The 288,358-nt window shown below is 46.0% G+C and overlaps 1 protein-coding gene across 6 annotated transcripts; it reads left to right on the top strand.

The window, feature by feature from the left end:
• Positions 1-62,082: 62,082 nt before the first annotated feature.
• LOC147678669 (beta-1,3-galactosyltransferase 5-like) lies at positions 62,083-231,617 on the top strand. 6 transcript variants are annotated; one of them, XM_086946126.1, is made up of 3 exons: positions 62,083-62,485; positions 192,211-192,795; positions 229,766-231,617. In XM_086946126.1, the coding sequence occupies exons 2-3, from the start codon at positions 192,231-192,233 to the stop codon at positions 230,233-230,235; spliced, it is 1,035 nt and encodes a 344-aa protein (XP_086802252.1). In that variant the 5' UTR covers positions 62,083-62,485; positions 192,211-192,230; the 3' UTR covers positions 230,236-231,617. The 6 variants fall into 6 exon arrangements, with proteins under 6 accessions (XP_086802252.1, XP_086802251.1, XP_086802253.1 ...); XM_086946125.1 differs by lacking the exon at positions 62,083-62,485 and adding an exon at positions 63,374-63,517; XM_086946127.1 differs by lacking the exon at positions 62,083-62,485 and adding an exon at positions 96,936-97,092.
• Positions 231,618-288,358: the final 56,741 nt, after the last annotated feature.

The following is a 288,358-nucleotide window of genomic DNA, read 5'->3' as shown; positions in this document are numbered from 1 at the left end:
GTATTTCACAAATGGACGCATTCATTTTTGTAGGCACAGGGAGAGTACGTGATTTGCCCAGAATCACAGGATGTTGAGCATCCATGCCGAAACTCAAACCCGGTTCCCCAGCACGGAGGTCAACCGTTCTAGCCGTTAGCCACATCCTCTCTTAATTACAAGCGGCTTCTTTGATAGAAACCAAAGAGAGCCCTGCAAAGGTTGCTGTCCCACGGCCCAACAAAAGCTTCTGGCATGCTTGCTGTGAATTAGAGACTTGTTTCCAGTTCTAAGGAAGCCGCTACACTGAATAGCACTCTTACAGGTGTAAACTGGGAATATTGAATCCCGAATATCAACGGGACAGAATATTGTTACAATATCGGGGAACAAACCATTGGTGTAACGTGTTTTACACATAGGACTTCAACTAGGTAGAGGAAAAGTAAAACAACATTTTTTTAGCTAAAAAACACATATTTCACACTTAACCACATCGCTGCTGTGGTTATTTTTCCCCTGTGCTGATGTAAGGAAAGCTCCATTATTCATGACAAGCTCAGCTCGTCATCAGCACAGCTCAACTGTGCCTCATGACGAGCTGAGCTCGTCATGAGCATGGAAGGGGTTAAAGTGAGGGTATTGACCCAATACCAGACAAGCAATCGGATTATTGTTGTGAACAAACAGAATATATCTCAGCTAATAGTAGACTAAAATGTATCTATACTACTATAATAAAGCAGAAACTTTCAGGCTTTGAGGCGGGTAAACTCGAGAACCACTGCACCAATCTACACACCCGATACACCGTTGAAATCGGCAGGGTGTGTAGATGGTTATAGACTACATAATTTAAAAAATAAACGTTATTTAAAATTTTAGATTGAAAAAAAAAGTAGTCCCTCAAAAGTAGCGCCGGCCGCAACGTGCATGGTCACGTTAGGAGCACGGGGAGTAGCGGCGTCCGAGGAGCGGCGGACATGGCACGGGGGAGGAGCGGTGACGTCAGGAGCAGAGACCCAGCGGCGGAGGAGCAGCGGCAGACATGGCGCAGGGGAAGAGCGGTGGTGCGAGCGGACAGGCGGGAGCAGCGCCGGCGGAGGTAAGGGTACTCATGTAGGGGCAGGCGGGGGACGGGACAGACCGGGCCGGGCCGGGCAGGGGACGGGACGGGCCGGGCGGGGGACGGGACAGGAAAGTAAATTACAGGAGGAAAATGTGACGTCTGCAGGTTACAAAAGCGGGGCGAGAGGGGGCCCTGAAGCCTAATTGCTCCCGCACAACGTCAGGACGGGCTGCTAGTACATTATACATCCTTACACCGACTATATTATACACCTGCTAGGCTATATAAGCTCCATTTAAGAGATTATGACAGGTGCGCACGATGTAGGAGGGAAGGGGTGGATTCCTACCCCATGGCGTGAGAAAGCCCGACCATCAACGAATACTGGCAACAGGTGTTGGTAGCCATGGAACAAATGGTGGGCTCTCCTCTTCAGGCCGACCAGATTACAGCTATACCGGGACACTCAGATGAGGTTGAAGCTATACATAAGAGGTGTCTAGCAATGGGGCTATTGATAGCAAAAAAGCAAAATCGCTTGCAGGTGAGAGTAGAGGCAGAGCCCCTAAATGTAAAGATTGGCTGTCGGATATGACAACATGGCAGGAACAAGCTCCTACTTATGAAGAATCCTGCCCCTAGAGCTACCTAGGGCCTACCTTAGGGGTGACATAGATGTAATAAAAGGGGAGTTTAAGATTAGGGAAGTAGTTTGAAATGCCAAGTCCAAGTGTCAATATACTGCACACATAGACAGCAGTGGCAGGCCTGAGACAGGTTTGAAAGGCTACTTCTGTGGGTGGCACAATCAGTGTTGCAAGACCCACTAGTGGCCTTTAACCTACAGGCCTTGGGAACACGGCATACCACTTTACAAGGGACTTACAAGTAAATTAAAGATGAGATGCCAACTAGGTATACACCAATTACACACAAGTTTAGGGATGAAGCACATGCACTTTAGCACTGATTAGCAGGGATAACCAGTGTTCCCAGGAACGTGCGCGCCCGCGTGCTCACTTCCGATCCCCGAGCGTGCAGTGCTGTGTGTGGAGCGCGCATCCACAGCACATCTCAGAAGAGCATTTGCGCTGCTGCTTTTAGAACAGCAGTGGCGCGAAAATTTTTAATTTCCGGCTTGCGGTGGCTCCTGCACTTGCTGCTGTTTTTCCTTCTTAAAGGAGCGCAGCTGGGGGCTGTTCGGACCATTGTGAAAATATTCCTGTTAATTTCAGCACCGTCATGCGCAATAATTAACATACATTTTTTCACAATGGCCCCACAATCAGCCCGCAGCCGCGCTCTTTAAGAGAAGAAATGCATCAAGTCCAAAAGCACGACGTGTGCTTCACACGCCGTTCTTTTGGGCTTGATGCATTGCAGCGCATGACGGCGCATGACGGTGCTGCAATTAACAGGAATATTTTCACAATGGCCCTCTATCAGCTCTCAGTCGTGCTCTATTAAGAAAATAAATGCAACCAGCACAAAAGATCGACGTGTAAAGCACACATGGTGCTTTTAGGCTTGCTGCACACCTTTTCGTTAATAGAGCACGGCAGATTGGGTGCCTTTTTAAAAGTTTTCATGTTAAATGCAGCCCCGTGCATTAGTATGGCGGGCTCTACAATTAACATGAAAACTTTCAAAAAGGCACGTAATCTGCCGCCCCCTATTAACAAAAGGCATGCCGCAAGCCTAAAAACATAATGTGCGCTTTTACAATCACTAATGTTAGTGATTCTGAAAGACCACGTCCTGCTTCTGGGCTTGATGCATGCTTTTTGTTAATAGAGCGTGGCTGGGGGAAGATTGTGTACATTTTTGTAAAGTATACATGGTAATTGCTGCTATTAACATGTATGCTTTCAAAAATCCACACAATCTGCCCGCAGCCACGCTCTATTAACAAAAAGCATGCAGGAAGCCCAGGGCTTTAAGTCGGCCGGGTCCTGCTGATGCTGAGTTTTTAAGCCAGTCCCTATCAGGCTCTTCATTTTTGCCCTCACCCTTAGGGTAAAAAAAATCTCAACTGCTGAAAGCCTTTGGTGTAACTTCAGAGGACTTACTATAGTTTTTTTACAGTCTGATCATTTCAGAACTGAGGCATTTTCAATATATTCAATGAAGCTGTAGCAGTTGCTTATTTATCCTATGCAACTAACAATCATTGACAAAGTCAATAGTCCTGGGTTGTTGTAGGTATAATGTTAATTATTGCATTATATATCTGGATGCAATGACAGAGGCAGCACAATAACGGTCGGGTGGCACACTATACTAAGCACAGATTTTTAGCCTATGTGTTTTACACCACGCCCTTAATTACATCAGGCACGCCCCTTTGAGAGACCCCCAGTTGTTTCATCCCACTTAAAGTCCTGAGCAAGCCGAAAAGCATCATGCGTGCTTTCAGAATCACTAACATATATTAGTGACTCTGAATGCACACATGGTGGACTTCTATGTAGATTCCCCCCTGCGTATCCAAGAAACCATCTTCAGAGCGGATAAGTGAACTCATGATTATCAGTTTTAAAGAGTGGAGTGACCCCCGCCTTGGTAGAGCCAGCTCTCTTCTGCAGAGTCTTGCCCTGATGACCGTGAATAATTCTTAAACAGATGAATGCAAATAGCAATCTCCTTTCATTTATTTTTAATCTGGGTAATGTGTGAGATTGTATTATATACATTTTCTGACAAATGTGTTTTAGTTTCATGCAACATCCATACAAAATGTTTATTCTAGATCCAAACAGGATCTCAGCTATGAGAAATGGTAGTATGTCACAGTGATTATTTGCAGAAGTATTAGTGGGTTTCTACTGTGTTACAATATTGGAAAAATACATCACTATCCCTGAATATTAACTATAAACACATTTGGAGTTTGAACCAGTGTGTCTGTGCACTGTTTGTGATTTGGCCAAAAGGACATGAGAAAGCTGAAACTGGATCATAAATTCAAAGCTGATCCGCACAGAGGCCCCCAAAATATATTTGGCCGATGGCGCACAAAGTCCTGAGGATGTCCGTGAGCCGCCGCTGTGTAGTTAGTTAGGATAGAAGAGGTTCACTGGCACTGTGGAATGAGGCCGGTTGCCCCATTTTCCTAATATATATATTAGTGTAGCTTTGTCGTGGTTGCAGATGCTCTGTACTGCGCTTTCTCATTTCAAACATGACACAACCATTATATGCCAGTCACCAATACGAAGGCTGCTCCCCTGGCTGGACTGGCCTTAGCAGGCATCCGGCGTTTGCCTGGAAGGCGCTGGGGGCAGTTTTGGAGCAGTAGGGGCCAGTTGTGATACTGGGGGTAGTTTTGCTGCGATGCTGCAATATGGGCCCTCAGTAACAAAAGCACCAGCGCTGGGGACCGGGTTTAAGCAGTAGGGCTTGACACTTGGCCCCCTCCCCACCCCACCTCGGGTGGGTGGGAGGCAGTGCTGCAAAATTGCCAGCGCTACTTTGGATTCCCAGTCTGGCCTTGCCTGTCCCATCAAACAGGCCTCCTCCGTTCCAATACCTAGGTCATTTATGTGCAAAATCAAGCAGGAACTCCTGTGTCAGAACCCCTGTAGCTGCACCCACACACGCGGTTGGGTTCTTGGCGCACATTGCAGTGGCTGGTGCGCACAGAGACCTCACACTGCCGCACACAGAGGAAAAAGATTCGAGGGAGCATTGGTGGTAACATGCTCAGAGTCTTAAACCCAACAAAAAGATACAGCAAAACGTGGAGGCAAAACGCCAAATAATTGGGGGAAGACCACCCTAAGGATGTCAGGTCTAACACGTGTCCCCCTCAGATGAAAGTGGAGAGAGCTACCAATCTCTATAGAGTTCTCTTCACTAAGATGGAAAGACCTATATAGACCACCAGCATTGGAGTGGTCCACCCCTGGTCTGTCTTCCACCCTAAAGTCCATAACCTGTGAGGAAATAGACCACTACAACAGCTTTGGGATTTTACCCCTCATTTGCATGAGCCGCCTGAGGGGCGTGTGGATGTATGACGTTACAACGCATACTTTTACCACGCATACCATTACAACGCGGTATTTACAACGCATACCGTTACAACGCATAGCGCTTAGAGGTGCTGGATAGTGGTAAGTATAATTTTATATTCCAACTCCAGTCCCCGTGGACACTAGGGAAGGTGTTGGATATAAAATTATACGTATTCCCTATCCTAGAGCGCCCCCCAGCGCAATGCATTGTAATGATATGCGTGGTAATGCCTGCGTTGTAGTGGTAGTGCGTGGTAAAAACTTTGTTGTAAACGTTGTATACCGGGGCGTGTGGTCAGTGTGAACTAGGAAGTGAGTGCCAAATAGGTATAGTATCAGCTTCTTCAATGCCCAAAACACAGCAAAATCTTCTTGCTTAATCGCACTTCACCACTGGTCTCTGGGGGAAACCTCCTGTAGATGAAGGCTACAGGGTAATCTATGCCCTTCTCCTCAAATTGAGAAGTTACGGTCCCTGTGGCATGCTATGAAGCATCTTTCTAAACAATAAAGTCATTGGAGAAGTCAGGAGCCTGAGTACAGGAACTGTGCACATGATTGCTTCAGGGAGTCAAATGTAGTTTGGTATGTCTCTGTGCAAATCACATTCCTGGGCTGCTTCTTCGAAGTCAGTTCAGTAAAGGAGCAACAATGGTGCCATGTCCCTTGAAAAATCTCCTATAGTACTTGGTAAGGCCAAATAATGCTCTGACCTCAGTCTGGAGTTTGGAGGGCACCAGACCATGATGGTTTCTATCTTGGCCTGAGGGGACTGCACCTTCCCCCTTCCCACCAGGTGTCCCAAGTATACCACAGACCCCTGCTCTATCTGGTACTTACATGCCTTGATAGTCAGGTCTGCCTGTTTCAGAGCCTGAAACACTCCCTGGAGGTGAAAAGTGCAGTCCTTCCAACTGCTACTGAAGACAGAGATGTCATCCATATAGGCAGCAGAGAAGGCCTCCAGAGCAGCAAGAACTTGGTTCACCAACCTCTCGAAGGTGACAGGAGCGTTCTTCAATCCAGAAGGCAATACTCTGAACTAGTAGCGGCCCTCTGGATTGGTGAAGGCTGACCTTTCCTTTGCTCCCTCTGTTAGGGTGATCTGCCAGTATCCTGATGTAAGATCAAAGGTACTGAGATACTGTGCAGCCACTAACTGATCAATCAGCTCTTCAGCCCTGGGAATGGGGTGAACATCTGTCTTTGCCACAGAATGTATCCCTCTACAATTCACACAGAACCTTAGTTCAGGTGTGGTGCCCACTGGGGCAGCTTTGGGTACCAGAACCATCAGACTGGACATGGGGCTACTGGGGGTTTCTATCACCTCTAACTCCAACATTTTAGACACTTCAGCCTTAACGCTGGACCTCACCTTATCTGAAAACCTGTAAGATGTATTCTTAACAGTTAGGTTGTCCCCTGTGTCCACATCATGGGTACACAGGTGAGTAGTCCCAGGGATAAGGGTGAACAAAGAGGGGTACTGTCCCAAGACTTAGCGGCAGTCTCTCTGTTGTTCACAAATTAAAGTGGGTTAAATTATCCTGTGACAGAAAAAGATAATAGAATTTTAAAAAATTACATATTTTGCGTATGTAATTTCAACTTTTGTTCTTTCCCCGTAAATATTTATTTCTTGAGTTCCTGAAATTATATTTCCTATTGTGGATATGTCTATTAGTATTGTTACCTGTAATTTATAATGTTGTGCCTAATCATACTAGACAAATTCCAAAGGTAATGCAACTATGGGGCTGTCTATGATGTCGGGCGGTCTTACCCTTACCCGACACCGAGGCAGAAGCAGGACTGCCCGACTAGGCGTCAGAGGTTCTGCTGGCCGCATTATGATGCGACCGCTTTCGTTGTGGTTGCACTGTGTATCTTTTGTATTGCGGCAGGCGGTGCGGGCTGCAGCACAGGCTGCAATACAAAAAACGCATCTGACATATCCCTGCACTATGTGGCAGGCACCCAAGGGCCCATATCCGAGGGCCAGGGGGCAAGGGGAGCCCCGTAGGGACCCCCAAAGTCCCTTTCCGCCAGCCTTTTCATGGAAGATTAACCAACAGGAAAAGGCTGGTGGGACGGGACATTGAAATCCCTACAGCGGTGCCTGAGCAGGCACTGCCACTGTTTTAGGGATTGCAGACCATTCAACGGTCCTACAGCCATCATAAGGTGGTGGGCTGTCCTGCAGGGTTCGATGGTGGTGGGTCCCCCACCAACGGCCTCACAGTGGCGGTCGACACCACCAGGGTAATGAGGCCCTATATTGAAATTGTAAAGTATAGTCACACTTGTTTGCATGGCTTTAAATTGAAATATTTTAGCCTTTATCCGTTACACCGCTTCCCTGCAGTTATGTATGTATCCTCCTATATATTTCCTTTTTAGCAACTGCGCTTCTGTAAGAACACATTATGTCATCATAAGTTACTGGTTAAAGTCTTCTACCTATCTATTAATATTCATTTTATTATTTAACAGATTTGTAGTGTGGCCAGCTACCCCTAGAGGTTTCCAGGCGCAAAGCAGCAGAGATAGAGGAAATATGCGTATGTCAGCCTGGAAAAGCCAGGTCTTCAAGCCCTTGCAGAAAACAATTAGTTACAGGTACTTAGGTGCTCTAGAAGGAAATTCTATAATTTTGGATTGAGGCGGGAGACAGAGTGCCCTTTCATGTGAGACAAACAAAATCTAGGCACGGCAAACAGAGCATGATTCAAAGATCTCAAGGTTTGAGAGGTCTGGTAAAGCATCACCAGATTCGGAATATAGTGGGGTCCTAAACCAGCTTTAACCTTAAACATATAGCACAAGGCATTAAAAGTAATGCGTTTAGGAATTGAGAGTCAGAGCAGCTCATGAAAAAGATGTAAGAGGCTCATTTCAGCAAACGGTAAAAAAGCCTGGCAGCCTCATTCTGTACCATCTGCAGTCGGCGTATGGATGCCTTGTCCATGCCGAAGTAAAGCACATTCCCATAATCCAGCATCGGCAAAACTAGGGCCAAAATCAGAGTCCTTTCGACTGAAACGAGGATCATCCAAATTATCTTCCTGAGACATTTAAGCAGAACGAAACACATGGTGGTCCCTAGAGACACCAGAGGTTTCATGGATAGAGCATCATCTAGCAGAAATCCCTGATTTTTTACTTTCGCAGAAGGAGTCGACAGAACCCCAAGGGAGACCGGCCAGTGTTGAGGGCCCCAAAGAGAGCGATGTTTGCCCAGAATCATGACCTCCATCTTATCCGCACTGAGCTTGAGCAAGTTTTTATTCATCCAAAGGGAGATCCGACTGAAGTCCAGGTTAAGATCAGAAGGTTCACAGCTCTGTGCAGATAACAACATAAAAATTATCTGCATGTCATCTGCCTTGAAAAACAAGGTCAAACCACAGTTCTCCATTAAATCCGCCCAAGGGATGACGAACAGGTTAAACAGTAGGGGATTTGAGACTGAGCCTTGGGGGACTCCCAAAAGTTAAGGCTTGTGAACTAGTCTTGAGGCCAGATGAGAAAATCTAGAATGAACAATCTAGCAAGAAATAGCTAATCCATGCGAAGGCTGATGCTTTGAGCCCTAATGACACCAGTGTTTGCAGCAAGATAGAGTGAGACACAGTGTCAAACGCCTCGATAAAATCCCCAAAAAATAAGCGCTGCTGTTCCGCCTTCATCCAGGCACAACCTCAGGAGTTCAGTTACGCCCACTGAGGCAGACCCCATGCTATGTTCAGGTCTGCAGCCTGTTTCAGAAGGATTCAAAATATTTGAGCCTCAATGAATGCAGTGAGCTGAGCATTAACATGCTTCTCCGAACGTTTGGAGGAGATGGGTAGAAGGGGGATGGGGCAAACATTTGCCAAATTTGTCGGGTCCAGAGGAGCTTTTTCAGCAGTGGAAGAACCATTGCATGCTTCAACTTCTGAGGAATATACCCCTCACATAACAAGGAGTTCAAGAGGTCCAAGATGATTAGAAGTAGGCTAGAGTCCAATGACCCAAGTTTACAAGGCGGAAGAGGGTCCAAAGCGGATCCGGATTTGATGGATTGAAAAACTGACATAAAGGTCATCATATCTAATGGGGACCACTGCCATATTGAGGGGCTCAAGGCAGAATTACACAGAGTGCCATTATGACCTGCTTGGGTGGAATAACAGTTATCAACATCAGCAGCCACATTAGTCATTTTTCATCTTTTTCCAATTGTGTATATTTTCACTTTTGAGGTGCAGAAAAAAGAGTCTGGGACAGAAAGGAGTAGAGGACCAATTTTTAGGGCCTGACAATATCTGCACTACCATTAAGAGTGTCTTTGGACACTTAGGCATACTTAAAGATATTGTTAGAGTAGAACGCTGTGCGAGCCGATTTACACAGCCCATGGTACTTATGAAGCCCTGCTTTATAAACAGCTTTGTCTTCCTCTGCATCATACTTTTGTCATCTTTTTCCCAGTCTCAGTGTGTCATTAAACCAGGGGGCTGGAAAATCGCAATGGCCAAAGCATTTCCTGAAGCAGGTAGAACTTTCTTCACAGCCTCCCAGAGCTAATTATTACCTGGATCCCTGGTTTCCCTCAGTTGCTGAATTTAAGACAGGCTGGGTGCACTTAAGTCTTTCATTCAGGTCGGACACATTCAGTTTCAACTAAGCCTGGGCAAAGTACTACGCTACGCTCACGTAGTTTGCAAAGTTTGCGCTATTTCGCACTACACGAATTGCACATAGCACAGTGCAAACACGCCTAGCCTAGCACAGCAGTCATTTTTTGCTTGCTCGCGGTCCTCAACGTCAAGTTGGCGACCGCAAAATGACATCCCGGTGAGACTTTTTCCTCATTCGCAATCAGCAACATCAAGTTGCTGATGGCGAGTGTGGAAAATAAACCTCCCAGCGAGATTCTCAACACGGGGAGGTCAGGTTTCTCATTACGAGTGGTTGTGTATGCTCACTACCAGTCCGTGTTGAGAAAGATGCCGCTCAAGTCAAAATCTACTCGAGAGGCAGAAAATGACAGCGCGCACTGTGCAAGATGCCGTTTTCAATGATTTCACAGTGCGTACAAGCTTCCATCACTGTGCAATCATCGCGAACAACGCACTATGCAGTTCGTGTAGCGCTGCGCGTATCTCGCGTAGTGCGAAGTGCACTTTGCTTAGCTACACATAGCGCTACTTTGCGAACTACGCCTAGGGTTAGTTTCGACCACTTCCTAAAATTCAAGGAAGATTTAGTGTGTATCATCAGAGGGTTATGTGGTATGCTATCCTTAAACCGTACCGCTAAATTATCGGATCACATAAAAGAAAGAGGGAAATCAGTAACCAGATTTGCCACATTAGAAAAAACCGGATCCAAAAGGTGACCAGCCACATGAGTGGGTGCAGAATTGCACAGCCTGAGGCCGCACTGTGACTGCAGTTGGTGTTTTCCAAATGGAGATTAATATCTCCAAGTACAGTACTATTTGCAGAATGTAACATGAAGGGGCAAGTAAATCCGGGAAAGGATTGCCCCAATTCCCAGTATACCCTGGGGGACGATAGAAGTGGGTACCTGTTAGTGTAAATTTCTGGGTAGGTAAAAATGCAAAAAGCAGAGCTTAGCCGGCAGTAACGGAAACATCTTCAGTTTTACAGCAGTGGTCATTCTTATAAACAATAGCAATCCCCAGGTCTGTCCTGTCCTGTCTCTTTCCTAATTATTGAGTAACCAGGAGGGAAGGATGCAAGTACATCAAGTGTGGATCCCTCATAAAGCCAGGACTCAGTGATAAACACAGCATCGGGGTTGTTATCCTATAATAAGTTAAAAAGATGATGTTGGTGCCTCGGAAGAGACTGGCAGTCCAGACTGGAAAGGTGGAATTCTCTGTCCTGTTCTGAGCCGCCTGCCGACCGCTAAATGTGGCCATCAGTATTCGTCATTGAATTCGCGTCTGTGTCATCCAGTTGCAGTGAGACAGTGCAACCTTAACCGATATCAGAAGTTGGGCAAACAAAATCACAAACATCCCACGTAAAATGACTAGTACCAACCTCAAACACCCGACAATCTGTCGGGCGGGCAGAGCGCAATGCCTTGAGCTGAGTAGAGCAATACCATCCTGTCCAGTTCAGAAGGACCAGGGTTCCTGGCACCTAGCCCCAGCCGGACGCCAACAGAGGCGATGCGCTTGCCTTATGTGTACCAATAACCCGCCCACCGCACGTCTGTTCCCCACCTATTTTAGGAAGAAGAATTAAGGTGGATGCTGGAACAGAAACCAGCAAAAATTACTGGCACCACCAATTGCATTGGAACACTTAAGCGTAAGTGAAATTCAACGTCAGCAAAAACAATAATGTAATGTAACTGACTTATATAGTGCAAAAACTGTCACCCTACGGGTGTCTTGGCGCTGCGACTCACTCTGTTGTCAGTGTGCATAAAGATATCCTATTTGCCGGTTTGGAAAAGCCTGTTTTACTAATCCCTAGGAAAGAGCCATGTCTTTAAGCTTTTCCTAAATGGGAGTAAATAAATCATACGTTCTTAGATAGAGGTCTCAAGGCGCTTGCTTTGCGAACCCGTCCTGGCTTTTCCATGCGAGATAACCCCTAATAGGCATCCCCAAGGTGAAAGCCAGGCATCCCATCGCGGTGGGGCCGTAGTGGAGATTAAGCAAGCTATTGCCCAGAGTTGCAGAGTGTGAACTCACAATTCGAGTAGGCATCGAGGCGAGAATTATCGAGTCCATGGACATTTTGAGCTCAAGACCCTGCCGCGTCGGGGATTGAACCCTGGTCCTGGGTCTGACCTCTGCATTAGGGTATGCCTCCTCTAACCGGTGAGCCACACTTCTCTTAATTTGTCTGATGTTCAAGGGAAGACCATTCCAGAGTTAAACGCCCACAATTCCACAACAATCCCCCAACAAGTTGCCTATATTCCCATCAATTCCCTTCAAATACAGAGAGTGATTTTAAAAACAATTTAAAAAGGAAAATGAAGAACAGGTAAAAAAATAAAGCAGAGGCATCAAAATGGACACGGGAGCCAATACCAGCCCCTGCCTTCAATAGTTAATTCCCAGTTGTTACAAATGTTTGGTTCCCTCCTGGATAAGTGAACAATATTGTCAGGTTGCCTTCTTTTATGGCTTAGGTGCCCCCATGATAAGGGAATCTAAAACTTAAATCCATCACACATTTCCAAAGTTCTTTCCAGGTTTCATCTCCCCTATCATATTTACAGTATATCCTGTCAAGTGAGCACTTGAAACACGTCACCACGTGAACAGGGGCTAGTTTATCTTTCTAACAGAAAGGAGACAACTTGATTTTCTGCTTCCATGGAAAAAACGGCTAATATGTTACTTGCTCTCCGGAGGTGTTGAGTAATTGCTCGATTACAGTTTCGGTTATTTTAAGTTCCTACCCCGTGTTTATTCTGAATAAATAACAATTTAGAAAGATGCAAAGATACGGCCAGCGCTGCCGGCAAGGAATGTAGCAGGGTCAGTACTGGCACGTGTGAAAATAAAAAGTTGAAAAGATACGCCCGCCCTACCTGCAGTTTGCCCTTCACATGCCTTCCGGCAAGGCATGTAGATGTCTAACTTGACGGCTCGTGCGAGATTCTATTACTTAATGTGAAAAAGAGCCCGAACGATTATACTACAAAAAAACGCATCACATGATTAAACTTCACAGCAGGTTTGAATCCCTGATATTACAAATTATCTACTGAGTCCTTCGGAGGCGGCCATTAAGCTACCGCTCAAGTACGCCACAAAGTTCTAATCTAATGATTCTGTTTAGCCAGGGTCCTGGGCAGTGTATGCCCTCAACCACTTATTTTGAATGCTCTATAAAACACAAAATATATATTGATCTAAAGTTTAGACTAAATACAAAACTAAATGGTCATGCTCCACTAAACCCAAATTTATAAGGAAAAATTCAGTCGCGCTTTTTAGGACTTCACTGCAGATTCGAAACAAGCATTTGCAATGCAATAGGTCTCGCATTTACGCAAGCTTGAGCTATTGGCATTGTAAATGACAATGCCTTTTATTTATGTTTTAGAAACCAAAACATAAATGAAAGGTATTGTCATTTACATTGCCACTGGCTCAAACTCGTGTAAATGCGAGACCTATTGCATTGCAAATGCTTGTTACTATTAGCTGCACATTTTTTGGTTTGCTACTGACTTTGGTTTTCGATTTTGTTGCATGTATATTGGTTAGTATATAATGCTGTCATGTTTTGTTTTCTTTGCTTCGAAATTCATTATGCATTTTTTTTCAATTCAACATGGGAATGCCATGGGGCCCATCTAACACTTCAGAAAATGTTCAAAACAAAAAATCAGAGGCCTTGAGTGGTCATAGGCAACCAACTCACATAGTTCAATTTAGGTGTGCAAGGGTTTTATATACCAGTTAAAACTATGTTTGTTTTTCTCAAACTGTTGATTTGTACTCGAAAAATACTGCTGGTCTATCTCCCAGTGTAGGATAGAGGGCTTTTCCTAGGAAATTTGCCCACACCCACAAACTGACATGTGTGTGAATATTCACAAATGTTTGCACAGTATATTGTACCCGGGACACGGTTGAATACTTACTTCTTTCAGGCCCATGATTAAATCTGTGTCCAGGCTGGTAATGGGAAAGGCACACCAGTGGCACGGTCAGTGTGTCATACGCCATAGTTTAACCCGCTGAATGCTCATGACGAGCTGAGGCACGGTTGACCGTTGGAACGTTCACACACGGGGATAATTTCCCCGCTGTGCTGAACGTTCAAAAACGGTTGTGGCCGTGACGAGCTCGGCTCGTCATGAGCACAGCTCCACTGTGCCTCATGACGAGCCGAGCTCGCCACAAGCACGGCGGCGCCGTGCGCTGCCTCATCCCCCCCGCACAGCAGGTGAAAACGCCCCACAGCGAAGGGGTTAAGGATGCAAAGGGACCTCTTAGCCGCTGTTTGACCTGTGAAATTTAGCAATAATGAGTGTTCCGTGGACCTCACTGGGGTCTTGGCACCACTGCCACTGCACCTGCTGCACCAACGGAAGCTTAGCCATTGAACCCTCCCAAAACTGTCTGAGTTCACGGGCAAGTTGTTCTGCCAAGGGAAACAGTATTTCCCTGTAAACACATTTTGTTTAGAAAAAATATATAGTACAATTGCACTACAGCAGTGCATTTAGACGTGAAAGGGCCCACTATGGCCGTTTGTACAAGTGAAAGTACGCACTATGCATAGTCGCACTTGCATAATCATAAACAGAATAGACAATAGGAATCCAGTAGTTTCTCTGGGCACCTCCGACTGCATTAACTGCATTAACTTCCAGGAACACTCCGGGACTCCTTTGTGAATCGAGAAGAAAAGCTAGAGATCAACTCCAAACATAGGCTGAAACCTATGGGAATTTCAGATTTTTTGAGACTCTGGCTTAGTCTGATAGAAGACGACGAGAGAGTTAAGAAAACCAGGTAGAGCACTCGTTGTTGTTACAGGCAGCGACATCGAGAGACATGCAGGATCTTGTGGTTGTAATGCTCAATTTCTTGTGGGCACCATGAGTATATTTTCCCATCTTTCATTTTATGAGCTCACTTCAAGGGGAAAAATTACTACTAGTTCCAAAAAAGCTTAGAAACTCCATTTTGTACCCTTTTTATGCTTTGCTTTTACAGAATGTGGAGCAAATGTATTTGTTCTAGTCAATATCGTGGACAGTGGAACCACTGCAAAAAGTACATACCCCATCTGTTCCTCAAAAAGAGTTTAATGTATCTAGATTTTTGACACAAAATACTGGGTCCATGAACTCTTATTAGCAAAACGAAAGTGATGGTTTTGGTTTTGCTTGTGTAATAAATTTGGCTCCTGTTTAATCTCTCTTTTAACATTAGAAAAGAGAAGACAACTATATTCTGGCTCATTTCCGTCGATATAAACACAGAAAAAATACCACAAACATCAATCCGCGTAACATTTTGGGCTCAGGTGCATATCCAGGGTTTGGGGAAAATTACTTTTGTTCTGTTACATTTTACATAAGTATAAGGATTCACAGGAATTCATCGATGTTCATGGGGCAGGTGCCTGAGACTCGTGGCCACCAGATGTGAAGAATAGGAAAGCCGGGGCCAGTGAATGCAGACCGCGTGAGATGCCAGTGTTACAGCCCCTACCTCTAAGCCCGGATCTCAATGCGATGGTCCGCAGGGACGACCCTTCCCACAATGTTCACAGGGGCGGCCTTAGGCATGTGCAAGCTGTGCACCTGCACAGGGCCACCAAACCCCAGCGGCCACCACACCAATATATATCCTTAATATAATAATCCTCTGAGGATGGATACACATTTGCGTAGCGGCCCCTGGAAGGGGTTTGGCCGCCTCCGGCTCTGTTCCACCTCCAAACACCCTGACCCCCCCCCCTTCTTCACTGGCCTCTGCGCTCCACCCCGCCCGGACCCCCTCTTCCGGGGCCCCCTACATACGCTCCCTGCCCAGGGCCGCATTGAGTCTAGAGCCGTCCCTGATGTTCACCTTGGAAATTGGAAGGACATTTACAGCTCTGGACGTCCTTTTGATAGTTAGTGCAGCGCGGGCTTTGCGAATGTGACCAATAGTTGCCATTCTTTCCTGACAGCACACGTTTGATTGCCTTTCCTGTGTGTTTCCCTTGAACTCCAGACTCATGTTTAAGGCAGAGGGGTCAGGAAGCTTCAGATCTATGGCTGTGCGACCTCTGCACAGCATATAAACTGTTTACACCGCTCCTGTGCCCGGTTATTTAAAAAAAAAAACTCCCTGCTTTCCTCCAGCCACTTGCAGTCGTGACTTTCGCATAAACAGGAAACAGCGGTGCGAGAGGCAGCAGAGCAAGGGAGAATCGGAGCAATGGAGAGGTGCATGAGGGACTGCGGTGATGAGGCCGACAGCGCCACCTACTGTCAGACAGAGAGAGACGAAGAAAGCGAAGCGGAGAAGTCAGGATGGTAGACAGCGCACGCGGTGGGAGCGTGGGAGCCGATACTGAGGTATTAAATAGTTATGAGCTACGCTCTGCAGCACTACCTTTAGACGCCAAGAACACAGCGGGTACAATAGCCCTGATTCTAGCATTCACGTGCTTCTGTGGCCGTGGAACGTCCAGGTGCTTGAAGGGGAGGGAGGGAAAGTGAAAGTGCCCGATAGGCGCGATGTGCCGCCGGTTTCTCTGCTGAAGGGAGACGGGAGTTGGCACGCGCGGACAGGAGATGTGCATGCGTATAGAGTGCACATCTCCTGTCTGCGCGTGCCACCTCCTGTCTCCCTTCGCTAAGGAAAGCGACGACTATAGAGTCTCGCTAGCGAAGCAGCTCCGCTGCATTCGCACGCAAGACCTAAAAACGAGGTTGTCATCTATAGAAGACCTCAAGTGTTGCCATTAAGCTATCACTCTATGGGGCACATGCATCATTGCACCCGTTTGCGATTCCTAAATTGCGAAAATTAAGGAATCACAATTTAGAAATCGCAAACGGCAATGCATGATTAATTTGCAAATATTTTTGCGAATTCTTAATTTTCCTTAATTGCGATTCACATTTTGCGAATCGCAATTAAGGAAAACCTTCCCATTGATTCCAATGGGCCAAAAGGCCCATAGGAATCAATGGGAATTGCGAATTCGCAAATTGGAATTCGCAAAATGTTAATGCATTCCATGGGTGCAGGGGGGGGGTCCAAAGGACCCCCCCCTGCACCCCTGAAATGTATTTTTAAATGGATGTTTCACACACACATGTCCTAAGGACATGTGTGTCTGTAACATGAGAGTGTTTTAAATGCTAATTTGAGCATTTTAAACCTTTTTCGCAAATTACCACGAGGTTCACCCTCGTGGTAATTTGCCCCCCCTAATTGCGAATTCGCAATTTTAAAATTAATCATGCATTGCTTTTAAGGAATCGCAAATTTGCGATTCCTTAAGAGCAATCGCATTTTTGGAATTCGCTAATAATAGCGATTTTTCCAAAAATGCATGATGCATACTAAAAAGGTATTTAGGAATCGCAAACGTCCGATTTTACCGAATCGCACTGTTTGCGATTCCTAAATACCTTGATGCATGTGGCCCCCAATGTATTAGGTCGAGCTTAGACAGCGCATGCCCTGTCAGATGATCTTTTGTAGGTACTTAGTGGGGTCAGACTCCTCCCACTGCTTTGTATTGGCTTTTGGCTGTGTCATTCAAAAATGGTAGCCTGCAAATGGATAATGGTTAGCAGGGGAGGCTACTCCGCAATGTCGGAGGAGGTTCGCCCCGCTGCCTGGCTCAGAGCCAGCAAATGAAAAATAAAACAATGTTCTGGCATGTTCTTTTCATTTGCCAGCTCTAAGCCAGCTGCAGCTTGCGCAAGGAGGGGCAGGGCATGGGAGAAGGAATGCTATGTGCACTCCTTAAGTATGCATATGTGTTTGGCTAGCCAACTCAGGCTGACCAAAACACACATACGTACTGAGGTTTCTCTAGCCCAACTACATTGAGCAGTCGGGGTGGAGAAACCCCACAGACTCCCGGACCTGAGTGTCTCTCCTAGGACAAGAGCAGCGCGGGGATTGGATGGCAGTATATGTCCTGGTCCCAGTGCCTGCTGGGACAAGGAAGAGAAGAGAAAGCGCAACATGGGAGGCAGACGGCACCTTATCCCTTTCCATGCTCATGATGAGTCCAGCTCGTCATGCTGCATGGTGGTTGTGTGCTCATGACGAGCTGCACTCGTTATGCTGCTGCGGCGCCTCCCACGCGCGGCGAATTCCCCACCTGTGCTTGCGTTCTAAAGGAGTGGGTGGAGTCATGCTAATAAATCTAAAAGCAATTCATAACAGTAGAAGCCTGCCAGATAACAGGAGAGCTCTTACACAAATAGGACTGTTGCCATGGCGACCGCTAATAGCTTTTAAAATACGTATATTTTTTAATAAGACAACTTAAACACAATAGCAGAGCCAATAGCTCTGGCTAAACACTTATAAGGTCCCAAAGGCGAGACTGATTGCATTGCAAATGCTTGTTCATTATGTTGTTAGACTGTATTGGCCCTGAACATGGAGCGGAGTTGTTTAAAATAAGGAGACAAACTAGTCTAGATTAAAATGATATAATATTATGCTGCAGGGATTCCATACTAACGTGATTTAATGTCTGCATTATTTGTGCTGTGAAGCAACAAACTCTTGAAAACTCTTTTAAGCGTCCCCTAAAGTTTTAAACATGGGGACATCCCCTCTATTAACAAGCACCAATCTAGAAGGGACTTGGGGCCATATTATCAAGAAAGGGCGATACATTATCGCAGCTTTTATCAGCAGGAAACTGCCGCTAAAGCGGCGATAATGGGATTAATAATAGGCCTTTGTGAATTCCCATAGAAGCCCAGGTTCTGGTGTTAACCTGGGCTTCTATGGTAATTCAAAAGGGCCTATTATCAAGCCCTTTATCGCCGCTTTAGCTGCAGTTTCCTGCCAATTAAAGCTGCGATAATGTATCGCCCTTTCTAGATAATATGGCCCCCGATGTCTTGCTGGACCACTCTGGCAATCAAATGATCTTTTCTAAATACAGTTTGTGTAGAAAGATGCACAGAAAGATACATTTATTTATTTTTAACGCATGCCATTTCAGAATGGTTACTTCTTCATAAAACACACGGGGTAGGAACAAAACCACCCTTACCAAAAACGTAATCAGGAAATTACTGAACACCTGCAGAGCAAGTAACATAGAACCTGTTTTTTCCATGTAAACAGAAAATCAAGTCGGTTCCTTTCTCTTAAAAAGCTAAACTAGTCCCTGTTCATGTGGTGAAGTCTTTTAAGTGCTCACTTGACAGGATATACTGTAATTATGATTGTGGAAATGAAACCTGGAAAGAAATGTGAACATGCCTGATGGAGGTCATTTTTGGATTCCATTGTTATGGGTCACTTATGACGTAAAAGAACCTGACCGTAGAGGACAATATTGTTCACTTATCAAGGAGAGAATAAAAAATTTGTAATAATAATTTGCAATAATTGGGAGTTAGGTAGGTAGAAGACTTTAACTTTTACCAGTACCTTATGGTGACATAGGGGCATATTACCAAGCAGGGTGATAGGGAATTATCGCCGCTTTAGCGGCCGTTTTCGGCCGCTAACCGTCGATAATTCTATCGCTCTATTAGCAAGCTGTCGCTAACAGCAGTTAGTGATAGCTTTAGGCGATATCGAGCGGTTTGGGTCCCGCTTTGCATGTCAGTGATATTTATCGCTAATGACATGCAAAGTGGGCGTATCCAACCTGTTAGCGACTGAAAGCAGTCGCTAATGTCGCTATCGCCTATTAGCAAGGCAGGCGTAGCGATGGAAATATTCCCTCTATCTCCATAAACTAACGCCTGCTCTGACCAGTTCTTAGCCATGTTATCCAATGGGAGGTGGATAACATGGCTAAGAGTATTTTGTCGCTAATGCTTGCATATCGCTGTATTCTCAGCGATATTCACGCTTTCACCGGAAAATGTATCGCTTTGGAGATAAATGTTGCTAATAGCACGTTATCTCAGCGATAATTTCCGGCGATGCTTAGCGATAAAAAATGTGTTGCTAAGCCTGGTTAGCGATAAATATCGCTAATCGTTGGTAATATGCCCCCAAATGTGTTCTTAAAGAAGCACAGTCGTTAAAAAGTAAATTGAGGCAGATCCATATATAACGACAGAAAAGCTGTGTAATGGATACAGGACACAATATTTACATTTAAAAGCATGCAAACAAGTAAGTGTAATTATACTTCACAATTTGAATATAGTTACATACCCTCTGGAACATATGTTGTATGATTAGGCACAACATTAGAAATTACAGGTATCTATACTGACAGAGATATTCACAATAGGAAATATAATTCCAGGAAAACAACCCAAGAAATACATATTTACGGGGAAATAACACGAGTGGAAATTTTGCACGCAAAAGTTATTTTAAAATTGTAATTATTTCACCTTTTCGTTGTTGAAGATCATGGGCTCATATGGGAGAACTTTAACTCTTGACAACAATAGAATGGATACAGAAAGGCTCCAACACTATGGAGCTATTTAATAATAAAAGGGTCTGGTGACTAATAATATTGTTGACAACAACCTAAGTTGCTTCCTTGGGTAGAATGTACTGCAACGTTTTATGTTACAGGATAATTTAGAGACAAGGCAGAAATGTATGTTTCAAAGTTTGACAACCTATCAACATTTTATGAAATATGAGTGTGTTGTACTACTGCAAATACCTCAATAGAATGGGCACAGAGAGAGTCCACTTTCATGGCTATGGAACAATCCACCAACAGGAGGTTCTTGTATGTAATAATAGTGTTTGATATTAATTGATGTGGGACTCCTGGGTAGGATGTCATGTTATGCATCTGTTACAGGACTGTAAATAGACAAGGAAATAAATGACGATTTTGAGTTTGACAATGAATTAAACACTGTCTCAGATAGAGAGCATGGCATTTTTATAATTTTGCATTGTTATCAAACATTCTTATGGACATCATTTCAATTATTCTAACAGCCCTGTATAAGGGCAATGTGCACGAAACACATGTTGGCTGTTCAAGAATCAATTACATGTATGAATTAAAGAAGCCATCTTAGGAGATTCTGACGTCAGTCACAGTTATTTCTTTTCAGTAATATTACTTTATATAAATATATATATATTTGTGTGTGTGTGTATATATACATGCACACACAGACACATACCTTATCTATACTTACCTTGCTTTGTAAAACCATGCATGGTAAAGGTATACGTGTGGTAAAGACTTGCGTTGTAAAGGCAATGTGTGGTAAAGGCATTATGTTGTAATGGCTAAGTGGTAAAGATATTCTGTGGTAATGGATATGTGGTAAGGTTATGTTGCATGGTAAAGGCATTACATGGTAATGGTTGCATGGTAAAGGTATTGCGTGGCAATGGATTAATGGTAAAGGCATTATGTGGTAATGGGTTTGGGGTAAAGCCATTACGTGGTAATGGATGTGTGGTAAAGGCATTCCGTGGTAATGAATGTGTGGCAAAGGCATTCCAAGGTCATGGATGTGTGGTAAAGGCCTTACGTGTTAATGGGTGTGTGGTAAAGGCATTACGTGGTAATGGATGTGTGGTAAATGCATTACATGTTAATGGATGTGTGGTAAAAGAATTACGTGGTAATGGATGCATGGTAAAAGCAGTACGTGCTAATGGGTGTGTGGTAAATGCATTACATGGTAATGGATGTGTGATAAAGGCATTACGTTGTACTGGATGCATGGTAAAGGCATTACGTGGCAATGGATGCGTGGTAAGGACTTTCTGTGGTAATGAATGCATGGTAAAGGCATTCCGTGGTAACGGATGTGTGGTATAGGCACGGAATGCGCGGTAAAGACATTACTTGGTAATGGATGCGTGCTAAAGGCATTCCATGGTAATGGATGGGTGGTAAAGTCATTCCATGGTAATGGATGGGTGGTAAAGGCATTCCATGGTAATGGATGCGTGCTAAAGACATTCCAAGGTGATGGATGCATGGTAAAGGCATTCCACGGTAATGGATGCGTGCTAAAGACATTCCAAGGTGATGGATGCATGGTAAAGGCATTCCGTGGTTATAGATACGTGGTAAAGGCATTCCATGGTAATGGATACATGGTAAAGGCATTCCGTGGTTATGGATGCGTGGTAAAGGCATTCCCTGGTTATGGATACGTGGTAAAGGCATTCCATGGTAACTGGATGGGTGGTAAAGGCATTCCGTGGTTATGGATACGTGGCAAAGGCATTCCCTAGTAATAGATGCGTGGCAAAGGCATTCCCTGATAATAGATGCGTGGCAAAGGCATTCCCTAGTAATAGATGCGTGGCAAAGGCATTCCCTAGTAATAGATGCGTGGCAAAGGCATTGCACTGTATTGCCCACGTTGTAGCCATCTTAAAGGCTTTGGAGCCGATCCAGTGATTTGCCCTTGGTAAGGTAAGGGGAGGTTTTGAGTAAGGATAATATTAGAACTGGTTGGGAAAATAAGATACAACATTTTCTCCTGAGTATGAGATGGGGGGGAGGGACAGGAGGGGGGGTTGACCTGCCCGGCCAGCTTATATTATGGTGGGCCCCCTCCCTAATAATGACAGGTCTTGCTGTTGAGTTTTTTAGTTTGCGAATTTATTATAAAAACTGTGTGTGCCTGCTGCTAGCCTGCTCTGCAGGCCTGCTCTGAGGTCACTGGGCCCAGACAGGGGGAGGAGTAAAGAGGGGGAGGTTTAAGTCATGCCAGCAATGCAGTTCTGTGTACACTTACCTTTGTCTTCATCTTGCATTTCCTGATGTTTGGTTTCTGTAGTTTATTTCCCTGCAACATGTGACTCGTGTAGTGCTAAGACTGTGAAGGAGTCGCCTCGAGGCGCCTGGGTGAGTCCATGCTGAGGGTGTGCATGACAGGGCACGATTGGGAGCTCTGGAGTTGAGGCTGCAGGCAGTGGGAGTTTCTCACAGGGCCTCTCGGCGGCTCACAAAGATTTTTCGACCATATGCTCATCCGATCCGTGGCCTCCGCACAGCACACAGACCAGTTGCCACACATTTGCAAGCTGCAATTACCATTTATGTGAACATGTGTGAAGCGGTACACAGCTGTCGAAACACTGACTGCATCAAAGCAAGGAAGAGAATATGCTGACTCTACTGGTGAGAAGAAAAAAGTATGCACGTGTGCATGTGAGAGAGAGCGAGCGAGAGAGAGAGAGAGCGCGAGAGAGAGAGAGAGCGAGAGAGAGAGAGAGAGAGAGACAGAGAGAGAGAGAGAGAGAGAGAGACAGAGACAGAGAGAGAGAGAGAGAGAGAGAGAGAGAGAGGCAGAGAGAGAGAGAGAGAGAGAGAGAGAGAGAGAGAGACAGAGAGAGACAGAAACAGAGAGAGACAGAGACAGAGAGAGAGAGAGAGAGAGAGAGAGAGAGAGAGAGAGAGAGAGAGAGAGAGAGAGACAGCCTACTGAAGTGGGTGTTCGCTGAAGACATGCCGAAAGACAGAGTGAAAAACAGTGATGAAGAGGAAAGAGATGATGTGTGAGTTATGCAGATGAAACATTTCAAAAAGATGTGAGAAGAAAAAGGGTGTAGATGCCAGATGTAGGTGGCCGTTTCAGGCCATTTACCGACCGGTAACGGCCGATTTTGTCCGTTACTGGTCGGTATATGGGTGACAGGTATGTAGGGGGCATTTTTTTACAGATTCGGTAAAATCACAGAATAAATAAAAATTTGGTAAATTTACCGAATCTGAGGCACCCAGATGTAGTTGGGACTCTTCTGAGTCCCAGAGGCCTTACCGATTCGGTATTTTACCATCAAATCCAATTTGATGGTAAAATACTGATTCCGGTGTGCATGCACATGTGTGCATGCACACCTATGCCATGTGACAGGCAGACCTGCCCTTAGGGCATGTATGCCTGCCACATGGCACCGAGCCTGTTTTGGGGGTGCCAGAGGGTGTCAAAGTGACACCCCCTGCACCCTTGTGAAAATCGGTATTTACCGATTCGATAAATACCAAATCGGTAATGCCCATTCAATCCTATGGGCTTCAAAGCCCATATGAATGAATGGGCATTACCGATTCGGTATTTACCAAATCAGTAAATACCAAATGTTTCCGATTCGTTATTCCAGCACATCTGAAATACCTACATATCCACCCCTCAGATTTACCGATTCTTAATTACCGAATCGGTAAAATTCAGTAATTTTCGGTAATTAAGAATCGGTAAATCTATTTTACCTACATCTGGCCCCAGGTGTCCAAGAGTGAGAAACTGCAGAGGAAAGTGGTGTGAAGGGGAGAACAGGAGTGTGTGAGACCACTACTGCTTCCACAAATCTAGTAACATTCGGGTCACTGTCTAATATTCTACGTATTGAAACATGTTCATTCTAATTATTCTCAATAAAATTATTGTTATTGCTCAGTGAGCTAAATCTGCTAACAAGCATTGGCAACAGCAATGGGTTTGGCTTGTTTTAGGCATATGTTCATTGTTGTGTAGTCTGTCTTGATATAGCAACAGTAAACTCACAGACAGGCACTCGGATACCTTCATTGCTCTGTTTTTCTCGTGAGAACGAAATGTCACTTAAAATGTTACACATTTCACCCTAGAATATCATTGTCTCAAAGTAGAGGAACCAGGAGCTATGTTTAAGCAGGTCCTGCACATGCTCCAACCAGCTAATGTGAAACACAAAGGGTGTGCAGTTCCTAAGGGAAGGGGAGGGAAAGAAAGGTCATTTAAAAAAAGTGCCCTCACACACCCCGAAGGATGCCATGCTTCATCATTGGGCCTGCTCCTCGTTGGGCCGGCGCTGCAATGCACGAGGGGGCCTATTATATAAGAGTGCCAACATATATTTTGAGATAGTAGCTGAATCTCACCTGTACGCTAAGGGCCCCATTAGGATGACGGGCAGATCGCCCCCGCCGGGCCGGCGGGGGCGATCCGCCCGCCATCCCTGCAGAAATAAACCACCGCCATTTTATAATGGCTGGGCAGTCCGCGGCGGACGGAAAGACCGTCCACCGCTTTTCCGCCCTGGTCGCCTTGCGACCGGGGAGGAAAAGGCTGCAATATGGTGGCGGTGTCTATGTGACACCGCCAGCCATATTACAATATGCTGTATTGGATGCCTTTCCGTGGCGGCAATGAAGGCAAGTGGAGACTGCTGTGGGGGCCCGTTGGGGGCCCCCATGGACTCCGGGGGGAGGGGGTGGGGGGTGCACATGGGGGGTACCTATGGTACCCTGCTGCCTTTCAAAGAACAACGTGGCAGGCACCGCGCGGTGCCTGTCACGTGTGCTTTGAAATGCACAAGATGTATTTTTAGCAGTGCGGCGGGCGGTGCTTTAAAAATACGGGATGCGCCCGTCACTGTGGCAGGCGCATCCTAATTGTCCCCACAGGTCCCCCGCCCTTATGGCGGGCGGTCCCTTGTGCCGTGAGTATGGCAGGTGGGCAAAGTCCGCCTGCCATCCTAATGATGGCCTAAGGGAGGGGTTGCAGTATTGGGAGTTAACCTGACGTAATCGTGTAATAGTCTCTCTCGGGGAGACTTAGCCTTCAGTTGGAGAGCAGGTATAGAGTGAAGAGGTCCAGGAGAGGCAATAAATGCTAGCATAGGAATACAATACATGATTCGCTGACAGCCACATGGTATCAGGCAGCTACTCACACTTTGCTTTAGTGGTACTGACACAGTAAACATTAAATCCAAGTGTTGTGCTCTTCTTTAAAAGCACTAATTTCGACACAGACAAATGGATGTGTAAGTCACCCTGAGCCATGGGGACCTGCTGGATCTGTGACATCACAGCATCCAATCTGGATGGCTGCATGCTTAGATTTAGCATTTGTTTTACCAGCAATCTCAGAAATGGGGAGCAAGGCATGAAACAAACACATCATTGCAAGGGGATTACTGAAAAATGCACAAGACAGAAATGTTTGGCAGGCTCAGTTTGCAGCAATGGTGAGACAAGGCAGCAGCTTTGCAGGTAATATAGCGGCCAGATTTCCCAGGTCCAAGACTGACTCGGTGCTCCAGACCATTTGTGTTTTATTCTGGGAAATATAGTCCTAGTTTTATAATGGGATAAGAAGTCCTAGAATGCAAAGAGAAGCCAGGACTGGAGCAGCTAGCCATGCATAAACCTGGGAGACTGGCAGGGCCGGGGAAGAGTGGCACCTGTCTTTGTATCATGCTGCATAGGAGGTCTGATGGGGGTGTGAGAAGGATTAACATTTTACATGCCATGGCTGTGCTCACGCAACCTCACAAAACCACAGCAACTATTAAATTCAGTCCGAAATGTTAGGGCACCGGAACAGATGTAAAAAAGGCAAAATATCATCATCTGGTCGCCTTAAAAAGCCTCTCCATTTGCTGTCATCTACCACGAGCTTTAAATAGCATCTGATCCTTCCCAGAGCAGAAACGTTACCGTTTGATTGGTTGTTTGACATAGCTCTGCGAGCCACGTTGCTGTTGCTTCAGAGCGCTGGGACCTTCAGTAAGCAAATAGAAATATTAAAACAGAGGCGCGCGGCGAAGCAAGATGGCCGCCACGTGAAGAGATCCGCTCGTCCGAGCCGGCTTCTAAACGAAGGGCTTCTGTTTTCGCAGCATTTTCCGGATATAAAGGCAGTTTGGCACGTCGGAAGCATCGGAGCACATAATAGCTAGTTCTAAGACCAAAATTCGGTCTTTTTCGAGTGTAATCCGGTGATTTTTCTTCTGTCTCAGACAGCGGCCGCCATTTTGTCCTTTCTTCTACGCAGTATCTCCTTTCCTCATCCTCCTATGATGCTGCTTACTACTTCTGGATGGTTTTCACCTTTTTTTTTTAACGGAGCTTTCCTCTCCCACCCACAGACTGCTCTGCTGGTGTTTTTCTGATTTACTTTTCTTCGTCTTTTGGCTCCACGATGCCTTTCTAGCCCTACTGTCATTGGTTTATCGCATTCCGGTGTGGTGATTTATGCGTGCATTCTTTTTTTAACGCTCTTAGCTGCACAGCATCTACGTGACTATTTTTCCTGTCTGCCCACCTCAATATTGCTGTGTTTTTTTTTATTTCCTTTGACATTTAATTGTCTCTATGCTGCATGCTTCACGTGCCTTCGTTCCAACGCATCTAACCTGCTGGGCTTTGTAGGTGATTCAGCTCTCTTCATCTTCACAGTGGGCTCGTCCTAATCTTCGCCACAGTACATTTTGCTACAGTTTTTCTGAGCCTCCTTCGCAATTTCTCTTGGCTGGTGTTTTCACGATGGAGACCTCACAATCTACTAAATCTCATGGAAATTCTGCTGGTAGCCGTAAAGATCCTGCTGCCTCTACAGGCAAACGTCTTAAAAAAGACCCACCTTCTCCGTCCAAATCACCTTTGCCCATCACTCTGGAGGACATAATGGAAGAATTGTGTCTTATCCGTCCCTTTATGGCGGACACCGCCACTACTCTTCAGAAGTTGGATGCCAAATGGTCTAACCTCGATACAAGACTCTCAGATGTCGAACAAAAAATTAGCGATGCTCAAGACGTTGTTGCTCGAGTTGATACACTTACCAAAGAAGTTAGTCATCTCAAAAAGGTCACGGAGGATTTGGAAAATCGCAACAGACGCAACAACCTCCGTATTTATGGTATTCCAGAAGGTTCTGAGTGGTCGGACATGATCCAATTTTTGAAAACCCAAGTTCTCCAAATTGTGGACCTTCCTAAATCTTCGGTTTTCAATATACAACAGGCTCATCGCTTAGGATCATAGTCGACATCTTCTACATCTAAACTTAGAGGTATCATTACTTATTTCCTTTTATACTCGGACCTTATGTCAATTCTTCATGCAGCTAAACAGCATAAGCAGATGTTTTGGTCCGGTCATAAAGTCTTTTTCCCTCAAGATGTCTCCAGGACCGCCACTTCTGGTTGAAAGGAATTTCTTGACCTTAGACCTGCGTTGAGAGCCATGAATGCACGCTATGGCTTAATCCATCCTTGCTTCTTCAAAGTAACTTATAAAGACAGAAGTTTCAGCTTTGATGATCCTGCTGACCTACGGAAGTTCATTCACACTCACAAGGGAGAACTTATGGAACTGAGCAAACCCTGATTATTTTGTTAATGTCCTTTAGTTCTGTCTTATTTTATTGCAATTCTTATATGTAGTACGTTGGCATTTTGTCTTTGAATGCTCATTCTTCTTTATGCTTTACAGGTCTCCCTTGTGTGCTGTGTTATTGGTGGTCCTCTCCTGTGTCCTTCTGATGTCTGTACTGTACAGTCCATTTCGCTGCTGTTTTTTCATTCATGTTCTGGTAAGTCCCTTCCCTTGTTTTATTTGATCGCCTTTTCCCTATGGTTCTTTTTATTTCTTTTCATGTTATTTGGTGACTTGTTTTTTATGTATTCTCTTCCTCGTGCGGTTGACTTGCTCTTCGCCGCCCCCCTTCCATACTAATGGTTTTTCTTCAATTGCCCTTCAAGGCCAAGGCCATTTGGCTTTCGGCCATCTCCTTTTTACTGTCTTCTCTGGGGGGAGTTTGCCCCCCTTCTAATCTTTCCTGCTCTTTCTCCTTTTTCTTCTATTTTTTTCTCTTCTCCTTCTTTTTTATATCCGCTTTTCCTCCCTTTTTAGTATGTAATGTTTTTCTTCCTTTTACTCTACTCATTTTATTATGTTCTTGCGGTAATTTTGCCTTCTTCTTTTGCCTCTTTTTCCTTGGCAACAGTTTTCTCACCTACATTTTAACATTTTCTTCTTTTTTCCTTGTATTGAGCTTTCTTACCTTCCACCACCTTCTTACTTTGTTCTGGTTTATGCAAACAAGGTGGTTATTAATATCTTCTCCCTATCCTTTTGATATCTGGTGTGTTCCTCTTCTCCTAATCACTTACTTACTCTTTTTCTATTTTCTCTTTTAACTGGTTTATACTATTTTTCCTATTTATTTTTCTCCTTCTACTATGAGTGGACTTCGTATCATCTCATGGAATGTTAAGGGTCTCCGAAACCCTATTAAAAAACAACGTGTTTTGTCTCATTTTGCTCGATTGAAATGTCAGGTAGCTTTCTTGCAGGAAACACATCTCACCTCGCAAGATGTATCCTCACTGCGTGAACCATGGGTAGGAGAAGCCTTCTGCTACTCTGCAGTAAATAACAAAAATTGTGTTGTTATTTTATTTCATAAATCATTGTCTGTTCAGGTTCAAAATGAATTTCATGATTCTAATGGTAGATGGCTGTTTCTAGATTGTACTGTTAACAATGTTCATCTGTCCCTCTGCACTGTATATGGCCCTAATGGTAATGATTTAACTTTTTAGAATGACTTTTCTTCACAACTTTCCTCTCACCCGACTGAGGACTTGATTGTGGGTGTTGACTGTAATCAACTCATGGATCCTTTTTTGGATCGTAAATCACGAACACGATTTGTTCCCAATAAAATGCAAAAATCATTTCACAACTCCATCTCCTCCAGAGGCCTTATAGACTCATGGAGAATATCCCATCCCAATTCCCTTGAATTTTCCTTTATTTCTCCAGTGCATGCATCACACTCCCGTATTGATTACATCTTTCTCTCACACCATGCCTTTCAATTCATGACTAATTCTGAAATAGGGTCTATTCTTATTTCGGATCACGCTCCCGTTATATTAGATATGGATTATCCTTCACCGGGCCTGCTTCTCACCGTTGGCGCTTCAACAACTCACTACTCCTTGATCCCCAGTTTACTGATCATTTTGCACTCTTTATTGATGAATTTTTTCGTAATAATCTTGACACTGTCTCAGACTTTCATTTTATCTGGGATTCCTTTACGGCTGCTGCTCGGGGATGTGTTATCGATTTTGTATCCCGAAAGAAAAAACAGACCCTCGCTTAATCATCTCAAATCCTACAACAAATTAAAAGGCTTGAACACCTTTATTTTACCACTAACTCCCCTGATACATTATCCTCTCTTATTAAAGCGAAAATGCAATTCAATAAACACTCCTGGGAATCTGCCTCTAATCAACTTCTTAAATTTTACGCTACGATGTATGGTGGACGTAATAAAGCAGGCAAATCACTAGCGAACTATCTTAAAATTAAAAAGCAGAAATCTAAGATTGTTGCAATCAAAGACTCTCAAGGAGTTTCCCATTCCACTGATGCAAAAATTCTCGATTGTTTCGTTCAATATTACTCATCCCTTTATATTCCTGAATCTAACCCTTCTACTGAGCAAATTGACTCCTTTTTTCAATCTATTCCTGAATCCTCAGAAAATTCTGTAGATCTCTCTTCTCTTGATGTCCCAATTTTAGAAAAGGAGATGGTTGCAGCCCTTACTCTTCTTCCTAAGGATAAGACACCCGGCCCAGATGGTTTTATGGTACGCTTTTATCTTCATTTCAAGGCTGTCTTAGTCCCTCACTTACTTACTTTAATCAAACACTTCCTTGATTCAGTGAATCTAGAGGTTCATTTACGCAGGCAATGCTCTGCCTTCTTCCTAAAAAACTATATAACAAAGAAAATGCCTAAACTGATACAACAAATCAAATGTCAATTTAAACTCAAAAAGGAAGAAATCTCATTTCAACCCGAGATATTGCGAATTAATAGCGATTTATTCATTCAATTTTTTGTGATTATTTTACAAAATTTTTACATATTATATACAGTCGAACGCTACACCATTAATCAATATAACAGGGTTCATTCATACATATCAGACATATCACAGTCGTTCAAAATCCACGCATACATTCATACATCAATCAAAATCAGTGAAAGGGGAGGGGAGGGAAGACAAAGGTTGCTCTATGAATCAACGTGTATGGTATGGTATAATACACCAATGACGGTTAACCTAAAACAGTACACTTGGAGTAGAATCACACTCGAATTGATTGATGGAAAATTATATAACAATGTATACACATAAAATGAAACACAATATTTATCAGCACTTGGGTTAAGAATGAGCAACACTTTGTACATAGGCCTACGCGTTTCGAGTCCCAATCAAAGTTAGAAGAGGGGACTCTCATCAGGGCCAAAGGAATATCTGAAAAACAAACAAATGATCTCTATGTAAAAAAGTTCTTTGGTTGCCTATGTTACACTAAAGAGTGCACCACCATCATCTAATACAGCTTACCCAACAGGTCTGCAAGGCCACTTAAAGGGTGTAGAGGAGCAATAGGTCACTATTGTTGAGGACCGGTGAGTGAGGATTTTGTCTTAACACGGGCGCTGGGGAAAGTCACACTGAAAGGAAAAAGGTTCCCTTATTACCATCCGCGAAACGCACAAGGCGGCATGGAGTGGCAGGAAGAATTGCCCATTTCTCTTACCATACTGGACTGTCATCCTAGATCACCGTTAGGAATCTACGGGTCCAGGGGAGCCAGGGAGGGAGAGAATTCCGAACGTTTTGGAATTTAAAGCAAACCAAAGGGGATGTTACTCGCCTGTCTGTAAATAGTTTAGTCAAGCCGATATATGTTTTGGTCACAAGGGGATGTCTCAAAAGTTAACATCTTGGTCCCCAAAATATTGACAGCGTGTCTATACAAACTACGGAACACATACAGCAATTTGAAAGTCAACTAGACCAGCATTACGTTTAAATCATGTGAACAGGTACCTGCACGCTGGCAGACGCTTGATTCAATTAAACAGCGTGGCGGGTGCACTGGAGGTTAAACCAACATCCACGGGGGTGACTCCTACAAAGAAGGAGCACGACTGTCAGTAACTAGGTACATGGGACGTAACACGCCAAAAAATGGCAACTTCAAGAGCTAGACTTACCTAATGGAATTCGATCTCGCCGTATCTGTCAGCCAAAAGACAAATATCCTTCCCTCTGCAAAAATTATCGGCCCATTTCTCTCATCAACACAGATTGCAAAATATTTGCTAAAATTTTAGCCATTCGTATTAATAAAGTAATCCCTGATCTAGTTAATATGTATCAATCCGGATTTTTTAAGGGCAGGTCTATTACTGATAACTCAAGAACTCTTCTTAACATCATACATCCTGCTGGAAAAATGAATTCTCCCGTCGCAGCTATTACTTTAGATGCCAAAAAAGTTTTTGATTGGGTTAATTGGGATTTTATGTTTATGGTTTCAGTCCCCCATTATAAAGTATATTCAATTATTAGTTTCTGCTCCTTTGACTTCTATCTGGGTCAGCGGAGCTCAGTCAAGATGTTTTCCCCTCCACAGAGGAACCAGACAAGGTTGTCCTCTTTCCCCCCTCCTTTTTATCCTAGCTTTAGAGCCTTTTTTGGAAAAAATAAGATGTTCATCCTCCTATTCCGGATTAGTATATCAGAATGTTGATATAAAGTTCACTGCCTATGCGGACAATATTTCATTGTATATTTCCAATCCAGCTATTTCTCTACCTGCTCTTTTTTCTTTACTTCATGATTATTCCTTGGTTTCTGGTAACAAACTAAATATTGATAAATCGGAAGTCCTTCCTCTTAACAAATTTTGTCTTTCTCATATGTTTGAGGGATCTGGTTTTGAATGGAATCCCAGGCATGTCAAATGTTTACGTATTTTGTATGCAAATACTATTAGAGAAACCATTAACATCAACCACAAGGATATACTTAAGAAAGTTTCTACACTTGTAGATGGTTGGTCCCCCCTTTTTCTATCCTGGTGGAGAAGACTAGCAACTGTTAAAATGATGTTACTTCCTATTGTCAACTTTTAACTTTCTATGCTTCCTATATCCCTTCCACATCACTTTTTCAAATCCATTAATTGCCTTTTAACACGATTTTTATGGAATAATCGCAAAGCTAGGATTTCTCTTTCTCGTCTACAACAACCCAAAGATTTAGGTGGGGTTAATATTCCTAATATTTCCCGTTTTCACTCTGCCTTTCCATTAAAGAAAATTTGGCCTTTTCTGGCTGATTCATATTCTCCTCCTACAACTGCCTGGAGCTCATTAGAACTTGCGCAACTTTTTCCCTTTTCATTCCTTACTGCTACTCGCTTATCTCAATCTCCAAAACGATTTCTTACCCCTGTATTTAAACACTCTAAGGCATTAGCACTTTCACTGTTTCTATCCTCCTTTTCATCCACTCACCTTCACTCTCTGACGCCAATAGGTATAACTAATCCCTCAAAATCAATAATAGAGCGCTTTATTGGAAAGAATGGATTGATAAAGGCATTATTACTTATGCCCACTTACTCAAAGATAATTCCTTAAGAACTTTCCAGGACTTATGTGCTTCCTTTAACCTCTCACACACACACAAAACCCGATTTCTCTTACTTACTCACACTCTCTCTTCTCTTCTTTTTCAGAATAATCCTCCACCCATTACTATATCCCTTCTCACACATCCGCCAGACTTTACTATTACTTCTAGAGCCTCTGCCATTTACAAATTACTATCCCGCCCCATTGCTGAAAGGCTCAAATCTAAACTTGAGCTTCTGTGGGAAGCAGATCTAAACCAGGAATTTTCCGTACAAATTTGGGATACTATCTGGTCTAAAAATACATATGGTTTCTCGTTCGGCCAGCACCACACAGACTTTTTATTTTTGTAACAATAGGCTCTTTTTTACTCCTTCTGTTTTACATAAATTCAAATTACTTGACTCAAAACAATGTTGGTCTTGTTCATGTGACAACAGTGACTTTCTCCATATGTTTTTTCAGTGCCCTTTGGTTAAATCATTTTGGTCTCGTATTTGGTTCACGCTCAATGACATTTTATCTACTGATGTTCCTTTTGAGATTGTACATATTTTCTTGGGTGGGTCTTCACCCATATGGAATGTCACATGCAATGTACGCAAATGTATTGATCTTTTTATAGCAATTTCGTTGCAGACAATTACAACAAATTGGAAAGATACTTCAAAGATTACTTATAATGCCTGGTGGAATTTGTTATGTCATCACCATAGACTTGACCGTGCTTTTGCCACCACCGTTCCTTTATTAATTAAGAAGGATCTGTTATGGTTACCTTTAACTGATTTCCTCTCCAGGCATGCTCCCTGATTGGTTCTTACCCTCCCTTCTCCTCTACTGTTATATGGTAATTATAAGTATTGACTTTGTTCTCTAGGTTGCCACCCCCTCTTTCTCTTTCTTTCTTTTTCTTCTTCCTTCCCCTATGACAAAATACCCTTAAAAAGCTTTGTTTCTTAGTATGGTTTATTTTCCCCTTTGGGGTTGGAGTTTATATTGTTTATATTTTACCTGCTGTTCTATTTTTGTTCATAGTATTTCATTCTGTAATGATGGTTTACAATGTTTATTTTTATTCAATAAAGCTTTCTAAACTTAGAGATATTAAACCAAAGTGGTAGCCACACCATTGAAATCATCAGAGGGAGTGCTCCTCCCTAGCGGGCCATGATCCATTCCACAGGGCTGCCCACAATCCGTCCAGCCACCACCCACCCTTATACTTCCATCCATGTCGCATTGATTCACCATACACCATCTATTCTCAATTGTTTATAATCCCCAAGTGCCCATTCTTTGCCCTGGGCACCATCGAAGACCCTTGAAATAGAACTTCAGATGATCCCCAAACATAGCACCGCCTAGGTGACCTCCAGAAATGGATGCAAAACTTTATATGTGGCCCCATAAGGTGAAACAACACTCCATGGATACAAACAGGTGGTCTGGTCCCTAGATTGAAACACACTTAAAGACACCGCTTCAAACATGGGAGTTCGTCCCTTCTCATTGCATCTCTTTTCCCTAGTCATATTAATAGAGCAAGATTGCTGTCTCCAACTGTATGGGGTCAGAGGTCGGGTTGTGCCCAGAATGCAGATGAGACACGGAGACACGGATAGGGCCACGGGAGGAAAAAGAGTGGCAAATCAACAAATATAGCTATATATGCATATGTGTATATGAAGTAACAAGTAATACAGTTTAATATTGACAACAAGGGGTCCTACTGACGTCATAAACCATTAGGCCGAAGGATATGTGGTTTACAAATGATACCAGAATGACAGGATGACAATATAGGATCATGTAAAACACAACTTTTTAAGTAGTTTTTACATTACATGTTTATTTTGAATAGTTATCTTGAAAAAGCTGTTTTATTCAAAGTGTATTTTACAACGAGCACTGACTGCAATTAGAATGTTTAGGATTATCGGTTATGAATACATTATTATTAAAACAATAGACAATGAGCCAGTGGATTTATGCAATTCAGTGGCTGCATTGTTTACCACATAATTATGGGTTTAACATAACACTATGGATTTGCATCATAATTTGCAGATTTCACAAAACAGTTTCTAGCTCAAAAAGATGAAAATAAAACTACTGGAGGATGTGCTGCATAATTTTTCTATTTTTAATGAATAACTTAGATGATGTTGTTGCAAAATTCCAGTGTCCTTGACGGTGCAGAGCAGGAATATCGATGGAGAAATATCGTGAGACAATAATGTCGCCGCAGAAATATCGTTTGGGAGAAATATCGACAACAAAAATATAGATGACAAAAATATCGACTGACAGGTAAGTAATATCGATTACAAAAATATCGTTGTAATAAATATTGTTTACAAAAATATAGTTTACAAAAATATCAATTTAATAATAATGTTATGTATTTTAGTGTTTTTAATAAGAATTGTTTGTCATTTTATTATATGTTTTAGAATTTTTCTACGTATTAATTTATTTTAGGTTTAATTTTGCGTTATTAGTTCCGTAGCGGGTTGTGGGTTTATAGGGGAATAGGGTGGGAAGTAATTTAATTATATAAAAATAATTGATTAATTAATGTGTTCATTTATTAATTCATAATAATTTAATTATTTGTTAATTAATTTCAATTAGTCAATTATTAATTATGTTAATTGTTTAATTTATTTTAGGTGTGTGTTGTGGTGTTTATATGTGTAAATGGTGTGAAGGGTGGTAAGCAATTAATTTTTTATTGATTAATTATTAAATATTTTAAAATTAATTACCATTAATTATTTAGTAATTATTAATTGCAATTGTGTAATTAATTTTAGGTGTGTGTTGTGGTGTTTATATGTGTAAATGGTGTGAAAGCTGGTAAGTAATTAAATGTTTATTAATTAATTAATAAATAATAATACATTAATTTTTATTTATTATTTGTAATTGTGTAATTAATTTTAGGTGTGTGTTGTGGATAGTATAGTGCTAACTAATGTGTATTTTTTTATCTTTGTTAATAATAATATATTTACATTTATATATTAATTTTGTTAAAATTGGGAAATAAATTTAATGAAAATATTTATAGCTTTGTTTTTTATTGTTTTGGGATCTCGCGCTTTCCCTACAGTTGCGCTCACTGGAGTGGGAATAGTAGTTTTTACCCCTACGCTATCCAGTGCTTTCCCTACTGTTGCACTCACTGGAGTGGGAATGGTAATTTTTACCCCTACGGTTTCCAGCGCTTTCCCTACTGTTGCACTCACTGGAGTGGGAATAGTAATTTTTACCCCTACACTATCCTCCGCTTTCCCTGCTGTTGCAATCACTGGAGTGGGAATAGTAAATTTTACCCCTCCGCTATCCAGCGCTTTCCCTACTGTTACACTCACTGGAGTGGGAATAGTAATTTTTACCCTCCCGCTATCCAATTTTGTAACTATTAATGTTTTTATTTTGTTATTAAATGTATGTATTTTTTTAATAGATTCATGTGTTATTTAATTAATCAAGTGGTTGGAGCGGCAGACCCTGATGCAGAGGTCTGGCCCGGACCAGGGTTCGATTCCCCGCCTCGGCGGGTCTTGGGCTCAAAATTTCCCCGGACCTGACAATTCTCGCCTCGGTGCCTATTCCAATCATGGAGTCCCACTCTGTAAATCTGGGCAATAGCTTGCTTAATCTCCACAATGGCCCCTCGCAGCGGGATGCCTGGCTTTCACCTTGGGGATGCCCAGTAATGGGTTATCTTACAGGGGAATACCAGGACGGGTTCCCTAAGCAAGCGCTGGGACGCTTTCGGGCAGCCATGCGCTCTACAAATCAAATTTCATTTCATTTCATTTCAAATATAGAATATTTTATTTTATTTTAAATTATTTAAATATGTTTTTATATAATTAATAAAGTTTATAAATTAAATAAAGATAATAGTTAATACCATTTATTTAAGTAAATATATGTATATGTACACTTTTTTGTGTTAATTAGTTAAAATATATATTACATTTAATTTTATTTGTTAATAATAATATTATTTAATTAATTTAATTTAAGTTATGTTATTTTTTAAAGTCGATATTTATTACATCTATATTTTTTACATCGATATTTGTGAGGCGATATTATTGTACTTACCTGTTTAAGTAAAGGGGGTCGATATTTTTACTATCGATCTTTTAACATGGATCCTCCTTGACGAGGGTAAAGCTGTGCAAAGTAGTTGGAAGGGTTGTTATTAGGCTGATGAAAACCATATTTCCATGACCAGGGTGTCAATGTCAAACCCTCTGTAGATGACACCCAACTCATCCTCTACCTTTCCTGAAAGACACTAAATCCCCATTAAACTCCCCACCTGCATTACTGAAGTCACCAGATAGATGAAAAACAACTGCCTCAAGCTCAAAACAAACAAGAGAAAATTAGTAATCTTTGGCAAAGACAACTCACTTTGGGACTCTACTTGGTGGCCTGTTGAACTCTGACCTACAGTCCACCTGGCAACCTACACATTGAACCTTGGAATTCAAAACAGCAACCAGCTCACTATGATCTGTAAAGTGAATGCAGTCTTCTGCTTCCACACACTCAAGATGCTAAAAAAGATTTTCAAATGGCTCCCCACCAACACTCGCAGAACTTTCACCAAAGCCCTCATCACCTGCAAGTTGGACTACAGCAACTCACTCTATGTCGGAATCAACACACTACTGACAAGAAGGCTCCAAGCCATACAAAACTGGGAGGGGATGAGGCTTAACAGCCAGTGCTGCTGACATTGGAACTGGAGAACCAGGTTCGAGTCTCAGCGTCGGCTCAAAATCCTGTGATTCTGAGCAAATCACTTAATCTCCCCGTGCCTACCAAAAGTGAGTGTATCATTGTGTAATATAACTGGTGCTAATGTAAAGCACTCCAATACCTTTGGGTCAAGTTTACATTATATACAAATAACTGCATACTCCGCAGCCAGACTCACGATAAACTAACCCCGGCACCCACATTACCCCAAAGCATAAAGAACTCCACTGGCTCCCAGTTCACAAACAAGCACTCTTCAAACTCCTCCCCCACACATAGAAAGCCTTGCACAACATTGGCCCAACTTACATCAACAACTACATAAACTACCACAACTCTACCTGACACCTCTGCTTGGCCGGTCTCCTACTCAAACACATCCCTGGCATACACATAACCAGATCCAGTAGTTGTGCCATCGCCTGCCTCACTCCTAAAGACTGGAATGACCTGCCCCACAAGAAATTGAAGACCTAGTTCTTCACCTAATCTTTGCCCTAGACTAGCCTACGTAGCTCCTGCCTTCAGTGCTAGTATACTCTCCCAATTGAGTCATGTACCCTACAAATACTCATAAAAGACATAACATAACATTTCACAAGGAACAGTGAAATATTTCCCATTCCCCTTACCTGCTTCATCTTTGGCTGTCATATGTCCCGTGCAGGCCCATTGTCATTTTCCCAATGTTAGCATGAGCACATTGCAGACTGCCCTCTGCTTTGTGCACGTTGCTGTACAAATTTATTTTGCTTTGTGCCACACTGTACTTTCACACAAAACCTGTAGTTGTTTTTGCATCCTGTTCTTTCCTGGGATTTAGTCTGCACACCATAGACAAGGTCAATCAACAATGCCCCTTGTTATTGTGTTCTGGTCAGGCCTCAAAACCTAGACAAAACACATAAATGCAGCTGTTGTTTGGGAACACGTACTTTGTCATATAGCTATGTACAGATTAGGTAACACACACTTGGAGAGGGATCTTTCCAGGGAAGAGATCGTGCCAGAAACTGAGATGTAGAACTATCATCTGTGCATGCTACGGTCTGCTACAAACACTCAGAGATCTTCTGATATATAATCACTTTGCTTCTGTAGAAGGGGAGGGGGCTAGGCTACTCTGTCTTGTACAATGACAGAGTGTAAGTGTGAAAGGGTGTGTCCTGCAACACCGGATCCTAAGAGGGTCAAAAGTGTTGTGTTCTGGGGTGTCTGATTACTTGTTCCTCTGCGAATGAGTAGAAGGGCAAATGAGACACTATTAAGTGTTGGTCCCGGGCTCATAGCTACTCAGGTGGTAGGGTGACTCAGTTCCTGCCTACTAAAGTTCTATGATCCCAACGATAGTTCAGTGACTCCGCAGAATCCCTGCAACATGGAGCTGCCACCGTTTGGTCTGGTACCTATTCACAGGACCCCTGGGTAGCACTTGCACTTTTCCATAATACCCTCACACGGTTTCCCGTAGATGTCCGTGGTGGAAGGGCTTTGCCTCCTCAGTTTGTAGGGGTCATCTATTGCTGTAGGTTTTTAAGCTTGAATTTTAAAAGGTTTTTGACCCATTTTTAATCATACAGTTTGAATCCCTTTCTTTGGCTTAATGGCACAACTGGTTGTGATACCAGCTCATTGCAGCATGGCGGTTACTCAACATTTGTTGCAGCATGGAGTCCCCAGTGCGGGGTCTCGGGTTGTTTTTGGAATCGAGGCGGCTCCTGCAAACCGTTTCAAAGTGTTTTACTCCTGGGTTAGATTTTCCACTGTGAATGCAAATGATAATTCTTTCCATGCTTAAACAGCTGCTGACGCTGTCCAGCAGCTTTTCACCCTTATGCGGTTGTTGAAGTTCAACTTACGCCTAAGAGCAACAGATTTGGTTTAATGGCACCCTACCCCATACTATTGCTACTGTTCCTATGGGCCCGATATGTATTGATGGGGCCGCTTGGCCTGTGATGGTCAGTTTTTCTCCCTATCCTAATTATTCCACCTCTAATGTGGAGGATGTAAGTTTGCTGTATGCTCAAGTAGTTCTCCTTTATAGACGCCTGATCCAATTTGTTACGTGTGCCTTTCTTGTGGCTCCGTCTGGGGCTGCGCCACCTGTGCAAGCTGCGCAAGGTGGAGGTCTTGTTATTAGCCCGTTATTATTAACTCAGTCAAGGGCAAACGTCCTCAGAATCATGCGGACTTTCTCTTTTGGATTGCTCAGAAAATTGATTAGCTTGATGCAGTTTTTCCTTTTATGGGTCCTTTGGAAAAACATAGGATCCTTATTATGTGCTTTCCTAGTGGTCTGATTCCACCCTTGGCCGACTGCAAAACCTGGGGAATGGTGTTTGCTTAAATGTATACACCTTGCTATGGTACCCACTTGAGGAGCGTTCTTCCAATTGTTCTCAAACAAGAACAGAACAAACATGGGGCAGGTCCTGCCCTAGATTTGGGGATGAGGCTAAAATGTATTTTTCCGGTAGTCTCCGAAATTATTCTTTCTAATGTTATAGGTGAGGCAGCGCCCTTGATGGTGCATCAATGCCTTTCGGCTGTAGCTGACATTGACCGGGAACGTGAGTTGCTGATTATTATTGTTGATGTTTATACATCCCTCCGTCGCAATTATTTGGGGGTTAGACCATCTACCCAATCTCAAGGTAAATGGAGGGCCCTCCTGTCTTTCCTAAAAAGACATGGGACAAATCTAAGTAGCGACAGAAGCCTAGGTCTCGTTGTGGTTCACAGCCACCTGATGCTTCTGAATGTAGTTATGATTTACATATTCACTCTAAACTTAAAACTCCTGAGAGGTTTCAGAATCCTGATCCTCATTTTTCTCGTTCCTTTCAGGAATTGTCTGATCAACAGTAAAGCCGAGGAGGACGACAAGATCGGAGACAGGGCGAGTCTGCGCTACCTATGTGAGACCCACAGCTCTTTTTTTACGTTAAGAGGGAGGAACCACCTCCATATAGAAGCCCTTTCCAGAAGAAGAAAAGTGCTGCTTTAACAGCAAAATATGCCCTAGACGGTGAGAACCCTCCTTCTGGACAGGAGCTGGGCAGTGACTCTCCTTGACAGCGTGGCGGAAGTTACCGTATTGCGCAAGACACTAACACCTTTGTAACTGTTGAAAATGCAGACACCCCGGCGGCTCGACCTGATAGACTTTATCATGTAGAAATTCAAATTGAAGGTGACATTAAATGCACCATTAATGCTATTTTTTGGGACAATTTGACTTCTTCTTATGATATTTTGTTAGCCAATGTCGATTGGCCTCCTCTGTTTGTTCTAGTGTGTCCTCGGGTGAGAATGTGATCATGCCATCCTTTTCACAATTCGTCACTAATGAGACTAAGCTGAAGGATTCAAATTTCTTAAAGTCGGACTATACTTACCAATAGTCCAAGGATATATATATCTATGTATTCACAATTAAGGAATAACCAAGCAGTCGGCAATGGAGAAGGTCGAATCGTTTTATTGAATCAAAATACAAGCCCTGACAGGGGAGCCTCTGTCTACACGACCCATGAAGGTGCGCAGAGGAGACTAACTAAATACACGTTACACAAAGTTTTACATATTCTGGTTAACACCAAGAATGGAAATACACAAGCTGTCCGTTAGTCTACCGGAACACCCATTTAAGGTTCCTACACATTTATCAATAGCTAAGCTAAAAGCTATTCCAAGAGTAGGTCAGTGAGGTGCCCTTCTTGTCCATCTTGGACCCGTGGAGTACAGAAACAGACCCTGCTATAATGTATGCGTCCTACGAGAAGAGCAAGTCTGACCTTGGATTTCCCTGAACCATGTTCCATATGAAAGAGGCAGACTTAAATGGTTTAGCCTGTTTTTCGTATTCTGTGTTATACCGTGAAGTATCAACACTCAAAAAGATAGACGAAGGGATATAACACTTAATAGTCCTAACTCCAACAAAAGGACGGAACGACATTCTATAACCTATCATTAGGTTATCTTACAATAATGTTTTGTTCTCGATTCTTGGATACGAGCATGTGGTTATATATGGTACATAGTGGGACAATCATATTTATATATTTTATATTCCAACAAAGCATGATTATGCTTCTGAATGGGCTCTTGCTTTGGCCCCTGCCTTATACCGCAACCAGGCTGGTTAGGATAAGGATTCTCCTTTTACATGTTATTCCAATAAATTCTAATTCTCAGTCGCAGCCTCAATATTAAGCATGGGCTGAAAATTCGTTCAGCTCGCGGAATTTGGGGATTTTCTGCAATTTTGCGATCCGCGAATCTCGCGAAATCGGGGTAAAATCCGCAAATCAGCGGGGACGCATTTTCAGCCCAAGCACTTACAGGGTTACAGCAGCAGGTGCAAAAGTTGAAGCTAACTTTTTGTGACCTTTTTCAAAAGGGTTACAAAGAATTTTTTATTTTTTTTAAACCTTTATTTTTGGCAAAATAACAACACAGTTCCCCCCCAGAATTGGCATCTGTAGAAAGGAAAATACACGTGTACACAGTTCGTTGCCCCATTTCGGCCCAAGAAGGTGCAGACTTCATAATAATAACAATGAACAAATCTCCGGGATGCAGAGCAAATCATAGATACCCACAGCATGGAACATTCGTGCGTAGCCAGCAGGGCACTACTCCAACACCGTCCCTTCCTCCCCGCCCCCAGCATCCTCTCCCTCAAAACCCGACTACCTGGGGGTGAACAATTCAGCACTGGTTGCATCCGAGTCACTGCAGAGCGACCCCTCAGCGCACATCATTCGCCAGGGTTACAAAGAAATTAACTTCAACTTGGGCACCTGCTGCTGTAAGCCTGTAAGTGCTTCCTGGCGCCTCGTTGCCTATTTGCAACTATTCTCTGACCCTGCTCTGACCCTTGAAGCAGGGTCAGAGAATAGTTACAAGTAGGCAATGAGGCGCCTGTCACGAAAATTAAACCTCAACAGGAAGCACTGACAGATATAAAAACAAGCATTTGCAATGCAATAGGTCTCGCATTAGGAAAGTTTGAGCAATTGGTCTTGTAAATGACAATTTTTCATTATTTATGTGTTGGTTTTGAAAATAGCTAAATTAATAGCTTTGTCATTTACAATGCCAATAGTTATAACTTTTGCGAATGTGACACCTATAGCATTTGTAATGCAACATGTTTTGTATTTACGTGACCTAGATGTATTGATATTACAAATTACAATGGCTTTTAATTTTTTTTAAATAATTAATACTTAAATAAAAGTGATTTTAATTTAAAATGGCAATAGCTTAAACTTTTGTAAATAACTTTTGTGAAGATTATGTTCAGTGTATTTTATTGTGACAAAAATCCAAGAACAGAAGTGAAATATTAACATCTTTTTGTGAAATTTGTAATAAAGCTTGAAACATTGAGAGAAGATATTTGAACCCGTGGTTGTTGAATGGTTGCGCAGATTGATGCTGGGGTGGCGCTGAGTGGTGCTGTGGTGGTGCTGAGTGGTGCTGTGGTGATGCTGAGGGGTGCTTTGGTAGTGCTGAGGGATACTGGGATGGTGCTGAATGATGCTGGGGTGGTGCTGAGTGGTGCTGTGGTGGTGCTGAGTAATGCTGTGGTGGTGCTGAGTGATGCTGTGGTGGTGCTGAGTGATGCTGTGGTGGTGCTGAGTGATGCTGTGGTGGTGCTGAGTGATGCTGTGGTGGTGCTGAGTGATGCTGTGGTGGTGCTGAGTGATGCTGTGGTGGTGCTGAGTGATGCTGTGGTGGTGCTGAGTGATAATGTGGTGGCGCTGAGTGATGCTGTGGTGGCGCTGAGTGATGCTGTGGTGGCGCTGAGTGGTGCTGTTGTGGTGCTGAGTGATAATGTGGTGGTGCTGAGTGATGCTGGGGTAGCGCTGAGTGATGATGTGGTAATGCAGAGTGAAGAAAGGCACAAAAAGCAGTCTAACAAAGGGCAGAAGGGCAGAAAAACAAGGGAAAAACGAGTCTAAATGAGGGCAGAAGGGCACAAAAAAACTGTCTAACAGAGGACAGAAGGGCAGAAAAACAAGGGAAAAACGAGTCTAACAGAGGGCAGAAGGGCACAAAAAACGAGTCTAACAGAGGGCAGAAGGGCACAAAAACAAGGGAATAACTGAGGGCAGAAGGGCACAAAAAACGAGTCTAACAGAGGGCAGAAGGGCAGAAAAACAAGGGAAAAATGAGTCTAACAGAGGGCAGAAGGGCACAAAAAACGAGTCTAACAGGGGGCAGAAGGGCAGAAAAACAAGGGAAAAACGAGTCTAACAGAGGGCAGAAGGGCAGAAAAACAAGGGAAAAACGAGTCTAACAGAGGGAAGAAGGGCACAAAAAACAAGTCTAACAGGGGGCAGAATGAATCCTGCCCTGCGTGTTTGTCCACGAAGATGCCACCTTTTTGTGCAATACTGTCAGGATCCCTAAAGACCCAGACTTAAAACCCAAAGACGTCCGCTATCACAAAGACTCCTGTGGTCTTAAAAGAATCAAGGGGCTGAAGACTAGGTATCTGTGGTCGAGTTGGTGGCATGTCCGCAACTCCAAGATGGCCGCTCAGGTGCTGGGGTCAGTGGTCTAGTTTTTCTATGGACTTTGAGCCGGGCTGATGTGACGCGCGCACACCTGAGGTAGTGCGCACTTCACCAAAGAATTTCCCCGTGGCGGTCGACTGTAGTGCACCAGAAGTTTCTAAGAACTTTAATGTTGTAGTGAAAAACTCCCTAGTTTAAGAGCGACCCTGGAAACTAAGAGAAGCACGAAAAACATTCCTCGAGCTCTTGTCAGCTGAGAAAACAGACCGGAGCTGGAAACAGAGTTACGCGGCTTCTCGTCAGCTAAAGAACAGAAACCGGAGCTGTCAACGGAGACCCGCCTTATCTCAAGTCAGTGTCTGGCGGAGTTCAAAGCAGCAGCTGAGAAAACAAAACCCACACAAGAGCTAAGTGACACGAATTTTTGAGTTTTTGAGTATTTAGGGCCTTATTAGGATGGAGGATTTTCCGCATCCTCCGGGCCGGCGGAAGCCACCGTCTGCCCGGAGGATGCGGAAAATCCTCTGCGGACCCACCAAAGACCCACCGCCACATTAGGATGGCTGGTGGGTCCTGGTTTCCGTCCGCAGCTTTTCCGCCGTGGTTGGCTTACAACTGCGGCGGAAAAGCTCTAATATGGTGACGGTGTCTCTCAGACACCGTCAACCATATTAGGATGGGCTCTGGAACATGCTTTTCCGCTGCAGCTTTTCCGCCGTGGAAAAGCATGTGTAACTTCACTGCGGGGGCCTGTTGCGGGGGGGGGTAGGGGGTGCACATGGGGGGACCTATGGTACCCCCCTGCATTTGTATGCAGAAAGCGGCAGGCACCACGCGGTGCCTGCCACTTTCTACATACAAATGCAATGCGTGCATTTTTAACATTGCTGCGGGTGCAGCTTGGAGCCGCACCCGCAGCAATGTTAAAAATAGAGGATGTGACCGCCAGGGTGGCGGTCACATCCTAATTGCACAGGAGGGAACTCCGCAGCCCATGCGGAGGTTCCCTCCTACTCTATGGTGGCGGACGGACTCAGGTCCGTCCGCCATCATAATGTGCCCCTGAGTACGTTAATGCCAAGTCAACTCTGTTTAACGATATAAGGAGAGAGTGGGCAACGAAATTGCGAACTTACCGAATCTGCATTTGTTGTAATTCCTGGAAACTGTTAAAAAGGAAAAAGACGAATTAGGAAAAGGTCATTTGCAGGTCAATGTACACAGAATAAATCAGTTATCTATAATGAGAAAACAATTGGAGAAGATGCACCTGAAAAATTCCTAAGCAGCAGCGTATCTAAAGAGAGAGAGAGAAAAAAAAACAGAATTAGTTATTTTGAACAATAAGAATTCCTCATAAGAAGACAGCCAAATATGTAAATAACAGACCAGAATAAACTTAAGGATTGTCATAAACTAAAACCTGGTAGGTCACAGAATAGATAAGCCAATTAAAAAAAGAATACAAGAAGATAATAAGTGATTAACCATATTTAAATGTTTTGCAGATGTAACAATATCTTCATACAAATAAGAGAATATCATCAAGCATAAGAAGAGAGGCAAGGTGCTAAAGGACCGTGGGTAGGTAGTTAACATAAGAATAAAATAGGCGAAGAAATAGAGTAGAGTAGAGGAGGGAAAACATATAACTGGTGTGTGTTCAGTTTTCTTAGGAATCTTCGGTAGGCTGAGCGAAAGCTGAGGAAGAGAACCAGACAGAAAACCAGAAGGTTCTGGACCAGTCTCTCCTTGTTCTTTATTATTTTATCCATTTTTCCCCTTCCCCCTTTCTGATCAGTTAGCACCAAGATTCCTTCTGGCTCTGAGTGATTGGTAGTGGGAGTCGGGAAGTTTAGCAATTTCTGTTCCTGTGCAAGAATTACAGAAACCAGCAAGTGGTAAGAAGGTGAGCGCCTGACAGAGTGAATTGCCCACGTTATAAATCTTGCACCCGAACAGAATGATTGAGGGGATTAATTTGCAGACCTTAGGGTCGGTCTTAGAGGCAATCCAGAAGAAGCTAGTAGCGGTTAAAGAAGAGAATCAAAGTCTAAGGCAAGAGGTAATGAATTCAAGGAAAGAGACAGCTGAGTTAGCACAGAGAATAAGGCAACCGTACTCTGCTGGAAGAGAGGGCCCAACTACATCTATGGGGGACACGAATAAGATCACTACGCAGGTTATACATTCCTTGTCACCTGTTATACCCTTGGCAGCACCAGAGAGATTCAGTGGGGACCCACAGAAGGGGCAGATATTTATCACGCAATGCTCACTCCATTTTATGTGTCGCCCTTCTATCTTCCCTGATGCGCAATCTAAGGAAGCTTTTATTTTGTCGTACTTAAGTGGAGACGCGGCGGCATGGTCAATGCCAATAGTCTCACAAGATGATCCTCTGTTGCAGAATTTCGACGAGTTCAAAAAAGAATTCCTGAGAATCTTTGATCGAAGGCAAATTTCTCAAGCAGTGGATAATGAGTTATTGGAATTGAAGCAGGGAAATAGAGATTTGGTGGCTTATCTGGCCCAATTCAATAAACTTATTATGGAAACCGAATGGCCAGAAAGCAAGAGGACAGCGATTTTCTATTGAAGTCTGCGCGACGAACTGAAAGACAGTTTGGCTCAGATACCGAATCGTCCAACTGAAATCTCCGCCCTGATAGATTTGGTTTTGGAATTGGATTTCCGGCAAGGAGAGCGGAGAGGAGAGAAGAAGCGAGAGTTCAGAAGTACTGTTCGACGTTTTGATAGAGCCAAGACTGAAGCTTGGAAAGGCGCAGAAAGTTCCTCTGGATTAGAACCAATGCAAATTGGAACCATTACAAAGGAAGAAAAGGAGAAAAGGCGACTCAGTAATTTATGTATGTATTGTAGTTCCAGTGGACATTTTGAGCGGAACTGCCCAAAGAAGCCAAAGGGTTCATTTAAGCCGAAGGAAAACTCGCAGCACCACCTGTAGAAGGAGTTGTGCAGGTGGATGCGAATCAAGAATCAACTCCACAGGAACATCGGTTGGCGAATACTTTGCAGTCTTCTTCACCGCATTTGATTCTATCTATGACAATAAGATTCCGTCAAGAAACTATGGAGGGAGTAGCGGTAATGGTGGACTCTGGAGCGACTGGGAATTTTTGCGACTTGAAGTTCGCGGCAAGAATTGGATTGCAAGCAATCGCCAAGACAAAAAGTGAGCCAGTTAGAGCAATTGACGAAACAAATCTATCTTCAGGGCCCATAGTAAGTCACACAGAAGTGGTAGAGCTGATTCGGGAAGATGGGCATAGAGAAGCTATTCACTTCAACTTAATTGATGCCCCTCAGTTTCAACTCATCTTGGGACTTCCTTGGCTTATTGAGCATAATCCCTCAATTAATTGAGTGAGAGGACTATAGAAATGAATTCGGCATATTGTAAAGAAAACTGTTTTGGAAATCTAAAAGAAACAAATAAACAGAACCCAGCTCATGCCTTATGTTCGGCAGAAGTCTCGGTGTGTGTAATCAATACGCAGTCAATACCACCAGAATATCAGGGTTTTGAAGATGTGTTCAATGAACAGGAAGCCAAACAACTACCGCCTCATCGTGTTTACGATTGCAAAATAGATCTGGAACCAGGGGCGAATTTGCCGTGCAGTCGGGTGTACGCCTTGACAGAACAAGAACATCATCATTTGAGAGAATACATCGACAAGTATTTGGCAAATGGATTTAATCTCCAGTGTCCTTGCCTCTGTTTTTCATGCCCAAGAAGGAACAGGGCGAGTTGAGAACATATATTGACTACCGAGCCATCAACAGATTAACAAGGAAGAATAGATATCCTCTTCCTCTTGTCTCCGTTTTGTTGGATCAGATCAAAGGAGCACAGATATTTACGAAGTTGGATTTAAGGGGTGCTTATCACCTTATTCGAGTAAGAGAAGGGGACGAGTGGAAGACCGCCTTCGGAACTTGTTTTGGGTTGTTTGAGTACCAAGTGATGCCCTACGGATTGTGTAATGCTCCTGCAGCGTTCCAACATTTTATAAATGATGTACTTAGTGAATTCATTGATCAATGCGCAATTGTGTATATTGATGACATACTAATTTATTCAGTTGATACCCAAGAGCATCAGACACAAGTTCGAGGAGTCCTTCAGAAACTTCAAGAGAACAGATTATTTGTTAAATTGGAAAAATGTGCTTTTGGTGTTACGCAAGTGGAATTCTGGGCTTTGTAATCTCGCCAACAGGAATCCATATGGATGACGGAAGATTCAGGCAGTTCTAGAATGGAAATTTTGTGTGCTGCTGCCATACATCATCATGTCACCAGACACAACGTCAACCATGACTTCAGCAGCATGCTCGTCTATTGCTTCTGTCGTACCCCCCCCCCCCCCCCCCCGTGGCACATGACCTGGTGCCGTAGTACATCGCGGGCACCAATGACATGTGGCATTTCATCATTCTGCAACCTCGGTTGCTGCCATGTTACATAGCCTTAGAGTTAGACATGGATTTACAGCAACTCGCGATGGTTTGTGTGTACCTTCTCAAGAATTGGGCATGCTGGTCAGGCCCCTTGCTGCTGTAAATCTGGGAAGGCGTTTAGAGGGAAAAGGTCATACATCTAATTCGCATCTTCATACCTGGCTGCCAGGGTGTGCTGAACCAGAAAAAAAGGACAAATCAAGCATAAAATGCAGAGCTGGGTTTACGAGCAGGCATCTGACTTAGAAATGCTGCCTGCGGGGGAGGCCTTTCAAAGAAAGCACTACTGTTGCCAAGTTAAGCGCGTCTGGGTGTGGACTGCTGCTGCTGACAAGCCACAACCGGTGGTTGCACTTGAACTTGTCTCGCAGAAGCCTCGGGACCGTGAGAACAACGGAGCCTAGTGGATAAAATACGTGTTTACTTAATTCGCTTCCAGGGTCAAGCACGGCTTGTGAGGGAGAGACATTTGCGCTAGCTCCAACACGGGGCAGCAGTGAGGTGATGCCAGGCAGTCCGCTGGTACTACCCGACGGTGGGCAAGTTAAGGAGCCGGGCAGCAGGCTCTAGTGGTCTCTCTACTGCAAATGTATAATTATTCAATCTACTTGGACACTCTGTATTGAGAAGGGTAAGTGTCACAGGTGAATATAAAACTCTAGTTTTCCCCACTGAGGAAGCTCAGACTTGCTCAGTGTGTTACATGCGTGTGAATAATGCCCTGGAGTGCTTTTATCGCTTTGAGCCCTACTTTTCCCTGCAAAGGCCCATACATATAAGTGTAGGGCGGTGACGTGGCGCAAAGTGATGGAGTCCTCCTGCAGACAGTGACGAGGGCTCCCCACTTTCTCCCATATCTCCCGAATATTCTTGCTGTGCCTTTCTGCCCCTATTAGACTCGTTTTTTCCTGTTTTTCTGCTCTTCTGCCCCCTGTTAGACTCGTTTTTCCCTTGTTTTTCTGCCGTTCTGCCCCTATTAGACCCGTTTTTTGTGCCCTTCTGCCCCTAGTAGACCAGTTTTTTTGTGCCCTTCTGCCCCTACTAGACTCGTTTTTTCCCTTGTTTTTCTGCCCTTCTGCCCTCTGTTAGACTCGCTTTGTGTGCCTTTCTGCCCCTGTTAGGCTCGTTTTTTTCCCCTTGCAACCCCAGCATCACTCAGCGCAACCCCAGCATCACTCAGCGCAACCCCAGCATCACTCAGTGCAACCCCTGCATCATTTAGCCCAACCCTGCATCACTCAGCGCAACCCCTGCATCACTCAGCGCAACCCCAGCATCACTCAGCGCAACCCCAGCATCACTCAGCGCAACCCCAGCATCACTCAGTGCAACCCCTGCATCACTCAGTGCAACCCCAGCATCACTCAGCGCAACCCCAGCATCACTCATCTCAACCCCTGCATCACTCAGCACATCCCCTGCATCACTCAGCGCATCCCCTGCATAACTCAGCGCAACCCCTGCATCACTCAGCACAACCCCTGCATCACTCAGCGCAACCCCAGGATCGCTCAGCGCAACCCCAGCATCACTCGGCGCAACCCCAGCATCAATCAGAACCACCACATTATCAATCAGCACCACCACATTATCAATCAGCACCACTCAGCACCATCACAGCACCACTCAGCATCACCGCATCATCACTCAGCGCTACCCAAGCATCACTCAGCACCACCACATTATCAATCAGCACCACCACATTATCAATCATCACCACCACAGCACCACTCAGCACCACCAAAGCACCACTCTGTACCACCACAGCGCCACTCAGCACCACCACATTATCACTCTGCAACACCACAGCACCACTCAGCACAAGCCCATCACCACTCAACACCACCCAGAACCACCACACCACCACTGCATCACTCATAACCACCACAGCTTCACTCTAAACCACCACAGCACCACTCAGCACCACCACAGCATAACTCAGGACCACCACAGCACCATGCGCAACCACCACAAATTCAAACAACACCACCCGGCACCACCACAGCACCACAATATCACTCAGAACCACCACAGTATCACTCAGCACCACCACAGCACCACTAAGCACACACAGCATCAGTCAGCATCACCACAGCACAACTCAGAACCACCACAAAACTACTCAGCACCGCCACAGCAACACTCAGCACTCCACCCTCCAACTCCACCCTACAAATCCACCCTCCAAATCCACCCTCCAACACCAACTACACCCTCAACCCTCCAAATCCACCATCAAACAACAGACTCAAAAAACAAAACCACAATCAAACGCCACCCTCCAAATACAAGTCCACTGAGTTATTTGTAAAAGTTTTACCAATTACCTTTATACATTACAATAACTTTTATTTAAAAATTAATTCATACATTTAATTAGAAGACATTGTTATTTGTAATATCAATACATATAAGTCACATACAAACAACACATATTGTATTACAATTGCAAAAGGTGTCACATTTAAAAAATTAAAACTATTGGCATTGTAAAATTCAAAACTATTAATTCCTATATTTTCACAATTAAAAAACATAAATAAAAATAAATATCATTTAAAATACCAAAACATCTAACTTTCCTAATGCGAGACCTACTGCATTGCAAATGCTTGTTTAAGCATGTGGGATCTGGCCTTGTGACAGCTTTTAAATAATATCCGGGTCTGGTCGCTCAGTGGACTAATGGGTCTACTGCAGGGGCCTGTGTTCAACCTCATATTCACAGGTTCAAATTCCAGTGGGTCCACTCAGCCTTTTATCCATCTGAGGTCGATAAAATGAGTACCATTGAGTTGGGTAATAACAAATCATCTGTTATTCAGTTCCAAGATACCCGTAGTAGTGAACGTGCGCTTTACAAATACACATGTTCTACATTCTATTTTTTCCAGCTTATTCGTTGTGTTTCCGCTGATGCTCGTCTTAACCCCTTCGAAGCTAATGACGAGCTGGGCTCGTCATGGCGCTTACCTGCCGTGCGCGGATGACAAGGCCAGCTCGTCATGATTTATGGTGTTTTACATTTTTTAGCGCAGGACGGGAAAACGCCTAGCAGCCATGTGGTTAATTTGCGGTATCATTGTGCAGTTCCTGCTATTATGCAATGGCTGCTCCATTTGTGGTCCTTCCCGGACAGGCATCACTGCACCTGTCCGTGAGCGAATGTTACAACTTTTTGGAGTGGCTCCGTTAGCCGCTCTGGATGACGAATGTTGTCTCACCTTCAGCTATGCCTTCTTCACCTGTGTGCAACCTGTGTTCCATTGCATCCGGTGTCCCTTTCAATGGGCCCTTGTCACCTGCCTGGCTACACCACCTCACGCTGCCCTGGATTTAGACCTGTTGATGGGTCCCTTAGTGGCCCCCAACCAGGTTTGTTCCTTGGGTATGCAGCTTGTCTACAACCCTGCGTTGTGGCCAGTGGGTGAGGCGATTCCTGTGCAACTGCGCAGCACCTTCTGGATCTCATTTTCATCATAATGATCATAGGTTGTCCTTTCATGGTCTTGTCAGCAGCTGGATATGAGGAGCACGTTTGTTCCTTTGACCTGCTCATTCGGATGGCGGACATCTCTAATTTGGAAGGTTCAGGGGGCATATTATCAAGGGGGTTTATCTTCGCTTTTTTGGCTTTAAAAGCCAAGAAAGCGGAGATAAAATTATCTCCCTATTACCTAGCTGTCACTAACACCAGTTAGCGACAGCTAGTAGGAGATAGCGACCATCTTGGGCCCCACTTTGCAAGTCAGTGATATTTATCAGTAATGACATGCAAAGTGGGCGTGCCAAGATGTTAGCGACTGGAAACAGTCGCTAACATCGCTATCTCCTATTACCAACTTTTGGAGATTTTCACGCTAAGCGCAAATATCTCCAACAGCTATCACCTGCCCAGGAGCAGTTCTTAGCCATGTTATCCAATGGGAGGTGGATAACATGGCTAAGAGCATTAGCTCGGTAATGCATGAATATCACTGACTTTTCAGCGATATTCATTCATTTGCGGCGATTTTTATCGCATTTGCGATAAACCTTGGTAATACCAAGGTTTATTTGCGGTAGAAATCGCCGCAGCTCATCTTTAAATTTTTGTCTCTAACCAAGCAATAGCGATAATTATCGCTATTGCTTGGTAATATGCCCCCAGATTTCTTACTGGAAGTGGTTAGCGTTGATTTCCTATATTACACCTTTTTGCGCCACTGTTGTATTGTTGCACAGCTCCTATTTGCATTGTATGTCTTTATTGCGTCTTCGTCTCGCCTGATTGATGCTGTTTGTTCTGCTCGCATTTTAACTGCACGTTTGTACGGTGTTGTCGTCTTTTATGGCTATGTTAGCTGGCTGCCTGTCCTGGCTGCATCTTGCTGAAGGGGTGAACTCGGCCGCCCGGGGCTCTGGAAAGCATCCCACTGAAGGAAGGGCCCGTCCCCCCGGCCCGGGTGACTCTACGTATGTGATGGAACAGGTCCAACCTTTACAGTTAGAAATGTTGCCTCATGTTCTTGGCAGCGGCTCAAACCAGTCTTGTAATGTCCTAAGGAGGCGCGCCCGCCCCGGGGCGCTCCTTGCGGTCCTCAGCTCCTGAGCCCTGACTGCGCCGCCGCCGGGAGCAGCGGAGGCTTCCGCCGCCGCCGGGCTCAGCCCCGCTCAGTGTCAGCGCCTTGCACAACCGCACACCGGGGCTGGTGACGAAGGCAAACATGTCCACACTCGAGGGGGAGGCGAGGTGCAAGAGGAATTAAATACTGTTTTGTAAGACGGGGTGTCAACTTAGGCGGGGGAGGTTAAAACGTCTCAGTGGACGTAAAATGCAAGCAGGCAAATGCTTAATTTGTTTTAAAACAATCTGCAAGGGTTTTCTTCTGAGCCCATCGCTGGCTGCTAGGGTTACTGAATACCAGGGTACGCTTTACGCTGTGCGACGAGCGCAGCCGCACCGGGCACTCTTGAGGAAATTACTTCTGGGTTTCAAAGCACCTGCTGCAGAGCTCCTCGAGTGTCAGGCAGTTTTCAGGCAACAAGAAAAATGACAAGATAACTGGCGATTCATGTTCCTGCTAGAGAGAGATTGAGTTGTAGCGCAGAGGGTTAATGTGCCTACTGCAAAGTACATGTACCTTGCGGATCACAGAACAGTCTTTTTATTTGGATAGCTCAGTGGGTTGCTGCTTTCTCTCAGACATCTTTTTGTTACTTGCAGTTCATAAGTTACAATCCTGATGAACCTCAGTGGCCTCTGAACAGTCCTCAAAGAGCTGCATGCATGAAATCATATCATTTCAGCGCCAGGACAACGCCCGGTAACAGCGCACTTTAAAAATGGTATAAATAAATAAATAAATAAATAAATAAATAAACATGCGCACTGAAAGATATAGGGTTGGAACATTTTGCTTCACCCAGTGTTTCGTTACTAATCTTCCTAAAGGAGGGTTTATGTGAGTAGAAATACATTCATATAAGTAAAGTCAACACCGACCTCTGTGGTACATTTAAAATCCAGTGTTTGTGCTTCTCCAAACAACGCTCTTAAAATATAGTGCCAACTAGTATCGGTGACATGCGACTCCTACAACCTCATTGATTTATGTCACATTTCCTGTAGACTGATTTGCACACGTCTGATTCAGTGTCTCTGCATAATGTGTGTGTGATGTAAATTGTTGTGACACCCTCAGCTGGTATGAGTAGCACTATAAAATAAATGAAATGCATGTGTCTGGTGCTATGCAGAGATGAGGGGTGCTGTTGGAGGGTGCTAGTGAGGGAATCAGCAGGGAGAAAGGTCATGGGGGCACCAAAAAAGACTGTCGCACCAGCTCCACCAGCTCCTGTTTCAGCAATTCTCCTCACTCTTGATTCCACCTCATGCCTTTCCTCCACCATCCAATACTTCATGTTACTTTATCTCAGAAAAACCAATACTCCCCAGTCTGAAATCCACCTTGTGTCCCTCTCTCTCTCCCACCGCTCTACACCTCCTGTCCTTCAGATCACTCCGCAGATTGCTTTTCACCCCTGCTGTCTCCCTCCGTCACTGGTTCTTAGCTTTCTCTTTCTCCTCCTTTCTCCCTTTTCTGCCTCTTTCTGTTGATCTGGGTCGAAGTCGGCGAAACGCTGGGACTTCGAAGGAAGGGAGACATAAAGCTCCCAGTCCAGGAGTGAGACTGCGAGACTTCACAGAAATAAAGACAGCAAACCTTCAGACCAGGGGCGAGACTCTGGGACATCAGATATGGGACCAGATGTACGACCAATCAATTTTGCAAGTCGCAAATTGCGTCGATTTGCAATCCACAATTTGCGACTCGCAAAATTGAATGTACAACAGTGTTCCAGATACTGTTCGTGATCCCTAATGGGGTCGCAAATTGCATGCTTCGTTAATATTCATGAGGCAGTCGCAATTTGTGACTACTCAATTGGGAATGGCTAGCACTCCCAGGGACGGTGGCCTGCGGGGGTCAGCAGACCACCATGTCTGTGACTCCTTTAAATAAAGCAGTTTTTTTTAATGCTTCCCGTTTTCCTTAGATGAAAACGGGATGCATTTAAAAAGAAAAATTAAACGTTTCAGTTTCATTTTTTAAGGGCATGCAATGGTCCCTGGGACTGCTGCCTGCTCTTAAAATATATTTTCGCACACTCACAAAGAGAAAGGGGTGCCTTGCGGACCCCTTCCCGTTTGCTGGTGATTTACCACCTACTTGAAATAGGTGGTAAACTGAGTTTTTTGCGTCCGCAAATGCGGTCTCAAAACAATAGTGCATTGCACTGGCAGTCGCTATTAGTAAGGGACCCCCCTTCCTAATAGCGAGAGTCACAAACGCTATTTTGCAAGTCAGTGACTCGCAAAATAGCGTTTGTACATGCCAGGACCCATTTTTGTGGTCGCAAACGGGCCGATCTCCCATGTGTCACCACAAAAAAAGGTCGTACATCTGGGCCTAACGGAGGCAGGAAGAGCCCTCAGTCCAGGATTGAGACTTCGAGACTTCACAGGAATAAAGACAGTGAACCCCCAGATTAGGGGTGAGACTGTGAAACTCCGCAGCAATCGAGAGAGAATAGAGAGAGAGCAGGGGCGGGAATTCACAGGAATGGAGATGGCAAGCCCTTAGACTAGGGGTGAGACTTTGAAACTCCGGAGCAATCAAGAGAGAGAACCCAGAGACCAGCATTGAGACTCTATGACTTCTGAGAAATAGCGATAGATACTCTGAGACCATTAGTGAGATTATACAGCAATGGAGACGGTAAACACAGACACTAGAGTGAGACTCCGAGACATCACAGACATAGAGGCAGCAAACCCTGAGACTAGGGCAGATATTCTGAGACTTGAGAGGAATGGAGCCAGACAGCCTCCAATATCAGGAGGAGACTGACTGTGAGACTTCCAGGATTGGAGATAGCAAATCCTGAGACGAGGGGTGAGACGCTGAAACGGCACAGGAATGAAGACAGGAGACCAGGAATGCAACTGTGAGACTTCACAGGAATGTAGAGAGCAAATGCAGAGACATTGTATGAGACTGCGGGGCATCGAATGAATGGAGAAAGAAAACCCTAAAACTGGGAGTGAGAATCTGAGAGTTCATAGGATTGAGACTAGGAGTGAGACTGACACTTAAGAGGTCTGGAGACGGCTAACCCTAAGACTAGGAGTGAGACTCTGACACTTCAGAGGTCTGGAGACCTCTAACCCTAAGACTAGGAGTGAGACTCTGACACTTAAGAGGTCTGGAGACCTCTAACCCTAAGACTAGGAGTGAGACTATGCCACTTAAGAGGTCTGGAGACCTCTAACCCTAAGACTAGGAGTGAGACTATGCCACTTAAGAGGTCTGGAGACTGCTAACCCTAAGACTAGGAGTGAGACTATGCCACTTAAGAGGTCTGGAGACTGCTAACCCTAAGACTAGGAGTGAGACTCTCATACTTAAGATGTCTGGAGACCGCTAACCCTAAGACTAGGAGTGAGACTCTGACACTTAGGAGGTCTGGAGACCGCTAACCCTAAGACTAGGAATGAGACTCTCACACTTAAGATGTCTGGAGACGGCGAAACATAAGACTAGGTGTGAGACTCTGACACTAAAGAGGTCTGGAGACGGCTAACCCTAAGACTATGTGTGAGACTCTGACACTAAAGATGTCTGGAGACGGCTAACCCTACGACTAGGAATGAGACTCTCACACTTAAGAGGTCTCGAGACTGCTAACCGTAAGACTAGGAGCGAGACTATGACACTTAGAGGTCTGGAGACCGCTAACACTTAGACCAGGAGTGAGATTCTGGGTGTTCATAGGAACAAGACTAGGAGTGAGACTCTGACACTAAAGATGTCTGGAGACTGCTAACCCTAAGACTGGGTGTGAGATTCTGGGAGTTCATAGGAATAAGACTAGGAGTGAGACTCTGATACTAAAGAGGACTGGAGACTGCTAACCCTAAGACCAGGAGTGAGATACTGTCACTCAAGAGGTCTGGAGACTCCTAACGGTAAGACTGGGAGTGAGACTCTGACACTAAGTATGGAGACGTCATTGAAGTCCTAGACAGGAGTGTCAGACCCTGAGAGTTCACAAGTGTGGAGACATCATTGAAGTCCTAGACCGGAGGGACAGACCCTGAGAGGTCACGTGTGGAGACATCATTGAACTTCGAGACTGGAGGGGCAGACCCTGAGAGTTCACGAGTATGGAGACATCATTGAAGTTCTAGACTGAGGGTCAGACCCTGAGAGGTCACGAGTATGGAGACATCATTGAAGTCCTAGACTGGAGGGTCAGTCCCTGAGAGTTCACGAGTATGGAGACATCATTGAAGTCCTGGACTTTGAGGGACAGACCCTGAGAGGTCATGAGTGTGGAGACATCATTGAACTTCGAGACTGGAGGGTCAGACACTGAGAGGTCACGAGTGTGAAGACATCATTGAAGTCCTAGACTGGAGGGTCAGACCCTGAGAGTTCACGAGTGTGAAGACAACATTGAAGTCTTAGACAGGAGGTTCAGACCCTGAGAGGTCACAAGTGTGGAGACATCATTGAATTCCTAGACTGGAGGGTCAGTCCCTGAGAGGTCACGAGTGTGGAGACATCATTGAACTTCGAGACTGGAGGGTCAGACCCTGAGAGGTCACGAGTATGGAGACATCATTGAAGTCCTGGACTGGAGGGTCAGTCCCTGAGAGTTCACGAGTATGGAGACATCATTGAAGTCCTAGACTGGAGGGTCAGACCCTGAGAGTGCACAAGTATGGAGACATCATTGAAGTCCTAGACTGGAGGGTCAAACCCTGAGAGGTCACGAGTATGGAGACATCATTGAAGTCCTAGACTGGAGGGTCAGACCCTGAGAGTTCACGAGTATGGAGACATCATTGAATTCCTAGACTGGAGGGTCAGACCCTGAGAATTCACAAGTATGGAGACATCATTGAATTCCTAGACTGGAGGGTCAGGCCCTGAGAGTTCACAAGTATGGAGACCATTGAAGTCCTAGACTGGAGGGTCAGTCCCTGAGAGTTCACAAGTATGGAGACCATTGAAATCCTAGACTGGAGGGTCAGTCCCTGAGAGTTCACGAGTATGGAGACATCATTGAAGTCCTAGACTGGAGGGTCAGTCCCTGAGAGGTCACGAGTATGGAGACATCATTGAAGTCCTAGACTGGTGGGTCAGACCCTGAGAGGTCACAAGTATGGAGGCATCATTGAAGTCCTAGAGTGGAGGGTCAGTCCCTGAGAGTTCACGAGTATGGAGACATCATTGAATTCCTAGACTGGAGGGTCAGACCCTGAGAGTTCACAAGTATGGAGACATCATTGAATTCCTAGACTGGAGGGTCAGGCCCTGAGAGTTCACAAGTATGGAGACCATTGAAGTCCTAGACTGGAGGGTCAGTCCCTGAGAGTTCACAAGTATGGAGACCATTGAAATCCTAGACTGGAGGGTCAGTCCCTGAGAGTTCACGAGTATGGAGACATCATTGAAGTCCTAGACTGGAGGGTCAGTCCCTGAGAGGTCACGAGTATGGAGACATCATTGAAGTCCTAGACTGGCGGGTCAGACCCTGAGAGGTCACAAGTATGGAGGCATCATTGAAGTCCTAGAGTGGAGGGTCAGTCCCTGAGAGTTCACGAGTATGGAGACATCATTGAAGGCCTAGACTGGCGGGTCAGACCCTGAGAGGTCACAAGTATGGAGACCATTGAAGTCCTAGAATGGAGGGTCAGACCCTGAGAGGTCACAAGTATGGAGACATCATTGAAGTCCTAGACTGGAGGGTCAGACCCTGAGAGGTCACGAGTATGGAGACATCATTGAAGTCCTAGACCGGAGAGACAGACCCTGAGAGTTCACGAGTATGGAGACGTCATTGAAGTCCTAGACTGGAGGGTCAGTCCCTGAGAGGTCACGAGTATGGAGACGCCATTGAAGTCCTAGACTGGAGGGTCAGACCCTGAGAGTTCACGAGTATGGAGACATCATTGAAGTCCTAGACTGGAGGGTCAGTCCCTGAGAGGTCACGAGTATGGAGACGTCATTGAAGTCCTAGACTAGAGGGTCAGACCCTGAGAGTTCACAAGTATGGAGACATCATTGAAGTCCTAGACTGGAGGGTCAGACCCTGAGAGGTCACGAGTATGGAGACATCATTGAAGTCCTAGACTGGAGGGTCAGACCCTGAGAGTTCATGAGTTTGGAGACATCATTGAAGTCCTAGACTGGAGGGTCAGGCCCTGAGAGTTCACAAGTATGGAAACCATTGAAGTCCTAGACTGGAGGGTCAGACCCTGAGAGTTCATGAGTAAGGAGACATCATTGAAGTCCTAGACTGGAGGGTCAGACCCTGAGAGTTCACAAGTATGGAGACCAATGAAGTCCTAGACTGGAGGCTCAGACCCTGAGAGGTCACGAGTGTGAAGACATCATTGAAGTTCTAGACTGGAGGGTCAGACCCTGAGAGTTCACAAGTATGGAGACATCATTGAAGTCCTAGACTGGAGGGTCAGACCCTGAGAGTTCACAAGTATGGAGACCATTGAAGTCCTAGACTTGAGGGTCAGACCCTGAGAGGTCACGAGTATGGAGACATCATTGAAGTCCTGGAATGGAGGGTCAGACCCTGAGAGTTCACGAGTGTGAAGACATCATTGAAGTCCTGGACTGGAGGGTCAGACCCCGAGAGGTCACGAGTATGGAGACATCATTGAAGTCCTGGACTGGAGGGTCAGACCCTGAGAGGTCACAAGTATGGAGGCCATTGAAGTCCTAGACTGGAGGGTCAGACCCTAAGAGGTCACGAGTATGGAGACATCATTGAAGTCCAATGCTGGAGGGTCAGACCCTGAGAGGTCACGAGTATGGAGACATCATTGAAGTCCTAGGCTGGAGGGTCAGACCCTGAGAGTTCATGAGTTTGGAGACATCATTGAAGTCCTAGACTGGAGGGTCAGGCCCTGAGAGTTCACAAGTATGGAAACCATTGAAGTCCTAGACTGGAGGGTCAGACCCTGAGAGTTCATGAGTAAGGAGACATCATTGAAGTCCTAGACTGGAGGGTCAGACCCTGAGAGTTCACAAGTATGGAGACCAATGAAGTCCTAGACTGGAGGCTCAGACCCTGAGAGGTCACGAGTGTGAAGACATCATTGAAGTTCTAGACTGGAGGGTCAGACCCTGAGAGTTCACAAGTATGGAGACATCATTGAAGTCCTAGACTGGAGGGTCAGACCCTGAGAGTTCACAAGTATGGAGACCATTGAAGTCCTAGACTTGAGGGTCAGACCCTGAGAGGTCACGAGTATGGAGACATCATTGAAGTCCTGGAATGGAGGGTCAGACCCTGAGAGTTCACGAGTGTGAAGACATCATTGAAGTCCTGGACTGGAGGGTCAGACCCCGAGAGGTCACGAGTATGGAGACATCATTGAAGTCCTGGACTGGAGGGTCAGACCCTGAGAGGTCACAAGTATGGAGGCCATTGAAGTCCTAGACTGGAGGGTCAGACCCTAAGAGGTCACGAGTATGGAGACATCATTGAAGTCCAATGCTGGAGGGTCAGACCCTGAGAGGTCACGAGTATGGAGACATCATTGAAGTCCTAGGCTGGAGGGTCAGACCCTGAGAGGTCACGAGTATGGAGACATCATTGAAGTCCTAGACTGGAGGGTCAGACCCTGAGAGTTCACAAGTATGGAGACGTCATTGAAGTCCTAGACTGGAGGGTCAGACCCTGAGAGGTCACGAGTATGGAGACATCATTGAAGTCCTAGACTGGAGGGTCAGACCCTGAGAGTTCACAAGTATGGAGACGTCATTGAAGTCCTAGACTGGAGGGTCAGACCCTGAGAGGTCACGAGTATGGAGACATCATTGAAGTCCTAGACTGGAGGGTCAGACCCTGAGAGTTCACAAGTATGGAGACATCATTGAAGTCCTAGACTGGAGGGTCAGACCCCGAGAGTTCACAAGTATGGAGACCATTGAAGTCCTAGACTGGAGGGTCAGACCCTGAGAGTTCACGAGTATGGAGACATCATTGAAGTCCTAGACTGGAGGGTCAGACCCTGAGAGTTCACGAGTGTGGAGACATCATTGAAGTCCTAGACTGGAGGGTCAGACCCTGAGAGTTCACAAGTATGGAGACCATTGAAGTCCTAGACCGGAGGGTCAGTCCCTGAGAGTTCACAAGTATGGAGACCATTGAAGTCCTAGACCGGAGGGTCAGTCCCTGAGAGTTCACAAGTATGGAGACCATTGAAGTCCTAGACTGGAGGGTCAGTCCCTGAGAGTTCACAAGTATGGAGACCATTGAAGTCCTAGACCGGAGGGTCAGTCCCTGAGAGTTCACAAGTATGGAGACCATTGAAGTACTGGACTGGAGGGTCAGACCCTGAGAGGTCAGGAGTATGGAGACATCATTGAATTCCCAGACTGGAGGGTCAGTCCCTGAGAGTTCACGAGTATGGAGACATCATTGAAGTCCAAGACTCTTCAATGATGCTTCAGACCCTGAGAGTTCACACGTTTGAAGAGAGTGCAGAACCTACGGGGACGGGTGAATGGTGGCAGTCATGAGAGTTCAGAGGTCGTTGGGGATTGGGAGACGGAAATTGAGACTCACAGAGGTTGAGACAGAAAGAGAGAGACTCCTCCCAACGACCGGGGAGACAGCGCCTGCAGGGTTCCCTGATTCAGGAGAGCGCGCCACACCCTGAGAGAGAGGAAATGTTGCAGGGATAAACCGGCCAAAGAGTCACCCGCAACCACGGAGCGCAGACCCATTCAGAGCCGAGCCGAGCCAGCACGGAGAGAGACCCGGGTAACCACCGGGACGGCTCCTGCGCCTCCTGGAGGACCAGTGAACCCCCCGGACGGAGACCCCGCACCCCCTAAAGGGCCAGTGACCCAGGGAATCCCCGAGAGGGGCTCCGCACCCCCTGAAGTGCCAGGGACTCACCGGGAGAGACCCCACACCTCCTGGAGGGCAAGTGACCCAGGGAATCCCCGGACAGAACCCTTACCTCCTGGAGGGCAAGTGACCCAGGGAATCTCCTGGGAGGGACCCCGGAGCGCAAGTGAGGCGGGTCCCCTGCACACATTTCCATCTCCGGACTTCCAGGGGGCACAGCGGTATTCCCAGGACCCCTGAGACTGCACGGCGCGCGCTCCTGCAAGACAAGGTGGGTGCAAGTTTTACGCATCGTCCTACAGGCGCTCCTGTAGAACGGAGGCGCCTGTGGGGCTCGGCGCGCACTGCTGCAGCGCTCTGGAGATGCCTGTGTCCAGGTGAGGCGCTCGTGCCGACCAGGATTCTGGGACTTGTTGTCCTGTGTTTTTATTATAGTGCAATAAACGAGGCAGCAAGCCTTGCATGAAAAGCCAGGCAGCTGCAGTCCGTTCCGCCTCTGGCGTCAGACAGGTGAGCTGCAGGCACGGGCTTCCTTCAGAGCTGGGAGTTCAGATGGCATCCAGTCCTGGGACACTGTTCTCCAGTCCTGGACTTCGCTCTTACGCCTCCTTGTTGCGAGATGCTGTTGGTCCATTTAAAATGACCAAAGACTACAACTCCCAGAATGCACCGGTATGTAAAGAAAGTCTCGAAACTAAACAGCGGTGTCCCGGTGAAATGGAGCGATCTGGCCACCCTATCTATCCAGGGCAGGGTAGAGTGGGGTGACCCAGCTGCGCCCCAGCCCGCCCCCCCCCCCCTTGCCTCCCTGTGTCCATTGTAACTAGGGTTGTTTTTGGTTCTGGCCGGCCCTGGTACTCCCACATGGGGGCGGTGTTGTACTCAGAGTGAGTCAGAGCTCGGTGTACGCTCATCCGGCAGGAGGTGAAGGGGGGTGTGCATGGCACTGACTGATAAGGATGTGTCTCGCCCACTCCACCCTCCCCTCGTAGCGGTGTAACTCAACAATATGGCCCCCTCCCCGACTGTGAAGAGGGGCCCCTTAGTGTCATATCTGACAGTTCTTCAGAGGCCTTGGACCCCCCCCTTTCAACTCGGGGGCCGGCGCTACGCCCTTGTCCTCTCCCCGACATATATTTATCTACCTAAAGCCCCCCCCCATTGCGGGACCCTGTCACTCAGCTCCAGGCTTTCGACAAAAAAACTGTTTCCATTCTGAGGTCTTTTTAGTTTCGCGTCACATCTCATGAAGGGCCTCGACGCCCCAGCATGACACGTGCAGGCCTGGGCTTCATCAAAGCAGGTACGTGCATTATGGGAATTGTAGTTTTGAATTTGGGTGTCTTGAATCGACAGACAGAGGGAACCTGTTGCTGGCAACCACAGAGAAGCATCAAACCGGTCTGTAAAGTGCTTCACTTCTTCGGGAGGCGTAATAAGCGCTATACAAATACTCGCACCATCTTCGGGAAAGAAGAAAGTTTACCTAACTTGGAGAAGGGGGGAGGAGGGGGGTCGTGCTTATGTTGGATTCTGCTTCTGCTGTAAAATGAATATATTCGAACTGGGCATGGGGAGGATTTTAATTACGCCGGCGTAATTTTGATAATTCCGCATTGCTCTTTGCTGGGGAATTTCTAATAATTGGACAATTACTCCAGCTAGCACCATTAAGAGTAATTTGGGAGAAAAAACTCCTACTGCGAGAGCGCATTTTGTGAGCGGCCGCTGTTTGTGTTCTGCTTATTTAGCGCTGTTTCTTGGTTCAATAGGCAGCATGTTGCTTCAAGAAAATAGTGCTAAATGTCGGTTGTAAATTAAGGTAAAATCCTACCCCAGGGGCACATTTCGCGAGTGCGGGCGACCCGATGTCTGTGCATATAAAGGTCTCGCCTGTCTGTGGGGTGTTCTGTGGTGGGTACTGGTTTAAGAATGCTCTCGAGGTCAGAGGTTGGAATGATGTGGTCCATGTGTCTGTCCATCAGATATCCCAAAATACTGCAGCACAAGGTCCGTGTGCAGTATAGGGTTGGCCGGCCCCATGCCTGCTCAAATGGATATTTATTGTGCAAAATCCGTAGTGGGAGCCCTGCACCCCGCCTCGGTATAGGGAGGACATACAAACTGGAGCCTCGTGTTTAAAAAAAAAAAAACAAAAACATTTGGTTGGTTGATAGCTGGTTGATAGCTTTATTTCGATATGCAGATATCATAAAAGCATTACATAGGTATATAAAACAGCACATCGTAAAAAAAACTGTTGCAAGTTAAAAAACAGGTGAGATAAAAGAGTTCTGTTTGTTCAAATTTTTAAATAATTCTTTTTATTGAAAGACAGCATCAGCAAAAATCAAATTACAGAGGGTCATTTGAAGCAGCCGAGCATACATCAGGGGGTCACAGGATAAACAAAACTTGAGATTTTATAGGAACCTCACCGGGAGGGGGGGGTCATCAAGAGCAGCATTCAGGGGTGGTGTACAAACCTCCCCTCTGTAACTATTCCAAGGACCTCAAACCAATGACCACTCTCGAGGGCCCCCCTCGCAAGATATGTTGTTTTCTCCCTAAACATACACCAATCTAAATTGTTTCCCCACACTTGTAGGGTGGGAGGTTGCTGAGCCTCGATTTTTATGCTAAAATGCTTTCCAGTTTTCCCTGAAGGAATGCTCCATCTTTTGAGAGCTGAATTGTGGGTGAGGAACTATCCCATTCTGTACCTCCTGAGCTTCTGGTGTTCTGGACTATGGTGCAGACAAATGTATCCACCACTGTTAATCAGCAAGAGCTCCAGAATTGACTGGCCCAGGACAGGCTAGCCATCTCCCACGGATAGCTCGCATACACCAATGTAGGTTGGAACCCTAAATGTGGACGTGGTAGACCCCAGGGGCTGTACTACACATGCGGCGCACTTTACTTCATTGCACCGGGCGCACCTTTTAAATGGGGCGCCCAACACAATGAGGGAAAATGTTTTTATGATGAAACCAGCCAGGTCTCTGCACTCCGCCAGCGTGGGGCTGGCAGTAACCACCAGGATTAGGAAGTCAAAGCAAGGTGGTAGAGCTTTCTGTACCTCGGCATCAAGGCTGTGGAACGAACTGCCTCAAAATATTAGACTGACCGATACCCTGTTAGAATTTAGAAAGAGTCTAAAGACATGGCTCTTTGCTAAAACTTAAAGATCTACTCTCAGGCTCATCAAACAGCATTGACTCTCGTTTCCAACTGACATAAACATTTCTGTATTGTTTTTTCCATCTGAATTTTCCTTTCTAGCGGCAGGATACACGTAGGGTGACAGTTGCGCGGTATAAATATTAAATACAATACAATACAATGCGCTGTCCCATAGGGCAGCCACAAACTCGCGCTGCCCTGGGCGCAGCGCATTCATGTGAAAAATGGAGCGACTGCTTGAAGCTGCTCTGTGATTTCACTGTGCAAGCAGCAACCTGCCTGCACTTTGACGGGGAAGAGAGATCCCCTTGCGGGTGGGTGCAGTGAGTGACTGCACCCACCTGTAAGGGGTTGCCAGGAGGGTCATGGGACCCCCTGTCACACCTCCAGAGGGCTGCCATAAGGGGGTGAACTGACAGGGCGTCACCTTTTAAATGGTGCACTGCCAGGGCGCCTCTTGACAGCTTCTTTGCTTCTGTGTCTGTCATGCAGCACAGGCGCAGAGGCAAATGGATTCCCTCATTTGCATGAGGCTCTTAAATGGGCGCTGGCACTTTAAGTCCATCACCACCCCCCTTTTGTGGCACTTTAAGTGCGACAGCGCTATCGGCATTACAGAAGGGGCCGCACAAGCATCTGCGCCCCCTTTTGTAGTGCAAAAGTGCCCCGGGGTGTGCAAAGCAGGTGCAAGCACCGTTGTGCCCCTGAGCTACCTGTATATTACGGCCCCAGCTGCCTTACAAGGGCTACCGCTGAGTAGTAAAGTCTAAGGTTGGGGTGAAAGTGACTGATCCTAATTCTATTCACAAATCTGCCCAGGGTCTGAAAAATCTTTGCTTCAAGTCGGTTGGGAGTCTAGAACTTTATTTGGTCCAATGCTTTCTGCCCATCCAGGTAATCTAGGGGCTTAGCTTGGGTGTGTTGCCCTTGTGTGCTTTTTCTGTGTGATGGGGATCTTGCAACCCTTACATTTGCCTTTGTCCAGATGCAAAACTTTGGTTAAGGTCCGCATTCCCTGTGTGCCTGTCTGTGCTGATGTAAGGAAATGCTGGCGCAAACCGTTTCGGTGAGAATACGAATGTATTCGGTCTTCACCAGCACACTGACAGTGGTAAAGTCCAGTTTTGTACAGTGACTTCTATGGAAAGCATATAACATTTGGGGAAAAACTCTTTGCTCACACCCAGCTGGCTGTATGCACTGGATAACTGTGTACACTTACACATGATGTTGCTTACTTGGAACTTTTATCTTTATTTCCACAGCTATAAGTCCTGCAGTTGTGTATATTGCTTGCATTTCAAGCTGATAACTGTTGTTTTATGGATGTGTTTATTGTTGATGTTTTACGCATATATCTATATCCAAATTATTGCTGCTAGTCCTCACTCATTTCCATAGGACCAAAACACACCTGGAAGACAATATTTGTAAACAAATAACAAGGAGTGAAACAGGGTATCCCAGTTGCTGTAGAGAACATCGAATTCAGAGTTTTACTGCTTTTCAGAAAGCTTTAATTTTGGAAATATGTTGAGTAAATTTATTCAATTCAATAGAGACTTTATTTCGGTTATATTTCACACCATAAAAGAACACATATATGCAATACAATTAAAAACATTACTCATAGTATTACAATAATGCATAGGCACATAAGAAAGTCATATTACACGTGTCCCAATGCCAGTTAAGTAAACCGGATAGATAGTAAAGTGCAAATGGTGCCGGGTATGATACCGCAGAAAAATATCTTTCAATAGGTAGGCTGGACGGTCATTGGGAAATACAGTATCACTTGTCTAAGCAGTTTCTCAGTTTAACAGTTAGTTTTAAGAATTCTATTACCTGGAGAACACTGTCACTGTACAAAAGCTGTAAATATATAAATGCTGGTCTGATTTGGTTAAAATTAAGTTTTCTTAAGAGGGCAACAAGATAACGTCTGCGAGGATATTCATAAAACCTACATAAAAACATAAAATGCAGCATATCCTGTGGAGACTTCCGTCGCAGCCACAGGGAGCTGCAACCTTGTTAAAAATATCTGACTCTGGTCTGATTAAAAGATGATGAAAAATATTGAATCTAAACCTTGACAACAAGAATTTTTCGTGAGAAGTAAAAGTACCCATTAAATATGGCTCCATGCTGTCACAGGTTTTTAGCATAACATATTTCCTGATACTTGGTTTCATGAGCTCCTCACTTTCTCGTTGGGCCAGCCTATCCTTGTAAAAAGCATGTTTGATTGCAGCTACATCCCCCTTTACAATCCCGCTTGGGTTTTCAAACAAGTTCAAACGACCCAGCCTGGAAAAGCCAGTTTTCAAGTATTTTAACCAGGGGATGCACATGGAATTATCCTGAGACACAAGGTCTCTTACAATCAAATGGGTAGGAGGTATATCTTGGTTTATCCACAGTTTTACCCAGCAAGTCAGAGGCCTTAGAGCAAAGATATCACATAGATACTGTGTCCCCAGTTCTTCGTGTACTGCCAGGTTGGGTGTGCTTCAGAAAAGGGGGTGGTGATGAACAGAGTGTCTGAATTAAGCAGACCACTCTTACCCAGTCCAAAGATCAGGGCTTGATCCATCACCGTTATTTATCTCACTGCACCATCCCAGTTCAGAACCTGGCTATATGCAAATCAGTCTGTCCCTGGCCCAGTGCATCATGGGAACAGGGCAGACTAAACTACCAAGCCAATTCTTCACCAGAAAGGAGACAAGCTTCCGGGGACCGGTTTCTGGCATTTCAGCCGTCTTCGGCCCGGCTTGCTTGAATCCTGATGGTGCAGTGAGAAAGGGACTCATGTCTGAGTATACCCTGCCACACCTATAGTGGCCAAAAACGATTCAGAAAAGGGGGTGGTGATGAACAGAGTGTCTGAATTAAGCAGACCACTCTTACCCAGTCCAAAGATCAGGGCTTGATCCATCACCGTTATTTATCTCACTGCACCATCCCAGTTCAGAACCTGGCTATATGCAAATCAGTCTGTCCCTGGCCCAGTGCATCATGGGAACAGGGCAGACTAAACTACCAAGCCAATTCTTCACCAGAAAGGAGACAAGCTTCCGGGGACCGGTTTCTGGCATTTCAGCCGTCTTCGGCCCGGCTTGCTTGAATCCTGATGGTGCAGTGAGAAAGGGACTCATGTCTGAGTATACCCTGCCACACCTATAGTGGCCAAAAACGATTCAGAAAAGGGGGTGGTGATGAACAGAGTGTCTGAATTAAGCAGACCACTCTTACCCAGTCCAAAGATCAGGGCTTGATCCATCACCGTTATTTATTGACTGGGTAAGAGCTTTCTGCTTAATTCAGAGACTCTGTCCCTCACCACCCCTTGTTGTAAATATTTTTGTCCACCCTAAGCGTGGAAGGGTATTCTCAGATGTGAGACCCTTGCTCATTGCACCATCAGGATTCAAGCAAACCGGGCCGAAGACGGCTGTAATGCCAGAAACCGGTCCCCGGGAGCTTGTTTCCTTCCCGGTGTAAGAATTGGCTTTTGTAGTTTGGTTTGCCCTGTTCCCATCATGCACTGGGACAGGAACAGACTAATTTGCATACAGCCAGGTTCTGAAACTGGGATGGTGCAGTGAGCTAAAAAACGGTGTTGGATCTAGCCCTGATCTCTTGACTGGGTAAGAGCTTTCTGCTTAATTCAGAGACTCTGTCCCTCACCACCCCTTGTTGTAAATATTTTTGTCCACCCTAAGCGTGGAAGGGTATTCTCAGATGTGAGACCCTTGCTCATTGCACCATCAGGATTCAAGAAAACTGGGCCGAAGACGGCTGTAATGCCAGAAACCGGTCCCCGGGAGCTTGTTTCCTTCCCAGCGTAAGAATTGGCTTTTGTAGTTTGGTTTGCCCTGTTCTCATCATGCACTGGGACAGGAACAGACTAATTTGCATACAGCCAGGTTCTGAAACTGGGATGGTGCAGTGAGCTAAAAAACGGTGTTGGATCTAGCCCTGATCTCTTGACTGGGTAAGAGCTTTCTGCTTAATTCAGAGACTCTGTCCCTCACCACCCCTTGTTGTAAATATAGGTTGGGTGTGCTGGCGGGGACACAGAGGAGACGTTTTAGGAAATTGTTTTCAACAACAACCTTTAACTGTTCACCACTTACATAACCCCACAGTCGCTGCCATACGCAGCTGTTGCAACCGATTTGGCATTATAGAGTTTAATCATTGCGTTAATTGGCTTCTTCCCCAATTTCGTTGCAAAGTTAAAAATGGAGGCATTAACCCTCGTCAATTCCCCTTTCTTTTTAGCCAGATGAGGGCCCCAGCTAAGCTTGGTATCAAATAAGACACCAAGATATGAGAATGTTTGCGTGACGGGGATTGGAACATCATCCAGTTTAAAACGAAATTCTTTTTGGGTTGACGGCCAACATGCATAATGTATGATTTAGAGTTGTTGACCAGTAGGTTTCTGTCAGTCATAAAGATGTTAAAAGCATTTAAAAGCGCCTGGAGTCCCTTCTCTGTTATAGAAATTAAAACCGCATCATCTGCGTATAAAAGAACTGGAATACCCCGCCTCCCAACTCTAGGGCAGTCTGCCTGTACATTCTGTAAAACAGCATCTAACTCATTAATATAAAAGTTAAAAAGGAATGGGGCAAGAATGCAACCCTGACGCACTCCCTTCTTAATGTCAAAGTTGCCAGTGGTATCCCCATTTGCAGAATACCTGACGTTAGCACGGGTATTACTGTGCATATCCACCAAAAAATCAACTATCCCTGTGTCCACACCTTTCTCCCTCATGAACGGCCACAGCCTTCCCCTGTTAACACAGGCGAAGGCTGATGACCAGTCCATGAAGGCGAGGTGGACAGTTCCCTTCTGCACAACAGTGTATTTGCTCAGTACAAGAAAGAGGTTAAGGCACTGGGTTATGGTGGAGCGCCCACCGCAGAAACCGTACTGGGAGATTGACATGATGTTATTCTCGGACGCCCAGCATGTTATTCTCTGCAGCAGAATTCTCCCCATAATTTTGACAATAGAGTCAATTAATGAAATTGGTCGATAACAATGGGGACTACCCTTGTCTCCTTTTTTAAACACGGGAACAATCGTTGATAGTGCCCAGGACATGGGACAGCCCACTTTGGCAGCTGCATTAAAAACTGCGGCCAGGATGGACGCCCAAAAACTCGGGTCAGACTTATACAAGTCTGGAGGGATCCCATCAGGTCCTGGGGCTTTTCTAGCAGTAAGTCCTTCTATGGCCTCCATAACCTCACTGCTATCAAACCTGATAGTGCCTCCCCTAACGCCAGGGAGTGACTCAGCTTTTGCAGGGGCCACTGAAAAATACAGTTGTTTAAAGTGCAATTCCCACTCCTCCTTGGTAATGCAGCAATCCAGACCGTCACCCGGCTCTTCGACCAAGAATGGTTTTTTAACTATTGCCCAAAATCTGGAGCTACAGTTTAAGGTGGAGGGGTCAAGTATCTCGCTCCAGGCCTCTTCTCTTAAAAACTCCTTATGGGATTTGAGAACAGACTTATATTCTCTACGGCGCAATTTGACATTCTCCTGGACTCTCTGGGTAGCTGCCAGGGCTAACCTAAGGTTACAAGCAGCTTTGGAACAATCGTGATTAAACCACCTTGGCCCACATTTCTCCATACTCCTCTTTACTGGAACCAACATCAGGTCTGACACCTTCTCCGACAGATTTTGATAAGCAATAAGTACCCGCCGTGGCTCTGCCCCCTTCCGAGTGCAGTTCACAATATCCTTAGTGCATGTATCTACAATATTTTTATACAGTAGATCTGGGGTAACCATTGACCATTTAAGTCGCCGCCTCCCGTCTGTTGTACCCAACCTCCCTGAACTACATGTCTGTTTTTCCTTGGTAGTCCAAGGTCCCTTCAGGCGAATTATTAAAGGATTATGGAGTAAATGTATATTTATGGTGTTTAATGTCCCCTATATTTTCTAAATGATTCTTCAGTTAACCAAGTAAACTAGATTTAAACTCATTACAGTATTTCAGCCCTGACAGTGAAACATTGTCCATATTACACTAACTTTAGGAACTTAAAATCCAATTTTGGACCCACAGATACTTTATATTATGCATAAACAGGACGTCTCGCTAGCTTCTTTTGAAAACATTTTTACATGTGATACATTTATTCTATTGTGTTGCAAGCAAGCTCAAATCTAGGGGCTTTTGATATTCACAACATAGTTTTTGCCGCCGTCATAACCGCAGAGCCGTGTACAACTTAATCAGGATTTCATTTTAAGAGGTGCAAATACCAGCTGCTAGAGCTTTGTTTGCTGAGCTATCCTACAGGCTACACATCCGCCGCTTAGGTCCATCAAGCACTGAAAAAGCCGAATGGCATTGCCATACATGCAGATCTGCTCAGTGCAATATGCTATTTATTACCATTTTTGAGGGACATAAAACGTGCCCCGTTTTGTGTTGCTTACAAGCATCTTCACACGAAGCATGGGCCAAATCAATGACGCATTATCACATGACCTCATCCCCTCTTTCAGTTGAACAAGCCCAGGCAGTCCCCATCCCCGCCCCCTCGCACAAACCAGCCCTGGGATAGGAATAATATCCATTTGGACAGAGTAACCACATTAGAAAAGTAGAGTATTACATGTGGCCACATACGGGTGTCTGTTGTTTCACATTTTAAGGTCGAGCCTATCAGCGGCGCGCATGCGCTGTCTAAAAGACCTGTTTATTCGATAAAGGACTTTGCTCCCGCCTGCTGCTTTCCATTGGTTCAGGCCAGTGTCGCTCTTCTTTGCTACCTCCTAACTGGTTTATGTAGCGATACATGACTTCTGTTTTTCAACGAGGAGCACCAGCCAAGTACAGTTTCCTCACACTTGCATTGCTTTTATGTTGCTTTTAGGAGAACTCTTTTTTTTAATTGTTACAAACCAGAAGGATGGCGTATTATCTATAACTTTAGTCGCAGATTGGCCGTGTTCTAAACTATCCGTTCCATTTACATATGCTAGCGGTTTACTCAGTGCACAATTTAATTAGATATATCATGGCTGAAGTCTGAATCAGTGATTTATGAAGTCGGTCACACTACACCTGTAAGAGCAAACAATCTTCCCGTGCTTGGCCAGCGTTGTGGTCGCACAAATGCGAGACCAATTTTAACTATTGCAGTGTTTCAGAGCAGCCTCTGCACAGCACCAGCAGCAGCCTCTTTCATCAAGCAACACTCAGCTGTCTGCTAAGCCACAGCACCATGTTTGTTGCCTTTTTCTCAGTTTTAGCCTCCCCTCGGCTAACCTCCTAGGACACGCATTGTAAAGTCTTGTTAGCTCAGGACTTGAAGAGTCTGTCGTCATTTGCATATTCTGTGGCAAGGCTGGGGGAGGTAAAAGGCATTGTTTACTTGTAGTTCTGTTAAACGTAGACTACACCTTACTGTGAAGTCTGCGGAGTTAAGCTTCATACTGGCTTCTCCTCCAGAGACCGGATTAAACAGGAATGGTGTCTAAATCATCACCAGACTAGCCCCATAATGGATGTGCATCTTATTACTGTGAATGTGGATTACACCTTCTCTTCCCTATCCAACACCTCTGGATTACATCCAAAAGGAATAGGGTCAAAAGAGCTCCCTGTATCAAGGTTGTTCCCCACACTGGATTAACACTGGTGCACAGTGTGAGGAGGGGCATGGTGGTGAAGCGTACCATCTATCGGTGGTCGGGCATTCAATTCTAAACATACATGGTTTCGGACTTCATAGCCTTTAAAAAAAATCCATAAATATGAGAGATAGGACATTAGTTTAATTACACTGCATAAAGGGTTTCTTACTTCACTCTAGAAAGCCATTTTTTGTATATACGGTTGAAAAAGGGGAGGGTATGCTCTTGGATTGCTTGCTTTCTGTTTCCCCTTTGCTATTTGTTAAATGTGTGACTAACCTAGCCATCACTACATTGAATTTGACAATTTTAGCAAATAGTAGCATAGGATATGATAAAGTACCCCCTCCCATACATTATAAGGTTATTTCAAGTCACAGAGGACCATGACCATATAGAGGAATGAAGCTAAACATCAAGTTCCTTTATAAGGTTATGGTGACTTGCAATACCCTTATGTTTGCCAGGGGGTACTTTATCCCATATAATGCATGGGCACAACATCACATTTCCCACAAACCATTTAAAACCTTGGTGCATAGCTCTTTTATATGAAAGAGCGAGTATGTTTGCAAACATGAAGAATAAAAAAAAAATCTCTAGTGCAAAATGAAAAGCATCAAAAACCTGTAGGATATTTGTTGCACATAGAAATTAGAAACAGTTCAATATATTAGTAAAAAAACGCAGTAGGTCAAAAGGTGTATCACTATGTAGAAGGAGCCTCGCTTTTCTCTATCTAAGGAGTGCAAAAAATAAGCATATTTTCTCTGCTTGTCAATGTAAGCTATTAAATAAAAGCAGAACCAAGAAAAGCAACATTCCGTTTGTTGCTTAAAACAGCTGCTTTAATCATACTTCATGACCAGACCTGCCTTTCACCTTGGCTGCTGACTCTGACAGCATACATTGTGATCCAGCAAACAAATGAAGGACGGAATGCTGACAATGCAAACATTCTCCCCCCGTCAAAAAATCTGGGTTAAATCCATCGTTATTTTGCCCACTAGACCACCCCCCGTTCGTACTCAGTCATTTTCAAATCCATCTTGAACCTGTGCCTCATGGGAACAGTCCAGACCAAACTGCCGGGCCAGGTCCTCCCTGGACCGGAAGTAAGCATCCTGGGACGGTTTCAGAGTATGTCACCCTTCTTCAGCCAGGCTAGCTTGAATCCAGTGGCACAGTGAGCAAGGGACCTACGTCTGGGCATACCCATCCCACTTAGGGTGAAAAGTGTTACAGCAAGTGTTTACGGTCCAGGGAAGACTTGGCTTGACAGTTTGGGATGGACTGTTCCCATGAGGCACACAGTCAGACTGATTTGCATATGACCATGTCTGAACTGGCGTTGCGGAGTGAGCTTAAGAATGATGGGTTAAACCCAGATCAGTTGACTGGGGGTGAGTGCTTGCATTGTTCAACATTCCGTCAATCACCCCCTTTGGTTTTGCTTTGTTCGCCCTAAGTTGGCAGGGTATGCCCAGACGTGGGTCCCTTGCTCACTTTCCCACTGGATTCAAGATAGCCTGACTGATGAAGGTTATGAACCCAAAACTGGTCCCAGGATGCTTGTTTCCGGTCCAGGGAAGACTTGGCTTGGCAGTTTGGGCTGGATTGTTCCCATGAGGCGCAGGGTCAGACTGATTTGCATATGACCATGTCTGAACTGGGGCAGCAGTGAGAGCTAAAGAATGATGATGGATTAAACCCAGATCAGTTGACTGGGGGTGAGTGCTTGCATTGTTCAACACTCCGTCCATCATCCCCTTTGGTTTAGCATACATTGTGATGCCAGAACTCGACGGTAATAGCCTTATAATAGTCGAGGTCTGACGTCTTTTCTTTATAATTGGCGACTTGGTGTGTTGCAAATCGGAGATTATAAAGAAATGAATGACTTCCATTTTCACAGGGATTTTTACAGATATTACTGCAGAATCCCATCAAATGTATATATATATATATATATATATATATATATATATATATATATACACACATATACACGCACACACACACTTGTTAACCACATAATCTGTGGGTAGTGTGAGCAATATATTCAGCAAAAAGTGATTCCTTAATATAAGTGCTTTCAAAAGAGTAAGTTTCTCATACAATCCAAATGTTTTCATCCAGTATTACAGAAGATCAATCATTTACAAAGACTCAAACACCTTTCAAAAGGGTTGCACGTACTATGACTACTTATGCATCCGTATTATGAGTTCGAAATGCACTCCTGTTCAGTTAGGGCCAGATGTACGAACCTTCTATTCTCAAAAAGTGTTTGCAAATTGCACAGCAACCTGAATGGAATCAGATTTTTGCAAACAAACGTATTTACTAATAGGTCAGTTCACAAAATACCGAATTGTAGTAGTTCAAACTTCCTAATGAATAGTAATGAAGAGGGTCGCAATTTGTGACCCAATAGGAATGGTTACACCAGGATGGTTTTAAAGGTTCCTTGAGAATGGGCAGTGGTCCCTGGACCAGCACCTACTTCTCCTGAAACTTGTACCCCAATTCCCAACAATAGACCCTTCCCCATTGCAAATAAGTTAGTAAACCCAGCTGGAGAGTCTGTAACTTTTTAAATGTTTTGCAACCGAATTGCAGTCGCAAGCCAATGATATATCAGGGCACAAATCACGATTTAGAAGGGACACCCACATCATGCTCCTTACAAATTGTGATTCATAATATTTTAAAGACTTGGAAAGACATTTATAATCCGTAAATGGATGTAGTAAATCCAAAAATGCTTCTTAGCAGGTGCAAACACTTTGATTTAGCTAAATGTAAGGTTTGCGACCATTAAGAAGATTTGCATATCTGGTCCCAAGTTCCTTTATTACTGAGTTAAACATCATGACTTATCAAGCCTCTCTGTCATTTATCAAACTTTCCCTCCTTTTCTTCCATTCAGCCTTAAATAAGATCGTCCAATACAGATCTTACACCGAGAGGCCCTTATCCCTGCAGTGGGCCACCAAGGGGGCATGGTTGTAGGACATAGGCATTTTCTTGTAGGGATAAATACCCAGGCAGACTGAAAAAATACAAAAGCTGGCTGACTATACAGATAGTGTTAAAATAGCAACAAAATTAATATACAAAAATGATTTAAGCAATGGACTGAAATGATATCAAAATATACACTTTAATATAAATATAGGGTAGACGTATACACAAATGGTAAACAAATTACACAATAGACATTTCATGAAGTTCATTTGTTTGTTATTAAAACATCTTCATAAAGTAGTTTTTTTAAAAATCCTTTTCTTTCAAAACATGGCTGTATATCATGTGTCAACGCGTTTCGACAAACTTGGTTGTCTTCGTCAGGACAGAAACGGATGTTCAGCCAATTTCTCTAAACAAGAAAGATATACAATGGTAATATTTAAATAGATATAAAATCACAGTGCATTGCTTTTTTATGATTGATAAAATTCTTATAAAACATTTTCAAGTATCTCAGCCAGACTAATGCTAATAATACATCACATTGTTTAAGATATGGTTGGAAAAAAGCATACATAGATCATAATGTCACAGTTTACCAAAGGAAGACCTTATCTATAGCAGTTGAACTGCAGACATGTGCTGTGACTTCATAGAGGTCGGTGTGTCATTCATAAGGTCTAACATTTTTTTTTTTAAATTTTAAGAAAACCCTAAAATATTTTAAAACACTATTAAATTCAAAACCTAGTTTATATTTCCTATTTTAGTATATCTGCCAAATTATTTAGATTATTAAAGTAATTTATGTGAAGAGGCGGCCTATATAACCTAAGTCTATCTGTAGGTAAGTATGGGTTGTAGGTAGACTCAGACAGTTGTTTACTCAGGGGGACGCATCTGTTGTTTAAAAGAACCCTGTATCTATAGAGAGTTGGGCTAATATTTAGTCAAAGATGAGGCTAAGGCATATGTTTTACACATGGTTTGGCTAATTCATCCGCATCAAACTTTTTTTCCCCCCTTACCAAAAAAGATAAAAATTCCAGAAGATATACAGTAGTCCTAGGGAGTAAGGCACCTTTCCTTCGTAGAAATAGGATTCGGTATGTGATAACTAAATAGAGAAAGAATTGTAATTAGATTACTATTAAATCCATATTACTCATCCTTATAAAATAAACTAAACTAATTATGTTAGGTGCTGATCTCACCTGTTTAGTCAGTGTTCACTGCCTCCATCTTACTACTACCTATCATTCTTCTTCATCATCTCTTTAAAAATGTACATATAGGGAGAGCGGTCTCAGGCAATCAGCTTCACTTAGGTCGTCATATTGTGAATAGTACACATGAAGATTTGTGGCTGTAAAGAAAATGATAATCGATATAAGAAAATACTATACGAATGATTTATCATCAATTGGATAATATACTTGTTGTTTCTTACATTTGTTTTATTCGAGGCGCAATCCTCAAAAGCTGCTGTCGGTAGTCTGAAGCGTGACAATGCAGTCGAAACACGCTTTAAGTCCTCGGACGGCACTCTTCTGTTATTTTTTATAGTTACAATACGGCCTCTGAGGATAGAAAAATGTATCCATAAGGGATTGGAGACCCGGGAGAGTAAAACGGAGTCTTAGGGTGAAATGCAGACACATCCTCGATTGTGCATTTCGTGAAGTCAATGTCAGCCTAACAACACATCGGGGCTTTAAAGTAAACAGCCTCCAAAGGCACGAGTGCGAGTAGTTAGTTTAAAGCTAGATTTTAAAATCAGCCTTAAATAAGATCGTCCAATACAGATCTTACACCGAGAGGCCCTTATCCCTGCAGTGGGCCACCAAGGGGGCATGGTTGTAGGACATAGGCACCCATGGGTAAAACCACATGTGCCTCTACCATGCATTCCTTTATCACGAATACCTTTACTATGCAATTTCATTGTAAAGTCATGAATGGTAAAGGGGTATGCATGGATAAGATTGCCACTACCCGACCTTCCCACCCTAAGCACTAAAATTCTAAACCCCTACCTCGCCCCCCCCCTTTCTTGAGGACTTAAACCAGCCCTTAAAACTACCTCCTTCCATAAACTACCCATCCCTGAGCACTAAAACTTACCCCTATGCTGAGCATAAAACTACCCCAACCCCTTCTCTGCCCTGAAGCCTAAATCACTGCCCCAATTTAAAAAACAACCGACCCCCCCTCCCCGCCCTGAACCCTAAAACTGCCCCAATCCTAGAAACTCCCCCTTTATCCCGCCCCAGCTCCACTTACCTGTCCGCATCCGGACCTTGCAATTCTGACGCTTCCTCTTCTTCTCCCCACTCAACCTGAACACTAGACGGCTATCTGCCTTAGATGCGTTGTTCAGGCAAGTGTGGTTGCACTTGGGTTGCTCCAGCTGTTCCCCTTGGGCATTTATGGCTTGACATCTTATTCTCAATCTATGTTGAAATTCTCCATCTAGGTTGAGTGATGCATTAGCGTACCTACTAAGCTGCTTTGCCTATAATATCAATTTTGTTGAAGACTATCACATACACAAATTTGACCATCTTGCAGTCTTTTCACTGTGTACTTGCCGACTGTATATTCCCAGCTGATCTTGGTCAACTGACTGGCCTGACAAGTCCCACATCTGTGGGCTCTGTTTACTTTGGCCAATCCCCAGTAAGCATAAATAGACCATGTTTGGTTTTAGGAGCCTTTGAGCTTCAACCAGTCTAGTGGGTAGCGTTGAACTACTTTCAAATTTGAATGGAGGTTGTTCAACCAGATTTTTTGTGAATATCTAACATGTCCCAATGTGGTTTTATTTCTTCATAAGGGTTGATTTTTGCCCAAAGATATTTAAACAGACCAAGTACTCCTTTATTTTCAAAATGGGTTTTGCAAGAGATGTACCAGATGGTTGTACTGCTCGATATAGAGTGTCAGAATATCGTGGTACAAGAATATTGAGGAAAGAATATCTAGTTATCAAACATTTACAGGTAGGTGCATGTATAGAAGTACTATTCCTATCTACATACTGTGAGGATATTTATATTGTGTAGGTATATTTATGTGGAGTTACGTATGGAATCTATACTTGCTTACCTGTCCATCTTTTGGATTCGATATTTTGTCCTTGTTTTCTCCACCAATGCCATTCTAGTTTCGAAATTTAGGGTGAACACCTACTAAAATAAACTCTTTCTAGTTACCTGAACTAATCTCCCAGCATATCTCCCTTAGACGAGAATTGTACACATTTTCTTTGGATTCATAATAGTTCCTTTGAATCCTCATTAGTTTGCCAAAAAGGAGACTTTCACACAAGTTCAGGGATGGTAGTGCAACAAATATAAAAGTGTGTGTTTGGTCTGTCTTTTTCTTGTACAATGTAACCCTTAAAGATCAAGTAGTCCAGAAATGCATGTTTTTCTTGTAATAAGTAATAGTCAATATTAAGTTTAGAATTTTTTTATTGAGCCAAGCCCAAAATGTTTTAACTCTTCCACACCAGAGCCAAAAATATGTCATCAGTATCTAAATGGATACAGGTCACTCTGTACCTATTTTGTCACAAAACCACTCATAAAGAGGATAGCACACTTTGGGATGTAGATACAGCCCATTGCTGTACCTTTTTTATCTGCAAAAAATGAGTCCTGAAACAGAAGAATTTTTTTTATACTACTGAATCTACTGCATTCAGGATAATTGCTGTAGGAACTTTCAAGGGGGCTGGATTAAACCCAGACCTGTGACTGGGGGTGAGTATCTGAAAAGTTCCAGCGCTCCGTCCATCATCTCCTTGTGTTTGCTGAGTTTTGAAAACTAGTTCAACAACTTGTAGTCCTTGGCTTTGTGCAGTATTTGTGTACGAGAAATCAACGACAAATGCAATCAGGAATTTGTCAACTTAACTCACATCTTTATAAAATTCTCAACATTTGAATGAAGTCTTTAACATACAAATATGTTGTGTATATATTAAATATTTAATATAAAACACATCATATTTTGATAGGGGTTGCAGGCAGGAACTGCAGAGGCAGTGGGTCTCCCAGGAGGCAGACTGGGGAAGATTTGGCGTATGATTTTATTGAGTCCTTCAATGCTGTTAGGTCAGACAAAGATGTTTTTTTGTTTTTTTAAATGCTAAAACGTCATCCGGCATTGTGGCAGATGCTGGTATGGAAATAGAGACATCCCATTGGTCAGTGGTGTCAGAAATACCATCTTGGGTATTTTATTAGGGAAAAAATGCACAGTCATATTTTCATAAAAAGTTTCTGGATATACATTCTCATGTACACACTATCACACTTGCATTTTGGAAAAAAAGACAGGCCGTTACCTGGTATCACCATCCTATCAATGGAATATTTGGATACATTAAATACAAGAATCGTATGTTGTAAATTCTCTACCACACTTTATCTTGAGAATGTATTTTCCACCTCGTTTGTAAAAGAGAGGTCATAGAGGCCTATCTGCCTCCAGAAAGGCTGCTTAGGCCCCGACGTGGCCGCTGGCGGCATCTGAACAGCACAGACACAGCCTAAATTAGCCACCAAGCCGGGCAAAAATGCAGCCCACAGCTGCAACTCAGATAGTGGCCCATTGCCCGAGTGCCCGCCTTACCAATCCGACCAGGGCACAAATCGTAAAAAAAGAAGTGGGGGGATGTTGTCACCGGAAGTGACGGCACGACGGGAAGTGACGTCACGAAAGGTGCCAAGCTCCTCGCCCCAGAGAGGCCAAAAAGTGAAGTCCAGCTGTATGGCAGGGGGGACGGAATCCCTCCCAGGTAAATAAGTGGGGGGACGCCTTCCTCCCGCGTGGTACCCCGTCTCGAGCCCTGAATCGAACTCTGAGAGATGGAGTTGGAGCACGCTCGACGTCGGTTACGTTGCAGGAGGAACTTTATTCCCGCGCCTTCCTCTGGAAGGAAGTCCACCGCCCACTCTGGTGTGTACAATAGGAGTAAAAACGGGGCTTGAAGGATTTGGATATTACACTCCTGTGGAAGTACGCTGTCGCTGAAGGGCAGGAGGGGGAAGCAAAACTGTGGCCCTGATCAGGTGAAAGTCAGCGGGACTGGCTGTAGCGGGCATCAGGTATTTCCTTGCTCGGCTGGAAGGATGGGGCTGGTTTTGCAGTGGTGGGGGCTGGTTTTGCAGCAGTGGGGGCTGGTTTTGCAGCGGTGAGGGCTGGTTTTGCAGCGGTGAGGGCTGGTTTTGCAGCGGTGAGGGCTGGTTTTGCAGCGGTGAGGGCTGGTTTTGCAGTGGTGGGGGCTGGTTTTGCAGCAGTGGGGGCTGGTGGGGGCTTCTTTTGCAGCAGTGAGGGCTGCTTTTGCAGTGGTGAGGGCTGGTTTTGCAGTGGTGAGGGCTGGTTTTGCAGTGGTGGGGGCTGGTTTTGCAGCAGTGGGGGCTGGTGGGGGCTGGTTTTGCAGCAGTGAGGGCTGGTTTTGCAGCGGTGAGGGCTGGTTTTGTGGCATTGCTGAAATACTGCCCCCCCAGTAACAAAAGCAGCAGCAGTGCATCATGCTTGTGATAGAGCGCGCAGTTCACCCGGGTCACCGAGGTTACCAATTTCTTACACGCACTGGGCCCTGGCGTGCATTCTGTACAACAATGACTTTGGGTGAACCGGGTGGAATTTCTTTTCTCCTACACGCTTCTATGAGTAATTAAGGGTTGACTTCACACCTCTGCTGACCATGTACCCGACTTACCACAGGCACATTACTTATGACAGATCAGGAGCTATCAGGGAATAGTAGACAGGGAACCTAGGAAAAGATACCTTTTATAAATCAGAACATACTTATCCACAATTTCTGTAAAATGACCACAGACACCTGATGGTTTTAAAAGATTTATATAGAATTTCAAAGAAAATATGCTAAGGCAATAAGTGTTATACAAAGTAATACGTCAATCATTAAGATCAAAACCACTATATAGCTGTGAATTAAAGCAAGGACCATTTGAGTATATGGGAAACTAAAGGTAAGAATTTTAGAACAAGACTAGTCACGGCAACTTTATACTAGGACATGTGATACGAATGGGACCTAAAACATGTACTTAACCTAACCTATTAGACTATTCTTGCTAAGTTCACTGCAATCATACTAAAGGAAAGGGAAAAATAGGAACATACTAACCAACTCGACAGTTTGATAATGTACTAAAGGTAGGGAGAGATGTGGAACAAATCTAATAAGCAAAACATATATGGTTTGGCATTTCAGAAGAAATATCACAGTCTAGAATATTCCCTTAAGAAAGAGAAAGAGATAGGAGTCTGAGTGAGAGAAAACTATGAGAAGACGCAAACCCACAGATTATAATTACCTAGATCGGAGTGAGGACTAACCCTTGGCCACGGGTCAGTTTGGAAAGGCGAGGACAAGGACCCTCAAGGATTTGGAATACCAGAATGCGAGCAGGTACAGCCCAAGGACAGTTCAGGACAGGATACCCCTCAGGTTTGGGTCAAGTCTGGGCCTCCCAAGGTACGACCAACACCTACAGCTTTGGACAGCAACGCCTGCGTTACCCCTCTCCTGCAAGTAATCCGCCAGCAACCCCGATTGGGTTTTCGAATTTTCCCAGCAAAGTGCTTCGCCAGCACTTAGGATTATTTCCACCCCTTGGGAGTTTGTGGAAAGTATGGACAGAGTGCTCCGCAGCACTCTCAGATTGAGCACCTATAGAGTTCGTAGGGTCAGTGACAGGTCTGCTACTCGGACAAGTCGGACAATTTTCCTAAGCTAAACTAGGGCAGTTATACTGTTTTGGGGTCCCTCAGACCACCCACTAATGTTGCAAGTGACAGTTTCCCACATTATGATTGGTCAGGAGAGGCAATGCGGTCATTACCTCCTCCTAGAATTCAACTTTCCCATCCTCAATATTAAAATTTTCCTACCCGCCCCTTGGGTTCACGTTCCCAAGCCTAGGAATACAGAATACAATACAAGAATATGAAATGTAGCAATAATGTTTCTTGCTCAAGGTAAGTTCTAGTCCCTTGCGAGGAGTTCTCAGGCGCATCAGGCTTCAGGAGCCAGCTGGCTTGTTTCAGCTTCTGCGCAGTGGAGTTTCTCCCCGGTCACATGATGATGCCCAGCAGAGCTTCAAGTATGGCTCCGCTCCCGAATTTCCCAGCCCCAGAGACGTGGTACATGAAAAGTAAGCGAGAACAAATTAAAATCACACATAAAATGATCACACTGTATACCGTGATAAAATTCTAAACACACTTACTTTATAATAACTATAGCATTACAGTTTAGTGCGAAAGGACAGATAGGCCGAAGCAGCGGTGGCAAGCACAGAGCGTGGTGAGACAAGCGGCCATGTTTGCAACAGTGCGCATGTGCAATAGATTCCCTCCAGAATGCGAGTGCGTCACATCACATGGGTATGACCAACGCATGCGCAGACTGAATTTCAGTGAAGCAGCCATGTCTTCAGTGCAAGCCTTGTTAATATGGAAAGACACATAAGCAAGCATCCTGTGGACACCCGCGTGTTTGGGAAAACGCTTAATAAATGACGAACAAGCTGGATTAATATGATTATACATTAGGCGAGGTTCTTGAATGTGAGCAAGGCGCTTTTACGTGCGAATCCTCGCTCCATCAATCCCCTCTTTGATGATATTTACTATCATCACCACATAAAGGAAACAGATGCCAACTTTTTTTTCATTCATCCACATCACTCATTTGTATTTCAACAAACTTATTGTTGATTTTTCTTTCAGCTTCTCTATGAGAGTGGTGATTTTTCACCTTTTTGTAGACTTCATTCCTTAATTCTTCTAATTCTAGTTCATCAATATTTCTCTTCACCCCCCTCTTATTTACTTGGTACTTCTTTTTGCATTTCTGGCATTTGCAGCAGATGAAGATGATCAATATAACCACGCCTATTACAACTATTGGCATCAGTATTTTCCACAAAATATTTCTACCTAGGTTAGAAAACCAACTACCTATAGAGGAGAGACCTCCAGTCAGTCTCGTCCAGGCACTGTCAACCTCCAATGGTTTGAGTTCTTTTTCCAAATTAGTTATGTTCTTCACATATTGCTTTAATTCGATACTTTTATCAGGAATGTAAGGGCAACAATGTTGCGCCTTCAGCATTCTACAGACTCCGCCCTCTTTTGCTAATAGGGTGTCAAGAGCAAGGCGGTTTTGCAAAACCATTGACCTGATCGCAACCATCTCAGTATTGACCAGCAGGAATCCAGCAGCAGTGTCCGTTGATAACCGGTCCACTACTGTAGACAATTTGCAGATTCTATGAGTGTTCACAACTACCCCCATTCCAGGTATCAGTGCACTAAAAATATCACCTATAATTTCACCTACACTCTCACGTTTACTACGCACTAAGCCATTAGTATCTTCATCATTGCTTCCAGCAGCGTTATTCACATGGTATATTTTCGGGAAAACAATGCCAAAGTAGCAGCTTCCATACCAGTGATCCGGCAATTTGAAATAAGCCTTGTTCCCACATATATAATATATTCCGGGAAACACAGGTTCTGACCCATTTTTGAAACCCCAACCCCCAATTACCTTATAATTATGTTCACACTCGCTGGAACCAATGAATACATTGTTATAGTACTCTGTCTTTTCCCTATGGATACAAAGTTTCCCCTTTCGTTCAAAATCCAACAACAAGGCAGGATTAGCTTCGCTTTGCGAGGTGTTATCCATGTGCTCAGCCCACTTAGGGACTCTATCCTTTTCATCACTTGCTTTCTTCTGAAACTTTTCTCTCCTTCTGTCTGCCATCTTTATGAACATCTTTTCCTGCTCTTGCAGAGAACAGGTCAGATTAGCTTGTCTTGCTTCATCTAAATCTATGTTACCTATAGTCAGGAAGTATTCTCCCATATAACGAGTTACGTCACTTTTAATATGTACAAGGTTCAGGTGTCCTCTAATAGGAAGTTCAGAAAAGACTACGTCAGCATTTGAATAGTAGTACTGTAAAGTGCTTCTATAAAACAAACTAGCTAATATACTACAGGAAATTCCATAGGTTAAGGGTAAGTGGTGATATGTCACACCCTCAGCTACAGAGGTAGGTAGCTTCATGCAGACATAACAGTCCTCTATTTCCATAGCCTCTACGTAATGCACTAACAAGTTGGCAAAAACATTCAAATGCGTCCTGTTTCTCATTTTGTGAAAGTGTAGTCCATCCTCATCTGATGCTTCTAAATTAGGTCGTGTGTGTGTCAGGCTCACTGGTTTGCTACGTCTTTCTAAGCTTCGTGGTGTCTCTACAGTCTGTACAGCCCCTATGTCTACCGCTTCTGGTTCAGTAGGGGACAAGTTAGGATTTTTACTTATCATAAAAGGTAAGAAAACTGTTAGTCCTATCCACATCACTATCAGCATAGCTATACTACATAAGCATATTTTACAACAGGTTTTGCAACACCCAAATCAGGACCTTCCAGAGGCAGTCGAATCAGACATTTTAGCTTACAGGTGGCTTTTGCTACCCCTCTTCGTTTCTTTGTACCAGAGGCTCACTTCGAGGCTCTCTCAAGGAGGGTCTTCGTCAGAACTCCGATCAGTGATGGACTCTTCGTCACTTTTGCCACTGTGGTGGGGCTCATCAATTTCCTCCAACACAAAGTAAGTCCATTCAGGGCTCCGATACAGTCGGTTCTGCTTCTTTACTCTGTCGCTCTTTCTCAACGACTTGCCTCGGGCTGCCTTTCTTTCACTTTCAGCCCTTTTTCGGTCTTTCAGTTTTTCTTCGACTGTCTTTAGTCTGAGCCTCAGCCTTTTGAAATATCGGGGTGCACTTTCGCCTCTGTGCCTCCCAGTAGTCGAGGAAACTTGGCCTTCCTCGTGCACTCTTTTTATTTCTTTTTGTTGTGGCACTTCTGTTTCCCTACCTGTCTGACTAGTTCCAGGTCTTTCATCTATTTCTTTTGCCTGGTCCCTAATCTGATCCTGTTCAGGTTCAAATCGTACTTGCTTTTTATTTCCGGGTGACTTTATTTCGGTTGCCTGAACATGTTGGTCTATTTCTATCCGTTCCTGTTCATGCTCTTCGATCTCTTCGTTTTCTTCTGCATGAACGTCAGCTCTAATCAGTATCTGTCCCTCTCCAGACTCCGGAGTTTCAGGAGGAGTCTTGATGTCTTGATCTGACCCTACTTGGCCTATTTCCTGATCAGGTGTGATGTGAGTTTCGTTGACCTGACCTTCTTCTTCTATTTCTAGCTCAACTGGACTATCCCACTCACTGTCTAAGTAGGAATATTTTCTGGTTCGTATTGGATCATGAACCTGGTCGTCGGCGGGGAACCAATCAACGTCTCGACTTGTGCTCGGCAGTTCGATGTCAGCTAGCTCCGGACTCTCCTCCTCGGAGGCCTCTTCAGCTGTGCTGCCTTCAGCTCCAGTCGCGTTTTCTCCAGTTACCCGCTTCGTGTGACTGGCGTGGATCCACTTCGGTACACCAGCACACTTTACAGCAGTTGTAGTAACGAGGATCACTTGTCTTGGCTTTCCCCACCTTGGTTTCAGGCAACTGCCCCGGGTGTGTTTCTTTAACGCCACCCAATCTCCTGGTTGCAGTTTATGTGCTGGAGTCTTTGGCCATTCGTCAGCTGTCTCTCCAATCTGCTGAGAGAGAGAACGCACTTGGTCACCCAGCTGCTTGCAGTATTCTAATACCATATCATCAGAAATGCTTAGCAGTTTGTGTCCGGGTACCCATGCCTGCCGCATCACTCTTCCCATTAACACTTCATGGGGGCTCAGGCCAGTTTTTCGGTTTGGGATACTTCTCAAACTCATCAGCACAAGGGGTAAAGCCTCTATCCAGTTCATTTTTGTGGAATCACACATTTTGGCCAATCTGGATTTCAGGGTGCCATTTATTTGCTCCACTACCCCAGAAGCCTCTGGACGGTAGGCACAATGCAGTCTTTGCTTCATTTTGAATGCTTTACAGAGTTCCTCTAGGACATTGTTGGCAAAATGCCCACCTTGGTCCGTTTCGATTGTCTCAGGAATCCCGTATCTAGGTATCAACTCCCTGAGCAATAGCTTGGCTGTAGTTAAGGCGTCATTTCTCTTCGCTGGATAGGCCTCCACCCACCGTGAGAATAGGCAGACTATGACTAAGATGTACCTATACCCTTTGCACCTAGGCATTGTTATAAAGTCTGCCTGCATTCTGACAAAGGGACCTACTGCCTTTCCCATGGTGCTCTGTTCTACTACGGTCCTCTTTCCTGCATTGAATTGCTGACACACTAGACACCTCTGGCAAAGCCTTTCCGCCTGGTTCCTGAATTTTGAATTATAGAACGCCTTGTCAAACAACCGACACATTGCGTCCCTTCCCATATGTGTTGGTTCATGTATCATTCTGATCATGGGGTCTATCAAGCTATCAGGCAGTACAGGCACCCCTGTCGAGTTTACCACCACACCATCATCTCTCAATCTGCATCCATCTGCTGACCACCTGCCTTTTTCTTGCCTATCTGTTGCCTGTTGCAAATCTCTTAATTCTTCCCACGTTGACACATTCTCAAACAAAATAAGTTGGCAGCTGGTTCCACCCCACAACGCAATTTGGAGGGACATTTGGTATCGGGCGCAAAACTGGGCAATTTGGTCAGCGTACCTATTACCGGCTGTCACATCATCATTTCCAGATCTGTGAGCCGCACACTTGACCACAGCCAATTCTTTGGGCAATTGGATAGCTTCCAGTAAGTTATGCACCACCTTTCCATTTCTGATAGGGGTGCCTGAGGAAGTCATGAATTCTCTTTGCAACCACAATTGGCCGAAGTCATGAACAACCCCGTAACAATACTGGCTGTCGGTGTAAATAGTTATTCTTTTGTTCTTACCCCCCTTACATGCTCTGGTTAGCGCAATGAGTTCTGCCACTTGTGCAGATTTCACTTCGCATAGGTAAGATGCTTCTATGGTGTGCGTCAATGTGACCACAGCATATGCAGCACACAGTCTTCCACTTTCATGTCTTAAACACGAGCCATCTACAAAGACGGTAAGATCTCCATCAAGTAAAGCTATCTCACGGATGTCAGGACGGGGCTTAGTACTGAACTCAGTTAAATCGATGCAATTATGTTCCCCTTCCTCTTCAATTTCTACATCCAGAGGAACAGGTAACAGTGTCGCAGGGTTTAAGACATTGCACCGGGAAATGGTTACATTTTCAGCACCAATCAGAATTCTCTCATACTTAGTCAGCCGACTAGGTGTGAGGTACTGGGTCTTAGTTCTAGTCAGTAGGATTACAACAGAATGAGGAACATATACAGTGACATGATGTCCCATGACAATGTTTTCACTCTGCTCCAGACTGACACAAGTAGCAGCCACTGCTTTCAGGCATCCAGGTAATCCAGCAGCCACCGGATCTAGGGTGGCCGAAAAATAGGCCACCGGACGTCTGACCAATCCATGCTCCTGGGTCAGGACTGAAAGAGCACAATTTTCTCTAGTGTCACAGAATAGTTCAAATGACTTGGAGTAATCAGGCATACCCAATGCAGGAGCGGTACATAGACAGTTTCGCAATGTTACCCAAGCGTTCATGCTTTCACTGTCCCAACTGACGGGGTCTTCTACTCCTTTCTTGGTCATTTTTATCAGAGGTTTCGCTAGAGCTGCGAATCCTACAATCCATTGTCTGCAGTAACCCACAACTCCTAGGAACATTCTCACCTCTTTCTGAGTTCTGGGCAGTTCCATTGCTTTAATTATTTTGATTCTTTCTGTAGTAACTTTCCTGATTCCTTTTTCTATCTGGTGCCCCAGATACTTCACTGAGTTCTTACAAAACTGTAACTTGTCAGGCGACACTTTATGTCCTCCCTTTCCTAGGTGATTCAGCAAGGCAATTGTGTCGGTGATACAGTCCGTCTGGGTTTTAGATGCCACTAATAGGTCATCTATGTACTGCACCAAAACAGACTCTCTCGGCAGCACTAGAGTTTCAAGGCACTTCTTTAGTATCTGGTTGAAAATCGATGGACTTTCGGTGTACCCCTGGGGGACACGATTCCAGACATAGATATGGCTGTCAAATTCAAAACTAAAAAGGAACTTGCTTTCTGGATGCAATGGGATGGAAAAGAATGCATGGCACAGGTCGATGACAGTGAACCATTCTGCATTCCACGGAATCTGATATAGTATCACTGCAGGGTTGGGCACAAACGGACAGCAAGGCACAACAATTTGGTTTACCTTGCGCAAATCTTGCACCACCCGGTACTTTCCACTAGGCTTTTTGATCCCAATGATAGGTGAATTACAGGGACTGCTCATCACTTCCTCTATTTCTGCTTCGAGCAGCCTGGTAATCTCAGTCGCGACTCCTGCTTTCACTTCCGCACTCATTTTGTACTGTCTGGTTTTGGGGTATACAGCATTCGTTTTTATTGTTATTTTAATTGGGTCCACATTTGCCATTAAGCCTACATCCTTTCCTGTGAAATCCCACACTTCTGGTACTACTCTTAACTGGAGCTCTTCAGGTAAATCCTCAACTGACAAGGGTTTAATATCAGAATCTTGTCTGACCAACATCAGTTTGTACAGACCATCTTCATCGGGGGTCTGAATTTCTACGCCTTTTGGTGTGCAATAGATGGTACAGTTCATCTTGCACAACAAATCACGTCCTAGCAGGTTCACAGGACTGGAATCACAGACTACAAATCTGTGCATTTCCTTGAAATTTCCTATAGAAATTTCCATTGGTTCAGTTACTGGAGTACTTATTATTTGATTGGAGCCACCCACTACTTGGATCGCTTCTCCCGAGAGGGGTAGGTTAGGAACATCCACTGTTCTTACAGTGGATCTGGTAGCACCAGTGTCCAACAGAAAGGTGACGTCTTTTCCTTTAACCTTTCCTTCAATGTATGGTCCAGTCTGGTCTACCGGTAAGGAGGCGCCAAGCACGCACTCCTCGTCCTCCCCTCTCAGGCCCCGTCAATCTTGATCTTCACAGAGGAAGGTATCATTTAACAAATACTGTGGAATGACTGCATTTCTTTCATTCTCGACTTCCCATACTTCCGCCCTCTCATTCTGCTGACCCTGATTCTTAAAATTTTGTCTAGGAGCGCGATGTACTGGAGGTAATTTTACCTGTTGCTGGTTCTTCCTTGTCCCCTCTTTCTGCACCTGTGGATTTAAACCATTTACAGGGGCATTACCGGCCTGCAGGTGTGGACACTCGTCTCTCCAATGCCCTATCTGGCCGCACCCGTGGCAAGGAAACTTCTTCATAGCCTCTTCCCGACTCATTTTAGCTCGGGGCTTCCCTCCTCCCCCAGCATGGGTATTCTGCGCATTATTATTAGAATTCAATTTACTTAACTGCTTTTCTTGCTGTTCAGCTAATTTCACCTGTGCCCACATTACCTTTTCCTTGAGAGCCTTCTTTTTATTTTCTATTTCATCTTCGCAATATTTTGCGTATTTCAAGACATCATCTATAGGTTTTCCCTGCCAACTGATTTTATTATCTCAAATCCATTGTGATATTTCAGGTCTTAATCCTAGCACAAATCTGTAACTGAAATGGGTCATGTCTTTCATATCTACATTATCGATACCACTGTAAGTTTTGAATACTTGCAGTAACCTTTCATAAAAGGAGTGGACAGACTCATCACGCTCTTGGGTAGTTCTATCTATTCTGGTCCAATCTGTCTCTTTTGCGGGCACCTTTTACTTGAGGTACTGTATGACCTGATCATATTTTCTCATTACTTCAGGTGAGGGAGCTCCTGTTTTCTCATCTCTTGGGTATTCTTCACTGGGCCAATTAATTTCAATTTTGCAGTCGGTCCACAAATCTACAGGGACCACAATGTCGAAAAACCCATCCAGGTCTTTCAGGAGACATTTCTGAACCTTTATGAAGCGTTCAACCTGTCGGTACCAATCTACAGGTTTTTCCCGCAATTTCGGGAAGTCATTTGTAAATGACACAATGTCTTGTCGGGACCAAGGGACATGGACATATTTTCCTCCCGGGACCTCTCTCATGGGACATAATTTTTCTGTCGGGGTTACTTCTTTTAACACGTATTCTGAAGCCTGAGATTTCGCCCTGCTGTCTTCCTTTTTCTTTGCCCAACGGGTTCTCCATTTTCCCACATCCCCCCATTTCTGCAAGAGTTTTAATAATTCTTTTATCTAGATCTGCTTTCCCATCACATTCAAGCTTTCTAAGTCTTTGTCTGAAAAATCTACTCTGTAGGGTTTCTGAAGAATTTTGGAGCGACTGATATCTATCCCCATTTCTGTGGCAGTGTCCATTAATCTTTCGTGGAGCAATCTAGCGTTTCGGGTAAGATTTTTACTGATGAACAGCAACTCTTCTTCACTGAAGGAGTTCAGGCGTTCCACTCCCACATTTCCAGCCATCATCTCTTCTATTTCTATTCTCAATTTATATATTTCTAACGCTTTGGGTTGGGGAGTGGTCTCTTTCTCCAGCTCTTTGGTCCATCTGTCTAATTCTTCTGGTGTTACTACTGTGGCACTCCTAACCCCCGCCGTACTCTCAATCAGAACCTCCTTTGCTTTATTCTGACTTCTGGATCCTGACATGCTAATTCTGTTTTCCCTGATGGGCATATCCATCAGAACCACTGATTCACATTCACTTTCTTGATCATCATCTATGAGTAATCCTTTTCTCGGGGGTGGAATGCTAGGAGTTGGCATAATTGGGGTGATAACAGGAGGACGAGGACTAGCCAAGTCATCCCGATACAGAGGAATAGCAGGACCAATAGTTACTGGAATAGTCAGGGAATCAGGATGGGGATGTATCTGGGCTATGGTTCGAACTAAATCATCTCGCTGTCTAGCCAGGGCTTCTTTCTCCTTTTCTCGTAAAGCCTTTTCTGCGGAATTGTCATGCAATACCTGAGGTACCAAGGGAGGATAAATACTTGGAGCAGTCGGAGTGACCAATCGAGGTGGACCCTCTCCAAACGGCTGATAATTTGGGACTGTAGATCTAGGTCTGCAGAACCCATCCCCGTTACTGGTTTTACTGTCTGTACCCGTTCCATCTGTATCACTATCCCTCCGACATCTGGGATATTTTGAAAAGGGGTTTGGTGATTGCACAGGTTCTGATTCTGCACCATAGGGAGGTGGGTTTTTCATTAACAAATCTTCTAGGTGCTCATCCTCTGAGTCCCCCACGGGCATTAAATGATGGGTCTTTTCTTTACTTTTTCCTTTCCCTTCTTCTGATACCCCCATCATTGGAAACAATCCCTCTGTCATCATGTTTTGTCTCCACTGTTTCATTTTCTGCTCTTTGGTCTGCGCTTGAACCCTTGGATACCATTTACTTAATCCCTTGTCCATCCGGGGTCTATCTCTTTCTAGAGCCTCAATCTCCCATTCTTCCAGGGCTTCGTACTGGGTCAATCTAGGTCTGGGATGTAATTCATTCATGCGGGTCCTTAAGTTAAACAGGATCCGACCATTAAATGTACCTTCAACAGGGAATGCTAGAACTCCGTCATCTGCAGTATACTTTGCCCAGTTTTCCAACCATACACAGGTATAATACCCTTTGTCAAACATCATGAAGGAGGCAGGAGTATTTGGTGGGGGAATGAGCACGCCTTCCCGTTCTAATGGGCTTGTCTGTTTTAAAAAAATTCTTTATTTTGTCAGTAAATGACATTTTCCTTTTTATTCCATACATCATGTGCGGTCTACCTCGTAAAATCTGATCCTTATGAAATCCTAGGTACTTTGGATTCGGTATAAAATCGGGATACCACATACAACTTTCCAAACTCGCTTCTAACTCGGCCTGATTAATTTTGTTTACCTTTGTGCTTCCAATGCTAGCGCGGCTTCTATTTTGTAGTAACCAATCAACTCAGTAAATACAAAAATCCTTAACCAATGGGTGCGCGGCCTTTTCGCAAGACAGAGTCTCACGCTTCGGCACTCACCCCTCCTTCACAAATTCGGCTTCACTACACACCCGCGGTTTTGACCAATACCAGCGCGGCGCGGAGTGACGTCAGAGCAGTCTTCCGACCGACTCCCTCCTTCACAAGGTAACGGAAACTTTTTACTTTCCCTAAAGTGCAACTGCAAATCTTAGTCAACAACACGCAACGTTTGCCACTGTGTCTGAGTGTTCTAAAGAGATAAAAGAATTTTCTTTCCCTGCTAGTAAACCACTTCTGTCTACTGTCTACTTTTCATTCACTGGAGGTAGACTTCTTTGCCTATCCCTTCACACACATAAACTAGAACCTGTTATTCCCCTTGACTCATCCACTTTTCCTGGGATATATACTGAGTCAGGCTTTCACCAGCGGACTAATTTACTTACCATTCAAGCCTTGGAGACCCTACTACTCCTTCCGTATGCGACCCTTACTAGGTAATATAGCAATAAAAATTTTATAAAGGGACTCGTAGCTATCAATTACTCAGATACAAAAAGATCCTAATTAGTGCTTCCAGTTATTCCTAACCCTGCACTAATGACTCAAACAAGTGACTTCAGCAGCTAACCGGATTCTGCTCACCGTTCGCTATAATACCTCCCCGGGGATTCGGACTACACTGAACATTTACAAACAGTTCTTTTGTTAATATTGCATACAACACTTATAGCAGCAATGCAAAATTCATATACATAGACACATATATATCCTTAAAACATTTCAAAATCTTTGAATCGGAAAAAATCAGCAGCATAAAAATTTCAGCAGCACATTTTATTTTCACGGTTTATTTATCAGCTATCCTGTCTACCTAATTTAACTAGTCCTAACCATCCTCTGGTTACCAGAAAATTACTGATAGAACGCGCAGTTCACCCGGGTCACCGAGGTTACCAATTTCTTACACGCACTGGGCCCTGGCGTGCATTCTGTACAACAATAACTTTGGGTGAACCGGGTGGAATTTCTTTTCTCCTACACGCTTCTATGAGTAATTAAGGGTTGACTTCACACCTCTGCTGACCATGTACCCGACTTACCACAGGCACATTACTTATGACAGATTAGGAGCTATCAGGGAATAGTAGACAGGGAACCTAGGAAAAGATACCTTTTATAAATCAGAACATACTTATCCACAATTTCTGTAAAATGACCACAGACACCTGATGGTTTTAAAAGATTTATATAGAATTTCAAAGAAAATATGCTAAGGCAATAAGTGTTATACAAAGTAATACGTCAATCATTAAGATCAAAACCACTATATAGCTGTGAATTAAAGCAAGGACCATTTGAGTATATGGGAAACTAAAGGTAAGAATTTTAGAACAAGACTAGTCACTGCAACTTTATACTAGGACATGTGATACGAATGGGACCTAAAACATGTACTTAACCTAACCTATTAGACTATTCTTGCTAAGTTCACTGCAATCATACTAAAGGAAAGGGAAAAATAGGAACATAATAACCAACTCAACAGTTTGATAATGTACTAAAGGTAGGGAGAGATGTGGAACAAATCTAATAAGCAAAACATATATGGTTTGGCATTTCAGAAGAAATATCACAGTCTAGAATATTCCCTTAAGAAAGAGAAAGAGATAAGAGTCTGAGTGAGAGAAAACTATGAGAAGACGCAAACCCACAGATTATAATTACCTAGATAGGAGTGAGGACTAACCCTTGGCCACGGGTCAGTTTGGAAAGGCGAGGACAAGGACCCTCAAGGATTTGGAATACCAGAATGCGAGCAGGTACAGCCCAAGGACAGTTCAGGACAGGATACCCCTCAGGTTTGGGTCAAGTCTGGGCCTCCCAGGGTACGACCAACACCTACAGCTTTGGACAGCAACGCCTGCGTTACCCCTCTCCTGCAAGTAATCCGCCAGCAACCCCGATTGGGTTTTCGAATTTTCCCAGCAAAGTGCTTCGCCAGCACTTAGGATTATTTCCACCCCTTGGGAGTTTGTGGAAAGTATGGACAGAGTGCTCCGCAGCACTCTCAGATTGAGCACCTATAGAGTTCGTAGGGTCAGTGACAGGTCTGCTACTCGGACAAGTCGGACAATTTTCCTAAGCTAAACTAGGGCAGTTATACTGTTTTGGGGTCCCTCAGACCACCCACTAATGTTGCAAGTGACAGTTTCCCACATTATGATTGGTCAGGAGAGGCAATGCGGTCATTACCTCCTCCTAGAATTCAACTTTCCCATCCTCAATATTAAAATTTTCCTACCCGCCCCTTGGGTTCACGTTCCCAAGCCTAGGAATACAGAATACAATACAAGAATATGAAATGTAGCAATATTGTTTCTTGCTCAAGGTAAGTTCTAGTCCCTTGCGAGGAGTTCCCAGGCGCATCAGGCTACAGGAGCCAGCTGGCTTGTTTCAGCTTCTGCGCAGTGGAGTTTCTCCCCGGTCACATGATGATGCCCAGCAGAGCTTCAAGTATGGCTCCGCTCCCGAATTTCCCAGCCCCAGAGACGTGGTACATGAAAAGTAAGCGAGAACAAATTAAAATCACACATAAAATGATCACACTGTAGACCGTGATAAAATTCTAAACACCCCTTACTTTATAATAACTATAGCATTACAGTTTAGTGCGAAAGGACAGATAGGCCGAAGCAGCGGTGGCAAGCACAGAGCGTGGTGAGAGACAAGCGGCCATGTTTGCAACAGTGCGCATGTGCAATAGATTCCCTCCAGAATGCGAGTGCGTCACATCACATGGGTATGACCGACGCATGCGCAGACTGAATTTCAGTGAAGCAGCCATGTCTTCAGTGCAAGCCTTGTTAATATGGAAAGACACATAAGCAAGCATCCTGTGGACACCCGCGTGTTTGGGAAAACGCTTAATAAATGACGAACAAGCTGGATTAATATGATTATACATTAGGCGAGGTTCTTGAATGTGAGCAAGGCGCTTTTACGAGCGAATCCTCGCTCCATCACTTGAACCTCCCCTCCCGGGGGGTAGGACAAAACTGCCAGGGCTGCTGTGGCTTCTTAGTCCGGCCCGGTGAAAGCTGGGCCGTAGGGGGAATAAAGGGCCATGGACGCAGGATCTGGGGAAAGGAGGAGGGCCTGGTTGAAGGGCGGGCAGACTCTGCCATAATTGTGTGGCTTCAGGAGCGAGGACCACTCGGACTCCTGGCGGGGTGAAAGGTTGTGTGGCCAATTTGTTTCTTTCTCTGTACCTAAAATTAAGAGAGCCTGCTCCAGGGGCTGTACTTTCTCTTACAACGCCTCTAGATTATGGGACACCCTTCTTATTCATCTTCGTTCAACGGCGCTCCATCTTTCTTTTCGGAAGCAGCTGAAGACCTGGCTGTTCCAGAATATGTCTTAATTCCCCTAAGTCTATCTGCTCGCTGTCACTGCGCTGGGATGCCTGCAGGCAGCTATGCGTTTAAGAAATGTTAATTAATAATACGTTTCAGAAGTGTTATGGGGTGGGAGTTACATAGGGGAGGGGAGGCCTAAAGTGTTTTGTTAGTTCACCTGGCAGGGTAGTTTGTGCAGCGTAGTCTAAGGGCCAGGCCCTCTGCCTGCCTGGATACCGCGGCCTCTTGCATCAAACAAGCAGTGGTGTGACCACTTCCTCCCAGGCGACAGTTGCTGGTGGTAGCATTATGTGCTCGTGCACTGGGCCTACCCAGGGTGGTGACGTACTGGTCTCCACCCGCATGCCACCGAGATAGAGGTGCCTTCCGGTGAAAGAGGAAGTGACGTGAGGAAACCGCAGACCAGAGTGAGTCTGAGTGAAGGGAGTCTGGCTCCAGCTCTGCAGTGATGCCGAGCCCTGGAGAGGCCCGGAGATCCAGGCCGGGCCCGGCCGGGCTCCTGTGACGAGAGATGGCGCCGGCGTCCTCCTCCAGGCCCCGCGCCATCCCTGGACCCTGCCCCAGCTGCCTACAAGGACCGCTGCCTGCCCCTGAAGGCGCGAATGCAGGACTTCCTGCTGTGAGTATGGTGGGGTTGGGGCGACGTCCGTCTGCACCGCGTCTATCTTCAGAACTGCCTTAAAAGCCCGTCCAACTTTCATGAGGGGTTTTGGCCAATAAGCTTTAAATGCGCCATTTGGCGAGTATTTCCCAAGAAGTTCGATTACAGTTATATGAATTGTTCTGGGCTGTAATTTCAGTTGTGCTGCAGCTCAGTTGTGCAGAAGTCCTGCTGCAGCTCACTTGTGCAGATGTTCTGCTGCAGCTCAGTTGTGCAGATGTTCTGCTGCAGCTCAGTTGTGCAGATGTTCTGCTGCAGCTCAGTTGTGTGCTGCAGAACAGTTCTGCAGATGTACTGCAGCTCAGTTGTGCAGATGTTCTGCTGCAGCTCAGTTGTGCAGATGTTCTGCTGCAGCTCAGTTGTGCAGATGTTCTGCTGCAGCTCAGTTGTGCAGATGTTCTGCTGCAGCTCAATTATGCAGATGTTCTGCTGCAGATCAGTTCTGCCCATGTTCTGCTGCAGCTTAGTTGTGTGCTGCAGCGCAGTTGTGCAGATGTTCTGCTGCAGCGCAGTTGTGCAGATGTTCTGCTGCAGCTCAGTTGTGTGCTGCAGCTCAGTTGTGCAGATGTTCTGCTGCAGCTCAGTTGTGCAGATGTTCTGCTGCAGCTCAGTTGTGCAGATGTTCTGCTGCAGCTCAGTTGTGCAGATGTTCTGCTGCAGCTCAGTTGTGCAGATGTTCTGCTGCAGCTCAGTTGTGCCCATGTTCTGCTGCAGCTTAGTTGTGTGCTGCAGCTCAGTTGTGCAGATGTTCTGCTGCAGCTCAGTTGTGTGCTGCAGCTCAGTTGTGCAGACGTTCTGCTGCAGCTCAGTTGTGTGCTGCAGCTCAGTTGTGTGCTGCAGCTCAGTTGTGCAGATGTTCTGCTGCAGCTCAGTTGTGCAGATGTTCTGCTGTAGCTCAGTTGTGCAGAAGTTCTGCTGCAGCTCAGTTCTGCCCATGTTCTGCTGCAGCTTAGTTGTGTGCTGCAGCGCAGTTGTGCAGATGTTCTGCTGCAGCGCAGTTGTGCAGATGTTCTGCTGCAGCTCAGTTGTGTGCTGCAGCGCAGTTGTGCAGATGTTCTGCTGCAGCTCAGTTGTGCAGATGTTCTGCTGCAGCTCAGTTGTGCAGATGTTCTGCTGCAGCTCAGTTGTGCAGATGTTCTGCTGCAGCTCAGTTGTGCAGATGTTCTGCTGCAGATCAGTTCTGCCCATGTTCTGCTGCAGCTTAGTTGTGTGCTGCAGCACAGTTGTGCAGATGTTCTGCTGCAGCGCAGTTGTGCAGATGTTCTGCTGCAGCTCAGTTGTGTGCTGCAGCTCAGTTGTGCAGATGTTCTGCTGCAGCTCAGTTGTGCAGGTGTTCTGCTGCAGCTCAGTTGTGCAGATGTTCTGCTGCAGCTCAGTTGTGCAGATGTTCTGCTGCAGCTCAGTTGTGCCCATGTTCTGCTGCAGCTTAGTTGTGTGCTGCAGCTCAGTTGTGCAGATGTTCTGCTGCAGCTCAGTTGTGTGCTGCAGCTCAGTTGTGCAGACGTTCTGCTGCAGCTCAGTTGTGTGCTGCAGCTCAGTTGTGCAGATGTTCTGCTGCAGCTCAGTTGTGCAGATGTTCTGCTGCAGCTCAGTTGTGTGCTGCAGCTGTTGTGCAGATGTTCTGCTGCAGCTTAGTTGTGTGCTGCAGCTCAGTTGTGCAGATGTTCTGCTGAAGCTCAGTTGTGCATATGTTTTGCTGCAGCTCAGTTGTGTGCTGCAGCTCAGTTGTGCAGAAGTTCTGCTGCAGCTCAGTTGTGCCCATGTTCTACTGCAGCTTAGTTGTGTGCTGCAGCTCAGTTGTGCAGATGTTCTGCTGCAGCTCAGTTGTGTGCTGCAGCTCAGTTGTGCAGATGTTCTGCTGCAGCTCAGTTGTGTGCTGCAGCTCAGTTGTGCAGATGTTCTGCTGCAGCTCAGTTGTGCAGATGTTCTGCTGCAGCTCAGTTGTGCCCATTTTCTGCTGCAGCTTAGTTGTGTGCTGCAGCTGTTGTGCAGATGTTCTGCTGCAGCTCAGTTGTGCAGATGTTCTGCTGCAGCTCAGTTGTGCAGATGTTCTGCTGCAGCTTAGTTGTGTGCTGCAGCTCAGTTGTGCAGATGTTCTGCTGAAGCTCAGTTGTGCATATGTTTTGCTGCAGCTCAGTTGTGTGCTGCAGCTCAGTTGTGCAGACGTTCTGCTGCAGCTCAGTTGTGCCCATGTTCTACTGCAGCTTAGTTGTGTGCTGCAGCTCAGTTGTGCAGATGTTCTGCTGCAGCTCAGTTGTGTGCTGCAGCTCAGTTGTGCAGACGTTCTGCTGCAGCTCAGTTGTGTGCTGCAGCTCAGTTGTGCAGATGTTCTGCTGTAGCTCAGTTGTGCAGATGTTATGCTGCAGCTCAGTTGTGTGCTGCAGCTCAGTTGTGCAGATGTTCTGCTGTAGCTCAGTTGTGCAGATGTTCTGCTGCAGCTCAGTTGTGCAGATGTTCTGCTGCAGCTCAGTTGTGCAGATGTTCTGCTGCAGCTCAGTTGTGCCCATGTTCTGCTGCAGTTTAGTTGTGTGCTGCAGCTGTTGTGCAGATGTTCTGCTGCAGCTCAGTTGTGCAGATGTTTTGCGGCAGCTGCATTGTGCAGATGTTCTGCTGCAGCTCAGTTGTGTGCTGCAGCTCAGTTGTGCAGATGTTCTTCTGCAGCTCAGTTGTGCTGTTGTTGTGCTGCAGCTCAGTTGTGCAGATGTTCTGCTGTAGCTCAGTTGTGCAGATGTTCTGCTGTAGCTCAGATTTGATGGGGTAGTGAATTTCCAGTGGTTACTGGTCCCCTTAGAGCCAATTAGGTTTTCTGTCCAGAAATGTGGTGGCTCCCTTGACCTTTGGTGTTGAACAACATGAAGTTTGGGGGCCTAGTTTTCGTTAGAATTCGAAGCACAAAGAACGAGTGGGTGTGTGTTGGGTACTCCTTGCAGGGGCAGCAGCAGAGCACCAGGGGCCTGTGATGAGCCCCACCATGGACAGCAGCAGCCGGTGAAGGCGCCGCTCTCTCCTGGTGCACTCGGCGTTCACCAGTGGGGGCCGCAGAGTGACCCGGAGAAGCACCGCTGGAGGGAGCTCTTTCACCACCGAATGCTCTGGCTGGATCTATGCACGAACATACTCCCGAGGAACTCAAACTCGCATTCCATGAGTATATATGTATCTGCATTTATAGGGTTTAGATGGAAACGTGAAAATGAAAGTACGAAGCACGGCGCTGTGCGTGTCGAAGTGTGTGCTCACAGACTGATAACGCATTCATTTCCAGGGGCGGTGCGTGTGCAGCCGCAAGATCTGACTGCACACACAGGCCCCAGGGACCGGAGGGCGGTGAAGTACTAACCTCTTCTACTATTAAATCCCATTTCCACCACCGTCCACGGGTGCGTGGGGGGTGTCTCGGGGAGGGTAAGTCGGTGCCGCCTGTGCCAAGTTTTTCACTAGGAAATGGGGCATAACATATGCAATCGGGATCTGCTGCGCAATTTATCTCAGGTTTTGTCTTTTGTCCGGACCTGGTCCCCTGATAAGTTCCAGCCCGTCGGTCCTGTTGCACTGCCAGGTGTGGGTGCGCCGTGTGGTACGTGTCGCCCAGCGCCGCATTTCATCCTCCGTGCTGTTTGCAGACGGATCGGAATTTAACGAACTCTGGGCTGTTATCAGCGCCAAGTAACCCCCACCCAATCCCGAGCAGACTGGAAACGCCCCAGCTTAGCTATCGGGGGCATCTTAAGTTCCACCCCTCCCACCAATCAACGGATTGATATAGCGCGGCGATTCGCCCGGGGGTATCCAAGCGCCTTGGCCCCTGGGAGTCCCAGAACAGGCGAAGAGACTGCAGGAGGGCGGGGGCGTGTCCATGCCTCGGCCACGAGGTACCGTACACACGAACGAGTGAGTAAACCCATCGAGTCAGAAAGTGCCTGAACCTGTATTTGCGCCATTGTGTGTTGTGGGTCAGTGTGTGTGTTGTTAGCTCGGGCCTGCGCATACAGGGGACGCGAGGCGGAGGTGCACGCGCGGGGAGCGCGCCTGGTGTGCCCTGGGGGCGTGTCACTTGTCTCAGGTTTGAAGGCACGAGCGCGCTGTGTACTTGACATACTTGATACCATCCATGCTGTGACTGCACGTGCGCTACGCTCCACGCGCTCATCAGCAGGGCACCAGGTGAGTGAGGCTGGGAGTTGAGTTAGTGTCAGGAGCCTAATTGTTACATTTGTGGCCCTTTTTGTGTTGTCTCCTAAAGACCTGATAATGTTATGACACCGCTGCAATCCATGTGCGAAGCCCCTTTTGGGCTGACACTTCTAAATGGTGCTTCTTGTGTTGTTAATTCCGGGGTGCAGTAAAGGCCGACCCTTGGTTACGCGTCGGCGGGTCAAACCTGCTGCGAGTTGCCCTGTATTTACCGACAGTTTGGCTGCTGTAATCGCCAACTTCCGCAGGTTATTCCCCAAAGACTCCAGTGTGTGGCAATTATCGCTTTTGGAACATTCCGAACACCCCCGGGCCAGATTATTGCATCCGAGGCGGGTCCCCTGTAATCGGGCCCTTGGAGTGCTCGCGGTCCTTGTAATCCTGCAGTTTAGTGTTTCGGTTATTAACTGAACTCGGTCGCCCTTTCAACAATCGTGGCAGTGCGCTACGGGAACATGTTTAAGCTCCGTGACAAATCTCATTTTTATTATTTTATTCGGTTTATTGAACAGAATTCAGTTGACTGAGTGCACTTATCATGCATGTTATAGTGTTCAGCTGATTCTCAGAGCTTGAGACAGTAATCCTGTGAAATAGAGCCCGGACCCCTCCGCTCGCTCCCGGCGACGCGCCCCCCCCCCCCCCCCCCCACCCACAAATCACTACATTAACCCTGAGCTGTGGGTCAAAACGCCCATGTTTACTTCACACCATCACTCATAAACATGACTAGTTATATTTACCTATTTACATTTTTTAAGATGCAGACCTAAGAGATCTGATCACTAATCAATATTTATAATTTTGCATCCTAAAACAAACACATACTCTATTGCTCCAGCACCAAGGGGCCCTCTGCCTCGCGTCCCCCAACTGAGAACCACGCAAGGCGCAACCCACCTGCGGCCTTGAGAGGTGGGCCCAGCCCTCTGGTCCTTGTCCGCCACCTTGGGGGCCCACCCCTCTACCACCAGGCTCACCAAGGGGGCTCGTAGGGTATAACCAGGGGCAGCTGCCCCATGCCCTAGTCTGTATCCTGGCACCCATGCCCCCGGCCGGTGTGCCCATTCTCCCTGCGGTGAGCTTACCGTCTCTCCCCCTCCGTGCTGGCCTAGGGAGTCTGCAGGAGGACTCCCCTTAACAATGTGAGTCCATCTTCTGTGGCCTCCTTATCGCCACACCTTCCCTAAATCTAAGGGACGGGTGGGTGGGCGATTCTTGCAATGCGCACTGAAACTGGGGCCGGCGCTAGAAGGAGAGCGGATGAGAGCCTGGACGCTCCTCCCTCTCCCTCCCCCATAGTCGGTCCCAGCGGAAGTGCGTCATCGAATGCCCTGGAAGCGTTTGCTGCTGACGGTCACCAATCGGGCTACCCCGGTGTAAAAGGGGGGTAGACTGGGCTAGGACTCCAGGGTGCCGGGCACTAATGGCACACTTTTTGAATTCCGCGCTTTTCCATAGTCGTATGTGGTACAGTCTTAATCTATCTCGTTCAAGGCCTTCTTGTGCCACCAGATAGCAATGTGCAAGATTGCAAGGTGCATAGCAGTGGAGTGGTGTGGCTCGCTGGTTAGAGGCGGCAGACTCGGAAGCAGAGGACGGCCCGGGACCAGGGTTCAATTCCCGACGCGGCAGGGTCGTGGACCAGGGTCAGCGGACTCGATAATTCTCGCCTCTGTGCCTACTCTAACCAGGGGTCCCACTCGGCAACTCTGGGCATTAGCTTGCCTAATCTCCACAACGGCCCCATCAACGCAGGGGATGCCTGGTCTCACCCTGGGGACTCCCAGTAGGGACCATCTCACAGGGAAAGCCAGGACGGGTTCCCCAGTGGTATACCGCGCCAGGATACTCCGGCAGTAATTGTGCGCGTTACAAAACAGCTTATAACATAACATAACATATAACATAACTTATAACATAGCGAAAGGATAATACGTGTCACAACTGATCAGAAAGGGGAGGGGAAGGTGGTAGAGGGGCAGAAAGGAGGGAGGGGGAGCTCTTGATCCTGGAGGGGTAGTTCGAACGTCCTAAATTTGTTGGGTCATTCTGCCGAAGCAATGCTTTGGAGCATTTTGATAAGTTAGCCGCAGTACTGTCTTTAAATGGGGGGAGGACGCTGTGGAGCCGTGGGAGAGTGGGGGGGGGGCTAGAATAATATTCCCACTCTCCCACGGCTCCACAGCGTCCTCCCCCCATTTAAAGACAGTACTGCGGCTAACTTATCAAAATGCTCCAAAGCATTGCTTCGGCAGAATGGCCTGTTAACAGCACCAACAATATCCAGGGGACCACATTCTTTTAGTGTGGCACATTATTTTCACAAGCCAAGACAGGTGGCGCTGTGGTCCCAGGGTGGGCCTGGCCTACCGGGCGCCCTGGCGGTGCCAGACGGGTTGGTCTGACAGGTCAGTGTGTGGGCCGGTGTTCAGGCCTGCTGGGCCGGTTTTTACTGTTGATTACCCCAAATATTGCCTGCAGCAAGCTCAGTCCATGCAGTGTCCCATGCCTTGCACAACACCTAGACAGCGTGTGCACATGTCCACAGCTGCCCTGATTGGCGCATGTGGGACACTTTTGAGCGGGCTCGATCACTAATGGGGGCACTTGTATATTGGTGCCCGCGCCTCTTTTCTGTCCCAGTCCATTCTGCTGGTCCAGTTAGACAAGTCCTATGAATCCAGGTTATACATTCTAGAGCTGCTGTCCACATTCCAAGATACCCGTCATCACCTCCACGTTCCAAGGCACTTGTCATCGCCTCCACATTCTAAAGTAAGAACGGAACGTCGGTACTCGTTCCTAGGGTGCACTCCACGCCTTTCTAAATTCCACGACAACACTGCACAATCACTCCACGGTCTCACTGCTGTGCTACATTCCAAGGCTGAACTGAAGGTGTCCCCCTTTCTGTTTCATATTCCAAGAATGACCTCTGGTACTCACCACTCTAAAACTGCTCTCCACTAATGCAGTAAATGTCAGTGTTTCACCCCCCAGTAACTCCACTATCCAAGCCTGTGATCTACCTTACCTAGACATTCCCAGTCTGCGCTCTACCTTCACTATAAGTTCCAAGCCTGCGCTCTACCTTCACTATAAGTTCCAAGCCTGCGCTCTACCTTCGCTATACGTTGCAAGCCTGCGCTCTACCATCGCTATACATTCCAAGCCTGCGCTCTACCTTCGCTATACGTTCCAAGCCTGCGCTCTACCTTTGCGATACGTTCCAAGCCTGTGCTCTACCTTCACTATACATTCCCAGTCTGCGCTCTACCTTCACTATACATTCCAAGCCTGCGCTCTACCTTCGGTATACATCCCAAGTCTACAATCTACTGTCACTATACATTCCAAGCCTGCGCTCTACCTTCACTATACATTCCACGCCTGCTCTCTACCATCATCATACATTCTAAGCCTTGAGCTTTACCCTCACTATACATTCCACGCCTGCTCTCTGCATTCACTAACCATTCCAAGTCTGCTCTCTACCATCACTAACCATTCCAAGCCTGCACTCTACCTTAACTATAAATTCGAAGCCTGCTCTCTACTATCAATATACATTCCAAGCCTGCGCTCTGCCTTCACTACACATTCCAAGCCAGCATTCTGCCTTCACTATACATTCCAAGCCTATCTACCATCACTGTACAATCCAAAACTGCTCTTTACCACCACTATACATTCCAGGCCTACGCTCTTTTATTCCCTTCCTATATTTCAAGTCTATACTCTAATGTCCAGATAAATTCCAAGCCTCCTCTCTACCATCCCTATACATTCCAAGCCAACACTCTACCGTCACTTTCTATATTTCAAGCAAGGCTGGTCTTGGGCAAGGGTGAGCTGGTGCAGGCCCTGGCGGCCAATATTCCTAGGGGCGAAGCAGGGAGCTGCCTGTCATAATGCCATGAAAACAGCAGCTCGTTCAACACTCTTAGTCTCGGTGGGGTCCCGTTAAAGACTTTGTAATCGGCCCTTCATGTACCCCAGCGTAATTGTTAGCACCCCATCAACTCTCTGCCCTCCTCACATCTTCCTTACACCTCCTACTGTGTCACCACAATGACCCCGCAACAAACACCAAATGTTCTTTCTGCCCGGAGCACTTTCCCGGTCAATCAGATTTAGGGCTGGCCCTGATTTCAAGCCTATATTCTACTGTCACTATACATGCCAAGCCTGCTCTTTCCCATCACTATACATTCCATGCCTGCACTCTACTATCACTTTATATTTCAAGTCTGCTCTCTACTGTCGCTAGGCATTCCAAGCCTCTCTTCTACCGTTGCTAAAGATTCTAAGTGTACTCTACGGTTGATGTACAGTCCAAGATTGCATCCCACTGTTGTCCAGCATTCCAAGACTGAACTAAAGCTGCCCGCCACTATCTCCATTGTTGCATTTTCAAAGAATGACCTCTGTTACTCCACACTTGAAAGTTACTCTCTACTAATGCTCCAAATGTCAGTGCTACACCCCACAGCACCTCCACAATCCAGGCATACGCTCTACCATCACTATACATTCCAAGCCTGCATGCTTCCATTGCTATTGGTTCCAAGTCTCGTTCTATAGTTGCCCTACCCCACTGTAATTCCACTTTCTAAGCCTGAACTCTGTAAAAAATGTAAATTGATACTTGTATAGCGCACTACTCACCCGCAAGGGTCTCAAGGCGCTTGTACGAATACCGCTGTGGAACCCATCCTGGCTTTCCCTGTGAGGCGTCCACTCCTGGGTACCCCCAAGGTGAAGGCCAGGCATCCTTAGCGCTGCTGGGGCCGTTGTGGAGATTAAGCAAGCTATTGCCCAGAGTTGCAGAGTGGGACTCCATGATTGGAATAGGCACCGAGGCGAGAATTATCGAGTCCGTGGAATTTTGAGCCCAAGACCCGTCAAGGCTGGGAATTGAACCTGGTTCCAGGCTAGACCTCTGCATCAGGGTCTGCTGCTCTAACCATTGAGCCACACTTCTCAACTCTGTCATTATTACATATTTCAAGACAACAACCTGCTGCTGTTCCACATTCCATGGCTGAATTTAAGCTGCCCCCACCTCCGTGGTTTAATATTCTAAGGATGCGCTCTGTTACTCCACACTCAAAAGCTCCTCTCTACAAATGCACCTGATTTCACTGCTTCAGCATACTGTAAATTCACATTTCAAGCCTGAACTCTGCCATCACTATACCTTCCAAGCCTGCTCGCTACCATTACATCAGATTCCAGGGCTGCACCCTAAAGTAGTTCTACATTCAAGCCTGCACACTACCATTGCTATAGATTCCTAGTCTGCGCCCTAAAGTTGCTATACATTCAAGCCTGCATGCTAACATTGCTATAGGTTCCATGTCTGTGCCCTGTGGTTGCTATACATTACAAGCTCACACGCTATCAGTATACATTCCAAGCCTTCATGCTACCGTTGCTATCCATTCCAAATCTGCACCATAATGTCGCTATACATCCAAACCTGCATGCCAACATCGCTACAGATTCAAAGTCTGCACACTACAGTCGCTATATATTACAAGCCTGCACCCTGTCACTATACTTTACATGTCTACATTCTTACATTGCTGTACAATGCCAACTTGCGCTTTACCCTCAATATACATTCCAAGGATTGACTCTACTATTACTGTACTTTCCGAGCCTCCACTCTACAGTTGCTACGGATTCCAAGCCTCCACTTTGTCATTGTATTCCAAGCTCACACTCTACCATCTTGTGCATTACAAGCCTGCGCTCTGCTTGAAATCAACTGTCACTATACATTCCAAGCCTACACTCTGCTTTCAATATATATTCCAGGCTTGCTTTCTGCTTTCCCTATGTAGTCCAAAGATTCACCCTAACCTAACTATATATTCCAAGCCTCCACTCTACAGTCACCGTACATTACAAGGATTCACTTTACCATCGCTATGTATTCCAATCCTGCATTGTACTGTCACTGTACATTCTAAACCTGTTCTCTACCTGCACTCTTCGATCATTATACATTCCAAGCCTCCACTCTGCCATCACCATACATTACAAGAATTCACTCTACTATGCATGCCATGCCTGTAGTTTACAGCCACTATATAGTCTAAGGATTTATTACACCAGCACTATACTGTCAAAGTATTCAGCCAACCAGCACCATACATTCCAAGCTTCACTCTACTGTCAATACATTCCAAGCCTTCACCCCCCTTGTGCTGCCTCAAGTTGTGAGCCTCCTTGCATTCATTCTCTCCCCATCCGGTGCTTTCCCCAGAAGTAGGTAAGGTTATTGCATGACTCTGTGTCCAGTCCAGTGTTTTTGCCTAGAAACCGTTGCTATGCAGGGCCATAGTCCAGGGCGTCAGTTTGAGGTGAAACTAGGCTTCCGCTCCCAGAATATGAGATTGTAAATGACCAGGACTGGGGCGTGGTGTTGATGACATGAAGTCTTCCGGGCACTTTGGTCACACTGGCCCGCATCTACACTTCCAGAGGTGCTAGCTAGTAGGGTTGTGCACTGAGCGCTGACTCTTCTATACTATCAAGTTAGACCGCTGATTTAGAGCGCGCCCTAGAGGTGGTACTAAATTACTGCAAAAGGCAAGGTTATAGGGCAGCCTAGCTGTTATATTATGTTATGTTATGTTAATTTCGATTTATATAGCGCCAAATCACCAACAGGTCTCTTAGCGCTTGCTTTGGGAACCCGTCATGGCTTTCCCTGTGAGATAACCCCTACAGGGCATCCCCAAGGTGAAGACCAGGCATCCCATCGCGGTAGGGCCGTACTGGAGATTAAGCAAGCTATCGCCCAGAGTTGCAGAGTGTGAACCCATGATTCGAGTAGGCACCGAGGCGAGAATTATCGAGTCCGTGGACATTTTGAGCTTAAGACCCTGCCGCGTCAGGAATTGAACCCCGGTCCCAGGTCTGACCTCTGCATCAGGGTCTGCCTCCTCTAACCAGTGAGCCACACTTCTCCGCTGTGTGATGCCACTGTGTAATAAGGTATATGTGTAACCATGTACAATCCTGGGACCATACTATTTGTCAACTTCCTTCTCAGCAAGGCAGTCACTCTCCTGCCATCCAGAAACCAGGCCTTTGAAATTCTGCAACTTCGCGCTCATACACTTTTCCCCTACTAATGGATTGAGGAAAAGGGAAGTGGCTTGTGTTCCTAACAGTAGTAAACCTCAAAATATGTGAATGTGATTCAAGCAGTGGATAGTTTCCCTCTATATCACAAAATTGTCTTGTTTCCAGTGGCAGCTCCTCCGTTCTGGCAGAAGAGCGTCGCCCCGCCTGCTGCGAGCACAGCAGGCACACACATTAATAAACAGTAATAAATACCTTTTTATTTTGGTTGCAGGCTCGCGCTGTTACAGCACGAGAGCAGGGGGTGAGGCTGATTCGTGCAATTGCACTGGTACTGCAGGCCCTGTCAGTGCGCATGTCAGGTTGGCCGAGGGATTGCAGCCAAACAGATGAGCACTGGGTTAGCCTGCTCCAATGATTGGTCGGAATCACGTTGCACAGGGAGGATGTCCTTCCCTTTGCTGCCGTTTGCTGGAGTCACTGCCGAGGAGATAGACACTGGACGTGGCTCTGTGCAACATATATAGTGAGTTTTTTGGGCCTCGCACCTCACCATATTCTAATGTTGCCGGCCGCCACTGCTTGTTTCTCTAATCACACAAATGTGTTTGTTTAACTAAGTGTTCTGAACTCAGCACTTGTTTTATGACTGCTCGAAATTTAGAAGAACACCAAATGCTTCGAATTTCTTTTGAAGATTTGATGTCTTGAATCTTACAGTGGTTCCTGTCGAGGAGACAACCCTGTCCAAACAGACACATAAGTAAGAAACAGACCAGGCTATTCGGAGGCACTGGGTCTGACCCTGACTCGCTTAAGGCCCACGCTCATCCCTCTGTTACATGAACTCTTGTCCTGCCAACTACCACTAGTGCTGCTGTCCGCATAACCGCTCTAGAACGCTAATGTTATTACATAATGTTATTATGTAATTATAGCTTCTCTATGCACAACCAGGCACTGTTGCTCTGTGGTGTTACGTAAACTCAGCAGCCAGTGCTTTATGGTCAGGGACTACCGACCACCCCCTCCCCGTTTCGTGCACCACCAACATTAAACCATTAAATCAGTTAGACATGCAAGGAATTTTCTTTGGAAGGCAGGGGGTCTGGCGTCCCCCTGGCCGTATTTATTAAAACATGAAAACAAATTAAAAATTGTTGAAATAAACAATATTTACATAAGCATTAATATGCAAAAAATTGACATTAGATTACAAGCAATGTAGACAGGTATCAAAGGGCTAACCTTAACAAATGTCTAATACAGCGTGTTTCTTAACCAAATCTAACATCCTGCATATGAATTTTTGCATATCCTAGCTTTTGGGCCTACGGCAAGGTCGCTAACCGGTGTCAGATCCTTATTAACCAGCTGCACACTCACGTCCGAGTGCGCATGCGCAGAGGGCCAGTTTACCGGGAGAGTACTTAATCCCCCCCCTCCCTTACCGGTTACCCCCGTACGCTCCATGAACTCCATTAATCAAAGAAGGGGGCCCTTTCAGTATGCGCCATGTACTGACGTCATAGTGTACGTGCGGGGTGGCGAACCAGCCCAAAGAAAGCGTGTCTCCCCCTTCCCCCGCACCCATCACACCAAGTGGATATCCTGCCCCTGGAGTTCTAGGAGAGACCATTGGCCCCTCCCCCTGGGCGACCCCATTCAAGAATGGACCTTAAATTGACTGCTCACCGATCATGATCTTACCACTACAGGCCAGTGTAGTTGACCGACTATCTCCCCCCCCCACCCCCCCCCCCCTAACCGCCTACACTGAAAGGTCATGCCTACCTAGAAAAACCTCCCAGCCATGCCAGAATATTGTCTGTCAGTAATTCGTTGCCTGCCCTGGTCAGGTGAACCCCATCTTGTAAGAAGAAATGTCCCCCCCCCCCCCCCCCCAGATGCACCCATGTGGGATATTCTGCAATTGAGGTGACTGAAATAATTTCTCTATCTTGTTGTTGATCCTCTTTACCGAGTGATTCAACGCCCTGACAGAGTCCCCCCGCCCCCTCCATTGCAGCCTAGGAATCATCTGAGACCTCACTATGTTGCAACCTGGGCGCAGTTTTGCTAACCAGCCTACTGCTGAGATTATCTCTTCCATCAGGACCCTCCTGCCCAGTTTAACCAAATCGTTGCCACCCACGTCTAAGATAACCACTGATGGCGGTGGGGTGTACCTATCAAGCAAATCTGTAAAGAACCCCTTAAGCTGACTGAGGCAAAGGCCCCCTTACCATGAAAGGAAACCTTGAAACCTGCCTGCTCCACCCTCTGTCTATAGTCTCCTGAAAAGAAAACCGGTTTAGCGCGCTTTACGTATGAGTGACCAACCACCCATTCCACTTGTGTCTCCTTCCTTTGTTCTTGACTCCACTGTGCTGAGGTTACTTGCTGTTGATGACCCGGTAATAGTTTCCGCCCTGCGTGACAGGCTTGAGAAACTGAAATACAAACAAACAACACAATATGCGTCAGCGTAACTCTCTTGTTACCTCACAACATGTGCAGTCGCACATAACATTTAATAAGTTAGAAGACCATCTCCCAATCCTTTTTACACTGTTTGCATGCAACCCTCTAGCCGTTGCTTCAGTGACCGTTCCTATTCTGAATGAATGCGTCCAAAAATCCTTAGGATTTAAACAAGCCTTGCTAATTGTCATTGCCAACACTCTTTGGAACTGAAACCTGGTCAATGGGGTACCATCTGCATGCATTAACAAAGCTGCCCCTGCTGCGCCTGCTCGTTGCTTGATAAAGGACTTTACATGGAACACTGGGCAGCAAAGATTAGTCCGTGCCCGATGGAGTACCAAACTATTCCCCCGGGCCTCTGTAATGACCGGATTTTCCGCTTAGATGGAATCCGCCCCTAGGGGCACCTCCAACCCAGTAAGAACGTAACCACCTCTCTCCTTAGAACGTATTTACAATGGATATAGATACATATATGTATATCTCACACCTAAGGATAGGGGAATAGCAATAAACATGCATAGGTTTTCTATCATATCTTATACACATCAGCTAGTCTCGCGGCCACTCCGACCCAGACTGATCTACCCTAGGGCAGATATGACACACAATCTGGCGTGTCTACACATGGGCCTGCAGTCCCAATGCTCTCACTTACACTCGGTTCACAATCCGGCGAACCTCCACGTTGGTCTCCCCCCCAACGCTCTCACTTACACTCGGTTCACAGTCCCGCGAACCTCCACGTTGGTCTCCCCCCCCCAACGCTCTCATTAACGCCGTATATCTACGACGACCACTTTCCTATGAACACCTATGGGAGAAACTTCTCATTTATCTACTTGGGATAAAACTAGGACAATGTGAATTTAGTACGTTTCTTCTAATTAAAATATGTACCTTCTGTTCCCGACATCAAAGGTCCCCTCGCTTCCTATTGGCTTGATCACTCCTTACCTGATCGGGATTTCACATCCGTTCATGCAAACAATGTCAGACACTAAAGATCAGTTACCGCAATTGAACAGGAACACCAGGCACATGTCGGTTCACGATAAACCAGGGTATTTATTGACAATAATCACAAACACAATACTATGCAATATATATTCTGCAAAGGAAAGGTAAAGGTTAGAATGAATTAAAGAAAGGGCGGAGATCACCTGGTTAATATGAAGTCGGGGCTCGGCAGTCATCTAGGTTCCCTTCTCGTCTCTGTGTCTTGGCTCGTCTCAGAGTCACACCCCAGCCGTCACAAGTACACGTCTGCACCGCTAGGCTCAAACTCGTCTGCTTCCCTCCAAGTCACTGGAACCTTGCTGGTTATTGGCTACCGTGTCTCTCTCTCTCTGTTTCTATGCGCTCCGCGCTATTTCTCCTTCAAACTTTCTCAGAGAGTCTCGGTGGTAAATCTTTCTCGGACTTCAAAGATGGCGACTGTCCGCCGAAGAAAATAATTAATGGCAGAGATGCTAACGGCTAGCTGCCGCCTATGAACTAACTCTCTCTCTCTCTAACACCTTCGCTAATATCAAAGCCTGTTCCTTCATGGAAAGTTACGGCCAGTAACCTGCCGCCCACCAAATTCTTGTACCTCCCCGTACCAAGGACACGTTCCCAGCCGGCCGGCCTGAAGTTGTGTCTTCGGAGTGGAGAAAAATACATTCCTTCGATAAGGGCCAGCCTGAGCCGGTTCTCTCCAAGCGAACAACACCTTGAAACTAAAATATTACACTTGACCTAGAAAGCCTCTCAAGCTACCAGGCAGAGAGCAAGATGGAGTCTGTCCCGTTTAAGGCCTACAGGGCCCAGAATACGTATAACTCCATGGAAAATATCCTAACACACTGGAAAAAGGGTGGATCATGACTAATACTTATATATCTACTCCCTAGCTTGAATTCGTAAGCCCTACTCTAAGGAAAGGGGTACGAATATACCCTACCATGTCTCCCAGAGAGGTCCTACTTATAGTCCTAATCCCTACACTATAAGACTGATAGACTGGAGTCATTCTCCATCACTCTCCCTCCAAAAAGGGCCGGAAAAAGTCCGTCATTACATTACACCCCTTGACTCCAGTCTATTAGCTATATTCTATATAGAGCTAACATCAGTGGAGGAATAATAAGAAACAAAACTAACAGATTTATATCTCTTGCCAATTCTACAAAATTGTAATAGGGAAGGAATACACTGAATAAAGCAGCAAATAGCTATTAAAATACAAATGGACACAATAATCCCCCCTAAAATCTGTCGTAAAGAATGCAAGTCAGGTAACCAATTAAAGAGCTAGTCGAACCAGCCCTGATCAATATGCTGTCTAATTTCTGCAGTCAAGTCGTGGAGTCTGTCAATATGGGCTTGGATTGATTTAGAATGGTCAGACAAATTAAAACAGCAGAGGCCTTCAAAGTCAGAACAATCATGTCCATGTTTCAGCAACAAATAGTCAATCGCAGCGCGATTTTGTAAAATGGCTCGTCTTTCACCCTGGGCATCTAATAATAAATCAGTTAATACAGTCGAGGTGTGGTTAATTGATTTAACCATCCAGCAAGCCATCTTGCCAATGGTTTTAGCATTATAAACAGCCAATGCCGGGACACCAATAATAGAGAATGCTAAACTAAGATACTCCGACTTAGAGTAAAGATGAACGGAGGAATAACAGTCTTCTTGTAATGTCATAGAGTCTCGTACCATACGGGAATGGGAACCAGGGTGTGAGGAAAACATTAGTAAACTCAGTCTAGTGATAGCACACGGACCTCCTGTAACATTAGCAGGAATATAGGGCCAAGAAGTATTGCCACAGGAAAACAACCAGCCATTAGGCAACAGCATAGGACGAAAATAGCTAGGAACAACTAATAAACGTTTACATGTCATATTATTTTTAACAGAAATACATGAACTCGGAAGTCTTCGTAAACAAAGCAATCGTTGGTGAGCAGAAAAAGTCGTGGCAGCCTGTAATTTTAAACGTAGGCATTCCGAAATCGCTTTAGGATCACAAGTAAAAATAAAACACAAGTCACCCTGTGTAATATTATAGGTGGTAATTCGGGAAGGAATCGGAAGGGCAGAATCAGAAAGGGTAGAACATAAAGGGCAAAATTCATGGGCGGGAAAATCGCCCAAAATAATATTAGGACGGGCACTCGACATATTGAAAATATGCTGTAGAGTCTCAGTGGAAGCAGGGACAGCAACCAGGCAGGTCGCTAAAATATCAGTCACAGATCTCATAGGGGTAAGACAGAAATGTGGAGAGTTCGTAACTCTTTTTGCAAGGGTGATCCAGAAATTCGCGGAGGCATCCCACGCAGCGAAGGAACGCGGGACTCGGGTTCTCCAATCAACCGAAGTCGGTGGGTCCTCTCCTCTCCCGGCGTAGCAGACCAAAAAGAGTGCAACGCCGGCACATCCTGCAGCAGCAGTCCAGAGAATGATCTGAAAGAATACAAACACAGGCCTTAATAAATTCTCGTAAGTAACATTTGTCAGCTGGGACAGCTTCCCAGCTATCTTTCCCTGGCTTCATTACCAAAATGGTGTTGTCATGACCGGTCGCAATAACCTCAGCCTGCTCAGGGGGATGTTTCGGCGATTGCACCCATATCTTAGCTCCAGGGTTATCAGAGGAGCCGAAGCCCTTTTGGCCACGTGTCGTTAGCAACGTTGGGGCAGTGCCTTTCTTAATCTCACCACTGAAGACAGGCACAATCAACAATTGAGCAACGCGGTCAGACTTTTTGAATGATAAATCAACCTCACTGCTATTAAGCAGAAGGACCTTAATCGCTCCCTGATAATCGCTGTCAATCACTCCTCCAAGAACTTGGACACCTTTTAGGGCAAGGCCCGATCTAGGGGCAATCAATCCAAAACTACCGGCAGGTATACAAATACCAACGCCAGTCTCAACAATGACTCGGTCTCTGCCTTTTAGGACAATGTCATCCATAGCATGCAGGTCCAAGCCTGCAGAACCTGGGGTCGCTCTGCATGGAGCCAAAGCTCCGGGGGTAATTTCCCAATACATCACGGATTGAACAAGGGTATTCGGTTTTGCATCAACAGCTGGAGGAAACAAATGCATTAAAGGAGATTCAGCATGCAACAAAGGACGATTATTTAGAATCAACAATGCCTGCATTAAAATATCCCTCCGTTGTTTGTAATGTTCGTCTGTTAACTTTCGCAACTGATCTTTTAGCAAACCATTCATTCTCTCAATCAATCCCGCAGCCTGTGGATAATATGGAATGTGAAATACCCATTCAATGTTATTTTCCACACAGAATTCCTGCACCAATCTTCCACGGAAATGGGATGCATTATCAGATTGAATTTGAAATGGAACACCATAATATAAAATGAGTAGTTCCAATGTTTTGATGGTATTAATTTGGGTAGCATGTTTACACGGGAAAGCGACCAAAAGGCCACTATAGGTATCAACAGCGGTACAAATGTATTGACAATTCCTGCTCATAGGGAGCGGGCCAATATAATCAATTTGCCAAATTTGAGCTGGCAACTTTCCTCGATGTAAATGGCCTTGAACAATGTGAGGCACTTCTTTCTTTCTAGAATGCTGGCAAGTGGGACAATGCAGAATGACATCCTTGATCAAATGTAAAGGAATATGAATTCCTCGATCAATAGCCCACCTGCTAGTGGCTCTCTCTCCAAAATGTCCCGCTTTCTGATAGGCCCATTTCGCCAATCCCGCCAAATCAGAATCTTGCATGTCCACCACTGCCTCAGAAATTTTAGACTTTTCATCTGCAATATTATGAAAAAACTTGTCAAGGGAGTCTATCGGGGTATGAGCATCTACGTGAAAGATTGTCACAGTACTCTGTGGGAGCAAATCCCAAATTTCTTGCCATAATTCTTTTCCCCACAGCTCCTTTGAATGCAATTCCCAATTATGAGAATGCCATGTTGGTAACCATACCGCCAGTCCATTAGCAGTGGACCAGGAATCAGTGAAAATATGACATGTGCCGGGTAATTCCTGTTTCAAAACTTGGTAAACTGCATACAATTCAGCATATTGGCTACTCTTTCCATCACCAGTGGTACTCAATAATTTCTTCGTAACCGGATTATACGACACTGCTTTCCAATGTCGTTTCTCACCAATGAACCTCGCTGAACCATCCGTAAACCACACATGTCTTCTATCCTCCACGGACAGATCATCAAATGATTTACCCCACTTGACAGGAGATTCCTGCACTACAGGTACAGAACAATCACTTTCAGTCTCGTTCGATGGCGCCTGCGCCACTCGCTCATGCAACACTGCCACGCCTTTCGGACCCACACGTGCTCTGTCCTGAATGTACCATTTCCATTTAATCACACTCGCCTCTTGAGCATGTCCAATCCGATGGGATTTTGGCGAACTCAAAACCCACTGCATTATAGGAATTTCAGGTCTCAAAATCACAGCATGACCTAAAGTCAATTGCTCGGTATCCACCAGAGCCCAGTAACATGCAAGCAACTGTTTTTCAAAGGGTGTATAACGCTCACCAGCTTCAGGTAACTTTTTGGTCCAAAAACCTAATGGTACTTTTTGTCTGCCCTGCTTTTGCCATAAGCTCCAATTGGCATACGGACCTTCCACGGACACATTCAAATCAACATCACCGTCGCTCACCGGCCACAGATCCAAGGCGTACTGAATCGCTTCTTTCGCCAAATTAAATGCACTCTGTTGTGGTTCTCCCCATTCAAATGCATTCTTTTTCCGAGTGACTCGATATAATGGAGCCAAAATCTGACCTAAATGAGGAATATGTTGACGCCAAAAGCCAAACAAGCCAATGAAACTCTGAGCCTCTTTTCTATTCCTTGGAACTGCAAAATCTAAAATCTTTCGCTTCACTTGTGGAATCACTTCTCTGTGACCTTCATGCCAATTAATACCTAAAAATTTTACATTTTGGGATGGACCTTGTAATTTATCAGGATTGATTTCCCAACCTTTTGTTCGTAAACAATCAAGGATCTGGTCTAAATGAGACTGTACCTGATCTTGCGTCTCACCTTGAATCAAAATGTCATCTATATAATGGCACACCTGTATTTGTGGATTCGCGGGCACCTCAGACAAATGCTCGGCCACCAGCCGGTGACAAATCGTGGGACTATGTACATAACCTTGAGGAAGACTCCGGAACGTCATTTGACGTCCATTCCAGGTAAAACTGAATTGTTCCTGACACTCGGGGGCAATGGGAATTGAAAAGAAAGCATTAGCAATATCAATGGACGCATACCATGTACCTGGATGCTTCTGTATTCTCTGGATCAAAGTGACAATGTCTGGTACTGCCACAGCTAAACGAGGTGTATGTTTGTTCAACTCTCGATAATCAACAGTCATGCGCCAAGAATTATCACTCTTGCGCACGGGCCAAACGGGATTATTCCAAGCAGAAGTAACCGGAGTTATAACTCCTGCATCAACCAAATCCTGAATTGTGGCACTGATCTCTTCATGACCACCTGGGATCCGATATTGTTTCTGAGAAACCACTTTTGTAGCTTGGGGAATTTTAATGGGGGGCATCCGTAAACGACCAACCCGTACGGGTCTGGACGAAATGTAATACTTAGTTCCAAATTGGTAACAGCCATCATCTAAATGCAAAGTCATTCCTTTCAAAATGTCAATTCCAATTATATACTCCAAAAGTGGTACGACTAACACAGAATATTCTCTACGGGGAATCCTACCAATTTTCATCTCAAGTGTAGTCTGCACTGCGGGGGTCTCTTTCCCACCTAAACCAGTAATTGTGAAGAATTGTCCTTTGAATTTCCTTGCTTTACCATGAATTAAAGTGGCCTCCGCTCCTGTATCTACCAATGCTCGGGCCCTTTGGATATTACGATGTTTCCAAAAAATCTCAATATCTACATAGGGTCTGTTGTCTCTGTGAGCCCACCTACGTACTGGAGCTTGACCTACTTCCTAGTCATTTTGACTGCGTTCCGCTAGCCAGGACAAATCAGGATAAATGCTCTCATGTTTCTTGGGTATCAGAATTTCCTGTTCATATCCATCTCCATTACGAAATGGATTTTTGTCATTCACATCATACTGTGAATTACGATCAGCAAGCCTGTGACGATCCTCCCTTCTCCTCAGCTCAGGGGAATAATCTCTCTCCTCTCTATATCGGGTGGAAACACGATCATCTCTCCCCCTTTCTTTTTCCCCCTCTCTCTCTCTCTCTCTCTCACGATGAGGGGACACATCACGATCAAGACGCCGGTCACCACGGCGATCAGAATCCACACGACGCCTCTCATCACCACTGTCATCAGAACCACGACCACAATCATTCTTTCGAACACGACGGGCACCCTCCTTCCGATCCAAACCACGCTTACGGAAAATATCCCACAAGCGATTATTAGGCTCCCCATCGATATCTTCCCTCTTCACACCATCAGCCAAAAGAGCCAGAAACATATCACGTCTAGAGAACTTATAATCTCCAGCAGTACGACCTTCAGGACGAGATGGTCTCTCAGGTTTAAACCAATCACCCAACTCACCAAGCTGACGAACCGATTCAAGCACCGCAGACAAAGGATTGCCAGTCTGATTAATCAACAAAGTCATCATAACCTGCTTGTAAGCAACAGGTGAAGAACGGATAATGCGATTGCGCACAGATGATGTCAAAAGACCGTCCAACAGTCTGTCAGAAGTACTGAGAAAAATAGCAGTTTTCATCACCTCCTCCTTCAAGCGTTGCGACGCATCACGCAAAGTGTACCACGGCTTGTCATTGACAGGCCAATCAGATTCAGTAGGATATTTATGGTTACAGCCATCAGACGCAAGCTGGAGCAAAGTAATCTGACCAGCACCATTATAGTTCCGAAAATGATCTTGAATGGTAGAGTCGGAACTCAAAGAGCAAAACCGTAAACAATCAACAGCATCGAGCATAATACCGGCAGCGCCCAGTTCATAAAGGCGCACCATCCACGTAAGCAAAGCCTCACCAGGCCGTTGACGAAATCGTTGTAAAATGTCACTCACCTCCTGTTGGGTAAAGTCTTCAATACTATCCAGGGCAACACCACCCGGATTACCAGGAGCTTGTTGTAGTTTGCGACGAAACACAGGATGAGCAGAAACCTCCGGCAGAGCTCCCGAAGAAGCCCCGTCCCTAGATTTAGAAGGACAATCAGGGTAAGACATGTCATCGGAACGGGAAGAACGACCACGGTCGCTAGACTTGACATCTTTGTCACAAGAAGCAGATTTACAGTCACGTCCGGAGCGAGAAGACTCGCGCGTGTCAATCTCCTCAGCCGAGGAGTCAGAAGCATTAGAATCCCAGATATTACCATCCCACTCATCAGGGTTCCAATCAAGTCCGGCTTTCGCCACGACCATACGCACTTTCCGTGTAGACACCCGACCACGACGATGTTTGTATTTATATCGCGCAATGCGAACTGCAGCCCGTTCGGCTATAGTTTGATAAGTTTCAAGTTTGTCGGCAAGCAACTTATTTTGACACCGCAATAAAGTATGCGCATTCTGCAACTCAACAACCTGTCCTTCCATATCCTTACTTTGCTTTCGCAAATGAACAAACCTCTCATGAAGGATCCGATACGCATGGAGTACAATCCAGCCTCTGCGTCCCAAAATAGGAAGCTCATCACCCTTCACTACTGGAGCTTTCTGCAAACAAGAAACCACATCAGCAGGCTCCGCCTGCTCCAAACAAGAAATCCAATTCTCACTCAAACCAGTAGAATCGGCCCACTCGCGGGACAAAGCCTCGTAAGGCGTAGACTCCCAGCCGGGAATCTGAATAGGCAGTTTGAAAACAGAGCCTGACTTTTTCGAAAACATATCGATATACAAAAAAAAAGAAAAAATATATACACAATATAAACAAAAATATATACGTACGAGCCGAGCGCAAACCAACAAGAATAAAACAATACAGCGCACACAGGCTTCGTAAACAGTTCGTGACGCCAGATGTAATGACCGGATTTTCCGCTTAGATGGAATCCGCCCCTAGGGGCCCCTCCAACCCAGTCGGAACGTAACCACCTCTCTCCTTAGAACGTATTTACAATGGATATAGATACATATATGTATATCTCACACCTAAGGATAGGGGAATAGCAATAAACATGCATAGGTTTTCTATCATATCTTATACACATCAGCTAGTCTCGCGGCCACTCCGACCCAGACTGATCTACCCTAGGGCAGATATGACACACAATCTGGCGTGTCTACACATGGGCCTGCAGTCCCAATGCTCTCACTTACACTCGGTTCACAGTCCCGCGAACCTCCACGTTGGTCTCCCCCCCAACGCTCTCATTAACGCCGCATATCTACGACGACCACTTTCCTATGAACACCTATGGGAGAAACTTCTCATTTATCTACTTGGGATAAAACTAGGACAATGTGAATTTAGTATGTTTCTTCTAATTAAAATATGTACCTTCTGTTCCCGACATCAAAGGTCCCCTCGCTTCCTATTGGCTTGATCACTCCTTACCTGATCGGGATTTCACATCCGTTCATGCAAACAATGTCAGACACTAAAGATCAGTTACCGCAATTGAACAGGAACACCAGGCACATGTCGGTTCACGATAAACCAGGGTATTTATTGACAATAATCACAAACACAATACTATGCAATATATATTCTGCAAAGGAAAGGTAAAGGTTAGAATGAATTAAAGAAAGGGCGGAGATCACCTGGTTAATATGAAGTCGGGGCTCGGCAGTCATCTAGGTTCCCTTCTCGTCTCTGTGTCTTGGCTCGTCTCAGAGTCACACCCCAGCCGTCACAAGTACACGTCTGCACCGCTAGGCTCAAACTCGTCTGCTTCCCTCCAAGTCACTGGAACCTTGCTGGTTATTGGCTACCGTGTCTCTCTCTCTCTGTTTCTATGCGCTCCGCGCTATTTCTCCTTCAAACTTTCTCAGAGAGTCTCGGTGGTAAATCTTTCTCGGACTTCAAAGATGGCGACTGTCCGCCGAAGAAAATAATTAATGGCAGAGATGCTAACGGCTAGCTGCCGCCTATGAACTAACTCTCTCTCTCTCTAACACCTTCGCTAATATCAAAGCCTGTTCCTTCATGGAAAGTTACGGCCAGTAACCTGCCGCCCACCAAATTCTTGTACCTCCCCGTACCAAGGACACGTTCCCAGCCAGCCGGCCTGAAGTTGTGTCTTCGGAGTGGAGAAAAATACATTCCTTCGATAAGGGCCAGCCTGAGCCGGTTCTCTCCAAGCGAACAACACCTTGAAACTAAAATATTACACTTGACCTAGAAAGCCTCTCAAGCTACCAGGCAGAGAGCAAGATGGAGTCTGTCCCGTTTAAGGCCTACAGGGCCCAGAATACGTATAACTCCATGGAAAATATCCTAACACACTTGAAAAAGGGTGGATCATGACTAATACTTATATATCTACTCCCTAGCTTGAATTCGTAAGCCCTACTCTAAGGAAAGGGGTACGAATATACCCTACCATGTCTCCCAGAGAGGTCCTACTTATAGTCCTAATCCCTACACTATAAGACTGATAGACTGGAGTCATTCTCCATCACTCTCCCTCCAAAAAGGGCCGGAAAAAGTCCGTCATTACAGCCTCCTGATCAGTTTTTGATTTAAGTATGGTGATCAATAGCGTATCGTCCAGTATCCTCGTGTGCTCCAGCCTGAGACCCCTATCGTGTCCAGCTTGCTGCTAGCCACCAATTCGCCTACCCGTAATGCCCCATAAAAGGCCAATGAAAAGGCGGCTCTGAATAAGAGTGCCTCCTCTGATGAAATACAGGTGTCAGACAAGGCATTCAATAATGATGCCAACCGTTCTAGATCTATCAGTTGCCTATGATCAGTGGCAGCTGTTCGCATGCGCTGCCACCCCCTCAGCGCCCTCTGCACTACAAAACTGTTTGTGGGATCTTTGGCCCCTTTAAGCTGTGCAAAGAAAAACGGCTGCCCTGTGTCTGCTAGCTGTGGCTGCTGAGCGCCCTTATTTATGTAATGTATCCATGTACCGGGTAAAATTCCCCTCCTGTTCCCACTTCTCGACCCAGTCCTGACCTAAAAAGGAGCAATAAGACATGACGGCCCCTTCGTACGCAGTCTTGGTCCTGGGCGCTAGGCTAGCTGCCACGAGGTTCTGTTGCTGGGGGCACCAATTTGCCAGAGTGTTGTTGGGAAGAGTGCCGGTGTTGCCTCTGCGGATGGTAGATGCTCCCTGAATACCTGCATCTTCAAGCAAGAGAGTGCGTCAGCTGCTTTATTCCACACCCCTGGGACATGTTTGACCCTAAACTGCACATTCAGTTTCATGCAAATCAGAACAATCTCCTTCAGGAGGCGGAGTATAAACTTACACCGCTCCGCCTGTTGGTTGATACATTCAACTAGGGTCATGTTATCAGACCAGAAGATCACAGATTGGTTACACAACTGTTCAGGCCAACCTGTCCATGCAACCATTATTGAAAATGGCTCCAAGAAACCGATGTTAGCTGTCAATCCGCTTTCTTCCCACCAACCGGCCAATGTTGGGCCACCCACTTGTTTCCAAGTATGGCGCCAAACCCCACACTGCCCGCAGCGCCAGTCCATAGACCTAACTCCGCCGACGTAGTGGGGGGACCGCACCACACTACTCTGCCGTTGAAATCCTCCAGAAATGCCATCCATATACGCATGTCCTGGCGAACCTCTGCCGACAATCTAGTGAGATGGTGTTTCTTCCGCAGGCCCGTAATGGCCTGTGAGATTGAGTGGGAGAAGGGGCGTGCCATGGGTATTATCCTTAGCGCGAAATTCAGCAGATCCACGGTCTGCTGTAGCTGCTGAAGCGTCACTTTTCCTTTAACCAAACATTGCTGGAGAGCTGCTCTGAATTTCCAGATTTTTTTTCTTTGGGTAACCTGAAACAGCCCTCCACTGAGTCCAACTCTATGCCTAGAATTACAAGGTTGTTGCTGGTCCTACTGTTTTCCCAGGTGCTAGCAGGACCCCAAAATCCCGCATGAGCAAGAAAAATTCCTGCAATGCCCACCCACACTCTTGGGAGCCCGCTGCGCCCAGAAAAATAAAATCATCCAGGTAATGCATGACATGATGACGTTCAGTTGTTTGCCTCAAAACCCATTCCAGAAAGGAGCTGAATTTCTCAAAGTAGGCGCAAGAGACAGACAGCACATGGGCATACACTTATCCATATAGAACTTCCCCTGAAATGAAAAACCTAGCAGATGCTAATTTAGGGGATGTATTGGCAGTAGCCGGAAAGCTGATTCGATGTCTGACTTGGCCATCGGGGCCCCAGGTCCGAGACTCCTCAGCATATCCACTGCCTGCTCAAAAGACGCATACTTACACTACAAATGTCTTCATCAATAGCACCGTTTAACGATGCACCCTTTGGTGCTGAGAGCATGGGCGTCCGCAGGGGGGGGGCAAGAGGGGGCACTTGCCCCCCCTGGATCTGGTGAGTCAGTGTGGCATTTATTTTCAAGAAACAAATATATTGGAACCGAACTTCGGAACTTTTTATTTTGTGAGAGAGCAGGCCTCTTCATTGTTAGGCCAGCAGCAGCACCAAAATGCCTATGACATCATGACGCCACCTATCCTACGCTGCAAAGTACCGCGCCGGGCGCGCCCGCGCGTAACGTCACACACAGCCGGGCCCCCACCACGCACACAGTGGTGTTTGTTTCCAGGGCTGGCCCGGTGACACCGTAATTTAGGAGCAGCCCGGTGCCGAGCAGGAATTTGGGAAAACGCACGGCTGCTGCCTGTTCAGAGTAGCATTTAGAGAAGGTCTGCAAGTAAGAGAGAAATCTGTTTCTCATCAAAAATGAATGGTTTGTGTCATTTGTGTATATAATATTAAGACGAAGGCGGTAGTGGGGGTTCACGAATCACAACCTTTCCCCCGCACCGCAGATCACAGGCCCCCTTAAGTCTGCTTGAGCCGCCACCCAGGACCCATTAACTACCGATGCCTCACAGGTCATGCATGCGCGCTAACCTTCCTCTGATCAGCCTTCAGCTCCTACCTTAGCCCCACCACGCGTGGCGCGCTTCTCGTGGTTCTGAGCCCGCCCGTGTTTCCTAACATCACTTATGGCCCCATCTGCCAATTGTTCCACTACACGCGGTGATAATCTGACCCGTGGTCTCTAGCAGCTATCACTCACGGACCTGTCCCATTCTTCATATTACGCGCGCTGCTCAGGCCACTTTGCACTACATGGAGCATTTCACCACACAGGCGCTCTGCACTACACGGAACCCTGCACCACACAGGCTACTCTGCAGCACATGAAACACTGCACCACGCAGGCCGCTCTGACCCACGTGAAGCTCTTCACACCACACAATGTGTTCATCAGCATCACATAAGGTGCGTCACAAGACGGGTTTCACTTTCTCTGCACACAGGATTGCCAGCAACACGGTGCATTCGGGAGAAAGGCCTATGTAAAACTAACAGCGAATTAGCCAGGTTTGCCCCCCCCTGGAAAAATTTCTGTGGACGCCCATGGCTGAGAGGTTATGAATGAGCCTGTACTCGCCCTTCTCTTTCTTTGGAACCACACAGAGGGGCGAGCAAACAAAATTAGGTACAGGGATGTCAGTAAAAGGACCCGCTATCCTCCCTAGGCGCAGCTCTTTAGGGATTTTTGTTGCCACTACAATTGGGTTGTGCCTAACTGACAGCTGATTCCTATGTTCTGGTGTCCCAGAATATCCCACCGCTGGGATCCTAAAGCCCTGTGAGAAACCCTCCTGCAACTTCCTCGCAGAGATATGGTCTGGGTACCTGTTCAGCCAAGGAGTCTTAGCCAGAAAGTCAATGGGTGAATGAGCTACCCGCCGGCCTTCCCCCCTAGTCCTTCTTCCTTCTCCACCTTGTTACCGGATGCGCTACCTTTTGAACAGCACGCTGTTTCTGGGTTGGAAGGGTGGCCACATTGGGAACATACATGCTTGAACTTACAATTGCCTGCTGCCCTGGTGCATTTACCTTTGTTAAAATCCCAGCACACCCCTTTTCTATCCTCACTGCCCCTTGCCCTACCTGACGTGTCCCCCCCCCCACCCCCCTTGCGCTGGCCAAAAGGGCTGCTGGGGTTTGGAAGGGTAACCTCTGATCCAGCTTGGGCCTGCACTCCCTGGTTGCCGAGCCGTAAACTGGCCATACCAAGAAATGGAATCGACCCTATCCCAGGATAGTGTTTGGTCAAACTCTTTTTTGCTTTTCTGAAGGTCATGTCATACTCCTTTCACCCATCCCCTCCATATTTGTCACTGTAATTTGGAATTCTACTCTGGTAACATGCCATCTCTGTCTGCAAATTATGGGAACGCTCGGCTGTGACCGCCATAAATACAGAAAAAGCTCTAATCCAGTTGATCAGTGTCTCTTCTACCCTGAATCTTGACATTTGGTTCCGCCATTCTGTGGTAAATATTTAATTACCGTCCTAATTTCTATGCAGGTAAGTACTTATAAAATAACTCAATCGGAAAGAAAGACGCAGAGTCCGTGGTGTTAGAGTTCTTAGGGGTTTTATTCCTTAAAAAGGAATGGTTCTTGAACCGGATATCGGGTTCCTGACACCACTGGGGTTCAGGAAGGGATAGAGCATACTTTATTGACAATACATAACTTTTATACTTAAAGCACATAATGTTAACCAATACAGAAGGCGTAACAGCTGAGAGAAATGAGATAAGAGCACACACGTGTTAGCAATACGTAATCAGAAGGCATGAACTAGGCGTGAACACAGAGGTGTGTGCTAGAAACGTCACAAAAAAATGTCACAAGTGGGTGTGTACATAGCAGAAATCTTGCAATGTCAGCAGAAATCTGAGGTCTGGATGCGCGCGCAGCTGCATGACGTGTGATTGACGTGAAGCTGGAGGGTGCAGGGGACTTGACATTTACACTAGAGGAAAGAGACAGAAGTCTGGCATGTCAGATCAACTCGTTCCTATATCATATCTGATATCTGATGTTTGGGAACCATATTATCTAGAAGGAAAGGTCTCTTGGGCAGAGGCTATCCTATACTTGACTATGAATGCGTGCATATGTGCCTACGTGTCTGTGTGAAAAGCGAGGGGGCCATGGGCCTACCATGGTAACGGGAGCTATGAATTACTTGCATGGAGACAGAAAGACCGGGCCCTTTGCTCTGCAGCTGAGGGGTTGTTTATCTATTCGGCTGGGCTGGAATGTGTTTTCGGGAAGCGAGCTTGGCTATGCTGATAACGTGAAGGTAAAATACTGTCTTTGGCAGGCAAGCAGGCCGAGCCAGGCCCCGCTCGCCTCGCAGGGAGTAGGACAGAGTTCACGGGGGGGCATCCCACGTTGCAGTTTCAGGAGATAGAGATGACTTTGAAAAGAGGCTCGATGACAGAAAACAGGGCCTAGCTCGCACAGAGCCAGGAATACGTGAAAGTGCACCATACAAAGACGGTGGCAAGGCATACTTAGGAACGGAATATCCGACCCATTCAGGGTGGATCTGAAAGAGGACATGTTAACGTTGAACGCAAATGTATTTGCGTCTTCATAGCTGGCACAGGAGGGAAGTTACATGCACTTTAAGCTCGTACATGGAGACGGTGGGGTACACGTTAGGGAACATTTCTTGACCATAAAATTTATATTTCCTCATTCCCTCCTTGTGCCCTACGGCCCCTTCATGATATATCAATCTTCATTAATCCATTTATCTGTGTAGTGAGCATCATCTGCTCATCCTTTCTCACACGGCTTTTAGTACGTTGACTTGAATGGGGAGTGCAGGATGTGGCGCACAAGCCGCAAATCGCTGGCCCACATTGTAAACATAGACAGCAACTGAATACTATAAGTAGTATTGTTCCAAGGAGTGACAGTATTTTCCATCCCCAAGCTGAAATAGTAGTCCAGAGCCAACCGGACCAAGTCCAAGTGCCTGGATTCTGATGTATCTGACTAGCTATCTTATGGAGACGTGTAATAGCCTTATATACGGACGGAGCATTATCTGGAATGAAAACACAGCAAGCTGACCCGAGGACCTTACAGGCTCCTCCTCGATCGGCTAGTATGACATCAATAACAAGACGATTTTGAAGAACGACAAGTCTCATAGCAGACTGTTCCTCAGTCAAGTTACCTAGGGCGGAAGTAGTCTCTTTCACTACTGCTTCGAGAGTTCTGGTCAAGTGACGGATAGACTTACTATTAAAAATAGCACCTAAATAGGGAAAGAAACCTTTATTGAAATCTGTGTACTGTTCCCATGCTGTCTCGGTATAGTCGACAATTGGGAGATCTCTTTTGGGTCTGTGAACTAGGCGGGAATTTCTATGATAATCAGGTGGAGCTAGGAAAACAGGTGGCAGTAAGAATCCAATGTAGCAGGTACCATCCCAATCTAGAGGCAAACGTATATATGCTGTCTGACCACAAATGAAATAGGAATGACGTGTAGCTTTGAATGTGGACTTGCCCTTATCACTAAATTCGACCACAGTAGTACATTTACTATGACCCAGGTGTACGGAACCATTCTTTTTGACACATAATTCACCTTTGACTGGTAGTACTGACATAGTGGGCAAGTCTGGCTCGGTTTCGGATTCAACATTCAGAATCATGAGGTTAAGTGTAAAATTTCCTAATCCATATACTTCATTTTCTAGATCAGTCCCTGTCCTTTTGGGAAGTCCCTCTTTGTCAGGATAACATATTCTATGCAAAACTGTGTTCAGGTTTCCCCATACCCAGTTACCCTGATAAACTACGGAATTTGAATCTAAGGAATTAATCAAACTAAACCAGGCTCCACGTGAACCATTGTGTGTGAACGGGTACGGGAAGAGGGGCAGAACTCCCCTGTATTTCTGGTAGGGAGGGAGTCGGCCACATATCCAACAATTTGTAGCGTTGCTGGTCTGATGAGAGTGATGTAACATACTAATGAATGTATTGTTGCGCAGCGCAAGTCGGTAAGACAACTCGTGAGGGGGTAACTCACTAAAAGAATGCTCGGCAGTGTTATTAGAAGAAGAATGTGCACGTGTAGCAATAGGAAAATAGATATGCAAAATTACACTTGTGACAATAATCGTGAGACTTAAAGAAAACATAATCCATAAGGTAACAATACAGTAACTTTTGAGAGATTTGCAATATCGTTGCTTCTTGATCTGTTTCTCTCTATCTCTCTCTCTATTGGGGTCTAGGGGATACATGTCAGAAACTATTTAACCGATTCACCTAGGGGAGGACTTAAACAATTAAACTGTCTGACTTGCTAGACCGCAACTTTAATTTATACTCCTCTTGCGGAGTTTTCTCTACCATGGGAAGTTTAGAGTCACTAGAATCTGGGCAGTCCTTTGAGGGGGTGGAAGAGTCAGTCTCCGGCAACAGTTCATTACATTTTTTAATATGACTCGTATGAATCCACCCCTTACGGCCCTCAACCTTGATTGCAGTTCTCGTGGTCAGAAGGACGAGCTTCGGCTCCTGCCAACGGGGCTCCAGCGGACTCCTCCTATCGAAATTGCATATCAGGACAGTATCTCCGGGACGGACATCGTGTGGTTTCACATCAGTGTTGTCGGGAAAGGCTGCAGCAACCTGTGAACGACATGATTGGAGTGCAGACATCAAGGAGGCAAGGTAATCTGTCAGCATATTACAGTCAACATCGGTTATTTTCTTAGGCATGGGCGTCCCCCACATATTTGGTGGCCGGCCAAAGACCACCTCATACGGGGATAGTCCTGATCTCGAATGTGGGACCATTCTCATATAGAATAGTGCAACTGGCAGGGCGATTATCCAGTCGACCCCTTTCTCTTTACATATTTTAGCAAGACGGGTTTTCAGTGTCTGATTGTGCCTCTCTACAAGGCCAGCTGCCTCGGGATGTCGGACGCAATGGAATTTCCACTGATATCCTAGCAGGAGTGAAACCTGCTTCATGAGCTCGGATGAGAATGGCTGTCCGTTATCTGAGTACACGATACGAGGCAAGCCGTACCGTGGGAAGAATTCTCGAACCAGCTGCTTGGCAGTGGTCGGGGCAGTGTAATCTGGGACTGGATATGCTTCGGTCCAACGGGAAAGTGCACAAACAACTACGAGGACGTACTTGAATCCTCGACAACGTTCCATCTGGATATAATCCATCTGGAGGACTTCAAAAGGGTGATCGGGAGGATGAAATCCACCTTGCTCTACAGGGACGCTTTTACCTGGATTGAACTGACAACAGATCATGCAAGTACGCACTTTCTGTTTTGCTGCTGCTCGTAAATGTTTGTTGAACCAGAGATTCTGTAAACTGTCTAACATAGCTTTTTCTCCCAGGTGTGCTGGACTATGTGCTGTATTTATTATGACTTGAACCATAGAGTCGGGGAGAAACCATGTAGATTTTCCCTTCGTCATCCATCCCTGATCTGTCTGGATCCCTCCTAGTTCAGTCCATTTCTTGATTTCGTCTGGAGTAGCATGTGTCTGAATATCGATTACATCTAGTGTGGGATCCCTAACTGTCATACAATGTGTCGGTACTATTGTCTTTGTCACATCAGTTGTCTGGGTGTGAGTCAATGCGGTATGTTTTGCTGTTTGGTCTGCCAGGTCGTTACCCTGGGAAATAGAGTCTGTAACTTTAGTATGTGCTTTACACTTCATGATGGATATGCCTGAAGGCAGATGTATTGCTTCTAACAGTGCTTGAATGAGGGGACCGTGTTGGATCTTGGCTCCGTGAGAGGTCAAGAAACCTCGTTCTTGCCATAACACTCCGAAGTCGTGCACGACTCCGAAAGCATAACGTGAATCTGTATATATGTTAACATTCCTGTTTTTGGCTAGTATACAGGCTCGGGTCAGAGCGATAAGCTCTGCTGCTTGAGCGGACAGTGTATCAATACAGTGTGTTTCTTTGACTTCAGTTTCAGTGGTCACTGCATATGCGGCCACTAATTCTCCTGTGCTTGTTCTCATACATGAACCATCCACGTAAAGTGTCATGTCTGGATTAGTCAGTGCAACATCTGTTAAGTCTCGTCGGGGCTTTGTTACTGCATTAATGATCTCTATACAATCATGCGGGGCTGAATCTGTCATAATCGAGGGTAACAATGTGGCAGGATTTAGAATGTTACAGCGTCTGATTTCTATGTGTGGCTGGAATAGCGTCAATTCATAACCTGTCAGTCATGCTATAGTCAGGTGTTGAGTCTGTGTTCGGTTTAGAAGGACCTCTACAGAATGTGGAACTTGTACTGTCAATGGATGTCCTAATACTATTGAGTCGCTTTGTCTGATTGCTAGGGCTGTCGCTGCAACTGATTTTAAGCACGCAGGCAGAGCCTGGGCCACTGGATCTAATGTACTTGAAAAGTAAGCGCAAGGCTTATGTGAACCTGCTTGATCTTGTGTGAGGACAGACAACGCTGTACCATCACGTTCTGTAACAAAAAGTGTAAAAGGTTTGCTGTAACATGGTGTCGCTAAAACTGGTGCTTGACATAAAGCTTTCTTTAATTCCTCAAAAGCCTGTGTATGTTCCTGAGTCCAAGGGAGGACAGTCGAAGTCGCTGCCTCCTGTGTTGTCAACTGTATCAGTGGTTTAGCTAGAAATGCATACTGAGGAATCCATTGTCTGCAGTACGAGGTGAGGCCTATAAAGGCCCGCACTTCCTTTTGTGTCTTGGGTTGTGGTAACTGTGCAATTAACTGAACTCGATCAGGTGTGAGCTGTCTTCCCCACTTGGACAGCAAGTGCCCAAGGTACACCACTTGCTGAACACAGAATTGCAGCTTCGAAGGAGACACCTTGTGTCCCTTGTCGGCCAGAAAATGTAAAACTGTCAGTGATGCTTGTTCACATTCGGGTTCACTTCGTGCGGTGATCAGCAGATCATCGACGTACTGTAGTAAGGCAGTGTTAACTGGCATTTGGATACAGTCAAGTTGTCTTTTCAGTGCCTGGCTATAGATGCTGGGGCTTTCTGTGAATCCTTGAGGTGCGCGTGAAAATTTGAAACTTCGGCCATTTAAACTGAATCCGAAGAGATATTGGCTCTCTGGATCAATGGGTACACTGAAGAAGGCGTTCTTGAGGTCAATTACAGTAAAGAACGTCGCTTCTGAATCAATAGCAGTCAATAAGGATGAGATGTCGGGAACCACAGGATACTGTGGTACAATGCATTTATTCAGTTCTCGTAGATCAATCACCAGCCGATATACTGGCGGTGCATTGGGATCAGTACGTTTAAGAATCGGAATGATGGGGGAATTACAGATATTGGAGTCGGTTTCTACGACCACTCCTTGGGCAATGAGCTCTTCAATGATTTCCAGTAAAGCCACTACAGCATCGGGTGGTAACTTGTATTGTCTGATTCGGGGTAATACAACTCCTGGTTTGAGTGTAACACGGTATGGTGTAATGTGCATACAACCTACATCGGTTGGGCCTTGTGCCCACAGGTGTTTCGGTACATTTTTCAATCTGACATCAAACTCTCGTAGTACATAGTGACCCTTAAAGTCACGTAGGAAAAGTCTAACTCCCTCCGGAGAACAACATATCACTGCTCCTAGAGCCTTCAGCGTCTTGATACCTAGCAAGTTTTCGGGACATGATTTCGTGAGTAACAGGTCTGTAACACGTGATAATGGACCTACTGCTAGGGGAACAGGTTTCGATACTTCATTTACAATAGGCTGTCCTGAAAAACCAAGGGAAACATTCTGTGAGCCTGAGAGGGGTGCCCCTGGAACTTCGTCATGACTGATCGTTGTGCGACTTGCCCCTGTGTCAATTAGAAACTTTCTGTCTTTTCCTAATACTTGACTATGTACATAAGGACCTTCTTGATCTACAGGAATCTCAATAAGAGGCAAGCCAACCTCCCTCTCTAGGCTGTTTCATGTGTATCGCTGATAATCGGGATAATCAGATTGGGCATACTGGTACATCTGTTGTGAGACTTGCTGCGTCGCGGCAATGGGCTGTGGCTGTGATACCGCTACGGTCTGTACTGTATGTGGTGGAGCATGCATAGGCTGTATATTCTGTGAAGTCTGTTGCTGGACCTGGTCTTGTCTAGGCTGACGTGGTCTTTCTTTAGTTTTACCTGTTGATATATTGTGTTTCAGGACTGGACATTCGTTTACGTAGTGACCTGGTTGTTTGCAATAGTTGCATGTCCCTTTAACAGGAGCTGCTGAATTACTTGTCTGGGTCACACCCTTTTTCTGACCGTCGGCTGGAACCGACTGGGCCACTAACATTTTCATTTTCGTGTCTTTCATACGTCTCTGTTCGTGATCCTGTTCTTCTCTAATTCTGTTCTGGTGATATTGTAACATTTGTAACATCTGGGATGGCGTATTTGCTTGCCATGTACTTTCGACTTTATATACACAATTCTTAACTTGTGTCAGGGAATTCTCGACTAATTTTGTTACAAAAAGGTGCGGGTATGACTCGCTACCTGGTTTCAGGCCACTATTAATAATGAAACATTTCTCGAATCTTGAATAGAAGTCACTAGTATCTTCATCGTGTTTCTGTTTACAGGCTGAGATTGCGTCCCAGTCTTCCTTTTTAGTTGTCAATAATCTTGGCAAGACCTGTACTATTAATCCTGGTAATGCTTTAGCTTTGTCCCCAAGGCCTAGCCCTGGAGTACGACCTTTTTCCTCGTCTTCTATTTCAGTCCAAATAATCTTTTTATCTCCCACCTCCCATTCTTTTTCCTTGAGTTTCTCGTAAATGCCCGTGGGCAGCAGTACTTTTAACAATTTCATAATATCCGTATACGTGTAATCTCCCATGAGTAACATATCTTTAATTTCTCAGTGAAAACCTGCAGGGTCTTTATCGTGACAGGGTACTAGTTTCTTCATTTCTAACAATTCCAACTTTGTTAAAGGTGTGTACACAAACACACGTCTTAGGGTATTATCGTCATTCATAACTGGGTGTACTTCTCGTAAAGGATTCTGCCTGTCAAAATGAAACATTTTTCTTTCTGGGGGCGGAGCTGAAACATATTGTGGGCCTAAGAAAGCGTTATATCTGTGCCGTTGTTCTAGAATTATTTGAATTAACTTGGTACTTAGGCCTCTCCATCTATTCATAAGTAGTGCTTCTAATGTATCAGGTAGGGGACCTGGATCAGAATGTTGATGTCTGTATAATGTGATGAGATGCTGAATCATGTACATACCAGCTAATTTCTGCTCGTCTGGGGAAAGGTTCAAAAATGTCTGTGCTACTGTATCATCATTATATGTGCTAGGATTGTCAGCCCATAGTACTGCTGACCGGGCTAGTTCTTGTTCATCCATAGAATTGAGTACATGGTACCCCATTCGTTCTTGAAGAATTTTGTCGGTAACCTGAAACAGATATTCAGGAGAACTCGGTTTTGATACACCAGAGAGAAAAACTCTCTTGCTTTCTGGACGAATGCCTTTCTTAAGGTAATTTCCCTTTCCCACATACGCTATCATTTCTTTAGCCGTGTCAGATTCCTCAAGTTCGTCCTCCTCGGAGGAGTCATTCCTGTCGCTATCTCCTTCCTTTTCTTGTTCCTTTCTTTCATGTATTTCTATTACTGCTTTTCTGATTCTTTTATACATACTTGCTATACAACTCTGTTTATCATGGTTTCCATCGGCTATATTCTGGCCCCACTTGTTTAGTGCGTCCATCTCGTCCTTGTCTACTCCAGGCCTGTCTCGTTCTCTTATTAAACAATTTATGAAGAAGCGTAATATACAACCTTGAGTGTCAGCTTTCTGGTGAGCCAGGGCCTCTTTAATACTTTCAGGATCTTCCCCAGTCTGGATAAAATGATATATTCTATCTAGATGTTCAGTCATTCCTGGAAATAACACTAAGTAATCTGTAACTTTTCGTAAGCGTAGAGATGCTAGCAACATTCTATCGTCTTTACCGGGTACTGGATCGTATCTGCAAATTGAAAGGGGTTCTTTAAGCATGTCGTAACTTGGTGTTCGGGGTGTACGTTGCTTTACTACGTCCCTAAGGTTTAATCTGTGTGTTTGTGGCGGGGTCTGGTAACCTCCTGTCGCACCTCCCGAAGCGGAGGCTTGAGCATGGCTTGTCTGTGGAGTCTGTGTGTGTGTAACTGAACTTGTCTTTTACCAGGATCAGGCCCAAACGGATTCAGTGTATTAATCTTAGGTGTGGGAAGTGGTGGAGGAGCAGGTGGAGCAGGATGTCGAACGGGGGAACTTTGTTGCGGCACTGGCTGGGCATTGTCTTGGAGTGGGTTGCCACCTCCGTCACCGTCAGTAGGCGGTACGTGGGCACGTGGATTGGTGTAAGCGGGAGCTACATCGTCTAGATAGGAAGCAAGGAATATGTCTTTGGTGGTCCTGTGGCTTACTTTAGTCGGAACCAATGGTGGCGGCAGATCTTTCGGTATTTCTGGAGTGGCCTTAGGCAAACCCTCGGCCACTAAATACATGCCATTGGCAAGAGTGTTTCGCATGCGGTCTACTTGTTCTGCTTTTACTCGGATACCTTCAGTAACTAATTCGTTTTCTCAGACCTCATCTGACTCTTCTCTATGTTTTTCTGCTTTTCGGAATGCTTTTTCGGCACGTTTATGCGATTCTTTACGCCACAATTCTATGGCATCTTTCTGGGATTGTCTGGCTTTCTTTTTCCATAGCGCTTCCTCTACTCTCATGATGCACTCGGCATCCCATGTTCCTGTAGCAGGCCACCTGTGTCTCTCTTCTAGGTGCTTGGTATAATCGGCCCATAAATCTAGGTACAGTATGGCATCTAGGCCATGCTTGTGGTACATAACATTTCCAGGAGTGTCCCTTGGTGGGACAGGAATTTCTTCCTCTAGTATCCCTTTCCTAGTTCCTATCTGTCTTAATTTATTGAAAAACGGCATCTTGTTACTCGGTACTAGACACTCGATACTTGTTACTTACTCTGAACACAGCTAATTATACAAAAACACAGTAATGTACATCAAACAGTCACTCATACCACGACATTAATCACATGAAACATTATGAACACATATGGACTACCCTTGAACTCCAGAAAACGAGAACAAAAATCGAAACCTTGAATACTTTATATACTGCTAAACAGTACAGATACACTGCCAAGAACAGTGCAAGAACTTGAATGCCTGATGTACTGCTAAACAGTACAGATACACTGTCTAAAACAGCGCAGACCGTGTTTGTGTACCCAAACCCGTCTTTACCGGATACATAATAATGCACCCATCTAGATGCGTCCCCAGCAACGGTACTCACCGGGAAGCACGGAACAGAAGGCCTCGGAAAACTCGACTGGACTGGACCGGACTGGACTCGACTTGACTCGATACGTGAATACTTCGGAACTGGTGGGCCTCTTGACACCTCGGACCTTGCTTCTTTCGGCTAGGCTCTGGTCGGGATCCTCCGCACTCCTCACCGCCTCGTCTGGGTGCTGATCGCAGTCTCCGTCACCTCCGTAGGCCTGAGGGAGATACAGGAAATCCTGCGGGTACGCGTAGTTGTCCGTCTTGACTATGGCAGGGGGCAAAGGTTGCAACGCACCAACCGGCGCGTGGGGTGGGGGAGGGGTCCCTGTTCGGGCGCCAAATTAATGTGGTAAATATTTAATTACCGTCCTAATTTCTATGCAGGTAAGTACTTATAAAATAACTCAATCGGAAAGAAAGACGCAGAGTCCGTGGTGTTAGAGTTCTTAGGGGTTTTATTCCTTAAAAAGGAATGGTTCTTGAACCGGATATCGGGTTCCTGACACCACTGGGGTTCAGGAAGGGATAGAGCATACTTTATTGACAATACATAACTTTTATACTTAAAGCACATAATGTTAACCAATACAGAAGGCGTAACAGCTGAGAGAAATGAGATAAGAGCACACACGTGTTAGCAATACGTAATCAGAAGGCGTGAACTAGGCGTGAACAAAGAGGTGTGTGCTAGAAACGTCACAAAAAAATGTCACAAGTGGGTGTGTACATAGCAGAAATCTTGCAATGTCAGCAGAAATCTGAGGTCTGGATGCGCGCGCAGCTGCATGACGTGTGATTGACGTGAAGCTGGAGGGTGCAGGGGACTTGACATTTACACTAGAGGAAAGAGACAGAAGTCTGGCATGTCAGATCAACTCGTTCCTATATCATATCTGATATCTGATGTTTGGGAACCATATTATCTAGAAGGAAAGGTCTCTTGGGCAGAGGCTATCCTATACTTGACTATGAATGCGTGCATATGTGCCTACGTGTCTGTGTGAAAAGCGAGGGGGCCATGGGCCTACCATGGTAACGGGAGCTATGAATTACTTGCATGGAGACAGAAAGACCGGGCCCTTTGCTCTGCAGCTGAGGGGTTGTTTATCTATTCGGCTGGGCTGGAATGTGTTTTCGGGAAGCTGAGCTTGGCTATGCTGATAACGTGAAGGTAAAATACTGTCTTTGGCAGGCAAGCAGGCCGAGCCAGGCCCCGCTCGCCTCGCAGGGAGTAGGACAGAGTTCACGGGGGGGGCATCCCACGTTGCAGTTTCAGGAGACAGAGATGACTTTGAAAAGAGGCTCGATGACAGAAAACAGGGCCTAGCTCGCACAGAGCCAGGAATACGTGAAAGTGCACCATACAAAGACGGTGGCAAGGCATACTTAGGAACGGAATATCCGACCCATTCAGGGTGGATCTGAAAGAGGACATGTTAACGTTGAACGCAAATGTATTTGCGTCTTCATAGCTGGCACAGGAGGGAAGTCACATGCACTTTAAGCTCGTACATGGAGACGGTGGGGTACACGTTAGGGAACATTTCTTGACCATAAAATTTATATTTCCTCAATACGCTAGGCAACATCCAGTCCTTCTGCGTCTTAACAAACCCCATTTCCCTGTTATCAACCAGCAAGGAAAACATATATACATATTTGCCTGCCCAGATCAACTCTTTCACTGTTTGTGGAACATACTGGGCCAGACTTTCCCTCCTGGAGGGCATTGTACCTTCCCCTAGCACCGGCAATGCCACCTCCTTACCACTTTCAGCGACTCGCGTTGGTTCAACATTCTTGTCTCTTCCAGCGTCGCTGCCCGAACATGTTGCTTGAGAAGAAATAGGCGTGCTTAGCACCCCCCGCCACCCCTAGCAATCATGATTTTTGCTACCATCTTTTGTGCCTCTGCGGAGGGATCTTCCCCTGCTTCCTTGGCGCCCACCGAGGAAGGCAACATCCTTCCAATCCCCAGCCATGGGAGTACTGCCGCTATCTGTGCTGCCAGCTCAGGGGGCACTTGACCAACCCCAGGAGGTGGAATAAACGGGTTGAGGGATCCCATGTCGCATACCATGGTAGGTGCCGGTTTCAACACTGGTACCATTGGAATTACCGCTGGGACCACCAAGGGCGCTATGGGTGGGGCTTGCGCTGGTGTGGCCGGAGCTGGTGTCACCTGTAAACTTGTCGGGGTTAGAGGAGTAAGAATGGGTGCCACTGGAGGTGTAAGCATTCCCTCGGGGGGCCATCCTAGGTGACCCCCCTACTACCTGTGGCTTGGGGACCCGACCAATAGCCCTCTTGGCCCTAACCCGCTTGGGCAAAGTATCCAATCCCCCCCCTGGGTTGCGGGGGCACTATTACTCGCTTGGGTCTCCCAGATGGCCCCGCCTGCTCATCAAACCTCTGTCTGAGCTCCGCCACATTCTTACCCAACTGGTCCACTTTCCCCATTCGCCTGTCCATAGCCGTCATCTTGCGCATCTTGCCCTGCGGGATCGCTTGGCGCCACGCCCACTAGACATTCCCCCTTTTACCTGCGACAGGTACACAACCTACACTTATGCCACTCTAGTGAGCACGATGTGCTATTGTACCTGTATCAACATTGGAGGCACACAGGCTGGCCGTAAGCACCACGCCACTGTGACCGCGACACACCAGCTAGCCTGGGTGTTGGGCGAGCGCACTCTAGCCCGGCGGCCCTCCAGAAGCAGTGAAATGCAGGCCTGCCTGTGTCCTCTGTCCTCCTTTGTCCACCGGTTCACTGCCAGTCACCCCTGCACATAAAGGCCCCCCTCACGGTGCTTCTGTGAAAAGAAAAGGTATTGATGTGTACTCCCAGCAACCGAATGCAGGTTTAATGACAATTGGAGGGTATCGGCATAAAATTCCGCAGCACCCGAGTGCAAACTTATTTAAAAATTAGGGTTGTAACAGCGCCCTTAAAATCAGCCGTGGGTGCAGAAAAGACCTGTGGAGTCTTGCTAGTAAAATATCTTAGTCCCCTGTGATCAAAATAACACACTAGCATTGACTAAGGGGTGGCCCAATAGTGTTTTCCACAATATTCCTTTGTTTGCCAGCACTTCCTTACCAAAATTCCTTGCTGCGCATAAAATTACTCAAAACTGTGACTTCATAACGCTTTGTAAAGGGAAAACAAACGAGCGTTTATTTTTGGTCTCCCATCCAAGTACTAACCAGGGCCGACCCTACTTCGCTTCTCTAAACAAGCAATGGTCTCGGAATTATTAAAGGTAGAGCTATCGGCATTGCTCATGACATTTTTTTTTTAAATCCTAAATAAATGGCATTGTCATTTACATTGCCAATAGCTTAGTCGTTAAATAAATGGCACTGTCATTTACAATGCCAATAGCTTAATCGCTCGCAAATGCATGACCTATTACATGACCTATTTTCAATATTGAAACCCAGCAGCTGCTCGCTAATATTGAAAATAATCTCTCTGATCCGTACCCATTTCTCATATGTGAGGTCCTGTTTTGATCTTAAAAAAACTTTTTTTATGGATGTTGCATAAAACAAACATTTCTTTGCAAAATGTCTGTAATAAACTCTCACACATCACTCACATTAAAATTAATGAAAGGAAAACTGTATTTAAAACAATCTGTTGAAGAATTATTCAAGGTCATCAGGGCAAGACTCTGCAGAACAGCAATGGCTCTATCAGGACCCCCCTGAAAGCCAGGGGCCTTGGGCCAGAGGGCACTTTGCCCCTGCCTTAAAACATCTCTGCTTACACCATATCTGCAAGACCATGAAAAGCCACGCCAAGTGGCTTTGCGTTGCCTTGTACATATGGTTTAGCTCTCTGCGCCACCGAGCGTCATAAAAAGTGATGCAGTGCCAACGCCAGTGCTTTTAAATACGCCCCATGGTATGGAGACTATGGAAGAGAACAGCTTGGTGCCATATGTTAATGAACAAAGCGCTGAGGGGTTTCATATTTTTTGATATTTTTGATAATTGGCATGAGAACTTACCAGCAAACTGTGCCTCCCACCGCCACCCCATAAATATTGAGTAGAGTTTGGATGAATAATAAAAATACCAGCCCTGCCAAGTGTCACATATCTTGTGTTATAAGAAAGTATTTTGTCACTGTACCGCATTACCGCAATTAAAAACATTGTCACGCAAACAAGCTTAGTAAAAAGACCAACAGCACCTCCCCAGGAAGAGACGCACTAGTAATGTAATACATAATAAAAAAGCGGCCTGCCAGTGCGCTAAAAGTGTCTTGCTCTGCCTAAGCTTCTGACATTTTTCTCTCACAATAGTGAAAATGAATCAGGCTCCATTATCCGGCATCAGATCTGAAGAAAAGCGCGAAGGGCCAGACCCGGTTGTACAGCCAGTCCACCAGGTCAGCCAGCCAATGGGCGGTGCCTCCTCCCCCCAGTCAGAACAGATTTAACCGCTTCTGACCCATGCAGTCGAACAAGGGGCGAGCTGAGCTGACTCAAGTTCCAGGGGTTTTCTCCGCTAATTTAGTGCCGGGGCTAAAATCAACTCCCCTTTCCCAGTCTCATCAGGACGCTTCTTCCCCAAGCAACTTGTCTCCTGGCCCCAGTTGTACAGCCAGACCCCTGCTGCCCCTGGATGATAAGTCAACAACTTCACCTCACCACCAGGTGTGTTTGTTAAGTGTTGGGTGGGGGCGGGCACAGTGTCCATCCTGTCGCGCACAAATATTTAAATATTAAAAAGCGCCACCCCAAATCACCAGTCCAACTACCCGGAATGTGAGCCGCCAGGAAGTAGATGCTGCCTCAGAGATCCGTAATGTATGACTGGCCTGGGGATGCAAAAAAGGTTATGAGAATACAAAAAGGGGGGTTGCTGGACTGTTCCAATGGAGAACTAGGGAAGATTTAACTGGCGTGACCAAAGGTGTTAGAGTAACACCCTGGGGCATCCATTTTGTTGGATGGATTTGCCTCACACACCCAGAAGGGTGTCATGCTTCATCATCGGCGGTTGCTCCTCGTCGGGGAGGCGGTGCAATCCCCGACGGGCTCACCTCAAAGAGGGGCTCTTTGGCGGAGATCTTTTTATCCAACAGCCTTATGGTGAGGTGTGGGTGTGTGGGCGGGATGGTGTGTTATTGTGGATGGGATATTAAAATGTAGCAAAAAAGGTGACATTCAGGGAGATTACGGACGGACAATGGAGTCGGATATGCTTAGTTAGAGCTCCGTTGCTGGCTCCCATTTTCCAGCTACTAACATCCGACACAGCAGGTTCTCGGGACCAGTGACCTGCTCCGTAGTGGGGCTGCTGCTTGTGCGCTCTGGCTCCCGCTCCGTACCTGCGATCCTGTGCGTGTCTTCTGTCTGGGCCGGGCTACCTCCGCCTAACTCCCCGGCCATTGCGAGCTCTGTTGCAGTAATGCAGCAGCAGGGGCGAGGACTCGGCGACTTCTTGGTGCGGCGGTCGTCGCGAAATGGCATAAAGAAAAGCGCTGCCATTTTCAGATTCGGGGGCGTGTTCTGCTGTTCAAAAGAGGTGTGGAAAAAAGTGGAAAGAACAGCAAGGAACAAGCCCCCGAATCTGAAAAAGACGGAGCCTATTTGGAGGGACGGCTCTCTCCTCCAATGGCTGACCTCCGTTTAGGGAGCCAGCCAATAGAGGAGAGGCAAAAAGAGGAGGCGGGAGAAATAGCCATCTAAGCAACATAAGATCTCGGTACTTCCGGTTCTGCCTTCGGCAGACTGGATATCACCTCGACCTAAAAACTCCTACCGGCATTCAATGCTGTGCTCGAGTGCCCCGCTCGCTTTGTTACAAAAATTGTCCACAGTCCCTACAAATTGCCTTGCTAGGCATAAAATCACTCAACTGTGACTTCGTAATGCTTTGTAAAGGGAAAACAAACGAGCGTTTCATTTTTATTTTTTGTCTCCCATCCAAGTACTAACCAGGGCTGTGTTTGAGTGCCCCGCTCGACCCTGTCCCTCCTCGATGCCTTACCGTGATAGAACCAGCACCTCACTATGCCCCCCGGCGGCAGCGGTACCGAACCCGCGTGCCTGACCGAGAACTTCCCTTCGCCTGCTTCCAGCGCTCCCGGGTTCGAAGAAAGGAGCTCCGCTGGGCCAACTTCTTCTCCGACCTGCAAACACAGATGCGCGTTTCCTGTAGAGAGAAAAAGAAACGAGAGAGATTATTCTGCCCCTTGGGGGTACGGTGCAGGCCTAGAGAGTGCGGGGACAAGAGGGTGCCTCCCGCGCTCTCCCGGCCTTTTAACCTTTATGGGGGCGGACCAGTTCCCACTGGTCTGCCCCCCTAGCTCCTCCCCCTTGACCCGGAAGCAATCAGATTGCTTCTGGGTCAATGCAGGAGCCGGCACCAATCGGGGGTGGGGCGCGCCCGCCGCATCATTAAGACGTGGCGAAGGGGCACGCCCCACCACCGGGAGTGCAGGGGGAAGGGGGGGTCCGGCACTCCGCCATACGTGCGAGGGGCCGAGCGGCCCCTCCTTTCCTGATGTATTGCCCCAAGCAGTTGTTAGAACCCCGGCCTAGTTTGAGGAGAGGTGTCACAAGGCGAAGTCAATCGGCCTCGGTCCAGCTAAGTATTTTACTTTATTTTCTGTAAAGTCAGTGAGAGTTTCCCAAATTGCCTATCCCGGGTCATAAAATGGTGACCATATGTTCATCCAAGGTGGGGCCTCCGGGCAGAGCGCACAGCACTATTGTCACACATGCGCAGTTGTAATTAGCACACACCGGCTGTGGGAATACAAACCACACCAAATTCAAGAAAAGGAAATGTCGTATTAGAAGATGGGAGAGAGGAGACGGAACAGGGAAGGGGGTACTGCAAGGAGTGCATGCAGAAAGAGAATGAAAAGAGGGTTGAACAAAGAGAACTGCATGCAGAGGAGGTCCGAAAGATGTTGGATACAAGTGTTGGCGTGAGAGAGGACAGCTGAAAGGGGTGGGAAGAGGGGAACCCGAGTATTTGAGGCACTCCGAAGGCAACTGCCGCTTCCTCAGACTTACCAATCTGTAATATTGCCAGACCTGAAACATTTTCACTTCTATTTAGTTCACAAAAAAATCACTGTTTTTACTCATCCTGCTAACGAGCGTTGGCAGCACACGTAGGTCCGGCTTCTTTTAACTGCACGTGCATAGTCTGATACAGGGCTTTAAGTGGTAAAAAAAAATGGGGGTGCTCTAAAATGGGCGGAGCAAACCTCTTAGAGGGGCGTGGCCTATCCAAGTAGGGGTGTGGTCTATCCAAGTAGGGGTGTGGTCTAAATCAAGATAACTAGCATTGTGTTAGGGCTAGGGCAGGATCACGCAGACTAGTTCCTCTCTCTGCGTTTCAGTTGTTGCTGGATTACACTGCAGCCTTGACGCTCAGTGTGAAGAGTCAGAGCAGGGTTGTGCTGGAGCAGGCTGCCTATGGTCATCTTTCTCCTAATCATCCCACCATGTGAAGGCTGGCACCACGACGACGTTGCACCTGCGCTGCCAGAAGGGAAATCCTGAGAAAAAATGTCTCTCTTTAAAGCCCCGTTCCTCCTACAACACGGCTCACCTGGCATGTTCACTACCTCCACTGCTCAGTAGTGAGCAAAATTAGCCTGCGCTCATCGATGTGCATGCTCTCACTGCAGTCTAGGAAAAAAAAAGAAAGAAAACACACTACCTTTGGAGGCCTGAAAATAGAGCCTGAGAGAGACCTGTTTCGAAGCACTCTGAAAATAACTGCAGGTGCTCAGACCCGGACAGCCCCGGCCCACTTAAAGCCCTGCACTAAACATACAACACAAACAGTGCACTGACAACCGAAGCACATTAAGCACCTTATATAAGCAATAACGTGTTGCACAAAGTACATAAAACAAATGCACTTTTAAAACTAACTGGCTGGCTGGCCAAACTAAGCCTACAATACAAATGACATGAAATCAAAGGGAGTCCCCTAGCACAGCAAAACTTTTGTCACCACTCAACTCCTGTCCCAATGGGCAGGTGCACGTCTTTGCTTTTCCTCATTCGCTGTCAATCCTTTTCAGAATGGGGGTGAGGCTGTTCAGCATTGGCTTACCCCATCTCTGTACGCGGTGTTAATGAAAGAATCGCAGGTGCAGGTGAAAGGGTGCTAAGTGACTAGATCCGAAATAATTGTGAAACTGTCCAAACCTAGGTAGAAATACACTTGGTGAAAGGAACCACCCCAATTTACTTTTCCTTTTTGTTGCGGCCGGTACCTAAGTGCAAAGCAGTTGCAGCAGTTGGGGTCAGAGGGAGGGGTGACTTTGGTTTTTCGGCTGGTGGTATGAATGTTTATTTACTGCCTTCACGTGATTTTTCGAGTGCCTGCCCAAATTATGCTCATCACTTTATATCAAATAATACAGCGAAGGAAGCACACTAGAGTGTATGAATAATATTTGAGGGTATGTTGTTGTGCCTTTCAGATCCGAGACAAAAAAAACTCAGTCATTAAATGAAAACGCTGTTCTATTTGGAAACACTGCCTTTGGGTCGTTTTGTGATCAGTTACGGAGGTTGGAATGTAAGCTGAAGAAAAGCTTCTTCACATGCACACAATTAATTCAAAGGGCTTTTAGATGATCCTATGACAGTTACCACGCAGTTTCCAACAGCTCGTCTTCCTGCAAGATGGAGTTGTGACCCGGTGGCACTGCTGCTCCTGGCTTTTGCTGCTGGGAAGTGGGGGCGGGGAGAGGGAGCGCTGCGAGTCCGGGGACAGCGAGACAGCTACTGGAAAAGGGAAAGCGCGGCAAGGGGCGCTGTTAAAAAGTAAGAAGTCAGTACTTCTGAAGTTGTTTATGAGCATGGGCACATCGATGTTCATGCTCTCACTGCAGTCGAGGGGAAAAAAAAAGAAAACGGACTACCTTTGAAGACCTGGATAGAGAGCCCGAAAGAGACCCGTTTCGAGGCCCCCAGAAAATAACTGCCAGTGCTCAGACCCGGACAGACCCGGCCCACTTAAAGCCCTGGTCTGATATGGCTGGATGCAATGACAGATAATTTACAGAAATTGAGTCAAATACTCGTCACTGTTTTCATTTATTCGTAATAAAGTGTCACTCGAAGCATTTCACTTGTCGGAAGGAACCGCCCTGAAAAGTGTGGCCACCCCCTGCCCCGAGACCCACCTCTCCCGCTGGGTTGTGTTGCATTTACTAGGTCATACATTCAATTATTACACGCTAATGTCTTTCCTAAAGCGACGCGCATGCGCAGGCCAGTAAGGCGCAGGTGCAAATCGGAGCAAGTCCTGGCGGAGCCCAGTACAGGCAGGAAATGGGGGCTGTGTCACAGGGTGGGGGTAGTTCGCTCCAGCTGTGAAGCAGGAAAGTGTGTGAAAGGAAGAGTTGACGTTTATTTTTATTTGCATAGTTAATTAAAACCATTGCAACACATATTACAAAATTCTTAAAACATCAGTTTTTTTTAACTCTTAAAATAGGTAATGAAATAGGAAATTCCTTAGCATTAGAAGGATAAATCAGTAGAATTGGGTGAAGCACGTTTTTTTTTACACAAACGGCAGGACAGTGCTGATCTCTGTGTTAAATAGCTCTCGTCCTGTTCAGCCATATGCTGTGTTTGCCACATGGGCTCTGCTTGCACAGCGATGTCTCGCTTGTGCTAGACGGACACGTTTAATTAGATGTATTTAGATCCTATTGTCCATCTGCTGAGCGACCTGAGCCTGTGGCATTTTCCACCTGTTTTGGCATTCTCTGTTCGGCCACTCTCAGAAATTTCACAAATCTGCAGTTTAATTTGGTGTTTGACGGATTCAGGCAGGCGAGCACTGCTTGCCTTCTGGTGCCAATCCCTCTTTGCTTAAATTGGTCTATAAGAAGCAGTTGGTGTGAAAGGAAGAGGGTTGAGGAGCCAAATGTGCCCTCCGTCCGCCACTCCTCACTGCCTCCCTCTCCATGGAGGGGCTGGGAGGGCTGTTCGGTGTGTTCTCCTCGTCAGAGGGGCCTGGGACCTCGAGCTGGGCACTCCCGGCTCCTCTGGGGACCTCCGCCCATGGGAAAACCTGTCGGATCGCATTCTTGCGGAAAAGGAACGGGAGCCTCTTTACAGACGCTGCCCTGGGCCTTGATATTGTCTTTAGAAGACTTCCAAAGAATTGCGTCCGAAAACGGGTTGGACCTGTTTTCTAGCACTATCTCAAGGCCCTATGCTGCCTATATGTTTTTATCTAAAAGTAATTGTTTTTAAAATCTCTTTTCAGGTATTGGATTTCCATCTAAGAAAAGCTCTGACTCTTCCCTATGATTTTTTGGTGGTAGAACGGGAGAGAGGAATGGGGGGAGGGGAGGTGTTGAGGGGACGATAGTGTCTGTTTTGAGGTACTAAGTGCAGAGTCCTAGACTATGTTCTTTATGTGCTAATTTCATCCTAATATCTATAGGTTTTTAAAAAATCTTTTTAAGTGCTTTTCTTCTAAAGTTCATAGGACAAAGTCCTTGTATTATTGTTTTAGTTCGCCTATTTTATAGCTTTTTGGGGTTCGAAGAGTCCTCCAAGAAAGATGGACCTAAAAGCAATGAAGGTTGGTGGGTGTAGAAGTCTCTCTCTTCGTATATAAAAGCGATGACAGTTGGTGAGTGTAGAAGTGTCTCTCTTTGGATCTTAAAGCGATGAAGGTTGGTGGGTGTAGAAGTGTCTCTCTTTGGATCTTAAAGCGATGAAGGTTGGTGGATGTAGAAGTCTCTCTCTTCATATATAGAAGCAATGAAGGTTGGTGGGGTTAGAAGTCTCTCTTCGTATATAAAAGCAATGAAGGTTGGTGAGTGTGGAAGTGTCTCTCTTTGGATCTTAAAGCGATGAAGGTTGATTGGGAGTAGAAGGTTTCCTCTTCGTATATAAAAACGATGAAGGTTGGTGGGTGGAGAGGTCTTCCTCTTCAGATCTAAAAGTGATGAAGGTTGACTGGATGTAGAAGTCTCTCTCTTCGTATATATAAGCGATGAAGGTTGGTGGGTGGAGAGGTCTTCCTCTTCAGATCTAAAAGTGATGAAGGTTGACTGGATGTAGAAGTCTCTCTTTTCGTATATAAAAGCGATGAAGGTTGGTGGGTGGAGAGGTCTTCCTCTTCAGATCTAAAAGTGATGAAGGTTGACTGGATGTAGAAGTCTCTCTCTTCGTATATAAAAGCGATGAAGGTTGGTGGATATAGAAGTGTCTCTCTTTGGATCTTTAAGCGATGAAGGTTGGTGGGTGTAGAAGTGTCTCTCTTTGGATCTTAAAGCGATGAAGGTTGGTGGATGTAGAAGTCTCTCTCTTTGGATCTTAAAGCGATGAAGTTTGGTGGATGTAGAAGTCTCTCTCTTCATACATAAAAGCGATGAAGGTTGGTGGGTGTAGAAGTGTCTCTCTTTGGATCTTAAAGCGATGAAGGTTGGTGGGTGTAGAAGTCTCTCTCTTTGGATCTTAAAGTGATGAAGGTTGGTGGATGTAGAAGTCTCTCTCTTCGTATATAAAAGCGATGAAGGTTGGTGGGTGTGGAAGTGTCTCTCTTTACATCTTAAAGCGATGAAGGTTGATTGGGAGTAGAAGGTTTCCTCTTCTTTAATTACTTCAGTACAGTTTATTTATCACCAGATCTGCCTCTCCATGTGAAGGATCTGCAACGCTCAGACCCTTCTTTGCACTTCAAACACGCTTGGGTTTTCCAAATGTGTACAGAATTTCTGTTACAAAGGAATTTGTATTATGAAATGCACATTTTCTGGGGTAAAAAAGTTCCACCAGGGACACGATGTCCATGTCGGCTATTTATTATGATTGCAATAACTTCCATTTTGTCTCTTTGGATATATAATAAGTCAAGCAAACTCCTCCAAAAGGTACGGTAAGTGGAATGCTGCCTGAAATGCTACTTGCTTACATCTGTCAGCGGTTGGCTTGACGTTTGGTAGAAGCGGGCCAACCTGAAAGCCAGCTCGGGAAGATAATCTATGCTCTGTGGAGTCTGAACCCAATGTGCATGTAATATATACATACATATATTAGAAGAGAGTATTGCAGGGTTCTATCCATGACCACGAATCAAGCCAAATTATTGAGGCTTTGCAAAAAAAGTTAAAGAATAATAGAGAGAGACCCCTTTGGAAACCAGTGGAATAGGGTACTACCAAATAGTAGAGTTCAACAGTTTCCCTTGGTAAATTGTCTAGAGAATTAAGCCCAAATATTGATCTTGGACACAAGACTCAAATTAGTAACAATATAAACATAAACAACATTGTATATAAAAAAGTAAGAAAGTTTATTAAAACAATATTAGCACAAATTTAAAAATAGCACATACACAAGGCTTAAAATAGTTTGTCACTCTTTACACTATTCCTTAGGACACACATGCTCTAATTCATCCAATATGAGATAGATTGTTTTCTCAATGTTCATGGGATGAGTTGGGTTTTTTAATTGTGCAAGGGAAGGACGCCCTTCCCTTGCACAATTAAAAAACCCAACTCATCCCATGAACATTGAGAAAACAAGACAAGTCTGGGCTTGAGCTACATTGAGGGTCTTAGTGTGCATAAACTGTATGACAAATTGTGAATGTCTGTGTCCCTCCTTCTCTCCCTTTTCCCTACTATCTCATATTGGATGAATTAGAGCATGTGTGTAGGCTCCCTCTCCCACATTGGTGTAATATTGCTGTTTAGATAGGGTGTGTATGAACTATAGGACGAATACTTGATTATGTCCTAAGGAATAGTGTAAAGAGTGACAAACTATTTTAAGCCTTGTGTATGTGCTATTTTTAAATTTGTGCTAATATTGTTTTAATAAACTTTCTACTTTTTTATATACAATGTTGTTTATGTTTATATTGTTACTAATTTGAGTCTTGTGTCCAAGATCAATATTTGGGCTTAATTCTCTAGACAATTTACCAAGGGAAACTGTTGAACTCTACGCTTTGCTAAAAAAAAACAGTAAGTCTTTGCAGCTAACGGGCAAGTAAATTATGCTTGTGGGATACGCATACCACGTCAGTCTTATCACATCTATGTGCAGGGCCTATAGATATCTCTTACCCCATCAGCATGCAGCGCCTATTGATATCTCTTATCATGTCTCTCTGCAGTGCCTGCATATATCTCTTACAACGTCAGTGTGCGGTGCCTATAGATATCTCTTACCTCGTCACTTTGTAGTGCCTACAGATATCTCATACTACCTCATTGCGCAGCAGCTCTAGATAGCTCTTCAAACGTCACTCTGCAGTGCCCAAAGATGTATCTTTCCGCGTCAGTGTGCATTACCTGTAGATATCTTACCACGTCACTTTGCAGTGCCTGTAGATATCGCTTACATCGTCAGTGTAGTGCCTGCAGATCTCTTACTATGTTAGTGTGCAGTGCCCATAGATATCTATTACTGCATCATTGCATAGCATCTATAGATATCTCTTGTCATGTCTCTCTGCAGTGCCTATAGATATCTCTTACCACGTCAGTGTGCAGTGCCTATAGATATCTCTTACCACGTCAGTGTGCAGTCCCTACTGATCTCTTACCAAGTCAGCGTGCAATGCCTCTAGACCTCTTACCCCGTCAGCGTGCAGTGCCTATAGACCTCTCTTACCCCAGCAGTGTGCAGTGCCTATAGAGATCTGTTACCCCATCAGTGTGCAGTGCCAATAGACCTCTCTTATCCAGTCAGTGTGCAGTGCCTATAGGCATCTTGTACCTCGTCAGTGTGCAGTGCCTATAGGCATCTCTTACCCCGTCAATGTGCAGGGCCTATGGAGATCTCGGAGCTTATGCCCTCAATGTATTAATTTTGCTGATTTAATGAAACTGTTGAATATTTGATGACCAGACTGAGGCTATGCAGGGCCCCTTTAGAGTGGTGTATGCTTCACGTCACCGTACACTATCCTGTGTCGTATGCCAGCCACCACCCTGGGCACCGTTCCACCCGATGACCTCATGTGAAATGCTAGCAGATTTCTACCCTTGAGGCATTCCAGCTTATGACACCTTGTCGCCCCTCAGTTTAGCTGTCCCTCATCTCCTAGACTGTCCCTCTGTGTTCCTCCACTCTCTCACAAATTGTGCTTTTCCTTGAATGACTTCTTACTCTCTCATTTGTTCCTTCTCTCTGGTTGTGTCTCTTCCAGAGTTCATGTGCTTTCTTTTTCTGTCTTTATCTCTCTCATTCTTATATTTCCATCATATCTCTCTTCTCTCTCTCATTCACACTTTCTTCTTTTTTTGGTCTCGGCTGGAATAAACAGCGCGCATGCGCTGCTCTCGGCATCCGAGAGCTTCTTGGAATCAATTCAGATTCCAAAGCTCTCGGAGGTGGAATTGAAGCCACGCCCTTCTTTTTTATTAGCCAGCGTCATCTTTAATGCAAACGCTGGGTTTTGATTGCAAAGGATGCTTTTTAGTCCCTCCTTGTTGCCGTCTTGTCTCCTTTTGGCCACGCCTACCGGGATTTGATATTTTACCGGCGGCGTGACACTCTCCCCTTTATCACTCCAGACGCACTTTTTTGTTTGCAATTTTGCTTTGGCAAAGGCAGCGGTGTGTTTACTTTTGCATCGCGCTTTCACTTAAAGTGAAAGCGCAATGCTAAAATAAACACACGGCTGCCTTTGCATGGACACAAAAAACGTTATTTATTTATTTCCTGTGCTCCCTTCATTGATTTCCAGCTCCACTTTTCTCATTGACTTTACTTTTAATAAGCGCTGCTCTCCCTTCTCAACAAACGAGGTTACGCGAGCCCCCCCCTCACCCCCGCTGGAAGACTGGCAGGATCTTGACACCTCTGACCGTCTCGGGCACCTCTTTGGTGCATTGAAACGCGTGCACCGATCTGTCCCAGCTTAATGTCTTAGCTTTGTGCCACTTTGCACAGCGGCTCTGGAGTACGAAGGATAACAAATACAAAAAAACATAAATCCATCACATTGTAATTCCTTGACCAGGAGGAAAGAGTGTATTCACCTGATGAAATTGAAGAACAGTTATTTGATTACGAAGCTTTAAAAACCAGGAATAAACAGATCTGTCCTAGTCTCTAGGGATGTTGACTATCCTAGCGAGAGCGGTACCCATTCCTGTCCGATTACCCCAGGCGGCGCCCATGACCCCTTCACTCTACATGGCAAACTGAAGGGTACCTAGGCCAGGGGGTTATTCTTTAATGGACTAGCTCTGAGATGGGGAGTGGGGGGGTGAGGGGGTGGGGAGTTCTTACCCACTATGGCTGATGCAACAAATAACACTGCTCAAAAATGGGACATACCATACAGGTTTTAGTACTTATTTTAATATCTTCTCCCAGTTGCGACACCTGTGCAAGCAGTGGTTTGCACAGGCTTGTAATTTGATCTGCCACTCATAACTGAGACATGTTTAGGAAATCTTTTAACACAAAAAGATGATAGGAGGTACTTCCAAAAAGTCTAGCCACTGGCAATCACCAGGGGTGGAGAGGTGTGGTGCAGCGGCCAGGGCAGCTGACTTCGGAGCACAGGGTTCACAGTTCGATCCCCAGCTCCGGCAGCAGTTCAGCTCAGCACCATGTGACTCTGGGCAATAACTCATTTAATTTCCACAACAGCCCCCAGCGCCTTGAGACCCGTAAGGGAAAGTAGTCGCACTTTACAAATATGTATTTACATGTATTAATTTATTGTTCTTTTGTCCAACATGCCACCTCAGCGTGAACCCAGTCATACGCAAATCAATCTTGACCTTGCTCCAATTGAAACAGTCCACTGTGCATTACCACACCAGGTTATCTCTGAACCAGAACATGAGCATCCCAGCACTAGTTTTGTCCTGATTGGGGCTCATCCAATAGGTGTAGCTTGATTCCTGTGGCACCGTAAGCCCAGAACCCACGTCTCAGCATACCTGTCGCTCTTAGGGCAGTACATCAAACACACAATAGGTGATGGGGGGGGGGGACACTTGCAGTTTGTCTAACCACTGGCAATCCCTGGGGGTTGATTTAAGAAATCATGGCAATGATGTACAAGGACGCCGCTCCACTCACCCGTGTCCCAGCACGCTTGACTCCTCTCCTAAAAGTGAACCAGATTCCCGGGACACCTCACTTATTCTGAGTTGCACAGAGCTCGTGAGTTTAGCAAGTCCAGTAAGTAGTAGCTAAATTATGCTATTCCAGGTTTTTCTTTACATTATGGCACTAGCAGTCCTATTTTGAAATAGGATTGTTATGACTACACGTAGCAGAATGCAAAGAAAAAACCTGGAGTGGATTAGCTAATTCTACACCCACCTGTGAATCTTGGGAGTTCTGGGTGCACCCACCCATCGGGCCACCATTCCAGCTGGTCATGTTCCCTCGACCGTCGGATAGGCCAAGTATCTGGTTACGAGTGTTTACCAAGTTGGTGTCCCCGATGGGAGTAAGAATGTGGAGATGATGGTCCTGTTCCCTTTTCTGTGTCTCCGGGATAGGCGTCAGATTATTATTGTCTGGCCCAAGTGGAGTCCACGATGGACAGTTTACAATGTGGTGATGGTAATGTTTCTCTACCAGGTCTTAGGGACACCCTCTGGTTACGAGTGTCTGCCAGGTGGAGTCCACGATGGACAGTCTACACTGTGGCGATGGTCATGTTTCTCTACCAGGTCTTATGGACACCCCCTGGTTACGAGTGTCTGCCAGGTGGAGTCCACGATGGACTGTTTACACTGTGGCGATGGTAATGTTTCTCTACCAGGTCTTAGGGACACCCTCTGGTTACGAGGGTCTGCCAGGTGGAGTCCACGATGGACAGTTTACAATGTGGTGATGGTAATGTTTCTCTACCAGGTCTTAGGGACACCCTCTGGTTACGAGTGTCTGCCAGGTGGAGTCCACGATGGACAGTTTACACTGTGGCGATGGTCATGTTTCTCTACCAGGTCTTAGGGACACCCTCTGGTTAGGAGTGTCTGCCCAGGTGGAGTCCACGATGGACAGTTTACACTATGGCGATGGTCATGTTTCTCTACCATGTCTTAGGGACACCCTCGTGTTACGAGGGTCTGCCAGGTGGAGTCCACGATGGACTGTTTACACTGTGGCGATGGTAATGTTTCTCTACCATATCTTAGGGACACCCTATGGTTACGAGGGTCTGCCAGGTGAAGTCCACGATGGACAGTTTACAATGTGGTGATGGTAATGTTTCTCTACCATATCTTAGGGACACCCTCTGGTTACGAGGGTCTGCCAGGTGGAGTCCACGATAGACAGTTTACAATGTGGTGATGGTAATGTTTCTCTACCATGTCTTAGGGACACCCTCTGGTTACGAGGATCTGCCAGGTGGAGTCCATGATGGACAGTTTACAATGTGGTGATGGTAATGTTTATCTACCATATCTTAGGGACACCCTCTGGTTACGAGGGTCTGCCAGGTGGAGTCCACGATGGACAGTTTACAATGTGGTGATGGTAATGTTTCTCTACCAGGTCTTAGGGATACCCTCGTGTTACGAGGGTCTGCCCAGGTGGAGTCCACGATGGACAGTTTACACTTTGGCAATGGTCATTTTTCTCTACCATGTCTTAGGGACACCCTCTGGTTACGAGGGTCTGCCAGGTGGAGTCCACGATGGACAGTTTACACTGTGGCGATGGTCATGTTTCTCTACCGTGTCTTAGGGACACCCTCTGGTTACGAGGGTCTGCCAGGTGGAGTCCACGATGGACAGTTTACACTGTGGTGATGGTCATGTTTCTCTACCATGTCTTAGGGACACCCTCTGGTTACGAGGGTCTGCCAGGTGGAGTCCACGATGGACAGTTTACACTGTGGTGATGGTCATGTTTCTCTACCATGTCTTAGGGACACCCTCTGGTTACGAGGGTCTGCCAGGTGGAGTCCACGATGGACAGTTTACACTGTGGCGATGGTCACGTTTCTCTACCATGTCTTAGGGACACCCTCTGGTTACGAGGGTCTGCCAGGTGGAGTCCACGATGGACGGTTTACACTGTGGCGATGGTCATGTTTCTCTACCATGTCTTAGGGACACCCTCTGGTTAAGAGTGTCTGCCAGGTGGAGTCCACGATGGACAGTTTACACTGTGGCGATGGTCATGTTTCTCTACCATGTCTTAGGGACACCCTCTGGTTAAGAGTGTCTGCCAGGTGGAGTCCACGATGGACAGTTTACACTGTGGCGATGGTCATGTTTCTCTACCAGGTCTTAGGGACACCCTCTGGTTACGAGGGTCTGCCAGGTGGAGTCCACGATGGACAGTTTACAATGTGGTGATGGTAATGTTTCTCTACCAGGTCTTAGGGACACCCTCTGGTTACGAGTGTCTGCCAGGTGGAGTCCACGATGGACAGTTTACACTGTGGCAATGGTCATGTTTCTCTACCAGGTCTTAGGGACACCCTCTGGTTAGGAGTGTCTGCCCAGGTGGAGTCCACGATGGACAGTTTACACTGTGGCGATGGTCATGTTTCTCTACCATGTCTTAGGGACACCCTCTGGTTACGAGGGTCTGCCAGGTGGAGTCCACGATGGACAGTTTACAATGTGGTGATGGTAATGTTTCTCTACCAGGTCTTAGGGACACCCTCTGGTTACGAGTGTCTGCCAGGTGGAGTCCACGATGGACAGTTTACACTGTGGCGATGGTCATGTTTCTCTACCAGGTCTTAGGGACACCCTCTGGTTAGGAGTGTCTGCCCAGGTGGAGTCCACGATGGACAGTTTACACTATGGCGATGGTCATGTTTCTCTACCATGTCTTAGGGACACCCTCGTGTTACGAGGGTCTGCCAGGTGGAGTCCACGATGGACTGTTTACACTGTGGCGATGGTAATGTTTCTCTACCATATCTTAGGGACACCCTTTGGTTACGAGGGTCTGCCAGGTGAAGTCCACGATGGACAGTTTACAATGTGGTGATGGTAATGTTTCTCTACCATATCTTAGGGACACCCTCTGGTTACGAGGGTCTGCCAGGTGGAGTCCACGATGGACAGTTTACAATGTGGTGATGGTAATGTTTCTCTACCATGTCTTAGGGACACCCTCTGGTTACGAGGATCTGCCAGGTGGAGTCCATGATGGACAGTTTACAATGTGGTGATGGTAATGTTTATCTACCATATCTTAGGGACACCCTCTGGTTACGAGGGTCTGCCAGGTGGAGTCCACGATGGACAGTTTACAATGTGGTGATGGTAATGTTTCTCTACCATATCTTAGGGACACCCTCTGGTTACGAGGGTCTGCCAGGTGGAGTCCACGATGGACAGTTTACAATGTGAGGGATACCCTCGTGTTACGAGGGTCTGCCCAGGTGGAGTCCACGATGGACAGTTTACACTTTGGCAATGGTCATTTTTCTCTACCATGTCTTAGGGACACCCTCTGGTTACGAGGGTCTGCCAGGTGGAGTCCACGATGGACAGTTTACACTGTGGCGATGGTCATGTTTCTCTACCGTGTCTTAGGGACACCCTCTGGTTACGAGGGTCTGCCAGGTGGAGTCCACGATGGACAGTTTACACTGTGGTGATGGTCATGTTTCTCTACCATGTCTTAGGGACACCCTCTGGTTACGAGGGTCTGCCAGGTGGAGTCCACGATGGACAGTTTACACTGTGGTGATGGTCATGTTTCTCTACCATGTCTTAGGGACACCCTCTGGTTACGAGGGTCTGCCAGGTGGAGTCCACGATGGACAGTTTACACTGTGGCGATGGTCACGTTTCTCTACCATGTCTTAGGGACACCCTCTGGTTACGAGGGTCTGCCAGGTGGAGTCCACGATGGACGGTTTACACTGTGGCGATGGTCATGTTTCTCTACCATGTCTTAGGGACACCCTCTGGTTAAGAGTGTCTGCCAGGTGGAGTCCACGATGGACAGTTTACACTGTGGCGATGGTCATGTTTCTCTACCATGTCTTAGGGACACCCTCTGGTTAAGAGTGTCTGCCAGGTGGAGTCCACGATGGACAGTTTACACTGTGGCGATGGTCATGTTTCTCTACCAGGTCTTAGGGACACCCTCTGGTTACGAGGGTCTGCCAGGTGGAGTCCACGATGGACAGTTTACAATGTGGTGATGGTAATGTTTCTCTACCAGGTCTTAGGGACACCCTCTGGTTACGAGTGTCTGCCAGGTGGAGTCCACGATGGACAGTTTACACTGTGGCAATGGTCATGTTTCTCTACCAGGTCTTAGGGACACCCTCTGGTTAGGAGTGTCTGCCCAGGTGGAGTCCACGATGGACAGTTTACACTGTGGCGATGGTCATGTTTCTCTACCATGTCTTAGGGACACCCTCGTGTTACGAGGGTCTGCCAGGTGGAGTCCACGATGGACTGTTTACACTGTTGCGATGGTAATGTTTCTCTACCATATCTTAGGGACACCCTATGGTTACGAGGGTCTGCCAGGTGAAGTCCACGATGGACAGTTTACAATGTGGTGATGGTAATGTTTCTCTACCATATCTTAGGGACACCCTCTGGTTACGAGGGTCTGCCAGGTGGAGTCCACGATGGACAGTTTACAATGTGGTGATGGTAATGTTTCTCTACCATGTCTTAGGGACACCCTCTGGTTACGAGGATCTGCCAGGTGGAGTCCACGATGGACAGTTTACAATGTGGTGATGGTAATGTTTATCTACCATATCTTAGGGACACCCTCTGGTTACGAGGGTCTGCCAGGTGGAGTCCACGATGGACAGTTTACAATGTGGTGATGGTAATGTTTCTCTACCAGGTCTCAGGGATACCCTCGTGTTACGAGGGTCTGCCCAGGTGGAGACCACGATGGACAGTTTACACTTTGGCAATGGTCATTTTTCTCTACCATGTCTTAGGGACACCCTCTGGTTACGAGGGTCTGCCAGGTGGAGTCCACGATGGACAGTTTACACTGTGGCGATGGTCATGTTTCTCTACCATGTCTTAGGGACACCCTCTGGTTACGAGGGTCTGCCAGGTGGAGTCCACGATGGACAGTTTACACTGTGGTGATGGTCATGTTTCTCTACCATGTCTTAGGGACACCCTCTGGTTACGAGGGTCTGCCAGGTGGAGTCCACGATGGACAGTTTACACTGTGGTGATGGTCATGTTTCTCTACCGTGTCTTAGGGACACCCTCTGGTTAAGAGTGTCTGCCAGGTGGAGTCCACGATGGACAGTTTACACTGTGGCGATGGTCATGTTTCTCTACCATGTCTTAGGGACACCCTCTGGTTAAGAGTGTCTGCCAGGTGGAGTCCACGATGGGTAGTTTACACTGTGGCGATGGTCATGTTTCTCTACCATGTCTTAGGGACACCCTCTGGTTACGAGGGTTTGCCCAGGTGGAGTCCACAATGGAGCGTTACACTATGGAGATGTTCTCATCAGACACAACAGGAAGAGCCTCGGTCTCCATGTCACTCAAACCATGAGCCCCCCCTTTGAAGGCACCTTTGTTTAAAAAAAATTGGGTTTACTAGGAAGTCCTTCGAGTTCACGACTGTGATAGTGCACCGCTGGTGTGATACAACATCAAGCAGCGTCTAGAGTTGCAGTATCCACCACTTCTAAGAACCAGTCCTTGGCGGGTGTGAAACGGCCTAAGTGAGGAGCTGGCAGTATCACCACCCTCGGGTACCTTGGTAGCCCTCATGGCCAAGGTCACTGGTGCAAGTGATGGACAGGTTGCCAAAGCCGGCCCTGCGTCCTTGGAGGCTTCCGGTGACACACTAGTCTGGCACAAAGCATTATTGCCTAGATGCATCAACCTTTTTAGGAAGTGCAAACGGTGCGAATCGCAAAAATCGGCCGTTTGCACTTCCTAAATTGGTTTCTGGGATGCATCAAGCATTTTTGGAAAATCGCTATTTGTAGCGAATTCCAAAAATGCGATTGCTTTTAAGGAATCGCAAATTTGCGATTCCTTAAAAGCAATGCATCATTGACAAAACATTCGCGATTTTCAAAATTGCATTTGCAAATTACCACGAAGTTGAACTTCGTGGTAATTTGCAAAATTGTTTAAAAATGCACTAAAATGCATTTTTTAAACTGTTAAGTTACAGACAACCATGTCCTTAGGACATGTGTGTATGTAACTTACATGTAAAAGTGCATTTCATGGGTGCAGGGGGGGGGTCCTTTGGACCCCCCTCTCCACCCTTGAAAGGCTTTGTTGAATTCCGATTTCAAATTGCGAATTCGCAATTCCCATTCATTCCTATGGGCATTTCAGCCCATAGGAATGAATGGGAATTGCGAATTCGCTATTTGAAACTCGCAATTTTATTGCGATTCGGTAAAAATTGCGATTTTTACCGAATCTCAATAAAATAGCGAAATTAATGATGCATTGCCATTTGCGATTCCTTATTTGCGATTCCTTATTTTTCGCAAATAAGGAATCGCAAATGACAACGTTGATGCATCTAGGGGTATATCTGAGGATTGAGAAGGAATGGTAACTTTCCCAGTTCCAAATGCTTTCCACTGGATTTGGTTAAGGCAGATTTGTTTTGCTTATTGGCCTTAATGTGTCAAAGAAGAAAAGAAAACCTTGTGAGTTAAAGAAAAATACCAGGAGACACTATTGGACACCAGTAACTAGTCCCAAGGTGCAACTGGTGCAACTGGAACCAAATGGAATGTCAAGCTAGCAATTCAGAACTTGTCCCAAACCCCATATGTCAGAAGCTGAAACTGCTTAAACCCATGTGTAACGTGTTGGCCGGACTAAGAGACGTTTCAAGGCGTGGTCAGTTGCCAGGGGCCTCAACTTCTCAGTCGAAATTCCTTCAATATTAATGTGACTCATAAAAAACACTGTATATTTTAATTTGACCGCAGAGAATGTTTAACAGAAACCTGGAGGCAGGTTTACTAATAGTTTGGCCCTGGGCCAACTCGAGCAAAGTGACACAAGTAACAGGAAATCTAACAAAGGTATTTACATTCCAGCTCAAAAAGCATTTCACCGCGGAAAGGCGCCACCTGTGAGCAAATAGAGCTTCGTGCCGCTTTGTGTCAGGGGAGCGGTGCTGGGTGTAACGTGGGCAGTTTAGCGCAAGCGGCTGCACTTTGACACAAAGCCCAGTTTACTGAGATAGTCAGATTGGGCCTCGTTTGAAAGTAATGCCTCTTGAAGCAGGCACTAATGTAAAAAAAGTATAATCTCCAAACATTTCCTTGCGCTGCATTGCGAGGAATGTTTAAGACTAGTCTAGGCATGTGATTCCGTACCGAAAGATAGGGTTCTGTACTGAAAGAGTGCTTCCACTCCAAATCCCGTACTAGACCGCACCATGGTGCTCGAGTTGTGCAGGGCACTGGACGTGCTGTCTGTGCAGCAGCGCACGGCTAGTGGGCAGCAGCAGCAGGCCGTTATTGGTGAATAAGGCCTGGCAGTGCTTTCTCCTCCTTGTGCAATGCAGCTCAGCGATTGTTGCTTTGAAAAATAATACATCTTCCCCTTAGTGTGAAAGCCTGGCTTGTCCACTCTTGACCTCTTGCACTCCTGGGCAGCTGGTGGCATTTTCATTGAATTATGACATTTCTCTCTCCCTATTTCACCTCACCTCTTCTACCTTAACCCTCTCTCTCTCGCTCTCCTTTCATATGTACCCGCATCCTCTCGATCTCTCTTTCTCTCTACCTTACATTTGTCTCCTCACCTCTCTCTCAATATACCCAATATACCTCACTCAACTTCCTCTTTACCTCACTGCTCTTTTCCGTCTGACGTCCCTGTATCTCTCCCCCATCCACTTCACTCTCACAACTCATCTGTCGTTACCTCCCCTCTCTCTCGCCACGGCTGTATTACCTTCCGTCTCTTTCAGCCCGTTCTCTACCTCACCACTCCCCCATCACTCTGTCTCCTTTCTGTCTCTACCTCACACCTCCCTCTCTATCCTACGACTCTCTACCCCCTCTCTCACTACTGAATATCTCAATTTACCTCCCGATTAGCTCACTACCTCACCACCTCCAATTTCTCGCCTGCCTCTGTTCCACTTGCTAAGTATCATACGAGTTTGTGGATACCTCTATTTTTCTACTTTTACCCCCTTTTCTCTATCATCAACTCCTTTCTCTTACACACCACACACACCCCAGAACTGGGGAAGAGAAATTGGGAGAAAGTTGTTGATTTTAACCAATGTAATAGTAAAAATCCTCAGAGCACAGTTGATTTTCACTGTTGCAGCAAATACGCCAGTAGTGAAGAGGGTTATTTTGATGGTTACAAATATTCAGCAACTTAAGCTACATTTTGATGCGCTATGGGCTTATATCATTTTTAGGTCGAGCCTAGACAGCGCATGCGCTCTCTGGAAGACCTGTTGTGATCTCTTTTGTTGGCTTTTGGCATGCCGATCAATTGCCATTAGTTGTTACCTATGGCATTCTTAGAGGGTGTCATTTTATTGGTGTTTGTCCATCTTTTCTCTGTCTGTTCCTGCCCCATGGCGATAATACAAATTGTTCCTTTTGGTCCTCCCAGCAGGCGTTCATCTCATCCCGTGGGAATCGAACCCATGTCGCCATTCTCAAAGACGGTACCTCTGTATGTTGTGCCACATTCAGCCACAAGTATAAAGTTTGCTATAATGCCATCTGAAGGGGCGGAAATGTGGCATGTTGATTCTATAAAAACACAGATCCGAGGTCTTCAAACTTTTTTGCTATGAGCCCCCCTTAACCAAAATGTTTTGAGGTCGGGCCCCCCTCCAAAACTTTATGTATAGATTGGGGGAGCGGGAGGGACGTGGCTATTTTCAGGGGCAGGCACCCCCACCCCCCTTTACAAACAATCAACCACTGATCTAAATAAATTATATTTACAATACTTGTGCTTCCGTAGGTACTGATACTCTAACAAAACAAAGGCACTCCTAGGTCAAATTCAGAAAAAAAATCAAATACTCAAAAGACCTAATTAGCTGCCACATGCACTTCATGCTGTCCACAATAAGTCATGAATATGTGCAGAATATGTGTATTTGAGAAAATCTATTAATTTCCTTAGTGCACAATAACAGACACATGAAACACTCGATTCACTGAACATAATAAAAATGAGCAAAGTGTCCCCACCGAAACAGAACCACAAGGAAAAGAAAACAACTTTAATAAGCAAACTAACAACATGGGGACATTTAAACTAACAACGCAGGGCCATTAAGGCGGTAGACTACTAAATAGGATTTCTTGTAGTTGTTCTTTATAAGAAACACACATGTACTGGAGTAAGCTGCATGGAAATGTATCAGCATTTTCCCCACATTCGCTCATTTATTTCCCTGTTGCTCTCCTAGGGTACATCTGACATACCTACCGACCGTCCACCATTTTTGATTTCCATAACCTCTTGCAATTTTCTATTTGCATTTTCCATCCATAGCATGTTCAATTCATCTTACTATTCTACCTCACGCCTCCTCTTTTTCCACCTAAACCTCTGTCCACCTTCCTCCTCTTCCTGTCTTCATAGCCCTCCACCGCGCCAAACGCCCAACTAATTCTAATAATATAGAATCAAGTGCACATTTTTTCCTTAAACAATCACTCCACTACAGACCCAAAAAGTAAATAACAAACATTGCACTATATGACGCCAATAGCTTTACGTTTTTCAAATGCCAGACCTTTACTGTGAAAACACTTACATCGGTTCTCATATGTATGAAATGCGAACACCTGATAGAAACTCCGAGGCAGCACCGCCCGCATTCACGCGGCTCCTCTCTGTATACAAATGACGCCAGTGATCATCCCCATTTGAGCTGTTTTGTTGTTTGAGTGATGCCTGAACCCTGTATCGAGGAGCTTCTGTATATCACATTTCTGTATTCATAGCTTGACTGACAAAGCTCAACATTCCATCCCGACAGCTTGCAAGAAGGTCACTGCTATATGGTCCTCAACTGGAAATACAATGCATACAATGGTATGCATTACGGTGTTACCAGGGCTGAGGCCATTGACTGAACCACCGCACACGCCCGCAATAAAATCTGTGCGTCTCCAAGCCATCAGGGATGACTTGATCAGTGGCGCGCGCCAAGTGCCCTGTGCTTCACGCTCACCAGATATCTTTTCTAGCAACCTCCTTGACCCTGCCAGCACATTTACTTTCCCCTGCCCTCACTACTTCAGAATTAATGAAGACAGCCTGGAAAAGCGGCAAATAAAGATCGCTGAACTTCAGGCCATCATCATTACATGCATCTGCAGAGGTATTCGCGCCCCCCTGAGAACCCATCCACGCCCCCCCAGGGGGGTGCGCCCCACAGTTTGAAGACCTCTAAACGATTGAACGATCGCTGGACAAACTGCAAGTGATTTAACCCCTTGCATGTGGTGCAAATTCCGCCGCGGTGCGGGCGATTTGAATAGTGGGCGGGATTCGGACGGCCCCCGGCCGTTCTCCACACACGCCCACCGTGACGCAGGATGGCCGGGGGCGTCGCAAGCTTGCAAGGGGGTAAAATGAACATTTCTTTTACAACACTAGATAAATCATATAAAACTCGAGCCTTCGATCTAATCTCGTACCTGGGAAAGGGAGACAAGATTAAGAAGGGCGTGTATAATGACTGTCTTCCAGTATTTCTGTTCATTAAACAAGCGCTTGTTGGGTGCGGATGATGATGGTTTGTTACTGTTTCCAGTGTAAACACAGTGGAGGAGGAAATTAGATTCTAAGGTGTCAGCAGGCAACAGTGAGATCATTCTGTACAGCTCACAGCTGGTGTAAGGCGGCACACACCCTCATGAGCCGCACTGGTGTCAGTGGGCCTGCCACTTTACATGCTAACAGCACTCTTTTAAGATCACCTGTGGGAATTGATGAAACCCAGCCTTGCTCATAAAATGTTTTATTGACCGTTATGTAGTGTACTCGGCCACAGTACAATTTATCCTTTAGGAACTGCCTGATTGTACCAAGATATAGGGTTTAATATCTTAAAAAAAGGCATGGCCATAAAAAAGAAAAGCCCACTCGGTAAGTCACACAGTAGGTCCCAAAGTCCCGGAGGCCATGGACGTCCGATTTAAAGTGCCCAACTAAACGTGAAGGGGAGTTGTGTTCAAAGGTGAGGGTCGAACTCAATCAGATAAGTGTCTATTAAACTCAACAGAAACTTTACAGGTTGTGAAGTTGTAGCAAGTCTGATGTGTATTATTAAATGTACAAAGTACTACAGTTGTATCATGTCCAAACTCCAATACAATGGAAAAAGCCCCTCCCTCCTGCCACTCACAGCTACAGGATAGGATTTTCTATGTATCTAGCGGGCCCGGTCAGTAGACTTGCAGGGAGAGCTGCCCAAATCAGCGTCTCCCTCTGTTTACTGTGCCAGAGGTGGAACAATGCGGCGTCCATGAGCTGCTGCCGCCAATCCTGAAGTCTTGTCCCCTCCATGCTAGTATCATGTGCGGTCACTGGTACCTTGCTACCGAGCGGCTCTTTTTAATCTGAAAGAAGCAGCAGAGCCTGTGCTAGGTGCATTGCTGCGTAGCTCTCTGGATTGGCCCACTCCTGGCACACCTGATGCCCGGGGTGGCACCGCCCATGCTAATCCTGCTACTGGTGCTTCACTAGGAGACTTGGCCTCCACCAATCCCACCCTCGTGATGTGGAAATAATTAATTCAATTCCATCCTACACGCTGCTTCCTCTCCTGCACCCACCACCCCTGTGACCGCCACCAATGCTCCGACAGCCCACCCATCGGGGCCCAGAAGAAGAAATCCCAGTCAGCGGTTTCCCAGGGGGCAACGGAAAGTCCACGAATATAGCACTCCTCACTGGTAACACAGGGCAGGTAAGACATGTGCTGCATTTTGGCATGTGGGCATCTAATATAGCCTGACTTCATGTTTTCTTTTAACTTACCTATGGTAGACCAGTGCATCCCTTCCAGTAACGAAAGCTCTCTGGGAGCTGCCGTCTTAGTTAGCATCAACTGAATTCAACTAAGTATTGCATAATTATTGATATTCAAAATAAATAAAACCTTGAACATGAGTTTCTGGATTCCTGAAAGCACATATCCCGCCCTCCTAGACCATGGAGCTGTGGTTTAAGACAATTGCGACTCAGGGATGTAAAGCTGATGTTCTGTCTATAAAGTCCCAATAAATAGAAATGGAGGACAGGAGCGGGACATCCGCTAGTAATGAGCAGTTGTTTAGGGAGGCTAGTTAAATGTATCTGACTTTTTAGGTCTCGCCTAGCGACGCAGCGCTTGCACTGCTCGCCTTGGCCAAATCTATTGTTGTCGACTTGGGTGCCGAAAGGGGACAGGAGATGTGCATTTCCCAGACAGCCGATGTGCATGCTCACGGCGTCTCTATCAGCTTGACCCTGGACAGCCGATGTGCACTCTCACAGCGTATCTTTGAGCTTGCACCCGGTCAGCCGATGTGCACGATCGCAAGCTCACGGCATCTCTTTGTGCTTGCGCCCGGTGAATGCTTGTTTACTTTGTAAAAGCAGTGCCTCAACTTTAGCCGTAGCTGTGATTCGGACATGACAGAATCGCTAAAGTTTCAGATTGCATGTATGCCTTTACTTGTTTTAATTAGAGTGGTTTCATATTTCCATTTGCTGCAGCGTGCATGCTACCCTGGGCGTCTCTATTGGGTGATGGCTCAATTTTTGATACACATGATTGTTGTTTTCTGGCATATATGACTCCTCCTTAAAAGCAGAGTGTAGTTTTCGAGCTTGTATTTTTTCTTACACTTGAATGTTCTGTATATTTCCATGTGGTCTGTTAAGATTGTGGGCCTTCAAGTTGGTTTGGATGAGTGTTAGAATGCCAGCCAGGTTCTTTATTGGCGAGACATATGGCAAAGGGAATTAGATGATGCAAATTATGCTGTTGGGGGGGGGGGGGTTAAGTCCGGAGCATTTTGGCCGGCGGGACCGACGCCAGGGAAGCAGAAGGCAGAGCAGGTGGGAGGGGCAACGGAAAGAGGATATTAAATGTGCGTTTATCCTGCTGCACTGACCATGCGAGCAGCGATAAAAGCTCTAGTTGTGACGGTTCCAGGGAAAACATTCCGCCTTCAAAGGAGTGGATGTGATGAGGCGAGAATGCCCTCGACAGCTGCAGAATCCGGTGGCGCAGCGATATTACCATTTACCACTTTGAAGGTTGATTTACATCAACAAGAGAGGTCGTGGATTTTGAATGGGGGGTGGGAAGGAAGCTCACAACAAGAGACATTCAGAAATTGGATCGTAAGTAGATTGGATTGGCAGATGGAGAAGCAACAACAGATCGAATATGATCCATTCCCTTTGCCCGCTAACATTCAAACATCTCACTTCAAACACGTACAGGTTAAAAGTAACAAATCTACAGACTGCACATCACAAACTCTATGCTGACTGGTAGTGACATATGAGCGAATAGGAGATAACTAAATGCAGTTTTTAAACACGCAAACACACAAATCTGGAGCTTAGCTCCTTCTAGTTGTTTTTTCCCATCACAAAAACACAAAGCTATCCACGCACTTCCACGCCACACAATTCCTCTCCACACATTTCCAATCCTCACCATATTATTCCACACCAAATCACACAATACAACTTAACACAATTCCACAACACACCTCATGCATCCAATCCACACCACACAATTCCACATCGAGACCCAAAATTCAACAGCACACCACATCATTAAACTCCATTACATACCCCTCCACAACACAAAATACCATTCCACATAATTATACTCCATTAACACATGATCCCACTCCACATTCCAGTAACTCAATACCACATAATTACTTTCCACATAATTCCACACCACATCATGCCACATAATTCTACAACACAAATCCACTACACAATTCCACAGCTAACTAATCCAATCCAACCAACATAATTCCAGTACACGCCACATTCATAAACTCCATAGCACCTGTGTTCCTTAGTGCTACTTGTAGCCCAATCAATGCTTGTGCCTCTCAGAGGCGGCCTCCACGAGTCCGCACTGACTTTCTTATTTTTAAATGTAAGCACCTCATCTGTCACGTGCTCTCTGTGCCTGCACCCTTGGTGTCCTCTTACGAGTGTGAGAGGCACGGTAGGGCCGAGAGAGCGCCCCAAAACCCACAGAGGGTTGGTGGAGGTCCTGGGTGACAGGGTGGTGTATTCCACCACCAGTAGGAGTAGACTGGGAGGAAGAGAGGGAGGGAGTGAGCAGGAGTTGTGCTAACGCTGCAAGCTGTGTGCATGCACATCTCCTGTCCTCCGTATGCGCACATCTGCTGTCTCTTGTGCTAACACCATATGCATGCACATGTCCTGTCCCCTTTTCGCTGAAAAAAGCCACAACAATAGATCTCGCCAAGACTTGCAACGCACGCCTGCGTCGCTAGGCGAGACCTAACGAGGCGTGCAGCGCATGTGCTGCGTCGCTAGGCGAGACCTAAAAATGAGAGGGAACATTGATGAGAACTGTAGATTTATGGTGAATTCGGTCATGACCCATGTTTGAATGATATGGGACATATTCCAGAATACATTTAAAGTGTTTTTTGAAGACCCATTCTGCAATTGTTATGGATTTAAGAAGAGCTGAGGATTGTGTATGCATGAAGGTGTAAATGATTGGTTGGTTGAAATACTGGTGGAAGAATGGATAGGGTTTGAGATGTTAGTGGAGAAAATACACTTCTCGCATGTTTGACCCAATTGAAGTGTTATAACATTGTAATAATGAGTTTTTCATTTTATGTGTATTGCTGGTATGATAAAATGTTATATGAATTTTCAATGCATATCTTTGAGGATAAACAAGTAATAAGGAAAAAACAAAGTGGATCAAACGTTGTTGTTTGGGCCGCGTACATTCTAGAATGAGTGATTGATGCTCTGTTGAATAGATAGGTTGCCGGGTAATTTTTTTCTAATTATAATTTTTCCTAATCCTAGCATGCTCACTCAGTCATATCTATCTAGGGACACTGGAATTATGCGGAATGGAGCAACATATTCGTGGCGGGGCTGACTAAATAATGCAACAAGAATGCTGCACAATGTGGCTTATTTTGTGATAGTATTACTTAGTGTCATATTTACACATGTTAATACTATCTGGGCAAAGTTTCACCCCATTAGTACAAGTGTGGCACCCAAATACAGCAACAATCAACAAAAAGACCTGTCAACCTTAGTAAAAGGCCTTCCATTGCACAGCATTGTGTTGCCGCATTTTTAGTAACTTTTGATCCGTTTGTTAAAATCTGCATATACAACAGATGTTGTATTATATGGTAAATCCATAATTCTGCAGAAAGCGCTGCAGTCGCAAAGTTGCCTAATTTCAGTGGCTCTGGTCATATCTCTCTCATTGTGCACGCGAGGGCCTCTACAGACGTGCAGTCGGTGGCAGGTATGTCCAGATACAGTGCCAAGATAAATATTTGTCACCTTGAGGTTTTCGCCCTCTATCAGCAGCATTTACAGTTAGGCTGCCACTTGCCTCCCCGTGGCACCAAGGGGTGAACAAGAGTTCAAGGCAACAGCACCGCTTGGCAGTCTAAGATGGCTGCCAAATTCAAGACCTGCCCTGCAAGTGCCAGAAAAATAAGTGTGAACCAGTTTTACACCAAAAAGACTCCTCTCCCAGTTCAAGGCAATGTAGTCAACATTTAGCAAACCAGATTAAAGGGTACATGGGTTTCAATGTGCAAAATAGCGCGTGTGCTTGTCTTGGGCTTCAGTGAGCTAAACAGCCTTTGTGCTTGCCTTGGGCATCAGTGAGATAAACAGCGCTTGTGCCTGTATTTGCATGTTTTAGCTCATCAAAGCTAGACCTATTGGCTTTGCTCTTGCCACTGTTTTATGACACCCTTTCAGTGGCGGAGAGCAGTGTAGCTACTGTGACCCACCATTTGAGCCAGTGTGCAGGGACGGAGCGGTGACTGGCCCCACCGCGCCTGAACTAGCAATGAATTGGTGGGTGGGGGACAAGGAAATCTATGTGGCCAATGGCAAAGCGGGTGCAGACATAACTGGTGGCGTGAGGATACAAAAACAAGCATTGGCAATGCCAATAGATGGTGTCTATGCAAAAGCAAGGGCTTTGCTAATGTCTTTTAGCCATGTTGTACAGCAGCATGGCTAAAAGTAAAGTTTTAAAAACTCAGTATGACGCAGCCAGCACTGTCCATGTCATGACACTTTTTATCTTTCAGCGGTTGAGCCAAAAAAAAACCCAATGAGGGTGTGGGAGGGAGAATTTGCAACACGTACAAGGGGGGTGGTAGGAGAGAATTTGCAACACAGACAACAGGGAGATGCAAGGGGAAATTTGCAGCATAGACAAGGAGGGGAAAGGAGGAAAGAATTTGAAACCCGGATAACAGGGGTTAGAAGGGGGAAATGGCAACAGAGACAATGGGGGATGAGAGGTGGAAAAAGCAACAAAGGACAACAGGGGTGGGAGGGAGGGAAAAGCAACAAATGACGATAAGGGTGGCAGAGAGGAAAAGCAACACGGACAATGGGGGAGTGGCAGAGAGGAAAAGCAACACGGACAATGAGGGCAATCAATGATTGGAAAACAACAAAGGTGGAATGAGAAAAAAAGTACCTCAACCCCCGCACAAGCAGTAGCAGAAGGACACTAATCAAAGACAATTGATCTGTTGTTGGTCCATGCTCCCGAAGAAAGAAGAGGGACCGAAAAATTGGCAGAGTGGCTATTATCCCCCACCTTACCGCTGTTCTGAATGTAGCCATCTCAGAGGGGCAATACCCCATCTCCTGGAAGTCTGCAGTGGTTAAGTCACTCTTAAAAAAGCCATCACTGGACCCCACGGCATTGAAAAACTATTGGCTGATTTCTCTGCTACAAGTCCCAACTAAGATTTTGGAAACCTATTTAAACTCTCACCTTAGTGCCTACTTAAGGGACCATCAGATTCTCAATGGTTCACAGCATGGCTTTAGAAGCCACCACAGTACGGAAACAGCTCTGACTGCAGTATATAATAATATCCGTACCCAAGTGGACGCAGGTCACACTACTTTGCTGGTCCTACTTGACCTTACCGCAGCTTTTGATACCCTATCTCCTCTGAGGCTGGTTGAACGTCTCAGGGAGATAGGGATCGGGGGCTCGGCCCTGGGGCTCCTTGCCTCTTTCCTCAGTGTTCGGACACAAATAGTGAAAATGGGCCAATTCTACTCTGCTTCTAATTCCCTATCGTGTGGAGTCCCTCAGGGCTCCTCCTTTAGCCCGTCACTTTTTTTAATATCTATGTTGACCCGCTGGCAAAGGTAGGGAGATCCTTTGGGCTGGAGGTGGTGTTGTATGCTCACGACACACAAATAATGGTGTCGATCACTCACAGCATTAGGGACTTCGCCACTAATTTAAAAAATTGCATGCAAGCAGTCTCGTCCTGGATGGTGGAAAATGTTATGAAACTGAATGGTGAGAAGACCAAAGTCTTGATATTTGGTAACCAATTGGACATGTGGTCCAGCGATGGGTGGAGGGACATGCTGGGCAACTGCCCTAGTCCTGTTTCCCATGGGAAGAACCTAGTGGTCATGGTGGACCATTCTCTTTCTTTGAGCCTGCAAATTAGCAGGACAGTGTCCACTTGTTTTGGGATTATTAGGATCCTTAGGAAAATCTCCCAGTTCCTTTCACTTGCCTCACGTAAACAGGCTGTCATCGCTCTAGTAATGTCCAGATTGGATTACTGTAATGCCCTCTATTTGGGCATTAATAAAGGGCTGGTGCAACGCTTGCAGCTTGTGCAGAATGCTGCTGCCAGGCTGGTAATGGATTTGCCAAAATACCACCCAGTGTCTCCGCCTCTCTCCTCACACTGCATTGGCTTCCTTTGGACTGTAGAATTCTTTTTAAAACCCTCTGCCTGATCCATAATGCCTACTGTGGATTGGGCCCTGATGGTATTAAAACAATATTGCAGAGTTCTGTTCCCACTAGGGAGCTTAGGTCCGCAAACAAAAACCTACTTAGAGTGCCAAGGTTTGAAAAGTCAAAATGGGGAGGTAGAGCCTTCTCTACTGCTGCGGCAAAGCTGTGGAACTCCCTCCCGGAGGAACTCTCTGGGCAGGTGTCACACTCCCTCTTCCGCAAGGCCTTGAAGACCTAGCTTTTCACATATACCCCTGTTTGAGCACGACCTCTCCTGTCTGTACATCGTTCTGCTACAGCGCCTTGACGCCCTTGGGCTAAGTTAGCGCTCTATACATTTTATATTTATTCATTCATTCATTCAAGCTGGAGTGTATTGCCCAATTAGGAGCTAAGAGTGACAATGAAGCCAACAAATTGTAAGCTATGGGCACACACTAACGCCCTTTTTGTATATAATATCTCTTGCAAGCGAGAGCACGTGCACTGTTGCAGGCAAGACCCAATGGCCGCTGTCCCAGCATCCCTCGGGCTCTCCCAGCATTTCGGGCTCTCACCCTAGGAGTGATGGTGTGCAGGCGCTAATAGCACCTGATCATTGACATCATGTGGGATCATGAACTCTGATGGCATGCGAATTGCCACTTAATAGTGCTGGATAAATGTTACATAACTACAAGGCTGGTCAATAATATTCTGGCAAGTGAGTAATTTACTTTATAATCCTGATGATTGATTGTTTTTTGTTGGTTAAATGTAAATGTCCAGTATTTGTAAAGCGCGAACAATTACTCGAAGGTGTCAAGGCGCTGGGGGCTGTCGGGAAGATTAAGCGAGCTATTGCCCAGAGTTGCATGGTGCTGGGCTAATCCGGCGCCGGGGATCGAACCGTGAGCCCCCGAGTTCCGGAGTAGGTCACCCTGTCTGCTGCGCCACACCTCTTCCACGTCAGACAGGCCCTCTCCTTGTGCTACAAACTCTTGAGTGTCACTGGCAACAAAGAACAACAAGCATTTACAATGCAATGGCTTCGCCTTTGGAAAAGTTAGAGTTATTGGCATTGTAAATGACAAAATTTGTATTTATGTGTTGGTTTTGAAAACAGATAAATAAATGACATTGTCATTTACATTGCCATTAGCTTAATCTCTCGCAAATGTGATTCTTTACCATGTCATACATGCATACATTCACTTGGTACCTGCACATTTTTTCAAGTGTGTTCTTTCATTTATCTTTTTTAATTAATGGTGATTTTAGAACGTCTAACCCGATAAGGGCTGAGAAACTAAACAAAACCCTGGTGAGGTCTCATTATGTGTATAGCTGGTTTTGGACGCCTCATATCCAGACAAATAAAGACAGATTGGTAATGGTCCATAGAAGGGGTGGCATGATGATGCCTGCTTTAGAGGAAGAGGCGGCTGAACATGTAAATATGTGCAGACTGGGGGTCAAGGCGCAGAATTTGAAGGAGATATTCACATTCCCAACGGGAATGAACAGTTTAAGAAACAAACATCCTTCAAGCGAGAGTATTCTGTGGGTTTGTGTAACCTACGTGAAACTTAACTAGGAAGCCTCCATCCAGTGCACTGAATGGACTGCGCATCGTGCCAGCAGAATGAGTGCAGGCCAAAATGAAAAATAAAATACAATAAAAGGTATGGATTGGGTATACTGAAGCAACAGTACCAAGTGTAAGAGTCTAAAAGTGGAGAGCACAAGGTCTGGTGTGGAGTGCAGCCCGGGTGATGGGTAGGCGGGGTGAGGCCTTGTCCACCATGAATGTCTGTTTCTATAATTAGAAAGTGTTAGTCACGCTGGCTACGGGCTGACTCCCACCACAATGGGCTCTCGCTTGCCACACTCAGCCGCGGCACTGTCCACTCCACTGTGCATCCCTGGACACCAGGTGCTCGCTACAGTACAGACGTGGCAAGGAGGACAATCAGTTGCATGTCAATCGTGTTGCAGGTTCATTTTATTGATATGCCTTATAATCAATATCGTAAGTCCCAAACGTACTCATGTCTGCAAATATACCATAAAACATACATTAGTAAAGAAATATTCTCCTATCTGGACTTAACAAATAAAAGAAACATACTTTGTGATTGTTCTTGAGAAGCAAATATCACGTTGACAATGTGAGCACAATTGTTTCAGCACAACCCAACCTATAGAATAAATATTCCTGTCCAATTATTTTCTTGAACGCTGAGCCTGCTAATTAATTTTTTTTCTTTCATTTTTGACAGCACCTGACATTCTAAAGCAGCAACCCTGGCGGCAAAGCGCAGCGCAGCACAAGAATGTCAGATGCCCATAATACATACACCTGCCGCCCCCTGCAAAGAACCGCTTGAACCTGACAGAGGCAATAACAGGGCAGGGCCAAGCCCTCGGCCCGGCCCCCAAGTATTGTCCTGGCAATGGGAGGATGGTTTGGGGAACTTCCTGTCAGAGCCCCATCCCCGGCTAGATGCATCTCTTCCTGGTACTGTGCACATGCCCCACGCATTTCACTGCAATGCCATGGCGATCCCTAGCGCTGAGCCGACCCCGCTTCGAGGCGCTGTGCGGCAGCAGGCAGTGCCCCGCAGAGGCCTGGCCCGGGCAGCGGTAGCAGCAGCGCACCCACCTCCTTCAGCTGCTCCAGGTCGTGCTTCAGGCTGTCATACTCAGGCCTCCAGCTCGTCATGCTGCTGCTTCAGGGCCAGCTTCTACTCCAGCACCACCAGCCTGTACTCGGACGCCTGAATCTTCTCCTGGGTGGTTTCCGTCAGCTCCCGGCTCAGCCGCTCGATCTCCGCCTGGTAGTGCTCGGCCGTCTGCGGGACCTCGTCGGCGGCCATGGCCCCCTCGGGTGGATGGAGAGATGAGAGGATGGGTGGGTGGCGGGCGGGTGGGTGCCTTCCCAGCTTGGATGCTGCCCCGCGCCCCCTCGCAGCGAACGGAAGATGCCGGCACAGACCGATGCGGCGCGGAAATGGGGTGGGGTGGGGCTAAAGATGGGGCTGGTAGGCTGCCATTGCCTCCCGGTCTCCTTGCACGGCTGGTCAGCACCGGGCATCTCTCGGCAGGGCTGGGATGGACCCTTCATCCCCGGCTCATTCAAAGGCAGGAGGAATTCGCCATCTCCAAGGCAGCGTCACTGCAGTGTGTGCAGCCTCCACCTGCTCTCTCTCCCCCTGCTGCAGCCCGGGTGATGCTGCAGTCTGCCAGAGGACAGACAACCACAACATCCCTCCTGTCAGGAAGGCGCATGCTTCAGCCCCGGTCCCAAACAAAACCTGCGCTGGCGGCAGGGAGCGGCGGAGGCAGCCCTCGCGGAGTCACTAAAATACACAAACCACTGGGGGTTTCATAATGCTGCAGTGCAACACTGGGGGGTACATCCCTGCTCCTCGCCGCTCACTAGCGCATCCTCCAGCCCCCTCGCTAAAATACGCTGCTTCCCAGAAAGTAGGAGATATCTGGTCCTGATGATACAGTTAAGAAAATGCACCATGAATGCAATAATGAACAAGATTGGAATGTGCGTTGAGCCCACAAACTGCGGAGCTTCGCAGGCAAGCTACTGCCCGGCCGCCATCTTCAGAGAAACTACGAAAACAAGCCTTGACGACAAAAAAAAAACCCTGCCCACAGCCGCATGACGTGGTGCAAAATGCGAAAAACTGTCGGGAACGCCCACGAATCTGGTCCGGCCATGACGCATAGATCTCTGTTCCAATGGCTAGCCTCCATTTATGGAGCTAGCCAATGGAACAGAGGGGCGGGACTACACACACATACTCTAGACAAAAGATTTCGCCTGCGCGAAAGTCTGCTGCGCAGCTTTCGGTGTGGCAAAACCTAAAAAAGAAAGATTTGTGACCAAGTCGACGGGAAAGCTAAATAAAGCAAAAGATTATGCCGTAAAGGCATAAGAAGGGCACCCGTACTGATTCATCGCTGAGGATCCAGAACAGCGGTCTTACCCTTGCATAGAGAGAATGAATAGGTACTTCCATATCGAAAAAGGTACAAGGAAAAATAAATAGTGAATCGTCCTACATTTGGAAGAGGTGAAGTGGAATGATAAATAATTTTCCTATGGGGAGTAACAAGGATAAAAATAAAAGAATATAATACATCCTAAAATCCTCTCCAACCAGTTGGAATAATAGGGCAGGGTCGTTGAACAGCAGAGTGCAGAGAGATTTCTGTTGTCAAATACAGTTCTTGTACTGAAGAAGGTGGGATCTATCAAGCCTCGTCCACGTAATGCGGCGTTGTCAACTCCCAAAAATATATATTTTTTGTGATTCTATCAAAAATTCTTTTTGTGATTTCTCTGTGTATTATGGTGAAAATATGCAGTTTATTGTACATATTGACTGTGACATTTTTGTGTATTCATAGTGATACTACCTATGAAAATTTAATTACTGTGTTTTTAATGTTGATGAAATCTAGCGTAGAGCTGGACATGAAGACATTTTATCTGTAAAAAGCAAAAAGTCATACATGTGCTATTTTAGGATACCATTATAAAGATTTTAATGAGTACACTTTTTATACTAGAATTAATGAGTCCTTTTGACACATTACAAAGTTCAGTGTGTGTATATTTGAATGAGTGAGGCATGGTTATGAGACTTGATTACATTATTTTGAATGCGAGAGGGGCTTACTTTTAATTAGCCTGGCAAATGGAACTCCTGGCTCTCAGATCTGTGATTACATCCCTGGAGCCTGCCGAAGACATGTTGTACTAAGAGGTGCCACCTGAGGCCACTGGTGGGCGGTGACTGTGGTGCTGCGCGGTAAGGGCTGCGGGTCCGCGTGGGCTGATGAGGGCACGCCCTGTCTGCCGGGTCCGGATAATGTTTGTTGGGTTTACAAAACCCTGTGAGTGACTGACACGTCGCGTGGTACGCTCAGAGGTTCCAGACTGTGCGCCTTGTCTTATTTTCACAGATATTTCACAGCTCTGGAGTCTCAGGCAGTCCGACATCCACCTATAATTGCAAGAATCTGGTTGTGTCACTATTCTTCCTCAACTGTACATATAGTAACCGTACATGTTAGCGCTTGCGCTACTTACCAGGAAGTTCAAATACGCTGAGTCATGAACACTCCTTCCAGTTCTTCTCAGGACTCCTTCAAATCACCCGTCGCACCCTTCCACTCCGCGTAACTGGGACGTGTAAGAACATGATCTACGGGTCACACCATCGAGTCGGTTTCATCACATTACTTGGATTATGTGGATATATATCAAAGCCAGCAAGAATCGAGAACAAACAGATAACAAAACATAACACCAAATTCCACGCAACAGCAGAGATGTAAAAACAGCCTCATCTACAGTAGAGTTGAGCCCAGCCACCCACATTCCACCAACTGTTAGTAACTACGCGGGACACTGTAGACACAACAAAAGCTAATGGAGATACCTGGGCCTCAACTTGCCGACAGCCAACGACACCTCCATAGTCTCCTAACTTAACTCCCTTTAAAAACCTCCCAACTGAATCGATTGATGCCAGACAACCGGAGAAGTGAGGGAGCCACAACTGCCCAACCAGAGAACACACAGGTTGGACCACTGAACCAGACCTAAAAACAAGGAACTGCAGGCGACCATGACCACCATGAAACAACAAAGATATCCCAGGCAACCCAAACATACGACCTAGATCCCGTATGCATGAGCAGCAGTACCAAACTACTTGCAACCACCCCAAACATGGCGCCTCTGCCACCAACTAAGACCTAAAAAACTGAATACTATTGGGGAATAGGCTTGTGGCATCCCAGAATCTAGATGGACCCCAAAGGGTTGGAAACTTCCAAATCTAGATCATCAAACAACCTCTCAGTGGGGAAGAGAGAAGAACAGCCACCGGAAGCAGACCTTTCAAATGAGAACCTGTAGGGATGCCAGCTGATGGATCAATGGAAAGAGAGATTACTGTCTCTAGTCTGTAGCCTGCGATTGGTTCATGACACTTTCTTTTGGGATAGGGCCACAGTCTCTGTGACAGAGCAGCTTTAAGATCTGAACTTCAGGAAGGTCTCTATTCTGAATGAATTGAAAAGCTCTACATTTGTGGACTAACAGCGACTCCGCTTTACAGCTCCCGCGGAGGAATTATAAGGATCCAGAAGAAAGCTCAATAGAAAGGCACAGGAAGGAGAAGTAGAACAAAGATGCAGAAAAATTGTGCAAATTTGTCAGAAAAAATAAAATCATCGGCACAGTGAGGTGGTGGTGGGGTGAATGTGGTTTTAATGGCGCCCACTCCTTCTACCTCTCTGCCTCGTTATGTCTTTTTCTTTCTTTCTCTCCTTCACTTGTTCTCTTCTCTACTTTCTCAATGAAACAATGGTCCAACATACCTCAATCTGTCGGCGGCTGCCTTTCCTTTCTTTCTTTCTTTCCACCTAGGTGTCTCGCTGTATCTCTAACAATTTAATGCTGTCGAATAATGCATTTCTATCTGTCTATTCTCTCTCCCTCTCTTCCTAATATCGGTTTCTGTCCCTCTTTGTTTTTAGCTTTATCTCTGCCTTATCCCTCTCTGACTTTCCCTCTTGCTTTCTCTCTACCCATTGTCCTCCTCCAGATCTCTTTCCTCCTCTCTCGCCCTCTCTTCTCCCCCTCCCCACTTTCTTTGTCTCTTTCTACCCGCCTGATATCCCCCTCACTCCCTTACCCTCTCAATATATTTCAATTATTACATAAAATAGTGTTTTGGCATTGCTTAAGACACAAGATGGCAGGCCTTGTCCCCAAGTCATGGGGCAGGTTAGAGGCTGCCGGCCAGTTCCATGATGAATGATTGCTGTTTGCCATGAGCGTCCCAGAGGCCTGGGTACCACTGCGCTGCTTGCGGGATGCCGGCTAGATCTGATGGGTCTGCTCCCTTCAAGGGTAGCTGGGGTCGAGCACACAAGCCTGACCCTAGGACTTGATGAGTGTTTACAACTCTGGTACATTATGAGACAAGTAACAAGACTCAATAAAGGTCACACAGCAACGCCTGCAAAAGAGTGCATGTCTATTTACAGCTGGAAAGAAAGAGCAAGGCTCTTCTAAGGCCAATGCATCTACCCAGAGTACTTTTCAGATCTGTGCCCATGCTGCTGTTAGCCTGTGGGGAGCCATCGCCAAAACTCAAGCGTCTTGGATCCACCTGGCTTCGGTTAGATTCACTACACGTGTACATCCATGGTCCTGGTCGACGGAATGTCGGTGTGGGATAGATGCAAGTATGTGTCCTTCAGGGTCTGGCTCGCCCCTTGAACCAGTGACTCCACATCTCCGGTTCAAGGAGGGTAGGTCCTGGGACACCGCCAACGTTGCTGTAGTTACACCAAGCCTAACAAGAGAGAACGCAGGGTTTCGGTGCACCGCGTCCCTTGGGCTCGAGATTTGGACAGGTGGTTACTGGGCAGAGTTTATCCAATCATGCATGACATAAACTGGTTGCTAACCTTAATGCATAGAGTACAGTAATACACTCCCCGGTAGCACTGGAGGCATTTGACTCCATTGTGATCTTGTACATAGTTACTGATTGTTTGTGAATGATAACGATTCATTTCCTCATTTGGGTAGTCAATAAAGGAGTGTTCGGTAATAGCTCACGGCTTACAGTGTGGATCTACTGCCTCAGATATCTTGCAAGAATGATGCCTTCTCCTGTCGCTGGTGACCTGTAGTTGCATTTTCAACGTTATTACCTTTTTTACTGGATTTGACCCTCAACTTGGGGCATATTAACCTCCCATACATCAATTATAGAGGGAATTGTGCGCCATCTGCCCTGGAGGCACTTTCCATCACCTTTATTCCTTCCTTAATGAGGCAGGTCACCACACTTCCAGGAACATTTCAAGATTGCTGCAGTGCATTCACAGGCAGCCGTGTTGAAATAGTTTTTTTTAAAGCAAAAGGAAAGCAATCCAAGATGGCCGCCGTGAACGTGTACATATGCACGGGTGGTCTAATTCAATTGGTTTAAAAACCATCTAAATATGTATTGGCACGTTGCAGATGGAGAGTGAGGTGGAAGGAAGTGGGCAACCATTTCAATAAATCGAGCAGGGTGGGAAAGGGAAGGGGAAGCTAAGACAGAGAAAGGACAAAAGAAGGCAAGTGGGTGCGGAGCAAATAGTCCCTCATGCACTGCAATGTCCTGACTTCAGAAGTGGAAGGATACAACTCATCCAGTTACAGTGCAAAGGGGCCGAAAACCTTCTTCGGCAGGACAAGCACTAGGAAAGAACGCCATTGAATCATGAACAAGTGGCTGACTCAAGCCCACTTTGCGTCTATAGTGGCCTGTCTAATACAAGGCTGTCAGTCGGCGAGACCTAACAGGGCCAGACCTATTGTCTTTGCCAGTGGTTGTTTAACACGTAGTTGGTTTGTGCTTTCTTTTCACTCTTTATTTGGGTGTTTTGCGTTCAGAACTCTGGGGGGAGCCCTCCGGAGCATCACTGCTGGTCTCATGTGCCCGGCTCTCGACCAGAGAGCTCGGCCGCAGGGCCGGCCTCTGCTCAGATAGGGCCCTCGGTAGAACCACATGTGGTGCCCCTTAATCCTCCGCTTTTTATCCTAGTTGGAGCCTGTCACTCAAGATATACAAAGGGCAAACCAGGTCTGGTGGCTCAGTGGACTAATGCGCCCACTGTAGGAGCCTGTGTTTGACCTCATAGTCACAGGTTCAAATCCCGGTGGGTCCACTCAGTCTTTCATCCATCTGAGGTCGATTAAAATGAGTACCATTGAGTTGGGTAACAATAAACATGTTATTCAGTGCCAAGGTACCTACAGGTGAACGTGCACTTTACAAATACACATGTTCTGTATCGCCATTAACTCAGCAAATGTGCGTTTTCTTTGCATCCTGGTACTTGTAGTCTTATATTTATGGTGATGAGAAACAAAACTGAAAGCACTAGAAAGCAAAGGGAACCAGTAAACTTTATTTTTCAAAATATGTATAGAACGCAAACTCTGCCCCTTTACATGAGCACCAGTTACGTTACTGTAGTAAGGAACTAGGATACAGTAGATGTCTTGAGTAGTTTATTTGTAGGTAACATGGAAGAGGAGCTGCTTCTAAGCCACCTTGACACTAAGAAAGGATCAAAGATCTCTATCCTCAAAGTAGGTGATAGTTGTTGTAAATAAGATGGTGATAGATGACAGGATACTTCTAGTTGATTACATGTAGATTTATTCCAAGACACAGCTGAGTACAAACCTCGCCAGCTGATCAGAGTCATTTGCCTCTATTTTATAGCGTTCTGAGGTAGGAATGCTCAGTAATAAAGGTCCTTTTCAACTTCCCTTTCCTCTTTAGTCTTTTCTTGTGAATTCTCTTTTCTCCGACAGCAGTGGTCTGATCAGACTCCTTGTGTCTTCGTAGCCATAATTCGGTGACGTCACAGAACGTGTGACGTAAGACCCTGAGCACGCTGTAAGGTTCCAGCGACTTTCTGTGTTTGTCCTGTCTCGACTGAATTGCAGCTAGATGCTGCATGTTCTTCTGTTTCTAATGTGTGCTGCTCCAAATAAACTCATCCGCTATGGAGAATTAGAGGGGAGCAGGCCCAGCCCAGTGGGTTCATAACCCCCGCACTCCCCCATACCGTGGGAAGTATCTACCCCAAGACCAATACCCCTGTTATCCCAATACACTTAGCCAACAAGGTTGTAGTTGTTGTGGTGGTTGTTGGCCGCAGTTTTATTGGGATCATAAATTATATCTGGGTCATAAACATGTCATACAACATATCTGGGGTCATAAATCATACATGCCATCGCCGTGGTCATAAATCATATCTGGGTCATAAATCATACATGTCATCATCATTTACATAAATCATATCTGGGTCATAAATCATACATGTCATCATCATTGTCATAAATCATATCTGGGTCATAAACATGTCAATCATCATCTTGTGCAGATCATATCGTGGTACATTCAGTTCGTAGATGGCACGCCTACCAAACCAGTTCTTTTGTTGGTCCGTTGGTATTCCTCCTTGTCGTGTTACCTCAGGGATCGCCATTTGGCTGGTCACCCACGCCCTTTGCGTGTAGGGAGGGGTAGCTTCTCCAAGGAGTTAGGCCCCAACTCGCTACCTTTATGTGCCCTGCCGTCCGGCCGGGTCTGGGCCGCGAGCGCCGTCTCCGTTCGCTACTCCCCTCCTTGGCCCGGCCACCTCACCCTGCCGTGCGGCATCCCAGAATGAGTGGCCTACTTCTACACACCGCCCTGTTGGTGTGTCTCTTTAGCCATCCGTTGTAACAATTCCCGCCGATGCTTGTGTTGCTGACCAGCACTGCGACAACTGCTGGTTCCTAGGTGTGGGTCCAAAAATTCAGGTGCGCTGCTTCCCCCGCTCCACGAAAATTAGGAGCTATCTGGGGGGAGCGGTGGCTTATATCCCCCCCTTCTGCTCGTCCGTTCCGTGCAGCTGGACCCCCATTGGGGGGTTTGTACCATGCTGTCCCCCCTATTGGCTGGGGGTTCCTTGGTGCCAACAGGATGTTCCCCTGCGAGGTGTTGAGCCTTCCTGCCGCTTCTGGGCGCCTAGAACCGGTTCTTCCACTGGGGCTCGGCGTGGATTAAGGCGCCGGCCCTTGAGCCTCGCCCCCCCCCCCCCTTCGGGGGGGGTGCGGCGGCCTCTGCAAAAACGGTTCGCTTCCGCCCTAAATGTGCCTCTGCTGAACTATCCCATGGATCAGTGTCCCACAGTGGAGATTTTGGCTGTGGAGCCTGGTGGTTTTCCTGCAGCGCTCTGCCCTTTCGCTGCCCCTTTCCTCACTCCCTGTAATGAACTTGCTCAAGTGTGGACTTGTTTGCATTGTTCAATAGGTTCATCATTCCTTTAAACGCCTTGCTGGGTGACGCTGTTTTTGTTCGTGTTTGTTGGCCGTGGAGGCCCTCGTTTGTATTTCTACACTTGATTGTGCCCCTGTATTTATTGCTGCCTTCATGGCGTCGAGTTGGATCTTCACGGTTACCTTTCATTGGAGAGAAACCAAACCTTGTGATCCTCCCCGGGTGTGGCCCACATGAGGGCTGGTTCCTGTCCAAACCAGAGGCTAGCAATTATGTGTAAACCTTTTTTTATCCAACTCCTTGCAACATCTTCAAGTAAAACCTTCACCATGTTTACAATTCCAGAATGTCACTGAAGTCTGTACAAGTCTCCACCCAGCAGCCATCTTCCTCTTTTGTCTGCTTCTGCTTCACAGCTGATATCTTGTGTGAATGGATTTATTTGCATAGGCCCAAAGCTGTCTTTACTGTTTTTGTCTTCAGAGTTTGTTTAGGTGTTAATTATGACATTTTTCTGAAAGTTTTTTTTGGCATACAGTCAGTGCTTAATTTGAGCCAGTGGTTTCTGGTGCTCAGCACAAGCACTTAATCAACACCAGCCCTTTTTATGCGCGCCAGTGAGCAACAGTTATATCTTTAATATCAATAATAAATATTTGTTCACGGGGAGATTAAGTGATTTGCCCAGAATCACAGAATGTGGAGCCGCTGTGTTCCCTACCTCCAAAGTCGACCGTTCTGCCCATTACACCACATCCTCGCCCCATTTTCATGGTTAGTAGTTGATTCTGTTTTAGGCGGCCGTGCAAGCTGCCACCTGACGAGAGCCTCTGCACTTATTTTTTTTTTCAAATTAACTACCTAAGCATAAACTCTATAGGCCTAAATATTAAATACAGCTTAAGTAATCCTCTCTGGCTGATTGTACAGCACAGGGAAGCAGTTTGCAGCAATGGTGCGGTGCACCCTAAGGGGGGAGATGCGTTTGTGGGCAGCATCAGACAGTAAGATGTCTTAGAAAGTTGAGCACGCGCTACAGAGTTTTTTTTTTTTTTTTTTGCAACTTCAATCTAGGAAGCTTAATACAAAGTGGTTTACAAGCATTAACTCCCTTCTTGTCACCTAAAGGATGCTGAGCAGAACCCTTTATTGTTTTACAATTGCTACATTATTAAAAAAAATGTAGGCGCTATTTGGATGTTAATGACCTGAAAGTTACTCAATAAAAAAGTGGGTGCTCCAGTGGGATTATGACTCTTAGCCCCAACTTGTGTCTATGAGGTCCTGTCCCTAAATAAGTCTTAATTGAGCTGGGTTGTGGTTTATGTCTTGAGGTTCCTCAATGGACTCTTTCTGATTTAGTCCTGGGCAAAATTCGAAGCAATTGTTGTAATTTCGCACTCAATCAATCAATCAATCAAAGACATTTGTAGAGCGCACTACTTACCCGGAGGGTCTCAAGGCGCTTGGGGGGGGGGGGGTGCTGCTGCTCGAACAGACAGGTCTTGAGCTTCTTCCTGAAGGAGAGGTGGTCTTGGGTCAGGCGCAGGTGGGGAGGGAGGGAGTTCCAGGTCTTGGCGGCCAGGTAGGAGAAGGACCTTCCTCCTGTTGTCTTTCTTCGGATGCGGGGGGCGGCGGCGAGGGCGTGACTGGCTGATCGGAGATGGCGTTTAGGAGCGTAGAAGTTGATGCGGTTGTTGAGGTAGCTCGGGCCTTGATCGTGTAGGGCTTTGTGTGCGTGGGTGAGGCGACGGAAGGTGATTCTCTTGTTGACCGGGAGCCAGTGCAGGTCTCTCAGATGTCCGGAGATGTGGCTGTGTCGTGGGATGTCGAGGATGAGTCTGGCTGAGGTGTTCTGGATCCGCTGGAGTCTCTTCTGGAGCTTGGCGGTGGTTCTGGCGTAGAGGGCGTTGCCGTAGTCCAGTCGGCTGGTGACGAGGGCCTGGGTGACCGTCTTCCTGGTCTCGGTGGGGATCCACCGGAAGATCTTCCGTAGCATGCGCAGGATGTTGAAGCACGACGAGGAGACGGCGTTGACTTGTCTGGTCATGGAGAGGGAGGAGTCCAGGATGAAGCCCAGGTTGCGTGCGTGGTCTGTCGGTTTGGGTGCCCAGAGGCGGGGGGCCACCAGGAGTCGTCCCAGGCGGAGTGCGAGGAGCCCAGTATGAGGACTTCCGTCTTGTCTGAGTTCAGTTTCAGGCGGCTGGTTGTCATCCACTCGGCTACGTCTTTCATCCCTTCGTGAAGGTCAGCTCTGGCGGCAGCGGGGGCACTCATTTTGTAACACAAATTCACAGAAAATTACACCATTATGTTGAGTAATTTGGGACAAAAATGCGTTCTGTAAGAGCGCAGGAACCGAGCACGAGCAGCTGCTACTGTATGTGTTTTGTTTGCTTTAGCAATATTTTTGTAGTTCAAAATGCATTCGCTAAATGTAGGATTATGCTCCTTGTGTAATTCTGCGTAGTTTCGTGTAATTTGAATGTTATTTTGCATAATTAAGTTACAGCAAATGACATGAGTAACACCCACCCCTATTACTGATACTGTTTAGTGCTGATTTGGGCCTGTGCCTTTACACAGGTATTTTTTGTAAAAATGTAGTCATTTAATTGATTGAATGCTACTTCCATCTTAACTGTCCATTTCCATTCTGTTCATGAGACTGGCCCAGAAGAGCTCGCCTAGTTCTACCCCATCACCCTCCTATCGTTCGGGCGAAACAATACTGAAAAAGCAGTTTCCAGCCAAGCACAGGAGCAGCCCGGCAACAACAATCTTCTACAGGATGACCACTGCAGCCTCCAATGGCTACACAGCAAAGATACACCCACTCTTCAATTGGGGGACAGCACCACGCTCACCAAAACCAGGAACAACTCCTGGCTTCTGATGCTGCTCATTCTCACCGAAACTCTCGAACATCAAGCACTCATCCACACCCGGAAACGCACATGGGCTTCTTGGAGACAGACCGGCAGTGGTTCACCTTCTACCTCTCCAATCACCATCAACTCGTACCTATAGGAGCGGCAATATCCCAGAAGCTCCCCGTCTGCTGTGGAGTACTTCAGGGTTCCATCCTGTCCCCAAATCTTTAACCTCTACGTAAAACCCTTGGATCCATAATCCGCGACTAGAACATAAAGAGCCATCAATACGCCGATGATTCAACTACCTCTAAATCTCGTCAACTAACAATCAGGGACTCCAATCCTGCCCTCAATTCACCCAGAACTTTATGTCCAGCATCTGACTGAAGCTCAGTGAAAGTGGATACGAACTGAAAAAGCTGAAGAAGGGGGAAATATAATATGAACTTTGTGTGCAAAACTGAGCTACAACGATCAAGACACTATGGGGTAATGGTGCTGTTACATGCAAGCAATGTGTTCCTACCCACTTTCACTGATAAAAGGCTCTCGTGAGCCGCCCCCAAGCTGACGAGCTTTGGAATGCATGCACGCTATGAGTGGGATTTTACCTGAGAAAATTTGGCAGCATGTCCAGCAACCTGTAAATATTCTCCACTGTTGAGGGAGGAATCCCGAAACACTGGTGCCTAGTGATACAATTTTGAAAGACTCACAGCAAACAAATGATGGACGGAATGCTCACAATGCAATCATTCTCCCCCAGTCAAAAGATCTGGGTTAAAGCCATCATTCTTTTGCCCACCACACCACCCCAGTTTGGACCCAGCCATATGCAAATCTGTCTTGACCCTGTGCCTCATTGGAACAGTCCAGACCGAACTGCCAAGCCAGGTCCTCCCTGGACTGGAAACGAGCATCCTGGGACTGGTTTCAGGGTATGTCACCCTTCTTCAGCCAGGCTAGCTTGAATCCAGTGGCACAGTGAGCAAGGGACCCACGTCTGAGCATACCCTTCCCACTTAGGGAGAAAAGGATCCAAGCAGACACTGCAAGTCAGGACAGAGGTGCGATCTGTGGATGTCTCGGCACTAGGGTACGAGCACGCACTACGAGTCAGGACAAGGGTGCAGTCTGTCGATGTCTCAACACTAGGGTACGAGCACGCACTGTAAGGATAGGGGTGTGGTCTGTGGAGGTCTCGGGACTAGGGTACGAGCATGCACTGCAAGTCAGTATAGGAGTACGGTCAGTGGATTTCACAGCACTAGGGTATGAGCATGCACTACAAGTTTGGATAGGGGCGCTGTCTGTGGGTGTCTCAGCACTAGGGTACGAGCAGATACTGCAAGTCAGGATAGGAGTGTGGCCTGTGGATGTCTCAGGACTAGTGTACGAGCACATACTGCAAGTTAGGATAGGGGTGCGGTCTGTGGCTGTATAGGTACTAGGATACAAGTGCGCGCTGTAGGTGAGGATATAGAGGTGCTCTGTGGAAGAGTCGGTATTCAGATAAAAAGAAAACACTAAGCTGCAGGTACCTACACCTGACACATCACCTACTTTTGGAAGGTATCGCCAACTTTTACTTCTGTTCACCCGCTTGACCAGAAAAATACCTCCATAGACTTTAATGGAGTCATCCACTTTTCAAACCTATCTCACCTGCCAAAAAAGTGTTTATTCCTCTTAAACCTATGACTTTCCCCACATTTTTGAGGCAACAGGTTCAATCACTCAATCAATCAGGATTTATAAAGCACAGTATCCAGGCGCTTGACAGGTTGAAGCGTATGTACCAGAAATAGAAACTTTTGACAAGTGAACTAGTATTAACACCTGTCACATGAAGGCGTTAGCACATGTAACCACACACTGTCACATGAAGGCAGTTAACACTAACAGCAAACCAGCATTTACCGACCTACAAGGGGAGTGAGTGTATAACAGGACAGCACAACAGTGTTATATCGCAAACCGAGATCGAGGCACACAGAGAGGAGCAACAGATCAATAGAAAATGAGTGAGCATTGTGGAGAGCGGATGGCCCCAGCACAGATTCCTCCTGCTCCCTTCATCTGCCTTCAGACTAGGGGTGGACGTAACGGATGCAATCCCATGGAATTACCCAGCAATTCCACAAGATTATGCTTTCAATACACAAGAGGAGCAATTCTGCGTTTAGTGCTATTTCTTAGCACGAAAATGCCCTGGATGCATTTTGCGCTAAGAAATAGCACTCTATATCCTTGATCAATGTGGATTAAAGAATGTTTGCAAAATTATTGGCTCTTTGTCTGAAATCTCTTTTACCTTATTTTATTGGCCCGTAGCAGTGTGGTTTTGTCAAGGGTAGATTACCACATGATAACTCTCGATTATTCTTCAATGTTCTGAACAAAGCGTCCACTCTATCTTATTCCTTAGCTGCGATTGATAGACTTGATTGGTCTTTCTTATTTAAAACACTAAATTGGCATGGATTTGGACCTAAATGTATCTCTCTGGTTTCATTACTTTATACCACACCTACTACCTCTACTATAGTTAATGGGCTTGTTTCTAATCGCTTTTCGCTTCACCGTGGTGTCAGGCAAGGTTTTCCTTTATCTCCTCTTTTCATTTTATCCCTTAAACCCTTTCTATCTCGCATTCATCATAACGCTTCCATTTCTGGGTTTCTGTATGGAGATCATCTCTTGAAGCTTTCTGCTTATGCAGACGACATCTTATTTTTTATTTCCAACCCATAATCTTCTATCCCCCCGTTATTACAAGAAAATTCAGATTTTTCAGCAGTATCTGGTTATATCAATTCTGACAAAACAGAAATCCTCCCCATAACCAAATTTAGCTCTAAACATCATTTTGACCTGACTGGATTCCGTTGGAATAGCTCTAAAATTAAATACCTAGGCTTATGGTTTACCAATTCCATACCGGATTTGATTGCAATAAATATGAAACAAATTCTTGATCGGATCTCCAAATTACTTTCCTCTTGGAACCCTCTTTTTCTCTCCTGGTGGGGACGCTTGGATTCTATTAAGATGATGGTCTCTCCTATCTTACTATATGTTCTTTCCATGATCCCAGTTCATATTCCCTCTCTTTATTTAAAAAAAATTGGACTTTCTTCTTTCCAAATTTTTATGGAATGGTAAAAAATCCAGAATATCTTTCTCACCTCAGACAATTAAAATCTATTGGAGGTGTAAATTTCCCTAAATTTTAGATTATACCATAAAGCCTTTTGTCTTAAACAGGCCTCCTATTGGCTCCATACCGGCATTTCTTCTCTTACCCCTTTATGTCTCAATATTGAACGCTCCTTACTTTCCACTTTCTCTTTCCTAGAAATCTTAGCTTTTACGGCCCAAACCATTCTCACATCTCTTCCTCTTTTTAAACACACTTGCTCATTAAGACCCCATTGTCAACCAAAGATAATCTCTCGAGATACATGTTTGCATTCTCCTCTTTGGCACAACTGTCTTCTCACTATCAACAATAGACCCTTGTTTTGGAGATCTAAAGGTATCATTTGGGTTCAGGATTTGTTGATGGCCTCTCTCCTTATTACAATCCCCAATTCCAAGCCACAGTTCAGTCTCCTCGTTCATTTTTATCACAAAATCCTGTTACTAATTGAAACAATTCTGGAAGTTTTGTATTCTCTCCCCTACGACGACCCCTTGTCTATACAGGATCCGCTTACTAGAATTTTATGATTTTCCCCAAAGGCCTCTCTCATTTATAAATGTTTTAACTCTGCTGATCTGGCGCGCGCTAAGACTAAGGTGGAACTTGCATGGGAGTCTGATATGGAATGTGTACGGGGCACTGACTTCTGGAGCAAGATCTGGATCAGATCGTTAAATATTTCTAGATCTGGATCTACTACTCAATGTATGTTTTTGCTACATCACAGATTATTTTTTATTTCCATTGTCAATTTCACTCACTTTGATAATAAGACCTGTTGGTCTTGTGATCACCCATCGGCTGATCTATGTCACCTCCTTTTTTCAAGTCCCCCCATAACTTCTTTTTGGTCACAAATTTGGGCTAGGCTTTCGACTATTTGTGATTTACACATCCCCACGTCAAATATCCTTCTCTTTACCGGAAGTCTATCCGATTCACTTGGGTTATTGTCTCACGAACGAGGGTCGTTTGACCTCATGCTAGTCGGAGCCTTTCAACAGATTACCCTTAATTGGAAATATGCAAACAAACTCTCTATCAAATTGCAGTGGAACTATGTATGTCATTATCATAGATTGGACACTGCTTTTGCTTCCTGTTGTAATCCACAACTAAATAGAGATATATTTTGGTTACCCCTAACTGTTTATTTAAATAAGATCTCTATTACTCAGGTATCCCGTGATCGTTCTGAGAATTTCCTACCTCCATAATTTCTCTATTTCACTTCTTTGCCTTCTTTCTTTTTGAGATATTTATTATTTTAAAGAATTTTTTATATGGAATGTATCAATTACATTCCTTCCTGTTTTTGATGTATAGACATTGCCACTTGATCCTCAGCTGCAGAGTTTACCTCATCTTCCCTCTTTCTTTTCCTTCCCCTCTTTTCTCCTTATAAACCCTAAAATTGTAAATGGCTTTCTGCTGTGTTTTACGGCATTCTCTGTACACTTGTTGTTTTTTTTCTTAAGTATTGCTATGGTATCGCCCTATGTTGTATACTGAATTTTTATGTTAATAAAGCTTATTAAACTTAAAAAAATAAATAAAACTGTATGCAATAGAACACGAATAGCGAGCTTGTGCAGCCGCTCGCGGTCTCCAAATGTGCTCTTCAGATAGGATTTTTCCCCAACTTACTATCGGCATTTAGCGCTATTTTCTTAGCAGTATGGACATGAGGATGCATTTGTGCTAAGAAACTGTGCTAAATGCAGCAGAACACAAATAGAGAGCGGCCGCGTGCACTCACTAAATGTGTAGGATTGTTTCCCCTCAAATTTTACTTAACTACACAAGTAGGAGTAACAGCGTAATTATCGAAATTCTGCGTCAAAGAGTAAAGCAGAGTTACCAAAATTACTCCAATTACTCCAGGGTAATCAAACTTCTTCCCAGTCCTACTGCAGACCCAACAGAGCAGCTCAGGTCTCTAGTTCCATGGTGTCTGTCACTCACTGAGGTTTATTTCACTTAAAAACCATTGAAGGAATTCTCTCTCTTCACAGCGGAAGCCCCAGGCCGTGGTGGCCTTCGCGCTATCTCGACCAAAGTAAGCAAAGATAACAGGGCTTGTTTATGACTGCAGACTAGCTGCTGATAAATCTTTAGAGATTACATCCTGCCTCCGCGTCAGTTGCCGCTCAGTAACGTGTTGCCCCTGAAGTAGCAGCACCAGGTTACCTGGGAAGACGTGGATTCCCTTTTTAATTAAAATTTGTTTGTTTTTTACAGAGTATCAGAGAGCTTGACATAGCACCAGTTGCATTACATGAGGACACATTCATTTTTGTTAGGCACGGAGAGATTAAGTGATTAACCCAGAATCACAGGATGTTAAGCGACTTTGCGGGGACTCAAACTCAGTTCTCCAGATTCGAGGTCGACCGCCCTAGCCGTTAGACCAACTCCTCTCCCCAAATATAATCCGGTCTTCAGGTTGTGTCCAGGCTAATGCATGTTACACAGAGGTCCAGGCTAATGCATGTTACACAGAGGTCCAGGCTAATGCATGTTACACAGAGGTACAGGCTACTGCTTGTTACACAGAGGTACAGGCTACTGCTTGTTACACAGAGGTCCAGGCTACTGCTTGTTACACAGAGGTACAGCCTACTGCTTGTTACACAGAGGTCCAGGCTACTGCTTGTTACACAGAGGTCCGGGCTACTGCTTGTTACACTGAGGTCCAGGCTACTGCTTGTTGCACAGAGGTCCAGGCTACTGCTTGTTGCACAGAGGTCCAGGCTACTTACTCAGTAACCTACACCAGATCATTGAACCTTCAGCTGGTAGAGGCTGGTGGGATCCATAAGATCCAGGCTTCGTGCATTCATCACATGGCGTTAGATGTTTAACCCTTCAGGGCCCCATCTCTCCTCAACTCCTGCTTTCCACTTCTCTCTTAAATAATGTGCATTCCACCCTCTGCCCAGACCTCCCAAGCTTCATGTGGCATCTCTATGTTCTGAAGAATGGCACAATGGACTTAGGAGCAGCAACACAAGAGTAGAGATAGGGAGACATGGTGGCCCTGCCTTCTCACTGGTACCAAGAAACTCTTAGAACGGCTTGCCTCCGCATTGAGGACAGATGGATGATCCTTAAAGTTTCACAAATTCCTGAAAACTGTTTTTTAGAGCAAGCACCAGAGTACCTCTGAACGGAATGACAGGTCTGTTGTGCTTGTCTATGTTTCGCTTCTCCCTTGCGCCTAGAAGTCTGAGGAGGGTAGACCATGCACTCTGCAAACATCTTCATGAGACACAAATAGATATTACAAAAACATTTTTTTTAAATGGCTAATGATTTCAGTGATCAAGGCATTGTGTGTGCAATTGGGGGATCGATCATGAAAGAACAAATGAATGGATGAATACTGCTACTAGTTGAGCAAGCCTCCAAAATGTATTGGTGTCATTACACAAACAAGTGATACAACACAACCAGGGATTTCAGTGTGGACAGATCCTCGAATAGTATCGAATGGTTTGATGATCCAAAAATGTAGAACCCAATAAAGTCACCACTCAGACACTCTGGGGACTCCCTGCAGCAGCTTACATGAAGGGTCTTAAGTTCTGAATCAATATAATTAAATCCTGGAAGAGAACTCAGATCTTTATACCCAGCCTGGGGACTGAGCTTGAGCCTACCCTGGAAAAGGAGACGATTCATACCATCACTTGACCAGCGTCGTCGCGGACCAACGCCAACCTGCAGGGGTCAAAGGTGTGACCCTAACCAATGAAATGAAAGTTCTCAGGAAGACGTTTTCAGCTTTGACCAGTTGGGCACCCCAGGTTATCGCCATAATTTACCGACATACATTAGAGTGGCTCCACACATCACTCTATATATAACTAGGGCTGCAGAAGGGTATTCCACCCAAACCCCCAACACTGTTGATTAATTCAAATACCCCAAACGTAGCCAGTTGATAGGTCTATGATCAATACACACTACACCTTATTCCAAAATGGTCAACATTCAATACCCCTTGAGTAGGGTAGGATTTACCATAAGTGGACTATTAACTACTGATTTTTGCTACACGCTCACTTACCCACATCACAGCACTCTACTGTACTGTTCAATTTATGCACCCTTGCCGCCGAGTGCTTCGAAGTGACCACCAGCGGACATTGTAGCACTTTAGAAAACGCGGTACCTAAATAAATTAATGTTTTGTCCCTGTGACTATAACCTTGGTTGTTAGACAATTGAGTATCACTTTATTTTTTAAGTTGCAAATAAAGAAAGCTAGCATTAATGTATAGATAGCAAGCGTGATACAAACCAATACATTTGTTCTGTCTACAATACCAAGACAGTCGCATGGTGCCCTTTCTATGGCGGTCTGGCCTAAAACTCAACTTCGCACTTATCGGGTAAGTCATTATAGAGGATAGTGAGCAAAGTGGTTGTAGACCCACCTCATCCTGGCTCTGCCACTTTAGAACAGTGATCAGTGAACTCACATGCGTCTTGTCTGAATCCAAAATGGCGTCCTCTTTGAGTTCACTTTGGCCTTTCCGAGATCTCCACAAGGCACTCCAGGTGGCCCTATCTGAGGTTGACCTATTTATTTATTTATTTTGAAAGTTTTATAGAGCGCAAACAAGATCCAAGCGGATATCAGAGCGCTGTACAAACAATAAATGTTACTTATACCGAGAATTGCACTGTTAAAAGTGGATCTTCACTGGGATATTTGTTTCCTGCAATAAACATTTTGCAGGAATTCTCCCGTAAATAAAACCTAGTAGCCTCCACAAAGCTACATAGAAGTTGAAATGTTATTCAAAAAAGTCATAGATTTTGGAAATGAGCGCATCCCTGATAAATGTTCTTTCATCACTTAAACAAATATGCAAATTTTCTGTAAAAAATGTCCTTTTCGTTTTCTGAAGAGGCACTCTTTTTGTCCCCAATGCCAGCTCTTCTTTTGAAGGAAAAAAACATTCCCTAAAATATTAATTCATCATTTTCAGAAATGACACTATGCCTGCCCTCACCTACAAGCTTTTCATCTTTTGCAAATATGTATTTGTTCTCCATATATCAACTTGACCTTTTTCTCAAACACTAGTGTTCCACATAGACCGAGATTGGTTCTCGTGCCCAAGTGCAGATTCCTGGGAAGACCGCATCCTGCATGGAGTGACCACCATGATACTAATGAGAGGCGCCGTCTTTCCGAGTGGGACCCCAATACTTCTGGGTTAGTGAATATCTGGCAGAGATAGAAAACATCATGCCAGAGAAGGTCCCCATGATGCCAAGGGTGGTCACAGTACATCATTTCCCTCCTTATGCCTTATCTCACATTTTCTTCCTTCTCAAGTCTATCTTCTGTGGATCTCTGAGGTCCCCACACTCTCGTCCTCCTACCTGGTGCATGCTGCTGACTCTGACCCAGCTCTACTGGCCTTTCGGAAAATCTTCTGATTTCATTATTGGACAGTGCAGTCCCCCACCATAAGTGAACACAGCATCGAATCGTGTCACACAACATTATTTCCAAATGAAATACTAGAAATCATGCCCTCCAGTCCTGCAGCAGATAAAGACTCTTAGATTGCACTGCAGAAGATGTCCTAATTTGGTGCAATGTCTGAAGAAATGAATTATTTTTTTTCTTGTTAAAACAAAAAGTCTGGCTTAAGTTTGTTAGGAGAATAAGAATTCTGGAAAAATGTGCTCCTATTCTCATCTTTGACTGAATTTGTTTGGTTGACGGATGCTTTTCATCAATGCGACAACTGCCTTGTTTGGGTTCAGTGTTATTAGTGATATTGACACTGTTTTAATTTTATCACACACCCAGAAAACAATTAATCTAGGAAGTGTAGTGTTTAAAGATGATAGCTCAAGCATCAGCACCAAAAATGAATGCCATTCTGATGGGCTTTTGGAAGGTAACCTTTTGTGTTTTCTTGTCAACAGGTGAACAGATTTTGAAGAAGATGAAGATATGGGGCAGAAGATTGTCCTTTGTTGGTCTCTTTGTTATTGCAGTGTCTGCCCTCTGGGTCCTCATGTTAAGCAATCTGCATGCAGTCCGCCCCAAAGACATAAGTTCCAGACCTCAACGACAATCCTTTACGCTGAAGGATGACTTTTCCACCTACCACCTCAACCTCACCCAGTACGAGGTGGAGTTCCCACACCTTCAGAGCTACAACTGTACCCTGCTAGTCGACAAGCCTGGGTACTGCCAATCCCCTGGCGGGAAACCACTGCTGCTGCTGGCCATGAAGTCCCACCCGGCGTCGAGCGACAGGAGAGCGGCCCTCCGTCAGACCTGGGCGATGGACAGAGAGGTGTCGGGCTACCAGGTCAGGCCTCTGTTCTTGATGGCCACAGTCCCGAGTCGGGGCCACGTGGCGCTGGTCAAAGATGAGGGCAATGAGTTCCAAGACATCCTGCTGTGGGACTTCACAGAAAGCCACCACAACCTGTCGCTGAAGGAGCGCTGCTTCCTGGATTGGCTGCATCACAACTGCAAGGAGGCGGAGTTTATATTTAAAGGTACGTCACACACATCTGTTCTTCCCCTACTTTTCTCACCTAGAAGTCTGAGTACAAGAAATAGACTGGCATGTAATTGATCTTCACAAGAGAAAAGTCAACATCAACATACAAGAAAGACATTAGGGATAGAATCAAATGCCACAAAGAGGAACTCTCAGAGTGATGAACGCGGCACTGGGAGGTGGGGGTGTAATATCAGATAGAGAATATGTTCACACTTCCTCTTGAAAATATGACCTCTAGTGTACTCTAGGCTTAGACCTTACATCTCACAGGGCAGTACCTGAAGGTGAAATGGGAGAGAAGCAGTTCTGGTTTTCTTGTGCACTAATAGGGAGAATGAATGTATGTATGTATGTATGTATGTTCATGATATTTGTATAGCACAAACCGATTCAAAGGCAGCGGAGTATTGTACAGGATCAAAGGCAAAGATGCAGTCCGCGAGTGATTGGAAGGGAAGCCCATCTGAACTGATTGTCCCTAGCTCCAGTATACAAAACACCAAAAGATGAAAGCGTACGCTTTCAAGGGTAGTAGCACAATGCATCTGTGGTGAAGTCTGAACTGAAGGGCAAGTAGTAGTAGGCAGGGATCCAACAGTACTTCGTCGTGCATGGATATAGCCTGGTCTGGTGGCTTAGTTATGTTATTTTAATAAGTATTTCTGAAACGCTCGTACACCAAAAAGGTTTCACGGCACTGAGGCAGAAGACGCAAAGGACTCTGAGCTTATACATAAGCCTGTCTAAAGAGCTGTTGTAATGCTAGTATTCTTATGTTGTACGCTGTGAGTCTCACAGCTTTGTTGTAATGCATACCCTACATTCTCGAGAGTTGGGACCCGACTGTTGAGGCTTCCCTAGGAACGCGATTCCTGGCAGCTGGATTGCTCCCGTCATGGGTGTAGGATTTGGAATAAACCTACAGAAAACTATTCCTGACTACCGTGCCTTTACTCAACAAGAGCCAAGTTTTTAGTGAGGTCCTAAAGCTTGTCTAGGAAGTTGTGTCTCTAATGTATGGGGGAAAGAACTCCATATGTTTGGAGCAGTCACGGCAAACCTTGTGCCACCCAGTCTCTTTTTATTGTACTTGGGAACCACTAGCAGATTTTGATGACTTGATCTAAGGGTACGTTCCGGGTACAGTTCTCGATTCTGAAGGTCACAAAGGTAGGATTTTTGCCATGACGCGATTTAAAAACAATGCACCTTTTAAATAAGGTCCTCTGGGCGACAGGCAGCCAGTGTAATATTGCCATCAAAGGTTTAGTGCCACAGTGCCTAGGCTGGCACCAGACCAGCCTGGTTGTGAATCAGCGTCAGCTTCTGAGTCGGTCCCTCAGGAAGTCCCAGATAGAGTGAGTTTGCATAGTCGATGCAGGACATGAACAAGGCGATTATAATCTGAGTAATAGCTTCAAGAGTGAAATATTTTCTTGACATAAAAAAAGCAAGATGAGGTTACTGCACTTATCTGAGGTTGCATAGATAGCTCTTCATCTATAATGACCCCAAGGTTCCTGACCGGTTTTTTGGAAGGTTTCAGCGATGCAGTTTGTTTTTAGTCGTTACAATTTCAGTTTCCTCTGAATTCAACTTTAGCTGATTTCAATTCATCCAGTCATAGATGTATAGCATGGTATTTCAGAAGAATTCTGCGGATCTCATCAATGTTGAAAAGCAACTGCATATCACAGGCAAAGTTGTATATCTTCCCCCCTGTCCCTCTAAAGTGCGGACCAGTGGCCAGATATAAATGTTGAAAAGATGGCGGGGACAGAGATGATGCCTGTGGTACTTTGAAAGTTAAGCCCTACCTTTGACAAGGAACAAGGGGTGAGATGAACCGATTGTGAGCAGCCAGAAAGGAAGTACTTTATCCAGTCTAATTTAGATCCCTGCACACCTCTGGCACTGACACGTTTGATTAAGATGTCATGATTTATCTGTGGTCTTTGACACAGTAGATCTAACAGGACCAGTGCCTGGGTCACTCCTTTGTCTGCTTCTTTTTTAATTTAGACAATTACTTAGTGGATGAATGCATCCACTGTAGTGACCTGTGTTCGGCCTCATAGTCACTTCAAAACCCAGCGGGTCCACTCAGCCTTTCATACTTCAGAGGCCGATAAAATGAGTACTATTGAGTTGGGTAAAAATAAACATCTGTTATTCAGCGAAGATGCCCTTGCGTGAATGTGTGCTTTACAAATACACGTTATGATATGTAACACCGAGTGTTACACATTCTCAATTTGTTAAAGGCGATTTTACATTTGTAGAAATCCAAAAGTACACACATAAAGTATGATGTCACTCAGAATCCCAAGGTGCGACTTCATACAAATTCATTAAGCTAGATTGGAATTTCTTTTTTTTTTTTTTTAATTCTATCTTTCTTCATTCTTCTTTTATTCTTTCTATTTAGGTCGCGCCTACGCAGCGCGCATGCGCTGCATAGGAGGGGAGCTTTAGTAATTGATTCAGTTTTTGGTCCAAAACGTGCACGCGTTGCATTGCTTTTAATGGCAACTGCGTACACGTTTGGCGATTCCCTTGCGGGAGCGAGCTTTGAAACCATCTGTTTGTAATTAACAGATGGTTCCTACTTGCTCCCGCAAAAGAAACAGGCGCAGGCCCCCTACTCTCTCCCCTCCCACTTCTGCCATCTCGAGGCACACGCGCTTGTTTCTTTAGCCAAATTTTCTGAACTTTTTAACGAGCAGATTTTTACAAGCAGATTTTTTTTTGCATCACCTACATAGACCATATGCACAATCCTCTGCACAACATATTGTATACCCACCTCAGGCAAGGCCGTTTTATTGCTTAAGAGATTTTCACAACTTTATATAAGTGACTGCATGACACATTGCATTGCAGAATGCTTATAACTGCGCTATGAACATGACATACAAACTCTGTGTATGTGTACGTCAAACTCTGTAAGAATCCCAAGGAGCAGCGCCTTACACGTCGGCAAAGCGCTTCAGAGCCCTTGTTAAAAGTAGTAAGTGCAAGCAAAATGCTACCGCAATAGAATGCATGTGGGGAACGACAGCATGTGTAGCAGACCGAAACCAATCATAGGTGCTAGGGACGGGTGGCTGCAGTGACAGCTACTACATGCTAGCACCTCTGCTAGGACAGATGCAACAATTTAATATGAGAAGCTCCCGCTCCATAAAACAAGGGAATACCCAAAAGATGAGCGCCCTAATCCCAAAGGCACCTGTGCCACGTATTTACAAAGTCAACAAATTTGGATTTTGTACAGTGAAAAGTTGTCTCGGGCTTCGCAACGTGCACACAGATGAGATGCCACGATTTGTAAAAGATCAGTGCAAACTCCCAGAATACACACCGCATAGGGGGCGATTGTAACTTCCCAGACAGAGTGTAGCGCAAGCTACCATCGCACAGATGAACACAGCACGAGCAGCAGTATGCAAAGGTTCCCCAATCACAAAACAAAGCTGAGCGACAGCTGGAGTGCAGGCTAGCCTCACACACATCGTGCAGCACACGCAGCTGTGCAAGTTCTCCTGACACATACAGTCCAGAGAAACTTCTGCATCACGTAGACTGCAGCACAAAGCATGGACATGAACTCCAGTTGCATTCACATTTGTCAGAACTGCAGCTTAGAGAAAAACTTGGAAATATATAATATTTCCAGGCGAAGGTCCGAATACTGCTATTCTCAAAGATGGGGATAACATTTGCTTACAGAACGGGGTGAGTAAATAACCCGGGCAATCCTGTGATGACCACTAAATCGTAGGCAAACGTGGGGATTTTGATATTTTTCATGCAATGAAGCATGAGGTAAGTCGAAATTTAAGATATTTCGATTTGTTTCATGACTCACACAACTAAAGAATGCGGTAGTTTGGTGTAACAACTTCTTTCATTCTTCCCACAGAAGTCAGGACAGGAAGCAATACAAGTGAAACTTTTCCAGAAGAACTAACCGGAACGGGGGCGCAGAAACAGTGGATCCGATTGAGGCTTACGCGGCCAGCAATGGTTAAATCCTAAACTCTTTTGGAATTGTTTTCCAGACCTTCAAAAGCCATAGCAACTTCCAACAAGCATTGGCATAGCCAATAGTTCTCACCTTTAGGACCTTATAAGTGTTTAGGTATCCAGCACAATATCCTTGGTGCACCAACATTAACTGTTACATGGCTAAACACTTATAAGGTCCCAATAGCGAGACCTATTGGCTAGGCCAATGCTTGTTTTCTTTCTGAGACCGAGAGGGCTTCTTTCCTAATACAAAACCCAATCTCTCCGTGTTACTAATGCCTTCATATTTTCCGTATGAGTCTGTACAGCCGGATCTGTACGGCAATCATTAGCCACAAAGAAGGAAAAGTCGCCAGCAGCTATTTACGTTTAGTAAGATTGATATCCTTTTCTTAAACTAAACAATGAGGCAGTGTGGGCTGCTTTTTTCCCATTGTTACTTTTAAGCTGATCCGTCTGTTGTCACTTTTAGGAAAAGCAAATAGGAACCACACACTTTCCAGGTAGTTTAATGACAATGTACAATGTCTCCACGTGGGTTCTCAGATATCCTAGAGAGGCGGGTGCATTCCGGGTCCTTTGTTTGAGCACGTTGAAAGCTCTTCCTGGAGGCAGCCAAAGTCCGCTTTCAAAGCATGCTTGCTTGCTAACACAATAGAGGAACACATTATTACCACACTCTTGCGTGTTTGTGTCCTTGGACAGTAGTTAATTATGGGGAAATGCAGGCTCACTTGTGTGGCAGTAACAGCCAGTCAAATATCCAGTGGTGGCTGGTGACATTTGAAAGAGGTGTGGCGTAAAAGTCACGGGCAGTGCAATGTGGCGAGCGAGTGTAGCAAGCGTGCTCAACCCCATGAAGAGGGGTTCGGAGGGGTTCTCGCCCGCCCCCAAGAAAATTTTGAAAAAAGAGCGGGAAATGGTGCATATTCAAGCACATTTCAGAAAGCAAGAATGTTAGTAAACCATTCTATATATTCACACCTTTCATCTTCTCCCTCATTATCTTTCATTCTTTCTGTCATCACTCTTACTCCAACCCATAACCTTGCACTTAATCCTACTTACGCTAAATCATATTTTACATCTCTATTTACTCTTAGTCCTACGGTTACTTCTACTTACACATATTTGCGCCTACTCAGTCCTATTTACACCAAAACATACTTATTAGTCCTACACTTCTTACTCCTTTTCTTGCTTATACGTCTTCTTACTACTATGATGATGCTTCACCCCAAATACATAATGTAATAGCAGTGAAGGCTCGCAAATTATACCAAATGTAAACTGTCCAACTAGATAGGTACGGACTGGCTGTAGCCCGACTGAGGCAGAAGCCATCTTTCATGCGTGAGGCAGGCACTGCATATCATATGACTAGAAAAATTATTTTGGTAAACATAATAAACTGTTTTAAAAGAAGCACGCCACTCTTGCTTCCAAAACGGAATGTAAATTAATTACATCCGTTTTGGAAGCAAGAGTGATTGTGCCTCTTTTAACCCCTTGGCTGCGACGGTAATTCCGCTGCAGCGCTAGGGGGGACCGCGTGGCGCCGACATGCTCGTAACGGAACCACTCCGTCACGAGCTGCGGTGGCGCTGTGCTTGCGACGGTATGGTTCCGTCACGGCCCTGCCCGCCTGATAGAACCCTCAGCGCAGGTGCAAAATCAGCGCCGCGCAGGCGCGGTGGCCGGGCCGTGACGGAACCATTCCGTCACCGGCACAGCACCACCGTGGCTCGTGACGGAATGGGTCCATCACGAGCATGCAAGGGGTTAAAACAGTTTATTATGTTCACCAAATTTAGTTTCTCTAGTAATATGATGCGCAGTGGCACTGCCTACCTGCCTCGCGCACGAAAGTTGGATTCTAATGCCTCAGTCGGGTTATTATTACATCCAGTCCATACCTATCTAGTTCGACAGTTTACGTTTGTTATCATCGCCAGCCCTCACCAGGAATACATAATGTAATAATGTTGAAGGCTGGCAATGATACTAGATGTAGACTGTCCAACTGAGTCGGTACAGACTGGATGTAATAATAACCCGGCTGAGGCAGAAGCCAACTTTCATGCGCAAGGCAGACACTGTCCATCATATTACTAGAAAAACAAATTTGGTGAACATAATAAACTGTTTTAAAAGAAGCACAATCCCTCTTAATTCCAAAACGGGATGTAAATGATATCCTGTTTTGGAATCAAGAGTGATTGCGCTTCTTTTAAAACAGTTTATCAATCAAGGTCAGGCGGTGGCGGGGGAGGGGGAGGAGATGTCGAGTCGCCTGGCCTCGCACGCTCTTGTCCACGCAAACCTGCCACTGAGCCCGCTCAGAAAAACACGTAAACAAGCAAGTCTGCCCATCCTGGCCTCCTCTCCAGAAAGCTAGCAATGTGGGAAAAGGCACTGCTGTCAGTTTTAATGTCAACTCAGCCCGTGTGAGGGTCCACAGACAATCAAAAAATATACCTACTTAAAAAAAGGTTGGTCGTCTAACAATTAACCAAGTTCTTAAAATGCACACAGACGAAGAACAACGGTACTTTGCTGTATCTTAACATGCGTTCTACCTGACCCATCCGCACTCTCCAACATGCATTCTCCCTGACCCATCCGCACTCTCCAACATGCATTCTACCTGACCCATCCGCACTCTCCAACATGCATTCTACCTGACCCATCCGCACTCTCCAACATGCCTTCTACCTGACCCATCCGCACTCTCCAACATGCCTTCTACCTGACCCATCCGCACTCTCCAACATGCATTCTCCCTGACCCATCCGCACTCTCCAACATGCCTTCTACCTGACCCATCCGTACTCTCCAACATGCCTTCTACCTGACCCATCCGCACTCTCCAACATGCCTTCTCCCTGACCCATCCGCACTCTCCAACATGCCTTCTACCTGACCCATCCGCACTCTCCAACATGCCTTCTACCTGACCCATCCGAACTCTCCAACATGCATTCTACCTGACCCATCCGCACTCTCCAACATGCCTTCTCACTGACCCATCCGCACTCTCCAACATGCCTTCTACCTGACCCATCCGCACTCTCCAACATGCATTCTACCTGACCCATCCACTCTTTCCAACATGCATTGTACCTGACCCATCCGCACTCTCCAACATGCATTCTACCTGACCCATCCGCACTCTCCAACATGCATTCTACCTGAGCCATTCACACTCTCCAACATGCATTCTACCTGACCCATCCGCACCTCCAACATGCATTCTACCTGACCTATTAGCATCTCCAACATGCATTCTACCTGACCCATCCACATTCCCCAACATGCATTCTACCTGCCCTATTAGCATTCTCCAACATGCATTCTACCTGATCCATCCGTACCCTCCAACATGCATTCTACCTGACCTATTAGCATCTCCAACATGCATTCTACCTGCCCTATTAGCATTCTCCAACATGCATTCTACATGATCCATCCGTACCCTCCAACATGCAGTCTACCAGACCCATCTGCACTCTCCAACATGCGTTCTACCTGATCCATCCGTACTCTCCAACATGCATTCTACCAGACCCATCTGCACTCTCCAACATTCATTCTACCTGACCCATTCGCACTCTCCAACATGCATTCTACCTGACCCATCCGCACTCGCCAACATGCGTTCTACCTGATCCATCCGTACTCTCCAACATGCATTCTACCAGACCCATCTGCACTCTCCAACATTCATTCTACCTGACCCATTCGCACTCTCCAACATGCATTCTACCTGACCCATCCGCACTCGCCAACATTCATTCTACCTGACCCATCCGCACGCTCCAACATGCTTTCTACCTGACCCATCGGCACTCTCCAACATGCATTCTACCTGACCCATCCGCACTCTCCAACATGCATTCTACCTGACCCATCCGCTGACAAGCCCTGCTCCGTGTGAGAATAGGTCGATCCGGCCAATCGACGGAACCCCATCGATGGACGCCTTGTCAGAAACACCAAGCTGTTCCTGCTAAAGTCCACTAACTAAATGCGCCTGTGACAGAACCCCATCCATGGACGCCCTGTTAGAAATACTAAGTAGCTCCGTCTAAAAAAATCTACAAAACAAGTATACTTTCGAACCCTGTTTACCGTGAGGAAGGGCCGGTCCGGCCAACCAACGGAATTTAACCTACGGACTGTGTGTCTACTCAGTCAAGCAGGTATTAAACCAGTAACGTGGGTGGACACAGAACTCCTAAACTGGACATTTCTGAATCATCGTGTATGGTATACCTGTGGGATATCCCCAAAAATCTCCAAAGTAGAGCAACCTTCATCTCTTCCCTCATTTATCAACCACTGCGTAGCGAAACCCTTTCATTAACAAACAAAAATTAAAAACTCAGATTCCTGATCTGCTGAAAAACATCAACTTTATGCGCCCTTTGCTCTAAGGATCTCCTTTAAACCATTTCAGATTACTATCCTGTTCCTCCCAGTCAACAACTCCCAGCCCTGACGAAGGTGTGGCCCACCCGGCCTATCACCGAAACGCGCGTCGGCTCGTGGCTCCAGAAATACGGCATACTATGTAGTATCAACTAGGTGCCGCAACAAGATCATTAGTCTGGAATACTATTCTGCTCTATGCCACATATCTACCATCCTTATGTGGCATACAACAGAACGATTTGTATGAACTGAAGAATGTGAGTGGAATGTCTGAACTTTAGATAGTATTAGGTTTTGAAACACTACAAGAATGAAAGTATGAATGAAGTATGAAATGTTACTGGGTAGGTTCCTAAGAGGAATGTTATTTTGTTACTTTTACTTGTGTTCTGAATTGACTATGTATACTGTGCAATATTTATAAGATAACCATATGTGATGGATGTATATAAATGCTTTCTACACTAAAATAAAAATACCTATATATTTGCTAAAAACTTTTTCTTGCAAGTAATTGAATGGTGTTGATCTTGTAATGTGCAGTACCTACTCCTAGGCTTATCACCCCTCACATACTAGGATCCCGGATCTGGGACCACATTATCTATTGGCGGGGTACGTTCTTTGTTCTTTGTTTACCATCGGCCCTCTCTAACATGCATTGTACGTGACCCATTTGCACTCTCCCCTTACAACTTGAAAATTCCACTCCTGTATGTCTGAAAGCCTCTTTAGCCTCAAATAACACATGATAGACTTCCTCCTCATCTCTTCCAAGCACAGACTCCATTTCTCTCCTCACTTTTAAATATTTTGGCAAATGTAGGCTTCTTACTGTCACTCTCACCTCCAATATTACCTTTGGTAATGTTTACTCCTCGAAATCAGAAGTAAACCCACTCTTCTCACATTCGCAAAGCATCTAAAATATCAACTTTTCCTTCTCCATGTGAACTAAGACCTACCTCTTCTCTCATCGATCTCTACAGCCACCGATAATGTCATTCCGGTTCCCATGTCTGCTGTGTTGTAATTTCTCTAGCATATTCCATGTAAAGCACCCTAATGCCCATCAGGGGCGCTGGTGTGCCATTTTGAAACTGTTAAATAACTCCATAAAAAACAAATCCTCAAATGATGCCATCCCACTTCCAGCCAACATATCTGGCTCAATTTCAAGATCCCATTCTCTCCCCAAGTATTCCTCACTAGTTTCCACATTCATACTGGATTTTGTGATTTCCCCAAATGCTTGTTTTAGGCTTCCCCAAAAATGTCTCCATATTGGCTTTTATTGTAAAAGGTGATATGGAGACCTGTGTTTCTTTACCTTTTGCCATCCCTTGTGTAGCCTCACAAATAGTCAGTGCCTCTAATAACCCCTCCTGGTAGTTTGTAACTAAAGTTGAAGCAATAAGGATGGGGTTGGTAGGAGCACACTCCTTTTAAATCTACCCAAGTTTCTAATCTGTATCAGGTCTGAGCCATGTAATTGTCTCGGCGATGCTGCTTTAATTCAGGCTCCTGGTTTTATGGTAGTTATTTTTTTTTACATTTCTGTCTGTATTTATCCGTATATATTTTTGATAATCTTATCTGTATGTATCCATATTTAAGGGGTCATTAGGATGGAGGATTTTCCGCATCCTCCGGGCCGGCGGAAGCCACCGCCGGCCCGGAGGAATGCGTAAAATCCTCTGCGGACCCACCAGGACCCACCGCCACATTAGGATGGCTGGTGGGTCATGGTTTAGGTCCGCAGCTTTTCCGCCGCGGCTGGCTTACAACCGCGGCGGAAAAGCACTAAAATGGTGAAGGTGTCTCTTAGACACCGTCAGCCAGATTAGGATGTGCTTGGGAACATGCTTTTCCGCGGCGGCTTTTCCGCCGTGGAAAAGCATGTGTAACTGCACTGCAGGGGCCCGTTGCGGGCCCCTAGGTGTAGTGGGGTGTGGGGGGTGCACATGGGGGGTACCTATGGTACCCCCCCTGCATTTGCGTGCACAATGCAGCAGGCACCGCGCGGTGCCTGCCGCTTTGTGCACGCAAATGCTGTGCATGCATTTTTAACATTGCTGCGGGTGCAGCTTGAAGCTCCACCCGCAGCAATGTTAAAAAAAGAGGATGTGACCGCCACCCTGGCGGTCACATCCAAATCTGCACAGAGGGAACGCCGCATCCCATGCGGACGTTCCCTCATGCTCTGGGGTCGCGGACGGACTCAAGTCCGTCCGCGATCCTAATGACTCCCTTAGTTTGGAACAGTGAAAAAATTACGCAGGAATTGGTATATTTCCACACCTATTTACCCAATAAATGTACTCACATACGTGGACACCTGACCGGTTTCAATGATATGACTACCCCTGAATGATAAATGCATATACTGGTGTGAAAACATGTTTACATCTACAGCTGTTTAAGCCTCATAAAGAAACGTTAGCACTTTTTTTTCTGCCTTACCTGTCAATTTGCACCAGGCCTTGCAATCATGACTGACAGCATTTAGAATCACTCAAAAAGCAACCACATTTTTTAAATCATATTTAAAATAAACACAGACAAGAAAATTGGGCCTTAATTGTAAATTATTTGCTTTGACAGCCCAGTGCTGCCTCTTCCTACATCCAGTTGGATCCTTTTTAAACTGGCACAGTTACTGACTGCTGTCCTTTCCCCACAAGACATCTTGCATCATTATGTTGTCTTGCTTGAAATAAATCTTCCCACATCTAAAGGGCTGGAACTCTCTCCCACTAGAGATCGAAGTCCAACCATCTCTGTTGCTCTTTAAAAAGGCTCTCAAAACTTGGTTGTTCATCAAGGCCTACCTGTAATAATCGCATTCTGCCTTTGCTAGATTTTTGGTTAGACGCCTTGATGCCCCTTGGGCTTAGTAGCGCGATAGAAATTTATATAATAATAATAATCTCTAAGCTGGTGGGACATAAATAGGTGTCTAAAATCGTTCGCAGAGAGTGATCATGTGTTATTTCTGCAAGGAGGACTTTTTTCCCTCCCAAGCAAAGTTTGAATGAGAAAACGAATGTACTCTCTTATCTTGTTGCATTCCACCTCCCTCTCTCTTACTGAGTGTATTACCCTTAGGCTGTCTCCTCCATTCCTCTCTCAGCCTCCTACTGCTTATCTAGGCCTGACTCTCAGTTTCTGTTACTCACGCTCTGCCTGTTATCTTTTATAAGCTCTTTCTCTGTGTGGCCATCTTAATCTTTTCTTACACCCTTTCTCCCATGCCTCTCTCCAGTGTCTTTTTCGTACTTTTTTTTTTTACAGAGTTTTATATAGCCCAAAGTTGACCCGATATCGGGTATCAGAGCGCTTTACATAGCACCAGTTGCGTTACATGAGGACACATTAATTTTTTTAGGATTAGAAAAGCATCAGTGGCAATGTGGTAAGCCTAACAACAACCAGCACCTCTGTCTTAATGTTAGCAACAATGTAATAACATACAAAATACTTTTAAGAGCGTGCTCTGTCTGATACCGACGTGCCACCCACAGTATCACTTAATACAATCGGAAAGATCCGAATGTTTTAAACAATTCAATAACAAAGACAGGGCACAGCTAACGCACAAGTAAATAGCTGATTGAGCCCAACCAGCAAACGTATTTAATGTAGAAATTGCGACAAATACAATCTGTTCAGCAAATCAATCTTCTTTTACAGATGTTCTTAGTTCATAACATGGATACAGGTACAGCCAGCCGACACGTGTTTCGTCGCCATAAAATACGTTTGTTGCAACTTTTTCAAGGCTTTAACCACTTGGATGCTATGGCACTCGGGCCCATATAATGGGATTTCCATTGAAATGAATGGGAGGGGCATGACGAGTTACCCTTGTCATTAGCGGCGAAGAGGTTAACAACGTTCTCTTGTGACTTCTGGGATACAGTAACAACCAGAAGGATCCATATGTTTCGTTACCGGATGTAATAGTCCAGGCACGTGAACGGTAGAGTAACCAAAAAGTATAGGTCACTCAAAGCCTGCACCAATGTCTTTAGATTTAAAAGTGGGTGCTATGAAGATGGTCGTCTCTCGAAGTATGTATAATAACCAGCTTGTAATTAACTTTGATCGGGGCTTTCATGGGTACGTATGGTCAAAAGAGGCCTCTTGTACGTCAATAACAATGCAGGCTCTAATAGATATTCCAAAATTCTCTGGTAGCGTTCACACCGCTGTGTAAAGCCCGGGTCTAGCCCCACTTCCGTTAGTGCTAACGAACCGTCCTTCTCTCAGTGGTAGTTCCAGCCGTATACGGCTAACGAAAGTGGGGCTAGACCTGAGCCTTACACGGCGGTGTGAACGCTACCAGAGAATTTCTCTCTCTTCCGTCTTCCCTCCCAACTCTTGTTCGCTCCCACTTACCATCAATCTCCCCCCATTCTTTTTTTGTTTCTTTCCTTTACTCTTCCAGTCTTGCTAAGGAATTCCTTCTCATGCCTATTTTCTCTCAAGTTTGTTTTCTCAATATCTCCCATACAGTTTCAACCCTGTGACTGTTACCAGCAGTCTGCTACCCTCTGCTATCCTTGGTTTTGGGCGCCCTCTACTCATATTTCTGCTGCTTCTCTGCTTGCTCCTGCCCTATATTTTGCCTCTTTCTGCTCATCATTCTGCCTCTTTCTGCCTGTTTCTGACCTGTATTCTGCCTCTTTCTACTCGTTGTTGACCTTTATTAGGTCGAGCCTTGGCAGCGCTTTCGATGATCTGTGAGGCATGCTGTATTAGAGTGTGGCATTGGAGCTCCGCCCACATTTTTCATTGGATTTTGTCACTCTCCTTTGGAAATGCTGGCTTCTGATTCATTAATAGGCTTGTTAGTCCCTCCTAAGTACCGCCTTGTGTACATCTGTAACCTCCTAGGAGGACTGGCCCTTTTACTCCTGTAGTTACACAGTATGTCTTATTTAGTCTGAGAGCATTATTTTCTTTAATGAGTTTCTCCTACTGCAGGCATGACCTTTTCCTGCAACGTTGAGCCCACCATGCGTGCTTTCACGTTCCAAGCAGCCCGAGTCAATGGCACCCTTTTCTGTGAAATGAGATAGGTCTCGCATTAACAAGAGTTTGAGCTACTGGCGTTGTAAATAACAATGCCTTTAGCTTATGTGTTAATTATCAAAACAGATAAATGAAAGGCATTGTCATTTACAATGCCAATAGCTTAAACTCCTACAAATGCAAGACCTATTGCATTGCAAATGCTTGTTCTGACTCTTTCTGCCCGTTTCTGACCTGCCTCTCAAACACAACCTCCATATCAACCCCTTAATTTGCAACCCGTGCTTTCTCATTTTCTCTCGTTCCTCGTGTTCTATTTCCATTTATCACGCTCCTCTGTCTGCACTATCCCTGTCAATCTCCTTCCCTCGCCAAGACCATCTTTTTCTCTATCATTTCTCTCTTACAACTGCCTATCTCTATTCTTTCTTCTCTTTAATGTATACACACCCCCTTTAAATAGATCTGCTCCTGCTCCTCCATGCTCCTGCCCTGGAGCAGGGACTCAACTCCATGGGTTGCTACTCAGAGTTGGGGAGATGAGGAGAAGGGAATGTTATAACCTGCTGTTGACTGTAATGCACTCTCTCCATAGATTCTCTGCTCCCTGCTGCTCAGCCAGTGTGTGATGTCATGGAGTGAAAGCTCAGTGCAGGACTTTGTTTTGGTGCTCACTACTTTAGTTTCCCAGCAATATAAAGTACAATGCCGCCAGGTTATTTATCTATAATTCATGGAGGCGCTGAAAAGAGCCGAAAGGGATGTTTTATTTTATAATAGCCTCATCAGAGCGTCGAACGTTCAGCGCCCAATGCTGAACGTTCGAAGAACGAATGCTGGCCCGTCGGCCAACGGTCGTGCGCAGCACTGGGGAGGTAGTGCTCATGACGACCGTTGGCCGACGGCAGCAGTTAAGGGGTTATAGGCAAACATTCCTCGCTAGCAAATTTAAATCTTCCCACCATCACCTCCGTGGCCCCTCAGTTCACCCACCAGAAGCCTGGACTGACTTCTGTAAACCCATAACGTGGCCGGGGCAAGCCACTGACTACTGCAGCATGAGCATGGCACAACGAGGGCACGGCCCGCTTATAGGCTTCCATTTCATGCCTGGTGCCCGCGGACATTGCTGCGCACTTGGAGCGCTGAGCACCATGCACGCAGCAGCTGGATGCTGCGCTCAACCCGCCTCCAAATTGTTATTGGTCCCATTCTGCGGAGGACAGGACCAATGGCAACACTGAACTCGCCTCTCACCCCTCCCTCTTTCTCCATATGTCACAGGCAAGGGTGGTGTCAGATTCATTAGTTCCATCCTCATTTAGTGACCAGATGAGAGAGGCTGGGGGAGTCAATGAAACCTTCCCCCGCCCAGCGTGTGACATAAGAAGTAAGGGTGAAGTCTGGGCGCATGAGCCCTCCGCCCAGAGAGGTTTTGAGATGCTGTGCTTTTGGGATACTTGCACTGGTGCCTTGCATAAGGGAACACCTTTCATCCCTACTGAAAATCACACATGCGCAGTGGAGTCGATCAGATCAGCTGCATTGGCCCGCCCAGCGTGTGACATAAGAAGAAAGGGTGAAGTGAAAGGGAGGTTTGGACCCTTCCTACAGGGTCAGTCTGGGCGCATGAGCCCTCCGCCCAGAGGGGTTTTGAGATGCTGTGCTTTTGGGATGCTTGCACTGGTGCCTTGCATAAGGGAACGCCTTTCATCCCTACTGAAAATCACACATGCGCAGTGGAGTCGATCAGATCAGCTGCATTGGCCAGTTACCTTTAAACTGTGCAGATGCCCATTCAGTCTTTTATTATTCTCTGCACTGTTTATGGATAATGAAGGGCTGGAGAGGGTGGGCGTAGCCCTTTGGCTCTCCATTAGGAACCGCTGCTTGGAGACTTGTTGTTAAGTTATGTTAATATAACTTATTAAGCGCAACGAGTACCCTTAGGTGTCTTGGCACTATGGAACTACATTAAGCCCTAAAAGTTTTTGCCTTAGTTCAGGAATAGTCATGTCTTAAGTATTATACTTTGGCAGTACTATCACTCTCGGTGTATCGATATTGCGCCTCTGTTCCTTCCCCACTGCGCATGGCCACTCATCCTGCTGCACTGAGACAGGAAGTGCATTGTGGGGCGGGGACCCTACTCCGCACAGCCTTCTGCGTCGGTGAGCTCCGAGTTTCTATCGAAAAGCTGTTTGTTGATTTGATAATACCTTGCCACTCTTTGGTGAATCTGCGTGGAACATTAAAAAAAACTAAGTAAAGCTGATTCTATGTTTAGCATCACACTTTTGTGTAAATCCATGCAAGGTGGGGACCAAGAGTGGTTGGGAGGGAGGCGGGCGAGCGGAACAGAATTACACCAGACGTGCCATGGAACTAAAATATCACTCGAGAAAGTGCCTTTGCTCAGGCTGATGTAAATGGATTCAGCAGTTGTCAAGAAATGAATATACAAAATGTATCCACTGGGCTGTAGAAGCGATCAGAACTGATTGCACACAAGCTGTCCTTGAGCCCAGGTTCAAGGTCAGTACTCGAGCCCAAATATAAAAATAAATACATTTAGTTAGAGGAGGGAGCTATTTTTTTGTCAGCTATTTTTTTTCAGCTGACAAACGCCATGCGCTTTGGAGTTGGACGCCCACGGTAAGGCACGGTGGAGTGCCAACATGGCCTGGTGTTCGGCTAGGCCCTGTGGCCAACCCCCCACTGCATGGAGATGTAGTCAAACCCCCATTCCCTCTTAAATTTTGCCCCCCTTATCAGACCTCGTTCTAACCTGAGACCCTTAAAAGTGGAGTGGAGTGGTGTGGCTCACTGGCTAGAGGTGGTAGACCCGTAGGCAGAGGACGGCCGGGACCAAGGTTAAATTCCCGACGCGGCAGGGTCGTGAACCAGGGTCAGTGGACTCGAAATTCTCGCCTTGGTGCTTACTCTAACCAGGGATCAAACTCGGCAACTCTGGGCATTAGCTTGCCTCATCTCCACAACGGCCCCCCACAAACGCCGGGGATGCCTGGTTTCACCTTGGAGATACCCAGGAGGGAACATCTCACAGGGAAAGCCAGGACGGGTTCCCCAGCGGTCTATAGCGCCAGGACGCCTCCGGGTAGCAGTGCGCTTTACAAGACACACACATTTACATTTACATTTACTTATACCAGCCTGTTTAAATGCATCCAGATTCATTAAACGTCAGCACCCAAGTTACTGGCAAATGAACACCTTTTTGGCCCGGCTCCCCTTAACTGTGCCCTACTACAGATCTGTGTGACACCCACAAACCTAGAGTGCGCTAAACCTTTTCAGTGTTTTGTCCAGTTTCTTACAGATCCATGAAACTGTGCCAAAAGTAGTAGCAAAGCAAATGTTTTGTCCACCCAGTTTAACTTCCTACCCCTGCCCAAAAACCTGAGATTTATTTACTGGGTTTAACTTCCAAACAGCTTGCAAATTCCATGCAGATTCATTCAACTGTGTGAAAATTATTGATGCAAGTTACCCTTTCATTGGATCTGCATGAAACTTAATATACAAATGAAATTAAACATGTTAAATGGCTGCCAAATTTAATTTAGATCCATTAAATGTGTTAAGAGCAAAGTAAAATCCCCCCCCTTAATTAATTGTGCCCCTCCCTTGACTGGATCTTCACAGCTTTAAAAATGCAACAAGTAAGCTAAAAATACTAAGCGTTTCCAAAACTCATCCGCATTTATAAAATGGCTCCTAAGTTGCAGGTAATTTTTAAAAAAACGTCCTTTTTAACCACCACGATGGCTCTACCTTTCAAATGCCCATTCCACAACTTTTTCAAATGCCAATATCTCAAAAACTACAGAATAGATTCACACCAAACCAATCCAAGCAAAGGCTCTCCTCCGAGCATGTTCATATTCAGTGCAGAGGTTTTTGGTGAGGTTGAAAACACGCCTTCCTATGGGAGCTAGAATGAGAACTGGAACTGTTTTAAGTGTGGGCGTGACCTCCTCAGCACAGCAAAGCGAATGGAGGCCCTCCTCCACATGACAAGGGGTTACATCACCAATAGGCTCAGACTTTGGTGCTTAAGTTTTAAGCCCGAAGTGCTCATGGCCGACTAGTAATCAGTGACGCCTCCTTACAGAGTGGGATGGGGTCAGCAGTCTCACTGAACCCTCTGTGATGGGTAGGGGATTGCTGCCTCCTCTCAATGGCTGATCAATAAGAAGGCCAGCCAATGAGAGGAGACGGGAGTCCCAATCTTCCAGGAACCACTGAGGCTTCCCTCCCGCCACCCGAGATTACTGCTTCAGCCTGGTGAGTTGTTTATTTTTTAATGTTGGGTTCATGCATTTGTGTGTGTGTGTATGAATGTATGTGTATTTGTGCATATGTGTTGTGAATGGGTGTGTGCCCGCTTGTAAATGGATGGGTACGTGTGAGTGTGCATGTAAATGGGTGAGTGTGTATGTGGTCCACCCGCCCCCTTCAAATTATCGTCTGCCAGTGCTCCCACTACAGTCACTACAGTATACCGCATGAGGCAATGGGTCAGCTCACTTCAGCCCTCTTCAGCCATTGGCCAACTTCACTGTGAGTGAAATCATTCAGCCCTTTACAAGGAGCACAGCCACACAAAGTGGTTCTCTCAAGTGCAGGGGACTTCTAGGACAATGTGTCTTTTTTTTAAGCCAAAAATGTTTTAGGCAATTTATTTCATTGACCAGGGTCAACCGCTGCGCCAACAATGGAGTTCTGAAAAAATCATGACAAAAACACAATAAATACTGACAAAAACAAAAGGCTGGATGCCAATACCAGACCTATTGACTTTGTGTCAAGATTCGCTCTGGAAGACCCATCTGGCGAGTGTTGGTGTCTTTCATTTCTGGCTTCATAATATTTACAGCCTTGATGTTGGTGTTGATGCTTGTGAAATGTCCATGGCTCCTACAGAGCACTTGCACCCTGTGACGAATATCTTTTCATCCAAGTGAAATCCGCGTCTTTGTATGTTCATGCGTCCTATTTCTGCTCTCAGGTTCTGTGGCAAATCTGACAATATTTGGTTTCCATTCCATGCCACCCACCTCCAAAGGCTTCAGCTGTGGTGACACTGTGGTCCACTAAATGGTCCTTTGTGGACCTTATTAACTTTGATCTGTGACACACTGGTCGGTCACCAGACAGAAGCAGAAGCCACCATGACCGAACTGAGGGAGAAGGATCACTTTGACTATCCTTAACCTTATATCATGGACCATTTGGAGTCCGAGTACCTTCATTTTGGGTTAGAAAGTTTTGACAGATGTACATAAAGAAACAAAAGAAATGTAACTTGTCCAAGAAACCCCTACTCTCCACCCTATCTAACTCAACAAGGAACTGCTTTAGTTGTGTTAGAGCAATTGTCATAAGGAGATTTCTAGTCTGCCTATTCCTACTTTTACATTTTATAGACGCGTTCTTGTGAATTCTGAGGGGCAGTGTGTAAATACCAAAAATGAATCTTTGTATTTGTTCATCTTCTGATGTATGTTTATCCCCCCAACATCTCATAAGATAATGTTCGAGGCACATGTGCTGTAGATACACATGCTTTGCATACTCCTGCCATCTAGTCGGGGGTCCGGATGTTTGCAAGTTCTTTTTCTTTAGCCTTTTCCAGCCACGAGGTAAGGTGACTCCTCCTTTCGGTGATAACGCGCATGGACATCGACTCCATTGTTAGATTGTTGTCCTGCAAGAGGGTGAGCATGGCGTAAGTAAGTGCAGTATATAGATCATGTGAATAATAAGAACTGCAACATCCATAGGATATCCGGGGAAGAGAATCTACAGCTCTACGTGCCAAGAACAGATGCTTACAGGGTAAGTAACGTAATCAGAGGAACACAAAAAATTGTAAAGAGTATGTTATTTTGGTAGTTCACAGAATTTTGAAAGCATGTCTACTATTACAATAAAATCGCCGTAGCCTCATGTCGTTTAAAGCTAGGTGGGATACAAGCATTTGTTTTTCTAAAAATTGGGTCGGAGTTCTAAAAGGTTTGGGAAGCACTGCCTAGATAGTTAGGTAATTCAGATGCTGCATGTTCTAGACAGTATGTTGAGTGAGGCAGGTATAATGAAAATACACATTTGATGTGATCTTTGCAAGTGAAAATGTTTATGGTTTCAAATTAAAATGTCAAGCCTGGCCCGCGCTGGACCAGAAACAAACATCCTGGGACCGGTTTCGGGGTTTCACCCCTCATCAGCCAAGTTGGCTTGAATCCAGTGGAACAGCGAGCAAGGGACCCATGTCTGGGCGCACCCATCCCACTTAGCATGGAACAGTGTGGCGTTGAGTGGAATTATGTGGCACAGAATGGAGTGTACTTATGTGGATTATTGTTATGTGGTATAGAGTGGATTTATGTGGGTAAAATACGAAACCAGAGTGCAAGAAAGAGAAACAAGGAGACCATGTGGAGGAGAAAGAGGAGCGATGGAGAAAGAGAAACGAGAGGGAAAGCGTAATAGGGCAGAAAGAGAAGCTGTGCTGAGAGAGACAGGAGAGGGAGAAAGAAAGGAGTACCTGAAAGAGAAACGAAGAGAGAAAAACAGAAACCAGAGTTCAAGAGAAATTGAAATGGCAGAGTAATGACTTAGAGTTGGAAAGTGCGAATAGAGATATGAGGTCATAACCTCCATTTTTAAGAACAAAGTCCTTATGATCTCAGTGTGGTGTGCAAGGATAAAATAATAATACATGAAGGAAATAATACCTTTGTCAGGGGGAAAAGAATATAATATATTTATTTTTAACAGAAAATATTCTAAGGGATGGATGACCTTTCAAAGGAGATGAAGTTGTTGGATTCGTTCTGTTAGAAAGAGCAGGGAAAAGAGTAAAGGAAAGTGAATCACAACAGGCATGTTTTATGGCAAAAAGATACTGTGTATTTCTGTGCATGCAAGTTTGTGACTGAGAAGAATAAACAATCATTTACAATGCAACGGTCTCGCCTTTGCAAAAGTTAGAGCTACCATTTCACACAGTAGAAACGCAATGCTATGTAGTGCCTCTAATATGCTTGCCTGCATGTGAGAATGAATCTCAGAATCTGAATTGGATAACCTACAGGCTCTGCAGCCAAAAGGCGCATCACACAGCCAGGACCCCGCTATTTACCGTTGAGGACATGCCGATAGCAATCATTGCAAAGCAGACAAATGATCCTAGTTATACTAGCTAACCAAGGAATTAGGCTAACGAGCACCAGTTGGAGAAAGGACAGTCAGATGTGAAGTCCATCTATTCATTTTGTAAGTGACATGCTCTGTTGAAATAACAGGTATATAGTTAAGGCACAGGAGTTAATTGTCAGACTGTATGGTCTGCCAACAGCCGATCTGTCTGATTGTCACCATGACATTTAGGTTATTCGTGGTCTAGTTGACATACTGACAATCATGGACATTTGGAGCATTACAGGCCCACTTGTGTATTTTCAGGAACTCAAATGTTAATGATGTGGACAAACGCACTCTGTTTCAATCAATTTTACTTGAGTAGGTACATTTGTTTCACATAGGTCGGTGGTGCAAAGGTAGGTTACCCTGCTGAGCGTGTTCAGGGTGTTTCAAACCAGATTTTGAAATGTGTTTCCTGAGCGTCAGGACTCACTCCTAGCTTGCACTCCTTTATATTTTCCTTAAATGATTACTCCATTGTTTTTTGTTTAGTTGTTTGCAACTTTTATTTTCATTCCCAAACGTTGTTAGTTAGCGAGTTTCTTTTTTCATGTGACATGCCATTTTCTGTACAATATTTTTCACTCAATTTATATTTCAAACCCAATGCATTTCAAGCGATAATGCCCTTCTTCAGGGGATTCCTTTATGTCGCTTGAGGCTCCCGCTGAACTTCCCCAAGCGTCGAGGAGCACGCGCATTCTGGCTATCACAGCCTGAGCCGTCAAGTCACCTTCCGGGCTGCACCACAAAGGAGCCGGCTAATGAGAGGTCCAATGCAGCCTGGAGAAACGCGAGAGACGGCCCGGCGGCCGTCAAAGTGAAAGTAAACAAGTTAAAAAAAATAAAAGTATTTTAACTTGTTCTTAGCTTTGTGCGCAGTGCACAGATATACATTATCCCCTGAGATGCTGTTTTCCCGAAAGCTGACACGGCGGGCAGGGGAGGGGGCGGAGCGGGGAGAGGTGCGACACGGCAGGCAGGGGAGGCGGGCAGGGGAGGGGGCGGAGCGGGGAGAGGTGCGACACGGCAGGCAGGGGAGGAGAGTAGGAGGAGGGGGGAGGAGAGTAGGAGGAGGAGGGGGGAGGAGAGTAGATGAACCCCAGGACCAAACGCAAGGCCACCCCTTGATAAGCTGAAAGTCTGGGATCATTGGGAGTGTGTGGGGATGATTGCTAAACAGGACGTTCTAAATCCTTGTTTTGAGGTAATGTCTCTGTGCACAAACCAGCCTGCAGGCGCTGCAGCCAGGTCCTCTCCTAAAGTGATTGTAACATGGAATCTGTGAAGCAGAGATTTGTTTTATTGTATTTACTGCCCCGGAGATCCAGGTTTACAAAAGGACAACAGAAGGAGAAGGCCATAAAACGAGCCAAGCGTGTAATGCCCAGTGGTTCGGCTTGCAGCAGGCTGTGCTTCTGCACCACAAAGGAGCCGGCTAATGAGAGGTCCAATGCAGCCTGGAGAAACGCGAGAGACGGCCCGGCGGCCGTCAAAGTGAAAGTAAACAAGTTAAAAAAAATAAAAGTATTTTAACTTGTTCTTAGCTTTGTGCGCAGTGCACAGATATACATTATCCCCTGAGATGCTGTTTTCCCGAAAGCTGACACGGCGGGCAGGGGAGGGGGCGGAGCGGGGAGAGGTGCGACACGGCAGGCAGGGGAGGCGGGCAGGGGAAGGGGCGGAGCGGGGAGAGGTGCGACACGGCAGGCAGGGGAGGAGAGTAGGAAGAGGAGGGGGGAGGAGAGTAGGAGGAGGAGGGGGGAGGAGAGTAGGGGAGGCACGGCCTAGCGGCCGTGCAACCAAGAAGTGAGGGGGCGGAGCTGGGGGAGGCTGTGAGAGAGAGAGTGGGCAAGGCAGGCGGCTGGGGGCATGTGCACGCGCTTTTAAGCTCAATGCGCATGCGCATTGAGCTTAAATTTCACGGGCACTGCAAGGAATCGCCACGATTCCTTGCAAGTTAGTTAAAGAGTGTTTAAGCCCCCATAGTCTTGCAACCTCGATGCGCATGCGCATCGACAGGCGAGACCTAAAAATCGTTACATGTTTTAATGGTTGGAAAAGACAACAGTTCCTGTGAAAACCAGCGCGCTGACAAACCAGCAGTAAAGCAGCAGGCTCTATGCACAGCCGAGTTTAGTAATTGTTTTTCTCGCTCTGTATTTACACACAATCTGTGTGTTTGTCTTTCTCACTTTCATTTGACGTTTTTACTTCTGAATTTAGGCACAAAGTAAACAGACCTAAAATGCAGTCAATGTGTGGTATGGCGAGAAAGAAGGCAAGGCCCTACCAAAATAGCATGCAAGGCCAGCTGGAATAGAGGAATGCTACTGTGTGTTTCTGTGCGTGCAAGCGGGTGACTGAGAATAAAGACAAACACAAACACGGGAGACCAGAGGCGACAAAGCAAGCAGGAAAACAAAGAACGAGAGAGAATGTGAGAGTCTGGTGAGAGTGTGGGTGAGAGTGCAGCCTGTGGGAGGTGGAGGCGGAAGGTTGTAGGGATCTGAGTTCCTTTGCCCCTCTGAATTCAATGAACAGTGGCTCAGTTTTGGAATGAAAACGAACTTCCAAGCATGGCCGGTACAGTCCCAGGATTTCACAAAGGCTGACACATACTGCTAAGGGACTGTGCCAGCATTTAAAGAGGCCACCCAGTGTTCATTTATAAACACACAATTGTCTTCTCCCAGTTTTGCATCTGTAACTATTAACGATAGCTGGGAAATAAACAAAACAAGGTGCTCTGATAGCATCAGACCTTTACATGACAAACATGCGGGCGCTCCCTTTAAGGGGATTGGGGTAATTACAGTGAACATGTCAGCCCAGCTGTGTCTCCATCCAGAAATGGAGCAGCAGAAATGTGGACAGCAGTTTGGGGAGGGGGTAAGGTGCGGGGTTCCCGAAGTGAGAGAGGCAAAGTCTTTGTGCTACAGAGCCATGGCACCCAAAGTGAGAGGGGCAGTCTTTGTGCTACAGAGCCATGGCACCCAAAATGTGAGTGGCAGTCTTTGTGCTACAGAGCCATGGCACCCAAAGTGAGAGGGACAGTCTTTGTGCTACAGAGCCATGGCACCCAAAGTGAGAGGGGCAAAGTCTTTGTGCTACAGAGCCATGGCACCCAAAGTGAGAGGGGCAGTCTTTGTGCTACAGAGCCATGGCACCCAAAGTGAGAGGGGCAGTCTTTGTGCTACAGAGCCATGGCACCCAAAGTGAGAGGGGCAAAGTCTTTGTGCTACAGAGCCATGGCACCCAAAGTGAGAGGGGCAGTCTTTGTGCTACAGAGCCATGGCACCCAAAATGTGAGTGGCAGTCTTTGTGCTATGGAGTCTGTGGCACCCAAAGTGTGAGTGGCAGTCTTTGTGCTACAGAGCCAAGGCACCCAAAGTGAGAGGGGCAAAGTCTTTGTGCTACAGAGCCATGGCACCCAAAGTGAGAGGGGCAAAGTCTGTGTGCTACAGAGCCATGGCACCCAAAGTGAGAGAGGCAAAGTCTTTGTGCTACAGAGCCATGGCACCCAAAATGTGAGTGGCAGTCTTTGTGCTACAGAGCCATGGCACCCAAAGGGAGAGGGGCAAAGTCTTAGTGCTACAGAGCCATGGCACCCAAAGTGAAAGGGGCAACGTCTTTGTGCTACAGAGCCATGGCACCCAAAATGTGAGTGGCAGTCTTTGTGCTACAGAGCCATGGCACCCAAAGTGAGAGGGGCAAAGTCTGTGTGCTACAGAGCCATGGCACCCAAAGTGAGAGGGGCAAAGTCTGTGTGCTACAGAGCCATGGCACCCAAAGTGAAAGGGGCAACGTCTTTGTGCTACAGAGCCATGGCACCTAAAGTGAAAGGGGCAACGTCTTTGTGCTACAGAGTCTGTGGCACCCAAAGGGAGAGGGGCAAAGTCTTTGTGCTACAGAGCCATGGCACCCAAAGTGTGAGTGGCAGTCTTTGTGCTACGGAGCCATGGCACCCAAAGTGAGAGGGGCAAAGTCTTTGTGCTACAGAGCCATGGCACCCAATGTTAGAGGGGCAAAGTCTTTGTGCTACAGAGCCATGGCACCCAAAGTGAGAGAGGCAAAGTCTTAGTGCTACAGAGCCATGGCACCCAAAGTGTGAGTGGCAGTCTTTGTGCTACAGAGCCATGGCACCCAAAGTGAGAGGGGCAAAGTCTTTGTTCTACAGAGCCATGGCACCCAAAGTGAGAGGGGCAAAGTCTTTGTTCTACAGAGCCATGGCACCCAAAGTGAGAGGGGCAAAGTCTGTGTGCTACAGAGCCATGGCACCCAAAGTGAAAGGGGCAACGTCTTTGTGCTACAGAGCCATGGCACCCAAAATGTGAGTGGCAGTCTTTGTGCTACAGAGCCATGGCACCCAAAGTGAGAGGGGCAAAGTCTGTGTGCTACAGAGCCATGGCACCCAAAGTGAGAGGGGCAAAGTCTGTGTGCTACAGAGCCATGGCACCCAAAGTGAGAGGGGCAAAGTCTGTGTGCTACAGAGCCATGGCACCCAAAGTGAAAGGGGCAACGTCTTTGTGCTACAGAGCCATGGCACCCAAAATGAGAGGGGCAAAGTCTTTGTGCTACAGAGCCATGGCACCCAAAGTGAGAGGGGCAAAGTCTTTGTGCTACAGAGTCTGTGGCAACCAAAGTGAGAGGGGCAAAGTCTTTGTGCTACAGAGCCATTGCACCCAAAGGGAGAGGGGCAAAGTCTTTGTGCTACAGAGCCATGGCACCCAAAGTGTGAGTGGCAGTCTTTGTGCTACAGAGCCATGGCACCCAAAGTGAGAGGGGCAAAGTCTTTGTGCTATAGAGCCATGGCACCCAAAGTGTGAGTGGCAGTCTTTGTGCTACAGAGCCATGGCACCCAAAGTGAGAGGGGCAAAGTCTTTGTGCTATAGAGCCATGGCACCCAAAGTGTGAGTGGCAGTCTTTGTGCTACAGAGTCTGTGGCACACAAAGTGAGAGGGGCAAAGTTTTTTTGCTACAGAGCCATGGCACCCAAAGTGAGAGGGGCAAAGTCTTTGTGCTACGAAGTCTGTGGCACCAAAGCGAGAGAGGCAAAGTCTTTGTGCTACAGAGCCATGGCACCCAAAGTGAGAGGGGCAAAGTCGTTGTGCTACAGAGCCAGGGCACCCAAAGCGAGAGGGGTAAAGTCTTTGTGCTACAGAGCCATGGCACCCAAAGTGAGAGGGGCAAAGTCTTTGTGCTACAGAGCCATGGCACCCAAAGTGTGAGTGGCAGTCTTTGTGCTACAGAGTCTGTGGCACCCAAAGTGAGAGGGGCAACGTCTTTGTGCTACAGAGCCATAGCAGCCAAAGTGAGAGGGGCAAAGTCTTTGTGCTACAGAGCTATGGCGCCCAAAGTAAGAGTGGCAGTCTTTGTGCTACAGAGCCATGGCACCCAAAGTGAGAGGGGCAGTCTTTGTGCTACAGAGTCTGTGGCACCCAAAGTGAGAGGGGCAAAGTCTTTGTGCTACAGAGCCATGGCACCCAAAGTGTGAGTGGCATCTTTGTGCTACAAAGCCATGGCACCCTAAAAGAGAGGGGCAAAGTCTTTGTGCTACAGAGCCATGGCACCCAAAGTGAGAGGGGCAAAGTCTTTGTGCTACAGAGCCATGGCACCCAAAGTGAGAGGGGCAAAGTCTTTGTGCTACAGAGCCATGGCACCCAAAGTGAGAGGGGAAAAGTCTTTGTGCTACAGAGCCATGGCACCCAAAGTGAGAGAGGCAAAGTCTTTGTGCTACAGACCCATGGCACCCAATGTGGGAGGGGCAAAGTCTTTGTGCTACAAAGTCTGTGGCACCAAAGGGAGAGAGGCAAAGTCTTTGTGCTACAGAGCCGTGGCACCCAAAGTGAGAGGGGCAGTCTTTGTGCACCAGAGTCTGTGGCACCAAAGTGAGAGGGGCAGATTATTTGTGCTACAGAGCCATGGCACCCAAAGTGAGAGGGGCAAAGTCTTTGTGCTACGAAGTCTGTGGCACCAAAGCGAGAGAGGCAAAGTCTTTGTGCTACAGAGCCATGGCACCCAAAGGATGAGGGGCTATGTCTTTGTGCTACATAGCCATGGCACCCAAAGTGAGAGGGGCAAAGTTGTTGTGCTACAGAGCCATGGCACCCAAAGCGAGAGGGGTAAAGTCTTTGTGCTACAGAGCCATGGCACCCAAAGCGAGAGGGGTAAAGTCTTTGTGCTACAGAGCTATGGCACCCAAAGCGAGAGGGGTAAAGTCTTTGTGCTACAGAGCCATGGCACCCAAAGCGAGAGGGGTAAAGTCTTTGTGCTACAGAGCCATGGCACCCAAAGCGAGAGGGGTAAAGTCTTTGTGCTACAGAGCCATGGCACCCAAAGCGAGAGGGGTAAAGTCTTTGTGCTATAGAGCCATGGCACCCAAAGTGAGAGGGGCAAAGTCTTTGTGCTACAGAGCCATGGCACCCAAAGTGTGAGTGGCAGTCTTTGTGCTACAGAGTCTGTGGCACCCAGAGTGAGAGGGGCAACGTCTTTGTGCTACAGAGCCATGGCACCCAAAATGTGAGTGGCAGTCTTTGTGCTACAGAGCCATAGCAGCCAAAGTGAGAGGGGCAAAGTCTTTGTGCTACAGAGCCATGGCACCCAAAGTGTGAGTGGCAGTCTTTGTGCTACAGAGTCTGTGGCACCCAAAGTGAGAGGGGCAACGTCTTTGTGCTACAGAGTCTGTGGCACCCAAAATGTGAGTGGCAGTCTTTGTGCTACAGAGCCATGGCACCCAAAATGTGAGTGGCAGTCTTTGTGCTACAGAGCCATAGCAGCCAAAGCGAGAGGGGTAAAGTCTTTGTGCTACAGAGTCTGTGGCACCCAAAGTGAGAGGGGCAAAGTCTTTGTGCTACAGAGCCATGGCACCCAAAGTGAGAGGGGCAAAGTCTTTGTGCTACAGAGCCATGGCACCCAAAGTGAGAGGGGAAAAGTCTTTGTGCTACAGAGCCATGGCACCCAAAGCGAGAGAGGCAACGTCTTTGTGCTACAGTCTGTTGCACCGAAGCAAGAGAGGCGAAGTCTTTGTGCTACAGACCCATGGCACCCAATGTGGGAGGGGCAAAGTCTTTGTGCTACAAAGTCTGTGGCACCAAAGGGAGAGAGGCAAAGTCTTTGTGCTACAGAGCCGTGGCACCCAAAGTGAGAGGGGCAGATTATTTGTGCTACAGAGCCATGGCACCCAATGTGAGAGGGGCAAAGTCTTTGTGCTACAGAGCCGTGGCACCCAAAGTGAGAGGGGCAGTCTTTGTGCACCAGAGTCTGTGGCACCAAAGTGAGAGGGGCAGATTATTTGTGCTACAGAGCCATGGCACCCAAAGTGAGAGGGGCAAAGTCTTTGTGCTACAGAGCCATGGCACCCAAAGTGAGAGGGGCAAAGTCTTTGTGCTACAGAGCCATGGCACCCAAAGTGTGAGTGGCAGTCTTTGTGCTACAGAGTCTGTGGCACCCAAAGTGAAAGGGGCAACGTCTTTGTGCTACAGAGCCATGGCACCCAAAGTGAGAGGGGCAAAGTTTTTTTGCTACAGAGCCATGGCACCCAAAGTGAGAGGGGCAAAGTCTTTGTGCTACGAAGTCTGTGGCACCAAAGCGAGAGAGGCAAAGTCTTTGTGCTACAGAGCCATGGCACCCAAAGTGAGAGGGGCAGTCTTTGTGCTACAGAGTCTGTGGCACCCACAGTGAGAGGGGCAAAGTCTTTGTGCTACAAAGTCTGTGGCACCCACAGTGAGAGGGGCAAAGTCTTTGTGCTACAAAGTCTGTGGCACCCACAGTGAGAGGGGCAAAGTCTTTGTGCTACAGAGCCATGGCACCCAAAGTGAGAGGGGCAAAGTCTTTGTGCTACAGAGCCATGGCACCCAAAGTGAGAGGGGCAAAGTCTTTGTGCTACAGAGCCATGACACCCAAAGTGTGAGTGGCAGTCTTTGTGCTACAGAGTCTGTGGCACCCAAAGTGAGAGGGGCAACGTCTTTGTGCTACAGAGCCATAGCAGCCAAAGTGAGAGGGGCAAAGTCTTTGTGCTACAGAGCTATGGCGCCCAAAGAAAGAGTGCCAGTCTTTGTGCTACAGAGCCATGGCACCCAAAGTGAGAGGGGCAGTCTTTGTGCTACAGAGTCTGTGGCACCCAAAGTGAGAGGGGCAAAGTCTTTGTGCTACAGAGCCATGGCACCCAAAGTGTGAGTGGCATCTTTGTGCTACAAAGCCATGGCACCCTAAAAGAGAGGGGCAAAGTCTTTGTGCTACAGAGCCATGGCACCCAAAGTGAGAGGGGCAAAGTCTTTGTGCTACAGAGCCATGGCACCCAAAGTGAGAGGGGCAAAGTCTTTGTGCTACAGAGCCATGGCACCCAAAGTGAGAGGGGAAAAGTCTTTGTGCTACAGAGCCATGGCACCCAAAGTGAGAGAGGCAAAGTCTTTGTGCTACAGACCCATGGCACCCAATGTGGGAGGGGCAAAGTCTTTGTGCTACAAAGTCTGTGGCACCAAAGGGAGAGAGGCAAAGTCTTTGTGCTACAGAGCCGTGGCACCCAAAGTGAGAGGGGCAGTCTTTGTGCACCAGAGTCTGTGGCACCAAAGTGAGAGGGGCAGATTATTTGTGCTACAGAGCCATGGCACCCAAAGTGAGAGGGGCAAAGTCTTTGTGCTACGAAGTCTGTGGCACCAAAGCGAGAGAGGCAAAGTCTTTGTGCTACAGAGCCATGGCACCCAAAGGATGAGGGGCTATGTCTTTGTGCTACATAGCCATGGCACCCAAAGTGAGAGGGGCAAAGTCGTTGTGCTACAGAGCCATGGCACCCAAAGCGAGAGGGGTAAAGTCTTTGTGCTACAGAGCCATGGCACCCAAAGTGAGAGGGGCAAAGTCTTTGTGCTACAGAGCCATGGCACCCAAAGTGTGAGTGGCAGTCTTTGTGCTACAGAGTCTGTGGCACCCAAAGTGAGAGGGGCAACGTCTTTGTGCTACAGAGCCATGGCACCCAAAATGTGAGTGGCAGTCTTTGTGCTACAGAGCCATAGCAGCCAAAGTGAGAGGGGCAAAGTCTTTGTGCTACAGAGCCATGGCACCCAAAGTGTGAGTGGCAGTCTTTGTGCTACAGAGTCTGTGGCACCCAAAGTGAGAGGGGCAACGTCTTTGTGCTACAGAGTCTGTGGCACCCAAAATGTGAGTGGCAGTCTTTGTGCTACAGAGCCATAGCAGCCAAAGCGAGAGGGGTAAAGTCTTTGTGCTACAGAGTCTGTGGCACCCAAAGTGAGAGGGGCAAAGTCTTTGTGCTACAGAGCCATGGCACCCAAAGTGAGAGGGGCAAAGTCTTTGTGCTACAGAGCCATGGCACCCAAAGTGAGAGGGGAAAAGTCTTTGTGCTACAGAGCCATGGCCCCCAAAGCGAGAGAGGCAACGTCTTTGTGCTACAGTCTGTTGCACCGAAGCGAGAGAGGCGAAGTCTTTGTGCTACAGAGCCATGGCACCCAATGTGGGAGGGGCAAAGTCTTTGTGCTACAAAGTCTGTGGCACCAAAGGGAGAGAGGCAAAGTCTTTGTGCTACAGAGCCGTGGCACCCAAAGTGAGAGGGGCAGATTATTTGTGCTACAGAGCCATGGCACCCAATGTGAGAGGGGCAAAGTCTTTGTGCTACAGAGCCGTGGCACCCAAAGTGAGAGGGGCAGTCTTTGTGCACCAGAGTCTGTGGCACCAAAGTGAGAGGGGCAGATTATTTGTGCTACAGAGCCATGGCACCCAAAGTGAGAGGGGCAAAGTCTTTGTGCTACAGAGCCATGGCACCCAAAGTGAGAGGGGAAAAGTCTTTGTGCTACAGAGCCATGGCCCCCAAAGCGAGAGAGGCAACGTCTTTGTGCTACAGTCTGTTGCACCGAAGCGAGAGAGGCGAAGTCTTTGTGCTACAGAGCCATGGCACCCAATGTGGGAGGGGCAAAGTCTTTGTGCTACAAAGTCTGTGGCACCAAAGGGAGAGAGGCAAAGTCTTTGTGCTACAGAGCCGTGGCACCCAAAGTGAGAGGGGCAGATTATTTGTGCTACAGAGCCATGGCACCCAAAGTGAGAGGGGCAAAGTCTTTGTGCTACAGAGCCATGGCACCCAAAGTGTGAGTGGCAGTCTTTGTGCTACAGAGTCTGTGGCACCCAAAGTGAAAGGGGCAACGTCTTTGTGCTACAGAGCCATGGCACCCAAAGTGAGAGGGGCAAAGTTTTTTTGCTACAGAGCCATGGCACCCAAAGTGAGAGGGGCAAAGTCTTTGTGCTACGAAGTCTGTGGCACCAAAGCGAGAGAGGCAAAGTCTTTGTGCTACAGAGCCATGGCACCCAAAGTGAGAGGGGCAGTCTTTGTGCTACAGACCCATGGCACCCAATGTGGGAGGGGCAAAGTCTTTGTGCTACAAAGTCTGTGGCACCCACAGTGAGAGGGGCAAAGTCTTTGTGCTACAAAGTCTGTGGCACCCACAGTGAGAGGGGCAAAGTCTTTGTGCTACAGAGTCTGTGGCACCCACAGTGAGAGGGGCAAAGTCTTTGTGCTACAAAGTCTGTGGCACCCACAGTGAGAGGGGCAAAGTCTTTGTGCTACAGAGCCATGGCACCCAAAGTGAGAGGGGCAAAGTCTTTGTGCTACAGAGCCATGGCACCCAAAGTGAGAGGGGCAAAGTCTTTGTGCTACAGAGCCATGGCACCCAAAGTGAGAGGGGCAAAGTCTTTGTGCTACAGAGCCATGGCACCCAAAGTGAGAGAGGCAAAGTCTTTGTGCCACAGAGCCATGGCACCCAAAGTGAGAGGGGCAAAGTCTTTGTGCTACAGAGCCATGGCACCCAAAGTGAGAGGGGCAAAGTCTTTGTGCTACAGAGCCATGGCACCCAAAGTGAGAGAGGCAAAGTCTTTGTGCTACAGAGCCATGGCACCCAAAGTGAGAGGGGCAAAGTCTTTGTGCTACAGAGCCATGGCACCCAAAGCGAGAGAGGCAACGTCTTTGTGCTACAGTCTGTTGCACCGAAGCGAGAGAGGCGAAGTCTTTGTGCTACAGACCCATGGCACCCAATGTGGGAGGGGCAAAGTCTTTGTGCTACAAAGTCTGTGGCACCAAAGGGAGAGAGGCAAAGTCTTTGTGCTACAGAGCCGTGGCACCCAAAGTGAGAGGGGCAGATTATTTGTGCTACAGAGCCATGGCACCCAAAGTGTGAGTGGCAGTCTTTGTGCTACAGAGCCATGGCACCCAAAGTGAGAGGGGCAAAGTCTTTGTGCTACAGAGCCATGGCACCCAAAGTGAGAGGGGCAGTCTTTGTGCTACAGACCCATGGCACCCAATGTGGGAGGGGCAAAGTCTTTGTGCTACAAAGTCTGTGGCACCCACAGTGAGAGGGGCAAAGTTTTTTTGCTACAGAGCCATGGCACCCAAAGTGAGAGGGGCAAAGTCTTTGTGCTACGAAGTCTGTGGCACCAAAGCGAGAGAGGCAAAGTCTTTGTGCTACAGAGCCATGGCACCCAAAGCGAGAGGGGCAAAGTCTTTGTGCTACAGAGCCATAGCAGCCAAAGCGAGAGGGGTAAAGTCTTTGTGCTACATAGCCATGGCACCCAAAGTGAGAGGGGCAAAGTCGTTGTGCTACAGAGCCATGGCACCCAAAGTGTGAGTGGCAGTCTTTGTGCTACAGAGTCTGTGGCACCCAAAGTGAGAGGGGCAAAGTCTTTGTGCTACAGAGTCTGTGGCACCCAAAATGTGAGTGGCAGTCTTTGTGCTACAGAGCCATAGCAGCCAAAGCGAGAGGGGTAAAGTCTTTGTGCTACAGAGTCTGTGGCACCCAAAGTGAGAGGGGCAAAGTCTTTGTGCTACAGAGCCATGGCACCCAAAGTGAGAGGGGCAAAGTCTTTGTGCTACAGAGCCATGGCACCCAAAGTGAGAGGGGAAAAGTCTTTGTGCTACAGAGCCATGGCCCCCAAAGCGAGAGAGGCAACGTCTTTGTGCTACAGTCTGTTGCACCGAAGCGAGAGAGGCGAAGTCTTTGTGCTACAGAGCCATGGCACCCAATGTGGGAGGGGCAAAGTCTTTGTGCTACAAAGTCTGTGGCACCAAAGGGAGAGAGGCAAAGTCTTTGTGCTACAGAGCCGTGGCACCCAAAGTGAGAGGGGCAGATTATTTGTGCTACAGAGCCATGGCACCCAATGTGAGAGGGGCAAAGTCTTTGTGCTACAGAGCCGTGGCACCCAAAGTGAGAGGGGCAGTCTTTGTGCACCAGAGTCTGTGGCACCAAAGTGAGAGGGGCAGATTATTTGTGCTACAGAGCCATGGCACCCAAAGTGAGAGGGGCAAAGTCTTTGTGCTACAGAGCCATGGCACCCAAAGTGAGAGGGGCAAAGTCTTTGTGCTACAGAGCCATGGCACCCAAAGTGTGAGTGGCAGTCTTTGTGCTACAGAGTCTGTGGCACCCAAAGTGAAAGGGGCAACGTCTTTGTGCTACAGAGCCATGGCACCCAAAGTGAGAGGGGCAAAGTTTTTTTGCTACAGAGCCATGGCACCCAAAGTGAGAGGGGCAAAGTCTTTGTGCTACGAAGTCTGTGGCACCAAAGCGAGAGAGGCAAAGTCTTTGTGCTACAGAGCCATGGCACCCAAAGTGAGAGGGGCAGTCTTTGTGCTACAGACCCATGGCACCCAATGTGGGAGGGGCAAAGTCTTTGTGCTACAAAGTCTGTGGCACCCACAGTGAGAGGGGCAAAGTCTTTGTGCTACAAAGTCTGTGGCACCCACAGTGAGAGGGGCAAAGTCTTTGTGCTACAGAGTCTGTGGCACCCACAGTGAGAGGGGCAAAGTCTTTGTGCTACAAAGTCTGTGGCACCCACAGTGAGAGGGGCAAAGTCTTTGTGCTACAAAGTCTGTGGCACCCACAGTGAGAGGGGCAAAGTCTTTGTGCTACAGAGCCATGGCACCCAAAGTGAGAGGGGCAAAGTCTTTGTGCTACAGAGCCATGGCACCCAAAGTGAGAGGGGCAAAGTCTTTGTGCTACAGAGCCATGGCACCCAAAGTGAGAGGGGCAAAGTCTTTGTGCTACAGAGCCATGGCACCCAAAGTGAGAGAGGCAAAGTCTTTGTGCCACAGAGCCATGGCACCCAAAGTGAGAGGGGCAAAGTCTTTGTGCTACAGAGCCATGGCACCCAAAGTGAGAGGGGCAAAGTCTTTGTGCTACAGAGCCATGGCACCCAAAGTGAGAGAGGCAAAGTCTTTGTGCTACAGAGCCATGGCACCCAAAGTGAGAGGGGCAAAGTCTTTGTGCTACAGAGCCATGGCACCCAAAGCGAGAGAGGCAACGTCTTTGTGCTACAGTCTGTTGCACCGAAGCGAGAGAGGCGAAGTCTTTGTGCTACAGACCCATGGCACCCAATGTGGGAGGGGCAAAGTCTTTGTGCTACAAAGTCTGTGGCACCAAAGGGAGAGAGGCAAAGTCTTTGTGCTACAGAGCCGTGGCACCCAAAGTGAGAGGGGCAGATTATTTGTGCTACAGAGCCATGGCACCCAAAGTGTGAGTGGCAGTCTTTGTGCTACAGAGCCATGGCACCCAAAGTGAGAGGGGCAAAGTCTTTGTGCTACAGAGCCATGGCACCCAAAGTGTGAGTGGCAGTCTTTGTGCTACAGAGTCTGTGGCACACAAAGTGAGAGGGGCAAAGTTTTTTTGCTACAGAGCCATGGCACCCAAAGTGAGAGGGGCAAAGTCTTTGTGCTACGAAGTCTGTGGCACCAAAGCGAGAGAGGCAAAGTCTTTGTGCTACAGAGCCATGGCACCCAAAGCGAGAGGGGCAAAGTCTTTGTGCTACAGAGCCATAGCAGCCAAAGCGAGAGGGGTAAAGTCTTTGTGCTACATAGCCATGGCACCCAAAGTGAGAGGGGCAAAGTCGTTGTGCTACAGAGCCATGGCACCCAAAGCGAGAGGGGTAAAGTCTTTGTGCTACAGAGCCATGGCACCCAAAGTGAGAGGGGCAAAGTCTTTGTGCTACAGAGCCATGGCACCCAAAGTGTGAGTGGCAGTCTTTGTGCTACAGAGTCTGTGGCACCCAAAGTGAGAGGGGCAACGTCTTTGTGCTACAGAGCCATGGCACCCAAAATGTGAGTGGCAGTCTTTGTGCTACAGAGTCTGTGGCACCCAAAGTGAGAGGGGCAAAGTCTTTGTGCTACAGAGCCTGTGGCACCCGCAGTGAGAGGGGCAGTCTTTGTGCTACAGAGTCTGTGGCACCCAAAGTGAGAGGGGCAAAGTCTTTGTGCTACAGAGCCATGGCACCCAAAGTGTGAGTGGCATCTTTGTGCTACAAAGCCATGGCACCCTAAAAGAGAGGGGCAAAGTCTTTGTGCTACAGAGCCATGGCACCCAAAGTGAGAGGGGCAAAGTCTTTGTGCTACAGAGCCATGGCACCCAAAGTGAGAGGGGCAAAGTCTTTGTGCTACAGAGCCATGGCACCCAAAGTGAGAGGGGCAAAGTCTTTGTGCTACAGAGCCATGGCACCCAAAGCGAGAGAGGCAACGTCTTTGTGCTACAGTCTGTTGCACCGAAGCGAGAGAGGCGAAGTCTTTGTGCTACAGACCCATGGCACCCAATGTGCGAGGGGCAAAGTCTTTGTGCTACAAAGTCTGTGGCACCAAAGGGAGAGAGGCAAAGTCTTTGTGCACCAGAGTCTGTGGCACCAAAGTGAGAGGGGCAGATTATTTGTGCTACTGCAGTACCTCTGGCATGTTTGTTGGTGAGTGGGTGCAGCAGCCTACCGCCGCAGTGGTTTGAGGCAGAGTTGCTGCCGCTCGCTCGGTCTCTGCCTGCAGGCTTGCGAGACCACGGACTCTTTGAAGCACTCACATGTGCATCGGAGTGGCCATGGTGGAGCGAAAGGAGGTCGAGCAGACCAGCAAATGCTGCGAGAGGAGGAGGGAGGAAGCTTTGCGACCTGATAGTGCATGGCTTAGCTTGAAAAGGGCAGAGCAGCAAATGCTGTGGGAGGTATGAGGAAACATTGCCTTTGATAGTGAATGGCACAGCCTGAACATCACAAACGTGACTCCTGTCGTTCCCTGCCCCCTAAGCACATGTCAGCGCAATGCTAGAGTGCGTGGGAAGGTGAAAGAGGACGGGGCAGATGTAGATAAAGAAAAATAAACAAGCCTTACAGGGAAACCACATCTGACATTTGATCTTCTTCGTTTGAACAAATGTGACGAGATAACAATTATGGCACTGTTCACACAAAAGCTCAGAGGAGTGCGAACACAGAGTGCTTCTTGTGGGAACTGCTCTTACAAAAGTTTTTTTTTAAAGTTCCTTTAGTAGTTGCTGTAATGGGACAAGTGAAATGATACATATAACGGGGGCAATCCTCATTGGAGGTTACAAAAGACTAAAAGGAGGGACTATTAAGCATATTCACCTAACAAAAGCAGGCATTTACAAAGCACAGTAAAAACCAATCAAAGAGATTGGTGGCGCTTCAAGCCCATATATAGATACAGCATGTCTCGAAGAGACCGCGCTTGTGCTACCTAGGCGAGACCTAAAAATCAAGATCTCCAAAGGATTGACAGAAGACATTTTAATTGAGCATTTTTATCTGTTTTCTGAATTGGTGGAATTTAGAATCTGAGGATCATCCTATGACCTCATTCCAAAATGCGCTTGGCTCAAAATCTGCCTATTGGATAGAAAATGTACTTGGACTTTTGGTTAGTTGAATAATGTACAGCACCTGCCTTTTATACATTATCTACTCCAGGGGTCTTTGAAAATATGTCTTAAGACTGTGTGAATAGGAGATTCGAACATTGTCAGAAGCAATAAGGCTATAGTTTGAAATTAAATATAATAAGGTTTAACCTCATCTGGTGCTTTGTAAAAAAAAAAAGGTACAATAAGGTAGTATTTAAGCATAAAGTATTGTTAGGTTTGGCTGCATACATATTTCATCATGTTATGAAGTATATTGTTGATATTCAGTATTAAGAAATATAATAATTGAATTCATGTTTGTTAAACTGACTTATTCATCAAGAGTTGTTTGTGACTTCCTCCAAATAGAATTTTAATAAATGTTTTCATTGAATTGTTTAAACTTTTATCCGTACCGTTGCCTTGTTGTAAAAGCTAGGATATAGGGGTACAAAAGGAATGTTATACTACGCACACACATCCCATTTCGGGTCCTGGGTCTCTTCCATCATATTCATGTACGGCTGTTCAGTCACCATTTGCCTTTTTTGCTATTCTCTACAGGTGATGATGATATGTTGGTGAACCCCGACGGCTTGATTAAGTACGTGAAGACCATCGACAATGCCTCCTGCTGCCTTCACGGAGCTGTGCAGCACCACTCTGTTGTGGTGCGCGGTGGAAAGTATGGAGTCACGCATTCCTTGTTCCCTCTCCCTAAGTATCCACTTTTCCTGTCTGGTGGAGGCTTCCTGGTGCCAGGGGCTGTCGTGACGACTCTCTTCCACACCTCTCTCAAGCTGCCAGTATACCCACTGGATGATGTCTATTTGGGGATGCTCTCACTGGCAGCCAACATCAAACTGCGAAACAGCCCTCTCTTTTTCGTTTTTGGTTTGAAATATGAAACTTGTCCCTACAAGGCGGCGCTGGCTGTCCATGGAATTACAGCGGACTATCTTCTAAAAATCTGGAAGGAAATGCAAGAGACCGAGTGCGAACCTGTTTTCAAATGGAACAAATTAATGACCTAAAACTTTGTACCAGTAGATTCTGACTGGTCAGCAGGATGGATAGTGAGACTGGCATGCCTGCCACTAAGTTGAGGTGCAGGCCCTCCGATGTCCTTTGTGAAGAGTCTTTAACTCCTCCACCTGTTACCTGAAGACGAAAGTTGGTGAAACTTGTGCATCTATGTGAGGTGGCCGTGCCAAACATACTCAGGGAACATGAACAAGGTACCTTGCTCAGAGCAAAATCTAGGGTGGAAAATGTATCCCTGGCACCGGCTGCAGCAGCACCGGCTAGCTGGGAAAAGGAAGTGGCCAAGAAGGGTTTTGGACCAGAAGGCCGTAAGGCAAGCGGGAGAGCAAGTGAAGACTTTGATCCTCTCCTGAGCCACCTGACAGGACTGTTGGGGCTATTGGAAATATGTACTTTTTAAATATATCTATTTATGTTCAAAATAAAGACTTTTAATTGCAAAATTATGGTAGATAGAGCAATTCTATTAGATTGGAAAATCACACAAAATCTCAAAGTTTTTCAGGGAGAAAATAAATATCGCTAGCGAGCACATTACAAGCTTTTGCGAAACCTACGTTGGTAAATAATCAATGCTGGTAAAACGTCACTCTTCAATCCATCATTAGTGGTGTAGTAATTATTCAGAGAGTTTCAGTTGTGACCAGATTCCTGTTTACTCCCCAACTGTGTGGGACTTTGTGTTTATTTTTGTGAGTATTTTTTTCCTCCTAAGTTTTTTGTTACTTTCTTACCTCAAGGCGGCCTGCGGGTCAGCTTGAAGTTGCACATTAGAAATTGTTAAGCACTATGCTATGGTTAGAAAGCTGTTGCATGAATTCCATTCCATGTCCAAACAGAGGTAAGGGTTTTTATTGTTCAAAACCACATACTGATATCATCACTGAAAGTTATCACATGACCTTTGACCTACAGTGACTTCTCAAAAAAATCACATGACATAAAATGGAATCCAGATCAGAGGAAATTAATGTTTGTCTTATGACCTAAGATGTCCTCATGTTCTCTGTGCCGATTATTACTACCCATTTGAGAAAACTGTCTTCTTGAGATGTTTTAGACTCTAAATATCAGCACTGAAAAGGCAACACTTTATTGTATTTATTCTATGAGTTCTTTTATCAGATGCACAAAATGCTAAATACTTTTTCATGTTTTATAAATGTGCAGTGATATTTTTCTCAAAATGCAAGGATGACGAATTATGACTTTTTGTGTCCTTTTGTGTTGTCTATCTATGAAGGCCTTTTTAGCAAAACCTAATAAATTCATTATACATTTTTCATTTCATTTCAAAAACTTTTATTCGATTGACATTTAGTGAATCATAAAAAGTACTTCATACAATTTGAATAAAATTTGCATAAAAACACGTTATTGCAGTGCAAAATGTAATTTAAAAAACTTTGTATAGAGCCAATTTACAAATTAATTCTAATAAACATGGGATCAAAGAGACTATAGCCCAATTTTACTACGTGCCTTCAAACATGATTTTAGGAAAAGAGCAACGGTTTTAGCTACATATTGTGAATCTAATAGCTGAAGTGCCAGAAAGGCTGGCCGACAGGTCCTCAGCCCCATTTGTCGGAGAAGAGGAATAATCCAATGCTTACGTGGTTGCACATAATATCGGCAAAACAAAGTAAGGTGAATGGTCGATTGAGGAGAAACACCCTCGCACGGACATTTAATCAAGTCGCGAGACCAGTTTAACTCAGTGGGGAAAGTAACAAGACGGAAAAATGAATTAAAACGAAACCTGGTTAGTACATATTTTTCATGATTAGAAAGATAAAAAGTTAGATAAGGCTGAATACCAGGGGATGCTTGGACCATTAGTATTTGCATATTAGTTTGCTTGAATACTTCACAGGAGAGGCGTAATTCCCTTAGATGATTCAGACCGAGGTTTTTCAAAGCGCCTCTGCTAATGTCAGCTAGTGAGGAGGGCTCCGTGAAGTAAGATGTGAGGTTCAGATCCTTTAAAAAGTTGGAAACATACATTAGCCATGGAATATTTTTCCAGCTCACCATAGATAGACAGTCAGATATCAGAGAACGAGTTAAGTGGCATTGTGGATTATTCCAAATACGGTGCCATAGAAGAATTGGCTGACATCTGATGTTATCAGTTAAGTAATCGATGCCTAGTTTGATATGGCAACCGTAAATTGGAGCACTTTGTGGAAGTGCCAGTAAGTATTTTAAGAAACCATTTTGGACTTTTTGTAAATAGTCTGCGGGTGCATAGCCCCAGACGCCTGCGCCATAGGTTGCTATGCTATGACATTTAGCATGGTAAATTTTAAGCAACTCAGATGGGGCTGGTTTGCCCAATTTTCTTGAAAAGGAAACAAGAGCCGAGGTTGCTCTCTGATAGAGTAACTTCTTGCTTGCCACTGCTCGTTTCCAAGATAATTGATCGTCAATTAAAATACCTAAGTATGGGTATTCCCTGGCTCGTTCCAATCTAACTTGCTCAATGTAGAGAGGTTTGGGATTCTTTACCTTAGGCCCAGTGTACATAACTAAGGTTTTGCTTTTGTTAACTTTTAACCCCAAGGAGAGCATAAACTGGCAATATTTGTCCAGTTGTTTTTGCAGCTGGATTAGCGTTCTTGCTAATATGACGGAGTCGTCTGCATAAAGTAATGCGGAATAGGGCGGTGGTTAATAGATGGTAGGTCCTGGTTCCTTACTAACATGGCTGTTTCCAGCCCGTTAGTATAAAGATTAAACAAAAAAGGAGCCAGGACACAACCCTGCCTAACTCCTTTTGATACTGAGAAAGAGGGCGATAGTTTGCCGCCAATCCCGTATCTTACACATGCTGTGGCATCGGAATAAAGCTCACGTAGAAACTTAATAGGAGAAGGATCGACCCCTAGTTAGCCAAGAATGGACCACAGCCTAGAGTGTATCACGCAGTCGAACGCTGCACTGAGGTCGACATATACTAGATACAGATTGCCTCTTCTTGCCCCAGCATACTTGCCTATTAGAAGGGTTAAGTTCAATGCCTGCTCAACAGTACCAAGTCCCTCCTGGAATCCGTACTGAAGGTCGGTCAAGACATTGTTCTCCGACGCCCAATCCTGGAGACGTTCCAGGAGCAGTCATCCCGCGACCTTCCCCAGGGAGTCCAGGTGGGAAATGGGCCTGTAACAGGCTGGGTTGTTTCGTTCACCCTTTTTAAAAATAGGGAGCAGGATGGAAGAGGACCAGGAGTCTAATAGGCCACCTTTAGAGACCGCCGCCATCACCTGGGTGACGATGGGAGACCACAGTTCCATGTTGGTAACAAAGATGTCGAGAGGGACTCCATCAGGGCCTGGGGCCTTTCCGGTTTTCGAGGACGTTAGAGCGTATATGACCTCACTTAAGCTGAAATGGAGGTTAATGGGGTATACTTGCATCTTGGAGTGGTCAGCTGTCGGCGTGGCCCGTGTTGTGATGTCCACAGGGGTACCACCAAAGATCTTAGAGAAATGGGTCACCCACTCATCCGCTGTCACAGCCACGCCAAAATGCTGAGGTGTATTTACATCGGCCAGAAAAGGTGATTTGACTATGCGCCAAAACTGAGAGCCGTCTTTACTTCGGCAGCTCGCGTGTAATTGGGCCCATAGATTTTTCTTTAGATCCTTTTTACAGTTATGTTGGGCCTTTTTATACTCCGTTCTGAGTTTGGCTATCTCAACTTTGTCTCTGATTGGGTTATGTAATGCCTTTTTTAGGGCGGATAGCGCTTTGCGACAGGCCGAATTAAACCATCCGGGAGACATCTGATTACCAGGTTTATGGTGACGGAGTAATTCGGCCTCATAACTTTTAAAATCTCCTGGAAACTAGATAAAATCAGCTCAGGTGGGGACTCATCTGCCAAACAAGTATTGATCCAGGGAAGAGCCTTGGATATAATCTTGCCAGTGATTATTGTAGGATCAATTTTTGACCATTTCACAGAAAAGCCATTGGTTTTATCCATGGCCAAAGATTGCTGGGTCAATAAACTAATCCTATTAGGATGAAAATCGTCCATGGCGATTAAAAGAGTAATACTGTTTGGGAAATGGTCAATTGAAATATCTGTACCTGTGGTAAACTTTTGGAGTTTGCCCTTTAAAATTTGTGAGCATAAAATATAGTCAATGGTGCTTGAGAAACCCCTACCGTGAAATGTAGGTCTGAATTCAGCGGGGGGGGTCCACAAGATCATTTGCATACATCAATTCTAAGGAAAAAAGACTATCATTCAGGGTGTTACCTAGATGGGTGTGCGAAAAATGGGTCAAAGGACAATCATCTTCATCTAGAAGCCCACAAATGCCTGTCTTATGATTAATACGCAAGGGAACATTGAAATCCCCCCCAGATCACGTTACAAACAAGTGATGGCTGCCTATTTTGCTGCTCATTTATAAGGGAGGAAATGTCAAATACAGTTTTCACACAGTCTGTAGGGGATAGGTTATTGTAAAAATTAATGAAACAGCATGACATACATTTGTTAAAAGTGATCATTATAATTTGAAAATTCATAGTGGTATCAAGAACAATAATTTTCTTTACTGGCAAATTGTTTGAAATGTACACTGCTAGACCTCCCTTGGATCTGCCATGTGTGGTAATGCTGTCTGGAGTATGGTGTGTTTTGTAGCCCTGAAAATGTAATGGGTCTAATGCCCAGGTCTCCTGGAGGCAGACTATCTGGTGGGTGTTTACTAAATCCAACCATGGTTGAAGATTGATCTTTGAACGGAGACCTGCAACGTTCCAATATAATGCGGAAAGCGTCAGAGTAGGGGGGGTTGGATTTCTGATGTTCAGCAAGATGTTGGCAGCTGGGGTTCCTGTTCGGGGAGAGGTATAAGATGCGATGTGGTCATCATTGTTAACAATGGCGGTTTGTGCTTCTGTGGATGGAAAAGAGGGCACTTCCGCTGAAACAGGTATACCTTCCGTGTTGGAAGAAGACAGGGAACTAAAAGATAAATTCGGTGGTATCGATGATTTAGACCCAGGGGAAAGGGGATTTATAATTTCCTGGATGTTATCAGATGGCGGTCAATCAACCATCTCCAGACAGTCATATCTATTTGACAATGGGACGCCCCTCCAACCGAAAATTGGCGCGGGATCTCTACCCCCAAGACCCGCCCAGTCTGACCAGTCGGTCTTCTATTCCAATTTCCAACCTGCGTCCAATTCCATTCTGGACCTGAAGCATAATGGTTTAGTGGAGGATAGAAATATTAAAGTCTTTTAGTGCTTATTCCGTCAGATGTATGGTGGGAACCCCAAGAGCAAATATGCTCAACTGTATGGGGATCTTCAAAGTTGATGATGACACAGTCACCCTGTATTGTTTTTGGCTCTTTACCTAACCAGGGGACCCTACGGACCATTGTAACTCTGTTGTTAGAGTAAGGAGGAAGGGGCCTATTGGCGGATAGCCAGTGTAGCACTTTATTTTTTAGGGACCAACCTGGTTCCTCAGAGTTTGGATTCAACTCTGGGACCCCAGTAATGATGACAACAAAAGGGGTGGCTTCTGGGGGAAGGTGGAAGGAATGACCACCTTTCCGCCTGGTCTTATAGGTGGCATTTTGGATCCCTGGTGTTTTTGTTTGAGTGGGGACCTGGGTGGAAATGGGGGCTGGGGCTGAAGCTGTTGATGTAACAGGGCCTTTCTTCGCTGCTGTGGGTGGTGATTTTTGTTGCACAGCTGCGGTAGATGGTTTTTGATGGACAACTGCAGATGTGGTAGCCAGTTTAGGTGCTTTTTCTGTTACTACCGCCCCTGCTTTGGTGATTTTAGGGTTGGGTTTTTGGGCCACAGTGTGAGTAGAAACAGAACCCTTGGTGGATTTAAGTTCTAAAGTTAGCACTTCCACCATCTTTTCAACTTTTACCAGGGAAAGCTCAATGGGTTGCACATACAATTTAATTAATTCCTCTAATCTGGCCAGTAGCTGGTTGTCTGAGCTACAGGTATCGCACCCTCATCCCACATTACTTTTAAGACTAAGGTTAGGCATAGTGGTGGAGAGATTTTTTATATCTGGTGGTAAGGGATTTGGCTCTTGCTGGGGGGGAGCTGGTTGGCTGGTACTTTGTGTAGCAGATGGAATTTGTAATCTAGGTTGATTTGTGGTTTGTGTCTGAACACGGGGGTTGTTTTTATGAGGTTTCTTTTTTTTCTCTTTTTTCTTCAGTATCGCACCCTCCCTTAGACCCCTGTTAGTGGTTGTGTTGGAGTCATCCCTACTCGGGCTTGTAAAGAGAGCCGGGGTTCTCTCTAGTGATGGGGGGATGGGAATAGCTGGGTGGTTGATAGATCTAAGGATACTGACAAATCCACAGTGCCTGGAACAGTGTCGGAATCCGTTAGTGCGCCAGGTTCTGAAAGGCGCTGGGGGGTTCTGACTGCAGCCAATAGGCCCAACGAAGAACGTTTGGCCATGGCCAGTTCTTGAGAGACCCTCCGTTCCAACAAAAGGACGCCTTGGTTAATTGCGTCATTGGCCCTGGAGATAAATTGGTCGATTGGACCAATAGTCTGGGCGGCATGTGATGGCTTACTGCTTCTAGTATTTCTAGGTGACATGCTCAGAATGATGCTACTAGAATTGGACAATTACTGGGTAACTCCAAGAAAACAACAATGCAATGATGGTTAAGAAGGAACAAGGTAGATGATCGAGCTACATATGTCAATGGGGTGGCCCAGTCCAGTCTTACCCGGTCTTTAACGGGCTTAAACGGGCCCGCCCTTGGCCCGGGCTTCGCCCGGCGTCCCGCGAGACGGGGGTGATGCTGTATTTAAGCGCCTCCTGGCACGCAAAGGTCGCGGTGTGTGCCGCTGAGGATGCTGGGGCTTGTGGTCTTTGGGCCCCACCCACACTCTGCTCGGCGGCCAGACCCAGAGATGGAAGAAGGAGTCAGGCGGCGGGAGGCAGGCGGGCTTAACCCCAGGCAGTGGCGGACCTCAGGCTGTCAGGAAACGGCAGGAGACACAAACGGTAAAGGGCACAGTATAAGCAGAGTTCCCCCCCTCGACCGGGGGGATGCTATATTTAAGCGCCTCCTGGCACGCAAAGGTCGCGTTGTGTGCTGCTGAGGATGCTGGGGCTTGTGGTCTTTGGGCCCCCACCCACACTCCACTCAGCGGCCAGACCCAGAGATGGAAGAAAGAGTCAGGCGGCGGGAGGCAGGCGGGCTTAACCACAGGCAGTGGCGGACCTCAGGCTGTCAGGAAACGGCAGGAGACACAAACGCTAAAGGGCACAGTATAAGCATAGTTCCCCCCCTCGACCGGGGTGATGCTGTATTTAAGCGCCTCCTGGCGCGCAAAGGTCGCGGTGTGTGCCGTTGAGGATGCTGGAGCTTGTGGTCTTTGGGCCCCACCCAAACTCCGCTCGGCGGCCAGACCCAGAGATGGAAGAAGGAATCAGGCGGCGGGAGGCGGGCGGGCTTAACCCCAGGCAGTGGCGGATCTCAGGCTGTCAGAAAACGGCAGGAGACACAAACGGTAAAGGGCACAGTATAAGCAGAGTTCATTATACATCCATATCCTAGACTACAAGAGGTGAGGTGTCTGCATGTTCTCTAAACGGGGATCTCTCATTAGGCAAAGCAGAGATATATTTTTCAAAGGCATTGGCACGGGAACTGTTAAACTTGTCAGCTCCTGGTTTGGTTTCCCCTATCTTTTTGCCTCCGACATCCTGTTTTGATCCTGTGCTGAATTTTGTTTCTGTTGGCTTCAAGACTCTGGGCACTTTACCACTGCTGATCAGAGCTTACATACCAGTGCAAACAGGATGGTACTTGGTTTCTCCACGATTGACATATTTGATTTGCCAGTATGTCCCTAGTACAGTTAAAGAGAACGTTCGTTTATTTAGCATCTGCTTCTTCAGTTTATTAGGTCATTCGGACCACATTATGAATAGGACAATGCGATACGGAGAGTGCTCCGTACACGATTTACCACGCCAAAGTAAATCGTGTATGGAGCACTCTCCGTATCTCATTGTCCTATTCATAATTTCTTCTATTTCAACTTCAAATAATCATCTCTTCAAGTATAGCCATCAAGTTGAGCCAGCACGTGTTTCGTCAGAAAACAATGTTTTACATCTCTGACTTCATCAGGGCTCTAGAAGTTAAAGAGAGCGTTTGTTTACCACGCTAAAGTAAATCGTGTACGGAGCACTCTCCGTATCGCATTGTCCTATTCATAATGTGGTCCGAATGACCTAATGAACTGAAGAAGCAGATGCTAAATAAATTAACATTCTCTTTAACTTCTAGAGCCCTGATGAATTCAGAGATGTAAAACATTGTTTTCTGACTAAACACGTGTTGGCACAACTTGATGGCTATACTTGAAGAGATGATTATTTGAAGTCTAAATAGAAGAAATCTGAAGAAAATAAACCAATGTGAATACACAACATAACAGGACATTTATTTTCTCCACACTTTGGTGCTCGGGATAACTGTATTTATTGCTGTGGATTGGGTTTTCCCTATTCATAATTTGTGGGCCTCAGTGGCGGCCCATGTCCCTGGAGCACCTACCTTGTGATTGTTTCTAGATACAGGAGGACATAAGACTCTGGTTTGTGCAAGTGACCCCACCACTTTTTCTTTGATAAACTTTTTACATTAATGTCCATAGACTATCCAGCGAACTTCCCTCAATAATACTCGGTTTACCCTCCTTCACGGGTAGCAGCTGACAGTCAGACCCTTTATCTGAGCCTGGCTGGGCTTACAGATTCCAAGCTACCAGTCCTCCTACAGTCAGGGGAAGTGATGGAGAACATGAGAGACGGTAGCTTCCACAATCTCTCACAGCGGCGTCCATCATTCCCCATAACAGATATTTTGGAAATGGTAATACAAATGTTTTATTCAAAATAGCATGGCCTCTCATAACTGGCAGCTAATCACCTCTATTTATAGCTCTGAGTTTTCTCAGATTACACTTGAAAAGATAAATGGGCTGCAATGTGTTTGACCTTTGCTATCACCACACCGTAGCTTCACAGCACTGCAAACAACTAGTGGTATTACTCAGCTTAGAATGATGAAAGGCAGAGCAGACCCTTCCTAAGTGGTTACAACTTCGTAGTTACAAATCTACTTAGCCACTTGGGATGGCACATTCCGCTGTAGCAATCCATACTCACTTTCGCTCTTCAGAGATGCTGAAACAGCTTCCACTCTCTTCCTGCATTTCTTTTATGCAATCCTCTAGTCCTCTTTTCACTTTCATTCTCCTCCACTGCATCTATGCTCTGCCACCTTATCTCCTTACTTCCATCAGGTGAGTCCTTACAATTGCTTAATTCCTCTCTCATTCCCATTCTTCCCTCCTTTCTCTTTTACTTACCTCTTGCCCTTCTCTTTATTACTTGCATCACCTCTACTCCACTCTCTTCCTCTCATGCTCCCTCTATTTCTTGTTCCCAAATTCCTTATTTTCTCTCAAAGTCCTTTCATTTTCTTTCATCCTTAAACCTTCTCTATCCCTTCCTCCACTCCCTTTTCGTCTCTTCCACTATCAACAACACAATTGCATAACACACCACAAGCATACAATCCACACCGCATAATTCTACATCACACCACAAAATCCAACAGCCCTCAACATCAATCAATCAATCAATTGGGGGGTTATAAAGCACGCTACTCACCCGTGTGGGTCTCAAGCCGCTGAGGGTGGAGGGGGGCCAGCGGCCCCTGTGTCAGTCGAAAAGCCAGGTCTTGAGGTCCTTCCTGAACATTTTTTTTTTACAACATGTAAAGGGTCGGGGAGCATCTGATGTTCACAGGGAGCTCGTTCTAGGTTTTGGCTGCGATGTAGGAGAAAGCTCTCCCACCGGTTCGGTTTCTACGGATGTGGGGGACCTCTGCTAGGGCGAGGTCGGCGGAGCTGAGGTTTCTCTCGGGTACGTGGAAGGATAATCTCTTGTTGAGGTATTTGGGTCCAATGTTGTAAAGAGATTTGTAGGCATGGGTGAGGAGTTTGAAAGTGACCCTCTTCTCGACAGAGAGCCAGTGGAAGTCTCATAGGTGTTGGGTCATGTGCTTTTGGCAGGTGTCCCGAGGACGAGTCTGGTTGCGGCGTTCTGGATGGTTTGGAGTTTGTGTAGAAGAGTTTTGTTGATTCCGGAGTAGAGGGCGTTGCTGTAATCCAGTCTGCTGGTTATGAGTGCGTCTGTGACGGCCCTTCTGCAGTCGGGGGGGATCCATCTGAAGGTCTTACAGAGGATGCGAAGGCAGTTGAAACTAGTGGAGGCGACGTCGTTGATCTGGCAGTTCATGGAGAAGGAGGCGTCAAGGATGATGCGGAGGTTCTGAGCGTGGTCTGTATGGGTGGGTGGGCTCCCAAGAGCGGAGGGCCACCAGGTGTTGTCTCAGGTGAAGGTGCAGGGTTCGAGGATGAGGACCATGGTTTTCTCTAAGTTTACCTTCAGGCAGCTCTCCTTCATCCAGGCTGTAACATTCTTCATTCCTTCCTGGAAGCAGAGTCTGGTTTTTTCGTGAGCGAGAGGATGAACTGGGTGTTGTCGGCGTAGGATACGATATTGAGCCTATGTTGCCTGAGGATGGCGGTGAGGGGGTCATGTAGATGTTGAAGAGCTTGGGGCTGAGCGATATTAAACTCCACTACATAACACTCCACAACACAAAACACCCTACCACATAATTACTCTCCATACCACACGATCCTACTCCGCATAATTCCAATACGCTATATAATTACTATCCACATAATTCCACTACACATCACATACATCAACTCAACACATAAGTAAAAAGAAATTGTCATTTACAGCGCCAATAGCTCTAACTTTCACCAATGCGAGACCAATTGCATTGCAATTGCTTGTTGTGACTCCTGTCACTGTCCTTGCTTCCCCAAGCATCAGAAGAGCCAAGGACCTAGAATATGAAAGCATGTCTGGCATTTTCCTTTGGAAACTGTCCTTGCTTGCAATTCACTAACACACACTTCAATAATACATTATTATTGTCTCAATTGTGTCAGAATCATAGCTTTAGGCTCGAGACTCGCTGGTAAGAGCAAGCAGACAAGTGCCATTTTTATGAGATTGACGCACTTGTCTTTTATTTAACAGACTATATAAGGTAGATGTTGGCCCAACAGCACTGTGATAAGGTCCATCACATTGCTCTAAATCCGTACTAAGGGGCTTTTTAAACTTTGTTTTATAACTTTTTATTTGGCACTGGTCACCTTGCTTTAGGCTAGAGACTCGCGTGTAAGAGCGAGTGGATGGCGCCATTTTTACGGGGTTGGCACACTAGTGTTCTTTTAAACAGACTATATAAAGCAGATGGTAATGTGACTGCGCTGATGGCGCGCTCGATGCATGCCAGAGGCACGCCCGCCTGCGCACATTACCCCCCAAGATCACACAAAGTGCCTGGATCCCAGGCTACTCTACATGGATAAAGTCCTCCAGGGAAGACTTGCTGTTGTTGAATCATTTAGGTAAGAAGGATTGCATTACCTTCAATTTCAGTATGAGTGCAAGCTTAAAATGTAACAGTTGTGATTTCAGCTGCAGGCTGGAGAAATCGTTGCCAATGGCTATGCCGATTACAGCACAAGTCACTTCTGCTTCTATCTCCAGACCATTAAATAGTTTTTTGATTAACTTGCAGTCCCTTATTAACACCATCGCTGCTAGAGAGATTTTCCTCCTGTGCTGACTCTCATTTATTCCCATTGTTCATGAGGAGCTCAGCTCGTCATGAGCACAGGAGCCCTGTACTGCATGACGAGCTGAGCTCGTCATGAGCGAGGAAGGGGTTAAACATAAGTATGAGTTTTCTTAGTTTTTTTAGACCCATTTGCCTTAGCTGGTATTTTTAGCTACAACTTGGGCAGACGAAACCTCTGACTCAGATTTTGTCACAGCTCTCCCCGGCGACTATGCTTCTAGCTGGCTTGACCGTGTTGGTAAACGTTGTGGAGGTATAGCTATAGTTCATCACGATTCATTGAAAGTTAAATGTGAACTGTTGGACCTGGCCCTTTTAGCAGGGTTATTCCAAAACCTTTTGCTTCCTTCCTCCTATTTTTTCTGACCTGTTTTGTTGGCTTTAGGACTCTGGACACTTCACCACTGCTGATCAATGTTAAAGTGCAAATGCTCTCGGTTAGACCTGGCACCATTGCAGTGGGTCTCCCTTCCATTTTTTTGCTTTTGCCTCCTATGTTTTTGGTGCGTTTTCCTGGTCTAGATGCTTTGGGCACTTTGCAACTGCAGTTCAGTGCCAAAGTGCACGTGCTCCCTTTGTAAAGTATTGTTATGGATTGGTGATTCCATGATTGGCTTATTTGATTTACTTGTCAGACCCTAGTACAGTGCACTATGTGTGCCCAGGACCTGTAAACCAAATACTGTTGGTGGGCTTGCCGCTCTTATTGTGCCACCCACAGAAGCAGCTTGTAAAATGTGACTCAGGCCTGCCATTGCAGAGCCTGTGTGCAGTCTAGGACTGCCATGTCGACTTGGAAAGTGCACACACTCCCTAAACCTTCCCTTTTCTACATATTAGTCACCCCTAAGGTAGTCCCAAGGTACTCCAGTGGGCAGGGTGCATTGTATGTGAAAGGTAGGAAATGCCCTGATGTGTGTGGCATGTCCTGATGGTGAAATACTGCCAATATTGTTTTTCACTATTGCAAGGCTATCCGTTCCTGTAGGCCTGAATGAAGAGCTTGTTTATAACATCTTATAAACGTAACTGACCATGGGACCAAGATAGGAAAATAAAGTTTAGAATGCCTGAACTCAGAATGTTAAGATGCATCTTTTAGTGAGGGTGATTTTTACATTCTGTGTTTGAAAATACCACTTTTAGAAAGTAGGTATTTTCTTGCCTAACCAGCCAGTGTACCTCTGCTAGGTTTGTGTATTGCATGTCTGGCTTTTGGATGACAGGGGCTGGAGAAGGGCAGCGGCTCCAGAAGTCTGATAAGTCAGGGCTGGGCTGAAGAGGCCTCGTCTGCATTTGGAGGGGTGGGAGGAGTAGCACCTTCACCTGAATATGACTGTGCCTGCCTGCCACAATGATAGATTTGCCCCTATGGGGTGTGTCTGGAGCCAGGTCTATCACTGACAAAGGAGGTTTTTGCGAACTTGCAAAGTGCCCCAACCGAACTGGTTTTGGCTGGATACAGACACTCTCTGCCTTCAGAAAACAAAGGATTTTGGTGTATAAAAAGAGGGAAAGAGTGATTCCAAATGATCAGCATTAACTGAGAAGTCACAGAGTGTTTTAAGAAGAACCATCACTCACAAACCTAGCTGGTGGCATGCTTCATCATAGGGTTCCCACCCGAGGGGCCAAGTACCTCTCGGGTGTGCTACAACACCTGTTTACAGCGGAGCGGGTTTTCTTTTGGAATGTGCAATAAGTGGAAACTAACATTGTGGTGGTTAAAATGACCTTTACTTATCCTAAACCATTTTAATAATGGAGAAGAAAGGGAAGATTAAAAGGTGGTGATAATGGATGTTTTAGCTGGTTAAATTGGCCAGTAACATCCTGGGTGACTAAGTGATAGCCGGTCTACATGTATCTCATTAGTGCCAAAAAACTTAAAACAAACACAACTCCATATTCAATCAGACTTCAAGATGCATGAAACTGTGAATTATGCAGACAGCACCTCTAGAGGAACAGGTAATCACAAAACGGACAACAGAAAGCACTATCATTAACTCAAGGTATAGGTGTGACAGAAGTTCATTCCTAATACAGCTCCCTCCATCCCCTTAGAAGTCAAGCACTAGAACAAGCCCAAAGAAGACAGGAACCAACCTTCAAAGCAAAGTTATGGCAGGAAACCAACAGATAAGAAAGAAATCTAAGGAGGTACCCAGGGTGACCTAGAAAGCAAGAAAATAACAAACTGCCGGCAGCAGAGAATCTGAAGCAAACCGATGAAAGCCAATGCAAATGCAAGAGGTTGCCAGGCACAGACTCAAAAGACTTGTTACCTCACTGCCATGATGATCCAATCCTTGGCCATCAATCTCAATATCTTCATTTTACTGCTGGAGGCCCTGATGGCCTTAAATGCTTCTACCATGGCTTAGGGCATTAACACGAATGCCATGCCTACCTAGGTTCTCTGATTAGGGCACCAGTAAGCCGCCTCCCTCGATCCCTCATCTCCCATAATCACCCAAACACCCCTCAGGAAGGGAATCCAAACAGCGTAACACAAGCATAATTAAAGGTGTCTGCACTGTAAACCGAAATAAAACTACTCCCACACTGACCAAAATGTGGTCGAGGACCAAACCCACAGGTCTCTGGGTAGCCACCACCACCCCTTAATCAACCTGCAAGTCTGGTTTCACCAACAGAACACAAACTGAGTGTTCACAGAAAGGCCTGATCCCAAATATCCTCACATGAGGTGAGATTACTCGCCTCATGCAGAAAGTTTCTACAGACCACTGCACAAATCATCTATCCACACCCAAAAATGAACTCCGGGCATCAGACTGATGCTCCATTACCTACCTGCATGAGGTTATACTAAGTCTGCAAACCAATATCTTCTCCTCTTTCTGTCAGAAGCTCCCTGCTCCCAAGGGCGGCTCTTCAATCTACCTTTGCCCCCCCCCCCCCCCCCACCACCCACCTGGTTATACCTCATTTGCCATATTTAATTCCTGAAGACCCAGTATGTATGCTGACCCAACTACATAAAGGCATCCCTCACAATACTACTCTGTGATCACAGATCCCGCTACATGTCTACTCACCGCTCCCTCTAGAGTTAGACATGTTTACCGCAAACATCACTCATTGCCCGCAGCCTCACAAGAATCCTCTCCTTTCGCCTCTGTGCGCCACCTGCAACACAGCACATCAGAGCTGTCCCCTAGAACAGTAGGTCCGGGGTCTCGAATGCAGCTTCCTTATCCACCCTCATCCACCGGGGTCTCGAATGCAGCTTCCTTATCCACCCTCATCCACCGGGGTCTCGAATGCAGCTTCCTTATCCACCCTCATCCACTGGGGTCTTGAATGCAGCTTCCTTATCCACCCATATCCACTGGGGTCTCGAATGCAGTTCCTTATCCACCCTCATCCACCGGGGTCTCGAATGCAGCTTCTTTATCCACCCTCATCCACCGGGGTCTCAAATGCAGCTTCTTTATCCACCCATATCCACTAGGGTCTCGAATGTAGTTCCTTATCCACCCTCATCCACTAGGGTCTCGAATGTAGTTCCTTATCCACCCTCATCCACCGGGGTCTTGAATGCAGCTTCCTTATCCACCCATATCCACTGGGGTCTCGAATGCAGCTTCCTTATCCACCCTCATCCGCCGGGGTCTCAAATGCAGCTTCCTTATCCACCCTCATCCACCGGGGTCTCGAATGCAGCTTCCTTATCCAACCTCATCCACCGGGGTCTTGAATGCAGCTTCCTTATCCACCCATAACCACTGGGGTCTCAAATGCAGTTTCCTTATCCACCCTCATCCACCGGGGTCTTGAATGCAGCTTCCTTATCCACCCTCATCCACCGGGGTCTCGAATGCAGCTTCCTTATCCACCCTCATCCACCGGGGTCTTGAGTGCAGCTTCCTTATCCACCCATATCCACTGGGGTCTCGAATGCAGTTTCCTTATCCACCCTCATCCACCGGGGTCTCGAATGCAGCTTCCTTATCCACCCTCATCCACCGGGGTCTCGAATGCAGCTTCCTTATCCACCCTCATCCACCGGGGTCTCGAATGTAGCTTCCTTATCCACCCATATCCACTGGGTCTCGAATGCAACTTTACCAGCCACCCTCATCCACTGGGGTCTCGAATGCAGCTTCCTTATCCACCCTCATCCACTGGGGTCTCGAATGCAGCTTCCTTATCCACCCTCATCCACCAGGGTCTCGAATGCAGCTTCCTTATCCACCCTCATCCACTGGGGTCTCGAATGCAGCTTCCTTATCCACCCTCATCCACCAGGGTCTCGAATGCAGCTTCCTTATCCACCGGGATCTCGAATGCAGCTTCCTTATCCACCCTCATCCACCGGGGTCTTGAGTGCAGCTTCCTTATCCACCCATATCCACTGGGGTCTCGAATGCAGTTTCCTTATCCACCCTCATCCACCGGGGTCTCGAAGGCAGCTTCCTTATCCACCCTCATCCACCGGGGTCTCGAATGCAGCTTCCTTATCCACCCTCATCCACCGGGGTCTCGAATGTAGCTTCCTTATCCACCCATATCCACTGGGGTCTCGAATGCAACTTTACCAGCCACCCTCATCCACTGGGGTCTCGAATGCAGCTTCCTTATCCACCCTCATCCACTGGGGTCTCGAATGCAGCTTCCTTATCCACCCTCATCCACTGCAGTCTCGAATGCAGCTTCCTTATCCACCCTCATCCACCAGGGTCTCGAATGCAGCTTCCTTATCCACCGGGATCTCGAATGCAGCTTCCTTATCCAGCCCTCATCCACCGGGGTCTCGAATGCAGCTTCCTTATCCACCCATATCCACTGGGGTCTCGAATGCAACTTTACCAGCCACCCTCATCCACTGGGGTCTCGAATGCAGCTTCCTTATCCACCCTCATCCACTGGGGTCTCGAATGCAGCTTCCTTATCCACCCTCATCCACCGCAGTCTCGATTGCAGCTTCCTTATCCACCCTCATCCACCAGGGTCTCGAATGCAGCTTCCTTTATCCACCGGGATCTCGAATGCAGCTTCCTTATCCAGCCCTCATCCACGGGGTCTCGAATGCAGCTTCCTTATCCACCCTCATCCACTGGGGTCTCGAATGCAGCTTTCTTATCCACCGGGGTCTCGAATGCAGCTTCCTTATCCACCCTCATCCACCAGGGTCTCGAATGCAGCTTCCTTATCCACCGGGATCTCGAATGCAGCTTCCTTATCCAGCCCTCATCCACCGGGGTCTCGAATGCAGCTATCTTATCCACCCTCATCCACTGGGGTCTCGAATGCAGCTTCCTTATCCACCGGGATCTCGAATGCAGCTTCCTTATCCAGCCCTCATCCACCGGGGTCTCGAATGCAGCTATCTTATCCACCGGGGTTTCGAATGCAGCTTCCTTATCCACCCTCCTCCACTGGGGTCTCGAATGCAGCTTCCTTATCCACCCTCATCCACTGGGGTCTCGAATGCAGCTTCCTTATCCACCCATATCCCCTGGGGTCTCGAATGCAGCTTCCTTATCCACCCTCAGGTCTACCTCTGGGATTCGAAATCTTCCATCTCGATAGAAAAGAAAAACTGATGGAATGGCCCTCATGCAGAAGGAGCTCCTTAAATGCAGATTGATTATTTCAATAACATCCTGGTTCCAGATTTTCACTTCTCTGAGCTTCATTAGCTCTCAGTGGTGATTACAAACACCTTTTTACCTGAGAGGCTGAACGCTTTATATCACCTGTCTGGCAGTAAAAGGTTCGATCGTGTTTTTTCTCCGTATAACTCTGGTCAACTCATTTTTTTCATGAATGGATTTTCCTGGGAGAGTTCTGTAGCATCCTGCTACAATAAACACAGACACTATGGTGTGTTACTACGGGAGCTTTATTCTCACCCAACTACTCTCGTCCCTGTCCCTACTCTGACTGCCCTGGTTCCGGTCACTGGCTCCTCCCATTCCTGTCCCTCCCTCTTAACTCCACCCCAGCCACTAGACCACATTATACAATCTGACATCTCCCCCCTCCTTAACAAAATGAACTTAATTTCCACAGTGTTTGCAATTCTTCAGCCCACCACGCGGGTTGGCGGACAGCTTGTTCTTCAAGCATCAGTAGCGTCGAATCCGCGGTGGTCCTGACGTTCATCAATCTTTCCGGCGTCTTAGCCAAAACATCCTTGACTATGGGATTGCACTTTTGAGAATGTGACCCATCGTGTATGGGCGGCTTATTATCCAGTTCCGCAGTTGTCATGGTTCTTTCATGTTGTGTGACTGCTACTGGCTCAGCTCGGCAGTGGCAGTCTGCTTGCCTTGGTGACTCTTGTTCTGTTGACGGTTGATCTTCTTTGGGAGTGGGCAATGTTCCGGTCTTCTTCCAAGCTCCCTCCTGTGAGGTTATTTCTCTTTGTCTCGTCAGGTTGGGAGCAACACTGCTCATCTGTGCACCGTCGGGCACGTCAGACGTCAATGTACTATCTGAGATGTGTGTCCTGTCTTGATTCTTGGCCTCATTGGCTGCCTCTGTTCGTTTCTTCCCTTCCCGCTCGTGGTTGAGGCTGTCGAGACCCTTGACCACCTGGTTATATGTCTGTTTGTCTCTCATTCGGTGGCAGTTCGTCTCTGTCACCACGTTCGGTCTTCCCCGCGGGGTGACGGGATAGTCCTTTACCACTAAGTAGATATTGTCCCATTTCTTTGTTCTCCTTCCGTCAGTTCGTTGTGTCAGCCTCTCTGACCCCATCAGGGGTGACGGTATATTGTTCATGTCTTGATGTGGCGATGACTGACGTGACGTGTTGTCCTTTGGTTCTGTTGTGTGTCCGGGTGATTGATGCCATGGCTGTGGTCGGGACCATGATCCTGTTGACCCAAATGATCGGACAGACATGTCTTCCGACTCGGAGGAGTCGGTTGCCGATTTCCTCTGAGAACGTTCTTTTGAGGGCGTCGTGACTAATACGTTTATCGAGTTGGTATTCTGGGATGACATGCTCCTGGGGTCGGAGCTGTTTACGGAGCATTTCCGTGGGTATGTTTCTTTTTGTGTCTTCTGTGTTGTTGCTGTGGGGGGATCGTTTACTTCATTAGTTTGGTCTCGGAGCATTTGGTCTTTACCCTTTTCACAGGACATCAATTGTCCCTCCTCCGCTTTCTCGTTGACACAACTGTCTGTAGTGCATATGCCTCTCCCTTTTCGGTGTCTGAGTGGCTTGCCACTCCTCATGTGGTTGGTGTCTTCTTCTCGTTTGTTGTTTGTGTTAACGTCCGTGCCATTGGGGTGATTTGTCTCACTGCTTGATGCTTCCTCGGACTCATCTGTAAACTTTGGTGCATGGCGGGAGGATGGCCGGGGTTGTTCGCGTGCTGGTTTCCGGCATTGACGGGATAGGTCCCATCTTCCGTAGTTCGTCTTTCTTGCCTTCTTGTTGAGCAATCTGCCATCTTGTCCATGGGTGTGATTTGTCCCGCTTGACACTTCATCTGTTTCATAACCATTCTCATCATCGGTTGACTGACTCCTTGAGGTTGAATAGCTTTGTGAGGTTGTCTCAGTATCATCATCTGTTGACTGACTCCTTGAGGTCGAATAGCTCCATGAGGTTGCATCAGTATCGCTTTCGCAATCCTGATTCATCCTGGTCTTTTGTGATGGTGACTTGGAGTGTTCCATGACGCTCTGTCTCTGGTTTCTCGACTCTGATTCACCCTCCCTCTTTTCAGCTTTGTTTGTTTCCTGGGCCTCTCCCTTAGGCATAAGGGGTGCCTCTTTCCAGACATCCATGTGTCTGGCATTGGAATGCACGTCTTTCGAGAAGTCTTTTGCTTTTATTCGCACTCCAGCCTCGGCCCCTCTGATGATTCTCTTTAGCGACCATTGCTCCTGAAGAATCTTGCGCTTCGTGTCTGCGCTTGAACAGCCTTCGATTATTCGGAGCCGAACTGCTTCTTCATTAGTAAATGTGTTGAAGTGGCAGCAGGGTACCAGACTTAGTAACCGAGTAATGAACCTCGGCAGTGGTTCTCCGGGTTCCTGCCGCGCTGTATTGAAAGCGAAGCGAGCATGATCCACTTCCACCAGTGCATGGAAATGGGCACGTAGCTTCACTTGGAGTCTTCCATAGCTCTCTGTGTCCCTTTTGGGAAATGATCTGATTAGGCGACGGCCCTCATGACCGACTAGCTGGAGGAGTAGCGTCAAACATTTTCCATCCCTGTGTTCACCGATTGCATCAAGAAAATCGTCTAGGGAATCCAGCCACCGGTTCCATTCGGGACCCAAGTTCTGACCGTCAGTCTGTGACACTGGGGGTGGTACTTCAATGCAAGGACTGGGCCGGTGGGTTGCTTTTACCGCCGCCATGAGGGTGGTGTGTTTTATCTGCTATCGTCGTAGAATTGTTCACTTTGTTTCCCGTCTTGTCTGCTGACTTTCTTCGGCCAGGATTCCGTGTCTAGCCGTCTCCTTTGATTTCGGGCAGGTTCGCCACTCCTGGGTGACTACTGTATTCTGTCCGCCTTTAGCACGACTGTTTCAGGAGGCCTTACTGAGTTGGGCTTGGATTTCCTGATTTCGGAAATGGCCACCACTCAGCTGGTCCACACATGACACTTGGCTCAGCACCTTCCCACTTTTATTTGGGTGGCCTGCTAACTGCAGGTGATTTGGGGTTCTCCTTACCGTTGATCATCTGTCTTTGCGTGGCGCTGGAGGGTTGCGTCGGTACTTGCTTTTGTTCGTTACGTTCCAGATCTGGAGTTGCTTGGTGCATTTAAGATGTGCACTCGCCTGTGTTTGCTGACTTCGGGACTTGTATTTATCCGTGTTTGGTATGTTCAGGTCTGTATTGGCTCGTGCTCGTGGCGTTCTGGGTTTGCATTTGCTTACTTTAGTACCATTCGATATTCGTGCCAGCTTATGCTTGTTTGCATCAAGGCTTGCTTTTGCTCATGTCTGTTTGTGCTTGAAGCATGTGCTTGCTTGTGCTGGCTCTCAGTGTGTCTTTTGCACTTGCCAGTGCTTGTTGTGTTTACGGTTGTCTTTATTTGTATCTTGCGTTAATTGATGCTCGTTTTGTTATTGGTCTCGCATTCACCTTTGCGTGTCCTAATGCAACTCTTGCATTTACTTGTGCTTGTTTGCCTTTGTTATTGCTTTTGCCAATGCTTGCTCACTAGTATCTGTCACTGCGCATTCATTGACATAGTCCGTCACTTGCCAGTGTTCATTCAATATAGTCATTCCATTTGCCAATGCTTGTTGATCTGCGTGTAGCAATGCTTGTGTCTCTTTGCATGGATCAATGCTTGTTTATGTGTTTTGCCTCTTGCCTCAGCCTGTGCTTGTTTTCCTTTACACTTGCCAAAGATTGTTTGCTGTCTTTAGTGCATTTCCAGTGCTTCATTGATGTTTCAGGCTCTTTGCCTGACTTCAAAATGGCCGCCTCTATTTTGCACAGGGAGGTCGTCCCAGAAATCGCCTGACTTAAAGATGGCCGCCGCTAGGGAAGTCTCGTGTCTTACAGGGTTTCATTCAGGCTCTCATTCTCCACTTGGCACTCACCGGCAGCCAGCCTCTTCATGCAGCTCGCCCTCCGCACCTCTTCAGACGCTCCTCAGGCACTGGAGCAATCAGACGCGATCCAGGCGAGCTCCCTGTTTACCGCGCGTCAGGTAGGCGATGTCTCACGCATCGGGGGTGAGCTTTTCTTCCGTTTTGGCGCGAACAGCGCTCGGTCAGCACCGCTTGGCAGGCGGTCTCCGTGGGGCGCCGTCCTCCACGCGAGGGCACTTTCTCTTCTCTCTTGGGGCTAGGCAGAGTCAGGGTAGGCTCCTGGCTTCTGCTCCTGCAGCGCTGGCTGGACACCGCGCTCTCTTGCGCAAGTCGCGTTTTAGCGCGAAGGGGTCACTTCTGCCTCGGGCGTTGCGACGCTTGGTGCCTCGGCTCCCTCTTGAGTCCCTCCCAACTGCTGGGGGGGGGGACAGGGTCACCTGCTACTGGCCTCACGTGGCAGGTCGCAATTTCGTCCTTCTGGTCAGCGTCGCCTGCTCCTCGAGGCACGCTGGGGACAGGGCTCTCTCGTGAGGGTCTGTGGGGTTCAAGCACATCCCACCTTCGTCGCCAGCTGTAGCATCCTGCTACAATAAACACAGACACTATGGTGTGTTACTACGGGAGCTTTATTCTCACACAACTACTCTCGTCCCTGTCCCTACTCTGACTGCCCTGGTTCCGGTCACTGGCTCCTCCCGTTCCTGTCCCTCCCTCTTAACTCCACCCCAGCCACTAGACCACATTATACAATCTGACAAGTTCCACCTCTACTGTGAAAAAGAGGAGGACACGCACACACCCTCCTCACAGCACTCTTGTCGGACCACACCCTCCTCCTCAAACATGTTCAATCCAAACACAGGCTCTACTGTTCCGGACCTTCATAAAGAAGAACCACATGCAAATCCCTACCCTTCCATGGGATTGGCCCCACCACTTCCTTTCCTGACTATTGCTCCCTCTCATTCTAAACCAGAGATGGGCATGGTAACCTTTACAGGCCTCGAACAAACTGACCACAAGCATTGGCAAATTCAACAGATCTGGCTGTCATGCACATGCAAATAATGGCTTGCATAAAGTGCACCGACTGTACTCTCTCTCTCTCTCGATGCAACCTGTTCGTTCTGAGCCCATGTCTGTACCTTGTTTTTTTATTCCTCAAACGTGTTGCTCTCCTTTTTTTCACTCTTACTCCTTTAGCTTGTGGTTCTGGTTTCATATAGCACCACAAACTACGAAAATAAAAATAGCTTTCTCTGAAAGCGTAAGTTTCTGCTTCAAATATAGGGAGGTAAGAAAGAGGGGCACACCCTTCGGTGCATTTGTGTAGTAAGCAGAGACGTTGGAATTTCACACAGGCCAGAACTGGAAGTCAGGGCACAGGTAACATGGTCTCTCCTCTCTTTAGAACTGCTGCAGCACTTATCGCCTGTGGTTGTCCCTGTTGGCATACGTCTAGCGTGTATTTGGTACTCCGCAAAAATGGGGTTCTCACAGTTCGGTGTCAAGTCATAGGTACGAATTAAGCAGCTTCAGCCTCACTATTAAAACTGTTTGAGTGCCTTGAAGTGGCGTTTGGTTGGGTGAAGAACTATACAAATCATTACTTTTTCCACAAACGCTCACATCTGGGTGTCCCTGTTCCCTGGCTTCTGAAAGCGAGACTGCTCCGATGGAGCGTTTAAGGAGCTTGAGCGCCATCGTGCGGGAGCATTCATGCACTACATAAATCCTACTCTGGTTTGTGCATGCAGTGCTTCCTCCCATGGTTTGTTCTTCTCAGTTACTCATTGGCAGTTTGATAAAGAGTCCATCCCAGCTAGCTGGCGGAACCCTTGACAAAGCAAAGAAAACACTTGAGAAAGTGGCCTGATGTTATGCACAGCCCAGAGGACAATGCAGAAGTACAAACAAAGGCACATTAATGAATATACAAGGATTTACAGCACTCCCAGTAGGAAAGCCTGTTTACAATTATGCATGCCTCATCTGGGTTTCGGATGCAAAAGGTACCATAGGAGCAGAAAGGTAATAGAACAGTGCATGATGTGTAGAGAAAGTTACAGACCGCATTTACAGCAACATACATCAAATATGTTCACATTACCAGTTTTGTACAGCATACAACATACTTTGTTTACTAAAGGGGTAGCATACAGATTTTGTATAAATTAAATCTTTACAAGTTTTTTGACACTATGAGGGATTTGTGCTCCGCTCTGAAGGAGCAGAGTTTTAGGCACAGTCTGTGAAGGATTGAGAGAGTGTTTCTTGAATGTTAGCTTTTCCTCGTAGAAGTGTATCGGAGGCTGTTAGAGACCAAGGGCCTGATTAATGAGACGGTTGCGTCATGTTTGCACCATGCAGTGTGATACATGCGTGACGCAAAACTCTAAGTCAGATTTTTTAAGCCATGCAATGCCACTTTGCGTGAATCTGAGTAGCTTAAAAAATGTGGAGTAATGCAACACAGCGCAAATCGTTGCATTACTCTGCCCTGGGTAGCATTCCATGGGCATTGCGCGGGTATTCCCACGCAGTGCCCTTGGCGTTTGAGACATCCCCTGATTTACAAGAACTTGCAAACCTGCAGATACGCCAAAAGCGTACACCTTCCCAGGGGAGGCGTAATTAGGAGAAAAATCTACATTCTTCAGCAAGCATTGAAAGAGATGTATGCCTCTCATGATTGCTTTTGTGCAGAAAGGTTCCCCTTTATGCACAAAAACAATCAAGTAAGCAACAGAGGCAGTCTTGAAGCATGGTGCAAGGGTACCTGCTTTGGGGCTAGGCTGCCAATAGTGCACCAGCGCAAGGGAAAGGACAGAAGCGCGCCGTATTGCCTTACATACAGCGAATTCCTGCCCTTTCCCTGGCACTCAGTGCGGTTCGGCAAGGCGACTTGTTGTGCTTCACTGCATGACTTCCTCATAAATGAGGCTCCTAATGCCTCCAGATAGTGACAGTTTTTGTGCCAGTTAATTTGGGGCCCTACCTTTGTAGCCCATACATGCTCAACTCAGCAGGCGTCTGATTTCAATGGGTAGCCATTGTTGAGTGACCGTGCCGGAGGACTGAGATCAGAGCCAGTCTCGCTGCCACATGCTCCTGGATAGCCTCACGGTAGCGCTCTACAAATCTGCTGATTGATTGATTGATGCGTAATTCTGATGCTCGGGGAGAAGGGTTGTTGCTTGGGGTTTCCAAGAACAAGGAAACTCCACAGTCCCACCTCAGTGGGAGTTCAGGAAACACTTCTCACGTCCAAAAAGAACTCTCTAGAGGACAGCAGTGTGAACACCATTTGGCTAGTTCGAAATGTCACCCCTGAACTGAGCGTGATGAGTGTGACATTTTAAAGGGCAACAGCCCAGGAACGCCTAGGTTCTTCAAGCAAAGCAAGCTATACATCCCATATTTATGCTTAATTGCATAGCAGGTCTGTGGCTTCACACTATGCAAAGGATTTAACATGAATTAGTGCTTATGTCGCTCTTTAAATGGACACTTGTGTAGCACCTGGTCAGTGTATGCTTTCATGAAGAAATCAAGGCAGTATGCATGTATGCGTGGTGGTCATTTTTCACCCACAGAAGAGTCTTTGGGTGCCCTGGCGCATCTCACACCAGGTAAAACTCTGTGGCGGTTGGCATCTACGGAGAGGGGAGGGTGGGAGGCGCACAAAAATAAAGTAAATATTTTAATAACTTAACAGGAGACGAACACGCCGTTCTCCAGTGCAGACATCATCTTCCTTCCACAGCAGCCCGACCACCAGGAAACTCCCTAGCCCAATCCTGGTGCTGCTCACGTGCAGCATGTGATCAGCACCCTAGCTGGAGGAAGCAGCCTCAAGTGCGCCTTTATGGCTGGCTGTCGCAAGATGGCCGGTCAAAAAGACATGCGCACTTCAAATATGTGCAAAAGGCAGCTCGCCCTCCTCCCTGCTGCTGTCACTCAGCAGCGGCCCCACCCACGTCCTGATGCTCTGTTCGGGACGGGGGCGAAAAATAAAATGGTAATAAATTACGATTTTATTTTTCATCTCTGAGGCTTGGGGGTAATGTAAGTGGGGCAAAACTCCTCTGCTCCAAAGGAGCCACCCCTGAAAACTCACAATCACGCACGCTGATAATTCAGCAATAGCCTTCATAATGGCCACTGTACTTAACCAGGGCTTGAAATGGAAAAATAGAAGTGCAGGTACTCTGCCAGAGTAACTGCTTGTTTCTAAGAAGTGTCGGCATTCTCCAATTAAAAGTATTACATTTTTCTTGAGAAGTGCAAGTGCTCTCCCTCATAAAAAAAAATGTTGGTACTCAGTACCGGACAGTACCGGTCTATTTAAAGCACTGCTTATAACTTACCATGAGGACCGCAGGAGATTCAGAAAGCTATTTGCGCTCGTAAATCGGGTTTATGAGCGCAACTGACAGACATTCACAAAAGATGACCTAGCAGCTGTAGGTCCATGTACTCCTTCATAATTGCATGCCACATCTACATACAGGTGTGTAGGAGTAAGTCTCAAGCGATATGGAGAAGTGTGGCTCAATGCTTAGAGCGGCAGACCTTGATGCAGAATGCTGGCCAGGGACCAGGGTTCGATTCCCGCCTCGGCGGGCTTCGGGCTTAAATTCCTCTGACCGGATATTCTCGCCTCAGTGCCGATTCTAAGCATGGGTCCCACGCTGCAACTCTGGGCAATAGCTTGCTTAGTCTCCACAAAGGCCCCCTGATACACAAGGGATGCCTGGTTTCACCATGGGATGCCCAGGAGTGGACACACCACAAGGAAAAGCCAGGAGGGGTTCCCTTGTGGTAGGAGTACAAGCGCCGGGATGCCTCCGGGTCACTGTTCGCGCTATACAAATACGCCACATTTACATTTACATTTACATGTGAGGTGAGAAGAGAGAGGTGTGCTTTGTTTATTTGTGAACATCAACAAGCATGTGAGTTTTCAGGACTTCAGAAGCTCCTCTCTGATCTCTTTGCCACCCTGGAAATGGTCAGAAATGTACTCCTGCAAAGAGCAGGAGTAAATCAAAACCTCTTCAAGATACGGAAGGAGAACGCAGAGCGACTGCACTTGCTGCGGTTTTATGGAAGGAGTTTCTCCAAGGGGAAAAACATTTCCTTTGGAGATAACAAACCCATGACAAAAATGCGCACTTGCACATCAGAGCTGGCTTTCCCCATCTGTGAATTGTACCCTTTGCACAAGTCGGCATTGGTGGAAATAACAATGGAGCAAACGTGACGTGAAATTCTCAATAGTATCCTGTGTGAAAAGCTGCAAAAGGCGCAGCTTCCTAGGCGTATTAGTGAATAAGTTTACAAATAGAGAAAAATGGTAAATTGCAGGCCCTACATGTCCACAAGCAGCGTGGCGCCGCCTTCCTGTGCAACCCTCTCCTGCAGATCTTTACTAAATTAACAACCGTGATTCATTCTAGTGTCTAGCTGTCAGGACATGCGCTCCCAAATTCAAAGGGTACTACAGTTGCGGCTGCTTGATTTATAAATGTTTTTTTTAAGTATGGGCAGCAGTTATCAATGTGCATGCGATTAAATTAAAAATCAACTTTTCTGTGCTTAGTTTGTAAATTAAGTACCAGGGTCCAGAAATTTTCAGGAGGCCACTGCAGCTGGCACCGCCTACGGTCCCAACCAACTCTGCCAAACACCGGTCCGAAGGACATCTACTTACCGCTACTGTCCTTCAAATGTGACATTTTGGACTGCAGTAGGTGACCCAAAGCTGTAAGAATGCATGACCCCGGTGTTATGTTTTCAATTGTGTATCGCATTTTTTAAAACCCTTTGAGCATGTGCTAATTTTAAAAATGGACTAACAGCGCCACTATGTGGTAGACAGTTAAACCTATGACCTACCCCGGAGATATGAGTCAGAACTTGATCCATTCGAAATTGTTCTGATAATGTAGCCATCTTTTTCAGGGTATAATAATCTGCATGCACAAAACCTCTGTTGCCCCTAGTAGCAATGCGCAAAATGCTGCCTCTTCCTCTATTCTCTCTCCTCTCACTGGGGCAGATTTACAAGACCCTTGCGTCTCCTTTGTGTAATTTCTTTTTTACGCAACAGCGGCACAAAACAATGCAGTCCATTTACAATGTGATGCATCTGGGGGGATGCGTCACGTTGTAAAGCCCTGCGTCACATTATATCTGCGCTAGGTATAATGCATGCAGGCTAGGCGTTCACACGCAAAAAGCCATGTAGAACTGACACAGTGAAATTTACAACATTTCACTGCGTCCCTCTACTCCTTCACTGCGTCAAAATCCCTACGCCTGCTCAGACCAGGAGTAAGTCATGATGCAGGGCTTTTTGTATGAGACTCCCCTATCTGTTGTGGTGCATTGCTGGAGTTACGTCACTTACATGAGCAACTCCAACAATGCATCACTTATGCGACATGGAGCACTGTAAATATACTGCGCATCCATGGTGGTGCAAGGACATTTGGCACTGACGCATCTATGCAGATGTCAGTTCCCTGTAAATCTGCCCCACTATCTTTAGCCTTCTCTGAGTTTTCTCTTCCCCGCCACAAAATGTTTTTTATTTGTTAGTAGTGTATTTGTATGTGGTGTGGACTGTATTTGTGTTATGTAATTATGTGGTAGGTTGTTTATTGGTAAACGATTATGGTATTAAGAGATAGTGATAGTTAAAGAAAGCATGAGTTACTAAAGTAAAGTGAGAGTGGACTTAAGGAACAAGTAGCTAGATCTATCAAGTTTGTGGAAGAGTGGCTTTGCGTGGAGTAGAATGCAGCGGCATGGAGTGCAGAAGAGTTGTGCGGAGTGGTGTGGTGCTGTGTAGAGTGGTGTTGCATGCAGCAGAGTGTTGCTGCATGGAGTGGCGTTGGATGGAGTGTCCTTGCTTGGAGTGGGGTTGTGTTGAGTGGTGCTGTGTAGAGGTGCGTTGTGTGTAGCTGGGTGCGGTGTGCAGTTTGGAGTGCAGCGGCGTGGTGTGGCATTGCGTGGAGTGGCGTTGTGTGGAGCGGAGTGGTGCTGCATAGAGTGGCATTGTGTGGAGCAGAGTGGCGTTGCATGGATTGGTACTGCGTAGAGTGACATTGTCATAAGTGCCACTGCTTTGGAGTGGCGCTGTTTAGAGTGGCATTGTATGGAGTGGCATTACCTTTACATTGCAGCGTGCAGCATCGATGTTGAGTGACACTGCGCAGACTGGCGCTGCGCGGAATGAGGTTGTGTGGAGCAGAGTGGCATTGCATAGAGTGCCATTACTTTGAGTGGCGCTTCTTGGAGTGGTGCTGCATAGAGTGGAGCGGGTTGGGTAGAGTGAAGTGCACTTGTATGGAGTACAGCTGCGTAGAATGAATTAGGTTTGCAAGGAGTGGCGCTGGGTAAAATGGAGTGGTGTTGCGTAGAGCATGGTGGCGTTGCGTAGAGCAGGGTGGTGTGCTATTCTCTGGAGTGATCTTGTAGAGTGGCATTGCTTGGAGTGTTACTGCGTGGATTGTGTGTTGCGTGGAGTTGCATAAAATGGAGTGGCGTTGCATAGAGCAGGGTGCCGTGGCAGTGTATGGAGTGACATTGTACTAAATGGTGTTGCCTTGAGTGTTATTGCTTGGCGCAGCGTTGAGTGGAGTTTAATGGAGATGGGTTGCTTGGAGTGGGGCTGCGTGGAGTGGGGCTGCGTAGAGTGGGGCTGCGTAGAGTGGGGCTGCATAGAGTGGGGCTGCATAGAGTGTCACTGCCGTGAGTGCCAGTGCTTGGAATGGCATTGCATGGAGTGGCACTGTTTAGTGTGGCATTGCGTGGAGTGGCGTGTGGTGTACAGTTGTGTGGAGTGGCGCTGCGTAGGGTGGCACTGCCTGGAGCAAAGTTGCCAGGAGTGGTGATGCGTAGAGTGGCACTGTGTAACGTGGCCTTGCATAGAGTGGGGCTGCGAAGAGTGGCACTGCATAGAGTGGCGCTGCCGTGAGTGATAGTACTTGGAGTGGTGTTGCGTGGAGTGGTGCTGTGTAGACTGGCATTGCGTGGAGTGGTGTGCAGCGTGCAGTTGTGTGGAGTGCAGCTGAATGGAGTGGCGCTGCGAAGGGTGGTGCTACGTGGATTGGAGTTGTGTGGAGTGGCACTGCGTGGAGTACCATTGTATGAAGCTGCGTTGCCTAGAGTGGTGTTGCCCTGAGTGTCACTGCTTGGAGTGGCATTGCATAGAGTGAAGTGGGTTGGATAGGCAGAAGTGCAGTTGCATAGAGTGAATTTGCGTTGCTTGATGTTGGGTAACATGGGTGGCATGGCAGTGTATGGGGTGGTGTTGCCTTGAGTGTTATTTCTTGGAGGGTCGTTGCGTGGAGTGGCGTTGCATGGAGCGGAGTGGTGCTGCATAAAGTGGCATTGCACGGAGTCGGGTGTGGTGTGCCGTTGTGTGGAGTGCAGTGGCGTGGCAATGTATGGAGTGGTGTTACGTGGAGCGGCATTCCGTGGAGTGGCATTGCGTAGTAGCATGTTGCGTGGAGTGGCAAGCTTCCTTATCCACTGGGGTCTCGAATGCAGCTTCCTTATCCATCCATATCCACTGGGGTCTCGAATGCAGCTTCCTTATCCACCCTCATCCACTGGGGTCTCGAATGCAGCTTCCTTATCCACCCTCATCCACCAGGGTCTCGATGCAGCTTCCTTATCCACCCTCATCCACCGGGGTCTCGAATTTAGCTTCCTTATCCACCCATATCCACTGGGGTCTCGAATGCAGCTCCCTTATCCACCCTCATCCACCAGGGTCTCGATGCAGCTTCCTTATCCACCCTCATCCACCGGGGTCTCGAATGTAGCTTCCTTATCCACCCATATCCACTGGGGTCTCGAATGCAGCTTCCTTATCCACCCTCATCTACCGGGGTCTCGAATGCAGCTTCCTTATCCACCCTCATCCACCGGGGTCTCGAATGCAGCTTCCTTATCCACTGGGGTCTCGGATGCAGCTTCCTTATCCACCCTCCTCCACTGGGGTCTCGAATGCAGCTTCCTTATCCATCCATATCCACTGGGGTCTTGAATGCAGCTTCCTTATCCAGCCTCATCCACCAGGATCTCGAATGCAGCTTCCTTATCCACCCATATCCCCTGGGGTCTCGAATGCAGCTTCCTTATCCACCCTCAGGTCTACCTCTGGGATTCGAAATCTTCCATCTCGATAGAAAAGAAAAACTGATGGAATGGCCCTCATGCAGAAGAAGTTCCTTAAATGCAGATTGATTATTTCAATAACATCCTGGTTCCAGATTTTCACTTCTCTGAGCTTCATTAGCTCTCAGTGGTGATTACAAACACATTTTTACCTGAGAGGCTGAACGCTTTATATCACCTGTCTGGCAGTAAAAGGTTCGATCGTGTTTTTTCTCCGTATAACTCTGGTCAACTCATTTTTTTCATGAATGGATTTTCCTGGGAGAGTTCCACCTCTACTGTGAAAAAGAGGAGGACACGCACACACCCTCCTCACAGCACTCTTGTCGGACCACACCCTCCTCCTCAAACATGTTCAATCCAAACACAGGCTCTACTGTTCCGGACCTTCATAAAGAAGAACCACATGCAAATCCCTGCCCTTTCCATGGGATTGGCCCCACCACTTCCTTTCCTGACTATTGCTCCCTCTCATTCTAAACCAGAGATGGGCATGGTAACCTTTACAGGCCTCGAACAAACTGACCACAAGCATTGGCAAATTCAACAGATCTGGCTGTCATGCACATGCAAATAATGGCTTGCATAAAGTGCACCGACTGTACTCTCTCTCTCTCTCTCTCGATGCAACCTGTTCGTTCTGAGCCTATGTCTGTACCTTGTTTTTTTATTCCTCAAACGTGTTGCTCTCCTTTTTTTCACACTTGCTCCTTTAGCTTGTGGCTCTGGTGTCATATAACACCAAAAACCACGAAAATAAAAATTGCTTTCTCTGAAAGCGTAAGTTTTCTGATTCAAATATAGGGAGGTAAGAGGGGCACACCCTTCGGTGCATTTGTGTAGTAAGCAGAGAAGTTTGAATTTCACAGAGGCCAAAACTAGAAGTCAGGGTAAAACTAGATGGGCACAGGTAACATGGTCTCTCCTCTCTTTAGAACTGCTGCAGCACTTATCGCCTTTGGTTGTCCTTGTTGGCATACGTGTAGCGTGTATTTGGTACTCCGCAAAAATGGGGTTCTCGCAGCTCGGTGTCAAGTAAGCATGAGCGGATTTTGCGGATTGGCAATCCGCGAATTTTGCGGATTTGCGGATTCGCAATCCGCAAAATCCGCGAATTCCCGCGAATTTGCGGATTTTTTTTTTTTTGTGTTCGCCCGTGTTTCTGCCAGTTCGCGAGGGTTTTTACAATTTCGCAATTTGCGAACTTACCTGTCGGGTCGCAAGTTTTGCGAACTTGTTGTTTCTACGTGTCCAGCCTGTTTGGGACACTCTTCTTCATCACTGCCACTCTCTGTCACCACTGCCACTCTCTGACTACTCATGCCACCCTCTGGCCCACCCATGCCACCCTCTGTTTCATCACTACACCCTCTGGTTGTCCAGTGTACATTATTTTCGGCAAAGCAAAGCACACCTTCCCTGCCTCAAGTGACCTGAATTAATTTGGGGCTGATTAATGTGTCACAGAATATTTTTTTAGCTGGCACCTGCTTCCTTAGTGCGCCCTGATTAGTGATCTTTTGCACTTGCTAAGTGCTTTCATTGTTGCAAAATTAGTTACAACACCTGCCCTGCCCCAACTGACAATAATGAATTAGGGGCTGATTAATGGATTTTAACTTCCAGCCTGGCTCCTGCTTGTCTCCCTTAGCTGTAATTCAGGACCTTTGTGGCATATGTGTAACTATTCTGAGGTTCAGAGCAGGGTCACATAATAGTTTCAACTGGCAACTGAACTCTGGAGGGGCCCCTCAGGAAGCCCTACAGGAAATGGCTACTAATGATGTGCCTGAACTTTTGAACCTGGTAAGTAGTTACTTTCAGTTTTGCCAAGATCGTATTTCTGCAATTTCGCACTTATTCGCGGGGCGCGAACTCACGCTAACAGTGCGAGCAGTGCGAGCAAAATCCGCTGCTCGCGGATTTGCGGATTTTGCGGGAAATTCGCAAATCTCGCGGATTGCGGATTTCCCGAAAATCCGCAAAATCCGCGAGCGGAACGGATTTTCCGCCCACGCCTAGTGTCAAGTCATAAGTACGAATTAAGCAGCTTCAGCCTCGCAGCCTCACTATTACAACTGTTTGAGTGCCTTGAAGTGGTCTTTGGTTGGGCGAAGAACTGTACAAATCATTACTTTTTCCACAAACGCTCACCTCTGGGTGTACCTGTTCCCTGACTTCTGAAAGCGAGACTGCTCCGATGGAGCGTTTAAGGGGCTTGAGCGCCACCGTGCGGGAGAATTCAAGCACTACATAAAACCTACTCTTATTCGTGCATGCAGTGCTTCCTCCCATGGTTTGTTCTTTTCAGTTGCTCATAGGCAGTTTTATAAAGAGTCCATACCAGCTAGCTGGCGGAACCCATGACAAAGGAAAGAAAACACTTGAGAAAGTGGCCTGATGTTATGCACAGCCCAGAGGACAATGCAGAAGTACAAAAAAAGGCACATTAATGAATATACAAGGATTTCCAGCACTCCCAGTAGGGAAGCCTGTTTACAATTATGCATGCCTCATCTGGGGTTCGGATGCAAAAGGTACCATAGGAGCAGAAAGGTAATAGAACAGTGCATGATGTGTAGAGACAGGTTACAGACCGCATTTACAGCAACATACATCAAATATGTGCACATTACCAGTTTTGTACAGCATACAACATACTTTGTTTACTAAAGAGGTAGAATACAGATTTTGGATACATTACATCTTTACAAGTTTTTTGAACATCCCAATGAGGGATTTGTGCTTCGTTCTGAAGGAGCAGAGTTTCAGGCACTGTCTGTGAAGGATTGAGAGAGTGTTTCTTGAATGTTCGTTTTTCCCGTAGAAGTGTATCGGAGACTGTTGGAGACCAAGGGCCTGATTAATGAGACGGTTGCGTCATGTTTGCACCACGCAGTGTGTGTGGTACATGCGTGACGCAAAACTGTAAGTCCGATTTTTTTAAGCCATGCAATGCCACTTTGCGTGAATCGGAGTAGCTTAAAAAATGTGGAGTAATGCAACACAGCGGAAATCGTTGCAGTACTCTACCCTGGGTCGCATTCCATGGGCATTGCGTGGGTGTTCCCAAGCAGTGCCCTTGGCGTTTGAGGCAGCCCCTGATTTACAAGAACTTGCAAACCTGCGGATACGCCAAAAGCATACACCTTCCCAGGGGAGGCGTAATTAGGAGAAAAATCTACATTCTTCAGCAAGCATTGAAAGAGATTTATGCCTCTCAGGGTTGCTTTTGTGCAGAAAGGTTCCCCTTGCTGCACAAAAACAATCCTGCAATCAGCACAGGCAGTCTTGAACCATGGTGCAAGGGTGCCTGCTTTGGCGCTAGGCTGCCAATAGTGCACCAGCGCAAGGGAAAGGACAGAAATGCGCCGTATTGCCTTACATACCGCAAATTCCTGCCCTTTCCCTGGCACACAGTGCGCTTCAGCAAGGCGACTTGTTGTGCTGCACTGCATGACTTCCTCATAAATGAGGCTCTTAATGCCTCCAGATAGTGACAATTTTTTGTCCCAGTTAATTTGGGACCCTACCTTTGTAGACCATACATGCTCAACTCAGCAGGCGTCTGATTTCAATGGGTAGCCATTGTTGAGTGACCGTGCCGGAGGACTGAGATCAGAGCCGGTCTCACTGCCACATGCTCCTGGATACCCTCACGGTAGCGCTCTACAAATCTGCTGATTGATTGATGCGTAATTCTGACGCAAGAGGAGAAGGGTTGTTGCTTGGGGTTTCCAAGAACAAGGAAACTCCACAGTCCCACCTCAGTGGGAGTTCAGGAAACACTTCTCACGCCCCAAAAGACCTCTCTCTAGAGGACAGCAGTGTAAACACCATTTGGCTAGTTCGAAATGTCACCCCTGAACTGAGCATGATGAGTGTGACATTTTAAAGGGCAACAGCCCAGGGACGCCTAGGTTCTTCAAGCAAAGCAAGCTATACATCCCATGTTTATGCTTAATTGCATAGCAGGTCTGTGGCTTCACACTATGCAAAGGATTTAACATGAATTAGTGCTTATGTCGCTCTTTAAATGGATACTTGTGTAGCACCTGGTCAGTGTATGCTTTCATGAAGGAATCAAGGCAGTATGCATGTATGCGTGGTGGTCATTTTTCAACCACAGAAGAGTCTTTGGGTGCCCTGGCGCATCTCACACCAGGTAAAACTCCGTGGCGGTAGGCATCTACGGAGAGGGGAGGGTGGGAGGCGCACAAAAATAATATAAATATTTTAATAACTTAACAGGAGACGAACACTCCGTTCTCCAGTACAGACATCATCTTCCTTCCACAGCAGCCCGACCACCAGGAAACTCCCAAGCCCAATCCTGGTGCTGCTCACATGCAGCATGTGATCAGCACCCTAGCTGGAGGAAGCAGCCTCAAGTGCGCCTTTATGGCTGGCTGTCGCAAGATGGCCGGTCAAAAAGACATGCGCACTTCAAATATGTGCAAAAGGCAGCTCGCCCTCCTCCCTGCTGCTGTCACTCAGCAGCGGCCCCACCCACGTCCTGATGCTCTGTTCGGGACGGGGGCGAAAAATAAAATGGTAATAAATTTCGATTTTATTTTTCATCTCTGAGGCTTGGGGGTAATGTAAGTGGGGCAAAACTCCTCTGCTCCAAAGGAGCCACCCCTGGAAACTCACAATCACGCACGCTGATAATTCCGCAATAGCCTTCATAATGGCCACTGTACTTAACCAGGGCTTGAAATGGAAAAATAGAAGTGCAGGTACTCTGCCAGAGTAGCTGCTTGTTTCTAAGAAGTGTCGGCATTCTCCAATTAAAAGTATTACATTTTTCTTGAGAAGTGCAAGTGCTCTCCCTCCTAAAAAAAATTTTTGGTACTCAGTACCGGACAGTACCGGTCTATTTAAAGCACTGCTTATAACTTACCATGAGGACCGCAGGAGATTCAGAAAGCTATTTGCGCTCGTAAATCGGGTTTATGAGCGCAACTGACAGACATTCACAAAAGATGACCTAGCAGCTGTAGGTCCATGTACTCCTGCATAATTGCATGCCACATCTACATACAGGTGTGTAGGAGTAAGTCTCAAGCGATAGGTGAGGTGAGAAGAGAGAGGTTTACTTTGTTTATTTGTGAACATCAAGAAGCATGTGAGTTTTCGGGACTTCAGAAGCTCCTCTCTGATCTCTTTGCCACCCTGGAAATGGTCAGAAATGTACTCCTGCAAAGAGCAGGAGTAAATCAAAACCTCTTCAAGATACGGAAGGAGAACGCAGAGCAACTACACTTGGTGCGTGTTTAAGGAAGGAGTTTCCCCAGGGGGAAAAACATGTCCCTTGGAGAAAACAAACCCATGACAAAAATGCGCACTTGCACATCAGAGCTGGCTTTCCCCATCTGTGAATTGTACCCTTTGCACAAGTCGGCATTGGTGGAAATAACAATGGAGCAAAAGTCACGTTAAATTCTCAATAGTGTCATGTGTGAAAAGCTGCAAAAGGCGCAGCTTCCTAGGCGTATTAGTGAATAAGTTTACAAATAGAGAAAAATGGTAAATTGTAGCCAGGCGCAGGAGCACTATTCTAGGTGTAGAGTTACTATCCGCTGCAGGCCCTGCATGTCCACAAGCAGCGTGACGCCGCCTTCCTGTGCAACCCTCTCCTGCAGATCTTTACTAAATTAACAACCGTGATTCATTCTAGTGCCTAGCTGTCAGGACATGCGCTCCCAAATTCAAAGGGTACTACAGTTGCGGCTGCTTGATTTATAAATGTTTTTTTTAAGTATGGGCAGCAGTTATCAATGTGCATGCGATTAAATTAAAAATCAACTTTTCTGTGCTTAGTTTGTAAATTAAGTACCAGGGTCCAGGAGATTTCTCAGGAGGCCACTGCAGCTGGTACCGCCTACGGTCCCAACCAACTCTGCCAAACACCGGTCCGAAGGACATCTACTTACCACTACTGTTCTTTAAATGTGACATTTTGGACTGCAGTAGGTGACCCAAAGCTGTAAGAATGCATGACCCCGGTGTTATGTTTTCAATTGTATATTGCATTTTTTAAAACCGTTTGAGCATGTGCTAATTTTAAAAATGGACTAACAGCGCCACTATGTGGTAGACAGTTAAACCTATGACCTACCCCGGAGATATGAGTCAGAACTTGATCCATTCGAAATTGTTCTGATAATGTAGCCATCTTTTTCAGGGTATAATAATCTGCATGCACAAAACCTCTGTTGCCCCTAGTAGCAATGCGCAAAATGCTGCCTCTTCCTCTATTCTCTCTCCTCTCACTGGGGCAGATTTACAAGACCCTTGCGTCTCCTTTGTGTAATTTCTTTTTTACGCAACAGCGGCACAAAACAATGCAGTCCATTTACAATGTGATGCATCTGGGGGGATGCGTCACGTCGTAAAGCCCTGCGTCACATTATATCTGCGCTAGGTATAATGCATGCAGGCTAGGCGTTCACACGCAAAAAGCCATGTAGAACTGACACAGTGACATTTACAACATTTCACTGCGTCACTCTACTCCTTCACTGCGTCAAAATCCCTACGCCTGCTCAGACCAGGCGTAAGTCATGATGCAGGGCTTTTTGGATGAGACTCCCCTATCTGTTGTGGTGCATTGCTGGAGTTACGTCACTTACATGAGCAACTCCAACAATGCATCACTTATGCGACATGGAGCACTGTAAATATACTGCGCATCCATGGTGGTGCAAAGACATTTGGCACTGACGCATCTATGCAGATGTTAGTTCCCTGTAAATCTGCCCCACTATCTTTAGCCTTCTCTGAGTTTTCTCTTCCCCGCCACAAAATGTTTTTTATTTGTTAGTAGTGTATTTGTATGTGGTGTGGACTGTATTTGTGTTATGTAATTATGTGGTAGGTTGTTTATTGGTAAAGGATTATGGTATTAAGAGATAGTGATAGTTAAAGAAAGCATGAGTGACTAAAGTAAAGTGAGAGTGGACTTAAGGAACAAGTAGCTAGATCTATCAAGTTTGTGGAAGAGTGGCTTTGCGTGGAGTAGAATGCAGCGGCATGGAGTGCAGAAGAGTTGTGCGGAGTGGTGTGGTGCTGTGTAGAGTGGTGTTGCATGCAGCAGAGTGTTGCTGCATGGAGTGGCGTTGGATGGAGTGTCCTTGCTAGGAGTGGGGTTGTGTTGAGTAGTGCTGTGTAGAGGTGCGTTGTGTGTAGCTGGGTGCGGTGTGCAGTTTGGAGTGCAGCGGCATGGTGTGGCATTGCGTGGAGTGGCGTTGTGTGGAGCGGAGTGGTGCTGCATAGAGTGGCATTGTGTGGAGCAGAGTGGCGTTGCATGGATTGGTACTGCGTAGAGTGGCATTGTCATAAGTGCCACTGCTTTGGAGTGGCGCTGTGTAGAGTGGCATTGTATGGAGTGGCATTACCTTTACATTGCAGCGTGCAGCATCGATGTTGAGTGACACTGCGCAGACTGGCGCTGCGCGGAATGAGGTTGTGTGGAGCAGAGTGGCATTGCATAGAGTGCCATTACTTTGAGTGGCGCTTCTTGGAGTGGTGCTGCATAGAGTGGAGCGGGTTGGGTAGAGTGAAGTGCACTTGTATGGAGTACAGCTGCGTAGAATGAATTAGGTTTGCAAGGAGTGGCGCTGGGTAAAATGGAGTGGTGTTGCGTAGAGCATGGTGGCGTTCCGTAGAGCAGGGTGGTGTGCTATTCTCTGGAGTGATCTTGTAGAGTGGCATTGCTTGGAGTGTTACTGCGTGGATTGTGTGTTGCGTGGAGTTGCATAAAATGGAGTGGCGTTGCATAGAGCAGGGTGCCGTGGCAGTGTATGGAGTGACATTGTACTAAATGGTGTTGCCTTGAGTGTTATTGCTTGGCGCAGCGTTGAGTGGAGTTTAATGGAGATGGGTTGCTTGGAGTGGGGCTGCGTGGAGTGGGGCTGCGTAGAGTGGGGCTGCGTAGAGTGGGGCTGCGTAGAGTGGGGCTGCATAGAGTGTCACTGCCGTGAGTGCCACTGCTTGGAATGGCATTGCATGGAGTGGCACTGTTTAGTGTGGCATTGCGTGGAGTGGCGTGTGGTGTACAGTTGTGTGGAGTGGCGCTGCGTAGGGTGGCACTGCCTGGAGCAAAGTTGCCTGGAGTGGTGATGCGTAGAGTGGCGCTGTGTAACGTGGCCTTGCATAGAGTGGGGCTGCGAAGAGTGGCACTGCATGGAGTGGCGCTGCCGTGAGTGATAGTGCTTGGAGTGGTGTTGCGTGGAGTGGTGCTGTGTAGACTGGCATTGCGTGGAGTGGTGTGCAGCGTGCAGTTGTGTGGAGTGCAGCTGAATGGAGTGGCGCTGCGAAGGGTGGTGCTACGTGGATTGGAGTTGCGTGGAGTGGCACTGCGTGGAGTACCATTGTGTGAAGCTGCGTTGCCTAGAGTGGTGTTGCCCTGAGTGTCACTGCTTGGAGTGGCATTGCATAGAGTGAAGTGGGTTGGATAGGCAGAAGTGCAGTTGCAAAGAGTGAATTTGCGTTGCTTGAAGCTGCGTAAAATGGGTGGCATGGCAGTGTATGGGGTGGTGTTGCCTTGAGTGTTATTTCTTGGAGGGTCGTTGCGTGGAGTGGCGTTGCATGGAGCGGAGTGGTGCTGCATAAAGTGGCATTGCACGGAGTCGGGTGTGGTGTGCAGTTGTGTGGAGTGCAGTGGCTTGGCAATGTATGGAGTGGTGTTACCTGGAGCGGCATTCCGTGGAGTGGCATTGCGTGGAGCTGAATAGTGTGTGGAGTTGCGCAGTGTGGAGTTGGGCAGTGTGGCATTGCCTTAAGTGTCATTACTCGTAGTGGCGTTGCTTAGAGCGGAGTGGTACTGCATGGAGCGGAATGGTTTTACATAAGTGGCGTTGCATGGAGTGGTGCTGTGTAGAGTGACATTTTGCCTTGAGTGGTGCTGTTTGGAGTGGCACTGTGTAGAGTGGCATTGCCTTGAGTGTCATTCCTTTGAGTGGCGTTGCATAGAGCAGAGTGGTACTGCATGGAGTGGAGTTGCGTGGAGCGCAGTGGCGATGAGAAACATATATACTCTGCTTCTTTTATCTCCAAACTGTCTGAACAGGGATTCGACGTATGGACAGACACTATATACATAAATCAGCTTGGGGGACTAAAGAATGGAAGGTGCATGGGAACTGAGGCACTATTTAGAGCATGCCTCATACCACAGCAGATTATCTTCCTGAACAACACTGTGCAACAGACTTCCTGTCTTGTGATAGCCGAGATTAAGGACTTGAACACACCTCATATTGCCTCACTTTCACATTTTGAGGGATGGCAAAATTATACGGAACACAGTGAGGGTACATTAGATGACATCATGCATGAGGTTTCGTACAATTCATCAGTCCCCAATTAGAAGGGATGGTTAGTGTGGCCTATCGACACACAGGTGTCAGTCAAGATTCAAGGGTACCACTGAAGCGTTTAGTATCCGTAGGCCTAACCAACGCTACGTAAAAAGAAAAAATCTGGGGGTGTCTGGTGACATCCTACAGTGTTCGGAAGGTATGCCTAGATTGACTAAGAACCTCAACACTGTCCTAGGTGAAACAACATTTGTCCTTACTCTCAGATGACATGGATTTAAGGGATTTTGTCTGGGAACAACGTTGTAAACGCTTCTTGTACGCTATTTACAACAAAGTTTGGAAAATCTCTCAACAGGAAGCTGTGGAGAGATTGCGTGAAATTGACAGAGTTAACTTAGAAAAGGCTTTGGCAGGGGTTGAAAATGGAATGACCACACTGACATCTAGGACTTAGTCACTGGGCAACATTGTGTCTTCTGCTATAGATATAATGGAACAGGATCTGTCCATCCTACAACATGGGCAATCGCAGTTGAGATCCATTCTATTATAAAGCTGGATGGTACAATCATTGCGCTCTGCTCATGTGCCCTGGCGATACATTAAGAGTACATCATTGTTCTCTGCATATAATCTAACAGAAAGGCAGACAACAACAGCTCAAAGAGATGCAAAATATACAATGCTGCACACTGAAAAATTGAACCAATTACCTTTTACCGTGGCAGAGTCACCGTCCACAGAATGGGTAATTCATGGCCATATAACGTTGCCAGTAACTTTCAATACTGCCTAGAATACCACCAGATAGGCATATATGAAGCAATGGGAAAGGGCTACATCCATGAATCTTGGGAATTACTGTATAGATTTAGATGCAGGAATGATGGCACTGAAGTATTTCTCAGCGGTACAGACTGCGAGACTTCTTAAAGTGTGTCTCTAGTTTGTCAGGATATAATGCTTCATGGGGCCTGTAATGGTTCAGTTGCAAACGTATCCTGTCATTTAAAAGGCTTTCTAGCTGCCGTGTGTAATCCAGTGTTCAGGCTGCTCTCGAATGGGAGTTACTTCATGCTGAATGATCAAGGTTGTTATGGGATGCTCTCAGGCATCGCACATCTTGTCACTATAAGTTTCAGGGTTACTTGTTGTATGCAAGTATTGTTTCCACCGACCCACACAGTCAGGGAGACACCGGTATGGCCTTCATCGAATGTTTCCTTTATTAGGTTTGATTCTGAGCCGACTGAAAGCCATGCTTTTACAGAAGGATATACCCTTAATCTCGGCCCGAGAGACTTTTAATCTTCCGGTTGCAAGGTTCTCAACTGATTTACAGGCACTAGTACAATCAAATTGCCCTTTCCATTTTAGAGAAATGGTACAGCGTATCTTTACCATGTCTGATACGAAAGGTATAGTACATATATTTCAGAACATGGGTTCTGGACTGTTAAGCACCTTTCAGACAGCCTTTGGAGTGATTCCAGCTTTTATACACTCTGTATTAGGGAGCGTTTTTGGAGGGCTTCCGCTAATCCTGCTACTGGTAGTGGGTATCCTGATTTTAATTTTTCTCTTATGCAATGGATGTCCCAATCACCAAAGAGATAGAAAGAGCGCCTTTGAAGCGACATTGGAGTGACCGCATGGTACTCCATTGGGGCACACCTAGACTCGGGAGCTAAGCGAGTTTTGGTTCCAATCATTCTGACCAGTCTGAATTGACTGTGTTTTGCCTGTTCTCCGATGCTTATTCTGCGGCCAAGAATGCATGTTGGCCCTTTGTCTAACACTTTCATTGGTTGCGCCTCTGGACGTGGATGTATTGCTGGTCCCGTTGAAGGCCCACATAGTGCACTGTCATCCGTGTATTCCCATGTTGATTTCGGCATTCTTAGAGCAACCATGGGATGTTTCAGCTCCTGTTGGATTGGACACCGGCTCTACTTCAGGCACACATGTTTCGTATGTTTCAAATACTTCTCAGCATTGGCTGTGGAAACTGAAGATCACCTTTGTCTGATTGATTTGTGAGGTGTTACATGGATCGTCGTCTGCGCAGGCAAGCAGCACTGGTGTTGCGCCACCCACACAGGACACACAAACATTTGGCTTTCCGTGTGCTGGGAAAAATTCAGCCATTTTTCCAAAACAACCGAAATTGGAATATTAAAAAAAAATCCCTTCCCTTTTTTCTCCTCTCTCGCTCTTACTGAGCACCATGGCTTTCATACGTACTCAGTTACTCAAACTTTATAAATATTTTTGAGGACTTGGAGAGCTCTTTACATATTTGAAGGACTTATAAAGTTAATATTAGCATGTTTTATGACATTTCTTGCATTTTCGGAGCTTTTAGATATGTTTACTCTGCAATGTTTTTATATAGGGACATTATTTTTATATATATATCGTCCAGTTGGATGAGGAGCGGGTGTTATGATTCAGAATGAACCCCACTATAGGCCTGGGTAGTCTCCTAACCTTTCACCTACATTTACTCTGCCATTGTACTACATAAAAGTTTTGGTGCTGACCTTTTACCTAGTTAGGTGCTCTATAAATGTTGTGTGGTTTTCTTCCAAAACTAACCTAATTTATTATGCATGAGGGTTCTCAGAACCACAGCAGGATTACCATATTCTGCATAATAACTGTGTATAAGGTTCATCACTATCTTCATCCTCGGCCGATATGACACAGCAAAGTAGAACACCTGAGGGTACCTTTTGGGTATATCATTTATTTATTTATAAAGTTTTATATAGCGCAAGTATGACCCACGAGGGTATAGGAGCGCTTTACAATATACAGTTATTAAACATTAGGTGGCTGAGGTGATATACTTACATTCAGTATTCGCTGTTCAATACAAAAGAGATAGACAGTAGTATATGGATAGTATAGGTGACTAGCAGTCGCCAAAGAATTAATGTTTTAGGATTTGAATTTGTTCATTAGAGCATTTTTACTTCTTTTTTGTAGAAGGAAGAGGAAGAGATTTCACGTAGCACTAGAGGTGGGGAGTTCCAAATCTTCGGTGCGATCCCTGAAAAAGCTCTGCAACTGGTTATCTTTTTATGGAAGGATTGTGGTTTCAGTAGCAGGGAACTCGCACTTCGCAAATCTCTGCATCCTCCCGATCGTTCTAGATTTAGTGCTAGGTAACTGGGGGTATTGCTATGCAAGGCTTTATGGGTCATGCAGACAATCTTTAGGTGTATTCTAGCTTTGTAGGGAAGCCAGTTCAGGACTTTCAAGGTCAGAGAAATGTGGTTATTTCTCTTAGTTCCTGAGACCAGTCTGGCCGCAGCATTAAGCAATGCCCTCAGTGAGGCCAACTTGTATTTGGGCAGACTGCATTAAGTGGTGCTTCCGTAGTTCAATCTTGGTAACACTAGGACTTGTACAGCCATTTTTAAGTCGGTCTGTGGGAGGAAGGGTTTAAGTTTCCTTAGTATACTCATCTGGTCATTCGCTCCCTTGGTGGCATTATTGATTTGCGCCTGCATGTTTAGGTGTTTGTCTATGGTGACTAATAAGGATTTCGCGAAGTCAATGATGTGGGGAGCACAGTCAAAGGAAGTTAGATCTTTCAACCATAAGTCTATCTTGGGTGTGTGTTTGGGTGGGGAGATGAGAAGGAATTCCGTTTTTTTTGTTGGTGTTCAGCATGAGGTGGTTGCCAGCTTTGAGTATTCTGTAGAATAGCGTTGAGAGATGAAATCTTCTAGTGAGGAGATTTTCATATACAGTTGAGTGTCGTCCGCATACAGGTGGTATAGAATGTTCGGAGAATTCAGTCCGTTTCCCAGGGGCTCCATGGGTAGATAAAAAAGAATGGGTGAGAGTGCTGGGCCCTGTGGAACCCCTATGGTGACCATAAAGGGTTGAGAGATTGAATGTTTCATCTTTATTCTTTGTGTTCTGTTATTTAGGAAGGAGAACCATTGTAGCACTGTGCCAGTGAGGCCCACCCTTCGTAACAGTAAGGACAATAGGTTGTCATGCTTTACCTTATCAAAAGCGGAGTATAAGTCAAGAACTATCAATAGACATGATTCATTGTGGTCTAGCATCTTTAGTATGTCATCCATTATGTGGGTGAGTGCAGATTCCGTGCTGTGACGTTGAGAGAAGCCGAATTGGTGTTGTCTAGGATGTTGTAATTCTCGATGTGGTTACATAATTGTATTTGTACACTTTTTTCCAACAATTTCATCAAAGTGGGGATGTTGGATATAGGGAGGTAGTTGTTGTGATCTGAGGAGAGGGAGTTGGATTTCTTTAGTATAGGAGTGACCTGCCCTACTTTAAGACAGTCCGATATGGAGCCTTGTCGAGAGGCGTTTACAATCTTTGCCCATAGGGGTAGAATAGTTTTTTAAAATCTTTTTGAATAAAGAGGGAGGTAGGAGGTCAGAAGTGATTGAAGGGGTTAATCGCTAGAAGAGTGTTATAGATTTCTTGTTCAGGGATGGGAGAGAAGGTGTGCTAAGAGGCATTGTTTTTTGGGGTTTCAGTCTGAGTACTAAAATGGACCTTGATCTGAGAGTAAAAGTTAGTATCATGAACAATAAGTTGAGGAAGAGCCGCCTTAGATTGGATGTCGAGTTCAATGGCTTTTGTCTTTTCTAGCAAGAAACTGGCAAGCTCTGCAAAGTTGGGTGTAGCCGATTCGTTTAGTTGCATATAGTTGGGTGTGTTGCGTGCTTGTTGTTTGACGATTTCGAATAGTTTTTTTGGGCGGTTAATGGCTGGGTTTTGAAAAAGTCTGCTGGAGCCTTTAGGATCTTCCTGTTGTATGAGTTCCTCGGCACTCTAAGGTGATATAGGTGATCAGTGAAGGGTGCTGATTTCCGTAGTCGCTCAGCTGATCTTAGCTTGCGCTGATCAGAGTTCAGGTTCTCATTGAACCATGGGTTGGAGATTTTGGATGAAACTTTTTTTCTTGGAGGGGCGCTGTAGCGTCAAGAATGTCAAGCTTAGTGGAATTGTAAAAGACTGTGAGGTCATGGACGTCGACTATGTCTGACGTGGGGATCAGAGTGGAGTTGCTTCGGTTTACCAGGGCGATGGGGTTAATATTTTGTATTTTCCTTTTCCATTGTTTTGTTTTTGTGGGTTGGCCCCTTTTTGGGGTTATCCCAATATTGACGGAGAAGAAAATGCTGTAATGGTCCGTCCAGTCACATGGGGTGATGGATTCTAATGATACTGTGTTCTTTTCGCTATGATGAGGTCTAATGTCTCTCCCTTGTTGTGGGTTGGTCTGTCACAGAATTGAGACAGATCCTGGTCTAACAGAAAAGATTTAAGACCGTTTACACCATGATCGCTTGAGTTGTTCCAGCGGAGATTGAAGTCACCCAGGAAAATCTCTGGCTCTTGTGAGTTGTCGTTGAACGTAATGACTTCGATTAGCTCATCGATGGATGTCAGATTATCACCTGGGGATGGTAAATTATGTGAAGTTTGCTGGCGAGGCACTTGTCATCAGAGATGTTGATACAGAGATATTCGCAGAAGGATAAAGAGATGGAGTCTGCTTGATTGACTGAGTTGTGTTTCGGTAAATGCAGGCTAGCCCGCTGCAGGGTTTTACGTTTCTGTCTAGGCGGATTAAGTCGTGACTGGGAGGTACCAGTACGTCTAAGATGGGAGAGGAGGAGCTGTTTAGCCATGTTTCAGTAAGGATGATAATGTCTAGATCATTTGCGAGGATAAGGTCGTAGATGTCGGGAGCATGTTTGCTGGCGAATCTGCAATTGATGACTGCGCCCTTCATCCTGCTAGTCGAATGGGGAAGAGTAGTCTGCACAATGTTGACATTTGTGAGGTTTTCTCTAATGATGGATCTGTAGTTGTGAGTGGGTTCTCTGCAAGGGGTTGGTTTGGATAGTGCCACAACGAGACTTACTGTTGTATGTCGGATTGGCATAGGATATGAGGAGGTAATTTATGTAATTGTCGGATAGTTCAGCATTTGCCCTCCTAGGACGAGGTGTGTCATTGGGAGAGGGTTACTTACTCTGCCTAGTGTCCTCAGGGTGTGATTTGTTGGGTCTGTATCTTCTAGTTTAGTGACTGATTTGGTTCACGGTGGCACTGGTGGCTCTGTGTGTGTTTAGGAGTTCTTTGGTGTTGGTTGATAGGTTTTGCAAATCGACCTTGATATCGGATAGGCCGGTGGCTAACTCATTGAATCGTGCGATCTAATCATAATTGGGGTAACTAGTTGTATGTGTAGTTGTATGTTCTTTTATAGGGGGTCTTCACTGAGCCGGCAGAGGAGAAAGACTTCCATGCTGACTAACAGACACGAGACGCAGAGGTTCCTGCACGCAGATACTCCAGCACGCAGTGGTCTGACATCCCTCGCGGGTGTCCAACTCGAGGCCAAGACGGGGGTCCTTCATTCTCTCATATCAGGTAATTGGGTTGACTCTTTACTAGGGGGATTCTTGGCTATACACCTACAGACATGTTAAGTACACTTAGGTACATCCAGTTAGGGATAGCATCGTAGGAGTACGCATTATTACTGTCATGTATTTATATGCCTGCAGATATTCATTGTTTTAGCCTTATGGTAGAATGCTACCATCTATTTACTCTGTTGGTGCTCTTAACCGTATATATCTCTTTTTGTTTTATGGCTGTTGCAGCACACGTATTGTACACTAGAATGACGCTGGTTCAATAAATGCTTATTGAAAACGTCCCCATTGTTTATTCTGTGTATCCCTCTGGGGCAAAGTGAGCACGAGTGACTGAGCAAAAAATATTGTACTGTTTCCACGATCCCTGAGGGGACAGGGTTGTCATGTTCGATAGTTACAAGAAACTATTTGCTCCTTGGTAAGAGGGGTTCATAGTGGAACAGTGAGCTAGCTGGTATACAGGTGAACATATCCAGTGGGGGTGTCTGGAATCAGTCCGGACACCAATCCCACAGTTTATGTTGTCTAAATTCGCAGAACCTATATAGATTTGTAGGAACTACACAACAGTATTATGGCCAGTTTACAGTCATATCACAAGCTACCATAGAGAAATGTGAGTATTCGACCGAAGAGTGTTTGGTCGCATCATAATCAAGCGGTTGAAACCGCCAATCGGAAGTCGGTCGGTCCAGAGACCAAGACGGTGTCTGTCGGAGGCAACTCCGACTCACATCGTAATAAGCCCCTTACTGTTTAAAACCTGCCTCAAACTGGTACAGATTAAAGTTGAAATTGCAATATCACCCCTTTAGTGTCTAACAATTTATTCAAAATGGTTTACGTTGCATTGTGATTATTTCATTGAACCATTTTCGTGTTGCATACTTAAAAAAAATTCTATTTATATGTAGTAGGAGTAGTTTGTCATTTAATTAGTTTTGTTGGGGTTCAAAAGATAATTAAAAAAGTAGTATTTACATATCATAATTTAAAGACCTCTAGCACGTTTTCAATTTTTATTTATTTTTTCAAAGTTTATTGAATGTTTAAACATATATTTCTAGTTAAAACCATTTATATATTCATAAATAAAATAATTCGCAATACATTTCTATTAAATAAACAATGTAATCATATTCAAATAGTGTAAGGTTTCCAGGTTCTTTTCTATTGTTTAACATTTTTAACATTTCTTAAAATGTTTTTTATACAGTTTTAGAACATCATTTTAACATATGTTTTTTCTGTATATATTGAATAACTGTATACTTTTAATGCTATTTAATGTATACTTTTATTTTTTTAACATTCTTCTACAGCATTTGTTTACATGTTCTATAACTTGGATCTACATGTTTTAATACATGTATTCAATTTTATTTTCACTTATATTGTCACTGATTTCTATGGGGAGCTAGTCTTTTTTTTAGTGTAATTTAGCTGCCATTTTTTTTACGACTGTCTTCTATCTTGTTGTCTAGTTCTGTCATTTTTAGTCTACTTTCCAGGATACAGGTCACGATAAGGTGCTGCTTTTTATCAGAACAAGTGAGGCTTTTTAACGTTTTTTGGGGGGAGTTTGGGCATGTGGAGGGTATGGGAGCGGTCTAGAAGCTTTTTGTAGTGTTTTTTGTTTTTTGTATATTTATCTGTATTAATTGTAGTGTTTTTCACTAGTGTGTTGGTTTGGGATTTTTTACACTGTTTTAGTGATATCTTGATATGTTATGTTATATTGTGTTATGTTATTTGCTTTATGGTGATTAGGTGTAATGTATATTTTCTTTTAAGAATGTAATGTGTTTTTGTGGGTGAGTTTTCTGTTTTTCTTTGCAGGTTTTTCTATACATAATTGTCCTATGGGCATTTGGATATACCATTTTTTTAAGGAAATCTCTTTTTGTTTATAATAAACCTTTTCATGTTTTTTATTGTTCCTAGATAATTTGGATTGCTTTGAAGGATCTCTATTGGAATGGTTTTATTTTTGCATTTTTTGAACATATTTTTCCCATTTTTGTTGGATTATACTTTTGGACTACCCAGATACATAGGATAATCTGATGCTACAGTAACAGTAAATAGAGTGTCAGTTTCTTTGAAATTTTTATTTGCTGGTAGTTTATAGAGATTGAGGTCATTAGGTTTTATTTCAGCCTGTTTAGGGGTGAGTTTGAATTTTAGAAATAATTAATATACATTAACTTTTTTATACTTTTTTATTGGTGTTGTTTTCCAGCAGGTTAACACTTTACAACGTTGTAGTATGTTCTTTGTGTAAGTACATATAAAGGGATAGAAGCTGGGGAGTATTTTGTTCATTATTTGCCATTTTAATTTTAATTAGAAGTAGGTTTCAATTTAAATATAAGTTTTACTTACTTTTAAAGACAGTTGTCAAGATGTATATAGTTCTTTTATAAGGGCCTGGTCAGAGAATCCAGCAGTGTTTCCTCGTCTTGCAGCTTTTATAGTTTTTTCAGTATTCAGTTGATGATATTTGTGTACCTTTTATATTGTTGATTTAATTCTTTGAGCGATTTTATTGGTGTAGTTTGTTTACAGGTTGATTTTACTGGTTAATTTAGTATTTTGTTCATCAGTTATATCCTTCGGTGGTAAATGCTAATTTAGTATTTATTTATAATGTTTAATATGTAGTTTGATAGTTTTGAATATTATTTATTAAAATTTAGACAGCTGTATGATGAAACCATGCCTACATTCACCACCCATGCCTTTACAACGCAGTTGCTACTCCCACTGTGACGTTACCACACGTTCCATTACTACGCAGGTCATTACAGCGACTTGCATTAGGAGAGTGCTGAACTTTGGAATAGTATAAATTACTATTCCAACTCCAGTGAGTGTGTAAGTTGGGAAGGTGTTGGACTTAATATCCTACAACAGTCCAACACCACGTCCCCTAAAGCCAGTCGTTTTAACGACTTGCATCGTAAAAGAATGCATGTTATCATCGCAGTCAGGTTAGTGACTGCGTTGTAAGGGTGGGTCGTTGTTTTCACTACATGGAAAATAATGTTTCCCTATTTAGACTGTTACATAAATGTTTTAATTTATGTAAATATTTTGATTTACTTAGATTTTTATGTATTTAGTTATAGGTTGTATTGAAGTGCATTATAAATATTTTGGTGATTTCATTTTTTAAAATTCAAACATGAATATATATTGTTAAATATTTATTGTACATATTTGCTTAATGTAAAAAAGTCGTTTTTTAAATGTTTATTAATATTTTAGCAATATTAATGTAGTCAACATTGTGTGTGGCAATATTTTTTAATATCAAATGTTTATTTAAATGAGCAATAATTTTGTTTCCGATATGAGTAAAAATTTATATTTTTAACAACAATATTTGTGGTCTTAATTAGTTAAGGATAGGAAGGCAATATTTTTGTTGGTGATATATATTCTCTAATATTTTTGTGTCTCCAAATTGTTTGGATCAATAATATGTCAATCACTGGAAATTTCAGAAATTGTTCAAAACATATGTTTATCAGTGCATAATTTCATTTACCCGGTTAATTAGCATCAGGAAACACTTTTAGGGTATTTCAGTTTCGTGTTTTATAAATAATCATCATCAGCATGTGTGCAGACCCCAGCATTTCTAACAAGGGTTTAAATTGCAGCACCAATACAACACAATATCAGCTACACACATCGGCTCATAGGAATCTGCCAACTTTTCAAGGTTCAATGTACATTATGTGTACATTTCTCAGTACCTGCATTTGTTTCCAGATTATATCCATCATGAAACCGGAATAGCATGTTCATGTTAAGAGGCTGAATTTGTGAAATTCACTGACAAATCTGTCTTTTCACCCAGCATGAACCACTTGTCATGAGTGCAAAGACCATGCCTTTAATAGGAAAAACATGACCGCATGCCCCTGAATGAAAAGAGCTATTGGTAAAAAAAAATAGTCTGGAATGGGGTCTTATATGCTGTGTGGTGACTTGGAAGCTATACTGTGACACCACACCATTGATTTACTTTGCATTAGTTTTAGGGCCTTATTATAACTGCATGACGGTGGCAGATAAGGCACCACCGCCCCGGCGGTCTGACTTCTCCATTATGATCTGGGCCGTCAGACCGCATTGGCACCACAGCACCAGGGCCCCCTGGTAAATGTAAATTGATACTTGTATAGCGCACTACTCACCCGCAAGGGTCTCAAGGCGCTTGTACGAATACCGCTGTGGAACCCATCCTGGCTTTCCCTGGGAGGCGTCCACTCCTGGGCACCCCCAAGGTGGAGGCCAGGCATCCTTAGCGTTGTGGGGGCCGTTGTGGAGATTAAGCAAGCTATTGCCCAGAGTTGCAGAGTGGGACTCCATGATTGGAATAGGCACTGAGGCGAGAATTATCAGGTCCGTAGAATTTTGAGCCCAAGACCCGCCGAGGCGGGGAATTGAACCCTGGTCCCGGGCTAGACCTCTGCATCAGGGTCTGCCGCTCTAACCATTGAGCCACACTTCTCCACTGGTGCCTCTGGTGCCTCTGCGCCAGGGGCTGCTTGCAGGGGGGCACATGCTGTGCTCCCCTTTCTGCATGCACCCCCAGTTCCAGCAAGGCATGGACATGACAGTCCATGCTCTGCAGGAACCTGCAATGGCGTTCATGTTGGGGTGTATTACAACTCTCTTATGAGCCTTTAAACAGGCACCGCTGTGGACCAGCCGCCGCAGGACCAGCCGATCTAGATTGCACTCGGAATCCGCCAGGCAGTCTGTTTATGGCTTTGGCTGTATGGGAACGGGCGCTGGCATGGCAGCCTGCTCCCGCACTGCCAACGTCATAATAAGGCCCTTAGTATAGATAGATCCAAGTTATAAAGCTGGTTCCATGGAGAGCATGTTTGTTCTATATCTCGCATCTCATACCTATATTCATTCTGCTCAGTATCTGAATTTGTGTTTGTCATTTGAGAGGTGCGGCAATTGTATTCTCTTCCAAATTTATTGTCATTATATCAATTTACTGTAAAGTAGCTCAGAAGTTTGAGCCCTTGATGACAAGACATTACCATAATCTTAAGGTCACAGGTTAAGGTCCTCCAGTCCTTCTCCATCTTTCATCCGTCTGAGCTGAAGAGAATGTGTGCCGTTTATAATGAGCTGCTATGTGATGTAATTGTGATCTGCATGGCCCAGGCCACAGCAGTTATTAAACAACATATTGTATTCTGAGAATTGTAATTCCTGTTCATTTTAATTGCAAGTCAGAACACCAGGATATCTTCCTGGGTCTGTGCTATACAAATACACATAACATACCATGACAAGACATGTTAACCTGGCAGTTTAGAATGGTTTTGTGGCTGATAAATTGAACATCGCAGCTTCTACATTTCACAAAAACAAACTGAATAGAATATTTAGCAATATTGTGTTTTTGTACACAATGAGACGTGATGGAGAAGTGGCAAGCCAATGACATACCTGCAAACTGACCCATTTCTTAGGTAACTGACTTTTTAATCAAGAGCAGATTGAAAATCTTGTCTGTTTTAAAGCCACTTAGAAACCTAGGGGCAGATTTACAAGGACTGGCGCAGCCCTGCATATTAGCAGGGATGCGCCAGTAAAGATGCGACACGCAGGAATACCCTTGTGCCACCATGGATGCGTTGCATTTACAATGCGACGCACTGTGGAGCAAGGATAGTCAGATGTGTGTCGCCTCTTCTGGCGTAAGTGCAGCGCATTGCTGGAGTCGTTTTGCAAGTGCAACTCAACTCCAGCAATGTTCAGGGGCGTCCAATACCTAACATGCTGCGTCACTCCTTACGCCTGCTTCAAGCAGGCGTAAGGTTTTGACGCAGCATGGATGTAAAAGTGACTCTGTGAAATCTTGTCGATTTTACTGTTTCGTATTTACAGGCTTCCTTGTGATGGAATGCCCACCCTGCATTTATTATACCTGACGCAGGTATAATGAAGCGCAGGGCTTTATAACGTGACACATCTCACTAGATGCGTCGCGTTGTTAATCTGTTGCATAGTAGCGCATTGTTTACGATGCCGCTGCATCACAGAAGTGACACAACTGTGTCGTAAAGATGATGCAAGGGGCTTGTAAATCTGCCCCATGTTTGATATATATCTTATTTCATAGACATAATTGCTTTTTTCTTTTCCAGCTAAAGCGTCACTCAAAGTATCAAACTTAAGGCTTTAAAATGCCACACATACTCACACCAAAGACATGAACATCTTACATCTAATCAAACTGAACACCTAGCGCTTAATCAACCTTTTCATATCTGGCTCCACCAGACCTTCAAGCCTTTGTGCCTCTTAGGATTGGCGTGCATTCTGCAGCATCGTTAGCAGTCTTTCATCTATTTCATCTGCCACTGCCTGTGCTGGAGCGCTAACAGCGCTCCTTGTGGCAAAGTTTCCGAACATGGTCTCAGCATGGTAAATTAAAGCAGAGGTTGACAAGAAATACAAATGTGAACTTGAATTTTAGGTAGCAGGACAGGCCAATACATTCCTATGGCCTTTCTCTTCTTATGTGTGAAATAGGAGTGTAGGCATGGCCAACACATGATAAGAAGGGACTAAGTCACCACCACTACCACCAGCAGCGCATTGGGTTTGGGCTAAGGTGTCTTAAACCAGGCATTGCGTACCTTTGACAACAGTTAATAAAGTAATGAATAGATGCTGCAGCCCTGCTTTACTTTCAAATGGTGTATCAGCAATTTAACTCTCTTACTGAAAGAAAGCACCAATAGGTGGCTTTCTCCATCGATGAAAGCAGACAATATCACATGTCAGTCACTGGGTGGTGAAAAAATATCTAAACAGAAACTCTGTGTTTTACAGACCCCCATGATATTTGTAAATCTGACCATACCCCTGCAGAGAAGGGACACAGCACGAGGAGAAAGATTTACTGGATGAGTCATGGGCATCAGGAACAAGGAGAAAATACACTGGGGTGTGAAATTATGTGGTTGGTGCCTGGAACGAGGTTTAGATCCTGCCGACGCTCCTGTAGTACATGTAGCAAACTACCTCACAAGTTTATTTAATTCAGGCCTATGTTATAGAACAATCAACTGTTATAGATCAGGCATTTCGGCAGCCCATTCATTAATAAATGACTAGCAACCTTACTCTGTATGATATCCTTTAGAAGAGTTTCAGATGTTAAAGCATTAGAGATCTCTAATTGATTTTACTCTCCAGACTGAATGAGTTTTAAAATATGGAAAGGGACCAAAACTATGACCAAAATCATATCTATCCTTGTTTTCCAGATTGTAAAAAACTGTGTTGTAGATTGCATGAAAATGTATGAAAAAGTTATGTATAACGTTAGACCAAAGGATGAAGACCAACTATTAATTTCCTTTGTTAAATCATATAAAGCAGTATCTACAGCTACCATTGCTAGATAGGTTAGATTAATAATGTTGGAAGCGGGAATAGATTTGTCAAAAGTTGGGGTACACTCATCTCGTGGAGCAATGGCCTGTAAGGTGTGCTTGGACGAAGGATCCCTCTCTGATATCCTAAAAGCAACTGACTGGTCAAAAGCACAGTTTTATCTTAGACCTATGGAGCATGTGAGCAGTACAGCGTTAAAGAGCTTTAAACATGCATAATGGTAGCCTCCAGTCTTGTAATGAAATTATGATTCTCCAAATATCATACAGAGAGAATCTTGATTTCATTAAAGAAAACAGAGGCTAACATTATCCCACCCACCATACCCTGGTGGAGAATGGCTAAAATTTCTTTGGTTTAGAACCAGACTTTAGTAGAAGTATAAGTCAATGTAGTTTGTAATAGATCTGAAGTATAACACTACATAGTTTGCAATCGTTTTTTAATTTATTTGTAAATATTTGAGAGTCTTTAATTGAAAGAATTTATGGCTCTATGTCGCAGCTCTAAGAGAATGAGTTCTAGTTACCATGACGTTATATATTGTTTTTTGGAATCTTTTTATACATGATGTAATGTGTTCTTTAAGGGGCTGCATGTGGGGCAGCAATATAAGTATTATTGCATAATGTTACCGTTGAAAGTAAGAACCAGTAGAAGAGGTAAGAACTAAGTAACTCTTTATTGGCCATCAACTCTCCGACTCTGCCTCACAGTGCATCACCAACATTCTAAAGCAGGCTCCCAAGGGAGAGTCCACAAGGGAAAAGGATAAGGGGGTATAGGGTTATACCATAGGGGGTAGAGAGATAGAAAGGGAGCTGTGCAACACACCTCCCTTTTTTACAGAACGGTAACCATTGTTACATTTGACAACTCCACAACTGCCCATTCCCTAGAAGTACCACATTGTTTTAGGCCTCAGACACCCGACATGGAGGGTAGAATTTGCTTTTGCTATGCAAGTCTTTTACACTACTTTTGACTTGTACCCAATCACCTTCCCTCCAGTTGTGAGCTTTGACCCCATTCTTCCCATCCTACCACTTCTTGTGTTGCTTTGGTGACGTTCCACCTTCTTACTACCTTCCTTGGGATTAGAGCCTACCACATGGCGTTAAACTTTGTGCAGGGTTCTCTTCTGAGAGCAACGAACAGAGACACCCCTGATACAAGATTGGGTGAGGTGTAGTACGCCCATAAGCAGTCACACAAGGATGAATGAACATCATGACTGTTTACTACAGCCAACTGTGTGAGTTCTTTTATTAGTCTATTGGCCCTTTCTACTAGGCCATTTGCCTCGGGGCAATAAAGCACAGTTTTTTCTTGTTTGATATTAAGATTTAGCAAAAATTCTTTCATCTGTTGTGATATGAACTGTACCCCATTGCCGGTGACCAAGGTTGATGGTATCCCTTCTCTAGAGAAAACCTCCTTGAGAAAGTCTAGGACCTTTTTAGTGTTAGTGTAATAAACACATTTTTGTGTGACCCAGTGGGATGTATAGTCCACCAACACCAGCATGATTTTTTTGTACATCCCTAAGTTGTCCATGGGTCCGATTATATCCATGGCAAGTTTCTCCATGGTTTAAAAGGAACCTCAACAGGGGACAACGGAGCTTTACAGGTTGACTTTGATGTCTATTTGGAACAACTGTGACAGTCCTTCACCAGTTGTTTTGCCATAGCGTCCATACTGGGGAACTTGAAATGTGCTCTAATTCCGTTCTTTGTCATGCTCCGCCCCAGGTGACCCTTGTGTGCCGGTTCCACAATTCTCTTTCTCAACCCTTCCGGAGGTACAATTCTATTCTAGCGATACACTTTGCCTCCCATGATGCTCAGTTCAAACCAGAAGTCTCTGATCTCCTGCTTCACTTCACTGGACTTGCTGGGTCACCCATCCACCATTATTTCCTTTAACCTACACAAACCCTTATTCTCTTCCATGCCTTTCTCCCGGTAAACAACCATTACAACGCAACTATTACAACGCACTGCTTTTACAACGCAACTTTTACAACACAGGATATTTTACAACGCATGCCATTACAACGCAGATGTCATTACAACGCATGGCATTACAACGCATTTTTGGGTAAGTTTATTATTATTTTTTTATTTTTTTAGTACTTAAGTAGGTTTGATTTTAATACTTGAGGTTTTTTTGTTACTAGAATATTTTTCTAAAGTTTAAAAAAATGTTTTTTATTTTTTTTATTTTAGGGTATTGTATTAATTTGCATATTTTGATAATTATAAAGAAAATATTTAATACTCTAGTATTAAACACACATGTTGTAAGAAGAACCCTTACAAGATATATATATATTTTTTAATTAATACTCGTTTTAAAAAAAATTAATGCTCTAGTTCAAGTTCAAAAATTTGTATAGCGCACTACTCACCCAGAGGGTCTCAAGGCGCTTGAGGGAGGGGGGGTACTTTACTTCTCGAATATCCAAGTTTTTAGTTGCTTTCTGAAGGAGAGGTGGTTCTGTGTAAGGCGGAGGTGGGTGGGGAGAGAGTTCCAGGTTTTGGCAGCTAAGTAGGAGAAGTATCTTCCCCCCCATGGTGGATTTATGGAAGCGCGGAATTGCGGCGAGGGCTTGATTGGACGATCGTAGTTGGCGGGTGGGGGTGGAAAAGGACAGGCGCGTGTTGAGGCATTCGGGTCCTAGATCGTAGATGGCTATGTGTGCGTGGGTGAGGAGACGGAACGTTATTCTCTTGTTGACGGGGAGCCAGTGGAGGTCTTTCAGGTGGTCGGAAATGTGAGCTTGGCTGGAGATGTCTAGTATGAGTCTGGCTGAGGCATTTTGGATGCGTTGGAGTTTTTTCTGTAGTTTGGTTGTAGTTCCGGCGTACAGGGTGTTTCCGTAATCCAGTCGGCTAGTGACCAGTGCGTGGGTGACCATCTTTCTTGTTTCGGTGGGGATCCAACTGAAGATTTTTTTGAGCATGCATAGGATGTTGAAGCATGATGATGAGACGGCGTTGACTTGTCTGGTCATCGAGAGGGAGGAGTCCAGGATGAAGCCCAAGTTGCGTGCGTGGTCCGTAGGTATGGGTGCGGTTCCCAGGGCCGGTAGCCACCATGAGTCGTCCCAGGCAGAGGGGGATGATCCTAAGATGAGGACTTCCGTTTTGTCCGAGTTCAGTTTTAAACGGCTGTTCTTCATCCACTCGGCCACTTCTTTCATCCCTTCGTGTAGGTTGGTTTTGGCGGTGCTTCAGTCTTTGGTGAGGGAGAGGATCAGCTGGGTGTCGTCTTCGTAGGAGATGATGTTGAGGTTGTGTTGGCGCGCGAAGGATGCGAGGGGACTCATGTATACGTTGAAGAGGGTGGGACTGAGTGATGATCCTAGCGGTACGCCGTAGATGACTTCGGTGGCCTCTGACCTAAAAGGGGGGAGGCGGACTCTCTGGGTTCTTCCGGCGAGGAACGAGATGATCCAGTCCAATGCTTTTCCTTGTATTCCGACGTTGCTGAGGCGTTGTATGAGGGTGCTATGACAGACTGTGTCGAAGGCTGCGGAGAGGTCAAGTAGGATGAGGACAACTGTTTCTCCGTTGTCCAGTAGTGTTCGAATGTCGTCTGTTGCTGCGATGAGGGCGGTTTCGGTGCTGTGTTTGGCTCGGAAGCCGGACTGTGAGGGGTCGAGGGATTTGTTGGATTCGAGGAAGGCGGCGAGCTGACTGTTGACGGCTTTCTCAATGACTTTGGCAGGGAATGGGAGGAGCGAGATGGGGCGGTAGTTCTTAAGTTCAGTGGGGTCTGCTGTGGGTTTCTTCAGAAGGGCGCTGAGTTCGGCATGTTTCCAGCTTTCCGGGAAGGTCGCGGAGTTGAGGGAGCAGTTGATGACATCTATGAGATGGGGTGCGATAATGGAGTCTGCTTTGTTGAAAATGTGGTGAGGACATGGGTCGGTTGGCGATCCTGAGTAGATGGAGTTCATCAGGCGGATGGTGTCTTCAGTGGTGATTGGGTTCCAGGCGCAAAGGTTGTTAGAGGGGGGTTTTGGTTCGGAGGTGGGTGGAGTGGACTGGTCTCCGGGCTGGTTTTCAAAGCTGCTATGTATGTCGGCGATTTTGTTGTGGAAGAATGACGTAAGGGAGTCGCAGAGGTCTTGAGAGGGAGTGATGTCGTTGGTGCCGGCGGTGGGGTTGGTACATTCTTTGACGATGTTGAATAGTTCCTTGCTGTTGTGGGAGTTGTTGTCAAGTCGATCCTTGAATGCTAATTTCTTGGTGGATCGGATCAGTTGGTGGTATTTGCGGGTGGCGTTCTTGAAGGTGGCCAGGTTGTCAGTGGTTGGGTTTTTTCTCCAGGCTTTCTCGAGGGTGCGACAGGACTTCTTGGATTTCTTAAGG

The sequence above is a fragment of the Lissotriton vulgaris genome, chromosome 12 (assembly GCF_964263255.1).
Source record: "Lissotriton vulgaris chromosome 12, aLisVul1.2, whole genome shotgun sequence".
Taxonomy (NCBI): domain Eukaryota; kingdom Metazoa; phylum Chordata; class Amphibia; order Caudata; family Salamandridae; genus Lissotriton; species Lissotriton vulgaris.
The sequence above is the reverse complement of the archived record's forward strand: the minus strand, read 5'-3'. Positions and strand labels throughout refer to the sequence as shown.

Bases quoted from the DNA above. Each gene is read 5' to 3' on its own strand.
- LOC147678669 (XM_086946124.1), top strand. From the start codon at position 129,229: ATGAAATCCACCTTGCTCTACAGGGACGCTTTTACCTGGATTGAACTG. The intron at 129,293-192,210 runs GTACGCACTTTC...TCTTGTCAACAG, and splicing joins ACTGACAACAGATCATGCAA to GTGAACAGATTTTGAAGAAG. The intron at 192,796-229,765 runs GTACGTCACACA...TATTCTCTACAG, and splicing joins GGCGGAGTTTATATTTAAAG to GTGATGATGATATGTTGGTG.